The sequence below is a fragment of the Manis javanica genome, chromosome 7 (genome assembly GCF_040802235.1).
Source record: "Manis javanica isolate MJ-LG chromosome 7, MJ_LKY, whole genome shotgun sequence".
Classification (NCBI taxonomy): domain Eukaryota; kingdom Metazoa; phylum Chordata; class Mammalia; order Pholidota; family Manidae; genus Manis; species Manis javanica.
The window spans coordinates 70,291,117-70,579,474 of NC_133162.1; the positions used below are offsets into that span (position 1 = coordinate 70,291,117).

The 288,358-nt window shown below is 43.7% G+C and overlaps 1 protein-coding gene and 4 long non-coding RNA genes across 11 annotated transcripts in view; 3 read left to right on the forward strand and 2 right to left on the reverse strand.

Moving 5' to 3' along the window:
• Nucleotides 1-4,818: 4,818 nt before the first annotated feature.
• LOC118969189 (uncharacterized) lies at nucleotides 4,819-6,980 on the reverse strand. Its single transcript, XR_005057114.2, has 2 exons — nucleotides 6,475-6,980; nucleotides 4,819-6,054 (listed from the first exon to the last, which is right to left on the reverse strand). It is a non-coding gene; the product is annotated as an uncharacterized lncRNA (long non-coding RNA).
• Nucleotides 5,885-91,035, forward strand: LOC108385783 (uncharacterized). Of its 6 annotated transcripts, XR_012133255.1 has the most exons (10): nucleotides 5,885-6,004; nucleotides 6,244-6,507; nucleotides 6,987-7,222; nucleotides 7,915-8,157; nucleotides 13,589-13,695; nucleotides 84,461-84,528; nucleotides 85,959-86,203; nucleotides 87,113-87,190; nucleotides 89,221-89,361; nucleotides 90,396-91,035. XR_012133255.1 is itself a non-coding variant. In XM_073241115.1 (5 exons), coding segments are annotated over exons 1-5 (864 nt in total). In that variant the 3' UTR covers nucleotides 13,590-15,567. The 6 variants fall into 6 exon arrangements, 4 of the variants coding, with proteins under 4 accessions (XP_073097216.1, XP_073097215.1, XP_073097214.1 ...); XR_012133254.1 differs by lacking the exons at nucleotides 85,959-86,203; nucleotides 87,113-87,190; nucleotides 89,221-89,361; nucleotides 90,396-91,035 and adding an exon at nucleotides 15,632-15,796 and having other exon boundaries at nucleotides 84,461-85,256; XM_073241115.1 differs by lacking the exons at nucleotides 84,461-84,528; nucleotides 85,959-86,203; nucleotides 87,113-87,190; nucleotides 89,221-89,361; nucleotides 90,396-91,035 and having other exon boundaries at nucleotides 13,589-15,567.
• On the reverse strand, nucleotides 83,735-85,830 carry LOC140850417 (uncharacterized). Its single transcript, XR_012133256.1, has 3 exons — nucleotides 85,776-85,830; nucleotides 84,580-84,640; nucleotides 83,735-84,477 (listed from the first exon to the last, which is right to left on the reverse strand). It is a non-coding gene; the product is annotated as an uncharacterized lncRNA (long non-coding RNA).
• A 22,255-nt stretch (nucleotides 91,036-113,290) lies between the features above and the next one.
• On the forward strand, nucleotides 113,291-164,729 carry LOC140850583 (uncharacterized). Its single transcript, XR_012133524.1, has 3 exons — nucleotides 113,291-113,657; nucleotides 136,142-136,275; nucleotides 164,519-164,729. It is a non-coding gene; the product is annotated as an uncharacterized lncRNA (long non-coding RNA).
• A 1,308-nt stretch (nucleotides 164,730-166,037) lies between these two features.
• LOC140850584 (uncharacterized) overlaps nucleotides 166,038-288,358 on the forward strand; it is a 156,391-nt gene continuing 34,070 nt past the window's right edge. The window contains exons 1-4 of one of the 2 annotated variants that reach the window (XR_012133525.1): nucleotides 166,038-166,210; nucleotides 247,351-247,495; nucleotides 253,398-253,555; nucleotides 257,558-257,651. This is a non-coding gene — a long non-coding RNA (uncharacterized lncRNA). The remainder of the gene's footprint in view (nucleotides 166,211-247,350; nucleotides 247,496-253,397; nucleotides 253,556-257,557; nucleotides 257,652-288,358) is intronic. The other variant, XR_012133526.1, reaches the window with a different exon arrangement.

The following is a 288,358-nucleotide window of genomic DNA, read 5'->3' on the forward strand; positions in this document are numbered from 1 at the left end:
AAACCTCTTAGACATAAACATGAGTGACCTCTTCTTGAACATATCCCCCCCCGCCCCCCGGGCAAGGAAAAGAACAGCAAAAATGAACAAGTGGGACTATATTAAGCTGAAAAGCTTCTGTACAGCGAAAGACACCATCAATAGAACAAAAAGGAACCCTATAGTATGGGAGAATATATTTGTAAATGACAGATCCAATAAAGGCTTGACATCCAGAATATATAAAGAGCTCACATGCCTGAACAAAACAAAAAATACATAACCCAATTAAAAAATGGGCAGACGAACTGAACAGACAGTTCTCCAAAAAGAAATACAGAAGGCCAACAGACACATGAAAAGATGTTCCACATTACTAATTATCAGAGAAATGCAAATTAAAACTACAATGAGGTATCACCTCACACCAGTAAGGATGGCTACCATCCAATAGACAAACAACAACAAATGTTGCCGAGGCTGTGGAGAAAGGGGAACCCTCCTACACTGCTGGTGGGAATGTAAATTAGTTCAACCATTGTGGAAAGCAGTATGGAGGTTCCTCAAAATGCTCAAAATAAACTTACCATTTGACCCAGGAATTCCACTCCTAGGAATTTACCCTAAGAATGCAGCACTCAAGTTTGAAAAAGACAGATGCACCCCTATGTTTATCACAGCATTATTTATAATAGCCAAGAATTGGAAGCAACCTAAGTATCCTTCAGTAGATGATTGGATAAAGAAGATGTGGTACATATACACAATGGAATATTACTCAGCCATAAGAAGAAAACAGATCCTACCATTTGCAACAACATGGATGGAGCTAGAGGGTATTATGCTCAGTGAAATAAGTCAATCGGAGAAAGAGAAATACCAAATGATTTCACTCATCTGTGGAGTATAAGAACAAAGGAAAAACTGAAGGAACAAAACAGCAGCAGAATCACAGAACCCAAGAATGGACTAACATGTACCAAAGGGAAAGGGACTGGGGAGGATGGGTGTGTAGGGAGGGATTAGGGGGGCAAGACGAAGGGGGTATTAAGATTAGCATGCATAAAGGGGGGATGGGAGAAAGGGGAGGGCTGTACACCACAGAGAAGACAAGTAGTGATTCTACAGCATTCTGCTATGCTGATTGACAGTGACTGTAAAGGGGTTTATAGGGGGGACCTGGTATAGGGGAGAGCCTAGTAAACCTAATATTCTTCATGTAATTGTAGATTAATGATAACAAAAAAAAGTGGGATTACTCCCTGATACGATAAATCTAACTGTAAATCAACAGTTAATGCATGCTTTAAATATCCTTAATTTTGTTCATTTAAAGGGTGTTAGATGATCAGCTATGAAAGTACATTTTTTCTGATAATATTCCTTTCTCTTAAAAAAAAAAGTTCCTGTGTGGTGACCTCCAATAAGTTCTTCACAGTGGTATAAAGGGCATATCAAAGTGTGGGCAAAGGGTATGTTTGTGTTTATACAGAGGATCAAAGCCTAATTTGGCTACCCAGAAAACGAACTAAGATACGATATGAAGAAGAAGTTCCAACATCAACATACTCTGGCAGAGTCAGTCCAGAAGATGATCATCAAAAACGTCAACAAAGATCCTGGCGCTGTTGCAGTTGTAGTTGCATTCATCCCACTAGTTCCTGGAATTGCCATTGGAATGAAGAAGGAGATATCTAAGCTGGCCTGTGCATACAGTAAAATAACAAATTTAACTGGATCTATACTGTTGGAACTCAACCAAGAATTAGGAGAAGTGCAAGTTGCAGCGCTCCAAAATCTTGAGACTACAGACTATCTACTATTAAAAGAACATATGGGATGTGAACAGTTCGCAGGAATGTGTTGTTTTAAATTGTCTGATTTTTCTCAAACTATTCAAATTCAGTTAGACAATATCCATCATATCATTGATAAGTTTTCACAAATGCATATGGTGCCTAAATGGTTTTCTTGGTTTCACTGGAGATGGCTGGTAATTGTAGGTCTGCTTTGGTTATCTAACTGTATTCCTATTATGTTAATGTGTGTGTGCAATTTAATTAGTAGTTTAAAACCTATACATGCTTAAGTTACTCTACAAGAAGATATATTAAATAAATAACCAATCTTCCCATGTTTTCTTCCGTCTGCTACTTCTATAGCTTTTCTTTTTCCTTCCTAATTACAACGCTTAAATAGAATTCGTGCCTCATATCGAATTTACCGAGTATCATAATTCTTCCAAGTGGTAAAGATACCTCAAGACAAATGCTGGGCATAAAACCCACAGGTCATAAATCTGCAAAGAAGTAAAAAGCCAACCTTTTCAAACAATATTGCTTCTCTCTCACTTACCAACTTTACATTTCCCTGTATGGCCCCGGAAGATGACTGGTTAGCCAGAGACGGGTAAGATTCCTCAAGGGAGGAACAACCTAAGACAGGCTCAGTCGCAGGGGGGCCATCAGGTGAGAAATTGGGGATCAACAGAGGTGAGGCTTAGAACCTCACCCCTGCCCCCCGTTTTGAGAGAAATCTTCTGCATCCGTGGATGTTTTGCTTGCCCTTGTCTAGCTTGGATTAATACTTAGCCTATAGGCACACACCTGATCATCTACATTTGCTTTCTTACAGCACTAAACTATGTTTTCTACCTTTATCTTGCATCTACCTACCACTTCAGCATTTTATTAAAAAAAAAAAAAGAAATAATAATAATAATAATAAGGGAGAAATGTGGGATTCACATATAAATGAAGTATAAAAATCAAACAAATATTCATATTTGACCTGATTGTTTGTAGTTCATAATGCTTGATCAAAACCGAAAGTTTCTGTGATGACTGCTCTTGTACTGTTCACCATGTAAGATCTTATTCACTATGTAAGAATTTGTTCACCATGTAAGAACTTGTTTGTTGTGCTTCAGAAGATCGGAGACTGATGAGAATTAGGCTTGGGGTGGATTAATGATTGTGCATTAAGTCCCCTGTACAGAATTTTATTGTTATTAACTTTTAATAACCATTTGATCAATAAATATGAGAGATGCCCTCTTAAAAAATAAATAAAGAAAAAGAAAAAATAAAATAACATAAAGTAATGATAAAAAAAAATGAATATCACCTGGTGGAATACATTTTCTTCCTTAAATATATGGAATCATCAGTGAAAAGAGAAACACATGCTACTTTATTATTAACTCTGGAATTGTTATTCTACACTGGCTGTTTTAGCAGTAATTCTTGAACAACTCGACATTAATTTTTGAATGAAAATATGGGTATCTGAGCATGTTGTCTTGCCAATGGACTTCAGCCCCAGGCAAGTTCACTATGGATTCAGTTTGACCAAAGAAATGACAATAAGACGTTCTTGGGGTGAAAGGGTTATACCCAACTTTATTTCCCCGGTGGCAGGTCAATCACTAGAATCCCATGCTCTCAGAAGGAGTCTACATGCAGCAAGCCGGTCTCTGCCTCTGGGCCTCTCTATCCGCACAGCCATCCTCTGGGCCTCTGTCCTCTGTGCTGCCACCACTCCAGCCTCTGCTCTCTTGCAGCCTTGCAGCAGTGCCACCAAGTCGCCCAGAACACTGGGCAGAGTTCTTCATATAGAATCAATAGCAATGCATTGCCCACAGGCATGTAGTGAGCCAGCCAAACAGGGCCAGTTGAGAATCCTGGCCCCAGGAACCTTCACTTTATCCACAATGTGAATGCTGGTTTAAATTACTGGCATTCATACATACCTCAGTGCCTCTATAATCCTTACAGAATTTATGTTACACAGAATTTTAATGTTTTAAGGGCACATCTGTTTAGACACACAATGCACATAATTAACCTCTGCAAGTATAAACCCATTAGGCCAACACACAAGTTCTGCTGTATGACAGGTAAAGAGAGGGACGTAAGTTTAGCATATAAAGGATGAAAAACAAACTTTCCAGCCAGCAGTTGAGAAAGTGCATGCCTACAATATTATTAAATATTAAAGGTAAATATATCTTAAATGATTATTTTATTCATTCAGTTGGCCCAGTTTTGCACAAAGGAAAATGCACTCATAGGTTTTGAATTCTAATTTACCTTGTGTGAATAGTAAGTTATTTTTTAAAACCAGGGTCTGAATGTTACTCCCAATGCAAATGAATCAAAGCACTTCATTCTCTGCAGCTGACTTCTGGCTCATGCAGCTGTAAATAAACCTTGGTTCTAATCCATGCCGTCTAGTCCTCATTATTTAGTAAAGCAAGACAGTCACCTCCCCATGGTCTTTGGCTGCCACATGCTGTGGCAAAGGCTGCGCGTCTAGATTTACCTTCTAGAAACCTTCCAGCAACAGCACTTCTATTTTCATTTCTCATTTTCTATATAAACTCCCAAAGAAATAGACTTCCTTCACACAACTATCCTTAATTAATCCAGGAAACCAGTAACTCTTTTCTAAACCTTCAACAGTCCTTCAAAGAATTCTTTGGAAACCCTTTCATGCACGTATTTTCAATTTAATAAACCTCCATTTAAGACAGAATAGCTTCCAAGATATTCCTTTCTAGCATCCTCCAGTAATACTTCCCAGGAGACACTTGCCAGTAATAAAGACCCAAGCAAAGGAGCGAACCCTCGAGAAATCGCAACGCGAGGCAGAACGGCAAAGGATGCCACGTGCCCTCCACCACCCCTGCTCCAGGCGAGCAGCTGCAGCAGAGGTGGAAGTGGACGTGGGCTGAGCTGCATCCCCACACTGTGGCCTGCACTTCCCAACTTCTTGCAGAATCATCATGAATGCCATGTTAAAATATCACAATCAATGCCTAAGATGAGAAGAATCATATTATTACGATTGCCTTGAGTTGTTTATTGTATCAGCTATTGCTGCATAACAAACCATCCTAAAATAAAATGGTGTAATATAATGTCTTTACATTCAATCAAGTGGGATTATAGAGCAGGCTCTTCATGAAGCAACATTCAGCTGCAAATCCCTATATTGTGTTACTATGGCTCATCCATGATGTGTACAGTTGTATTACTCTTCTGTCTTGAACCAATTTGTGTCATTTTACTTCTGTATGTGCAGTATAATCTTGTAGTTCACAGGGGTAACAGTGAGTTTATCAATTCTAAGTTGCCTTAATTTAATTTCACTATTTTAACATTTACATATGAAAGTACTTTTTCCCAGTTAGAAGAGATTGCCTCACCCATTAGGATTCAGCTACTTGTATTGCAGATTCTATCCTGACTCATGAACCACTATGATTTTTTAATTCTAATTTATTAGGGAATATTTAGATGCAATAAACTGTACCTATTTAAGGTGTACAAATTGAATAATTTAAAAATTCATAAGAAAATAACAGTGCATACTGCATGGTTCTATTTGTTGCAAAACTCTAGAAGTAGTGTTTTAACTGCTGTTATATAATTATTAAAAATTCAATCCCCCTACCTCTGTGTCCTTAGTTTTGAAAAGAATGTGAAATAATAAACTTCTAAAAGGTGTTGTAACTAAAAATGAAATTTGTAGAAATACGTTGAGTCCAAAGAACAAATTCAAGGATAAGTTGATGTGTATGCATATTTGTATACATTTTTCTTCAACTAAACACACACGCATATATGCCCATGAACACTGACTCCCTTATAATCATATGTATTATGGTGAAGTAAGCCTTTATGAAAAGCTTAATAAAAAGAAATAACGAATGTTTGAACCAAAATGAAATTCAAGGAATGTAGAAATTTAGACACAATTTTAAAGCGTTGGCGGACTTCTGAGGCTGCTGTGTACAGGTGGGTGGCGAGAGGTTGAGGCGAGAGGCGACGGGGTGGGTGTCGGTAGGCAGAGGGGGACGGCTTCCGTGGTGGTGGCAGTGGCCAGGGGCGGTGTCAGGGGGATGCCAGCGTGGGAGGCGTCGGCTTCGGCGGCTGCGAACGTCCCGGGCTGCCATGCGCACAAGTGCAGCAAGAGGTGGCGGCGAGAGGCGGAGGGAGCGGGCAGCGGCGGCGTCAGCCCGGTGGGGGACAGCGTCGATGGCTTGCGGTGGCTTCGGGGGTGGCGGTGTCGCTGGGGGACGGGAGTTGGTGGCGGTGAGCGGCAGTTGGCGGCGGCGGCGCGCGCTGTCCGTCGTTGCGGGGAGGGGGTAGCGACCTAAGGGGCGGGGTCCGCCCGCAACCGACGCTGCGCGCCATCCCCCGGCCAGCCAACTCCACCCGCTTTCGGTGCCCACCACGCCCTCCTTCCAACAAATCGCAGCCACCCGCCGCAGAGGACGCTTCCCGCCTGTCCTCCCTCCCCCGCCTGTTCCTCCCGCTGACACCGCCCGGGAGCAGTGCCGACACCGCCGCCCGGGAAGGCCGGCATCCGCTGACGACGCCCACGGCCAGCGCCCTCCAACACCAACCGCCCGCCCGCGGCCTTCTACCGCAGCCTCCTCCCGCCGGCTTCAGGGCCCCCGCGCCAGGCACCCGGTGCCCCCGTCCTCACTCAGGCCTCGCCTCCTCGCAGCAGCAGCTCATAGTAAGTAGCCAGCCCCAGGGGCGGGCGGCGTCGGGGGACGGAGAGGGAGCGAGCGGGGAAGGCGTCTGCTGCGGGAGGCTGCAGGCTGGGCGCTTCGGCGGCGGTGACTGTGGGCGGTGCGGGCATAGGCGTTGGCAGCGGTGGGCAGTATCGGGCTGCGGTCGATGGCCAGCTGTGGCGTCAGTAGCGGCGGGAGGCGGTGGCGACAGGAGCAGCGTGCAGAGGTCGTGTGGGTGGGAGGCGAGAGCGGGTGGTGGTGAGCCGCAGGTGGCGGCAGCGGGCAGTGTCGGTTGGTGAGCGGCGGAGCGCCCGAAAGGCTAGGTGTCGCCCGCAACCAGAGCCGCTGACACCGCCCGCCTCCGCGCCGCTGGCCGGGATGCCTGCCACCAGCCTAGGCCGCCCCAGCCTCCCGCCGCCGAAGCGCAGACTCCGGCAGCCACCCGCCCTAGAGCCCGCCTCCCGCCTGTCCCCGCCCGCAGATGCCTTCGGCTGACACCTACCCGGACGCCTGGAGACACCGCCGCCCGCCAGTGCCTCCTCCCGCTGACGCCGCTGTCGCGCGCCGAAGCCCTGCACCGCTGGCCAGCGCCCATCGACACCTAACGTCCGCGGCCTTCTACCGCAGCCTCCTCCCGCCGGCTTCAGGGCCCCCTCGCCAGGGACCCGGTGCCCCCGTCCTCACGCAGGCCACGCCCCCTCGCCGCAGCAGCTCAGAGTAAGTAGCCCGCCCCAGGGGGAGGGAGCGAGCGGGGAAGGCGTCTCCTGCCGGAGGCTGCAGGGAGGCTGCGGCGGTGTCTGTGGGTGGGGCCGCAGTCCCAGCCCGGCGTCTGCAGGTGCGCCGTGAGAGGAGGCAGAGGCGGCGGCGGGCTGCGGCGTCTGCGGTGGGGGGCAGCCTCGACGGGCTGCTGTCCATCATGGGCCGTGATGTCCGCCGCGATGGGAGGCTGTGTCCGCTGTCCCGGCGGACTTCCGAGGCTGCCTTCTGCAGGTTCGCAGCCAGAGGCGGCGGCAGACGGCGGCGTGCAAGGGAAAGCAGCGGGGGAGTTGGCGGGCGTCGGTGTCGGCAGTGGTGGGCGGTGTTGGGCTGCTGTAGGTGGCTGACCGAGGCGTCTGTCCTGGTGAGAGGCGGTGGCGGCAGGAGCAGCGGGCCGAGGCGGTGTCGCTGCGGGAAGGGAGCGGGTAGGGTGAGCCGCAGGCGGTGGCGGCGGCCGGCAGTGCCGGTAGGTGAACGGAATAGCGTCCTAAGGGTGTCGGCCTGCAACAGACGCTGCCCGCCTACGCACCGCCGGCCCAGATACCAGATACTAGCCCAGGCCGCCTCCCGCCGCTCCAGCGGCCCTTCTTCGAAGCGCAGACGCCGGCAGCCACCCGCCCCAGAGCCGGCCCCCCGCCTGTCCCCGCCCGCAGATGCCTCCCGCTGACACCCGGCCCGGACGCTTGCCGACACCGCTGCCTGCCATTGCCTTCTCCCGCTGACACCTACTTCGCTGCCTTTGCCAACACTCGCGGACGCCCAGCGCCTTCGGCAGCCAGACGTCACCGCCTTCTACCCCAGACTCCTGCCGCCACCAACAGGGACCCTCCTTCACGGGGACCGGACCCCCTCCTTCCCACTCAGTCCTGGCCGCCGTGCAGCAGCCTCAGCTCATAGTAAGTAGCTGCCCCCACGTTGACTTTTTGATCAGGGGGTTTGGGGGTGGTGCATGGGCCCTGGGAGGAAAGTAGAAAGGTATGGGTGGGCGTGGAAGAGATGCATGTACTTACCCAGCCAGGAAGGTGACCTGATCTCAGCCAGTAGCTCGCCAGACCTGCCAGCTTCTCTGACTGCAGCTAGTGCTTTCCGTGTCAGGTCCCTGGGCACACGGGCAAGGGCGCTAGGAGGGTGCATCCGCTGGGGAGGGGGTTCCTCCTGTACTCCCAGGCTGGTCAGCGCGGGCGTTCAGGGGGTGTATAGGTCCTTAAAGAGAGGCTTGAATTTGTCTAATGTTTGGTAAAAGTTCTGTGAGTAAACTAGCATAGTTTTTGGAAACGAGTAAACTAAGTGTAGCAAGTAAACATCTTAATAATTGTGTGTTACAGCGTATTACAGTGTGTATACCTACAAACAGCCTGAGAATCTTTATGGTAACCTAAAACCTGCAAGTTTTGCTAAGTTAAGTAGACATAGTTTATACTTAGAGATTGTGCTGTAAAGCACACGGTTCCAGTAATTATAAAATGTGTTCATAAATTTGTCAATCTAAAGAATGCTAGTGTAACAGTTTACAATAGCCTACTTCTCAGTGTTCACTGGAAATTAAAGTTCCTATTGGTTTTAAGTTCTAATTATAACTACTTGAAGTAATAAGGAAAACATTTCTGCATAAGAATATGTCTTTTGATAAAAGAAAGTAACCTTGCTCTAAAGTACAGCTGTTTATTTAAAGAGGGAAAACTATAAAAAGAAAGTTGTAGAAAGTTTATGGAAACATTATTGGTATGGTCATGCTATGTGAAATTAAAGCAAATCAATCTTGCTATCAAGTACATAGCAAAACTAGAATTTTTTCTGTTAACAGAACTAAGGTTTGTTAGTGTACCGTTAATGCTGAAAGATTGCAAAGGGTTTTCCTATTGTTTTATCAAAACAGTTTCTCATGCTTAAAGTCTCAGTGAGTTGCCTGAGTATTTAAGAAAATGAGATCTTACTATTAAAAGGACTATAAGCTTTGCTAACAACTGTTTAACCTTCTGTATTTGCCTTTAAAATCTTTTATTGTCATCCTGGTTAAATAGGTAAGTATTGTTTCATAGTGACATATGATTCTATTTAGGAAAGTGCCTTAAAAATTTTCTGACAGCTTCCCAAAATCAAATTCAAAAAGGTGCTTTTTACCTCTAGTTCACTCTGATATTTTCCAGAGGGCCCCTGGAACATGTGAGGGGAATTTTTTCTCCTCATCGGGGAAAATATTTGGCTAATTTGGCTTATTCATCTGATATATATTTACCTGGAAAGCACCATCAAAGGGAATGATGCTAAACTTTGTTACTGAATGTCTTATGTTACAGAAATATCCAAATTTTCTTATGTCACCTGTCTTATAGTAAGCTCTCATCAGATCTTTAACCGTTGTCATTTGTAGGTCTTTTGTCATATAAAGTCACTGTTTTATTACTCCTAAACTGGTAAAGAACTAGGTTTCAACAGAGCAAGTATTAGTTACGTAAGATTAAGTAAACTAAGGAAAAAAATTTTATGACTTTTCGTTTCAAATGTTGCTGATAAAGTGTTTTAAACTTTTACTCTTAAACGGACGACAGTTTAGTAAATGACAATACCTTTGTAAGCAGAATTGAAACGTTTATCTTTCTCTCTGCCTGATCCCTCCAGAATTTATAAAACTCTCAATGAGTATTTTTATTTTATTTTATGGCAGTATGTTTATTTTCATAAGTGCAAGAAGAATCTGCTTTCCTTATAACAAGATGAATTAAATACACTAGTTATAGTACCTAGGCTTTGACTGAAATGTCATACCTGAGAGACACATGTGAAACTGATATGAACAAGACAGCTTTAAGGAACTAAGGTTGACTTTACAGAGCCAATAAAGCACCTTGCAAGAACTGGCCTGGTACCTTGCTTACAGGGTTCCCAGCAGCCTTACCAGGTGAGTAAAGAGGGTCACTTCCTGGCAGGTGTAGGAATCTCAGGAATGTCTTGGGAACCTCAAGAAGAGAGGAATTCCCCTAAACCTACAGGTACTGCAGGCAAAACCTAATGGCAAGTCTGGCTTAGCTTTCTGGTCTTGAGGGGCCTTTAGAAGTCCAATCTGAAATTCCTTGTAAGAAGTTCCAGCCAAGCACATTTAAAAGAGCCTATGTAATCAATTGCTCTTCTTTCTGCACTTATGTAAATAATCAAGCCAAGTGTTAATTATTTTCTTAATCTGGTTACTTCTAATAAAAATGAGGGTGATTTTAGAGAAAAGTATTGTTTCAATAATGCAGCCTTTTCTATATTGAGCCCTAATACTAATCATTGGGACAAACTAGATCCAGAATTCTAGTTTCCCCAAAATATCTGGCTAAGAAAAGACACATGCATGCAAAGATGTTCCACATCACTAATCATCAGGGAAATGCAAATTAAAACCACAATGAGATATCGCCTCCCACCAGTAAGGATGGCCAGCATCAAAAGACTAAGAACAACAAATGCTGCCGAGGATGCAGAGAGAGGGGAACCCTCCCACACTGCTGGTGGGAATGTAAGCTAGTTTAACCATTGTGGAAAGCAATATGGAGGTTCCTCAAAAACTAAAAATAGAAATACCATTTGACCCAGGAATCCCACTCCTTGGAATTTACCCAAAGAATACAACTTCTCAGATTCAAAAAGAAATATGCACCCCCATGTTTATTGCAGCACTTTTTACAATAGCCAAGATATGGAAGCAACCTAAGTGTCCATCAGTAGATGAATGGATAAAGAAGAGGTGGTACATATACACAATGGAATACTATTCATCCATAAGAAAGAAACAAATCCTACCATTTGCAACAACGTGGATAGAGCTGGAGGACATTATGCTCAGTGAAATAAACCAGGTGGAGAAAGACAAGTGCCAAATTATTTCCCTCATTTGTGGAGTACAACAACAAAGGAAAACTGAAGGAACAAAATAGCAGCAGACTCAGAGACTCCAAGTAGGAATGAGTGGTTACCAAAGGGGAGGGGTGTAGGAGGATGGGTGGGGAGGGAGGGAGAAGGGGATTGAGGAGTATTATAGTTAGTACGCATGGTGTGGGGGATCACGGGGAAAACAGTGTAGCACAGAGAAGGCCAATAGTGAATCTGTGGCATCTTACTACACTGATGGACAGTGACTGCATTGGGGTCTGGGTGGGGACTTGATAATATGGGTAAATGTAGTAACCACATTGTTTTTTCATGTGAAACCTTCATCAGAGTGTATATCAATAATACCTTAATAAAAAATTAAAAAATATATATCTGGCTATGATTCTCCACGTTTTAGTTTTCTCCCATCATTTCAATCAGAATCTTACTGTTCTTAATCCTCATATTTAGCCATGCATTCTTTAAGCTCCTTGTCAAGTTTGTTCTTCCAAAAGGGAAAATCCAACTCCAGATGCTGCTACCTAACCTCATAACAGGACTTGTTCTATCTTGCCTAGAAGCCATGAAACTGCAAATAGTAATATAAATGGAACCTGGAATAGAAGTGCCCATCTTCTGAGGCCCTCTCTACTGACCAGTGACGGAGACCTAACTGCACCATTTACTGTGCCCCCTTCTCAGCATGAAGCAGCCAGAGAAGTCCTCGCCCCCTTTCCCTAGCAGCAGCTAGGGTCTTTATCTGTAGAGGGGGGAATAAGACAGGGACCCTGGATGTAGTCAGAGTAGGGTGAGGGCCACTGAAAAAAGCATGGCAGTATATTCACAGTCAGAGCAATGTAACTACATGCAAGGGAACCCCCCCACCAAAACTGTGTTAAATATTAAGTTCTATAGAGTCATTCTTCAGTGAGGTCAGTTAATACTCCCCAGATAAAGAAGAGTAGCACATTTTTTTATTATGCTAATCATATGTAATCATGTGTAAGATTCACTTTAGTATGCTAAAAGGCCCAGGCCTATGTGCTGTCTTTCATCCTTCAGAACTGATGGGGTGATTTGCAAACTGAGCAACTAATTTAGCATGCAGACCCAGCCATAAACAACATAGTAAAAGGCAGGAAGGATTCCACCTTAAAGATAAGATTGCATTCTAACACCCAGGAAGTTAAGAAGTAAGATTCTTAACTTTTTAGCAGACAGACAGTAACTCAGCCCACCTTGGGGGCTGGGCAGGCAGCCTTGTTTTATATGCTCCCAGACCAAGACACCCCCATCTCAAGGAGAAATCAGAGCAGGAAGTTTAGATTAATTCTAAATATTCAGGGACTACTTAACAACTCCACACCCCTAGGCCTTTTTTCACATTCCCAAAAATCCTCAACTGCCTTGTGGATAAAATGAGCGTTCCTGTGGCCAGGATTCTCACCTGGCCCTGATTGACTAGCTCACTGCACACCTGTGGGCACTATATGGCTGTTACTCTATATAAAGAGCTCTGCCCAGTGCCCTGGGCACAACACGGTGGCAGGGCTGCAAGGCTGTAGGAGAGCAGAGCAGAGGAGAGAAGCCCAGAGGACAGCTGTGGGATGACTATGCAGAGGCCCAGAAGACAGCTGTGCAGACAGAAGGGCCCAGAGGCAGAGACCGGCTTGCTGCATGCAGACTCTCTGAGTGAATGGGATTCTAGTGACTGACCTGCCACCTAGAAATAAAGTAAGATATAACCCTTTCACCCAAGAATGTTTTGCTGTCAATTTCTTTAGTCACATTGAATCCATAATGAACTTGCCCAGGGCTGAAACCCATCGGCAAGACATGCCTCTAAAACCCCTAGACAACACACCAACACAGGCTCTCTTGTCCCTCCTGGGGTGAGCCAGGAGCTCTGTCCTCTCACTGTATCTCTCAATAAAAGCCTCTGCCCTGACTCTCCTACCATGGGTAAGGAGAGTTTGCTAAGTTCATGCTTGGACTCCGCAAACAAGAACCCCGGCATCACTTGCAGTCTGGCACAGTGGTGAGTGGTTTGCTGTGTTGGTTCCCCTCCTTCATGTGTCTGTGTATGTAGTAGCTCTTGCATGTGTCTGCATGTGTGGTGTTGCGTGTGTGCTAGAGCACTGTGTGGCCTGGGACAGTGTTTGTGTCTCTGGGTGCCTGTGCACTAGAAGAGCACCCAAAACTGCCTAGCAGAGAAGTCAGGTGGGGAGAGTTTGGGGCAGGCTGCTGGGAAGATTGGCCTCAGCAGGGAAGCCCCTGGAGCATGAATAGTCAAAGGTGAGAGCACCCTTCCCACCCCTTTTCACATGGCAGGTTACCTTCAAATCAGACTTCACCTGTGACCCATCCTCCCTGCCTTGGAAAAGAAGCCATCTGCTAGTGGACTGTCCCTTCTTAGTGGGGAAGCCCAGTAAGTCAGGTTCACCCTCTTAATGACATTTTTGTTTTCCCTGCAAGGTCTCCACAGGAAGCAACTTCGTCTGTCTGAAGTCAATTCATGAAAGTTCTACTTAATCCATTTCTGCAAACGTGCTGTTCTCTACCTCCTGGGTTACACGAGGCAGGTAGGTGACTCTTTGTTGCACCCTTAGCAAACCACCATTCAATGTCCTCCTTCATGCCCTAGCATTACAGAGAGCACAGTTGTTCTCTGAAAAACCTCCATCCTCCTCTCCATGGTGGCTGCACCAACTTGCCATCTCACCAGCATTCTGTTGTCTCCATGTCCTTGCCAACACCTCTTATTTTTTTGTCTCTTGGATTTTGGACATTCTGACTGATGTGATGTGACATTTCATAGGGTTTAGACTTGATGAGTGTTATTGAACATCTTTTTATGTCTGTTGGCCTTCTGTATGTCTCCTTGGCAAAAATGTCTATGTAGTAGGTGAAGGGTGAGAAAATGAGTGAGAATATTTGATATCTTGATCTAGGCAATGGTTATGTGAGTGTGTACATATGTCAGAATTCATTGAGCTTTATGATTTGTGCATTTTATTGTATGTATTTTGGTATAAAGTTTTTCTAAGAGAAGAACAAAAATTGTTTGTGGTCCTTTGACAAGGGTCAGTGTTGGGGAGACACGCTGTTTATACTGGCACTCTGTGGAGGTGAACTCGGGCTGCTCTAATACACATGCATCTGTGGGTGTAGGAATGGGTAGTTTCTGTCGTGCATCAGTCTGAGCAGGCTACTTAGTGAAGTGGAGTGGTCATTCCTGATTGCTGATGCAACCCAATCTGGTATGTGCCATTAGAAAATTAATAAATAATGAAGTACAGTATAGGAGCTAAAATTTTGTTCCATGGTGCACTCAAAACAGAGGGTAGCCTTGGGACAGAGAAGGTGAGAAGGCCTGAAGCAACCATAACCCAGTGGCCCCTCACCTTGCCATTAGTTATAGACCCTGATGGGCACTGTGAAGTGCAGCCAGAGGGTCAGTTTCCTGGGATAAACATCAGGTAACATCAAGTTCATTCTCCCTCTAGTCTTATGGTTCCCAAGGCCTTAGCTTGAGTGCCTGCCACTGGCAAAGCACTAGCTCCTTTTATGTTTACTAACTTTATTCTTAATTATTAACTGAAGCAGTAATGTAATAATTAGTAGGAAAAAATGAAAATGTATGCAAGTACCGGTCAGTTGGTGTTAAATATTTGAATGGTGAATACTCTCATTTGTAATTTGAAAACCTTAAAAATCATATGTTCTGTTACTTTCCTAATGAGGTGATCTGTAAAGCATTACTTAACATTTCTCAGTGAGCATGGCTAGTTCATAGTTGGCTAAATGTTGTTAATATTGTGGTATTACTTTTATTGGCCAAATTTGAAGGTTCACCTTTGAGCTATCTTTTTTTATTAAGTTATTATTGATACACACTCTTTTGAAGGTTCCACATGAAAAAACAATGCGGTTACTACATTCACCCATGTTATCATGTCCCCCGCCCCCATACCCTATTGCAGTCACTAACCATCACTATAGTAAGATGCCACAGAATCACTATTAGCCTTCTCTGTGCTACACTGTCTTCCACATGATCTCCTCCCCACATCATATGTGCCAATCAAAACACCCCTCAATTCCCTTCTCCATCACTCCCCTCCCGCCTCTCCGAACCCCTCCCCTTTGGTAACTACTAGTTCCTTCTTGGAGTCTGTGAGTTGGTTGCTGTTTTGTTCCTTCAGTTTTCCTTCGTTGTTATACTCCACAAATGAGGGAAATCATTTGGTACTTGTCTTTCTCCACCTGGCTCATTTCACTGAGCATAATATCCTCCAGCTCCATCCTTGTTGTTGCAAATGGTAGGATTTGTTTCTTTCTTATGGCTGAATAGTATTCCATTGTGTATATGTACTACATCTTCTTTATCCACTCATCTACTGATGGGCACTTAGGTTGCTTCCATATCTTGGCTATTGTAAATAGTGCTGCAATAAACATAGGGGTGCATATGTCGTTTTGAATCTGAGAAATTACATTCTTGGGGTAAATTTCTAGGAGTGGATTAAAGATGGCGGCATGAGAGGAGAGACAGAGGCTTCCTCTAAAGCTGGATACGATCAGAAAATATACTTGGCACAACTAATCCTGAAAGAGCAACTGGAAAGAGGACAGCGCCAGACTGCACACACCTGGAGAAAAGAGCAGACCTCACCGAATGGGGTAATATACCAGAACCGTGCCCCAGCAGGATCGGAGCCCCTCCCCCGCCCCAGCTCACCGGCGGGAGAGAGAGAAATGGAGCAGGGAGGGAGTGGAATGCTTGGGACTGCTGAATACCTAGCTCCGGAGATCTGTGCTGGGAGCACAAACCTACATTTAATGGTGCTTTCATCAGACTCTTCTGATTACAGGGTTGGAAAGCTGGGACAGGCGGAGTTCTTGGGGAGACTGGGATTCCAACAGCTTGAGGAAAGCAGGGATCCATATCTGGCTGCTCTGGGACAAAAGCTTATACCTGTGTGCTCATCCCACTGGTTCAGGCAGTGGAGACAGGCACAGCAGCTGGGAGGTGGGGAACAGCTCTTTCCTCCCCTCAAGCACCAATACTGCTCCCCTGCGACCCCCAACATTGCTTCAGGGGCTGAGCAGCTCCAGAATAGAGCTTCTGGACACTAGAGGGCGCCATATACAAACATGAAATGCCAAAGAAACCTGATCCAGAGTAAAATTGTTAATACAACTCCCAAGAAAGATTTAAATGATATGGACCTCATGACTCTTCCTGAAAGGGAGTTCAAAAGAAAAATAATCAATATGCTAATGGAGGTATGGAAAGACATCCAAGAACTCAGGAATGAATTCAGGTCAGAGATCCAATCTTTGAAGAGCGCAATGGAGGGTATTAAAAGCAGGTTGGATACAGTGGAGGAGACAATAAATGAAATAGAAACTAGAGAAGAGGAATACAAAGAAGCTGAGGCACAGAAAGAAAAAAGGACCTCTAAGAATGAAAGAATATTGAGACAACTGTGTGACCAATCCAAGCGGAACAATATTCATATTATAGGGATACCAGGAGAAGAAGAGAGAGAGAAAGGGATAGAAAGTGTCTTTGAGGAGGTAGTTGCTGAAAACTTCCCCAATCTGGGAAGGACATAGTCTCTCAGGCCATGGAGATCCACAGATCTCCCACCACAAGGGACCCAAGGAAGACAACACCAAGACATATAGTAATTAAAATGGGGAAGATCAAGGATAAGGACAGACTGTTAAAAGGAGGTAGAGACAGAAATAAGATCACATACAAGGGAAAGCCTATCAGGCTGACATCAGACTTCTCAGCAGAAACCCTACAGGCCAGAAGGGAGTGGCATGATGTATTTAATGCCATGAAGCAGAAGGGCCTGGAACCAAGATTACTTTGTCTGGCAAGATTATCATTTAAATTTGAAGGAGGGATCAAGCAATTTCCAGATAAGCAATAGCTGAGAGAATTTACCTCCCACAACCGTCTCTACAGTCTATTTTGGAGGAACTGCTATAGATGGAAGTGTTCCTAAGGTGGAATAGCTGTCACCAGAGGTAATAAAACTACAGTAAAGAAAGTAGAACACCTAATTACTATGCAAATGCAAAATTAAGTTAACTATCTCAAAAGTCAATCAAGGGATAGACAGAAAGGACAGAATATGATACTAATATGTAAAGAATGGAGGAGGAAGAAAAAGGAGGAGAAACAGAAAAGAACCTTTAGACTGTGCTTGTAACAGCATACTAAGTGAGTCAAGTTAGATCTTAGATAGTAAGGAAATTAAACTTGAACCTTTGGTAACCATGAAACTAAAGCCTGCAATGGCAATAAGTACATACCTATTAATAATCACCCTAAATGTAAATGGACTGAATGCACAGATCAAAAGATATAGAGTCACTGAATGGATAAAAAACAAGACCCATCTATATGCTGCTTACAAGAGACTCACCTCCAACCCAAAGACATGCACAGACTAAAAGTCAAGGGATGAAAAAAGATATTTCATGCAAACAACTGGGAGAAAAAAAGCAAGTGTTGCAGTACTAGTATCAGACAAAATAGACTTCAAAACAAAGAAAGTAACAAGAGATAAAGAAGGACATTACATAATGATAAAGGGGTCAGTCCAACAAGAGGATATAACCATTACAAATATATATGCACCCAACACAGGAGCACCAGCATATGTGAAACAAATACTAACAGAACTAAAGGAGGAAATAGAATGCAATGCATTCATTTTAGGAGACCTCAACACACCATTCACCCCAAAGGACAGATGCACCAGACAGAAAATAAGTAAGGACACAGAGGCACTGAACAACACATTAGAACAGATGGACCTAATAGACATCTATACAACTCTACATCTAAAAGCAACAGGACACACATTCTTATCCAGTGCATGTGGAACATTCTCCAGAATAGACCACATACTAGGCCACAAAAAGAGCCTCAGTAAATTAAAAAAGATTGAAATTCTACCAACCAACTTTGAGACCACAAAGGTATAAAACTAGAACTAAACTGTACAAAGAAAGCAAAAAAGGCTCACAAACACATGGAGGCTTAACAACATGCTCCTAAATAATCAATGGATCAATGACTAATTAAAATAGAGATCAAGCAATATATGAAAACAAATGACAACAACAACACAAAGCCCCAACTTCTGTGGGACGCAGCAAAAGCAGTCTTTAAGAGGAAAGTATATAGCAATCCAGGCATATTTAAAAAAGGAAGAACAAACCCAATAAATAGTCTAACATCACAATTATTGAAATTGGAAAAAGAAGAACAAATGAGGCCTAAAGTCAGCAGAAGGAGGGACATAGTAAAGATCAGAGAAGAAATAAATAAAAAGCCTCGAGAAAAATAAAACAATGGGAAAAATCAATGAAACCAAGAGCTGGTTCTTTGAGAAAATAAACAAAATAGATAAGCCACTAGTCAGACTTGTTAATAGAAAAAGAGAATCAACACATATCAACAGAATCAGAAAAGAGAAAGGAAACATCATGACAGACCCCACAGAAGAAATACAAAGAATTATTAGAGACTACTATGAAAACGTATATGCTAACGAGCTGGAAAACCTAGGAGAAAAGGACAACTTCCTAGAAAAATACAACCTTCCAAGACTGACCAAGGAAGAAACACAAAATCTAAACAAACCAATTACCAGCAAAGAAATTGAAGCAGTAATCAAAAAACTACCCAAGAACAAAACCCCCGGGCCAGATGGAATTACCTCAGAATTTTATCAGACATACAGAGAAGATATAATACCCATTCTCCTTAAAGTTTTCCTAAAAATAAAAGAGGAGGGAATACTCCCAAACTCATTGTATGAAGCCACCATCACCCTAATACCAAAACCAGGCAAAGACCCCACCAAAAAAGAAAACTACAGACTAATATCCCTGATGAATGTAGATGCAAAAATACTCAACAAAATATTAGCAAACTGAATTAAGAAAATACATCAAAAGGATCATACACCACGACCAAGTGGGATTCATTGCAGGGATGCAAGGATGGTACAACATTCGAAAATGCATCAGCATCATCCACCACATAAACATAAAGGACAAAAACCACATCATCTTCATAGATGCTGAAAAAGCATTTGACAAAATTCAACATCCATTCATGATAAAAGCTCTCAGCAAAATAAGTATAGAGGGCAAGTACCTCAACATAATAAAGGACATATATGGTAAACCCACAGCCATCATCATACTAAACACTGAGAAGCTGGAAGCTTTTCCTCTGAGATTGGGAACAAGACCGGGATGCCCACTATCCCCACTGTTATTCAACATAGTACTAGAGATCCTAGCAATGGCAATTAGACAAAACAAAGAATACATGGAATCCAAATTGGTAAAGAAGTTAAACTGTCACTATTTTCAGATGACATGATATTGTATATAAAGAAACCCTAAAGACTCCACTCCAAAACTACTAGAACTGATATCAGAAAAGAGCAAAGTTGCAGAATATCAAATTAACACACAGAAATCTGTGGCTTTCCTAAGCACTAACAATGAAGTAATAAAAAGAGAAATCAGGGAAACAATTCTATTCATAATTGCATCAAAAAGAATAAAATACCTAGGAATAAACCTAACCAAGGAAGTGAAAGGCCTATACCCTGAAAACTATAAGACACTCTTAAGAGAAATTAAAGAGGTCACTAACAAATGGAAACTCATCCCATGCTCTTGGCTAGGAAGAATTAATATCGTCAAAATGGCCATCCTGCCCAAAGCAATATACAGATTTGATGCAATCCCTATCAAATTACTAACAGCATTCTTCAACAAACTGGAACAAATAGTTCAAAAATTCATATGGAAACACCAAAGACCCCGAATAGCCAAAGCAATCCTGAGAAGGAAGAATAAAGTGGGGGGATCTCGCTCCCCAACTTCACGCTCTACTACAAAGCAACAGTAACCAAGACAGTTTGGTACTGGCACAAGAACAGAGCCACAGACCAGTGGAACAGAATCAGGACTCCAGACATTAACCCAGACATATATGGTCAATTAATATTCTATAAAGGAGCCATGGACATACAATGGGGAAATGACAGTCTCTTCAACAGATGGTGCTGGCAAAACTGGACAGCTACATGTAAGAGAATGAAACTGGATCACTGTCTAACCCCATACACAATAGTAAATTCAAAATGGATCAAAGAACTGAATGTAAGTCATGAAACCATAAAACTCTTAGAAAAAAACATAGGCAAAACTCTCTTGCACATAAACATGAGTGACTTCTTCATGAACATATCTCCCCAGGCAAGGGAAACAAAAGCAAAAGTGAACAAGTGGGGCTATATCAAGCTGAAAAGCTTCTGTACAGCAAATGACACCATCAATAGATCAAAAAGGTACCCTACAGTATGGGAGAATATATTCATAAATGACAGATCCAATAAAGGGTTGACATCCAAAATATATAAAGAGCTCATGCACCTCAACAAACAAAAAGCAAATAATCCAATTAAAAAATGGGCAGAGGAGCTGAACAGACAGTTCTCCAAAGAAGAAATTCAGATGGCCAACAGACACATGAAAAGATGCTCCACATCACTAGTTGTCAGAGAAATGCAAATTAAATCCACAATGAGATATCACCTCACACCAATAAGGATCACCACCATCCAAAAGACAAACAACAACAAATGTTGGTGAGGTTATGGAGAAAGGGGAACCCTTCTACACTGCTGGTGGGAATGTAAACTAGTTCAACCATTGTGGAAAGCAGTATGGTGGTTCCTCAAAAAGCTCAAAATAGAAATACCATTTGACCCAGGAATTCCACTTCTAGGAATTTACCCTAAGAATGCAGCATCCCAGTTTGAAAAAGACAGATGCACCCCTATGTTTATCACAGCAGTATTTACAATAGCCAAGAAATGGAAGCAACCTAAGTGTCCATCAGTAGATCAATGGATAAAGAAGATGTGGTACATATACACAGTGCAATATTATTCAGCCATAAGAAGAAAACAAATCCTACCATTTGCAACAACATGGATGGAGCTAGAGGGTATTATGCTCAGTGAAATAAGCCATGCAGAGAGAGACAAGTACCAAATGATTTCACTCATATGTGGAGTTTTAGAACAAAGAAAAACTGAAGGAACAAAACAGCAGAAACACAGAACCCAAGAATGGACTAACAATTACCAAAGGGAAAGGGACTGGGACGGATGGGTGGGAAGGGAGGGATAAGGGCTGGGAAAAAGAAAGGGGGCCTTAAGATTAGCATGTATAATGTGTGTGGGGGCATGGGGAGGGCTGTGCAACACAGAGATGACAAGTAGTGATTGTACAGCATCTTACTATGCTAATGGACAGTGCCTGTAATGGGGTTTGTGGGAGGGACTTGGTGAAGGGGGAAGTCTAGTAAACATAGTGTTCTTCATGTAATCGTAGATTAATGATAAGAAAATCAATCAATCAATTAAGTAATTAATTTTAAAAAAAGAATGTTCATACTCCAAAATCAAATTTTCAAGTAAAAATAAAATTTGGAACCAAGGTCAATAGCATGTAATGTATCAGTGTCCTAATTGCACATTCAGATATTGGAAGTCTAATAAATATTTACCATTAGCAAAAACAAAACAAAAACAAAAACAAAAATTCCTAGGAGTGGAATTCCTGGGTCAAATGGTATTTCTATTTTTAGTTTTTTGAGGAACCTCCATATTGCTTTCCACCATTGTTGAACTAGCTTACATTCCCACAAGCAGTGAGGAGGGTTCCCCTTTCTCTGCATCCTTGCCAGCATTTGTTGTTCCTAGTTTTTTCTGTGTTGGCCATCCTAACTGGTATAAGGTGATATCTCATTGTGGTTTTAACTTGCATTTCCCTGATAATTAGTGATGTGGAGTATCTTTGCACGTTGCCATGTGAATTTCTTCTTTGGAGAAGTGTCTGTTCATATCCTTCACCCATTTTTTTAATAGGGGTATTTGCTTTTTGGGTGTTAAGGCATGTGAGTTCTTTATACATTTTTTATGTTAACCCCTTGTTGTATATTCATTTACAAATATATTCTCCCATACTGTAGGACGCCTTTTTGTTCTGCTGTTGGTGTCCTTTGCTGTACAGAAGCTTTTTAGCATGATATAGTCCCATTTGTTCATTTTTTATTTTGTTTTCCTTGCCCCAGGAGATGCATTCAGGAAAAAGTTGCTCATGTTTATATTCAAGAGATAATTGCCTATGTTTTCTTCTAAGAGTTTCATGATTTACATTCAGGTCTTTAATCCATTTTGAGTTTACTTTTGTGTATGAGGTTTGACAATACTCCAGTTTCATTCTCTTGCATGTAGCTGTCCAGTTTTGCCAACACCAGTTGTTGAAGAGGCTGTCATTTCCCCATTGTATGTCCATTGCTCCTTTATCATATATTAATTGACCATATATGCTTTGGTTTATATCTGGGCTCTCTAGTCTGTTCCATTGGTCTATGGGTCTGTTCTTGTCTTGATTACTGTGGCTTTGTAGTAGAGCTTGAAATGGTGGAACATAATCCCCCCAGTTTATTCTTCCTTCTCAGGATTGCTTTGGCTATTCAGGGTGTTTTGTGGTTCCATATGAATTTTAGAACTATTTGCTCTAGTTTGTTGAAGAATGCTGTTGGTATTTTTATAGGGATTGCATTGAATCTGTAGATTGCTTTAGGCAGGATGGCCATTTTGACATGAATTCTTCCTAGCCAAGAGCATGGGATGAATTTCCATTTATTAGTATCCTTTTTTATTTCTCTTAAGAGTGTCTTGTAGTTTTCATGGTATAGGCCTTTCACTTCCTTGGTTAGGTTTATTCCTAGGTATTTTATTCTTTTTGATGCAATTGTGAATGGAATTGTTTTCCTGATCTCTGTTTCTGCTAGTTCATCATTATTGTGTAGGAATGCAACAGATTTCTGTGTATTAATTTTGTATCCTGCAAGTTTGTTGAATTTAAATATTAGTTCTAGTAGTTTTAGATTGGATTTTTTAGCAATTTTTTATGTACAATATCATGTCATCTGCAAACAGGGACAGTATAACTCGTTCTTTACCAATATGGATGCCTTTTATTTCCTTGTGTTGTCTGATTGTCATGTGTGCAGTTTTCTTGACTCTTTCCTTCCTGTCCACAACTTTTCAGAGCTTTCCTGAGTTTCACTTGTCTGTTCCTCATTATTTCGAATTTGATTTTCCTTCTCCATTTGTTGTTCATTTATAATTCCTGTATTTCGGAGGTTAACCGTAGTTATTGGACTTCTGCAAAAAGCCAGGCTTGGTGTTGGTGCATTCTGTAATCACCTGTAATCCTTATAATGGTCTTGACCTAAAGTTGTTCATCCTTATTTTCCTGATGAGAAAAGTGTCAACCTATCATGGTCAGGATGCTAAAATAATGAAGTACCAAAGAAATGCAACTCATGGCACACAGATTTGCAACCGAAATATTGTTCACTTGGTGATAGGGAAATATTTACAAGGAAAGCACTTTATTCCAGGTGGCTCCCTTCTCTTCTATAGTTAGCAAAGATAGCAGAATCCGTTTTCCCCCTCTCCTTCACTCCGCGCTCTGACAGGCACTTACTCCCTAAACTCACTCCCTTACCTCACTCCCTAAACTCACTCCCCCTTCCTTGCTTGCTCATTTGCTGTGCATGTAGAAATGTTGCAGATATGGAAGCAGAAAGATATATATTGCTCCCCTTGCCTTTGTTCAGGGCTCAGACCTTGGGAGACTACTCCCCTCTGAGCCCACCCATATAAAATAAAACCTCAACACTCCAAGACCTCCAAGTGCCATTTAGTTCTTCCATCTGTAATCCAGTCCAGGTTTTTCAGGTTTTTTCCATAACATAGGAAGCAGATGTCAGGGGTTCTTAGAGATGGAAAGTCCATGCTTGTATACATGGTTTACAAAGACTCTTGACTGACTTAAGTGGCAGAAAACTCTCTTGGCTGAACACAGTTGGATTCTAAGGCCCTGACTCAATCCACAGGCCCCTCCTGGAGCATGGTGCAGGTGTTGGGGTAGAGTCCTTGGCACATGTGGGGTTTGTCTAATTTCAAACATCCCAGGTTGCACCCAGTGGAGACGTGTGTGAGGTTCACCTCCGTAATGACTTCCCACTCCGTTTAGAAACCCTTGATATCAGTGACTCCATTGTTCATAGTGCCTTTCACAGAACCAAGTGTCAGGAGCTCCCTGAAGTTATCTGAGGCTCCAAATACATGTGTGTGTTTTATTTTGGTTCTCCCACTTTTCTCGGTTGATGGTATTTCACATCCATCTGACTATAGCAGGAAAGGGGATTATTAGAAATCTGTCTTTTTCCTCACCTCTTGCCATACAGAATTCCATATGTCAGAGTAGGTTTTGGCAACTTAAGCTGGCATAGGGGTCACTCTCCTTGAGTCACTTGAGTTTGGTCTGAATCATTGCTCCTCTTGATTTTTTTAAGATGGTGGATTGGATTGAAGTCGCGTACTCCAATATCTTCTGTTACTGCTTTAAGAGCTAAGAACTGACCTCTTTTTAAGTGCATTCTGTTTTAATAGCAGTATTGTTGTTACATGGAATATTATATTAGTTTGAGGAGTTCAGTGTTATTTGCAATTATACACATGACAAAATGTTCCCCACAGCAAGCATAGGCCATATATGCCATCCTGCAATGTGACTCAATATTTTTGAGTCTATTCCCTATGCTGTACTTTCATCTACATGGCATTTATTTTCTAGTACCAGGTGTGCACCTCTATCTGTTTCACCTATTTCACCTATCCCCCAACCCATCCCCAATGGCAAACACCAGTTTCTACTCTTTATTTATGAGTCTGTTTCAGTTTTGTTTACTTGTTCACTTGTTTTAAGTTTCAAGATGCCTCTTATAAAAAGGAAAATCAGTGACCACACCTCCATCTTCATGGGCCCACCTGATGTCCACCCCTACAGCCAATCTGAGTCCTCCTTGCCTCCACCGACAGAAAGCAACTAAAACCCCTAACCGGGTGCCCTTCCTATCCTAATCTTCACCCTCCCGACAGTCAGCAAGCAGGGGGACCCAAATAACACACCGTTCCTCACAAGCAGGAAGCAGCCAGAGCGGTTGTTGCCCCTCACCCCAATGATTTGGGTCCCAACTGCTTGAGGGAGGAAGGAAAATAGATATGAGCTGGGTGGAAAGAGAAAGGCCAGGAAAGTCCACTGAAAAGACCCAGAGTTAATCAATTAAAGCTCAAAAAGCCAGGAGCAACTTGGCCTGGAATGTTTGAATATTCCAAATAAAGGAGGGTACCTCAGCATAGCCCATGTCTTTATTATATATTAATTATACAGGCCCAGCTAATTTTTTTACCTTTACCTATATGCTGGCCTCTTTTCTCCTTCTGGCCCTAATTAAGTAGTTTGTAACCTCGGCAACTAATTTAGCATGCAGGCCCAGCCATAAACAACATAGTAAAAGGCAGGAAGGATTCTATCTTAAAGATTGTATTTTAATACCCAGGAAGTTCAAAATGTAAGATTCTTAACTTACTCTTTGGCAAACAGACAATAACTCAGCCCACCTTGGGGGCTGGGCAGGCAGCCTGTCTGATATGCTCCCAGACCAGGACTGCCAGAGAAATCAGAGCAGGAAGTTCCTTGTGTTAAGTGAATTCTAAGTATTAAAAGACCACTTAACAGGTCTGCACCACCAGGCCTTAGATACATCCCTGAAGAATCCTTAGGGGGAACCCCCAATCTTTCGGGGCACTCCTTTCTTTGAGGTCACCCACACATTCTAAGTGTGTAACCTTTTAATCTTAAACTTTCTCTCCAACCTTTCAGGGTGCCTCTCCTTGCTGAGGTGTTGCCTGCTGCACTTTTTCTCTCTTTAAGCAACTTTAAATAAAAATTTTAATCTGCTTCAAAAAAAAAAAAAAAGAAAAATCATATGAAATTTGTCTTATCTGACTTATTTCAAATAGTATAATACCATACCCTCTAGGTGTGTCCATGTAGGCACAAATGGCAAAATTTCATCCATTTTAAGGCTAGGTAATATTCCATCATATGTACTTGTGTGTGTGTATAATGTCTACACACACATATATGTATGTATATCACATATCCTTTATCCATTCCTCTGCTGATGGACACTTAGGTTTGTTCTGTATTTCTTGGGTTATGTGATGGTGGGTAAAATTGCAACATTTCCAGAATATCTCACCTGGCTTTAGTGCATTTGCATCATTCCTCAGGGGTGGAGAGAAGTTTATCTCCATATCAGTGGGTAATTACCTGAGCAAGGAGGGCTTATCTGTGCCCAAGAGGTGAGGGGAGGACTGGTTTTTGGCTTCTGCTGGAGCATGAAAGAGAGAAATGGCCCCAGACTGCAGTTTGTGAGCAATAAATGGGTTTTAAACTTTATTTCTCCCTTTGATTGATTTGGGTTTTTAGAGGTATTTTGTACCAGGATTTCCTCTCCCCTAATACTGGTTTTCTGTTTTTAATACTGTGAGGAACTGTGCTCTTTTCCATAGTTGGCTGGACCATTTTCCATTCCCATTCACAGTGCACCACAAACTTACCCTTTTCTCCACATCCTCACCAACACTTGGTATTTCTTGTGTTTTGGACAGAAGCCATTTGGCTGGTATGAGGTGATGTCTCACTGTGGTTTTGATGTGCGTTTCCCTGATAACGAGCAATGTTGAGCACCTTTTCATGTGTCCCTTGGCCATCTGGGTGCCTTCCTTGGAACATTGTTCAAGCCTTTTGCCCATGTAATTGGTTTATGTGTTTTTTTGGTGGTGGTCTATTAACTCTTTCTGTGGTTTGGAAATTAACCCTCCTCATTGGATATATCATTTGCAAACATACTGTCCCATTCAGTAGGTTGACTCTTTCTTTTGTTGATGGTCTCCTTCACTGAGTCCATGAGTATATTCCTCATGGATAAGAATTCTTCTTGGAGTTTTCCCTTTTTAGGTCTTATATTTAAGTCTTTGATCCACTTTGAGTTTATACAGTGTGATACAGTGGTCCAGTTTAATTTTTTTTGCATGTAGCTGTTTAATTTACCTAATGCCAGTAATTCCCCATCATATATTCTTGCCTCCTTTGTCATAGACTGATGGACCATGTAAACACAGTTTTGTTTGTTCTCTCTGATTTTTTTCTGTGGCTTTGTCTGTTTTTGTGCTGGGAGCATACTGTTTTGCTTTCTGTAGCTTTGTGGTTTAATTTGAAAGCTAGGAGTGTGATGAGTCCAGCTTTGTTGTTTTTGTTCAGATTGCTTTGCCCATTCTGGGCCATCTGTAGTTCCATACAAATATTTGGATTATTTGTTCTAGTTCTGTGGAAAGCTCCATGGATATTTTGATAGGGACAGGACTGAACATGTAGATTGCTTTGGGTAGTGTGGGGAAAATGGAACTTTCTGACCAGGATTCCCACCTGGCCATTGTATATACATACAAGAGCCTGTTTACTTTACGAAGAGCATTTGTATGTTTAGTTTTGCACATTTAAGGGATGTTCACCAGTGACAGAGCAGATTGTCAGTCATGGGAGTGCTGGCACTGTGGAGGGGTGGAGAGGAAGCACCCATTCTCTCCTTCCCTCAGTTTCTGGTACATAATTGGTCATGTGTCTTCAGGTCACCAGGGAACCACAAAAAGAGTTCCTTGGATTGTGAGTGGTGGTGGAGGAGAGCGAGGGCCACTGCTGGGGGACAGCAGAGAGAGCACTGTGGAGTCCTGGTACCCCTTGAGGATTAATCCTATGCTGGGACACAGACCTGTAGCTGTCCTGGAGGCTGCATTTGAGCCAATGCTGTGTACTGAGTTGTTTGTGACCGCCATGGGAATAAATATGGTAACCCCTCAATCCCCAAATTCTTGCCCTTGCCTTATTCAGTCTGACTGAACTCAGAGAGAACTTGTCCTGGGCAGAGCACCCCCTCCTCCTAGAGCTACAGGTAGTTTTAACAATACTACTCATTTTTTAAATGTTAATGTCAACCATTTTAAGTCTTCCATTCCATGAGCATAAGATACTTTTCATTAACTTGTATCACCTTCAGGTTCTTTCCCCAGTATCTTAACATTTCCAGACTACAGGTCTTTCACCACCACAGTGAAACATCTTCCAGTTTTCTTATTCTTTTGCTACAATTGCAAGTGGGATTGTTTTCTAACATTCTCTTTCTGCAAATTTGTTTTAATTAATTAATTAATTACTTTTATATTGGTATCATTAATCTAAAATTACACGAAGAACATTATGTTCACTAGACTCCCCCCATCACCAAGTTCCCCCCACATACCCCATTACAGTCACTGTCCATCAGCATAGTAAGATGTTGTAGAATCACTACTTGTCTTCTCTGTGTTGTACAGCCCTCCCTGTGCTGCCCCCCCGCCACATTATACATGTTCATCCTAATGCCCCCTTTCTTTCTCCCCCTTTATCCCTCCCTTCCCACCCCTCCTTCCCAGTCCCTTTCCCTTTGGTAACTGTTAGTCCATTCTTGGATTCCGTGAGTTTTCTGCTGTTTTGCTCCTTCAGTTTTTTCTTTGTTCTTATACACCACACATGAGTGAAATCATTTGGTACTTGTCTTATTCCACCTGGCTGATTTCACTGAGCATAATACCCTCTAGCTCCATCCATGTTGTTGCAAATGGAAGGATTTGTTTACTTCTTATGGCTGAATAATATTCCATTGTGTATATGTACCACATTTTCTTTATCCACTCATCCACTGATGGACACTTAAGTTGCTTCTATTTCTTAGTTATTGTGAATAGTGCTGTGATAAACATAGGGGTGCATCTGTCTTTTTCAAACTGGGCTGCTGCATTTTAGGGTAAATTCTTAGGAGTGGAATTCCTGGGTCAAATGGTATTTCTATTTTCAGTTTTTTGAGGAACCTCCACACAGCTTTCCACAATGGTTGAACTAATTTACATTCCCACCAGCAGTGTAGGAGGGTTCCCCTTTCTCCACAGCCTCACCAACATTTGTTGTTGTTCGTCTTTTGGATGGTGATGATCCTTACTGGTGTGAGGTGATATCTCATTGTGGTTTTAATTTGCATTTCTCTGATGACTAGTGACATGGAGCATTTTTCATGTGTCTGTTGGCCATCTGAATTTCTTTGGAGAGCTGTCTGTTCAGCTCCTCTGATCATTATTTCACTGGATTATTTGGTTTTTGTTTGTTGAGGTACATGAGCTCTTTATGTATTTTGGATGTATCTGTCATATATGAATATATTCTCCTACACTGTAGGATGCCTTTTTGTTCTGTTGGTGGTGTCCTTTGCTGTACAGAAGCTTTTTAGTTTGATGTAGTCCCACTTGTTCATTTTTCCTTTTATTTCCCTTGCCTGGGGAGATATGTTCATGAACAAGTTGCTCATGTTTATGTCCAAGAGATTTTTGCCTATGTTTTTTTTCTAAGAGTTTTATGGTTTCATGACTTACATACAGGTCTTTGATCCATCTCGAATTTACTTTTGTGTATGGGGTTAGACAATAATCCAGTTTCATTCGCTTATGTGTAGCTGTCCAGTTTTGCCAACATCAGCTGTTGAAGAGGCTGTCATTTCCCCATTGTTTGTCCATGGCTCCTTTATCATATATTAATTGACCATATATGGTTGGGTTAATATTTGAACTCTCTATTCTGTTACACTGGTCTGTGGGTCTGTTCTTGTGCCAGTACCAAATTGTGTTGATTACTGTTGCTTTGTAGTAGAGCTTGAAGTTGGGTAGTGAGATCCCCTCTGCTTTATTCTTCCTTCTCAGGATTACTTTGGTTATTCATGGTCTTTTGTGGTTCTATATGAATTTTAAAACTATTTGTTCCAGTTTGTTGAAGAATACTGTTGGTATTTTGATAGGCATTGGATTGAATCTGTAGATTGCTTTAGGCAGGATGGCCATTTTGACAATATTAATTCTTCCTAACCAAGAGCATGGGATGAGTTTCCATTTGTTAGTGTCCTCTTTAATTTCTCTTAAGAGTGTCTTATAGTTTTGAGGGTATAGGCCTTTCACTTCCTTGGTTAGGTTTATTCCTAGGTAATTTATTCTTTTTGATGCAATTGTGAATGGAATTGTTTTCTTGAATTCTCTTTCTGCTAGTTCATTGTTGGTGTATAGGAAAGCAGCAGATTTCTGTGTATTGATTTTGTGTCCTGCAACTTTGCTGAATTTAGATATTAGTTCTAGTAGTTTTGGAGTGGAGTCTTTAGGGTTTTTCATGTACAATGTTATGTCATCTGCAATTAGGGACTGTTTGACTCCTTCTTTGCCAATCCAGATGCCTTGTATTTCTTTGTTTTGTCTGATTGCCATGACCAGGACCTCCAGAACTATGTTGAATAACAGTGGGGAGAGTGGGCATCCCTGTCTTGTTCCTGATCTTAGAGGAAAAGCTTTCAGCTTTTCGCTGTTAGGTATGATGTGTGGCTGTGGTTTTGTCATATATGGCCTTTATTATGTTGAGATACTTGCCCTGTATACCCATTTTGTTGAGAGTTTTTATCATGAATGGATGTTGAATTTTGTCGAGTGTTTTTTCAGCATCTATGGAGATGATCATGTGGTTTTTGTCCTTCTTTTTGTTGATGTGGTGGATGATGTTGATGGATTTTCGAATGTTGTACCATCCTTGCATCCCTGAGATGAATCCCACTTGATCATGGTGTATGATCTTCTTGATGTATTTTTGAATTCGGTTTGCTAATATTTTGTTCAAGTATTTTTGCATCTATGTTCTTCAAGGATATTGCTCTGTAATTTTATTTTTTTGTGGGGTCCTGCATGGTTTTGGTATTAGAGTGATACTGACTTCATAGAATGAGTTTGGAAGTATTCCCTCCTCTTATATTTTTTGGAAAACTTTAAAGAGAATGGGTATTATGTCTTCTTTATTTTTCTTATAAAATTCAGCACTGACTCCATCTGGTCCAGGGGTTTGGTCTTGGGTAGTTTTTTTTTTTTTTTCAGCTTCAACATTTTTTTTTTTTTGAGAGGGCATCTCTCATATTTATTGATCAAATGGTTGTTAACAACAATAAAATTCTGTATAGGGGGGTCAATGCTCAATGCACAATCATTAATCCATCTCAAGCCTAGTTCTCATCAGTCTCCAATCTTCTGAAGCATAATGAACAAGTTCTTACATAGTGAATGAATTCTTACATAGTGAATAAGTTCTTACATGGTGAACAGTACAAGGGCATTCATCACAGAAACTTCCGGTTCTGATCACGCATTATGAACTATAAACCATCAGGTCAAATATGAATATTTGTTTGATTTTTATACTTGATTTATATGTGGATCCCACATTTCTCCCTTTATTATTATTATTATTTTTATTTTTAATACACTGCTGAAGTGGTAGGTAGATGCAAGATAAAGGTAGAAAACATAGTTTAGTGTTGTAAGAGAGCAATTGTAGATGATCAGGTGTGTGCCTGTAGACTATGTGTTAATCTGAGCTAGACAAGGGCAATAAAACATCCATGGATGCAGAAGCTTTCTCTCAACACAGGGGGTGGGTGATGTTCTAAGCTTCACCACTGTTGTTCCCCAATTTCTCACCTGATGGCCCCCCTGCAACTGTGCCTGTCTTAGGTTGTTCCCCCCTTGAGGAATCTTACCCGTCTCTGGCTAACCAGTCATCTTCCAGGGCCATACAGGGAAATTTAAAGTTGGTAAGTGAGAGAGAAGCCATATTGTTTGAAAAGGTTGGCTTTTTACTTCTTTACAGATTTATGCTCTGTGGCTTCTATGCCCAGCACTTGTGTCGAGGTATCTTTACCACCTGGAGGAATTATGTTACTCAGTAAATTCGATATGAGGCACGAATTCTATTTAAGGGTTGTAATTAGGAAGGAAGAAGAAAAGCTATAGAGGTAGCATATGGAAGAAAACATGGGAGGATTAATTATTTCTTTGACATATCTTCTTGTAGAGTACCTTAAGTATGTATAGGTTTTAAACTACTAACTAACTTGCGCACACATATTAACAAAATACAGTGACATAAACAAAGCAAATCTATAATTACCATCCATCTCCAGTGAAGCCAAGAAAACCATTTAGGCCCCTAGGCATTTGTGAAAATTAGTCTATGATATGATGGATATTGTCCAACTGTACTTGAACAGTCTGAGAGAAATCAGACAAATTAAAGCAACCCATTTCTGGGATCTGTTCACATCCCATATGTTCTTTTAACCGTAGATAGTCTATAGTCATAAGATTTTGGAGTGCTACAACTTGCACCCCTCCCAATTCCTGATTGTGTTCCAACAGTACAGATCTGGTCAAATTCGTTGTCTCACTGTATGCACATGTCAGCCTAGACATCTCCCTCCTCATTCCAATGGCAAGTCCAGGAAACGGTGGGGTGGACGCAGCCACAACCGCAGCATCACCCGGATCCCTGTGGAGGCTTTTTGATGATCGTCCCCTGGCATGAGTCCTCCAGAGAGTGCTGATGCCGGAAGCTCCTCCTCATATCATATCTTAGTTCATTTCTGGGTAGCGAAGCTAGGCCTTGATCTTCTGCATAGAAACAAACAGACCCTTTGCCCACACTTTGACATGCCCTCTATACCACTGTGTAGAAGTCATTGGAGGTCAGCACACAGGAACTGCTTTTTTTAAATTTAATTTAATTTATTTTTATTTTTATTTTTATTAAGAGAAAGGAATATTATCAGAAAAGAGTACCTCCATAGCTGATCATCTGACACCCTTTAAGTGATCAACATTAAGGATATTTAAAGCATGCGTTAATCTTTGATTTACCAATTGTTTTATCCTATCAAGGAGTAATCACCTTTTCTTTCTTTCTTTTTTTTTTTTAATCTTTAATCTACACTTACATGAAGAATACTATTTTACTATGCTCTCCCCTATATCAGGTCCCCCCTAAAAACCACCTTACGGTCACTGTCCATCAGCATAGCAAAATGTAGAATCACTACTTGTCCTCTCTGTGTTGTAGAGCCCTCTCTCCCCTTTCTCCCGCCCACCCCATGGTAGTTTTTTGATTAATGATTCAATTTCTTTGCTGGTAACTGGTCTGTTTAGATTTTCTATTTCTTCCCTGGTCAGTCTTGGAAGGTTGTATTTTTCTAGGAAGTTCATTTCTCCTAGGTTTTCCAGCTTTTTAGCATATAGATTTTCATAGTATTCTCCAATAATTTTTTGTATTTCTGTGTGGTCCGTCATGATTTTTCCTTTCCCATTTCTGCCTCTGTTGATGTGTGTAGATTCTCTTTTTATCTTAGTAAGTCTGGCTAGTGGCTTATCTTGTTTATTTTCTCAAAGAACCAGCTCTTGGTTTCATTGATTTTTTTTCTATTGTTTTATTCTTCTCGATTTTATTTCTTCTCTGATCTTTATTATGTCCCTCCTTCTGCTGACTTTAGGCCTCATTTTTTCTTCTTTTTCCAGTTTCCATAATTGTGACTTTTGACTATTCATTTGGGATTTTTCTTCCTTCTTTAAATATGCCTGGATTGCTATATACTTTCCTCTTAGAACTGCCTTCTCTGCGTGCCACAGAAGTTGGGGCTTTGTGCTGTGGGGACCCGCTAGCAGGTTTTACTGTTCTGTTTCCCTAGTATCCAGCACACCATACACTGTGTGTCTGCACTCCCACTGCAGATGACTAGGGCTGGGTATTTAGCAGTCCTGGGCTTCCACTCCCTCCCTGCTCTGACTCCTTTTGTCCTGTTGGGGAGCTTGGGTGGGTGTAGCACTTGGGTCACACCAAGCCGTGGCTTGTGTCTTACCCCCTTGGTGAGATGCTGAGTTCTCACAGATGTAGACATAGCCTGACTGTTGTACTGTATCCTCTGGTCTCTCTTTTAGGCATTGTTGTATTTGTTGTATTTTCAAAAATATATTATTTTGGGAAGAGATTTCCACTGCCCTACGCATGCCACCATTTTGGCTCCCTTCAAGAACTGCAAATTTGTTTATTTTTATATATTTTATATATTTTTATATATTTTATATATTTCTGTATATTCATTTTGTATCCTGCAGTTTTACTGAATTTATTGTTTTTAATCATTTTTGTTAGAATCATTTGTTAGAATCATTTGTTAGAGTGTCATGCCATCTGCAAATGACAATTTTACTTTCTCCTTACCAGTTTGGGAGACTTTTTTTCTTTTTCTTGTCTGATTTCTTTTTCTTTCTTGATTGTTGTGGCTGGAACTTGTAGTACTGTGTTGAAGAAGTGTTGAGAGTGGACACCCTTGTTTTGTTCCTGATCCTATAGGAAACATTTTCTGCTTTTCACCATGGAGTATGATTTTGGCTGTGGGTTAGTCCTTTGAGTCATGTTCCCTCTCAACCCACTTTGTTTTTAGAGATATTTATTATGAATTGATGTTGAGTTTTGCCCAATGCTTTTTTCTGCATGTTTCAAGATGATCATAGTTTTCATCCTTCCTTTTGTAATGTGATATATCTCACTGAATGATTTGTTGATGCTCATCCATCCTTACTTCCTTGGAAAACATCCCACCTGGTCACGGTCGGTGATCCTTTCAATGCATTTTGAACTGAGTCTGCTCATGTTTTGTTGAGTATTGTTGCATCTATCTTCATCAGGGCTATTGGGCTATAATTTTTCCATTTTTCTGGTGTTTTCTTTTTCTTGGTTTTTATATCAGTGTAATGCTGGCCTTGTAGAATTAATTTGGAAGTGTTTTATTCCTCTTTTAATTTGGAATATTTTGAGTATACATATCAGCCCTTTTCTATACATGTTTCATACAATTGAGCTATGAAGTCATTTGGTGGTGGACTTTTATGTTGGGAGTTTTTTTTAAATTACCAATTAATTTTTCTTATGAATAATCAATCTGTTCAGGTTTTCTACTTCATCCTACTTCAGTCTTGGGAGAGTGTTGGTTTGTAGGAATCTATCCATTTCTTGAGGTTGCCCAATTTATTGGCATATAATTTTTCCTAGTAATGTCTTTTAAACCGTTGTACTTATGTTGTTTATATTTTAATGTCATCTCTTTCAGCACTAATTGTGTTTGAGTGTTCTTTTTCTAATGAGTCTTACTAGAAGTTTAGCATTTTTGTCTCTCTAGAGAAGCAACTTTTTAATATTTTTGTAATACTACACATCATTTAATTCTGGTCCTGTCTTTATTATTTTCTTCCTTCTCACTTGGGTCTTTGTTCTTTTTCTACTGCCTTTAGGGGTGATTTTAGATAGCCTATTTGAAATTTTTCTTGTTTCAGGAGGTATTCCTGTATTGCTAGAAATTTCTCTCTCAGAAGTACTTTTGCTGTGTCCTAAAGATTTTCATCTGTTCTTTTTCTATCTTTATTCAGTTTTCAAGTATTTTTGGTTTTCTTCTTCAATGCACCTGTTGCCCATTGGTTGTTTAGTATCCTATTGTTTAGCCTTCTTGTATTTGTGTTTTTTTTTCCAGTTTTTTCCTGTAACTGATTACTAGTTTCCCTTCCATTGTGATTGGAATAGATACTTCATAGGATTTGACACTTTAGTTTATTGAGATTTGTTTTGTGCCTGTTGTGTGATACCTTTTGGAAAGTACACATTTAAAAATATGTATTCTATTTGTTTTTGGATGAATTCTTGTGTATATATTGGTTAAGTCCATCAAAGCTCCAGTTCCTTTTTTGATTTTCTGTATAGATGGTCAACCCATTGATGTCCATCCAGCCATAGGGTGTTAGAAATTCCCTGCTATTATTGCATTACTGTGTTTTTCTACCTTTATGTTTATTTGTATTTGTTTTATAGGTTTAGGCACTCCTTTATTGGGTACATAGATATTTATAGTTTCTATGTCTTCTTTCTACATTGATGCCTTTATCATTATGTAATGCCTTCTCTGTTTGTTGGATATTTTTTATCTTAAAGTCTTTTCATGTCTCATAGTAGTATTGTTCCCCATCTTTGCTGTTTTTCTTTCAGTTTGACTTGCATAGGATATCTTTTCCCATCCCTTCACTTTTAGTCCATATGTGTCCTTATATGAAGTGAGTCTCTTGCAGGAGCATATAGACGGTCTTGTTTTTTTTTTTCTAGTCAGTCACCCTGTGTCTTTTGAATGGAGTTTTAAGAGTCTTACATTTACAATGATTATTGATACTCCATCCTTATTTTCACTTTGTGAATTGTTTTCTTTCTTTTTTTTTTGTAGTCTTTCTCTGTTTGTTACACTCTTGGCTATGAGTGTAGATTTTTTTGCATTGTGCTTGGATTCTTTTCTCCTTATTTTCTCTGTATCAACTCTAAGTTTTTAGCTTGTGGATACCATGAGGTTCACCTATAGTATCCTAAGTGTATAGCAGCCTATATGAAACTGAGAAACTGATGGCTGCTTAATTTCAGATGCATTCTAATGTTATTAAATTTTTACTCCCTTCTCCATGTTTCATGCATATGGTAGCATGTATTCATGATGATTCCCTTTGCAAATTGTTTACATAATTTGGATCTTACTAGTTTTGTATTTTTACCTTATCCTGGCTTTCAAGTTATTGTTTTACTACCTTTGCACTTTGATTGCCATGGAGAGTGAAATTATTATCCTGTGGTACTGTTCTTCTACAACACTGCTTTTCCTTTTGTATTTAAACAAGTCCATTTAACTTTACTCAAAGTTTTATTTCAGTGGTGGGGAACTTTAATTTTTGTTTTTCTGAGAGAGTCTTGATCTCTTCTTCAAGTCTGGATGATTTTCCTGGCTAGAAGGTTCTTGATGGGAGCTTCTTTGCTCCCAAGACTGAACATGTCCTGCTGCTCCCTTCTGGTGCATAAAGCTTGCTGCTGAACAGCCATCTGAGAGCATGAAAGGCTTCCCCTTGCTGCATGCCACTGGCATCCTTTCTCTTGCTGCCTTTATGATTCTCTTCATCTTGAACCTCTCACACATTTTCATTATCAGGGTCTTGGTGTGGCCTCCTTGTGTTCCTTGTTTGGGCGTCTGTGTGATTCCTGGGCCTATGTGTCTGTTTCCTTTCCCAGGTCAGCAAGTTTTCAGCTATTCCTTCTTCAAATGGGTTTCCAGTACATTCTGTCTCTTCTCCTTCTGGGACTCCTGTCGTGTGAATGTTGGTGGGCTTGATGTTCTGGTAGAGGTCACATAGACTATCCTCATGCTTTAAAACTACCTGCCCTGTCTCCTGCCAGCATGTGTGCTACCCACCCCTGTGCCCCGGATCGCTGCACCACTCTGTCCCCTGGAGTCTGCCATTGATTCCCTCCCAGGTAGTTTCCTTTTCAGTTACTTTGTTCTTCAGCTTTGATTGGTTCTTTCTCCTGTTTCGTCTCTCTTGAAGTTCTCACCAAGCTCATCCATTCTTCCTTCAAGTTTCTTGAGTATCTTTGTCACCACCACCCTGTACTCTGTATCAGATAGATGGCCTAACTCTGTTTCATCTAGGCTTTCTCTGATGTTTTGTCTTGTTCTGTCATTAGGAGCATATTCCTCTGTCTCCTCCTTTTTCTTGATTTCTTATGTTTGTTCCTATGAATTAGCTGCCTCCCCCAGTCTTGAAGGAGTGGCCTTGGGAGGGAACATCTCCTGGGTAGACTGCATGTGCTGGGTGGGTTTGGATGGCGGACTGGAACTCCAATGGGTGTGGGCTGGGGCCCTCTGGGTGCTCAGCCCTGGGGCTGCTCTCCTAGAGTGGCTGCCTGTGATGCAGGGGATCCAAGGCCCCACACAGGGAGCACCCGGGCTTGTCTGCCGGATTCAATGCAGGCACAGGCCCAGATTGTCTTTGTGCCTATGCACTCATGTCGCGTTGGTGGCACGTCTGGATCTCCAGAGATCATGGGAGTCACAGGCAAGGGAGTCACCTTTTGGGGACATCGAGGGCTGGAGTGAGTCAGTGGTCTCTGGGCTTGCTGGGAAACTGCTCCCCTCTCTGCTGTCAAAGTGGAGGTGAAGTTTCGGTGCAACTCGGCATTTGGATGTGAGTCTGTTTGAAATAACATAGTAGCTTTTAGAGCTGTTTCTATTCATATGGAAAAGGTGCTGAACAAAAAGAGTTGGATGATGGTAGCAGGAGTTCTAGGAATACCAACATCTTTGCATTTCTGTTTAGTGGAGTGATTCTGAAGTAATTTTTTAATCAAGTATGAAGGTGGTAAGATCAAATTAATCATGTTGAGATGAAATGATATAGTATAAATAAAGGCCCTGTACTTTGGCCAGATGTGGAGACACACCATTTGCCCATTTGCAGTTATTTGCTTTTCTGTCTGGATTTACTGCCTTAATTAACTTCACTGTTCACAGTGGTCCAAACCACATTTCAAGCAAAATCCATCTGAAATTGCATAGAAACACTTGGCAGGATATTCTCAGAGGCTAGTTGAAAATTACTCTTTCTAGACACTGTTTGCAAGTTTGTTTGTTCTCTCCATCACATGTTCCTTTTTTATTTTTGCATTTCCTGTGATTGTAGGCTGACAAATGCAGCAGAGGGGCACTGCTAGAAGAGCCCGTGGACTCTTTAGGTGCTGTGCCCAATGCCAAGCCTCTGGCTGATGCTCTGTTCATGCCACAGCATCCTTGAGCAAATGATGTGCTTTGTAAAGAGCTCCTTTGCTACCACAGGCTCAAAAGATGCTTGTCATTGCAACTCAGAGCCATCATCTGGATGAACACATCAAGGTCATATGTATAATTACTGATCTGCTCTTCCAGGTTCCTGAGAGAAGGGGCCCTAGCCAGGGTGCTGGGGAGCAAGCAGGGACTTGGCATGCACCTGCCACTGGCCTGGAAGCAGGACTTGGCTGCTTTGCTGAGAAGCTGGTGTATGAGTAGAAGGGCCTGGGGTGGCCTGGGCCCCAGCCAGGTCATGACTGGGCTGTGTCATGGGAAGGGGCCTGGGTGCAGTGTGTTCCAAGACATGGAGCAGGGGTCGCTCTGAGAGAGGTCCTGCAGGAGGGGGTGCCAGGCAAGTTCTTCCCTGCTCTGCAGGTCTCTCCAGGTGCACTAATGGCCTCACTCCTGGTGTAGCCATCTCCCTTCCTCAGGTCTCAGTGGCAGTGTCACTGTGGGCCCTGTTTTCCAAACAAGGCTGAGACTTAGTAAAGACCCTATTTATTGGAAACTGAGCCAACACCTTAAAAAATGTGATGTTGTGTTCATAGTGTTGCCCTCATAGAGACCAGAGTTAAAAGTACAGACATGCATGGACACAGATATACCCATCCTGTAATTATGAGTGAAACATTGGAAATGACCCAAGAATTGACAGGCAGGACTGCTGGGTAAATAGTGAGATATATCCTCTGGGAAGGAGCGAGTGGAACACGACTGTGTGTGTGTCACCTGTGGGGCCTCAGGGTGGAAGAGCACATTCCCTCACCCCCATCACACACACACACACTCATCAGGCATGAGTGCACTTAAAGGCAAACACCTGAACTGATCAACATCATTTGTCATTTGCTGGTAGGATTTTTGTACAAGGAATGTATCTTTTCTTATTCTTATTTAAATCATTATTTTACTAAATATTAACTGGATAAAGCTAAAAAATAGCACAGTATACCTTACTAAGCATAATGTATCAGAAATCAGTGGACACATTTCTGATTTTGATTTTAATATGTACATGAGGAAAATTTAAACATTGTATATGAAGGAAAATAAAAGCCTTTAAAGGTGTTTCACTGACTGGGACATTTCCCTTACGGTTTCTGACTCTCACTGCATATATAGGAAAGTGTTCCTTATCCCATGTTAGTGAGAACTTAAGTTTAGTATTGAGGCTTCATTTTCTATCCATCCTCTTTGATCCATCAGGGATCTTTCTTAATGAACTCTGTTATTTGTATTAAAAGTGAAAGAATTTTTAACTTAGTCTCCTCACACCTTTTGTGGTCAGACACCAAAGGCCACTTACCGTATGATTCCACCTTTATAAACAATCTAGAAGAGGGGAATCAACAGAGATGGGGGGACGATCAGTGGCTGTGAGGGACAGTGGGGGTGGGGAGAGAGGAGTTCCTGATTCATAAGGACAGGGTTTGTCCCTGATGAAAACATTCTGGAACTGGCTAGTGCTGTTGGTGGGGCAACACTGTGCCTGTACTTCCTGCCACTAAAAGGGACAGTGTCCCAGCATCTGAGAGTTAAATGTCATTTGAAGTGAACATTGTAAGATGAAATAGAGTAAGCCTGCGCTATCTGTCAGATGAGAACCCAGAGGAAGAGGCTATGTGCACTGGGCAGGAAGGGCTGCCCTGGGGCTGCAGCTGCACTACCTGCTTTGGGTCTGAGTACAGAGCTGCTGCAGGGAACTGTTGTCACATAGGTGCCTGTTCTGAGCCTCACCTCTCACAGGAGAGGTGGCTTGAAGGGTCCCGGGCTCTGAAGCTGGGGCTGGTGAGTTGCTTGTTTTGGCGCATGAGCTGCAGTGGTGAGAGCTGTGGCATGAGCCTGAGCTGGCTCTGGGACTGGAGCTGGCCTGTGCTTTTGTTCTAGCTTTGGGCCTTGAAATACATGTGAACCTGCGCCACTTGCAAATCTGGTCATAAAATGTCGGTGCTGTGCTACCTGCTCACCCTGATTCATGTTCTCTGTCCTTCCCTCTCTCAGTCCTCACATGGGGGACCAGGCCTCTGTGTTAGGAACTGTGATATAGAGGCCCACCTGGCCGAGTACTGAGGGAGCCTGACAAACAGACGAACACGGGCCTCCCTTCCAAACCCACCCCTGCTGACACTGCCACATGAGCTCAGGTGTAAGGGAACCAGGTCCTGACAGTTTGACCTGCAGCCCCAGGTCCTGAGAGTCTGGAGAAGCTCCCAGCTGAGAGCTGCAGATTCCTGGTCCACTGCAACTGGGAGAATAAGTGCTGTTTCAGCCACTGAGTTTGGGGAAATGTCCCACAGCTGCAGCAGTAGGTCGCTTATGCTGTCATCCCCCACTGGGCTCTGGCTGCCCCCTGCTCCCCTGCCAGTCCCCTCCTTTGTAACCTCCACAATGGCAAAACCGCCTTCTGTCTCCACGTGTCTGCAGATTGTGCCTCCTGCCAGGCTAACTCACTGGGATTTGTGCAGGGCTGCCTCCTCTTGTCCCACTGCTGGAATCAGAGCGTCTCCTCAGCTCAGCCTGCTCAGAACCCCGCACCTAGTGGAGCTCAGGGCTCACTGTGGTGCCCTACTGTTTCCCCACAGAGCACTGCTCTCTTCATCCACATGGTGGTGTTTTTGTGTCTTTTGTCCGTCTTCCCCTGTGACTTCCCCCTGTGAGCTCCTGTAGGCAGGGGCCTTGCTGGGTCTTCCCGCCCTGGTGCGTCTGAGTACTCAGGGCACAGGTGCTCACTGCAAAGGGGAGTCTGCACCCTGACCGCCATGTGCTGCCTTTGTTGTTTTCATGAATAGCAATGGTAGCAGTAATAACATTTGGTCAGCACTGTCATGATTTTTAGGTATCAGTATTTTCATTACATACACTATTATGGATTCTGAAAAACATCTTGCCCGGATTTGTGTTGAGGATTCATAGAACTCACACTTTATGAGTTGACTGCAAGTTTTGCTAGTTGCAGAAAGGATACTTCAGGAGAGGTGGTTCTGTTTCTTTCTCCTGCAATCCTGTGCTGACCTTGACTGCTGGTGGGGGGCGCCCATGGACACCAGAGTGATGTCTGGGGTCCTGTGGTTCCCCCGTGGACATGAGAGAGCGTGAGAACCCAGTCTCTGTGAGGCAGGTAGAGCACATGTGCCTTCCTTCAGTTTGTACTTTTCATTCCAGAGGGATCCAGTGGGGAGGGGCCTACAGGGCCTTGGCTCCAGGACAGGACAGCAAGCAAAAGATTCCCCATGAGGAGCACATCCCCTTTCTGCCTGGAATACAGAGGAGGAGGCTGGGCTGCCCCTTCTCCAGGTTTTTGACCTTCAGCTGCAGACCAGAGTCCTCCCTTCTGTGTTGTTCCGTGTGACTGACTCTGTGTCTTTAGGTAAGGAGACCTTCTTGGCAGGTGAAAGTTCTTTTGTTTTCCCACAGGTCCTGTAGGGAAGGAGCTCAGTGGGTCAGACTCACAGGGTGCTGTCGTGTTTGTTAGGGACTGAGGGTGGTTTTGTGGGAGAAATCCCTGCAGAGATTTAGAGAGAGGGAAACACAAGGACAGTCACATAGCAGGTGCACAAGATACTGGGACCTTACAGATGTTTAAGGTGGGGAACATGGGAGATCCCTGGCCTGCACATAAAGAATTCCTCAGTGAAAAGGCAAATTTGAGTAGTCTGTACACAGCTTGATTCATTTTTAGTAGTTTATATTTCCTATAATGTGAAAGTATTTGAAAAACTGTGGACAAAGAGGGATGTAGTAAAACACATTATTTCAAGCTGCAACATTCTAAGTTTCTGAAATGCAGAATTTATTATAATTTCACTTTCCTGGCTTTCAAAGAAGATAAATGATCTGTAATGTCTTTAAAATATGCTTCTTATATTTCTAATAATCCAGTGGCAATGTGAAATATTGAAAAGTATTGGCTCATTGAACATTTCTTCCTGGATTCCAGTGTGATTAGTATTGTTAACAACTGATGAACCCAGGCTGCTACTCAATTATTTTGAGTTTAATAAGGTAATATCCTCAGTCAGATTTAGAAGATCAAAACCCAGTGGTGATTCATAAAATACCAACCATTGCATGCTGCTGGAAACCACTAAGGATGGAATACCTGAAAACGTGAACATTCAGAATAGTGAAGAACCAAGACCATGAGTGCTTTTTGTCAGTGAGATACATTTGTTGCACATGTATTTCTTCCCTGTTATAAATGCAAATCTGATGGCATTTACTAGAATTTTGTATTTCCATTCAAGAGATAACATGTGGCTATCTGTAATCTCCTTACTGTTTGTTATGATCCACTTTCCATTAAGTATTGATATTTTTAGTTGAGGTTTTTCATTTGTCATTTCTGTACTTTCCGTTTATTCCTAAATCCAAGTATAGTCCTGTGTCCGGTTAAAAGCTTTCCATTCCTCAAACATAAAATTTACCTTCTCACTTGGGTTGTAAGCAAGGTGGGAGGCCTTCTAAAAGTGGGTGTCTTTACATGAAGTCAGGATGTTTTGTTGGAGAGCCCCATTAACACTCTCCACTTGGTTTGCAGTATCATCCCCACATAATAATTGCCTAAAAAGGTGCCGTCCCTGTGCACCAATCTACTTCTGGTGTTGCTATGGTTTTTTTTCCAGTTTGTTTTTTCATTCCATATAATTTCCAACTTATAATATTTGAATTTAAAAACATATGCTCTTGATTCACATATGCTTATATATTTGTACACTTTTAGTGTCTGTTCAATGTATATTTTGCATGGGGTGATGGCTGATGCATTTGATCTGATCTTCATGACCATTGGGTATTTGGAAGTCTACTTAAAGTACTTTCTAGGACAGTCCTGAAAATATCCCATCTGGTGATTCAGAAACCTGTTTATCCATAGTATAATATTTAAAGCTTATCATAGTTTGTGTCTTCAGGTGATCAGCTAAAAAAGGTGCAAATTGGGTGCAATGACATAAACCGAGAGGAATAATGGCTTCTAACTTTTAGTGCAAACTCCACAGTTGCTCATGTATAATAACTGTGACTGTAAGTGATTTTCTGTCAGCATTATCCTTTTACTGTTTACTAATAAGGACTGCAAGTCCACCCTGTCCATATTTTCCTTACTTTCAATGCAATCAGTACAGCTTTTGTGGTAATGGCAGCATTCTTAATGTGAATGTACCTTGTCTTCTGATATATTCACACTGGGCTTACTTGTGCAATCAAAAGTGTATGAAAAGTTTTAGCTTTTTATATTCTCAATTGTATTTCAGATCTAACATGATTTCTTAGGTGCACTATATGTTCCTTTTGAGTTATAAGCACAGAGGAACAGATCAATTTTTATCTTTACGTACATCATTAGCTATAAGGAATTCTATCAACATTTAAGTTTTACTAAATTGGGGAGCATATCAGCATTTTCTTTGAATAATTCTATGTGATCTCTTAAGTATCACTTACACTTGGCACACAACAGCGGCAACATCTACCATCACTTGCAGTATATTCGGCCACTTTTAATTCTTTGATTTTGTCACTGTTTGCTCACTCTCACCTGGCAAATGATGTTTGAATATTTTTTAGATATTATCTGATGAGAAATTATCAAGAAAAAACATTGAATCTCTTCATGGTCATACCTTCTTTTCTCATTATTGTGATCTGAATATTTGAGTTAGAGATTTTGATTTTGCTCCATTACTGCTGAACTATACAAGTATTATTGGAATACATGTGAGCCAGTCACACTGAGGCATTTTGTTTTGTTTCCACAGCAGTCTTTTGAATATGTTTAACCTTGAAGTGAAGTAGACGCCATAGTATCTGAATCTCTACATACATTTATGATGACGTGATTTTTTGAGAGTGACCTGAGACACAGCCATACCAGTGAAACAACTTTAAAAACCTTCCCAAGTAACATAATATATAAGTAAATATGCATATGCATTATCCATTTAACATGAAAACTGTAACATAGTTGTTTGGAAATTATGATCTTCCTGAGTTATTTACTTCTCTTTGTCATAGATTCTATCTTTAAGAAACAAAACAGTAGAACTAGGTGACAATCAAAATCAATAGTAATTTCTAGTAGACAGTTTAGAAATACTATGTGTTAAAATATGAAAAGTGTTATTTAATACATTTTTATTTTAAGACACTTTCAGATTTTTAGAAAATTTGCAAAGGCAGTGCAGGATTTCACAGTTTGCTCAGATCATGTCCCCTCTTACTACCATCCCACATCATTATAGTTCCTTGTTATAATTAATGAAACAGTGTCGCTGCATCGTAACCATCTACTATCCATTCTTTTTCTCAGATTTCCCTAGTTGTATCCTTTGTCCCCTAAGAACCTGTTCAGGATACCTCATTACATTTAGTGATCTCATTTCCTTAGGACACTCTTTGTTGTTAGAGTTTCTGAGATATTCTTTGTTTTGGATGATCCTTTCCATTTTCAAGATTCTTCATCATCAATTTTGTAGAATTTTTCTCCCATTGGATTTAACCTGATGTTTCTCTTGTGATTACTTGGAGTTGTGTTTTACTGGGGAAGAAGGCCACAGAGGGCAGGTACCATTCACATCACCTCATGTCAAGCACACGTGCTTTGAAGGCAACTTAGATTGTTGATGTCCCAAATGGCAGGATTTTTTTTCTTTCTTATGGCTGAGTATATACCACTGTGTGTGTGCATGTTGTGTGTGTGTATGTGTGTTTCACATCTTTATCCATTCCTGTACCTATGGACATTTAGGCTGCTTCTGTATCTTGGCTATTGTAAATAATGTTGCAATGAACATAAAGATACATATGTCTTTTTAAATTAGTATTTTCATTTTCCTTGGGTAAATTCCTAAAGAAGAGTTGCTGGATTATATGGTAGTTTTATTTGTAAGTGTTGGAGAAACCCACGTACTGTTTTCCATAGTGGATACACCAGTTCATATTCCCACCAATAATATATGAGGGTTTCCTTTTCTCCATGAACTTGCCATTCTAACATATTTTAATTGAGATCTCATTGTGGTTTAGATTTGCATTTTCCTGATGGTTAGTGAAACTGAGAATCTTTTCATGTGTCTGTTGGCTGTCTATATGTCTTTTCTGGAAAAATGCCTATCTAGGTCCTCTGTCCAATTTTGAAATTGGGTTGTGTTTTTGATAGTGAGTTGTATGAGTAATTTGTATGTTTTGGATGTTAACACCATATTGAATATGCTGTGTTCGAATACCTACCATTCAGTAGGTTATTCTTCTGTATGGTTGATGGTTTCCTTCACTGTACAGAGCATTTTAGTTTGATGTAGAACCATTTGTTTGTTTTAGCCTTTGTTGTCCTTCACTGAGAGAAATCAAAAAATTATTCCTAAGGCCAGAGTCAAAGAGCTTTCTGCTGCCTATGTTTTCTTTTGGAAATTTTATGTTTCAATCCCTACATTTAAGTCTTTAATTCATTTTGAGTTTATTTTTGTATATGCTTTAGGAAAATGGTCCACCTTTTGCCTGTATCTGTCCAGTATAACCAACACCATTTTTTGAAGAGACTTTTTCTCATTATATATTTTTACCTCCTCTCCTCTGTCATAGATTAACTAACCATGTAACTGTGGGTTTAATTCTAGGCTCTCTGTTTTGTTCCATTGATGTAAGGATCTGTTTTTGTGCCAATACCATATTGCTTTGATTACTATAGCTTTGTAGTATACTTAGAAATCTGGGAGCCTAATACTTCCATAATACTTGTTTCTCAGTATTGCTCTGGCTGTTTGGGGTCTTTTGTAGTTCTACACAAATTTGGGAATGATTTGTTCTAGTTCTGTGAAAAATGTGATTTTTTTTTTAGGATTCTAACATTTATTCTTTTTTATATACTTTTCTTATTGGTGAAGGGGATAACACGGTACAAACATCAAATTATAAAGTAATTTAGTCACAGGGATGTAATTACAGCATAGGTAATGAAGTTAACATTGTAATAGCTTTGTAAGCTGTTACTACTTTGCTAGAGAGTGCATTAATCTCTAGATTGCTTTGTGTAGTGTGGACACTATAACAATATTAATTCTTCCAGTCCATGAGCATAGTTTATCTTTCCATTTACGTGTGTAGTTTTTGGTTTCTTTCATCTATATTTTATCTGTTTGAGCATACAGGTGTTCTTTTACTTCTGTGTTCAGTTGATTCATTGGTATTTTATTCTTTTTGATGTAATTGTAAATAGGAATGATTTCATAATTTCTCTCATAATTCATTATTACTATATAGAAATACAACAGACTTTTGAATATCACTTTTATATCCTACACCTTTACTGAATTCACTTATTAGTTCTGTTAGTTTTGTAGGAAGGGCCTTAGAGTTTTCTATATATAGTATCAAGTCATCTTCAGATAGTGACAGTTCTACTACTTCCTTTCCAATTTGGATGTCTTTTATTTTTCTTTCCTAGTTGCTATCACTAGGACTTGAATACAGTACTGAACAAAAATGGCAAGAATGGGCATCCTTGTCTTGTTCCTGTACTTAGAGGAAAAGCTTTCAACTTTGCACCATTGAGTCTGATAGGTGTGGGTTTGTCATATATGGCTGTTTTTATGTTCAGGTGTATTCTCTCTATTTTTATAAGTGGATGTTGAATTTTGTCAATTTTTCTGCATCTGTTGAGATCATCATATGATTTTTATCTTCCACTTTGTTAATGTGGCATTTCAAATGGATTAATTTGCAGATAGTGAACTAACCTTGCATCCCCAGAGTAAATCCCACTTGATTATGACACATGACCCTTTTATTGTATTATTGAAGTTCCCCCATCTGGTCTCAGCCTACATGTGACCTCCTGGAAATGGCTTCCTTTAGCCTGGCCCTCCCTCCTCTCATGAATTGCTATCTCAGTGCCTGGTTACAACTAGAGTCCGTCTTTTTCGTTTAACTGTTTGCTTACTTGTTTATCATTGGTGGTCTTCCCATGCTGAAGACTGGTCTTCCTTGCATGATTCTATCCACAGGGCCTAGCACAGGAGTGAGAAGAGTGCAAGTAATGAACATTGTTTTGAGTATTGTGATATAATGAGTTATATGAAATATATACTTGGCCATTCAATGACCCAAATATATATTTCCTAGGAATATTTTGTCCTCATTCACACTTCCTGAAAACACTGCCAGGCTTAAAGGTCAAACGGGTGTCTTGTCATGTTAATGAGAGACTTTTGGACCCAACCCAGTGGTGGGGGCTAGAGATTGAATCAGCCAATGGCCAATGATATAGACAATGAAGCCCTCAGCAAAAAACCACGAGAAGAGCATTTCTCTCTCTCTTGGATCCTGCTTCACTATCAGAGAGAGCTTCCACACTTAGGGAGCCAAAAAATTACATGCACCACAGAGCCAGTCCCCAAGCTCCAAGCTTCACAAGGATAGAAGCTCCTGTATTTGGGAGCTTGCCCTATGTAGCTCTTTATTTGGCTGTTAACTTGTATCCTTTATAGTACCCTTTATTAAACTGGCAAATGTGTTTTCCTAAGTTCTGTGAGCTTCTGTAGCAAATTAATTGAACCTAAGCAGGAGGTCATTGGGCCCTCAAATGTGTAGCTGGTCCTTCAGCATCTCAGGGAACTGCCTGGGCCTGGGACAGCCTTCTGAAGTTGGGGGTGGTGGGGAGTCTTGTAGGATGGAGCCCTTAACCTGGGGAATCTAATGCTGTCTCTGGGCAGATAGCGCAAAATTGAGTTGCATTCTCAGACACCCCACTGGTGTTTAAGAATTGCTTGCTGTGTGTGAGATGGCCTCTCTCTCTCTCTCTCTCTCTCTCTCTCACATACACACACACACACACACACACACACACCATGTTGGAATTGTGTCTGCAATCTCAAATGGAGGTTGTACTACAATGTGTATGAGAAAACACATTTTGTGTCTGGGTACTGAGAGTTGATAGAATGGCCCAGGCTCCCAGAAATATGTGGGTTTTGAAGAGAAATAATGAAAGGCAAGGAATGAGGAGCCTTGGAAGCCTGGATGGCTGCCCACTCACCCTTCATATGAAGGAGCAGCTGCACTGCCATCAGTTACTGTAAGGCTGGAGGCACCAGGGGAAGGAGTGAGCCTGCTGGACAAGCTCAGGCCTCACCAAACAAGGCGAAGAGACCAACAGGTTCTGGTCTGACAACATTCCAGAGCCTGATCGGATAACATTCCTAACTAGAGCCCTCCCCCAAGCTAGAAGAGTAGTGGTAACTTTCCAGTACCTGGCTAAAGGCCAATGAGAGACCCCCACATACCCTAGGTGAGCCAATCCCTGCACCACTGTATACCTTTGCTCTCCCTTCCCCTGCCTTCTTTAAAAACTTGCTGCCTGCCCTGCTAAGTGCGACTTCCCCAGCCTCCATTTCTGGAGACTGGGAAACCTCGCCCAGGAGTTGTGTTCAAATAAACTACCTGTCCCTTTGTTGCCTCTCTTCGCCTGCTTATTTTGGCTAGAATTTATCTTACATTTGGTGCCGAAATCCCAGGAGAGAGCGTGAGCGCGGGGCCCCAACTGGCCACCAGCGGCCCTGCCCCCTCCTTCCCTGACCCAGGACCTCAGCCTGCTCTCCGCTGTGTGGACTGTTTTCTGGTGAGTCCCTCAGTTTCCCCTGGTCCGTTCAAAATCGTAGCTACGTCCAGGTTGGGGCAAACCACCCCTTGGGCATCCGGCCCACCCTCTGTGGACATCCAGCCTGCCCCTGGTCCTGCGGTGGGGGAGACATCCCTACCCCAGGCTCCCAGGCCGTCTCCCCTGACTTGGCGCACTTGGGACGTTGGGCGCGCCTCTCAGTGGGATTAGTTGGGGAGTGGTGCAGACATGGGGAACCAGCCCTCAAAAGCGGAGGCTCAGACCACGTTGTGGTATCTCATTTCTAATTTGGCTACTCTATATTTGTCCCGGGAAGTTCGCAAACAGAAGCTAGTCTTTCTTTGCTCTCAGGCCGGGCCTCAGTATCCCTTGGACAACCAATCTCACTGGCCTCCTGAGGGAACTTTCAATTTTGGCCTCCTCACCGACTTAAGTAATTATTGCCACTGGAGCAGAAAGTTGAGTGAAATCCCATATGTGCAGGCTTTTTGGACTCTGTGCACCTGCCCAGATCTGTGTGTTAAGTAAGTGTACTCCTTCCCAAATTTTGTTATCCCAGGCCTCTGCCAAAGACCGCTGATCTCTACCCCTCCTATTATTGGGAGGCTCTTCTCTGACAGACTCGGTGGAAGATCTTGGCTACCCCCCTTCCCACTCCTCCAGGCCCACCGCGGGGGCCAGCTCCCTTCCTCAAAGTTTCTCTCCACCATTTTGTTCCCATTCTCTTCCAGTTTCTCCACCATCTCGTTCTCCTTCTCTTCCGGTTTCTCCACCATTTTGTTCCCCTTCTCTTCCAGTTTCTCCACCATCTTGTTCCCCTTCTCTTCTGATTTCTCCACCATCTTGTTCCCCTTCTCTTCCAGTTTCTCCACCATCTTGTTCCCCTTCTCTTCCAGTTTCTCCACCATCTTGTTCCCCTTCTCTTCCGGTTTCTCCACCATCTTGTTCCCCTTCTCTTCCAGTCATGCTGCCATCTTGATCCACAGGTGCCGACTCCACTTGGGATAAAACAGATAAAACTCCCCCATACCCTAGCCCCCTGCCTTCAAGCTCTGCATCGGTTCCCAGGTTGTATCCCCCACTACCAAGGTAGCCTCCTCCGTCCCCTTCTTCAAACCTGCCACTGTCTTACTCACCCCAGCTGGTGCCCAAATGGTCTAGCCCTCCTGTAACTCACTCTAGGTCACAGCAGTCTCAAACTCATGGAATGGCTCCTCTGAGGGAGGTAGTGGGGGCTGAACAGGTAGTGCAGGTTCATGTTCCCTTTTCCTTGGCAGACTTGTCCCAAGTAGAACAGCGATTGGGGTCCTTTTCTTCCAACCCCGTAATGTTTGCTAAACAGTTTAAATATCTCACTCGAGTTTACAAGCTCACCTGGCACAATGTACATGTAGTCCTCCAATTCACTCTAACCCCGGAGGAATATGACCATGTTATGGCGGTGGCACAGCACTGTGCCAATGAGGCCCATGCCACAGATGAGTGGGAACCTATGGGCAGAGAAGCTATTCCTCTACAAGAACCCCTGTGGGATTATAATTCTCCTGAGGGTGAAGCATGCCGGGATTGCATGGTTTTCTACTTATTAGCAGGTATGAACTCAACCTCCCAAAAGGCTATCAATTATGATAAGCTTAGAGAAATTACCCAGAAACCTGACAAAAACCCATCAGAATTCCTCAAGTGCTCAAGGAAACCCTAGGGGCTCTTACGAAGATTAAACCAGCCTCAGAGTTAGGTTTCTCTCTCGGGCCATGCATTTTATAACTCAGTCAGCTCCCGACATAAGGCGCAAGCTTAAAAAGGCTGAGGATGGTCCCCAAACCCCTCTAGGAGACCTGGTAGATATGGTATTTAAAATTTTTCATGCCCAAGAGGACGAGAGCGAGAAGAGGTCAGCAGCCCGAATGGCAGAACAGACTTGAGCCATAACAGCTGCTCTGTGGCCAGCTCGTAGAGATCGTCAGGGTGTCCCTGAAGACCCACTCGAACCTCCAAGCCCATGCTTTCAGTGCAGTGAAGAAGGGCACTGAGCATGGAAGTGCCCCAACCAACCACGCAGATCTTTTTGGACAGGCCCTGGCAGAAAACCTCTTGCGATAGTCAATGGACGAGAGTACCCTCCTCCAATATGTAGATGATCTTTTAGTCTGCAGCTCCTCAAAGGAGGCCTCAGTTCTGGCCACCACATCCCTTCTTAATTTCCTGGCAGACATGGGATATAAAGTATCCCCTGCCAAAGCACAGCTGTCTCTACCCCAAGTTACATACCTCAGGCTAACTCTAACTCCCACCACTAAAGCCCTAATGGCAGGCCGAGCAGCTGCGATTAGAGCTCTCTTGCCACCTACTTCAGGAGCTGAGATACTATCCTTTCTAGGATTGGTAAAGTTTTTCAGACACTGGGTGCCTAACTTTGCCCTTCTGGCCAGACCGCTCTATGCGGCTGCCACAGAGACTCCTACTGGGCTGCTAACTGCACCCACCGAGGTGGCTTCTGCTTTCAATCAGTTGCGAGATGCGTTGCTCTCATCCCCCGTCTGTTAATGCTCCCCGACTTAACTAAGCCCTTTACCTATATACAGCAGAAAGGGCAGGAGTAGCAACCCGAGTGCTGGTACAGCCAGTAAGGCCAGGGTGCTGTCCCATTGCCTTTCCTTCCAAACAGTTAGATACCACCGCCAGGGGGTGGCAGCCTTGCCTCCGAGCCCTGGCAGCTGCAGGAAGTCTAGCCCGAGAAACCCTGAAATTAACGCTCCAACAGCCCATTACTGTGTATTCCTACACCGGTTACAAGATCTTTTGAGTCATAAATCCCTGGCCTCCTTGAGTCCTTCAAGGGTATAGGAATTCCATCTTCTGTTCATTGAACATCCACAGGTAACCCTACAAGTCTCTCCACCCCTTAACCTAGCCTCCTGGCTTCCCATCAGCGATCAGGTAGATCAGCCCACTGATTCCTACGTAGAGATTATAAAGGCTCTTAGAAAACCTAGAGAGAGCCTACAAGACGTGCCCCTCGAGGACCCTGACTTGACCTCTTACATAGACAGAAGCTCGGTGAAGGGGAGTGACGAGGTGTGAAGAGCAGCCTATGCAGTAATGACTCTGTCACAGGTGACAGAAGCAAACCTACTTCCATCTGAGACCACCTCCCAGAAAGCCGAATTAGTAGCTCTTACCCAGGCATTACAGCTGGCAGCCAGGAAGAGGGCCACAATTTATACTGACTCTAAATATGCCTTCCTAATTACACACATTCATGCTGCAATTTAGAAAGAGAAGAGCTTCCTTACCACTAAGGGAACCCCAATCATCAACGGCAGGGCTATCAGCCACCTGCTACTGGCCCTACAAGACCCCAAGGAAGTAGCCATCATGCATTGTAAGAGACATCAGACTAAAAACTATCCAGTAACCAGAGGTAATGTGTTGGCAGACGCTACAGCCCAACAGTTAACATCCGGGTCTAGCCAACCCTCTGTGCTGCTTCTTTCCCCCTCTCTATTGCCCCAGTACCCTGATGATGAACGGTGACTGCTTCTACATCAAAGGAAGATGTTGAGAGATCAGAGATAGATATACCTCGGGAGACAAATTACCCTCCCCCAAGCCCAGGGCAGAGATATCATATCCAAAATTCATCAGTTTCTACACATTAAGCCAGAAGCCATGCACCAGTTTCTATCCCCCATATTTGCCCCTTATAATCTCCACAAAGCCATAAATCAAGTGAACCAAACCTGCACTACATGTCATCATGTCTCATCTCAAGGTGCTCTGAAGACCCGGATAGCCCTCCACCAGATGAAAAGAACAATCCCCGGACAAGACTGGCAAGTTGATTTCACCCATATGCCAAGCATAAAAAGCTCTGGTATTACTAGTTCTAATTAATACCATTTCAAAGTAGATTGAAGCCTTCCCCACCAGCCAAGAAACAGTTTCAGTACTAGCACAGACATTAGTGGCACATATCATCCCCCGCTTTGGCCTGCCTGCCTCGCTACAGTCAGACAACAGGCCTGCTTTCATCTTTCGGGTCACTCAGCTTACAGCTGAAGCTCTCAATATCACCTAGAACCTCCATATACCCTACCACCCCCAATTATCGGGTAAGGTCAAAAGAGCTAATGGTCTCTTAAAAGACCAACTAACTAAGCTGTCTCTAGAGGTAAAGCTCTCATGGCCCGATCTTCTCCCCATCGCTCTCACTCAGCTGCATGCTGCCCCCCGGGGACCGGCTGGACTAAGCACATTTGAGCTGATGTATGGCAGGCCCTTCTTACTGAGCACAGGCCTGCCCGCTACCTCTCCTCCTTTGGCCTCCTACCTTCCTTACTTTACACTGTTGAGACATCTTCTTAGAGAACATGCAGACCAGCTCCTACCCCAACCTACGTCATCCAACAACCCAAGAAACATAGCAGCCCTTCAGCCAGGAAATGAGGTACTCCTAAGAAAACTCCAGCCAAAATCTCTCCAATCCCGCTAAACAGGGCCTTATACAGTAATCCTCACTATGCCCTCAGCAGTCAAACTACATGGGCATTCCTCCTAATCACCTTTCTAGGCTCAAATGGGCACCCGGACACAATGATTAAGTGTCTTGTGAAGTAAGTCCTCTTAAGCTGCAAGTTAGTCATGTCAAATACAACCAGCTAGATAAATAGCCCAGTAATCTCCAGGCAGAATTATTCTGCATGGAAGTTTAAGTTCCAACTAACTCTTCATGGAATCAACCGAGAAGTAGGCACCCAAAGTTGCCCACATGTAGGTTGTCAGGCACCAATTCAGATACTGGTACACACAGACATCTTAAACACTTTCTCAAACCTACACTGTGCTTTCCATATGACCAAATCTCTCATACATGTATTTTCCAGTCTGACATGTATGGGAGATGTCATCCTGAATTAGACACATGTAAATTTCATGCAGTAGAAAAAACAACAAGAAGAGTCTCTGACAACATGTTCTTCAGAATACAAGATAAGCTATACATTACCATTAGTGACCCATGAAATCTATGCTGAGGAAAAGGAGTGCAGGGCAAGCTATACGATAGGTACCAATAGTCCCCACAGAGCACAATATACATCAAGAGAGAATAAACCACTATAAATCCCACTCTCATGGAAGTTCTAAACACCCAGGCACAGGTATCAACTAATATTCTAAAAACAAAACAAGCACTAAAACAGAAAATTCAGTCAGACCCCTACCCCACTCTCTATGACCAGCAGGAGCACCACTTTCCTGAGCCAGAGTCATTAGAAAAACAGTGCGGTTTCTTAATGCTTCACATATCCTCAGCAATGTGTCCAATTTTTTCCTCTGCACCTCCCTCCAATGTGGTGGTTCCCATTAGTTTTTCCCAGGCTCAACCAGTAAACTCCTCTGAAAAAGACTGCAGCCTCCCTTTAAGCAAAGTACCGATATAGAAAACGAGCCTTAAGCCCGAAGCTCGACATAGATCTGGGGCCACCAGAAAACAGTGCGAAGAACCATCATCCCCACTAACCTGCTATCTAACCAGTGTTCCACCATCTCGGAATTATCAATGAGAAGCCAATGCTGACGAAGAGTAACTGTAGACACTCAGTCACCCTTCAAGGAAGCAAGTTCTTCTGGTGCAATAATATGCTTACCCAATGCATCAACAGCACCATGGTAAGACCCTGCTTTTCGGTAATGCTGGTGCCCCAACTAGCATTGTACAGCAAACCTGAAGTAAGGCAGGCACTAGATGAATGGTCTATATATCAAAGCACTAGACAGAAGAAGGTGGTTCTTCTACATGTGCTAGTGAGAGTGAGCCTAGTTACTGCAGTAACCGCGGCCGCCACAGGGGCAGGAGCATTAGGCCAGAGCTTAGTCAGCTCTCAGAATCTCACAAGTCAGCTAGCAGCATTAAATGATAAAATAAGCCTAACCCTGAAAAAAACCTCCACCTCTTATTTCCCTCCAACAGCAGCTTACTTCCCTTGCCCAAGTCACCCTTCAAAATCAGCAAGCCTTAGATCTGCTTACTGCAGAAAAAAGCAAAACCTGTATTTTCTTGCAAAAAGAATGCTGCTACTATATCAATAAGTCTGAAGTCGTAAAACAAAGCATAAAAAAAACTACAAAAACTACAAAAAAAACCTCCACAAAACACAAATACCTGAAGGCAGCCCTTATGAGTAGCTTCAGTCCCCCATAATAGCCTAGCTAATACCTCTGCTAGGCCACTTAATAACAGTTTGTAGTTTACTCTTAATTGCCCCATGTGTTTTCAAGTTCTTTCAACAGTGCATAGCAGAAATTTCACATATAAAAGTTAATCAACTGTTACTACACAAGTACTTGCCCCTCCCAACTAAGCCTCCTCTGGCCATCAACCAGCCTTAAACCCCCCCATGATGCCCCTTATCAGCTGGAAATAACCAGATCAAGTTATCACCCATTATGACCAAAAGGCTAGAATGTAAGGCTCGAAGCACCAGGGGAAGGGGTGAGCCTGCTGGACAAGCTCAGGCCTCACCAAACACGGCAAAGAGACCAACAGGTTCCAGTCTGACAACATTCCAGAGCCTGATCAGATAACATTCCTAACTAGAGCCCTTCCCCCAAACTAGAAGAGTAGTGGTAACTTTCTAGTGCCTGGCTAAAGGCCAATGAGAGACCCCCACATACCCTAGGTGAGCCAATCCCCACACCACTGTATATCTTTGCTCTCCCTCCCCCTGTGTTCTTTTAAAACTTGCTGCCTGCCCTGCTGAGCGCGACTTCCCCAGCCTCCATTTCTGTAAACTGAGAAACCTCGCCTGGGAATTGTGTTCAAATAAACTACCTGGCCCTTTGTTGCCTCTCTTCACCTGCTTATTTCAGCTAAAATTTATCTTACAGTTACTACAGGTACAAGTTACCAGTGGAATTTAGAAGGGACAGTGGCCCCCAACTCCTATGGAGTTGGCTCGTTTGGCATATAAGGAAGTGCAAACTAATAAGAAGCAGGCTAAATGCTCCATTCCCTGGTTGTTGTTACCTGTAACAGCCAAAAAGAAAATAAAAGAAAGTGGTGGGTCAGGGGTTGATGCTGAACCAAGCTGGGATTTCGGTCAATCTGAGCTTCATCCATTAGCCCCAAAGCTGCCTAGAAAGGGAAAATTATGTCAGAGCAACAGGAAGCACCTCTAAGACCTGTAGGCACCAAGAACATGGCTGATGCACAAGGAGGCAAAAACCAGGACATGTGTGAAATGGGATTTGGGGTAAAGGAACTGGCACTTTGTATAGATCGGCATCACCAGCTTCCTGAACAACCTTTAGTAAAGTGCATTGTGAGCATCACCAGCTTGGGGGCTGTGTCTGGTTCGAATACTTCAGAGTGGAAGAGCAGGTTTCTGGCTGCTGCAGGATCCTCCACTCCCCCTTGGACAATCGTGGAGGGCTGTACATGATCCAGACACACAGGAGGTTATTTCTGAGGGAACAGCCGGCCTGGCAGACTGGATAAGAGCCCCTGTGAGGTCTGTTTATCCTGAGAAGGGGCACTGCCCAACTGCCCCTATAAATGCCAGATGGAACAGCAGATAGGCTTCATATGCAAGCCATGTGGGGTTGGCTTTAGGATGACCAAGATATTCCCCCACTGAATATTCCTGTTACACAGGTATGGTGAATGTTCTAGTGAAGGGGCCCATGTTACATGGGCACCCATGTAATTTTACTGCTATAAAATTGAATAAGAGTTTGAGGAGCCTTGTGAGATTTGTTTTCTCAACTTCCCCTCAGGGGTCTTATAATACCAATAACACTACCATAATTAAGAAAATAGGGAGGGACAGAAGGGAGAATCAGGGCACTTGACCTGATTGGAAGTTTTCAGATGGTTATTGAAAAATTGGGTGAATCCAGTGGACACCGATGGGGCGGCAACAGAGCTGTTAATGCAGCACTACTGGAAACTGGGTGGGCTGGTGGGAGTCCCTGTTCCCCCAACATTACAGCAGCCCCAAAACACCACTCTGTCCCCCAGTTTGGAGAATTTGAAAAGCCTGAAGGCCAAGATTACAGTGACAAACCTGACCAGGGATCCCTGGCATGGTATTCAGGCAGGTTAACAAGTTAAAGATTAACAAATGGGTGAGGGTCTTCTGGCTGCACCTGGGTCCTGAGGCCATTTGCATATGTATGGCTAAAATGGCCAGGGGCAAGGGGAGAAACTTCCCCGGGACTTCTTGCTACAGGGACCCAGTGCACTGATTCCAAAACCTGTTGGCGAATTCTTATAGGGTGTAAGCTTAGATTGGGAGGATATGGAAATGCAATGGTTGATGAGATTGAGATGAAAAGTTTGGAGGAATGTTGGGTATTCAAGCAGATGTTGTGTGAGGTGCTTGTATCCCTTTTATGTGAATGTATTAATTGGGGTGGATATTATGCCTGACTGGAGATGGCTTCCCCTGCCTAATACAGTAAAACGGAAGGCATGTAAGCCCGCCCTCTAGCCAGTTTTAATTGGGCGTGCTAAATGGGAACTGCTAGAACTGTATAAGCCACACAGGTGGTTAACTTGAAGCAGTGTAGAATACCTGGTGTGCAAAAAGAGATCACCACTTTAATGAGTGACATGCTGGAAGCTGGAGTGCTGGGGCCCGTGAATTCACTGTACAGTGCTCCTGGGTGGCCTATCAAAGGGGGATGGCTTGTGGAGACTAACAGCAGACTATCAAGGTTTAAATAAGTTGTACGGCCCATAGCCTCGGCAGTTCCAGACATGGTATCAACCATACAGAAAGTACAGGAAGCTGAAGGAGGCTAGTACTCAGCGATGGACCTTGCAAATGCTTTCTTCTCCATCTGGATCTCTGAAAAGAGCCAACCAGAGTTTGCCATCATGTGGGAAGGACCCCAGTGTACTTCTGCCATGCTGCCAGAGGGTTATCTGAACTCACCAGCTACTGTCACAACTTGGTCAGGAGGGATTTGCACTTGGTGCAGGGCTTGAGTGTAATAATACCCTATGTGATGACATCATCATGACAAGATCAGAACCAGAGGAGCAGGCTAGGACCGAATTGAATGCAATAGTGGCATACATGACCAAATGGGGCTGGCTAATAAATCCAGCCAAAATCCAAGGTCTTTCTCAAACAGTGAAATTCTGAGGAATAATGGGGGCAGGAGCCACCCGGGATATTCCACAAGTGTGACTGAGAATAAACGGTCCTTCCCCACCCCTAGGTCCAGACAAGAAGCCCAGCATGTGGTTGGTTTATTTGGATTTTGGAAGACTTCTATTCCACTCCTGGGACTATTGCCAGCTCCTGTCTGTGGCACTACGTGGAAGAAAGCTGTATTTGAGTGGGGTCCAAAACAAAAGCAGGCTGTATTAGAATTAGAAATGGCAGTCATGCTCTTGATACCTTTCAGCCCTTATGAACCCCACTTAGATATGATTTTGGAAGTGTCTGTCCCCTAGTCCCCTGCACACTGGAGCTTGTAGCTAAAGCCCATGAGCACCTCCCCACTGTGACTGTTGGGATTTGGATCAGAAAGTTCCCAGATGCTGCTGCCTGATACACACCATTTGAGAGGCAATTATTAGCATGCCTCAGTGACTGAAGTACATAAAATAATTTTGAAGCCTGAGATACCCATAATGTCATGGGTGATGTCAGAGAAACATGCTAATAGGGAAGGCAGCACCCAGAAGAGTTCTGTAACAAAACAAAAGCAGTTTGTGCAGGAGCAGGTTGCACGGGGAATGCTAGGAGGCCCACACAATACCCAGAAGCAGGTACTGCTTCCTCGCAGACAGACACTGGAGACCCCCAATGAGCTGCTGGAACGCACAGTTGCATGGGCTGCATCCTAGGAACAGCTCTCGGCTGAACGACAAAAGAGCTGCTTGGTTTGCAGGTTGCAGTTCCATGCGGAATGGACAATACCCTGTTTGGAAAACTGCTGCATTAAGACTGCATGTGGCAAGACTCTGGTTGGGAGGAAGGAGGAGCAAATCAACTCAGTGGGCTGAACTGCATGCTGTTTTCCTGGCAGTGATGGAAGAATTGAACAATGATGAAAGCCCATAATGTTGGAATTTTTACAGATTCATGGGCTGTAGCCGATGGCCTGACTGTATGGTCAGATAGGTGAGCAATGGAAAATGACTAGTAAAGGAATGCCCTTGTGAGCTGCAGCCGTATGGAAATCACTCTGGGAATTTAAGGAGCACATTAGAGAAAGACATGTAGATTCCCATCAGAAGACACCTCTTCAAGGAGTGGGAGGTGATTGGAGCCACCAAGAGGGCCTGTCGGGTGCTGTCCTTTGAGGGGGCTGCCTGGGTCCATGAAATGAGTGGACATGGAGCTGCAGCAGTGCAGATATGGAATGAATCTACAAATAATCTTCTTGCACCCTATGAGGCATGGCATGCCAACAAGAATGATTCTGACTGTCAATGAAGGAGACAGACTAGTTGGCTACGGGGAAAATTCCCCAGGGGGCATGCCCATCTCGTAGCTAGCCAGTGGATTACATTGGAGCAATGCTAGTAACTCCTGGAGGCTATAAATGGGTCCTAAGCAGAAAAGACACTTATTCTGGACTGGACTCTGCATTCTCAGTGGTAGATGCAAATGCTCAAGGTACCATTAAAGGTTGGAATAGAAGATTCTGCATCAATTTGAACTACCAAGTTACCTCTCGGATCAAGGGACACACTTTATAGCCCATGATGTTCCATGCTGGGCAAAGAGTCATCCCATCAGGTGGATGTACCATGTTGTTGCATATCATTCTCAGAGCAGTGATTTAATAGGAAATTGGAATGGGCAGTTTAGACACTGGTGGTCTAAAACTGGGGGAGATAAAGGCATGAGAGGCTGGCTTACACACCTTCAGGAGTATGTGCTCACACTGAACATGGGTGCTGAGGCAGAGAAGATTCCTCTGCTTTTCTGGGGCATCTGGGGAAGCTCTGATGGGGGAGGATGTTAGTGCCACTATATAGTTCTTCCTCACATCATGGCCACTTTCTTTTTTCCTACCTGATGCAGTGGTCCCAGGACCAGGGCTTCCTCTCCAGGTGCCAGAAGTAGAGAAAACTACCAAGCAAGAAAATGTAACCACACCCTAAATATTTATACCAGAATTCTTAAGGACCTGATGGGGTGGACTGTGCCTTCACCCCATGTGTGATGGTCAGGGCTGACAGTGAGTGCAGCTCTGCTGCCTAGTGGCCAGGACAGCCAGCTGGATCTGCACGTGGGTAACCATACCTCCCATGAGAGGTAGTGGACTGAGGGGAGGCACTTGCAAGACTGGTACTGTGCCAGCCGTCTGGAGGAGTACAGTAGCACCTGATATCCCCTTCACAGGTGGAAAGGTCAGGATAAAGATACATGGCAAATGGAGAGAGGAATAAATTATAGCTTAGGGTAAAGAGATGGGAAAGTGGGTTATGCACTGAGAGAATTCCAACATTTTATTAATACCTTGAGAGAGCCTCCAACCAAGAGAATAACTTATCTCTCTCAGCCAAAGCATACCAGATGCCCTGGAGGGTGAAACTTATGTTTGACAAGACCATCTCTGCTTCTGCAACCTGGCAAGGTTACATGGCAACCTGTAAACTGGAGTTATATCACTCTGGGAGAAACTTGGGTGATAAGATATGTTGACAAACTAAACCAATGTAAAAATGTTCGTGACAACTTTATAGGTGAAATGAGTTATCACTATAAATCTGTCCCCAACCCACACTGGCTTCTCTAAATGCCAGGCCTATTTGCATTGGTACTGTTCTATCTATTGTATAAATGCTATAAGATGTAAGGGTGTGACAGCATGATCCTTTTGCTGTTAAGGAATCCATGTTTGCAGGGAACAATTTCAACAGTGCAGGGACACATATTACTTCCCCTTCCAGTGATGTTGTTGAAACAAAACAGGGCCATCTGGCATATTATCCTAAGGAAGCTTCATTTACTAAATAGTACACTACTTTGAATATTATTTAACCAACATTAACACCTGGGAAATAACTTTCAGTAAGATACCTCCTGGTTTTAAGGTCTAGTGTCTGCTAATTTAGGTCTCACAGAAGATAAAGTACACAAATGGACACTTGCTGTCAATCTGGATTCCCCACTCACCAGAATGGGCCCACTCACCAGAATGGGTTCATGCAGATTCCCCATGTTAGAAGGGCTGTCACCTCCACTCCTGAAGTGCAAGAGCCTGTGACTTACTGGAAAATGCAGTGACATCCCCATCTGCTTCCCCTTTCATGGAGGAAATTAGTGGATCATCCAATCATTGGATAATCCACAGAAGACATGTTTTATATCAGTGCAACTTCAAAATGTCCTAAATCTTTATCCAGAAACACAGCTATCTGGGGGGTAACTGATACTGTCACATGCTGTTGTAGATGAAAAAATATAATACATTAGTGTATGTGGAGGTGGTATATTCCATTTTCATCAACATTTGAATGTTCCCTTTTTCTCCCACTATGGATACATTCAATGGGAGTGGAAATTTCTATGCACAGAGACTTCCATACAACTTATGTTCTAATAGAAAAAATTGTGACTGTTTAAGTGTTTAGCAGTAAGTGAATGTCCAGAATATTTATTAACAGTACTCTATGTCAAATGGCCATAAAATAAATTCGTGTTATGTACATTCACATTTCACTTAAACTGATATATTTGAGGTTATTTCAACATCTTATACTTTACCTACCCATTGATGTAACTAGTTCTTCTTCCTTTAAATCACCTTATTTCCCTCACTTTGGTTTTCCTCGTTACTAGTCCACTCTTTCCTCTATAAACTTGTTAGTTGCAATCATATACAAATCCTTCTGCAGTTCAGTAATGATTACATTATGGATTCCTTACATAATGTAGTCTAATAAAATAGTTTTACCATTTCCCCAAATGCTAATTAATACCGTAGAACACTTTCAATTCTATTGTTAACCATGATGTGCAGTACTGTTACCATGCATTTTAATTCTACATATAGTTTAATCTGCACAAGACTTTTAGAATTAACTCTTGGAACAGAATATTTTTTTTGTAAATAAATTTCTTTTCCTTTCCTCTTAATTTTTTCCTACATTCCTGGTTTTCAATCTTGGGTTATTTCCTTTCAGACATAACACCACGCTCTAGTAGTTTTTCTAGTTCAGTGCTGCTAACTATGAAGTATTACACTTTAGGTTTTTTCTTAAAACCTCATTGTGGGCAATATTGCTGTGGGGTATAGAAATCTGGTTTGACATGAAAGTTATTTTAGCATTTTTAAAATGTTTCTCTGTTGACATCGCCTTATTCTTGCTTGTTTAGCCTCTGTATCCTCTAAAGTCTTTTATGTTAACTTTGTCTTTTATGTTAATTATATTTTAAACCATAATCCCTTATGGTTTCCTGTATAAATACTTTGCTTAGGGACTCTTGAATTAATTGCATTTTTGGTTTGCCATCTTTCATCAACTTGGGTCATACTTGTGTATTTTCACTTGTGATATCAATTCCTTCCCCCACATTCCCTCTACTCTTTTCTTTCTTATATTTACTGGTTTATTATAAAGGATATCATAAAGGATACAGATGAACAGCCAGGTGAAAGGTATGCAGGGTGAGGCCTGGAGGAGCCCAGAGCACAGGAGCTCCTGTTGCTGTGGAGTTGCAGTGTGCCACCCTTCTGGTGTGTAGATGTGTTCACCAACCTGGGACCTCTCTGAACTCTATAGTTAAGAGATTCTCTTACAGAGCCTTCATCATGTAGGACTGATCCATTGTTTTTATTTTATTTTAATTGTTTAAAAATTTTGGTATCATTTAACTACAATTACATGAAGAACATTATGTTTACTAGGCTCCCCCCCTTCACCAAGTCCCCACCACATATCCCTTCACAGTCACTGTTCATCAGCATAGTAAGATGCTGTAAAATCACTACTTGTCTTCTCTGTGTTGCACAGTCCTCCCCGTGCCCCCCACACTATACATACTAATTGTAATGCCCCCTTTATTTTTCCCCGCCCTTGTCCTTCCCTTCCCACCCATCCTGCCCAGTCCCTTTCTCTTTGGTAACTATTAGTCCATTCTTGGGTTCTGTGATTCTGCTGCTGTTTTGTTCCTTCAGTTTTCTTTGTTCTTATACTCCACATATGAGTGAAATCATTTGGTACTTGTCTTTCTCTGCCTGGCTTATTTCACTGAACATAATACCCTCAAGCTCCACCCATGTTGTTGCAAATGGCAGGATCTGTTTTTTTCTTATGGCTGAGTAATATCCCATTGTGTATATATACCACCTCTTCTTTATCCATTCATCTACCGATGGACACTTAGGTTGCTTCCATTTTTTGGCTATTGTAAACAGTGCTGCGATAAACATAGGGGTGCATATGTCTTTTTCACACTGGGCCCCTGCATTCTTAAGGTAAATTCTTAGAAGTGGAATTCCTGGGTCAAATGGCATTTCTATTTTGAGTTTTTTAAGTAATCTCCATACTGCTTTCCACAATGGTTGAACTTATTTACATTCCCACCAGCAGTTTGGAGGGTTCCCCTTTCTCCACAACCTTGCCAACATTTGTTGTTGTTTGTCTTTTCGATGATGGTGATTCTTACTGGTGTGAGGTGATATCTCATTGTGGTTTTAATTTGCATTTCTCTGATGACAAGCAATGTGGAGCATCTTTTCATGTGTCTGTTGGCCATCTGAATTTCTTCTTTAGAGAACTGTCTATTCAGCTACTCCGCTCATTTTTTAATTGGATTATTTGCTTTTTGTTTGTTGAGGTGTGTGAGCTCTTTATGTATTTTGGATGTCAACCCTTTATCAGATCTGTCATTTATGAATATATTCTCCCACACTGTAGGATACCTTTTTGTTCTATTGATGGTGTCCTTTGCTGTACAGAAGTTTTTCAGCTTGATATAGTCCCACTTGTTCATTTTTGCTCTTGTTTCCCTTGCCCAGGGATATGTTCATGAAGAAGTCACTCATGTTTATGTCCATGAGATTTTTGCCTATGTTTTGTTCCAAGAGTTTTATGGTTTCATGACTTACATTTAGGTCTTTGATCCATTTCGAATTTACTTTTGTATATGGGGTTAGACAGTGATCCAGTTTGATTCTCTTACATGTAGCTGTTCAGTTTTGCCAGCACCATCTGTTGAAGAGACTGCCATTTACCCATTGTATGTCCATGGCTCCTTTATCATATATTAATTGGCCATATATGTTTGGGTTAATGTTTGGAGTCTCTATTCTGTTCCACTGGTCTGTGGCTTTGTTCTTGTGCCAGTACCAAATTGTCTTGATTATGTGGCTTTGTAGTAGATCTTGAAGTTGGGGAGCGAGATTCCCCCTACTTTTTCTTCCTTCTCAGGATTGCTTTGGCTATTCGGGGTCTTTGGTGGTTCCATATGAATTTTTGAACTATTTGTTCCAGTTCATTGAAGAATGTTGTTGGTAATTTGATAGGGATTGCATTGAATCTGTATATTACTTTGGGCAGGAAGGCCATTTTGATGATATTAATTCTTCCTAGCCAGGAGCATGGGATGAGTTTCCATTTGTTAGTATCCTCTTTAATTTCTCTTAAGAGTGTCTTATAGTTTTCAGGGTATAGATCTTTCACTTCCTTGGTTAGGTTTATTCCTAGGTATTTTGTTCTTTTTGATGCTATTGTGAATGGAATTGTTTTCCTGATTTCTCTTTTTATTAGTTTATTGTTAGTGTATTGGAAAGCCACAGATTTCTGTGGTTAATTTTGTATCCTGCAACTTTGCTGAATTCTGTTATTAGTTCTAGTAGTTTTGGAGTGAAGTCTTTAGGGTTTTTTATGTACAATATCATGTCATCTGTGAATAGTGACAGTTTGACTTCTTCTTTACCAATCTGGATTCCTTGTATTTCTTTGTTTTGTCTAATTGCCATGGCTAGGACCTCCAGTACTATGTTGAATAACAGTGGGGAGAGTGGGCATCCCTGTCTTGTTCCCGATCTCAGAGGAAAATCTTTCAGCCTCTCGCTGTTCAGTATGGTGTTAGCTGTGGGTTTATCATATATGGCCTTTATTATGTTGAGGTACTTGCCCTCTATGCCTATTTTGTTGAGAGTTTTTCTCATGAATGGATGTTGAATTTTGTTGAATGCCTTTTCAGCATCTATGGAGATGATCATTTGTGTTTTGTCCTTCTTTTTGTTGATGTGGTGGATGATGTTGATGGATTTTCGAATGTTGTAACATCCTTGCATCCCTGGGATGAATCCCACTCGGTCATGGTATATGATCCTTTTGATGTATTTTTGAATTCAGTTTGCTAATATTTTGTTGAGTATTTTTGCATCTATGTTCATCAGGGATATTGGTCTGTAGTTTTCTTTTTTTGGTGGGGTCTTTGCCTGGTTTTGTTTTTAGGGTGATGTTGGCTTCATAGAATGAGTTTGGGAGTATTCCCTCCTCTTCTATTTTTTGGAAAACTTCAAGGAGAATGGGTATTATGTCTTCTCTGTATGTCTGATGAAATTCCGAGGTGAATCCATCCGGTCTGGGGGTTTTGTTCTTGGGTAGTTTTTTGATTACTCCTTCAATTTTGTTGCTGTTAATTGATGTGTTTAGATTTTCTGTTTCTTTCTGGGTCAGTTTTGGAAGGTTGTATTTTTCTAGGAAGTTGTCCATTTCTCCTAGGTTTTCCCGCTTGTTAGCATGTAGGTTTTCATAGTAGTCTCTAATAATTCTTTGTATTTCTGTGGGGTCTGTTGTGATTTTTCCTTTCTCGTTTCTCATTCTGTTGATGTGTGTTGACTCTCTTTTTCTCTTAATAAGTCTGGCTAGAGGCTTATCTATTTTGTTTATTTTCTTGAATAACCAGCTCTTGGTTTGATTTTTTCTATTGTTTTATTCTTCTCAATTTTATTTATTTCTTCTCTGATCTTTATTATGTCCCTCAATCTGCTGACCATAGGCCTCATTTGTTCTTCTTTTTCCAATTTCGATAATTGTGACATTAGACTATTCATTTGGGATTGTTCTTCCTTCTTTAAATATGCCTGGATTGCTACATACTTTCCTCTTAAGACTGCTTTTGCGGCATCCCACAGAAGTTGGGGCTTTGTGTTGTTATTGTCATTTGTTTCCATATATTGCTGGATCTCCATTTTGATTTGGTCATTGATCCATTGATTATTTAGGAGCGTGTTGTTAAGCCTCCATGTGTTTGTGAGCCTTTTCACTTTATTTGTACAATTTATTTCCAGTTTTATACCTTTGTGGTCTGAAAAGTTGGTTGGTAGGATTTCAATCTTTTTGAGTTTACTGAGGCTCTTTTTGTGGCCTAGTATGTGGTCTATTCTGAAGAATGTTCCATGTGCACTTGAGAAGAATGTGTAAGCTGTTGCTTTTGGGTGTAGAGTTGTATAGATGTCTATTAGGTCCATCTGTTGTAGTGTGTTGTTCAGTGCCTCTGTGTCCTTACTTATTTTCTGTCTGGTGGATCTCTCCTTTGGAGTGAGTGGTGTGTTAAAGTCTCCCAAAATGAATGCATTGCATTATAGTTCCTCCTTTACTTCTGTTAGTATTTGTTTCACATATGTTGGTGCTCCTGTATTGGGTGCATATATGTTTATAATAGTTATATCTTCTTGTTGGACTGAGCCCTTTATCATTATGTAGTGTCCTTCTTTATCTCTTGTTACTTTCTTTATTTTGAAGTCTATTTTGTCTGACACTAGTATTGCAACACCTGCTTTTTTCTTCTTGTTGTTTGCATGAAATATCTTTTTCCACCCCTTGACTTTTAATCTGTGCATGTCTTTGGGTTTGAGGTGAGTCTCTTGTAAGCAGCATATAGATGGGTCTTGCTCTTTTATCCATTCTATTACTCTGTGCCTTTTGATTGGTGCATTCAGTCCATTTACGTTTAGGGTGATTATCTATAGATATGTACTTATTGCCATTGCAGGCTTTAGATTAGTGGTTACCAAAGGTTCAAGGTTAGCTTCTTTACTACCTTACTGTCTAACTTAACTTGCTTATTGAGCTATTATAAACACAGTCTGTTGATTATTTCTCTCCCTTCTTATTCTTCCTCCATTCTTCATATGTTGGGTGTTTTGTTCTGTGCTCTTTTTAGGAGTGCTCCCATCTAGAGCAGTCCCTCTAAAATACCCTGTAGATGTGGTTTGTGGGTGGGAATTCTGTCAACTTTTGCTTGTCTGGGAATTGTTTAATCCCTCCTTCATATTTAAATGATAATCGTGCTGGATACAGTATCCTTGGTTCAAGACCCTTCTGTTTCATTGCATTAGATATATCATGCCATTCTCTTCTGGCCTGTAAGGTTTCTGTTGAGAAGTCTGATAATAGCCTGATGGGTTTTCCTTTATAGGTGACCTTTTTTCTCTCTCTGGCTGCCTTTAATACTCTGTCCTTGTCCTTGATCTTTGCCATTTTAATTATTATGTGTCTTGGTATTGTCCTCTTTAGTCCCTTCTGTTGGGATTTCTATGTGCTTCCGTGGTCTGATCAACTATTTCCTCCCCCTGTTTGGGGAAGTTCTCAGCAATTATTTCTTCAAAGACACCTTCTATCCCTTTTTCTCTCTCTTCTTCTTCTGGTACCCCTATAATGCGGATATTGTTCCTTTTAGATTGGTCGCACAGTTCTCTTAATACTGTTTCATTCCTGGAGATCCTTTTATCTCTCTCTGCATCAGCTTCTATGTGTTCCTGTTCTCTGGTTTCTATTCCATCAATGGCCTCTTGCCTCTTACCCATTCTGCTTATAAATCCTTCCAGAGATTGTTTCACTTCTGTAACCTCCCTCTGGATGTCATCCCTTAGCTCTCGTATATTTCTTGCAGCTCCGTCAGCATGTTTATGATTTTTATTTTGAATTCTTTTTCAGGAAGACTGGTTAGGTCTAGCTCTTTCTCAGGGGTTGTGATTTTGTTCTGTATCAAATTCTTTTGCCTTTTCATGGTGATAGAGATAGTTTGTGGAGCTTGTGCAAGTGCTGGCTGGGAGATCGTCCCTTCTTGCTGGTTTGTTCCTTCCTCTCCTGGGAGAACAGCGACCTCTAGTGGCTTGTGCTGTGCAGCTGCATGCCGACAGGGCTTCTGTTTCTTGCCCAGCTGCTATGGAGTTTAGCTCCGTGGTTGCTGTGGGCGTGGCATGCCTTGTGCAGCTGCTCTGATATGGTGGAGCCGCATGGGAGGGAAAATGGCCGGGAGGCTGTTTATCTCCATGAGGGGCCTCCTAGCTACCCTGCTGTCCAGGGGGTTAGGGTGTCCAGAGTTCTCTGGGATTCTCAGCTGCTGGGCTAAGTGTCCCAGGACACTTCCGTCTAGCTATCGGATCCCTGTCCCTTTAAGACTTTCAAAAAGCACTCAATTTTCTTTGTCCCAGGGGTGCCAGCTGCGGACACCCGCTCACAGGTCTTACTGTCCTGTTTCCCTAGTTTCCATCACCCCACGTACACACTGTGTCTGCGCTCTGGTGCAGATGGCTAGGGCTGGGTATTTAGCAATCCTGGTCTCCCTCTCCCTCCCCGCTCTGACTCCTCTCCTCCCACCAGGAGCTGGAGTCAGGGGCACTCGGGTCCTGCTGGGCCACGGCTTGTATCTTACCCCCTTCACTAGCTGCTGGGTTCTCGCAGGTGTGGATGTAGTCTGGCAGTTGTCCTGTGTCTTCTGATCTCTTTTAGGAAGAGTTGTATTTGTTGTATTTTCAAAAATATGTGTGGTTTTGGGAGGAGATTTCCACTGCTCTACTCATGCCACCATCTTGGCTCCCCCTTGCCTGATCCATTGTTAACTCAATCTTCTGCCCCTCTCTACTCACCTAGTCACATGGAACTCTTAAAATCTAGATTAGTGAAAATAGAAAGTTCAGTTCCCCAGTCACAATAGCTACATTTCAAGTGTTCAATAGCCACATGAGGCTAGTTGACTACAGTATTAGTGTGAATAATTATGTAATGAAATACTATGCTGCAAAGAGCTGAATTAACTTTGCTTTACCTATCAACAGAGTTAAAGCTCAAGAACTTAACACTGAAGTATAAAAACAAGTTGAGATATTTTTATATATATTATGATATTGTAATGTGTGCATATTCTAAAATATATATATTTAAACAATGCATTGTTTTAAATATATGCATATGTGGAAAAACCAAAAGAAGAGGATAATGCAAATTTTTCAACAATTATTACATGGAGGAGAGGGAGATGTGCATGCTTGGAATCTCCTTGTGAAAGACTTCAAAGGCATTCATAGCTGCAGGAGGGGAATGCAGAAGAACTTGACTTTTCACTTTACACCTACATATAACGTTTAATTTTTTCCCCATGGGCACTTTTTAAAAACAGTTTTATTGAGTTATAATTTGCGTAGAATAAGGTGTTTAAGGACTGTACTTTGACAAGTTATAACATATGTGTGCATCTGTGAAACCATCATCACCATGAAAATAATGAACATATTCCTTATCCTCCAAAATTCTCCTTGTGCCTCTGTAATCCATCCTCCTGCCTTTCTCCACCCCTTTCTTTTTTTTATTAAAGTATCACTGATATACCATCTTCCATTGGTTTCAAATATACAACACAGTGGTTCAACAGTTACCCATATTATTAAATCCTCACCCCCTCTAGTGCGGTTGCTATCTGTAAACATAGTCAGATGTTACAGAACCACTGACTGTATTTTCCATGTGTACTGCCATCGCCATGACCAACTTATGTTGTGATTGTGGATTATTTTGTCACTTTATCCCCTTCACAGTCCCCTCCCCATGCTCCTCTTTTAATCAGTTCCCACTTCTCTGTAACTCTGTCCAGGGATTTCCAATATTGTTCACACTGCACTTTTGTTGGGTTATTTGCTCTTGAATTGTCTTGCAGTTTAGTAATCCATCCTTTTGCTGGGATCAATCACTTCTCAATTTCTTAAGTTAAGTTCTAATATAAAGACAAAACAAAACTATAATTTGAAATACAACAGTGCACTTCCACAATGAGGAGAAAAAGTTTTCACTTTTATACAGTGAAACACAGGAGAAAATTACAACCTGGATCGTATTAAGATATATTATGAGCTAGTTTTTATCGCAATTTACCAGTGGAAAGCCCTAATGGGAGAGACTCAAATTACACGCATCTGGTAAAGGACACCAAGCCAAACTATGTGAATAATTTTGTCAAATGAAACAAAGTACTGAAAGCCCACTAGAAAAATATGGCAAAAACTATAATAGGCATTAAATTAAAGGTGATAAGCAAATAACTCAAATGTTTTAAAAAATGTTTACCCTCTTTAATTTCAGGGAAATGCCTAATAAAAGTCACAATGAGCTATTTTTAAGACAAATCAGATTAGAGAAATGAAAACATTACCACTAATACCACATGCTGACAAGGTCTGGAACAATCAGATAATTTGTGTAGGGCTAGTGAGAATTTACATTGGTAGAACCACTTCACAAAACAGCCAGCATCTACTAAGACTGTATACAGGCCTGCAGTGTTCTCTATACACAAATATCCCCAGTATCGCATACCTGCCTGGTCCCAACAACCAGAGTCAAAATCACGGTTCTAGAAACTGAACAAATGTTGATGAACAAGGGAATGGATATACACAGTGCTACTGCACCCAGTGGAACTCCACACAGCAATCAGAAATTACAAATTACTACTGTGAGAGGAAGAACCTCTCCCATCAAATGCTGAGAGACAGATGCAGAGACATCCCAAGGAGAGCAGGCTCCCTGTGGTGGCTCACGGTTGTTCCTGGAATCGCCCCAGGGAAGTCCTCAAGTCCTCACAGAATAATGGGTGGGACACTGATGCTCAATAACCAGGCACCCAGGGGCAATCAGATGTCCACCAGCTGGGTGTCTGTATGACTGCAGTGTGAGATGGTCCCACCTAGTTTTGCTTAGGGAACATGAAGGGGCTGATAGCTCCCTCCCCTACTCCCCTATTTGAAACAGGAAAGGGGCCCAGTTTCATTCTTGTGCATGTGGAAACCCAGTTTACTCAAAATGATTATGTTTTCTTGGTGGACTTGTCAAATAGTAGTTGACCATGTACACATGGGTCTATTTCTGCCTTCAGGATACTGTTGCCATGATCTCAGAACCATTGGTTACAGGCAGCACACTGCACGGTGACCCTCTGGGACTAACTCACCTTGCATAACTGCAACTGCACACCCAGAGGACAGCTCTCATTCCCTCTCCCCTTGTCCCCTGGTAACTACCATCCTACTCTCTGCTTCTAGGAGTCTGACCGTTTTAGAACCCCAAATAAGGGGAACCATGGAGTATTTGTCCTTCTGTGTCTGGCTTACTTCATTTAGCATAACACCCTCCAGGTTCACCCATGTTGTCACAAAGGTCTGGGTCTCCTCTGCCTGTGAGGCTGAATTATGATTCCAGGGTACGTGTACACCACCTTTTCCTTATCTGTTCATCTGTCATTGGATATTTGGGTTGCTCTACAACTTAGCTATTATAGTGCTGCAAGGAACATGGGAACACACATGTCTCTTTGCGATCCTCATTTCAATTCTGTTCTTTTGGGTACACCCAGAAGTGGATTGCTGGATTACATGTTAGTTGTACTCTTAGTTTTTTGAGGATCAAGAAACTTCTCCCTAGTGGTGGCACCACTTCCATTCCCATCATGTAGAAGATTTCCAATCTCTCCACATCCCTACCAACACTTATTATTAATCATTTTTTTAAATAGCCATGCTAACTGATGTGGGATTCTATCTTTTGGTTTTGATTTATATTTCTCTGATGATTAGTCATGTTAAACATCTCTTCATGTGCATGTTACCCATTTTTATTTTTTTAAAGTAGTACTGGCTCATTTTTCCATTCTTCGTTCCTCTGAGTTGTAGAAGTTACTTACATTGGATATTAACTCCTCATCAGATATATGATTCTCAAATATTTTTCCCATTCTGTAAGTTACCTTTTCATTTGATTATTTCCTTTGTTGTACAGGAGCTTTTTAGTTTTATGCAGCCCCCCTTGTTTGTTTTTTCTTTTTGATGCTTGTGCTTTTGGCACCTGACCCAAAGTGATCTGCAGATTCAGTGCTATCCCCACAAATATCCCAATATCCAGTTTTTACAAAACTAGAAAAAAATCCTAAGATCCATATGGAACCACAAAAGACCCAGAACAGCTAAACAATCAAGAGATAACAAGGTAGGAGGCATCACACTTCCTGATTTCTAGCTATACTACAAAGCTACAGTAATTAAATCAGCATGGTACTGGCATGACAGGCATATACCACAATATAAGAGTGAGCACAGAGATAAACATGTACAATCATTGGATTAAGGAGCCAAGGATAACAGGAAAAGAATAGTCTCTTCAACAAATGGTATTGTGAAAACTGGATAACCACATGCAAAAGAATGACATTGGAGCCCCATCTCACACTGTACGCAAATATATACTCAAGTGGATTAAAGACTAAATGTTAAGACCTAAATCTATGAAAATCCAAGAATAAAATATAGGAGGAAACCTTGTTGACATTACTCTTGGCAATGAATTCTTGATACCCTTTTAATGAGGGCTTGGAGAGGCAGACCATTAAAGAGCTCTCATGCTCTCTCTCTCAACACACACACACACACACACACACACTCATTACATATCAATGATTCTTTACCCTATCTGGAGGTATAAAACCCTATATTTTCACATCCTCCAGTTTTAAGTGGAGCTGTTTCTGGCAGGAATGTAGAGGACAAAAAAAAAAAAAAATGGGGAAAAAAAAGCTGGTCAGTGGAGCTGGAAGCTGAGGGCTGAGGTAACCTCAGGGCCGTGCAGTCCTGACAGGTGAGGTTAAGAGAGCTGTGCCTGGATCCTGGCCAGGGCAGGGGACAGGCATCCCTGTCCCTGTAACCAGCAGCCCCAGCCCAGTCCAGCTGTGACTAGAAGGGCAGTCACAAGAGGCCTTCCAGCAGCCAAGAAGGAGAGGGTGAGCAGCCTAGATAAAGTTCATCACTGAGCATGGGGCAGAGCCCTAAGGCAAGCAGTATGCACCCAGCAGTGGGGGTGGACCAAGTCATCCCCCAATTCAGGGAGAGGAAGAAGTGAATTTTTTCTGTTAACCCCTAGGGTTTACCCAGAGGTAGTTTGTAAAACACCAAGAAAACTACAAGAGCATTTTCTCTTTTTTCTTTTAAAGCCTCTACAAACCTCCTGTCAGAGAGGTCACGTGGTGAGGCCCATCCATACCCTGGCAGCCGTGGGCACAGGCAAAGCTGGTCACTGAGCACCCTTTGCAGGAGTCACACTGGACTCCTCTGGGCTCTGGCCTTGCCCCTGCTGTTCCTTTTCAACCTGACCCACCCTCACGCCTCAGATGAGGGGCCACCCCACACTGCACCAGGCCCACACCAACACCAGCTCCTTCTGCCTCACCTCCTGCATCTTTGCTCAGGTTCAGGATGGAGCTAAACAGCTTCTGTGCTGTTGTATTGGTGAGGATGAGTCCAGGGAAGCAAGAATTCAGGGAAGAAGACAGTAAAGGAGGAGGAGAGAAAAGTAACAGGAGGGCATTTTATCACAGTCCACTCCCTGGTCTTCAGGCAGGATATTACTACTAAGTGAGCTTTTGGATACTGAGAGAGCAGTGAATTATTTGGGGACTTGATTGATTCAACATGGGCCCTGGTCACTGTGAATTAAGTCAAGGATATTGTCATGGATGTGGTGAGTGGGCAGGTGGTATTTGGGTCTCAGGGTGGAAGTCAGAACCATGATGATTCTGCAGGCATTTCCAGTTCATCAATGGTATTTTGAAGCCAGGAAAATGGTCGGGATGGCCTAGAAGAGGTTGTGGATGTAGAATGTGAGATCAGGATTGACTTCAAAAAACATCATGTTAAGCCAGAAACAGGATGTGAGAATAACAAGGAGGAGCGGGAGAGAAGGAAGGTCAGGTTCAGTGCCAGCACATTGGCAAATGGTTATTTACAAAACTGGAACTATGTGACAGGCATATGCTGTTTCTCATTTGTGAAAAGGAGAATTTTTTAGTGAAGTTGGGATCTGGGTGTGCAAGTGAGTGTGAGCATCTAAAGGTTGAGAGGGACAGGATTTCATTGGAGGTGCACTAAGGAAGCTGTGGAGACTAGGGTTCATGTGTCCTAAAGCAGAGTAAAAAGAGATGCTGCCCTGCAACCTTGGGGCACAAAGATAGCTGTGACCCCTGTGTATTCAGATGCTGGTGGGCCAGGGAGAACCAGCATGTATGTGGGTGACACTGACAAGGCTGAGGGAAGGCAAACATCCTCAAAAGACATGGTGGAGGCCAAATGGTTTGGAAGTGGTCCTGGATAAATGACCTTGCACTTTCTGTCTTGAGTCCTATCTGCTTCGGGAAGTCCCTGGATCTAGTCCCCAGCATGTGCAGCCTGGACTAGCAGCTTCAGTCTCCCCTGGAAACAGAAGTGCAAATGCTTGAACCTGTCCAAGACCCACTTGGGTTGAGGTCCAGAAATGTTTTAACAACCCCCCACAAGATTGTGATGCACGGTACAATTTGAGACACAATTCTCTATGCAGAGAGTAGGTGGGATATCCAAATAAGCTGGCAGTTTGCATTCCCTATTCCCTTCAAATTTTACACTTCATGTTTTAAAAAGGGAATCTCAGAAATATGCCCTCTACTTCAAGGGAGGAATAGTGTCTCTATTTAACCAAGTCCAAGTAGATACCTGGTTAAAGTTCTGCTACACCTGAAAGGCTGAGAGCTGCACAGTCACAAAGCCATTTATAAGGAAAACTTCCCGTGCTGGCAGCCAGGTGAGGTGCTGTCAGCGGGAGGCGGCCTGGCAGAAGCCCCTGTGGGTTGGTGCAGACAGGAGCCTGCAGGGACTCTAGCCCTGCAGCAGCGAGGAAGAGCTTTGTTAAAGACAAGACCCCTTAATTTTGCAAAGACCTTAAAAATCACTGCCCTGGGTAGTCCAGGTGAGTCCCTGGGCTGTGCTTCTTCTGAGATTCTGCACACCAGCCCCAAGTGACCACTGCCCAGTCTTCCGGTTGGCAGAGATGATCCCAGGAGTGGGTCTCTGTCACCCACAGTCCCTGTGCAGACAGGTAACATCTGGAGAAATTCAGAGACAGACATGGAATGTGAATAAAGTGGGGGAGAGTCTGACTGTGGCCTTGAACTCGGGCAGACTTGCCGGTGAAGCAGAGAGAGCAAGGGGCCTAGAAGGATGTTCTGAAAAGCAGGTGAACAATAGGAGAAAGTGCAGAAGTTGAATGCTGTGGCCCTTGGGAACTGGGTCACTGTGAGACAGCTCTCTGTTTTACTTGTCTGCTTGTAAACATGAATCCTGCCCTGAGCAATGCAATTTTGTCCCCAATCTGTTAGTTATTAAATTCATTTGAGAGACAAAAAGTATGAAGAGTAGATGGTTTCATTAGTCAGAGATTAGGTTTCATGAGACAAGAAAGGAGATCTTTATCATTGTTCAATTTGTTTCCTGTGACTTTATTTTCACATTTGTCTACTAGATAATCTAGCCAGAGGGACTATATAGCGTTTTGTAGTTATTTTTTTCTTGTAATAATCACCCTAACAGAAGTGACGTGGCCATCTCGCTGGGGCACATTTACCCAGAAGTCATTTGGGTGAAAAGAAATCAATTGAAAATGGCAAACAGACCAACCCAACCCCACAATGAGCTCCTAACACCTGCTGAGAAGGCTGCTCCCAGCAATCCTCTGCCCCCCACCCCAGCTGTTTAAGAGGTGTGCAGGCCACACATCCACCTGGAGGGCGTGGCTGAGAGCCATCCAGACCAGAGGGTGGCCTTTCCTCCTTTCTGAAAGGAAAAGTCCTGGGGAACACATGCCAAGAGCACAGAAAAAGGAGGCCACAGAGGGAGGGCCTGCTCCTTGTGTCCGACCAGCACTGTCCCTGCCTCCCCGTCTCTCAGAAGCAGGGTCCCCTTGGCCGCTTGCAGCAGCTGTGACCCTGGTGACAGGCAGACCCTGAGGGGCACCTGGGGCCAGGGTGGGAGGACCACTCACATGTCTGTGACGCAGTAGAGGGGGAAGTCACCCTTGCAGGAGGTTGTCCTTGCAGGTATGTTCCCATATCACTCCCCGACGTGGGAGGCTGTCCAGGTGGCTCCCTGTGCCCAGCAGTGCATGTGACAGCAGCAGAAGCAGGAATAGGTGACGCCAGGCACCCAGGGGCTCCTGCTCCATTTTCCTGGTCTCCTCTGTCACTCTCATCTTTCCTGGAGAGGAGGTGGGATCAGAGCAGTCAGCACATGGCTGCCTCAGCCCCAGCCAGTGCCCAGGGGCTTCAGCCCCTCCTACCCTTTCATTAAGGCTCCGTGCCCTTGCACAGGTCTGCCTGTACCTGCCTGTGGCAGAAGAGGCAAGCGTTTGGCAGAGGGGGCAGCACTAGCCAGGTGCAAGGGACTGCACTCCCTGAGTGGCCCTTACCCGCCCTGCAGAGACAATTTCTTGTGATGTCCCTTAGGATGGCTGGGAGGTTGGCATGGTGCATTTGTGACCTGCAGCTCAGCTCAGAGTCCTGCCTGTTGGTAACCCCCTGCAGGAGTCATAGGATCTTTGAAAGGGCAGTAAGATGAGGCCTCCATTTGTCCTGTGTCTTAAATCCTCACGGGCAGCCATTAAAATTCCAGAGAAACTCTGACTTATTGTAAACTGAAAGAGAGGAGCTGGGGTCTTAAATAAGGACACCACCGTGTGTGAGGAGAGAAAGGAAATGGGAGACTGGAGTGCTGTAAAGGTCTCTCGTGTGAACACTGAAGTCACTCAAGGGCTGGAATGATCTAGAAGAAGGTTGCGCAAGCATGCCGGTGTCCTCTGTGAATGAGGGACATTCCAGTAATCTACTGCTGTGTATTGAGCCATCCCAAACTTAGTGACATAGAACAGAACCATGTTGTATGCTCACAGGTTCTGTGGAGCAGAAATTCAGATGGGGCTGAGTTGGGGAATGGCTTCCGTCTGCTTCATGAAAAAACATGGGCAAAGTGTTTCCAAAATTCAGACTGCTCTGTAAAACTATTTAGAAATTCCTCAAGTAATATATTTGGTTTTCTTTACCTTTGTTTGCACAAAATAAGATGTGATATATGCTCAAAATATTTCTCTAATAAGCCTAAAATAGATGTCAATATATATAACATAAAAATTATAGGCCAGCTGATGGACAGTGACTGTAATGGGGATTGTGGGGGGGACTTGGTGAAGGGGGGAGCCTAGTAAATATAATGTTCTGCATGTAATTGTAGATTAATGATAACCAAAAAAAATTATAGGCCATAAACTCATTGTGTTGGGGTTTTGTTTTTGTTTTTTTTTGATATGTATTTAAAGTAATGGAGTATTTTAAATAAAGGTGATTTTGGATTTGATGAAATTAGTATTCCTCTCTGATTAGCACATTATCTTCTGTTGCTTAAAATCTTTCATGACACTTGGTTTTGTCATGTTTGTGTGCTCACCTAATGATTAGACATTGAACTGTCATCTTAATTTGCATTTCCATAATTCCTGATGGGAAAGGCCTTCTGTTCAAGTGATCTTGGGTGATTCCTTTTCCCTGGTTTGGAAAGTACTTTCTCTAATCAATATCCATTGTCTGATTTGAGTTTTTCTCTTTTTTCATAATGATCCCTTAGCATTCCTTATATACTCAGGGTACAAATCCTTTACCAATTGCTGCAGTTGTCTTCTTGCAGTGTGTGGTATGTTTTAACTTTTTAATAAACCAGAAATTCTTGATTTCTTTTCAGTTTACTTAGCATACATTATATTGAGTGTTCTTGATTTTAATCAATTTGATGTCATTTTAATAATTTGTCAAGATGTGTGCTGTTTTGTTTCCAATTCAAGAAGTTCTTCCCTGTTAACGTGTAACATGTTATCTCAAGCACATTTTGAAGATTGGCCTTTCACAGTAAAGTCTCAGATCCATCTGAAATTAATTAATGAACATGCCTTATGCCAGGGACTTAATTTCATGGTTTCCCATATAGAGTAAAAGGTCCCAGCACCACCCTTTGCTATTTGTGGACTAGTCCATCTTCTCAATGATTTGCAAGTCACCTCTGATGGGTATCAGGTTCCATAGAGTCGTGGATGGGATTCTGGGCTCCCTGTGCTCCCTTTCTCTCTTGGTGCACACTGGGAGTGTCAGGAGCACACCATGTGTCCTTAGAGGGCATGTGATTGCTTTGCACATGCTCCTGTCCCATCCTCTAGGGATGGACTGTGCTTCCCGGCCACACTCACGGCAGGCTCGGTCTTATTCAGCAATAAAATGTTAACATGAATTACACGTGCCACTTCTGTTCAGAATCTTTAAGAAACTAGGTGTGATTCAGATGGAACCCACAGCCTGCTACCTGAGCAACTGAGATGTGCAGCACCCCCATGGGGACTTGTGGGCATATGTCCATGTGGGAGAGGGAGCTATATGAGTGGGTATAAAGTTTGTGCTTTTAAGCTGATCTGATGTTGGGGTCTTGTTACTAGAAGCTAACCCAGCTGAATCTGACATATATAGGACATGGTACAGAGAGCACCACTGCCGCAAACCCTTTTACTGTATGACAACCATACATGAAATATGTAGATACATTTGGAGGGATTTCAATCTGCCATCTGGATGCCTTCTTTTAACATGGTCATATCTCTGCTTATTTAAGTCCTTTTTAATGCTTTTTGTCTACTTCCTTCTAAAGATCTTGACTTCTGCCCAGTGCAGTCCCTAGAACCCCTATATTTTTACTGCCAATAGCATTTAAAAAATGATGCTTCAGAGACTATTTATTCCTATCATGAATAAATGCATTTCTTTATTGATATATTCATTCAACTTTCTACACTCTTATCCTAAACATTTATCTACGGAATCATTATGGTTCCTATGAAAAATAAAATACAGAAAAACTGGTGCTGAGTAGGTCTCTAATGACCTGTGACTTGAAGCTGTGACATAGGCATTCCTGATTTCAAATGGAAAACTTCTAAGAGATAACAGCACTGAGAATAGTGCTTATTGAAGGCTTTTGGTAGAAATCCTTTGTCAGATCAGTTTCCCTGTTGACTTAAGTTTGCTACAATTCATGAATGAGTGCTAAATTTCACTTAAATTCTATATCTGCATATTCTTTCTTTGTGATAAATATGTTTTTTTCCACTCATCTATTAATATAGTTAATTACATTAATACATATAAATGCCAATTTATCATTCAGCTATCAGTGGACACTTAGCTTATTTCCACATAATTATTGTAAGTAATGCTGCAATGCACATGGGGGTGCAGATATTTCTTGGGATTGGTGATATTGTCCCCTTCAGATATATATTGAGAGTGGAATTGCTGTATCATACAGTAATTCTATTTATAATTTGTTTCAGGAATCCCTATAATGTTGGCCATAGTGGATGTGCGAGTCTCACATTCTTACCAGCAGTGCACCATCATTCTCTTTCCTTCACATCCTCATCAACACTTACTATCTTTTGTGTTTGTGACAATTGCTGTCCCAGCAGGTGTGAGGTGACCTCTCACTGTGGTTTTGATTTGCATTTCCCTGAAACTGGTGATGTTGAGCACGTTTTCATGTAGTTACTGGTTATTTGAACATTATCTTGGTAGAAATTCTATTCAGGTCCTTTGCTCCTTTTACATCCAATTTTATTTTGTTATTTATCAATATGTTGAATAGGAGTGGTGATAGTGTACTATGTAGTCTTGTTCCTGATCTTGGAGGAAAAGCAATTTCAACACCTTATCATAGGGTAAGTTCCTAATGAAAGAACTTCATTTTCCAGAAAGCCATAAAAATTGTAAGCTGACATGTACCTAAGAAAGTAAACATGATACATGAGAAGGAGAAAGTTGTCAAGTCCATTGTTACACTGAGAAATTGACATGTCTGTCAAAAAAATATTACCTAAAACACAGGAGATTTCACCAACTCAATAAATTTGGTCTAATGGGCTTATAAGAATCCTCTATCCAGTCATGTATTAAAACAAGTCTCAATAAAATTCAAAGAAATAATATCACATAGATCATATTCTCAGGTCACAATGCAGCTAGTATTGACATCAATGGCAAAAATAATTTTTGAAAAGCACATACACTTGAAAATTTTACATCACACCTGTAAATATGGACAAAAAATAAAAATCAAATCAAATGGCAATACAATAAGATATGTGAAAATTCAGGAGGTACAGTGAGGCACCATCAGGAAAATCTGTGGTCCAAAAGAATTATTTACAGAAAAGAAAGAGTGAAAATACATGAGCTAATAATTGACCTAAAACTATAGAAAAAGAGTAAGGTGGATAAACCCAAGAAAATGAAAGGGAGATACTTTAAATGAAAAATATGTGAAAAATGAAGCAAAAGACGGTAAGCAATAACAAAGTCAAAAGTAAAGTGAAAACTCTACTGATTTAGATAGTGCTCTAATGAAATTGACTGTAAAGTAGAACAGTGCTTCCCAACTTAAAAAAAAAATTATAACCTCCCCTAGGAGCTTTTCTAAACACTGTTTTCCTTAAGCCACTCCATGAGATTTTAATACCACAGATTTGCTGATCTCTTTATATACTGTACTTCATGCTTAAAAGGAGTGAGACTAATTTTTACTCCCTCAGGGCCATATACTCCCATTCTGAATGCATGCAATAAGGAAAGACACAAGTAAAGATAATTTTAAAAGAAGGTATAACTACAGATAGAGCAGAAATGCAAAAGTCAAACATACTCTGAAGAAATGTATACCAATATATGTGAATAAATGGCCAAATTCCTATGAAATATGGGACTTAAAATAAATAATGAAAGAAATAGAAGAACTAAATAATCCACTGTGTTCTTCTGTTCGGGCTGCCATAGCACAGTACCACAGGCTGGGTGGCCTGAACAACAGAAATTTATTTTCTCACATTTCTGGTGGCTGCAAGTCCAGAGCAAGCAGTGTCGGTTTCTGCTGGGATCTCTCCTTGTGGATCGTAGATACGTGCCTTCTCAGTGTGTCCTCACATGGCCTGTTCTCTGTTTCTGTGTGGAAAGAGGACTGTGGTGTCTGTTCCTCCTCTTATGAGGACACCAGTCCTGTGGAGTAGGGACCCACCCTGACGACCTCCTCTAACCCTAACGCCTCCTAAAGGCCCTCCCTCTGCATACAGGTACACTGTGGTGTAGGGCTTCAAAATATGCATCAGGGCAAGGGGGGTGCAATTAGGTCCATGCATTCCCTAGATATTAAATCAATTATATCAGTAGTTTAAAGATTTCTCACAAGGAGAAAACCACCAGCACAGATGATACGAAAAATTCATGGAGCAGATTAGAGTGGTAAAAGAGTTTCCAAGGAGAAAGAAGATGAAAACACCCCAAAGTGCACTTCATGAGGCTAAACCAGTTAAGGACGGCACAACAGTAGGAAATTACAGGCCAGCCTTCCTCATGTTCATAGGTTAAATAAAATATCTGAGCTAATAGTAAACTAAAAACTGTATAAAATTGTATAAAAAACATTATCATGGCCAAGCTGGGTTTCTTTATAAAATGTTAAAACTGGTTTAACATGCATTCATATAAATAACTATATTAATAGATAACCAGAGAAAAATATATTTATCACAAAGAACAAATATGCAGAAAAAGAATTTAGGTGAAATTCAGCCCTCATTCATGAATCGTAGCAAAGCAAAGGAAGCAGGGAAACTCCCTGATCTGGCAGAGGATTTCTACCAAAAGCCTTCAATCAGCACCGTTCTCAGCGCTGATGTCTTAGAAGTTTTCCCTGTGAAATCAGGAAGGCCTCTGTCACGGCTTTGAGTCACAGGTCATTGGAGACCGACTCAGCACCATGTTTCTTGTGTTTTATTTTTGCAGAAACCCTAATGATTCCATAGATAAATGTTTAGAATGAGTGTAGGAAGTAGGAAGTTGAATATATATCAATAAATAAACTTCACAACATCAGCAATTTCAAAACAACTTTTAAAATGTTATTTATTACAGCAGCAAAAATACAGGATTTTTAGAGAAGGGACTTGGCAAAAAAGGTCAAGAGACCCCAGGGAGGTGGCCAGGTCGCTTCTGTTGGGCATCCCCAGTGTCACTACTTAGAAAGTCCTTTGCTCTCAAGCTGCCCAAGTGCTTTGCTTCTTTCTTGGACACCTTGGAGACCCAAGTTACACCGTGTGTGCTCTTCCAGGCCACTTTGGTTTGTCTGGAGCCCTGGGGAGCTGGGCTGTGGGTTAGACACCTGCAAGCCCTCAAACAAGGAAGGGGGTGGGGGCGTCTCAATCTTGGGGGGCAATGATCTTGCTTCCATTTTCACTTACTGTGTTGGGCTGGGAATAAATGCTACTTATTCAGTGGTGACAGTGGTATGACTGTCAATACATTTCAAGGACTCTTTGGTTTCCAAGGACCTTTCTTGGCCTTTCTGTCATCCTCAAAACCATCCGTGCTTGGAGAGCAGGGAAGGCCTGTGATATGCAGTCTCCTGAAAGGGGGCGGCTTGTAGAGGCTGGAGGAAGCAGCCCAGAGGCTGGAGGGGCCACAGGACGCAGGCTCCCTGAGCTGCCTCATGCCAGCATCCAAGATGGGACTGCCCCTGACTCCCCCTGGTCTCCATGGACACTGCCGAATGGGGATGCAAGCCCAGCCCACCAGCTTCTAAGCTGACCCAGCAGAGCTGGGAGTCTCCCCTGCCAAGGAAGAAAAGTGTCTCCTCGCCGTCCCATGGAAGGACTCTGAGTTGCCCTGGGCAGCTCTTGCCTCGCTGATCCTCAGCACAGCCCAGGAGGCTAGTGATTCCCACCCTGGGCTTGGGTTGGGGTCTGAATGGTCCTGTGGGGGACTGAGAGCCTCCTTGGGTCAGTCTTTCTGGAAAGGGCCAGTGAGTCCAGGGGTTCCTCTCAGCTGCCATCCTGCTATAGCGCCCCTGCCCACACCCTGGCCTCTGCTGTCGGACCTGCTCAGGCACATCGAGGCGCTGGGATGGATGGGGAAGGGCTCAGGGTGCAGGTGGCGCATGTGTAGTAATAATGGGCACTATGTGCCAGGCAATGTGCCCTCCATTTAGGCCTCCCAAAGCTTAAGGGAATGGATCTCTGTCCTTAATTTAGGATGACGGAACTGAGGCTGAGGTGCAAGTATTTATTCAATGTCAACCAAGCTAATTTGCTTCCAAACATTAGACAGTGGGAGGATATTCCCCTCTCTCTCCCCCAAGGGAGTGTGAGACGAGGGTATGAGAAAGGCACCAGAGAAACAGCTTAAGTGGAGAACCAGGACCTCCCCACTCCTGCCCCTCTTTTCCCCCGCCTCCTTTGGCTTCTTAAATGCTGGCAGGCAGCACTCGTTCCGACCACAGCTGGCTCCCTCAGCAGCTCAGGGTGAGGAGTACAGGCCTTGCCCTGAAAGTGGAGAGGGAAGGAGAGGAAGGGGAGCAGCATAAGTGTACCCCCACTCAGGCTCCAGACAGGCTGTGCCGCAGCACTGTGCTCTCCTCCCCCACCACGGCCCTCAGTCTTGACACTTGCCATTTTAGCTGGAAGGACTAAATCCCGCCAGATTATGCAAATGGGAGGGGGAGCTGAGGGTGCCCAAGAGAGCCTTTCCACACCCACTTCCAGCCCTGGGCCATCAGTGAGAAATGTGCCTGGAGTGTTGCTGCAGTGGGTCAGGCAAGACCTGAAACTATGGCACACTGCTCAGCCCCAGGGCCGGGAGCTGCACACACCCAGACAAGGCCGGCTTGATGAGAAGCACTTGGAGAGAGAACATTCTCCCTGCTGAGGCTTCTCCCTACTCCTCTTGGGGAAAGGGGAATAGGAGGCGGCCCCAGCCCCACAGTGAGACAGACTCTGTACTAAAGGGCCTGCAGGAAGGCAGGGAAGGCAGAAACGTGCTCACATGATAGATGCACCTCCATCTCTAACTCATGTCTTCTTCTTTTTCAGGTCAGCAGTGTAAAGAACTGGCTGTTCATATACAGCTTTGTGCAGAAGTTGGTAAACAAATTTGGAAAGTATGGCCTTTCAGCTCTGTATTGCAGGGTGTTTTCCTGATAACTGAGTACATTGCTATTTAGATGCAGCGGATGTGGGACTGCTTCAGGTCACAAAGCTCAGGGCAGTGTTCTGAAGCAGGAAAAAGGACAGATCACACTTGTTTCCTAAGATCACAACCCTGCTTGGCTCCTTCCTGGGAGTCAGGTCGTGGTTTCAGGGACACAGTCTTCCCTGGAGGACCTCACAGATTAGGAAATAGGCAAACTACTTAACACTGTAACTAAACATCTGGATGTGGACATTTGACCTAGATCTTGAAGGATGAGAAAGACAAGGTAACAAGAACCATGAAGGTCATTTGAGCAGTAAGGGGTCTATTTGGCTGAACATGATTAACACAGGAAGGCTGGGAGATGCAGCGAGAGGTCAGCTTGGGGCCAAGGCCAAAGAGGCCAATAATGCCAGGAAGAAGGGCTTGGATTTCCTGCTGTGAGCCATAGGGAGCTTTGGATGATGTGTGATCAGGGGTCTGACGTGACTCCAGAAAGACACGACTCCGCTGTACTCCAGGAAGAGAGGTCTCATACTTGTGGACAAGGGCCAGGACTGGTGGGGAGCTCATACAGGGACCTATGCTAACAATTTAACTGAAGGATAATGAGGGCCAGGTGATCAGAAGAGAGTGGCCACGAAAAGGGAGGGGAGAATATGAATGGCTGCCAAGAGGAAGAATAATTTCTTTGAGGTGAGGGGGAGGGAGGTGGGGAAGATAGTCCAGAAAGTGAAAATGCAAAGAATTTTACAGGAGAGGAGAGGCCAGCTTGGGAGGCCCTTGTGGAAGTGTATGTAGCTGTCTATCTCCTTGTGCATGCAGCAGGCCTGTGTGCATGTTGGTGTGTGTGTGTGTGTGTGTATGTGTGTGAGAAAGAGAGAGGCAGAGAGAAAAAAACAGAATTTTGGGATTTGGACTACATGAGCAGGATGCTATGCCACACTCTGACAAGCAGCTGCACACCTTCCAGGCCTCATAATCCTTCCCTAAAGTTATGAGATCTTCTGGAGTCTGTAAATGGACTCCAGACTAAAAGAGACAGAATGGAAAGCAGGGAATTTGGCAGGCACCCCCTCCCTGGTGCCCAACCTCACTCCCCAGGCACTGTTTGATGGGTAGAGGTCCATCCTCTGGGCGACCCTGAGAGAGCCGCATTTGAGGCTTTCCCCAGCTAAGCTCACAAGTGACCCCTTGTTACCTGCTCAGAATTACCTGGTCTTTCTGGGAACCTTCCATGCCCACAAAATAAAGAGTTGCCCCAACTGCTTAGATTCTGCAGCCTGAGAAAAGGAAAGTGTTGGGTATAATACATTTGATCCAAATATGTGGATCAGAAGGCTGGTAACAATGGACTGAATTCACTTCCACCACTGTCTCTGTAAATGGTCATGGCAGCAGTTTTCCATCTGTCAACGTGATGGTGAGTCTGGGAGCATCTCCTGTGGGAGAAGCAGGGAGCGACTGGGTCAATGAGAGCAACTGCCACAGGCTGCCAGGACCCAAACACTGCTTGCCGCACCTCACCCTCCTGGGGAGAGGCCACCTGGACCTGAGCTCCTGCCACCCACATGCCTGGAAGGCTTTGCAGCTTATCATGCAACAAGAAGGGCCCCTAGCCCAGGACCCACTCTGCAGATGAGGTGAGTGATCCCAGCTCAGGGGTGACGGGTGCCTGGAGGAGAGGCCTGAAGGAAACCTCCCCCCAGGAAGAGCCAGGCCCCACCCGGTGAGGAGAACCCAGTCCTGCGGGGCCCAGAGATGACAGGGATGGACAGGAACCGGTTGGCAGACGTTGAGGAAGAAAGAGCCCCACAGTGTCTGTCAGGCTCTGCCGTCTCTTCCCTGATTCCACATCGTCTATTGTTGTCAGACCCATTGGTTCCTCCTAAGCTTCCCACGGCAGCTGAGAGCCATCCTGCTCTCCCTGCAGGCAGTGTGGGGCCCCAGGGAACCCAAAACACACCTGCCAGAGTCCCCTTGCAGGGGACTGTTCCAGCCACAGCGCCTGCCCCATGCTTACACCTGTCAGAGCTCAGAGGGGCCTGAACCACAGGGTCTGGCAGCCATGGTGCCACCTGCCATTGGGTCAAGGACCACTTTCTGGTCTGTTCTCTGCCTTCCTCTGGTCCCCACCAAACTGCAATGTAATGAACCTGCCCCCCTGAGCAGGACAAGGGTCCTCTTGCCTTCTGTGTGTCCCTGAAATGCAGGCCTTGTACCCCACCCTTCCAACTCCTGCCCCAGGCCCACCCCATGTTTTCCCCTCACGTCCTCTCTGTGGTCACTCTGTGTTGCCTCCAACCTTTGACCTTTCCCTCTAAATGTAGCCCATGACTCTCCACCAAAAATTCTGATTTGTTCCAAATTCCAAACCTTTCAGTGACTGACAGTAATCTCACCCCAAACACACAAGGCTGGTAGGCCCCCTGCCCATGGTGGAGGCTGCAGTGTGGGATCAGCAATGCCCTGGGGACAGAGCCGGAGGGGACTTCCCAGTCTCAAGGCAGCAACCTGCCTTAAGTTTCCTCACAGCCACATCTGCTTTTCAGGACAAACTGAGCACCTTGTTAGACATTCAGATGCTTACCCAAGAAACATACGTGTGTGTCCAGCTGCCCACGAGCATGGTAAGAGGGACACAGGGATGCTTCCCCTGGGCTGGGGTCTTTTGCTTGTGCCCCTGACAGTTACCCTCAGGCACAGTGGGTCAGAGATCCCTGTGTGGGCACCTGCCAAGGAAGATGCCCAAGACATGGGGGCATGGCACTCCTGAGCCCCACAGCCACCCCTGGGCAGGGCACCCATGATTCCCTTGCACTGTGGTCTCAAGGGTGTCAGGAAACTTACTTATCTAGGATGCTACCCAGTTCTTCAAAACCTAGGGAAACAGGGCTTGGGGGAAAAGCAGGCCACTGAGGTCTCCTGGCCTCCCAGACCACTGTCCCTCCACCCTGAACCCCCCACCCTGTGGGTGTGGGGCTCCCTCCAATTCCTGAGACTCTCCTGGCTGCTCACGCAGGTGTCAGGGTGCCTGATAGGGACTGATTTTACCAGTTAGTAAAGATTCATTCATTCTGTTATTGCCTTTGACAACAGTGACTAATTTTTATTGTGTTCCCCTCAGGGACCAATTGATAGATCAGAACTGTACACAGTTTCACTGTTTTAATCCTCCCAGTAACTTCACCTGTAGGTATTAAAGGTGTCCCAGGTTTAGGAAGATGGTTCTGACACAGAAAGGCCAAGTGACTTTTCCCACATCACAAAGCCCGGAGGTGGCAGAGCTGAACTTGAATCTCATTCCTGGCTCTTCCCTTCTCACTGCCCTGCCCCCCTTTGGGGTCAGCACTCATCATTTCCTGACGGCTTTACCTCCAAGCCACCAGAGGGTGGCCATGCTCAGACCCCACCCCCGGGGCCAAGGACAGATCCTGGCTCACCTGGGACTCATCTGCTTGAGCTTCCCCAGCCTCAGACCCTTTGCACAGACTGGGGTGGGGCAACTGGGAGACATATGGTCGCCAGAGTCTGTGAGTAGGGCTGTACTGGCCACATACTGGCCCTCATGGCTGAGCAGGTGACATTTAGAAGTTCTGGGCAGCCAGAGAAGCCTCTGGATATGGCTGATGAGACACACCTGAGGCATGCTTGTGCCCAGCAGGGCCACTGTCTGGCATCAGAGGTTCAGGTCTCCTGTTGAAGGTGGACTCAAGGCTCCAAACAGTGAAGTCACAACCCAGAGATGCCATGCAGGGGTAGGGGCAGGAACCACAGAGGCAGATAGTGGGTTCAAACAAGGGGAGGCAAGCAACCAGAGGGTGGACACAGGCAAGCTGCTAGGATGGCCTTTGTGCCCAGCAAGGTGAGGGTGGGGACACTGAGCAACTGTCTGAAATGGTCACATACCCAAGGGCCAAGCTCAGGTGGGGAGGGTAGCAGACTGATGGGTTCTGGGCATGTACAGCTGCCCAGGGTTTGGCCAGGCCCTGCAGTGCCACCTCTAGACTGGTCCCAGCAGTGCTGTAGCCCCAAGTGACCACCTGTTTGTTCGCCGGTGGTGCAGTGGAGGTCCCAGAGGTCAGGGAAGTGGGTGAGGTCACCCCAACAGTAGTGGCAGCACGCAGGATTTCTTAAATGAACTGAGCTTGTGCTGAGGAGAGCTGCACCCTGTGCACTGGCCCCTCCCTCTCCCCTGCCACAGCTCTGGAGACCCCAGGATTGTAGGATTCCAGCTGGACATCTGGAGCTTCTAACAGGTGCTGGGATTTCGGCTCTTGCTCTTTAAGCCTTCAGTGTGGGAGTCTAGGCAGAGAGGCTTGGGTGTCACTGGGCCCTGCAGTTTCTGCAGAGCAGGGAGGGCCCCAGCCCAGCCTGGTCTCAGTGCCAGCCAGCCAGCCCAGTCTGCATGGGGCATGTTACCAAGGAGTGGCCTTGTGGCCTTGCGCAGACTAACACAGGCAGCCTTTACTCCTGCCGTGGCAAACAGGCCGTTCGTCTGCCCCACTGCCTTCAAATCCCGGAGGAGTTTCTCTCCCACTGCTCCCTTCCAGAGCCTCTCTCCTACACACCCACACAGTGACCCAGCGAGGGTCAGTCTAGTTCCTTAGGCTTGTGCCAAACCCCGACTCCCATCAGGGCCTGATTCTCTTCCTTGCAGCCCGCAGGTCACAGAAACGGCCCTCGTAGATCCATCAGGAAAGTCAGGATCAGGATGGAACGGGTGCCCAGGGCAACAGAAGGGCTCCCAGCGAGGGTGACCTGTGCCACCCCATCTCGAGGTCCTTTTGAGACAAAACAGGTGCCATTTCCTCCCATAGCTCTCTGCAGGGACCAAGGCTGCTGTTTACACACATTTAGGGAATTTGATGGAAATTATTCTAAAGTTGACCTGAAAAAATAAACAGTTAAGAATATGCCCAAGAGAGAACAGTTAAGTCTCTTTGGGACTTTGCCATGGGCCCAAGAGAGACTGACATCAGTGCTGAGAAGGGAGATCCAGGTCCAGTGTTCTGGGGGCTGTAGGGCCAGAGTGCCCCCAGTTTGGCCTTAGGAATGTGGCATGGCAGACGAGGTGGGGGGGGGATGGGTGAGTAGAGTTTGCAAATGTGAAATGGGCTGAGAGGATGGGGTGTCACTGGGCCCCTTGTGGCCTTTCATGTACTAACAGGCAGCCTTGTTTATTCTGCTCTGGCAAAGAGGTCAGGGCCTAGGCCAGGGGAGTGGGCAGCTCTCAAGCAGAAAAGCACCAGGGGCAGAGTGGGAGCGTAGGGACACACAGGGCGGGGTCACAGGCTTTGCATGCATGCAGGCCGGGCTGGTGACAAGTGAGGGGCTTGATGGTGAGGACTCCAGCAGGCCAGCTGGGCCCTGGAGCAGGATTCCCAGGCAGAGGGGAAGCGCAGCTGAAGGTGGGAGCTGCCAGAAGTCTCTTCTCGTTGAAGGTGATTTTGTGGGGCCTGGAATGGGTTAGACAGAGCCAGGTGTCCAGGGGAGAGGGGACATCATGTAGGCCTGAGAAGGGAAGCCAAGGGCCTGGCCAGGCAGTAAGTACACAGGAATGTGAGAGTGGACTTCCGGCCAGAGATGAGCCTAGGACAGGATATGGGCAGAGCGGGCTCTGAGGCTCCATGCAGGAAAGACAGGTTCTCGGAAGCCTGATGTCAGCACACTACATGGTGCCCCTAGGGGATCAGTGGGATTAGGGGCAGCAGGACAAGGGGGGCTTGAGAAGACGAGGAACCTGGCCAGCCCCATGAGCCAAGGACCCTGCAGCCTTCAGCCCACAATTCCAGTGGCTTCTTAGTGACTTTCTCTCTCTGCTCTTCCCCACAGGAGAGGAATGCTTCCCCTCCCACCCCAATGACACCCCATCAGGGGGCGCTGCCCTGCGACCCAGGGATCTGCCATAAATTTATCCTTCGGTCCCTCTGTATCTGCAACTGCTGGTGCCCATGTTGCCAGCCCCCTCCATCTGGACGCTCCTCACCAAATGCGGCCGCTCTTCCCTCCTGCGGCCCAGGCGCTCTGCCCTGCCACAGTACAACTCCCACCCCATAACCCAGTCTCTGTTTAACAATATTGTTAAAGTGCTCTGTGCAAACTGAACTGGACGTCAGTACTGAGTCCTGGTTTACATCAGAAGGAGTTGAATTACCTTGCTCATTAGCAAGGAAGTGTGTTACCTGGTGAGTGTTGTTCCATTACATGAGCTGCGTCTTGACTCCTCCTGCCAGGACAAAGCACCCCGGGGCCCTGCGGATGTGCACATGGCTGAGTCCTACTCCCACAGCCTGGTCTTCATGTATCACCCAGGTCTGGGGCACATGGGGTTTTAGTCAGAATCTGCTCTGTGAAAAAAGCCCAAATGTCTTTAAAATATGAATATGATCCTGTGTCTCCTTCCCTAATTTTTTGCAGATAGAAGTGCTTAAATTTCTCACCTTCACTCCATGTTCCTGCTTTCCCCTTTCCCCACATTAGGGACTGAGGCTCTGAATGGGGCCCAACCAAGCCACCGAGTCCCACCCCACACGGGCTTATGCATCCTTTCTCATTTCCTCCATTCTGAGTAGGCCAATTCTCTGGAATGCCTGTGCCCAGTATTTTGTGCCCCAGGAAGCCTTCTTACAAGAGCTGGGGCGACAACGTGTATCACAGAAAGAGACAGAGTCCTCTAAAGTTCACCAGCTTCCCAGATGCCCAAACTGTCCATAAGCACGGAATTTTAGAGGAGTCTTTCCACCTAAGAAGGTAAACCGCTATTTGCATTTGTCACCTTAGAAGAAACCATGTTCTCCAGAGCTGCTCCAGCGTGCCGTGTCCCCCCGCCCAGCGTGCGCAGTGTCTGTGGACGGCTCCCAGGGCCTTGCACACCGTGCACAGGAGCCTGGGGTGGAACCCTGAGCGCTTCAGGAGAGATCCTTTGGGGGACTATAACCTGTTACCCCTAATTCATGTGAACAGTAAACTACCCCCCACACCCAGCTCCACCTCCCTGAATACTTATGCCTTGCTGTTGAATTTCTTTAAGACATATTTGCTAAAACTGTGTCCGTTGGAGTTTTAGCCTGTATTGCTTGAAGTGGATGGACAGTGGTGACCATAATTTCCCCATGTTTGAAAAAGGAAAGCTCTTGGAATAGCTTGTGTATATGTGTCTAAGGGTCATTTGCAGGGTTACCCTGGGTCACGTGGCTTCGCACCTTCAGAGCACCTCTACCTGTTCTTGCTGTCTCTCGTGGACCCCTCCTCCGCTTCTTGGTCCCAGCTTGGGTCCCACATCTGTGTCCTACCAACAGCCAGGATGGGAATGTTGAGAGACGTCATCTCCTGTGTGAACCTGTTCCATCTCTGCCAGTACGTTGTCGCCCCAGCTCTTGTAAGAAGGCTTCCTGGGGCACAAAATACTGGGCACAGGCATTCCAGAGAATTGGCCTACTCAGAATGGAGGAAATGAGAAAGGATGCATAAGCCCGTGTGGGGTGGGACTCGGTGGCTTGGTTGGGCCCCATTCAGAGCCTCAGTCCCTAAGCGAGTGTAGGTGCTTCAAGCAGTGGCTCCACACTGCACTTTGACCTCCTTCATGGAAAGTGATGAGTCAAGTGTGATGTTTTGTTTGGTTTGTTTTTGTAAAAGCCACTGGTTGTGTAAATAAATAGAGAGAATGTTAACAAGGAGTGCCTGGCATCTGGCACACAGATGGCAGGGCCCTGTGCAGGGCAGGGTCCAGAGCAGTGGTTCCCTGATGCCCATGCAGGTGTGGGCAGGACCCACTGGTCCTCACTGCCTTTACTGAGTGTTAAAGAAGTGGCTGGGACTGTAGGTGTTTCAAAAATCAAGGGAAAGAGGTTTATTGTACTCACAGCACTAAGAAAAGTATGGGAAATAATTTTTCTTAGGCAGAAAGGGGATTAAAATAACAATATAGGGGGATTTTATGTCTTCCTTAATACTAAGTGAAGTATTTTGGATCATCCCTAATTGGTGAAAGCATTGTCCTGTCCTGAGAGGTTCAAGGACCCTTCTCTGCAACTGGCTCTGTGCTCCTACATTGTCTCCGCGTATAAATGTAAGATGGTACCTGCCCATCTGAGACTCTGCAACCCTATATGGAGAAACATGTCTGTGCCTTCCTGGACAGCTCAGAGACCCTGAGTGAGACCAGCATATATGTTCATTAATGGACATATTATTCTTTCTTTAGCCAACATGAGCTAGGGCCCACCACCCCTTCCTCCTCCCTGAGCTGAAGAGGGAGGCAGTCATAACTTTGGAGCATTAGACCAGAGGACACCTGGGAGGGACAAGGGCCCGCCCCTTACCACCCCACCCCAGCCCTGTCCTTGCTGCCTGTGGGGCACAGTAAGAGGAGGGAGAGGGCAAAGGGCGTGTCCTGGGTGGACCCCACTCAGCCCACCTTGTGGCCCTGCCTTCCCCCATTCCAGGTCAGTTGTCCCCTCTGGTGTGGCATTAACCAGGGCGCTGCCCACACCCCAAGGAGGGAAGGGGGTGGCCTGCAGCTGCTGCCTGAAGTGCAGGGGGGCTGCCTTTTGTCCCACCTCCCCCACCCCCACCCTGCCAGAGTCCTTGAATGGGGCAGGATGTTTTTAGAAAGTGAGTCTCCCATCTGAGCTGCCCTCAGCTGAGAAATGTACAAAGGGAAGTATGCTGGGCGATGCTTACTCCTTATTTTATACTGGGACTATCACAATGCCCATTCTCTGAGTGCCCCTGGGTCATGTAAGGCAGCTCCTGTAGACTCAGGTTGGACCTCCAAGCTGGATCACATGCTTTTGGGAGCTAGGACCCCACCCCCCTCAGGTCAGCCGTAGGCCCCCCAGGTTCAGCTGTAGGCCTCCTACTCAAGCACACAAGTGGGAGCACATACACGCTTTTCCCCCATTGGAACATGCCTACCTAATAGAACTGTGGCCTTAACAGTTCCCCCCCACAATGTCTGTGCACCAGGCCCCCCAAAGTGGGCCCACGGAGGAGCTGGGGTAGCAGAAAGGAGCTCCATTTCTCAAGCCCGCCAGTTTGCACACGCAGCAATCTGCCGAGATGCCCCTTCAGGGTCGGGCTCTGTGTTTTCCATCCCACTTTCCAAGCAGGTAGCCAGGCCTGAAACATCAGGCCAGAAGTGAACTTCTCTCCCATCTCGGGCCAAGACAAGCTCCTGAGGGGCTTAGTGACTCTAAGTGAAGGGGTCAAGTGGAGAAGGAGGAAGGACAGAGGCCCGGGGTCAGGCTGGGTGGCTGCCCACTGCTGGAGCTCCGAGGGATGGCTGGGCTGTGACCAGGCCTGGGGACTCAGCCTCAGCAGAGCCACAAGGACTCAAAATATAGGGCCATGCAGGCCAGATGCTGGGAGATGGGAAGGCCATGAGGACCACTAATCAGGGCCTCTGTATGCCGGACTTTGGCCCAACCCTGGACAAAAACTACCGTCTTAAAAACAAAGAATCCCATTCTTAAATCATGGATCCTTCAGATCAGTCACAAAGCTTGCAAAAATGTCACAGACCACTTCAAAATGTGCCCCCAGCCTATTCACATCCTCTGTCAGCTGGGGGATTTCTGTGGAAAAATTGATGTCCTACCATAGGGGCTCCTCAGGCAGGAGACCCCGCTTGACCTTGTCTCTGGGCTGGGCAGGGGCAGGCCCTGCAGGGGACCCCAGAAGTACAGGGCTACACAGGCTGTATGTCCTGACCTGTGCTCACATAGGCAGCCAGGCCCCAGTGGGACCAGATGGGGAACCATTCCCAGCCTTGTCCTGCAGGCTCTCCTGCCCTCTGGGCTATGGGGCCCCTGCACCAGCTTCTTTTCTCCCCCATCTCCACCTCCCTGTGTGCTTGACTGCCCTCTGCCCCACAGGCCCTGGTTGCTGGTACTCTGCTCCCCAGTGCCACATTGTGGGACACGTGGCCATGATGCAGGTCTAACCACCAGGGTCACATACAAACATGGCTGCAAACATGGTCAGGCCCAGCACGGGGCGTGGGGCAGTTTGGAGGGAGGTGAAGGGTTCCTACCAGTAAGATGGCAAACTTCCGGCTTCTCTTCAGGGTCCTCAGTTCCCGCCGGCGCCACCTGAAGCCCAATCACCTCTCGCCCCCCTCCCAATCCCAGCACCTAGCCAACAGCCACCAGCCCCATAGAAGTGACACCTCAATCAATTCATGCCCCCTCCTATATAACCCAGCACCTTTCCCTAATAAAGCGGAACTCTCCGGTGAATTGCTGCTATGTGTCGCTCCTTTTCTTTCATTGGTGCCGAAACCCGGGAGACCGGACACCCCAACTGGGCCCCGTCTTCCCCCGACACCAGCAGCAGCTTGCCCTCGTCCTCTTTTTCCAGCGCTGGCTCATCACACTCACCACTCCTCTCTGGCCTTTAGGTAAGTTTTCCCCCCGGAGTGGGCCACTCTCCCCGAGCTATCGCAGTGCCATTGACCGTGATCGTCCAGCAAGGCCCTGATGCTCGCTCGGGGATGAGGAGGGAATGCTCCCCGCCTCAGGCCTTCACGGCTGCGGCGGACCCTCAGGCCCCTCCCCAAACAGCCATAAATCCCCGCCTCAAGCCTTTACGGCTGCGGCGGACGCTCAGGCCCCTCCTCCGACAGTCATAAATCCCCGCCTCAGGCCTTCAGAGCTGCGGCCAACTCTCAGGCACCCCCCTCCAACAGCCATAAATGAGGTGACTCCTTTGTAGATGAGAACGCTCCCTTTTCCCCCCCTCCTCCTTCTGCTCCGTCCGCTGAAAACGCCTAGCGCTAGGTACCTCGTGACTCCGGCACTCTGCCTTCTTAGGGAAGTCTGGGTGATGACCCACACTTCCCAAGAAATTCCAACTCGTATACGAGTTTCCACAGACCACCAAGGATCATCGGGGACACCCTTTGTCTCCTTGTGGTCTGCTTCCAGTCCGAGGATCTCCGTTCTTCTTCCCCTGTTTGTCTCCTTCTCTGTCCTTTAGCCATGGGAGCCTCCTCATCCCTCCCTGAAAGTTCACCTCTTGAATGCCTGCTTAAGCATCTGGCTACCCTCTCCCTGATGCCTGATATAAAACCAAAACTTCTCCGTAAATATTGCTCCCAAGATTGGCCGACATACCCCCTAGACAATAAAAACCAGTGGCCTGCAGGGGGAACTCTTGATGCTAACATCACTCGCGATCTTTTTAACTACTGCCAGCGCCTGAAAAAATGGAAGGAGATTCCCTATATCGAAGCTTTCCGCCTCCTCCTCTCCCCGCCCCCTCCCAAGTTCTCCTAGCCTGCAAGCCGCCGCCCCCGCAGAAGCCTCCCGTTCACTCCCTTCCCCTTCTTCTCCTACAACAGCCCTTATCCCTTCTTCCCCAACCATCTCCTCCCCCATCTCACCTACTCCACCTTCATTCCCTGCAGATTAGGCCTGAGCCTTTCAGCCCCCCTTTAACTAGGTCCCAGGGGCCTCCTCCGTCTTTGCCCTCATCACCTGTTTCTCCCCTGTTAGGGACCGCCTTTGTCTTCTCACATGTTTGTAGAGAGAATGGGAAAGCACCTCCCCCCATGTCTGAACGCAGCATGGGAAAGCACAAGCTAGAGAACAACCGGTGCAGTCCTTAGAAGTTATCTGTCCACAAAAACATATCTTGCCAAGACTCCTCACTCTGAAAATAGGGAGACCTTGAAGATGTGTAGAAACACCGCCCCTGCTTCTAGCTATGCCCTTCCCCCACTTGCCGATGTGGCAGGAATAGAAAACAATGCATTCCATAAGCAATTAACTGGAGCCCTGCTGTAGCTCAGTAGAGCATGGGACTCTTAACCTCAGAGTCATGAGTTCAAGCCCAACTAAAGCAGCAGAGGCAAGCAGCTGGGCTGCTAGCTGGCGACATGTGGGTCTGATTCTATCTTTCTTTATTTTCTTTGCCCCCCTTCTGCACTTCAGGACCTGCTCGACTAGGCACGGCTAGACCGCATCACTCCCCAACAGACTGAGCCAGAACCCTTCAGTCCCCTTCAGACTCAGTCCTGAGAGCCTCCCAAAATTATCGCCCCCCTCCAGGAGGTAGCAGGATCCGAAGGCATCGTGCGCGTTCACGTCCCTTTCTCCTTAAGAGATTTAGCCTAACTAGAGAAACGCCTAAGTTCCTTTTCCACTGATACCATGACATACATCAGGGAGTTTCAATAGACCCTCCAGTCTTACAGCCTCACACATCATGACATTTTCATGCTCCTGGCCAATACTCTCCTCCCTGAAGAGCGTAGACGAGTTTAGGACTTCGCCCAAATGCAGGCTACTGAAACCCACAGGACTGACCCCACCTATCCCCCTGGCCCCACTGCTGTCCCCGAACAAGACCCACACTGAAATTATAACACCGCCATGAGTCTCCGCTCTCGAGATATTTTTGCCTCCTGCTTAGTAGTAGGTCTGAAAAAGGGCAGCTTGTAAAGTAGTCAATTTTCAAAAGCTCCAAGACATAATTCAAAAGAGAGATGAAATCCCCTCCGAGTTCTTAGACAGACTCACTCAACTGGGTCCAGGTATACCAGCCTGGACCCAGAAACACCTGAAGGAAGACATGTCCTTATGACATACTTCCTAGCTCAAGGCTACCCCGACATTAAAGCTAAACTCAAAAAGTTAGAACAGGGCCTCGCTACCCCACAGACTGAGATCCTAACAGTGGCCTTTAAAGTCTTCCATAAGCAGGAGGAGGAGAAAGAATGCCGTAAACAAAAGGCTGATCAGGCCAATTTCCAGATGTTGGCCCAGCTGATAAAACCACAACCTGGGCGCCCCTCTACAAACAAGCCCCCCCAAGAGCTTGTTTCAAGTGCAGAAAAGAGGGACATTGGTCAAGGGCGTGCCCCTCCCCCAGATCTCCTACCACCCCATGCCCCAGATGCCACAAAAAGGGCCACTGGGGGTCTGATTGCCCAACCACCTGAAGGGGAGGCTGGACGAACAACCCCCATCCTAAGCCCGCCGTAGTGGGGCTGGCAGAAGAAGATTGATGGGGCCCGGGGGCTTCTCGCCCGACCATTTCCATCACCAAACAGGAGCCCAGGGTTACTTTAACAGTAGACGGTCACCCCATCTCCTTCCTCCTAGATACAGGAGCCACCTTCTCAGTCTTGTGAGAATACCGGGGCCCTACCACGCCAGCCATTACTCCTATAGTCAGAGTAGGAGGTAAACAGATTTTCCCATTAAACCCCACACCCACCCTTTTATGCACAATCCAAGACAATCCCATATCTTTCTCCCACTCCTTCCTGGTTATGCCCCAGTGTCCCATCCCTTTACTAGGATGAGACATCCTTTCCCTCCTCCACGTTTCCATAACTATATCCACTCCCACAACCCCCAGTACTCCCTTTCTGATGGCCCTCATAGCCGACAACCCCCCTCTACCCAATGAAAGCTCCGGTTCTGCCCTCATACACCCTGTAAATCCCAAAGTTTGGGACATTACAAGCCCCTCCGTGGCCCTATGTCCCCCTGCCTCTATCAAATTATGTGACCCCTCTCAGTATATCTGTCAGGCCCAATACCCCCTAACCACTTCAGCCCTCATAGGCCTCCAACCCATCATTCAAGCAGACCCACTCACTCCCCATTTAATACCCCCATATTAGCTGTTAAAAAAACCAACGGATCTTTCCGCCTTGTCCAAGACCTTTGCCTCATCAACATAGCCATTGTCCCTAACCATCCCTTAGTTCCAAATCCATACAGCCTCAGCATCCCACTTCTCAGTCCTAGATCTCAAAGACATACCCCCATATTAGCTGTTAAAAAACCAATGGATCTTGCCGCCTTGTCCAAGACCTTCGCCTCATCAACATAACCATTGTCCCTATCCATCCCTTAGTTCCAAATCCATACAGCCTCAGCATCCCACTTCTCAGTCCTAGATCTCAAAGACCCATTTTTCTATCCCTCTAGACCCCTGCTCCCAAGATTTTTTCATCTTCACCTGGACAGACCCATACACAAGACATTCTAAACAACTCACTTGGTCAGTTTTGCCACAAAGCTTCCGAGATAGTCCCCATATTTTTAGACAGGTCCTAGCTCAAGACCTCAAACAGTTTCATTATGATCACTCCAAGTCCACCTTATAATACATAGACAATCTTCTACTCTGCAGTCTCTCGTGGGAACAGTCTCAACTTGACACTGCCTCCCTACTTAACCTTCTAGCTTCCAAAAGTTACCGAGTATCCCCCGTCAAAGCTCAAATCTCTTCCCCTCCTATCACTTACCTCAGATTCCTTCTATCTCAACAAAGAAAGTCCATTACCTTAGACAGAAAATGGCTCCTCTCTGACCTGCCCATTCCCAAAACCAAGACAAAAATCCTTTCCTTTCTAGGCCCTTTCTAAGCCTAGCTAGATATTTTAGAACATAGATCCCTAACTTCCCCTGCACCCTGTTGGCAAGACCCCTATACAACCTCAGCAACAGCCCCCCTAAAAAACCATTATCCTCCTCACCCCGACACTCCTTCATTAAGCTCTGTCAAGCCCTTGTAGAAGCCCCAGCTCTCCATCTTCCTGATTTGTCGAAGCCCTTCTCATTATACATTCATGAGAGGTCCAGTCAAGCTCTAGGAGTCCTAGGCCAATATGCTTTGCCCCAGTAGCTTATATCTCCAAGCAATTAGACCCCACAGTTCAGGAATGGGCCCCCTGCCTACAAGCATTAGCCGCTAGACAGCTCTTGCAGAAAGAAGCTCATAAACTGACATTCCGAGCGCCCCTTACCATTCTGTCCCCACATCACCTAAAAGATCTCTTAACCTACAAAAGTTTACAGACTCTCCCTCCCTCCAGACTCCTGACCTTACTGTCCTCTTTCCTCCAAAATCCCGTTCACCCCCTTTGCCATCCATACCCGAATCATGACTTTTTCCTCCTTTACTGCTCTCTCGCTTTTTTCCTCATTCCTATTGTCTTCCCCACCACCCCAGCCTCCTTTGTATGGCGATTCAAAGTCAGACAGACTTACACACAGCATCAAACAAAAGTTACTGCCCTCATTGCCACACCAGACTTCCCTCTGAAAAGCTGCTCTGAACCTTTATACCTCCAGTTTCCTCCCTCCACTGAAGTGTTCACTAGCAGCTACCCTTATTCTCCCTACCTCTGCTTCCTCTATGACCAAAAACAAGCCTATTGCAGGCGATAGCCAGACACCTACAGGAGATGTCCCTACTGGTCTTGTGCCATTCACTACATGAGTAACTTCCAGTACCCACAGTATTACTCCTCCAACCGTTTCATGAAATATCCCAACGGCTCATTCTCCTTATCAATCCCAGATCCTGGGACTCTCGATGGGCTGCCAGAGTCACAGCCTCAGTTTACTACGGGGGGTCCTCGACCCCCCACAGTACCCTTCATATCTCTCGAAAGTATGTTCCCTCTCATTCCCAGATCTCTCAAGTTGCATCAGATAGCAGACATTCCGAAAAAGTCATTATCCAAACTCTTGATGGCGCCTCTTCATCTTCTTATCCCCACCCCTCTTCCCATTTCTCCTACTCTTCATTACAGCTCATTCAGGACACCACCATCTTTCTCAACCACACCCTTAACACAGCCAATTGTTTCTTGTGCGCATCACTACAGCGCCCACTGCTGGCCGCCGTGCCCCTTAATATTTCCAACTACTCCTTCCATGCAGAAAGACAACCCCTCTGCCCCCTGGCAGACATACCCCTATGGGAACCAGAATACACAGATAATCTCACCATCCACCACTGTGTAAGCCCAACTCCACCCCCCTCCAGCGCACTTCAGTGCCTCTCTATCTACACCCCTACCTCCGGCTCTAAGACTTTTACGCAACCGGGACACTTCTTTTAGTGTAATAGCAGTCTTTTCAACTCACTGCCTCTCAACTCCGATACACCCTGCATTCTCGTCACCCTAATCCCACAGTTAACACTTTACAGCATGGCAGAATTCCTTGAGCTCCAACCTCCCTTGCCCTCGCGCACAAAAAGAGCTGCTTTCCTTCCCATCATGGTCAGTAGCTCTTTGATCACCTCAGCCATTGGGGCAGGTTTTTCGAGAGAAGCCTTGGGTCACTCTCTATAGGCAGTTAGAGATCTCAACGCCAAACTTGAGGGAGCCCTGACATCCACTGCCGACTCTCTAGCCTCTCTCCAAAGACAGGTCACTTCGCTAGCTAAAGTCACCCTTCAAAACCGGCGGGCCCTAGATCTGCTTACAGCCGAGAAGGGCGGCACCTGCGTCTTCCTCTGGGAAGAGTGCTGCTATTACATCAACGAATCTGGCATTGTAGAAACTGACATTACCAAACTCACCGACCTTGCCTCCAGTCTCCACTCTGCTTCCAATTCCAACCCATTCTCGTCAATACTAACAAACCCCCTCCTCACCTGGCTCTGGCCCATTGCAGGCCCCATAATAATCATTCTTCTCGCCTGTCTCTTCTTACCCTGTATAATAAAGTTCATCAAATCCCAAGTCGGAAAAATCTCTAATCAAGCTTTCAACCAGCTTTTACTCAGGAACTACCAGCTTCTGGCCACAGAAGATCCCTCACCCTCACGTGACCTCCTCACCACACGCTGAGATGGACCCCTCTCTCCACTGGAAACTGTTCCTAGAAACAATAGCCGCAGACGCCTGGCTCCTGACACCCATATCCTCTTGGCCAACCTATGGTTACAGGGAACCTTCATTGATTTCCAAACCTGAAGAAGTCCACATCTACTCGTCCTTACTGCGGGGAGTCCTATCAACCCTTTCCTCCCAATCCTCAAGCCCTCACTCCCTTCTCCACCTCTGTTCAGCAGGAAGCAGCCAGAGAGAAAGCAACGTCCACAAACCCATAGAGGAGAAAGGGGGGAATGAAGGGTCCCCACCAGTAAGATGGCAAACTTTCAGCTTCTCTTCGGGGTCCTCGGTTCCTGCCGGCGCCACCTGAAGCCCAATCACCTCTCGCCCCCCCTCCCAATCCCAGCACCTAGCCAACAGCCACCAGCCCCGTAGAAGTGACACCTCAATCAATTCATGCCCCCTCCTATATAACCCAGCACTTTTCCCTAATAAAGGGGAACTCTCCGGTGAATTGCTGCTATGTGTCGCTCCTTTCCTTTCAGGAGGGACTGTGTCTCCATACTGAGGAGCCTGATCCACCTGTCTCCCCGTGAGTGGCTCTTGTTGCCTCACACCCCTCACTGCTAGTCACCCTCCCACCAATGTCCTCTTGCTGCCCAAAGGAGAGGGGCTGTGGCAGCAAGGGAGAGACCTTCAGTATCTGCTCACAGATGTCCTTGCCTGTGGCCCCCTCTGTATGTCTGTGTCCTAATCTCTTCTTCATATAAGGACACCAGTCACGTTGGCTGAGCACCCACCCTATGATCTCATTTAATTTAATTACCTCTGTAAAGATCCTTCCTCCAAATAGTCACAGTCTGAGGTACTGGGGAGTTAGAGCTCCAACAGATGGATTTGGGGAGGACACTATTTGGTCCATAATAGTGACTTATCAGCTGACACTGTCAGGGGCCCTCTTCAGGTGGTGGTGTAAGTCCAGCGACAGGAAATCCCAGGGCAAAATACCTCTAAAAACCGAAACCAGTCAAAGGGAGAAATAAAGTTTAAAATCCGTTTATTGCTTACAAACTGCAGCCCAGGGCCATCTCTCTCCTCTGCTCAGGAAGGAAGCCAGCAAACAAGCCAGCCCCTCCCCTTAAACTCTCAGGTTCAGACACGCCCTCTGTCACCCAGGTAATTGCCCATTGACATGGAGATGAGCTTCTCTCCACCCTGAGGATATGCAAATGAACCAAAGACAGGTGAGATAATCTGGAAATGTTAGAATTTTGCCCACAGGTGGGTTCTTGAGGACAGAGGGATTCTGTGGAAAGACTCCAACTTTGTTTTTCTTGTTTAGACTTACCTTGGCTATTCGTGGTCTTTTATAATTCCATATATATTTTAGGATCATTTTGTCAGCAAAGCATGCTGAAATTTTGATAGAGATCACATGGAATCTATTGAGTTTGTGAAAACAGTTATCTTAACAACACTGAGTCTTCTAATCCATGAACACGAAATATCTCTTTGGGTATTTTAATTTTAATCAGCAATGTTTTATAATTTCCATTATCTAAGTCTTATACTTCTTTTGTTAAATTTAAATATTTTATTCTTTTTAATGCTATTGTGAAAGGAATAGTATTTTTAATTTCTTTCTTGGATTGTTCATTGCTCATCTACAGAAATACAACTGGTTTTTGTTTATTGGTCTGGTGTACCTATAATTTCCTATCCTTATTTATTATTTTTATGCTTTTGTGGATTCCATGGATTTTCTAAATATAGGGTCATGTCATCTGCAAATAGAGACAGTCTTACCTCTTCCTTTCCAATGTGGATGCATTTTCCCCTCCCTTTTCCTTGTCTGATTGCCCAGACCTCTTGGGGCTGACGATGCTGATACCAGGATACATTTGAGAAACTCCTTGTGGCCACAGAGCCCTGCTGTGGCCTTCAGTGGCCTCTTGGACAGCAGAAATGGGTCAACACAGTCCTCGAACTTTAGAAAGCAGTGAGGTAAACCTACCTTACCTTTTCAGAGGCCTGCCATACAGGCCCATGTGGCCAGGAAGTCCATGAAGGGCACAGGGCCTTTGAACCCCCTAGTTTGGGGCCCCCTAGTTCTGAGAGCCCTGCTGAAGATTTTAGGTGTTTTATTCCTGTCCATTCCTCTTAACACACACTGCAGCAGGCGCTGACTGCCTGGGCCCCAAATGGTGGCCCTAAATTGTTTTAATAAGATTCATCTGATATTTTCCCTTATCAGTTAGGGAAATAGCAGGAATCTTAGGAATAAAGTGAAGAGGGATATGGGAAGCTGAGCACGCCAGACTGTAGGCCCTGTGGTTTTTAGATGTGTGCTCCCCAAACTGAGTGTAGGGCTTCATGCCTAACATATTTTTTTTTTTTTAGCACAGAAAGAGATCTGGAGATGAGGGGAGGGCTGGGAGCAAGAGATTACTTTTCATGGGAACCAAGGAGCTTGAGGGAAGGATAAACTGCCTTCAGTGGGGTGACTTACAATGTCTGATAAGGGTATGCTTTAAGAAAGAAAATTCCATTCTATAATTTGATATTTGTGTTTTGAGCCTGAACGTCTCATGCTGCAATATAAACCAAAAAACTAAATAAAATAATCTTTGTTATTGAAAAGCTGCAAAAGATACAGCACATCTCAGAGGAAACATGGAGTTTGGAGACTTCTGCAGTTCCACAGCTGGAAACTGCGCTGGAGAAATACCACTACTCTGGCTCCGGGCTTGTGTGAAATGAGGGAGCTTGGTCACATCGCAAGAACTAATGTTTGCTGAGGGCTTTCTATTTGCTGAGAACAGGGCTAAATGTTTTATAAATGAAACCATGACAAATGAATGACCCATCTTGTGCTGATGCAGGGTGAAATGGCAAATACTAACAGTCCAGCAGCCAAAAGTAAGTTCACAGTAATGTTAAGTCTTTACTGATTTTGTTAACAGCTGTGATGGAATCCAAATACATGGTCTGCTCAACGACATTCCTATAGAAGTGTGTCCAGCCCACTTCTGCGAACCTTCCCCACAGCCAGAGCTGCTCTGAGGCATCTTTCTTTGCTGTTCACCCATCACTCATCTCCACACCGAGTCCCTTACCGCTAGAGCAACAGGGCCAGGAGTCAGTCCTACAGCCTCGCACCGACAAGCCTGAGGAGGCCCCATTTCAGACATCTTAGCTACTCACAGGCACAGCAGTACCAGCCTTGGTGTCTAAATTAGCACCTTGCCAAGCACTGTGATGGGTGCTTTATATGTTTATTTGTAAGAATAGAAATAGGTTAGCATAAGCATAGCCATCTTAAAGGCCTAGAAGCCATTTTCTGAGTATGTGACTTAGAAAGAAAAACTGGAACTGGGTAAGGCCTTGAAAAACAAGTTAATCATGAGCACCGGGTGGTGGGCAGCTGTGACCCTTGGTCAGCTAACCTTGGTCAGTAAATCTTACATACCAAGCTTATCGTGCAGAACCTCCCTAACCATTGAGGAGTAGTCTTACCCTGCCCTTGCTTAACCCCAGGATATATGTCTTGCAAGAATAATGTATAGTTATAGAAAATTGCTATGAGTTAAGTGCTTTGAAATTGCTATATAAACCCTTGGCTCTGAGTGCTCGGGGTCCTTGTTGAGACCCGCTGCTTCGGGCTGACTTGGACCCCAACTAGTTGGCTGAATAAAGACTTTGCTTGAATTTACATCTCTATGCCTGTGTAGTTTGTTCTCTGGGGAAGCCTCGGAAGCCTGGACCCTAACATTTGGGGGCTCGTCCGGGATACGAGCAGCTTCCCTGAGAACAAAGGACAGCTGGAGGCAAGGTCTGATTGTCCGGACGGGGCAGTGTAATTCGAGGGTCGCCCCCTCGTGTCTGCATAAATCCATTATAAAGCGGGAGTCGCCATCCCGTGTATGGTCTCGGGTTAGTGGTCCCGAGTGAGGAAGTCCGGGCTGGTAGTCCCGGCCCCCAGGTTAGCGACCCTGGGTGAAGCCCAGGTAACCAATCCTGGCCCTAGGGTCCGAGTGACTCGGCCTTAGGAAGGCAAATCCGATCGGCAGAAAACTGGCGCCCGAGGAGGAAAAGATCGAGCTCGTCACCCTGCGGCAGTCCGAGTGGACGCCCTTCAGGAGAATTACGAGAGTTTTTGAAGACCCTGAAAGTGGTGAGTGTGGTGCGCACCAGAGTGAGAGAAGGACCGGTCCGAACGAGTGCGATCAGATGTGGTGTGTGTGTGCTTAGTGTTATCATTGACTGTTTTACTGTGTTTTGGTTTCGGTTTATATTTTTTTGCGCTTCTCATTTTAAGTTTCCTTGTTCTAAGGTTCTCCTGCTCTCTCCGTTCCTCCTTTCTGCCACTACATCATTCCCCGCGGGCACGGGTCGGGCAATTAAGAGCCATTAGGGCGCCCGCCGCTAGAAGACTCCCGTGACAGGATAAGGGGGTCACAGCCGCGAATCCCAGATAAATTCGCGTCCCACGTGGAAGGAAAACTGTGCAACGACAGGCACTCGTTCACAAGCACATACAACAGTCATTTTGTTTGAAGTGGCATCTTCATCCTTCGCCTTTGTCTCCCTCATATTCTTTTTCCTTCTTTCTCACCATGAGACAGACTCAGACGACCCCCTAAGTGTGTAAATGAATATATCTTTCTACCTCCGGATGGTATTAATGAAATTGATTTAAAGACAAGCGCTTGTGAAAATTGGGTATTCTAAAACTTCCAGAAAACCTGATAAAAAGTGTTAAGCATTAATGCTAATTTGAGTTTGCCTGAGGCAGGCATGTCCTTGTAGTTATCAGCTGCCTAAATTTACCTGAGGTCATTTAAGTCATGTTATCTGCTAAATCTTTTAAAAATAAAATGCTTAAAGGCTTGGCTTTGTCTAATATTCAGTAAAGGTCTTGTAAGTAATCTAGAATAGTTGTTACGAATGAGTGAACTAAATGACTGAAGCAAGTGAACCTCTTTTTAATTGTGTGTTACAGTGTGTATACCTACCTACTGCCTGAGAATCTTTGTAGAAACCTAAAACCTTAAAGTTTTGCTAAGTTAAGAAGATATACTCTATGAGAGATTGTGCTGTAAAGCTCATGGTTACAGAAATTATAAAATGTGTTCATAAATTTGTCAATCTAAAGAATGTTAGTTTAACAGTTTACAATGGCCTGCTTCTTGGTGTTCACTGGAAATTAAAGTTTCTAATGGTTTTAAGTTTTAATTAAAACTATTTAAAGTAATAAAACATTTCTCTATGCTAAAAAATGTATGTTTTAATAAGAAAAAGTATAAAGAATGAAAAGTCTTCTGCATGCTAAAGAATGTGTTTTGTGATAAAGAAAGTAACTTTGTTCTAAAGTACAGCTATTTGTTTAAAGAGAGAAAACAGCGTGGTGCCTTTTGTTGTGGAAGACCCGCTCAGCCTGTTGCTTTGGGGGGGAGGGTCAGGATGTTTAGAGATTAAGTGAGATAAACCCAGTCAAGCCGCAGGCAAGCCCAGGCTAATTCTCACCGGCTTATGTGCTTGGGACCATAGGGCAAATGAAGAATAAATTACTATATTCTTACAGATATAGTCGTGCCTAGTGAAATTAAAGCAAGTGAGTCTTGATATCAAGTGCACAGCAAAATTAGAATCTCGTTTCTAGTTAAACAGTTTTCTTTAACTGTTAGTCTGCTCTTAATGTTGAAAGATCAAAGCAGTTTCTCATGCTTAAAGTCTCTGAGTTGCCAGAATATTAAAAAAAAAAAAAAAATGAAATCGTAATATTAAAAAGACTAAAAGCTAAAGTTTGTTAACAACTGTATAAGCTTTATTTGCCTTTGAAATATTTTGTTATTGAAAACGATTGCATGGCCTGAGAAATTGAATTATTTATTCCATATATTTTTATAAGTGGAAAAATCTCTAACCAACAAATGATTAAAGTTGTTACTGATTATTTGTTTTCTTAATTTATCCTCCTAAGCAGAATGGTAACAAAGCTTTTTTCAGCTGATTAAATGCACTTAGTTAACAAACCAAAATTTATTCTTAAAAATTAAACTAGAATCTAGACAAGATTATGTTTCTCCCAGAAAAACAAGTTTCACTGTAAAAGTTTAAATGGACAAACGTGTGACCACTTTTGAGAAAGGTTGTAATAGATTTTTTTGACAACCACCAGGTCTTCTTGTTTAATTTATATGCTGTATGTTTTAAAAAAAAAAAACATGGGGGATGAAAGGAAAGGAGCGACACATAGCAGCAATTAACCGGAGAGTTCCGCTTTATTAGGGAAAGGTGCTGGGTTATATAAGAAGGGGCATGAATTGATTGAGGTGTCACTTCTACGGAGCTGGTGGCTGTTGGCTAGGTGCTGGGATTGGGAGGGGAGCGAGAGGTGATTGGGCTTCAGGTGGCGCCGGCGGAAACCAAGGCCCCCCCCCCCCCCCCCCCGAAGAGAAGCCGGAAGTTTGCCTTTTACTAGTAGTAGTCCTTCAGAGGACTCTTCATATTTTTTTAATGCAAATGATCTTAGAGCTTTTAATAGAATTTGCATAGCAGCTTATATCTACTATTAAAGAGTAAAACATTCTTGAAGCTTTCAGAGAAGACCTGTAGACTTAAGCACTTTCTCTGCTTTTTTTGTATCTGGTCTTGGACACTTATGCTAAGTTCAAAAAAAAAGTGCTTTTACCTCTAGTTAACTCTGATATTTTCCAGAGGGCCCCTGGAACATGTCAGAAGAATTTTTTCTCATTAGAGAAAGTATTTGACTAATTTGGCTTATTTATCTGATATATATTTATTTATTTACCAGGAAAGCACTGTCAAAGAGAATGATGCTAAACTTTGTTACTAAATGTTTTGTATTACAGAAATATCAGAATTTCCTTATGTCAACTGTCTTACAGTAAGCTCTCATCAGATCTTTAACCATTGTCATTTGTAAGTCTTTTGTCATTTATAGTATTATCCCTAAACTGGTAAAGAACTAGATTTCAGCAGAACAGGTATTAGTTACATAAGATTACATAAACTAAAGAAAATGATTTTGTGTCTTTTTGTTTCAAATGTTGCTGATAAAGTGTTTTAACCTTGTTCTCTTAAACTGACAACAGTTTAGTAAATGACTATCTTTATGAGCAGAATTGAAACTTCCTTCTCTCTACCTGATCCCTCCAGAGTTTAAAAACTTTCAGTGACTGTTTTTGTATTCCATGGCAGTATGTTTATTTGCACGAGTTCAATAAGAATCTGCTTTCCTTGTGAGAAGACTACTTAAGAACACTGGTTATACTGCCAGGGCTTTGACTGGAATGTCATACCTGAGAGACATGTGCATGGACTCAGATGTGAACAACTTTAAGGAACTAAGATTGACTTTATAAAGCCAACAAAGCCCCTTGGAAGAACTGGCCTGGTACCTTGCTTACAGAGTTCCCAGCAGCCTTACCAGGTGAGTAAAGAAGGTCACTTCCTGGCAGGTTCAGAGACCTCGAGAAGAGAAGAATTCATCCAAATCTACAGGTACTGCAGGCAAAGCCTGATGGCAAGTCTAGCTTGGCTGTCTGGCCTCAAGAGGCCTTTAAAAGTTCAATCTGAAATTCCTTACAAAAAGTTCCAGCAAAGCATATTTAAAAGAGCCTGTGTAATCAATTGCTCTTCTTGCTGCACTTGTGCAAATGATCAAGCCAGCTGTTAATTATTTTCTTAACCTGGTTACTTCTAATAAAAATGAGGGTGATTTTAGAGAAAAGTATTGTTTCAATAACTGCAGCCTCCAGAATAGAAAATCCAACTCCAGATGTTGCTACATAACCTAATAACACAATTTGTTTTATCTTGCCTAGAAGCCACAAAACTGCAAATAGTAATAGAAGCGCCAGCCTTCTGAAGCCCTCTCAACTGACCAGTAATAGAGACCTAGCTGTACCCTTTACTGCACCCCCTTCTCAGCACGAAGCAGCCAGAGCGGTCATCGCCCCTTTTCCCTAGCAGCAGCTAGAGCCCCTATCTGTAGAAGACAAAGACCGAGACTCACTTTATCCTCTGCAAGTAGGCAAAGAACCTGCATTGAGAGAGTTCCTAAAACTTACACCTCCCTCTACAACAAGACAGAAGTAATCAGCACCACCCCAGCTTATTCTAACAAGTAGTAGGCCCGCCAAACCGGAGTCACTCCATGTGTTACCTTTATCAAAGAACGCATTAGCACCGTGCAAATCATAGTGTTGAGACAGAACTATCAGAGTGTTAACCAAACAGATGACCCCTAATTTCATGATTGAAATAGATACAAGAAGAAGAGGGGAATGTAAGAATAGAAATAGGTTAGCATAAGCATAGCCATCTTAAAGGCCTAGAAGCCATTTTCTGAGTATGTGACTTAGAAAGAAAAACTGGAACTGGGTAAGGCCTTGAAAAACAAGTTAATCATGAGCACCGGGTGGTGGGCAGCTGTGACCCTTGGTCAGCTAACCTTGGTCAGTAAATCTTACATACCAAGCTTATCGTGCAGAACCTCCCTAACCATTGAGGAGTAGTCTTACCCTGCCCTTGCTTAACCCCAGGATATATGTCTTGCAAGAATAATGTATAGTTATAGAAAATTGCTATGAGTTAAGTGCTTTGAAATTGCTATATAAACCCTTGGCTCTGAGTGCTCGGGGTCCTTGTTGAGACCCGCTGCTTCGGGCTGACTTGGACCCCAACTAGTTGGCTGAATAAAGACTTTGCTTGAATTTACATCTCTATGCCTGTGTAGTTTGTTCTCTGGGGAAGCCTCGGAAGCCTGGACCCTAACATATTAAAATGACAATAGCCAATAACCCTGATGTTCAGGGTGTGCTGGTCATTGGTCTAAGCACTTTATACATTACCCTTTAAATCTCAAAACAGTCCCATGAAGCAGGTGCTACTATCTTTGCTTTACAGAGAGAAAGCTGAGGCTCTGAGAAGTTAAATAATCTGCCTGAGATCTCTCATCTATTAAATGGCGTTTACACTTTGAAACCAGGCCATGTGATTCAGACACAGTAATCACAAGGCTATTGCCACTTCTCAAGGTGTATTTCATTCCAGTTCATTTTCACAACAGCCCTTCCATTCTCACATCATTAAAGAGAGTTGGGATCTTAAAGGTCACTTGCCCCAAATCACACAGTTATTAAATAGAATAGTGCTGATGGGGCGGAAGCCAGTATATTCTATTGCACAATTCTGCCATCTAGTGGTCAAATTTGGAAACTTCCATATAAATAGACTACCCATTCCCAAAAGACTTCGAAGTTTCTTTAAATTTCAGACAGAAACCCTGCAGAGTCTCCAAAGTATTAAAATAAGAGTGAAAGGACAACAGCTAGATAATGATGGAGGTATGGCTGAGGCAATATCTTTTAACTGAGAAGAGAGTTGGCTCTGAGTTTCCCTGCAGCTAAGGTAAAGAAGGAAACATATATTCCATTGCTTACTGCCCAAGAGTAGGTCAATTCATCACGAGATTTTCCTGGTCTTGGACTTCATTAGTAATTCAATAGTGACAGTACTAAAAGTGCTGGAAATACCCTTTGTGTGAACATTAAATTCTTTGCAAAATTCAAGCTAGAGTCTCTATGCAACGGCTGTGTCTCCACAGGAGCCTTAGCTCAGCCTCGTCTTCATCTCCCCGGCAATTGCTCCCAGTATGGAAATGCCTGTGAAGGCTTCAGCAAACTCTATCCACTAGGTGCTTCAGGCCCAGGCCCCCATATTTGTAGTATTTTTGGCCCAGTTATGTTTTGAAAGCAACACTGAGGACCTGACACTGTGGTGGACTTCGGAGGATGGCCAGGGTGGTGCTCAGTTGTGCTGTGAGCTCCCGGAGATGGACCTGCGTAGTCCAATAAGGTGGCCTTAAGTCACATCTGGCTGTGGTTTGGAGGTTTTGAAATGTGGCTAGTCTGAGTTGAGATGTCCCATAAGTGTAAACTCCATACCAGATTTCATATCAAAAAAGGTAAAATATCTCATTAATAATTTTTATACTCATTATATTTTGAAAAATAGTATTTTGTATCAGGTTAATTAAACGATTTTATTAAAATTAATTTCATTTATTTCTTTTAAAAATTTAAATGTGTCTTCTAAAAAATTTAAAATTACGTATGTGGCTGGCACTGTATTTCTTTGTTAGACAGTGCTGGTCCAGGCCATTTACCCTCCTCATACTGGCTCCTACCAGAGGGCGGGTGGACTTGGCACTGGGGTCCTCATGTGCAATGCCCAGGACCTTCCCGAATCTTCTGTGCCATTAGGGGGAAGAACCTTGTCCTTGTCCTCCAAACACAAGCTGGCTCCAGAGGGGATTTTCAAGACCCTGACAGGAACCTCACCAAAGCTGGGCTAGAGTTGGGGAATTTGGCTAACATGTTCAGTAGTCTCAAACAACTTTGCTCTGCCAGATGTAAGTAAGCAGTCCTGGGGGTGGGGTATTGCCAACAGTGGGAGAGAAGGAAGGGGAAAGCAGGTTTGTATTTCTGGAGTTCAGAGTGAACTCCATGAATCTGAAGTGGGTGTCTGGCTTGTAAAGGGTTCTGCAGTCTCCAGGTGCATGCTGCTCAGTCCCCTGCAGGGTCTTTGGTCTGGGTGCCAGGGTTTGGAGTTCTTAAACGGCACCCTCTGATTTGCTGTCACATCACTTATAGCTTTCAGAGGACAATCTCTGCAAATTTCCTTTGAACTTGGAAAAGGCTGGAGGCAGGGAGATAGAGCACAGGACTTTTGTAAGCCGACAACACCCCAGTGCACATGCACATCTCATGCAAGCGCACATGCTTTCACCCATGCAGGAACTGTAGTCCCAAGTCACATAACCAAGCTCATCATTGCTGTGATTCCTTTCTTTTTTTTCTGCATCATGTGTTACAATATTAAGAGTCAATTTCCCAGAAGTTTTATTGACTTTACTCTTGCTGAACCAATTATATCAGTAACAAACTCACAGTCATATTGAGTGAATGTCAACAGATCTATTGCACCATGTCTTGCATCATTACTAAATGAAGAAAAATTCCTTTAGAGAGTTGCTGGAGCACAACAGATGACAGATTAGGGAATGTGGCAAAATCCAAAAGATGGCATCAAGCCCTTCCATTATCCTGGGCAGCTTGGCCAAAATATGATGGCAACTTGCCAGGATGGGCTTCTTCAACTTTTTTGTTTACTTCTAATGCATCTAAGGTCGCACTCCCTTTGGTAATATGGGGTAGGAACAGTGGCCACCCAAATTATCGGAGGGGTGTGTGCCATTCACACAGTAACCCTCTTCATATATGAATCTGTATCAGGTGCATGAGGGTGGGGACTCAGATGTGCATGAGACCTTCTCCTGGGGCTCAAAGCTGGGAAGGGGGCAATGAGAAGCCCCCACTAGGGTACACAGGATTCACTGCGGGGTTTTGGCCCTTTGGTGAGACTGAATCTCTGTGGGCAGGTTTGAAAGCTCCTCTTAGCCTGTAGAGGACAGCTGCACAGCCTCCCAGGGGACTGGCTCTTGGAGGGCTGAGACATAAGTCCTGCTGAATGAATGGATGGATGAGACTGAGTGAACTGTGTGTTCTTGTCATGGTGCTGTTACTCTGGGTCATTTCTTTTGGGCTGTTCCCAAATCTTCAGGCCAGACCTGTAGGGGCCTTGCACCCAGGTCAGGCTAAAGCACTCTTGGGAGGGCAGTCTGTGGGTCAGTAGGTGAGCCCTAAGGGGCACAGGAACCTTGCGGTACAGGAGTCAGGGCTGTGCCATCTGGCAGGCTTCCCCTCCTCGGGGATGCTCCTCAGGGGGTGACCATCATAGGAGATCCAGTTCCTCCAAGTGCCCTCCCGTTCTGAGTAAGGCCTGTGGAGGGACTGCAGGAGCCTCTGTCTCCCCCTGGCGCCCAGGCTGTCCTCCCTTCCCAGCCGGCCTGGTCGCTGAGCGATGGGTTCTGGCACCTGCGTTCCCGGGTACGGCCACACGGGGGCGCGCGGCTCCCGCTGCACAGCCGCTCCGCCTGGGGCGGGTCTGGGTCGGGAGCCCAGACAGGAAAGCAGCCAAACCGGAGTCGGGACGGCCCGTTAGGGCCGCGAGAGCCCCGGGGAGGTCCGGGAACGGGGATGACCGCTCAGGGCCGTTGAGAGACGAAGATTCCGCGAGTTAGCAGGGCACGTTCCGTCCTCCTCGAGGGCAGGGGAGGGTGAAGGGGTCTGTTGCAGGCCAGAAGGCGCTGGGGGCCTCCAGACGGCGGGGCGGGAGCAGAGCAGGAGGCAGGGCACCGCGGAGGCGCAGGACCCCAGCCAGGCAACGGCACCAAAGGAACGCTCCGCGGCGACAGAAATGGGCGCTCCGCACAGGTGACAGCTAGAGCGGGGGCTCCTGGTGGCAGGGAACCTGTGTCCTGCCTCCCGCGCCCCGCTTACCGCTGTGCCTCACTCGGACGCTCCAAGTCCCACCAGCAGCCAGAGGCGTGGGAGCTCGTGGTCCTCCTGCTGCAGGTGAGGAGAGGGAACTTGTCCGCAGCTCCGCAGCTGTGGGGGGCCGACCTTACCGAAGGCAATACGAGGCCCCAGGACCTAGACTCACTGAGGGTTGAGCCGTGCTCAACTTCTCAAGTTTCCTCTCCGCTCTCACCATCCTTAGCTAACAGGGCCTAGGCCTTCCAGTGCTGCAGGGTGAAATGGGTTTCCTGCGGGGTACGTAGAGCAAATCCAAGCCCAGAGCCGGGGTTCAGGAAACAGCTTTTCCAGCGAGCCGCCAAGGGCACAGAGTCCCAGTTGGGGAGGGCCAGGGTGGTGTCTCTTAACTCCCAGGAGATTTTCCTGTATTTTCAAGTGAAAGTGTGGAGTTCATTTATTAGATGCTTATTTATAAAGTGTTTGCTCTGTTCTACGTGTTAGGGGTGCATCGTGGGGGACAAAAGACACAAACCCTGAGCTTCATGAAACATGCTGGTGAGAAAGACAGAAGATAAATAACATACGTTAGACCTTTAAATGCTGACGAGTGCTATAGGAGAAAAGCAGGACAGGAGAGGAGCATGTGCGTGAGTGTGAGATTCCATTTTTGATTGGGAGGCCAGGGCACCGCACTGAGAACGTGCCATTTCGTTTGATCCCTGAGGGATGTGCAGTGGTGAGCAGGTGAACACCCTCTGTCCTGAGGCTGCACAGTCTGGAGAAACACAGGTTACGAGCCCTGGTGCAGGTGGGGTGCATACTGAGGGCCTACCAGAGTCCTCTGGCCTGCATCTAGGGTCAAGTGTAGGAAAATGATGAGTCACAGCCTTGCAGGCTCCAGAGACAGCAGTTTCTGTAAAAGCAAGGTCAGGCTTGTGGAGACAAGAAAATCTACAAAAAAGGTGACTGTTCTCTAGACAAGTAGCCAGTTACAACTGTAATGTGTTTGACTATATGATATGCAGAATTTACAACTTTGGATAGCAGGCAGAAGTGCTTGAATTTGACCTTCAAAAAGTGTGTTATTAGAAAGCATTAGAAGTTCTGCCGGTTAATGTGCTGAGAAGGCAGCTGCAAGGCCCCCAGACACGTGTGTGCCCCCAGGGTCCTGCGTCGGGAACTCACTAGGTCTCCTGTGGATGCACCTGCAAGGGGTAACTTCACCAGCGCTGGAAGTCGGGGTTCTCTGCCAGCCCGGTTCTCACCATCTACTTTGCGGGCAGGTACCCCAGCCCCGGGTGTGATTAGAGCCCAGGTTCTGGTGCTGTCCTGTCCTCTCTTGAGGTTGATTGTCTCATACTGATTGGCCCAACTCCAGGACGTCATGTCCTACCGCTGCTGCCCCCTCAGTCCTGGGAAAACCTGGAAGGCTGGTCACCCTGCGGCTTGGTGACGTTGGGTGCCAGCCACCTTCCCTCGCCTCTCCCTGCCTCCCCATCTGTGGACTGTGGACGACTTGTGAGGACCTGCTGAATGATGCTCTGAACCTGTGGAGGCTGTGCACTTGGCTGCCCTCAGCTTAACTCAGGCCCCAGGCTCTGCACATCCCCCACACCTCACTCTAGACTGGAGCTGTGGGCATGCGATTCTGAGTTCTGTAGTTTGGCAGACTTCAGTTCAAAACTGCTGTGTGACTGTGAACAAGTTACTGAACCTCTCTGAGCCTCAATAGTTTTGTGATAATAGCAAGAATAAAGCGCCAGAAAGGGGGACTCAGGGAATGCTGCCCCTTAACTTTCCCACCCATCTGAGGACCCCTAGGCCATTGCACAGCCGTTCTTCATGCAGATAGCTTTCAGCCCTGCACACCGGCAGCCTGCTTCATCCATCTGGGGCTTCTGTGCCACAGGACCTCTGTGTCACTAGAAGTGAGCAGACTGAAGTCCCTAGATTATGAGTAGATGGAGGCTTGGGGTGTGTGGGGGAGTATATATGTGTGTGTTTCTGTGTGTGTGTGTGTGTTATATGTGTTTCTGAATATAAGTGTGCATGTGTATGTGTTTCAATGTGTGTGCATGTTTTCTCTGAGTGGGTTTTTAATGTGTGAATGTGTACGTGTTTGAATCTGTGTGAGTGTGAGTGTGCATGTGTGTCTCTGTGGGTGTGTACACATTTGTACATGCAGGAGCCCAGCCCCTCAGCAGGGGTGCAGTGTGTCAGGGCCTGTTCCTTGTTTTGTCTGACATTAGGAGCCTGACCTGACTTCTCTACCTGCAGAGTCCCATCGGCCTCTCTTTGCCTGCTGACTAAGCAGGGCCTGCAGGGGGTGGGCAGCCTGGTGCTGACGCCACCTGCTACTTCCTCCTTACCAGGACTGCAGTGCCAGGGGTGCAGGCAGGGGATGGGGCACAAAGTCGGTACATGGGCTGAGCTGGCCCACTCCTGCACACCTTCCTATGGCATGGCACCCACTTGTCCACTGCTGGAAGCAAAAGAGGGGAAAGAATCCTAAACCTGCTGCAGCCTGCCCTCCGCATGCCAAGCAGGACAGGGGGCGTGAACCTGCCCTGGCCCCTGAGCCCTGCACTGGGATGTCTTCAGTCCCCTGCAGCAGTTTCTGGGCTACTGCCCTGGCCCAGGGCACAGCAGTTGCCCTGCCTCTCAGACCTCAGCCCCGGCCCAGGAGCAGTCCTGCCCTATCTCCTCTGGGATGCAGGGGGCAGAGCTCACTGTGGCAGAGCGCCAGCTCGGAGGGGGGGCCATGCTGTCACGGGGGAACTAGAGTGGAGTGGCACCGGGCTCAGGGCCCCTGCTACCCTCCCAGCCTCAAAACTGAGGGGCCACTGGCCGGGCCAGGATCGGGCTGCCCTGTGCCTGCTGCTCTTGCCGGTCCCTTCTTCATCTCTGCTTTGTCCCTGCATCATCCTGACCACATGGCCTCTTCCACTGCCCCCAAAGACAGTCACGTGTGTCCTGATGGGGTGTCACCCGAGGGGCATTGCACTGGGTCCCGAACAAAGAACATTTGATGTTTCAACCAGTAAGAACCCAAAATATCATGACATTGTGTCTCACTGGATGTCCACAGGTACCACTTCCCCAGTTCTCCTGGCCCAGTGGGGCAGGTCCTGGGTGTGTCCCTGCGAGCAGGTGATGTCAAGCCCAGATGTGCTGACTCCGCACCCAGGTGCCCTACATGGCCTGCAGGCTTCCACGGAGAGGGGGATGTGGGGGACCTCCAGCAGGGACTCCCGTGTTGGCAAGCAGGCCAAGCACCAGGGAGCTTGATGCCGGGGCCGGTCGAGGTGGCTCCAACAGGTCCCATCTCTCGGCCACAGTACTGGCCCTCCAAGACTCCAGAGGAGAACAGGATGGTGTAAAAGGCAGAAGACTGGCAAATGAGCAAAGTGTGGGGGAAGAGGTAAAAGACCCCAAGGATGACCATCCTTCTACCTTTTGGGGAGGTCCAGTGGTGTTTCTCTTTTTGGGGGGTGGTTAACTGGGGTAACAGTCTGTTTGGGCTGCTATGACAAAATACCACAGAGTGGGGGACTTATAAACCACAGAGGTGTATATCTCAGTTCTGCAGGCTGGGGGTCAGAGAGAGCCTGGGGTGCCAGCACAGCCGGGTTCTGGGGAGGAGTTCTGAGTACTGTCCTCACTGTGGCCTCACTTGGTACAGGGGCAAGGGAGCTTCTGGGGTCTCTTTTTTAAGGGCAGTAGTCCCACTCACAAGAGCTCCACCCACAGGCCTGATCACCTCCTCAAGGCTGCCCCTCACATACCATCACACCTGGGAGGAGCTTTTCATCATGTGAAGTTTTGAAGGGGCACAAAGATTCAGTCTAGAGCGGTGGCAGAGCTGGGGCACCCCTGACCATCTGTGAGGAGGTGCCTCGGGCAGGGACTTTCCTGAGTTCCTGGCTCAGGTCCATCACTGGGGGTTTAAGGTGCAGCCTTGAGCAAGGTCTGCTGTGTGGCTGGATCAGGCAGTCCCAGGTCACCCCTGAGCTCCTTTCCCCACCTCTGCCTGCCCCCGATCCCTGTTTAGAGAGCCTGACCATGCTGCCAGGGGTGGGCTCAGCTCTGCCCCTGCCCACACAGACAAACACATCCGCAGTGCATCAGGGGCGGCGAGTCTCAGCTGAGTCCCTCTTTCTGCTTTTAGGCTGAGTAGGGGCAGTGTGCATGTGTGCAGGGTCCCGGGGCTGTTTGTGACGTCTGTTGTCTCCTATATGCCTTCCCCAGCCATGACCCACTGTGGTAAAACAGTTACTGGGTCTGAGTTATGGAGCCCAAGGAGCCCAACAGGCACCCTAATTAAGAGCTGATTTTCTGCATTGTCCCCAGTTTTAAACTCCTGTGTCCTTGCACAAGTACCTAGTTGCCAACTGACTGCTTAGAATATCTGAGATCTCACCGTGTAAACCCTGAGAAGGCACCCTGGGCAGACTGAAGGGGCCCTGACTCTTCAGACCTGACTAGGACCCTACCTCCACCCTCACCCTGGCCTCATGCCGGGCAGTGTACTTCCAGAGTGCTGACTCAGCCCTTGGCCATGTGGCTTTGGCCCATGTTAGCAGACGTGAGGTGAGCAGAGGCTTTGTACTGTGTGAGACAGATCGGCTTTGCTCTCCTGCACTCTGGGGACTGAATGCAAGTCCGGCTCCTCCCAGGAGTGGTGCCCTTTCATCCTGGGCCCTGGAACGAGCACAAGTAGTGGGACAGGCCTGAGTGCACAGCGGGGACCCAGCTGGAGCACAGCCGCCCTGCAGAGCTCAGCCTTAGCCCACGGTCCTTGGTGGGCCACGCTCACGAGCATGGGAATAAGGGCCGATGGTCACACACCACTGAGAGTTTGTGGTGGCTGCCCAGCAAAGCTGACTGGCCAGCGGCCTTCTGTGGGTCAGGCCTGAGTGGGTTACAGCCCAATTCTGTGATATAAAAGACATCACAGAGACAATAGTATTTTGAAGACTGTGCAAACCAGACTGCTGTTGGCCTTACTGGGAAAGGAGATTTATTGCAAGTGTGTAGGGTGTATGGTGTGTCTGTATCTACAATATGTGTGTGGTGACAGTGTGTGTGTATGTGAGTGTGTGTGTGCGTGTGCATATGTATGTATGATGTGGTGATGTGTGTGTATGGTTGGGGGGGTCGAGGATATGACCTCCAGTCAGGGCTCAGTTAAATGGCCTGCACACCAGTCCTAGGCGAGGGGCCCGGTTCCCACTGGACTTCACCCTGGGTTGGAATTTCTCGTAGGCTTTGTAGACCAGCTCAGCTTGACCCTGCATCATCCTTGTCAGTTATCTCCCAGCCCTTAGCCTTCCACTTATGGAGCAATTGACACCTGTGGATGATTCTGATTTCCTTTCTTTCCTCTGTTGGGTGGAGGTGGGCAGTTGTCCTGTCTACATTCTGAAGGCATGGAAGGTATTGCCACCAGGTAGATCAGTTTTTCTAAGCATTAGGACTTCCAGGTTCTCCTATAACTTACGTGCAACACTGTGTGCTAAACATCCTGATTTGACTGGAGTTTACACCCCAGATAAATGGTTTCCTTTCTGAGAGCCACAAGCAGTACAGATGGGGACCTGTGGCCCAGCCCAGGTATTCCACAGCAATTAGCCACCAGCCAGGAAAAGCTGTTACATGGGCAGTGGGCCGATGTGGTGGGCAGGCCGCATTCCATGCAGATGCCCCACTGGACTGCGGAGGAAGAGGAGGCGAGGAGGGCTCCCTGGTCCCACCCTCCGGCCTGACAGGTGGTAGGCCTCTGCAGGCTTCATGTTGAGTGTTGACAGCTGGCCTTTGGCCATCATGGCATGTTCCGTCCCTCCCCCTGCCAACCTGGACATGGGATGACGTGGGATTTCTGTCCAGCCCTGGGTTCCTCTCCTCTGTCAACCCTCTCCCCATCTCCCCCTCCACATGTCTGTCTCGAGCATAGCTGTGTGCAAAGAAAAACTATCAGGAGATTGTCAGAAAATGTGTCATGCGAGGGCCCCATAGGATTCAGTGCATTTGAAGTCTGAGCTTCTTTTCTGAAATATTGCTTCTAAAACTTAAGAACAGGAGCTGATTTTCAGCAGCCACTCCAGCTCCTCTTGGCATGATGAAATAATGAGATGATCGCACTGCGACATCTGACATAGGCTGTTTCTGTTGCCAGTTACCCCAATAACAAGGTAGTTTCATTTATAATGAGATAAATGTAGAGTGACGCTCAGTGAGGCCCAGTGTCATTAGAGAGCTATTTCTGTGTTAATCGGGATGACAAGAGAATGCAGAAATGGCTACCACAGATCCAAAGGGGTGATGTTAAATATGCCTGTTGGCAATGCAGCCGGGGTGGGAGAACCTGTATCAGTTAAGAGGATGAACAAACAACATATGCCTTGACTTGCACATTTCCTGGAGAAGAGGGTATTTGCGCCCCTTTGAGCCCCTCCCCTGGAGTCTTCTAAGCACTCACTCTGGCCTTTGCTCAGCAGGCATTTGGCCCTCTCAGCCTAGGGGCAGAGTTCCCCAGGGGTGACACAAGGCAGGGTCTTGAAAGAGATGCAAATCTCAGACCATCAGCCTGGACATCACAGGCTGGAATAGTGACAGATGCTGGTCTAAGGGGCCAAGCAAGGGAGGGACGTGATGTTGAAGACAGGGAAATGGCTCCAAGCCGGGCAGGGATGAAGCCATGGGATTGACTTGAGTAGATGGCAGATGATGACATCCAACTGCCTTAAGCATAAGTGGTTCAGGTGCAGCTTGATTTGAGCTTAAAGGAAGCCGGAAGGGTGCCATCCCTCCTTTCTCCTCCATGTTGGGTCTTGTCTCAGGCTCCCTGTGTCGGTCAGTCTCCCACGCCCATAGTGCAGTCACATTCCGTCAGGCTCTGGGGAAAGAGGGAGCATCCCTTTTTGGGACGCCCAATAAAAGTGTCGTTGCCTACCTTGACTCTGCTTGGGCCACGTGCCCATCCCTTAAACAACCCCCATGCCAGTTGAAAGGCATGCTCTGCTTGCCAGGCCGGGATAGCGGCTTCCACCTGAATCACATGGCCCCCAGACGATGGTCCCCGGTGAGTTGCTGCCGGAAATCTGGTGAATCAGACTCACCCACAACCCTTGATGGCAGGGAGGCAGCTTGGATGAAGCAGGGCTAGGCTCAGATCCTCCTGGCAGGTTTTAGGAGAGCAGATCAGCATGGACCCCACCACGGTAGGAGTCCCTCTCCTAAGCCCTTAGATTCCTCCCCTTTTCTGCTTGCATTGCCACGGCCCTATTTTGGGCCCCTATTTTTCTTTTCTCTGTCCTGAATCATTGCTGCCTGAGAAAAACAAAACTATGAGGAGCATAAAACCTGACTATGCCACCCCAGTTCACATGCCCCGGTGGCTCCCACTCCCTTAGGATGAGCCCAAGTCCTCAGGGCGGTGCAGAGCCCTTCCTAGTTAGGCCTCTACCCCGATCTACAGCCTCTGCACTCCAGTCCAGTTCCCCTAAAAGCCATGCTTTCCCATGTTTCTATTTTGTACTTGCATCTGCCTGAGGTGCCCAGTCACCCCCACACGCCCACCAGCTAGAAAACTCCTCTGCATCTCTCAGCACCCAAACTGTGATGCCTCCTCCAAGTTCTCCCAAGCATTTGTCAGCCTACATTCGTGGCTGTCTGTGCTAGTTCTTTATCAGTTTTAACAGCTGCCTCCTTATCTCTGGAGCCTAGAAGCTCCTTAAGGATTGTTGTAAAATATTCTCTGAATTTTTTTATTGTGAAACATTACAAACACTAGAAAACTATTGAAAGTAACAGATATGTATTCATAGCCCAGATTTAAAAGATAACAGCTTTCCGCATTTGTTTTCTCTTTCTCCTTAAAGAAAGAAATACTGAAAATACAACTAAAGCGCCAAACCCCCATTCCCTTTTCCTCTGCTCTTGGGCTCCTGAACTTGGATGGACTCTCTTTCTGATATTATACTCTTGACAATTATCCATGTTGACTTGTGTAAGTATGTTTTGTTCATTTGTAAAATATTGGAGCCCTTTTGATTTTCAGAATGAACCACAGTGAACTTTCCTGTCCCTTCCTGATGAATGGATCAGTTTTTGATCTTTGAACATCACAGACCTGCTGCAGTGGGTGTCCTTGTGTGGGTCTCCTGGGCTCACAGACAAGAGGGATCAGCAGATACACTGGCCTTGACGGAGTTGCTGGCTCACGTGTGTATAGGGTCTGTGCATCCACAACTTTCACAAGCAGTGCCTGGTGGTGGTGAGCCTGTTATATATCCTGTGAGGGATTTCAGTTCCCATTTGTCCTCAGACTACACCAGCACTTCCTGCTATGAGACTCTTAAATCTTTGTCACTCTGACCGGAAGACAATGATGCTTGGTTCACCTGCATCTCTCCATGACAGAGGAGGCTGAGCTGCTTTTCATGTCTGTTGGTCCCTCAGGTTTTCTCCCTGTTAGTGATGTGCTTGTTACTCTGTGTCCTGGAGCTGACTCTGTGTCCATTGTCACAGTGCTGCCTTATCTGTCAGCACAGACCCAGGCTGGTCCTTGGTGAATGTCTGCTGAACAGGGGGAAGAAGGGGCTGAGCCCTTAGAACCAGGGAGGCTGTGCAAGGGGGTGACTGCCTGAGGGCAGAGCCTGTGGAGGAGATGGGCCTGACTGGAAACCATGCCCCAGGAGTGAGAATCCGAGTGAATAGGAAGGAGGTGATGCCAGAGAGGGCAGGAGGTGGAGGAGAGCTCTGAGAAGGGACTCGAGCTGTGCTTAGAGGAGGTGTCTGCTGAGGAGTGGGTGCAGCAGAAGCAGCCCCCCTGAATGAGATCTCTCCTGGGCCAGGACAGGGGGTGGTGGGCTTGACGCCAGTGACCCTGCCAGCCCCACCCTCCTGGAAGAATCCCTGGGTCTTGCCGACTTTGTGGAGATGGTCATTCCTGAGGCCTCCCTCAGCTCTTTGCGAGGCAGTAAGAAATACACCACAACAAGCCAGGATCTTGATCGCTTTCCAAGGTGAACCCATTAGCGATAAACCTCAGGACTCAGATTTAGACATTTTATTTCCAATTTCTTCCTATCTTGCTGCTGTTCTGAGTCATTAAACGGACTCCCAGGCTCTCTCCACCTGAACACACAACTTGAGGGAGGGCAACTCCTGGGGCTCTGCAAGATGGTGCACCCGTGGCCCTGTCCCCCAGCGTCATGGGACAAGCGGGCAGTGGGGCCAGAGTCCCAATCAGGTCCTTCCTTAGCGAAGACTCACCTGCAGCCACTGTGCAGCCAGAATTCAACTCTTACCTATGTGTGAATGGGTCCTTAAGTAAATATAAAGTTCAAGATAAGCTTTAAGAGGTTACACTGCCCCGTGTCCCAGCACCTCCAAGAGGTGTGGTGGTCAGAGGCCTCAGGAATGATTCAGTCAGTCGGTGGGTGAAGGGATGAGAGCACCCCGCACTCTGAAGACAGCGGTTCTCCCTGAGTTTGTCTATAAAGAGAATTCCAATTTAACTCAATTAAAATATTACCAGGGTCTTATCTTATTATTTTAATCAAATTATTCCCAAAGTTTATCTAAAATAATGAACAGCCAAGAAAATTTCCACATATTAAACTGCTTCAGATAGCAAAATCTATTATAAAGGGACAATCATTGAAGGAATACAGCACTGCTACAGAAATGGATATATAAATGGACAATATTCAAAGGCAGAAATATACTCAAGTAATATCAGGATTTAGTTCATAATCAAAACAGCACTTCACCAGAAACGGTATTTCTATTTATTTTTCATTTTTAAATTTTATATCATTAATGTACAATTACATGAACAACATTATAGTTACTAGACTCCCCCTGTTATCAAGTCCCCACCATATACCCCATTACAGTCACTGTCCATCAGTGTAGTAAGATGCTATAGAATCACTATGTGTCTTCTCTGTGCTATACTGCCTTCCCCATGTTCCCCCCCACCATGTTATACATGCTAATCATAATGCCCCTTTTTCCCCCTTATCCTGCCCTTCCCACCCATCCTCCCCAGTCCCTTTCCCTTTGGTAACTGTTAGTCCATTCTTGGGTTCTGTGAGTCTGCTGCTGTTTTCTTCCTTCAGTTTTTGCTTTGTTCTTATACTCCACAGATGAGTGAAATCATTTGATACTTGTCTTTCTCCACCTGGCTTATTTCACTGAGCATAATACCTTCTACCTCTATCCATGTTGTTGCAAATGGTAGGATTTGTTTTCTTTTTATGGCTGAATAATATTCCATTGTGTATATGTACCACATCTTCTTTTTGCATTCATCTACTGATGGACACTTAGGTTGCTTCCATTTCTTGACAATTGTAAATAGTGCTGCCATAAACATAGGGGTGCATATGTCATTTTCAAACTAGGCTGCTGCATTCTTAGGGTAAATTCCTAGGAGTGGAATTCCTGGGTCAAATGGTATTTCTATTTTTAGTTTTTTGAGGAACCTCCATACTGCTTTCCACAATGGTTGAACTAGTTTACATTCCCACCAGCAGTGTAGGAGGGCTCCCCTTTCTCCACAGAGGGGGCGGCAAATGTTTCTGGAGTGGTGCTCAGGAGCATGGTGGGGAGTTTGAACTCAGCAGAGCCTTATAACTGCAAGGCTCTATCTTTTCAGTGGGTCACCACTGTTGGGGTGTGCAAAGCAGGCAGTCTCCAAATGTGCTATACATGTGCTTGTTTGGGCCATTTAAAAAATAATTAGCTGTGTATAAATTTGAGTTTGGCATCAGCTGGCTTTTGAGCAAAGGGGTCTCAGCCTGTAGTGAAGGAATGAACAACTAGAGGCAAGTTCACAGGGGCCATTTTTAATCCATTTATATAAAAGTGTCCCTTAGACACTTCAGGGGCTATGGCTTGTGGGGTCACCTCCTCCCTTGCCAGAGGAGCTGTGTGTGAACAGCTGTGTCTATGAAGGGCCCAGGAGCTGGGGTTGTTTCTGAAGCCCCCCAGGTGATGCTAATGTCCTAATGTCTGTGCTTGCCTTGGAAGCCTCAGGCCCAGGTTGGTGGCCCTGAGCCATAGCTGCACCGTGGACTACTTGGGGCGAAGGCGGAAGGGTGCTGGTGACAGAGCTTGCAGACGGTAGGAAGACCTGGACTGGACCTCACCCCCAGAAACTCTAATGCTGTTTGAGGTCACACAGGGCACAGGTAGTTCTTTAAGTTCCAGCCCAGACTGGGAGGCACTCCAAGGACCAGGGGAGGGTAGAGCTGCTGCAGGCTTTTATCAGGAGGTCTTTCTGCCCACGGGCTCTGTTCCCTGTGGGCCGTGCCAGCAGGGGGCCTGAGCATGTGAGAAGAAAGTGCTGGACAGGCTCAGCCCTAAACCCTGAGGACATCCAGGTCAGCTGGGCAGCGGGAGGGCACCTCCTGGGTTCTGGGGGCCTTGGGAGCACTTGACAGGATTATGCTTGGAGGCTGCCCAGCACGTTTGCCGGGTCACAGGCATCAGTGTCAGAGGGCTGAGTAGGTCACGTCCTTATACAGCCTGGGCTCTCAGGGCAATAGCTGGCAGATGCTGGCTGGGTGGTCTGGGTGAGCACATCATCTTCCTGGCTCCGTCCAGCTGCCCTCTGATGGCGATGACGACAGGTGGCATTTACTGAACATCACTGTGCCAGGTGCTCTGCCAAATGCTTTCACATATCATTAAGAACAGAAAGCAGATTTATGAGGCAGGGACTGATATCACCCCCATTTTATAGGTGAGTAAACTGAGGCATAGAGAGGCTAAGAAACTTGCCCAAGGCCACCCAGAGAGAAGGAGGCAGAGCTGGATTCAGCCCCCAGGCTCACCCCTGCCCCACACCTGAGCAGACCCAGCCCTCACCCCTCATTTGTTCTTCCCCTTTTGGTGCCTGCACCCTGCCCGTGCCCTCTGGAAGGCCTCCTTCTAGTTCTGGTCCAACCCTTCTGTATCAGTCAGGCTCCTATCGGGAGGCAGAAACCACATCAGTTATCTGAGTGGACGACATTTAATATAAAGAATTCCTCACTGATGCAAAGCTCTTCCCTGCACAAGGGAAGGACACAAGGAGCACCCTAAGGTGTCATAGGAAGTGACTAAGGAAGTCCCATGCACTCCAAGGGCTGCAGCAATAAGGGAAGACAATGGAATTATTAAAATTCAAAGCCCAGAGAGGTGCCCCATGGAGCTCCATTTGCTGGGGGGTAGGGAGTAATGGGGGGACTGGTCCATGCAGGGTCTTGGCAGTGGGTGGGATGAGGGGGCAGTGGGATGAAAACTGCAGACAACTCAGCCGCTGCTAAGGAGGGAACAGCCTCTTCCAGGGTGAAGAAGCCTTATGTGGTGACCCACAGGAACCGGAGACAAGCAGGATGGAGCCAGCGGGTTCCCTCCCACCTCGCAGTCTGTCCACGGCCCCTACTGGGTGAGTCTCTAAGGACGCACTGTCAAAGCGGGGATGCTGTTTGCTGGTTTCCCACAGAGCTGAGATAGAGGATAGGTTTGGAGCTGAAAGACGACTACTCAACAATCAGCACATCTTCCCACAGTCAGGGTTGAGCCTTGTCTCTCATACCTCAGGATATGCCTTTCACCCACTTTTTCTCACGGGCCAGGCAGGCTCTTCTCACCTTTCAGGCAGGCCTGCGATGCCTCACTTTCCCATAGTCACTGTTCTGTTTCCATGGGGTGAAGGTAGCTGAGTGCCACGGTCCCCCTCCAAACAAAACTGAGAAACATATTAGGTCCTCTGCCTGCAGGGCCTGAGACTGAGTCTGTACGCATCTGTGTCCCAGGAGCCCCAGAGCCCTTATTCCACTGGGAGTCCCCGGTGGACAGGGAGCCCCTTCCCAGAGATGTTTGGCCTGGGCAGGGAGGGAGGAAAGCTGAGCCCAGGCTTCATCCCCCTTCCCTCCTCAGCCTCGCTGCCTCCTTCCCATCACATGCGCTCACCCAAGCATGGCACTGACACCTCCACTGGAGTTTGACCTTTACAGAAAGGAATAATTTGATTTCTCAGGAAAGTGGTGCACATAAGGTAGATGTTAGTGATGTCAGAGCAGCAGATCAATTAAGTGTCTGCCTAAGAGCTCTCTCTGGGTTTCCATATTCCAAAGGGCTCACAATAAAATTACCTCCAAAGTTACTGAACTGAGAAATGTACAATTACTGTCTTGTTGTGCAATAAAATGGAAGGGACTGTTTAGGCATTTAACTGGCATCCAACAACAGGCGACAGTATGTTAATTAGACATCAATTATGGCAGAGTACTAATTGACATTTGATAAGCATTTTAACTGGTAACCAGTGTTTGCTCTGCCAAATTAAATGACGTGGTGGGCTGTGTTTGACAGCAGGGAGGGCTTTATGAAAGGGCTGCAAGTGCTTGGTGGCCTCTGGGAAGCAGGGCCGTCTCCAGAACATCCCTCTTCTCCTTGGGAAGCACTCCCAAAAGCCAAGCGATTGCTTTCTGGTCCTCGGTTCTCTTCACACATTGCCTCTGGGAAAAGCGGTGGTCCTCCTCAGGGAGACGGGCTTCGCCCCAGATGCAGATCATCTTCCCAGGCTGTGTCTTCTCTTCTTTGTATCAGCCCCACATTTGAGCCCCATGTCTGTAGGCTTTATAGTCAGACCTAGTTGCATGCTAAGCATGGCTCCACTGCTTCAAAGCTGTGGGCTGGGGCAAGCTGGAGGCTCCTGTGGACTGCAGATTCCTCTCTGTGCCTCAGCATCTGCACCATGGGGAGGAAAGATTTGTACCGCAGAGCAGGAACTCAGCACCTTTCCACTCCTCCTCTTCTCTTTCCTCACCTTCCATCTGGTGTCCTCCTCCTACTCCTGGGTTATGGCTTTGCTCCACAGTGTGGGACTGTGGCCCTGATGACATCTCCCTCCATGTTCCATCTGAGCTGAGACCAAATTTGACTACCACTGGAGAAACCCCTTCATTAGCTGTGTGCCACTGAGCCAGTTACTCCCCTTCTCTGTTCTTTAGTATTCTTATCTGCATTGTGGGGATAAGGACACCACTTACCTTCTAGCATTGAAGCAAGGGCTTAGGATGATGCCTGTGCTTATAAAGTGCCCACTATATGTTGGTTATTGTAACCATTAAATCCAGGCAGCAAGGGTGAAGCCACTGAACTTGATTCTCAGCCAGGTAATTTGTTTAGTTTTCAGCACCCAACTCTTGAGTCTATGCAGGCTCCACAATCCCTTGTTTCTGGTGACAATAGGCCAAGTGGCCATTCCATCCTCTTTCCTTCTTTTCTCTTGAGGACCGTCTGATCAGTTTACATGGACTGTGGCTGCTGTACTCTCTGCCTTAAAAGAGAGTATGTGTGCAAGCATGTGTGTATGTGAGAATGCATTCACATATTGGCACACAGCACATGCACTGATTAAGAATTAGTGAGTCCTAGTTCTCTTAGAGTATAAGAAAAATGTGACTCTTTGCTACCAGTTGGCATTTTGTTCTAAAATATCACTTGGGAATTTAGATTGCCAATGGAACTAGTTCAATTCAATGAGAGCTAATTTATGAAATGGCTAATTTGTTAAAAGTCAGTTCACCAAAAGTTAATTTGCTGAATCATTAAATCACGGAATGACCAATTCACTGAATATCGCCAAACCATCCACCAGGTTTAGGATGGGCATTTGCAGATGTTGCCTTTAGAGCAAGAAGCACGTGTAAAGGAGACTCAGAAGCAAAGGAAAGGATCATGCAAAGATCCTTAAAAATAAGGATCTGAAGAAGATAGGGACCTGCATTTAAGAGAAAGTCCAACTGTTCACAGTTAAAGGCTGTCCAATTAAGAAGTACTCTGCCTTTGAAGTGCAATACACAAGGATCTCACATTCAGTTGGCCTGGGCAGGCTGCTCTATGGTTAAATGGCTGCAAGAAAGCTATGGTGAAACTAAAACAAAAAGTAATTCTCAATGATTTGGTGACTCAATTATTTACAAATTGGCTTTGGAAAAGTTTTCAGTGAATCTGTCTGTTTTCTTCCCCAGCATCATCTTAGCCTTCAGGTGTGCTGAGCCTGAAGTGAGGAAAGCCAGCTGGGAGAGGCCACCCACTCATCCGTAGACAAGGGGTTGAAGGTGGTGTTCAGTCTAGCATTTATATCTCTGCTAGGGCTGGGCAGGAAAACTGGGGGGTGGGGAGTGGTCCAGTAGCCTGAGCCTCTGGGTGGAGGTGGAGTTGGTGATTGAGCCAATAGTGGTTCTCTGCTCCTGGGGGCATGTTTATAGGGAAGCCAAACCTACACACTGCCAAGACTGGGACATGCAGAAACTTGGAGGAGTTGATGCAGGCCATAGACCTTCTGTTAGGACAAAGCAGAGTCGGCAGGGACCTGGGAACAGCTCAGGACACCAGGGTGGGCTAGTGACCCCAGGTTCCCTGAATGTAGGCTCACTTGTCTAGTAAAAAAATCTGTTGTATACCCATAATGGCAAAAAAAAATAATATTAGCTGAATATATTGAGCATTTACTTTGTCTGAGAACCATGCTAAGCACTTGGCATACATTATCTCACTTACTCTTGCAAACAACTCTTTAAAGGAGTTGCTGTTTTATTTCCATTTTACGAAGAACTGAAGCTCAGAGATAATAAGTTTTTGCACAAGATCACAGAGTTAACAAAAGTCAGAGACTGTCTTCTCATCTACCTCTTTCTGGATAGAGATCTATGCTCAACTCAAACCTCACCTTGCCTTCTCACCATGAATCAAACGTTGCACCGGGTTCTGGGAACAGACCAAGCACACACATTTTCTGCCTCAGAGTTGGTGTGGAATGCAGGTGGGTCCTTCTAGGTATTTGTAGGCTTGGAACTGAAAGGGCTGAGCCCTGTGAAGGACTGAGCATGAAATGGATGGGCGTCAGCAGCAAGCAGGGCTGGTCTTCCACAGCCTATCTGTTCAGCCCAACTCACTGATGACCCCTTTTCCAGTCAGCATTCTCCAAGCCCTTGCTGAACACTGCTGGTCAGTTAGGATGGTCTGAGACGTACTTAGGAAAAGAAATATGATCAGTAAAGGATTGGCTAAAGTCAATGGGTGTTGTAAACAGAATAGTTTAATCATTAAACATGGCCTCATATCTAGTTGCAGAAATGAGGATTGTAGGGCCCATACATATTCTTTCTTACCTTATATTTATATGTTTTTATAGATTAATCAATTTTTCTCTCATCTTCCTATACTAATTTGTATTTGTGTGTTAGTTGGCATTGAACTTATAACATAGTTTTAAGTTACCGTGAGAGCAAAAGGGAATTGTGACTAACTGATATGAATAAATATCATTTAAACATGGATATAGTAACTTACAAGCTTTGAATTGGCCTTTTTGGGGGAGAGAGTTAGCACACCTTTACACTAGTTGTATTATGTTAGGGGGAAGCACGTTATTGTTTGGAAGTTTAAATATGAGTATTTTCTCTTTGCAAGGTCATAGATATTATATTTTAACTAATTATGTTATTTTTCTTTTTTTGTAGTTTTATGTAGAGTGTGTTGTGATGTTGAACTTTATCATTTAGCCCATCATTTATAGAATATTAATACATGATTATCACAGAACTAGAGGAGGAATGGGCATTGCTCAGTAAGCCTAAATATGGAGTTGTGGGAAATATCTAAGAAGGCTTTGTATTACCTCTGTTTTAAGGAAGAGCATGAGAACATTTTTCTGGGGCAGATAGTTTAATTATTTTAGGTGGTACCATTATTGTTGTGACTTGGAAGATTAGGTATGGAAGAAGGTTAGAGGTTGATATTGGATAGTTGAAAGGTGGACTACAATAGGTATTTCCCATTCTCTTTGGCTGCCCAGGAGCATTGAATGTACTTACTATGTTTGAGGAATTTCCCACTTTATGCATCATGGTAGGAGGCAGAGACCATTTCTCTTATGGAAACTTCCCAGCCTGCCTTGTAGGCAAGACTCAGGCATTTCACTCTGGCTTTGCCAATTAGTTATATTTTTACAGACATTTTGTCAGAAACTAATGACATAGAAAGATGGACTGAAGCATTCTGGGGTGGTTTGAGGCAGCTCCACAAATTTTGCAGAGGCAGATTTTCCTCATGGTGACATACAGTGCCTGACATCAGTGAGGTTGATGGTGCAATTTACAATGTCTTGCTTAGTCAGGGTGACAATGCTGGCCCTGTTGCTCCAGTTCTGTCAGGTAATTTGACTCTGACTAAATGCTAAGCCTGATTATCTGGACTTCCAAGAGTTTCCATATGTTTTAATACATTTCTGTTTAGAGTAGCCCAAGTTGGTTGTGTATATTTAGTACTTCTGAGTGTTACAGGAAAAACAAAACAAAGCAAGTTTACTGATCTTTGTAAAATTATCTTGTCTCCAGCCACCATATCACATTTGCTTATTCATCACAACAGTATTTTTAAAATAAAGTTCTTTAATTTTCGAGGCATATTGTTATGTCATAAATAAATTAAGATTATATTATGGGCTTTTCTCCCCCTAAGTAATGTAAGTACAGATGGTAGAATTGGCCCACAGTTACCATTCCTGAGGTCTGTTGAACTGGCTGCAAATGCTAGGCAACTGTGTGCTGCTCACGTTTTCCTGTGAGCAGACTAAAGATGCTATGGTTTAGGAAAAAGCAAGTTCTTGCCCAAACATAATCAGTACACAGACTCCTTTGTAGCTGTTATGAAGACTTGGCTTAGTGGTGGCCAAGGGCACAAGTACTGTGATTTGGGTCCTAGAAGGCAGAGAGAGGGTGTTTACCACCCAAGTCAGCTAAAAGTAGAAGGACCCCAATTAGACATAAAAAAGAGCAGACCAATTGTTGCAATAGTAATTGTCAAGAGCAGGGATAAAGCTAAAAAAGTGAGCCCAGATTCAGGAACCAGGAAGGACTGGGATGGATCAGGAACAAAGTTAACATCAAACCAAGGAGAACACTAGGTGGTGGGAAAGATGGATGTGGAATTTTTCTGGTCACTTCTATTAACTATCACTAGAGTGATGTATAAATTATTTGGAAAAATCATAGCAATCTGGAGTTTATGAAGCTGAACCTTCATTCCCTCTGTAGGACTAGACTCCTGCTTTGCCTCTTCACCCCACAGTTAGTTTGGTGACCCACTTGTAGCAGGACTATGTTCCTGAATGACATGAAAAGTGTTTTAGAGATTTATCTTTTTTATTTAAATATTTAAATGTGCAGGCAAAAAGTTATTCATCATTATTTCCCCTTTTCTTTTTTTAATGTCTGGCAGATGTGCAGTGATCCCTGTTTCATTCCTGATATTGATTTCTGGTGCCTTCATTTTCTTTCACCCATGATTTGTCTTCTTAGAGATTTATAAATTCTGTTAATGCTTTCAAAGAGCAAGCTTTGTTTTTGAGCTTTGACTTTCTTGATTTTTCTCATTCCACATTTGTTTTGTATTTTATTAATTCCTGTTCTGTGTTATTTTCTTCCACTTCGTTTCAGTTTAATTTGCTCTCTTTTTCCTAACTTCTTAAGATAGCAGCTTAGATCTTTGACTTTTGGCTTTCATGTTTTCTCATGTATACATTTAATGATAAACATTTTCTTATATTTATAGTTTTAACTGAATCCCATACATTTTGATGTCATGTTTTCATTGACATTCAGCTCCAAATATTTTCTAATTTTCATTTTAACTTTCCTTTCACTTATGTACTATTTAGAAGTATACTGTTTAATTTCTAAATATTTGAGAAATTTCTAGTTATTTTTTTATTACTGAGTTTTGGCTGCTTCCATTGTAGTCACAGGATATACTCTGTGAGGTTTTACTCTCCTTAAATTTATTGATACTTGCTCTATGAGCAGTATATGGTTGTTATGAGCAGTATATGTGCACTTGAAAATAATGGTATATTTTGCAGTTTGGGATTTAGTGTTTTATAAATGCCAACTAGGTAAAGTGTGCTAATTAAACTTTTAAGTCATTCTTTATTTCTGAATTTTGCCTACTTAGTCTCTCAGTTGTGGCAAGAGACGTATTACAATTTTTCACACTCACATTGTGGATTCTTTTTTTTCCTTTTAGGTTTGTCAATTACTGAATTATATAGTTAGATGCTATGCCAATAGGTGCATGCAATTTTAGACTTCTTCCAATCTTACTGATTACTGACTGTTTTATCTTTGTGAAATATCCTACTTTGTCACTTACAATGTGTTGGCCCTAAAGTTTATCCTGTCTATTATTATAGCTACACCAGCTTTCTTTTGGTTAGTATTTGTGTAGTACATTTTTTTTCTTTTCATCCTTTATAAATCCATATATGTTGGGTATATGTCTTGTAAGAAGCATATAGTAGTTGATTTTGCTTTCTTATAGATTCATCAAGTAGCTTTTATTTATTCCCTTCTTCTCTATTAGTCTGATATTCTCTTTTAGGCTTTATATTCTCGTATAGTCTTTTAAATGGTTTAAATGGTTACCTTGGACATTTTAGTAGGCATTCTTAATTTATTAAAGTCTAAGAAGTTATCTTTGATATCCTAATAATTCAAGGGCTTTGAGTTCTTTAACTTAATGTACTTACTGCATTTATTTTCTTCGTGTATCTTAATTGCATGCATATTTTTAAACCCCACATGATGTCATTATTATTGTTGTTTCATATAGTCTATATTCATTTAGACCAATCTGTCTGTGTGTCTGTCTGTATCCTTTCTAATTCTCTTCATTTCTTTCTGGAAATCCATGCTTCCACTTAGGATTATTTTTCTTCTGTCTAAAGAACTTCCTTTAGTGTTTTATCTAATGTAGGTCTGTTTGGTTTTGATTATCTGGAAAAAATGCTTGTATTTGGCCTTTATTTTGTAGAACATAAAGGATTTTTATGCTGGTATAAATTCTTAGTTGTTAGTTATTTTCCTTTAGAGCTTTACATATATCATTTTATTATTTCAGACATTCTCCCTTTATTCCCATTGGGTAGCAGCAATCCTATTTCCCCTGGATAATCAAGATCAGGTAACCCAGTCTGTACAGTTAGTCCCCTTATTGTTTGCTGGTTTCCTGGTATAAAGAGCTCAAAATTAGCAGGTAGGAATCTCAACGTCCAATTGTCTCTGATAGAATAATTTATCCCTTGGTAATTAAGAGCTTGAAAGCAGCAGAGCTCCATATTGAACTGTATTTAGACTCATACCCCTACGTTATGCTGGGACCTGATCCCAGCAATGGGTCTTCAGGCAGGAAGGAGTGGTGGCAGTGGGTGGGTCTTAATGAGACTCCTCTGCAATTAAAATCCTCTTGATTCCAGGAAAGGTCAGGAGTCTTTAGACAAGGCAGAAACATGCACTCATCACCTAAGGTAGAGGGGACACTTCTCTAAACAGAGGGTGGCTCAGAAGGATTTGGGAATTCCAGGTGTTCATGTTCACCTAAGTCTACCCAAACAACCCCATTCTTAGAGTCCATCCCAGTTATTAACCTGACTTTCCCAAGAGAGACCTGGTGAGGGTATGAGTTCACTTACATGTGGTTCTGGCTCTTCAAGCTATTTATGCTTTGAATAGGAAACTATAGGCAAGTATTGCTTACCTTTACACAGCTTTAAAGTGTGTTACTTGCAAGTCTGAAAGTCTGATGGTAGCAGAGTCATAATGTCAAAAAAATGGTAGGGATAAAGAATGTGCAACATTTATGCTGACAATGGGCTAATATCCTTTTTCAAAAAGTACTTTCATAGATTGTTAAGTGTAGTAGTCAGAATCATGGCTCCCAATGATACCCATGCCCTCATTCTTTGAGTAGGCTGCTTTATGTGGCAAAAGGGATTTGCAGATGTGATTAATGCACCTTGAGATGGGGAGCTATACCTGGATCATCTAGGTGGGCTCAGTCTCATGTCTCCTTAACAGCAAAGAACCTTTTCTGGTGGCAGAGAACCAGACAGATGGCAGTGTGAGACAGACTGGTTTGTCACTGTTGGCTTTGAGGATGGAGGAAGGGGCCACAAGCCAAGAAATATGGGTTACCTCTAGAAGCTGGAAAAGGCATAGAAACAGATTCTATCCTAGAAGCTTCAAATAGGAATACAATCTGGACAATATTTTGATGTCAGCCCAGTGAGACCTGTTTCTCACTTCAGACCTCTGTAAGTGTAAGATACTCAGTTTGTTTAAGCTACCAAGCTTGTCGTAATTTTTTATGGCAGCAATAGAAGATTATACAGTAAGGAAAGACAAAGAACAGAAAAACACACAAAGACTGAATAGACAATTCATAGAATTGGCCAGTTAACATTTGACTGAAGCAGGTAAGTGCAGATGAATGAGATACCATTCTTCACTCATCACATTGGCAAATATTAAAACAATTGATAACACACTGTAATAGTGAGAAATAAGCACTTCTAAACATTGCTGGTAGGAGCATGAATTTATATAACTTTTGGGAAAGTAATATGGTGATATCTATCAAAATAACATGCAAATCCTTTGACTTAGTAAAAGCAACTTTAGCTACCTTCCTTACAGAAATAATAGGGACATTTTTTTCTGTAAATGTACAGGAAAATTTATTGGTTCATCAAAAAACTGAAACTAATCTTAAGGTTCATCTTGGGGAATGGTTTAATAAATTCTGACAAATCCACTATACAAAATATTATGCATAAAGTAAAATTATCTGGGTCTCTCTGCAGAGTCTAGAAGGCAGTCCATTGTATACTACTGGTTAAAAAAGCAGGCTGCAAGATAATGTCCACAGCATGAATCCATCAAAATTACAAATTATACAACAAAGCATGAAATAATATTTGCATATATATGTTTATATACATTTCTGTTTGTGTAGAGAAAGATGTACAGATAAAGAAACACATCAAGCAATTGACATTGGTTATCTCCAGTTATGGCACATGGGGATAAGGGGTATGTGTGAAAGGAGAGAATTAACTTTTTCTTCATACAACTCTATTGCTCAGCTTTTTGAAATGAACACATAAAACTTTTATAACATTAAACATTTCTAATACAATATTTAAGAAAGAGAAGAAATGTTGCATTATTGAACTTACACGTTTTCCCATGAGCTGATAAACAACCCTCTTACCTGGTGCTTTGGCCCTGTCCACTGGCCAAAAATCCAGTTCTGGCTACAGCACACCTTTGTCTACACAGCAGTGAATCTTTCTGCAGCTATGTGAGCATTTTGTGGCATTTTGTCCCTCTCTGATAACAATGAGGAGGAGATGGGAAGAAAATGAAGTGTAGGTAAGAAGTGTAAGTTTCAAAAGTTTAAAATAGTAGAATCAAAGGCAGAAATCATTAGGCCTGCCAAAATTAGTAAATCTCCTGAATCAGATACTCAGCTGGACCTAAACCAGCTGAGTGTGAGTTTGTGAAGGAAAAGAACAAAATTAAAGCACAGAAGCAAAGATGCTGTCTCTTTTGAGTCAAGTAACCGTGAGGTCCGTCATGTATTTGTTTTTCTTCTCCAAGATGGAACTACCCCTGAACAGATGTGAAACATGTAGGTCTGCAGCAGGGTTTTCTCACGTGAAGCTTTTCTTTTTTCAGGTACGTGTTTGGTCTGCACAGTAATACTCTGAAATACTGCTCTTCCTGCTGCCCCTGCCATCTCTTTGTATGCATTTCCAGGTCCCCACTTCTAGTCAGTCAAGACAACTCACATGGTCTTCAGAATGCCTAGGGTGAGTAGGAAGAAGAATAGCAAGAAATAGTCAAATTTTAAGTATTTGATTTCCCAAACAGATTTTTAAAATTCAAAAGGGCAAACCCCAGTGAAGCAAGGTACAGAATTTATACTGCAGGGTAACCAGGAAAGGGAGGGAGGAGGCCAGCCCTCTCCTGCCACCTGGGAGCTGGGAGCAGGGAGCAGGGTGGTCTAGGCTGGGGTGGAGAGGAGGGAACTACCGGGGGGGTCTTTCATGGGTCTGTGTGTGACCCAGGCAGGGAGCTATGACAGCTCTTGGTCTTTGCTTTGAACAGTAATGAGTATGTATTAAAAAAAACCCAGCTTTATTTATATACTGAGGTCTCTTAATAACATTATTTATTCTTTAGTAACATTTGTGTATTTTTGTCTCACTTCATTATAAGCATCAGTGACCTAGTAATGCCTTTGCCTGCCTATTACCCACCTTCTCACACTTCCGGATGGAGGGGCAGTATGCCATGTCGTCCACACCCCTGGCTATAATTGATTGAATCAGTGGTGGACCCAAGACGCAGATCTGTTCAACCTGAAATTTCTAAGAGGCCTCAGAGGCTCTACTAGTGCTGAGTGCTGGGAGGAGACTTCATGGAAAGCTGGGGAGGCCATATGCAGGGAAGGAGAAAGCTGGGGAAAAGGCAGAAGGAAGTAGGCGCTGTGAGACAAAGGGCTAAGAGCAACAGATCCCCCCAGGCAGCTTGGATAAACAGAGAGGGGAGTCTCCTTCCAGACTTTTCCATCTCTGGTTCCCCCCTGAGGCTTGACTGCGTCTATCAACATTTTGTCATGAAAAGTGAGGATATTAGAATACTTATACTTCCTCTCATCTCTTGTCTTCTCCCCACCCGTTATTAGTTCCTTGTCTTTATTTCAAGCTTTTTATTTTGAAATGAGTTTGTATTTACCAAAAAGTTGAAAGGCTGGTACAGAGCGGTCTTGTATATCCTTCAGCAGAGGGTTTGTATATCCCTCATGTCACCATTTACATAACCATGATGCAGGAGTCAAAGCTACAAACTGAACCTTGGGTCAGGAGTATTATCAGGGTAACCAACTCAGCCAGGTTTTCATAAGACTCTCCTGGTTTTAGCACTGAAAGCCGGCTATACAAGGAAGCCCCCAGTTCCAGACCAACCAGGGTTGTGCTAATTTAAAGCTGAAAGTCACAGGCCCAGAGAGCCCCTTCAGTTCTGAGCAAACCAGGATGGTGGGTCCGCCAATCACCTGAAGTACAGACTTCACTGGGTTTCCCCGGGCTTTGCTTTAATGTCATTTTCCTGTTCCAGGACCGAATACAAGATACCATTTAGCATTTAGTGGTGCTGTCTCCCGAGTTTCCTCCAATCTGTGACGATTTTCAGTCTTTCCTTGTTTCCCATGACCTTGACATTTTGAAGAGTACTGGTCAAGTATTTTGTAGAATATCCTTGAATTTGGGTTTGTCTGATATTTCCTCATTCATCTGGGGCTATGAACACAGCAGAGTGAAGGGAAAAGTGCCCTTAGAGGTACATGATAGCAACATGACTTACGATTGCTTATTCAACACTGATCCCTTGGTTAAGGAGGCATCTGCCAGTTTTCTCCACTGTGAAGTCATGATTTTTCTCTTTCCACCATCATTCTTGGGAAGTGAGTTGCTATGTCCAGCCCACACTCAAGAGGGACTTAGTTCTATCTCCTGAAGAGAGAATCAAAGAATTTCTGGACATATGTTAAAACTCTCAGAGCATTAATGAATATTTTGGTGGAGATATTTTAGGCCTCTGCAGATATCCTGGTTGCTCCTGAAAAGTTTTCGCCCACTACTCTCTAGCCTGCATCCGTGAGGTCTTGCCTATAGCAATTAGGCAAGCCTTCCATCTCCTGCTTCCCCTAAAGTTCCCCCAGGATCCAGCCTCCGTGTTCCCAAACATCTTTCTAATGGTGATCTTCTATACTTCTATCATTTTAATTGTTAAAATATATAATATTGGTAGTCTGCCTAGGGTGCACCTTCTGACCTTTAGTTCTGGGAGCTTCATCTGAAGCCTGCATAAATTCTCCCATTTGCTAGGGTTGGCTTTGCTGGGTTCTGTTCCCTACAAGGAAATGGTGCCTCCAAGAGTGAGCATCGCGGAGAAGGAAGGTGCTCCGTGCATGATGACCCTCTTGTACCTTCTTCCCCGGGCAGAGATGGACCTGTACAGAGAGCAGTGCCCTATTCGGTGTGCTGTGCTGCGCACTGTGGTAGGAGGGTCTCAGGGCCTTCAGTGCTATTTTCCAGAGTATCTCCTCTGCTTGGGCTGAGAGTCCTCCCTGACGCAGAAGCCCTTCCCTCTGTCCTTCCTCTTCCTTCTACTAACTGCTCCCCACGGCCTTCCGAGCAGCCCTGGCTCTGCCTCAGACACAGCATGGGCCACGGCTCTCCTTGTGGGCTCTTCACTGCAAACAGAATTAAATTGTAACTGAATCAACCTGGATTCCAGTCTCCATAGACTGACCTGTACTTCCCTCTCCATCTCCACCTCTCAGCATTTACTGTCCTTAAAACACTGCTTTTCTGCTCACCACACCTCTGGGGCTTGGCCCAGGGAGTCCTCTCTGGCTGGAATGGCCTTCCTCTCCTGCTTCCCCTGAAGCTCCCCCAGGATCTAGCCTCCGTGTTCCCAAACATCTTTCAGTAGCAAACCTGTCATGGATCATACACTGTTGTTCGGCAATTTCTCTGTGTCCAGTTCAGTCTTTTTTACATGAGTTGACAACTCTCAAAAGCAGCCCATCTTGTTTATTTATGCATTTTCAGCACAGGGCCTAGAGTCTAATAATATCTGGTAACATTTCTTGAGTGTTTTTTTTTATCAGGCACAACAAATCACCTTACCTGGGTTCATATGAGGATCCATCTGTAATCAAGGTGTTTTCAATTCTCCCTTTTTTACCTATGAGAAAACTGAGGTCCATAGAGGATACTGGACTTGCCAAGGCAGCTCAGGCAAATGACAGATGAACCAGACTTTGAATCCTGGTGTCTTTGGCTCCAAGGGCCTTCTTACTACCATGAAGCAAGCTTCCTCCTAAGGATTATTTCTGCAGTGATATTAAGGACCTGTCCTCAAATGCAGCATCCTGGACGTCCTTTTAGAGACAGTCTGGCCCAGCTGCCTTATGTTAAAGATGAGAAAACAGAGACTCAGAAAGGCACCGAGTGATCTCCCAGCTTGGGAACAAGAGTCTCAAGCAGATCTTAGGTCTTCTGACACCAGAGCCATTCTTTCTACCTTATCACACTGCTTGACAGTTTGATGGGGGATCTGCTGCATCATTGGTCTGACGAAAAGAGTAGCATCAGATATAAGGTCCTCTTCTAGCAGATGGGCTTTATTCCCCAAGTGTGCAGAGCAGTCTCTAGTGATCTGTAGCAGCCACAGATTGGTACAGGAAATGACATGGTGTTCATGTAGTTCCACAGTGAAAGAAGAATGCATTTCTTCGGACCTGAATTACAGCATTTGTTGGGTGGCTTTTAGCAAAGCTTCTACATGGATAACCCTAGGAAACCTTATTCTGATTGACAGAAGAGTCATGAAAGACCACATATTGTATGATTCCATTTATGTGAAATATCCAAAATAGGTAAATCTATTAAGACAAAAAGTTGATTTGTGCTTACTAGAGCTTAGGTGAGTGTGGAACGGAGCACCTGCTATAGGAATGGGGAATGGACACTTTTGCTGGTCCGTAGGGTGCTGCTCACTCTAATCCTTGAATACGGCTCCACCCAAGTCTCAGATGGTTTACACTCCCACCTCCGGCTGATCAGGACTCTGCTGGGTACCTGACGTCTCCCAGATGCTCTCCCTGTGCCACGCTGTCCTCGTCGGCGCTCTGTCTTGCTAACTTCAGCCACCTTGATCTCTCTGGACCTCACTGCTGTCTCTTCAACTCAGAGAGCCTGGTGGGCTTTGCCTGGGCTTTCCCTTGAAGATCTGTGGGTGGTAAGCTCCCCGTGTTGTGTAGGGCTGTGAGCAGTTGTCAGGGTGGTAAGCTCCCAGGGATCCTTGATAGCCAGATGTCTGGTGTCTTGAAAATCATTGTTTCATACATTTGTCTTTATTTTTGGTTGTTTCAGACAAGAGACTAAATCTAGTTCCTATTACCCCATCTTTTCTGGAAGCTGGAGAAACCACACTTGAACAGTGTACCCCTAGTACATGCCTCACACCATTCCTCAAACTCCAGGCACACACAGACACTTTCTTAGCTAACTATCTGCATGGCAAATATCAGTCAAGATGTCACCTCCTCAGGCCCTTCCTGGCCCCAGAATTTGAGTTTGGGTGTAAGCTTAAGAATATCTGGGCAAATTGCTTCACTTTTGGAGGCTCAGTTTTGCCATCTGTTGCATAGTTTGCTGGGATAGGGACACAATGGATGGGAAACACCAAGCTCAACACCATGTGAGTTCCTCTCCCCAGCTCTTTCCATCTCCCTCTTCTTCAGAGAAGGTAGGAAGAAAAAAGGCACCCGGTCTATATCATTTTGGTTCCTTAAAGAAATGATGAATGGGAGCAAATTCTCTCTATCTGCCCACCTGGAGCTTCAAGGAGCGGGTGACTGAGCTGCAGGCTCCCTGTAACTGACTGGATGAGGCTGCTCAACCCAGGGGGTTGTAAACATGAGCAGTTTTATTTTCCCCCAGTCATTTCTTTATCCATGCCCTGTTGAATCACTTAACAGAATCTTGATAAGACTCTAACTTCCAGGTCTCTTTTGGATATTAAAAATTTAATTCAAATTTATACCTTCAATCTCAACCTTGATTTAAATCTCATCTCCTGGGACTATAGCAGGGGCCTTTTCCTGGGGATCCTAATCATGAATTTCTCAGGCAGTGGGAAGAATTGCACTCAACGTGTGCTCTGCCTGCTTGTGGTGGAAGGGCAGGGATGGGCTTCCAGGGCAGCTAGTGGGGCCTTGCTTTTCCTGCCACCTTCAGTGGCCAGCGGCTGCCCAGGGATGAGGCCTGGGCCTGTTGAGTGTGCTATGGGTGGGGACAGAGCTCTGTGGTCTGCTCATCCCCAGACATGTGCTGTCTGGCTGGGCATTCAGGAATATCCCTTAAGAACAACTGAAATAATCTCTAACTTGAACTCTAACTGGATAGTCTGGTTGCCCTTCTTCCTGGGCCACATATTCTGCTGAACCATCAAGAAAGGTACCTCTCAAGTGGCGGGGTATCTGGTTCACAGCCCCACCTCCCCTCCTCTTGTCTGCTGGTGAGAGGGAGTCTGCTGAAGGCTCCCGGGAGGGTATTTATCTTTTTTCCCCACTTGCAAGTGTTCACACTTCTTCTTGAGTCAAAGTCACCCACTGTGGCTATTCTGAGGCTCCTGTTATTGTCCACTGTGGCCTGGGCCAAGCCCCATTGCTTTCCATTCATCACTCCTGAGATGCCATCCGCCTGTCCCACCACTTCCTGAGGAGGCTGGGCCCACAGGGGAGGGCAGATGCCTGGCCCTGGGTCCAGAGTGAGTACCTCAGTGGTGTGGTCAACAGGACTGGGGAGGGTGGTCCACGGGCACAGTGCCAAAGACCCCATCATCCAACGGCAGAGAGGAGAGTGCAGTTCTGGGTAAAAGGCAGCAGGGAAGATTACAAGGTTGGAAAAAGACCAGAAAATAAAAAGACACTATTTTGGTTCTATGCCCTGGCCTGCCTCTGAGACAAGCTAGTGGGGCTGGCTTCCTTTAGTTTCTAAGGGAGACTGTTTCCCGTTAGATATGTGGCAAGGGGTTCATTCCTTCCTCTCCTGTGGGAGGGTCCAAGCCTTGTGGCCTGGTGCTCACAAATGTACTGACTTCTTTCTAGGTCACTGATTAGAGGCTCTTTACATATATTTTTATCCTCATCATCCACACCAGGCATAAAACAATCTCATTTTTTGTATCCGTGAACTGATGTTGCTCAGGAACCCTTATTTCCTGTGAAGGCAGGGCCATCCCCTCTCACCACCTACCAACCAACTTCAGTCTTGGTATTGCAGTTTCTTTTGATTTAAGACATTGTGAATTTGGTTAAATATTTAGCCAAATTCAGACCTGCCCCGTCTCCTCCTTTTGTCCTCACCTCTGGGAGGAAATAGTTTCCCTGTGCATGTTTCAGTGTTGTCCTGGCTTTGGAGGAAGGCTGTAGGACAGTGTGCAGGTGAAAACTGAGAAGGCAGGGTGCAGCCAGACACCACCATAGTGGCCACTTTCTTGGCTCCTGCAGAGCCTGGAGGAAATCCACAATTTCTGCACCCCTTGCAAAGGAATTCAGACGATGACTGGGGATTTGAGACGGTGTGCCGGCCAGAAGTCACTGTGGTGTGCGGCACAGTCTTACCAATGGGCTGGGGATGAGAGGGGCATTGCTGAGTCTCAGGGGGTCAGCAGTGCAGGAATGATGCCTCATCTGCAGAAGGAGATGGGCCAACTTCATGCAGCCGGTGTAGACCATGCAGCACCGACTGTGGACTCTCAGCTGAGGCACCTGCAGGGGCAGAAGCCAAAGGCCAGAGTGCTCCCAGCTGCCCTCCCAACCATGGCATGCACACAACGTGTACCTTCTACCCATTTTATGGGCATTCTGATGCCCAGACAATAAATGTCTGTTCTGATTGTTTAGTCAGAATTGGTTTATTTGTTTGAAACCTAGAATTGCAATATTCTCCATGGGTCCTGTTCTGCTGTAAGGTATCTAGGCATTAATACTCCAGAATTTCAGGCAGGAAGTGGGGCAGGCCCCCAGCCCTGCACTCTGCGTTCAAGTCCCCCTGAAACATAACTCAGCCTTTTCAAAGGGACACACTTAATGTGTCATTGTCTTTTCTTAATTAATTTGTAATTACAGTATAATCAACACATAATATTATATTAGTTTCAGGTATACAACATACTGAATCCATGTTTGCATATATTACAGAGTGATTCCACAATAAGTGTAGTTACCCTCTATCTCCATATGAAGTTATTACAATGCTATTGACTATATTCCCTGTGCTGTACTTTCATCCCCATGGCTAATTTATTTTACAGCTGGAATTTTGCACCTCTTTATCCCCTTCACCTAATTTTGCCCATCTTCCCACTCTCTCCCCTCTTAAAACCACCAGTTTGTTCTCTGTATTTATGAGTCTATTTTTGTTTTGTTTTGCTGTTTAGATTGCACATATAAGTGGAATTATATAGTATTTGTCGTTCTCTGTCCGACTTATTTTAGTTAGCATAATACCCTCTGGGCAAATGACAAATTTCCGTTTTATTTTTAGGCTGAGTAATATTCCACTGTGTATATGTACCACCTCTTTGTTACCCATTCATCTGCTGATGGGCACTTGAGTTGCTTCTATATCTTGGCTATTGTAAATAATGCTGTAATAAACTTAGGGGTGCATATATATTTTCAAATTGGTGTTTTTTGTTCTGTTTGGGTAAATACCCAGAAGTAAATTGCTGGATCATATGGTAGTTCTGTTTTTAATTTTTTGAAGAACCTGTTTTCCAGAGTGTTTTCCAGAGTGGCTGCCCCAGTTTACATTCCCACCAACAGTGCACAAGGGCTCCCTTTTCTCCACATCCTCGCCAACACTTGCTGTTTCTTGTCTTTTTGTACTAGCCATTCTGATGGTGTGAGGTGGTAGCTCCCTGTGGTGATGTCCTATTCTTGGTCTCATCATTTCCAAATTCTGTTGCTGGCCCTCAGCCCATCTTGGCAGAGAAAAGGTTCTTAGTCCTGTCCTGTGTCCTTCTTTGCACTCACCTCCACCACTCTGGGAAGTAAACTCCACGAAGCTGCCTTCTCAGAGCTTTGGTTCCAGATCTTCCAAGTCAGTTATGTCCTTAGAAATGCAAAGGAAAACCAATTCCCTTTCAAGCACCAGTTCTTGGAATTGAGCCTTTTCAAAAGTAAGAATTTCTTTCTTTGTTCTGTTCTGACTCTCCTCTCCCTCTTCCCCTGATCTCAGTGCCATGAAAAAGGCAAGTTTCCCTGGAAGGCGGGGAGGGTGCCTGAGACAGGATGCCTGGGAACAGCAGGCTTTTAATATCTGAAGATGTTATACCACTACATTGTACTTTTTAAGTTAGGTCACATTTTTATTAATTATCTCTGGAGGGCTTATTAAACTGTGAAGATTGCAGTATGAAATTATTAACGATGAATTTATGAATGATAATGCACTTTTGAGTCCAGATATTAAACTCAAAGACACTCAATCCCAGATGGAGATGCATTTGCAGGGAAGTCAGCTGGAGACCCCACATGCCTCTGGGGAGCAAATGTGCAGGAGCTCCCATCCCTTCCCAGCAACTCTTAAACCAGCGAGCTCATTCGCTGCTGCTGTGCATCGACTGGCACCCCTGTTCACTCAGTGTCCTTCCTCTCCCTTTCCCCAGGCAAGACTTTGTGGTTTGCAGAAGTGGATTCAACCTACACAGCCACAGTGTAGGGGGAGGTGGTGGGCTGGAGGTGAGCAGGGGTGCCAATGAGTCTGAGGAGCCTATAGGGTGTTTCTAGGCCTGCTTCTTGTGCCTCAAGCTGCAAAAGCTGAGGCCACCAGAGTGACTCTGGGATGGGTGGAGTCAAAAAGTTTTTGGTGGTGGTCTAGGTCTGCTGATGAGGAGTGGTATTTCTGTGGATCTCAGGAACATTGCATCCTGGACAATGTGAGCCTCTCTGGGCCTTGGTGACCTGGGATGGCATGGCCATGTGAGGCTCTGAGACCTGGGGTGGAGTGAGCAGAACTGGACAGTAAGCTGGAACTGGCAGTGGGAGAGAATCCTAACCCAGAAGGCAAGGGGGGATGAGCTTTCTAATGACAGTCCAAAGAGTGGGTCCTGCTGTGGGTGGTGAGGCTGATCCTGCTCTCCTCCAGCCCTGGCAGGAGTGTTAGTGGAGCAAAGTTGGACTCATTTGCCTTCATGAGACAGAAAGCCAATCACTGAGGCACCTGCCTCTTGTGGAGAGAAAGGTTGATTGCCAGGTGCCCAGCAAGGAGACAGGAGGCAGGGCTCAAATCTGTCTCCTGGACAGTGGGGGAGAGAGGATATTTTAAAGCATTTGGGCAAGGTTGGGATAGGGAGGTTCATGATGTGGTGGTGGGCGATTGCTTGGAGGGTGGGGAAAGTCTAGTTCTTCATTTCAGGTCTGGGCTGCAACATTTAGCACCACTGTGCGGAATCTGATCTAATTACGAAATGCTGAGGTCCAGGAGGCAGGAAGTGTGGGTTCCCAGGACTAGGACGCCCCTCAGGTGGGCAAGAAGGAGAATAAGACGCAGGGGTGTTCCATCCCCGCTGTGGGGAGGATGAGTCTTGGGGAAAATCCTGCCTGGGGCCCTGAGGAACACAGCACCTCTGCCCTCCTTGGCCTAATGGGCACGGCAGGAGAGGGAGTCTGAGAAGGGAGGAGTTTGGGGCACTGAGAGGAAGCCAAAAGCACAGGGGCTCCCACCTCCAGTACCATTAGAATTCTGGAGCCAGGTGGCCAGTGATCCCGAGGGACAATGGCAGCACTGGATGCTTAGGCAGAGAAAGCTTTAAATATTCTCCTTGGCTCCCCACAGCCTGTGCAAGTGTGTGGGAGGCGCTGAAGGTCCACCTCCCGAGCAGGGAGCATGCAATGCAGCTGAGAGGCCAGAGGCTCCCAGAGCCAGCAGCCTGATCAGCTGAAGGTTTCAGGGGGTGGGGCAGCCCTGTTGACACCCCCGGGGAGAAGCCAGAGAGGACCTGGGGGACAGGTGCTTATCTGAGGCCTCCACAAGGACCACCAGGGCTTCTGAACACCCTCAAGACTAAACAAACATTCATGCCTAAGATTTAACCTGAAATGCCTGTTTAATCTCAAGAGATCAAATTACCTTTGCCTGGCAAGTATAACACCCTTCCTGGCCCACACCTGGGCAGGTGGAGGGACCCAGGCAGAGCTGCTTCATTAGCAGGGAGGGAGATTTCAAAGAAGATGAGGATGGAGATGAAAGTAGGAATGTTGTTTTGTTTTCAAATCTTAGTTGTAGGGTGTAATATTTTTACCCTGATAAATAAGTAAGGGAATTTGCTGGTTTTCAATAAGGATAAAGTATTGTTTCATGGACTCTAAGGGCAGAAATGTGACTGTTCTTATGAAGGGAGGGGAACCATGAGCTGAGAAGCCTATGAGAAGACCCTGTCTCCTCTGCTTTCTTCTACCGGTCAGCTTTATTTTTCTCTGCAATTGGCCTTTACTGATTCACGGCCCATGGAGTGTCAGATATTGGTCTGGTTTCCTTTTTCTCCATTAAGAGGCCAGACTCTCTTTCTCCTTGAATTTTCAAAGATAGGATCTCATCAGCTCAGCTTAACTTCAGGGTCTGAAAGCTTAACCTGAGCATCCATCCCAGATGCAGCCATCTAGGCCCAGTGCTGTGTCCAGCTGGTGAGGGCACTGCAGAGCTGGGCCCCAACTTTCATGGCCACTGTCTATTCTGATGGGCTGGTCCTAAGTCATAGCTGTGGTTCAGGTTTCAGCTGTCATCCTGGTGTGACCCTGAGCTCACTCAAGTTGAGTGAATGAGTATGTGTGAGTGTGAGTGTGATGGTTAATCGGCACACGGCACACATGGCTAAGCAGCGTTTCCTTCTGTGGGAGAGGGGACACTTCATGGGATTATGGTGCTCAGACTTGAGGTTTTCTGAATGTTGATGACATGGGAGCTGGGGAGGTGCTTAGCCAGCCCCTGGGTCATGCAGAGACTGAACGGGGTAAAGGAGTGTGTCTATCTGCAGGACCACTTGGCCACATGCCCCCTGGTAGCCACTCCGTCCCGGGCTCTTCACACTGTGTTTGGGTCCCTGGCCATTGACCTGGTCTCATAAAGCCCTGCCCACGTGTCCATGTGTGTAACAAGAACTTGGCCCTTGGAGTTGCCCCAGGAGGTCTGCTGGTGTTACCCTCACCGTGCCATAGACTTCCTCCCTGCTCCCACCCAGTCCCCAGCATGGCCTACAGAAGCGCTGTCTCCCTGGACTCCACCTGGGCTGGTGCACAGAGCAGAGCCTGGGGCTCCAGAGGCCTGGATTTTCTCTGTGACTCTGAGACTTAAAGATGGGTGGTCTGGTAAAGGCTAAATATTTCATTCTGTACAAAAGTCTCAATATTCTCCTCATGCCATTATTGTGGGAATCAAATGAGGTGGCAGGTTAAGCTATTCTGGCTCGACATCTGTCACTTGATGATCCTTTGAATACATGCTAGTTTTTTCTCCTGGGAAGAGACACCTTTGTCATTTAGAATAAGAAATGGAAGAAAATTCCATGATTGATAATAATGAGGCTTGCTTATGGCATTTGGAAGTTGGGATTCAGAATGAGTGCCGTGGATCCTGGCCTCAGGGGCACACCGCTTCCCCTGCTCTGCTGTCAGGGTCCAGCTGGCGTGACTGGGGCCCCACGGTTCAGCTGCCACTAGTATGACCTGGAATACAGGTGCACAGAGGGCATCCCTGGTGGAAAAGCTGCAAGGCATGCCTCAGGACAAGAAGGCTAAAATGGGATTGTTTTGAAAACATCCAGGTCTAGCTGAAATTCAAATGCCTGAGAAGAAGCTCAGAGATGGGGAAGGGAGGCTGTTTTGCCCTCCCCAGAGTGGCTTCCAGCTGAAAGAGGTTTTCAGTTCTGCATTAACAGCCTCCTGCAACATCAAACCCCAGAAACCAGTTTTACTGCATCAGAAAATGATTTATTCTCTGAAGTTAATGATCTGGAACAATAGATTGGTCTTGGTCAAAATCAATTATTATTATTTGGAGAAGTGGCTAGAAAAAGTCTCCTTTTCATTTTCAGGCTCACAGATGACAATCCTAAAGTACAATTGTTCAAGGAGAAAGCTTCATTTGGATTGCAGTTTGGGCACATGCACAGTTTTGTCCTTCAATTAATTCTTAAAGCTTAAATCCATACTTGGTGATGACTTGGGTACTCCTCCCTTAAAAGAAATCAGCTGGATCTGGTTCCCACCTGTTTAAGAGTGGCGGGTGCTTTTGGACACAGCTCCGAGTAGAGGGTTATTGAGCAGGTTGGCTGTTTGCCCCACAGTGCCTGGAGCTCATGGGCTGGGCTCTGAGTGCTCACAGCAGGGAGATGCTCTAGCACTTGTCAGGCACTCGGAGCTAGTCCCAGGGCTCTCACAAGCCACAATTCATGGTCCTTCTATCTGGGGTGAAGAGAAGAAGGGGCAGGATGGCTCCTGCTTAACAGAGTAAGAGATGGAGCCAGAGGAAGGAGACAGCCTGGCCAAAGGCTGCCTTCTGCCCTCGTGCTCTGGGTTCCCCCCGAGCACACCGCTCTGACTGAAGAACCTTACTCATTCTGTCTCTTCCCAGAGCCAGGAGGCCCACTGGCATTCCCGCTACTTGATTCCTTATCAGGGCTCAAGGACCCTGGTGATATGGCCCCACTTCTGCTTCCCAGACCAGCCTCCTGACCCCACTTGCCTCCCTTGAGCAGACCATTCTAGCTTGGGGTCTCTGCTGCTTCTGTGCCCCCATCTGGACTGTTCCTGCTCCTTTGCTTTAAGCTTGGGGCAGTTGTCTCCCTCTGCAGGCCTTGTGAATCCCTCCACCTGGGAGCCATGCATGGTACCCTGTGCCCCTGCAGCCCTCTTAGAGACCTGCACCAGAGGGATAGTCACAAGGCCTCAGGCAGCTCTCCCTGTGAGGTTCTGAGCCTCTTGAAGGTGGCTCTGACTCCTCTTGGTGTTGACAGAGCCTGGAGCAATAACCAGCACACTTCTGGGAGCTGCTCCATAAATGCTCAGACAAAGAACAAACATATTTTTCCTGAAATGTCTCCCAGGAGCCCTCAGTGCACCTTGACCTTGAACTTTTCTGAATTTCAAGTTTCTTGTTGGCTGTGCTGTTTGTTTGGCCTTATACTGTGGGCCACTGTGTATGATTATTGCTGGTCTCCCTGGGTAAATAGAAACACTTTCCTTCCTCACCTTATACATGTGTGTGGTCAGATTGGACCCCAAGACCATCAGCATGCAATCACAGTAAGACACCTTCACCGTCAACAATCTGAGTGCTGGTGGTCGATTTCTCCCATAGCCAAGGCAGGATCTCAGCCCCCTAACTGTTCTTGGAGGTCTTGGAGTCCCTGGGGAGTATCAGATAGAGTCTCAACCCACCCACTCATTTTCTTCTGCTCTGGTCTCTTTGTTGGGTCCCTCTGGCTGTCACTTGAGAGAGGTCTCCCACCAGTGTATCTCCCCCTTACCTTTTGTCCAAGCCCCAACTTGTGCTCTGCTGTTGCCCCTTCTGTTCTCTAGATGAGGCTCTGCAGTGTTGCACATGCTTCACTCCTTAGTCAAAAGGGCCCCTTGTGCCAGGAAGAAATGGAGCCCACACTCTGTCATCTGTTTGCCGGGGCCCCAGGCAGCCCCACCTGTATCTGGAGCCTTCCAAGTATTCACCAAAGCAACTCTCAGCTTTTACTGAGGTCACTTTGTCTCTGTAGGGTAAATTAGAAAAAGACATCAATCTAGCCTTCATTTCTTCATCTCTGCTTCTCTCCTTTGCCTAGAAACCCAAGTGCCAATTCATGCAACTGGCCCCAGGGCAAGAGAAGGCCTTCTGCGGAGGGGGCAGAGCTGGCTTGACCAGAACCGTGGTGTGTGCTGCTGTGTGGATGGGGCCTGCCTGTAGTTTTTGATCCTTAGCAGCTGATTCTGTGGATCCTTAGAATTTGTTCATCTAGGCTTTTTTTTCTGTTGCCTGAGACCCATGGATAAGATTACTAGGTATAAGTGGTTGTGCCAGGGGAAAATGCCAGTTGGAGTCTGCAAATGACACAGGGAGGAAGGCCACAGGATGGGTCACCCTGGAGGGGCTGAGCTGGCTGGGTACTGAGTGGGGGTTCAGTGCCAGGGTGGCTGAACTGAAGTGGAGGGCAGGTGTGTGGAGAGAGCAGATGGAGAATGCAAAATGGACCCATATTCCCTGAGTGCATGTCATCTCACTGTGGCCACCCCTTCTTCTGGGACCCAGTGACCTACCTGTGGGCCCATTAAGATTTCCCATTGTGGATAAAATGAGATTTCTTGTGGCCAGGATTCTCACCTGGCCCTGGTTGACTAGCTCACTGCACACCTGTGGGCAATACATGGCTGTTGACTCTATAAAAAGAGCTCCACCCAGTGCTCTGGGCGCAACATGGTGGCAGGGCTGCAAGGCTGCAGGAGAGCAGAGCAGAGGCTGGGGTGGTGGCAGCGCCGAGGACAGAGGCCCAGAGGACGGCTGTGCAGGACGACTGTGCAGAGGCCTAGAGGATGGCTGTGTGGGACGACTGTGTGGACAGAGGGGCCCAGAAGATGGCTGTGTGGGCAGAGAGGCCCAGAGGATGGCTGTGCAGACAGAGGGGCCCAGAGGCAGAGACTGGCTTGCTGCATGGGGATTCACTCTGAGTGAATGGGATTCTAGTGACTGACCTGCCACCTGGAAATAAAGTTGGGTATAACCCTTTCACCCCAAGAATGTTTTGCTGTCAATTTCCTTGGCCACACTGAATCCATAGCAAACCTGCCTGGGACTGAAACCCACTGGCAAGACAGGTAGTGTAATTGGGAAATTTATCTTGTCAGGTGTTTGTGTTTAGAAATATTTGTGTACTATGCTTTTTTTAAGGGGTAGAATTGGAACTTATTCAGCTCAGTCAGACAAATATACCTAGGTCAATAATATGCTAAGAGAGGCAGACATGAAAAAGTGGAAGAAACTACCTTTTTATTTTATTTTTAAAAACTTTTTATTATGAAAAATGTAATACTTTTGCAAAAGTGGGGAGGAGAAACTCTTATTCTCTATGTATCCATCACTTAGCTTTTATAATGATCTACCATTGTTTCTTACATGTCTGGATTCTTCTGAAGCAAATCCTTGACAAAAGATACTGACTTTTAACAAAAATATTTTTTACTAAGGTATCATTGATATACAATCTTATGCTCAGGTTTCCAATGAGCAACATTGTGGTTACTACATTCCCCCTATTATCACAAATGATACTGACTTAAAAAATATTATTATATCTAAGAATTTAATAATAATTCCTTCAGCATCATTATCCAGTCAATGTTTAAACTTCCCTGAATGTTTAATGAATGTGATTTTTTAATATAGTTTGAGTCAGGATCCCAATAAGGTCCACATGTTGAGATTAGCTGATGTCTTCTAAGCCTCTCTTTTTCTGTTCATTGTACTTTGTTGTTTCCTGTAGTTTCCCATGGTCCCTTTGGTTGATAGCATCCTCATGGGGTTGTTTGCTTGTTCCTTGTCCCTTGTATTGCCCCTAAACAGAAGGCTAGACCAGATCCAGTGGGGATTTGTTGGTAATGCTACTTCTTAGGTGGTGGTGTGACTTCCATTACAAGGCATGGGGTATGGTTTCTTTTTAATGATTAGCAGCCATGGTGATCATATCCCAGGTCTGTTACTTCATTAGGAATTGCAATATTAACCATTTTAATTTTATCATTTTTATCACTTATATGCTGGGAAACACCTATAGGCTGGAAGAGCTTTACTTCCTTGGCTATTGGATTACCTGGTACAGGAAAGAGAATTTTACTTAATTCCCAGTTTTCAAAGCAGTGGGCTGATTCCAGAACATCCTCCAAAGGTGACCAATGTAGTTCTTGTGTTCTGTTGAGCATCATCACGGAACTCATTGCAGCTGTCATCCTTATTGATGCTCAGATTGGCCCCTTTGAAAAGGAGGGAACCTTTTCAAATTGACTTCTGAGTGCAGCTGATGTGGCCCTAGCAGACACTGAGAGCTTCCTTACTTTAAAGTTTGATGAGATGTAACAGACTCATCTTGTTCATGTCCTGATCTGAATCCATCATGTCTCCTTGGAATGCTGGCTGCTTTCAAGGAGGTGGTATTTGGAGATGACCATCTGAGGGCCAGGGATGTCCATAGCTATGGGGCTGGTTGCAGTTTCTAGTTGTTCACAGTAAACAGAACTAGGAAATGTGTCTTTATTTTTAAATAAAATGCATCATGGATTCACATGGCTACTTTCAATTCTAATTTAGGATTGGTGAGTTGTTACTTAACCATATCAATCTGGTATCTGCATCTCCTTTCTCATGCAGAAAATCTCAGGTCTTATTGAGACCAACATTACCTTTTGCATTTTCCTATAGTAACACAATAATAGAAGCAAGGTTTTTAATTTTTCTGGCAATCACAAAAGAGAGAGGAACTGCTTTACCATTTGGGAGGTGTGTGTGGAGAGTATAAGGATTCCATATGTACGTGGACAAGTTTGATTTGAGGATAAAGGAAAAGGACCTGAGACATTGAAAACTCTTGGGCGCTTCCTGTCTGTGTTGGTCCTGCTGGCTGGGCCCCGGGACACTGAGTGTTTCCGAAGCCACCTGTCCTACTTCTCAGCTCCACCACATGGGACACTGTCCTGGGAGCCACAGAGCTCACGCTACTTGGTGACTTAGTGAATATGGGTTGCTCATGATGATGGTAGGCTGGCTGCCTCAATTAATCTTTTCCCCTTGTTTCCATCAAAGAGAGCTAAACTTACTCATTCCTCAGGGGTAAGATAATTTAGGATGAAACTTTCTCAACACTTTTTGTTTCACATTGCCAGCTTGCTCCTACCCAGAACATCCCCTCTTGCATCTCTGGGGCCCAGTCCCATTTTTACATGTACCATGTGTCTTTTGGTCCATTTCTCATGGTATTAAAACAGCTGAGTATTACAGTGGGGCTGGGGAAACACACTGTCACATTCCCATGTGCCAAGCCTTTCTCCTTGCTCACAATCTTTGAGGGTGAGAAGTAAAAACATGGACTGTGCCTGGTTTATTGGGCGTGGGGTCATCATTCACTGAGTGTCCTTGAAGCCACCTGTCCTGCTTCTCAGAGGATAGTTAGGAGGCTCCAGCTCTGTATCAGCAACTTCAGCTCCTGGAGGCCTGTTTTGTAGAGGGATGGGCTCTCCAGGCAATGGCATTGATGGCCCCATCTTGGAAGAGCTGAAAATATAAAGGAAATGAGATGGGCTGACCCCTCTCAGAGTACACGGAAGACTCCAGGATCCAGGGAACCAACTTCTACCATTGCAGTGGGAAGTTTTACTCATTACTTCCCTTGACCCGCCAGCCCCTTTGGGGTGGCTCCTAGACTGGGTCTTGGACCAAGAATGGGACACTTATCACCAGTCTAGGGGGAGTCGAGCTAGTGGCAGAAGCTGTGGCCGAGGTGGTCTGGTCGTCATGCTCCCTCCCTGCTCTTTTGTGTGTGATGGCCGCAGGAGCTACTGCTGGGTTTCCTTTCTCCCTCCTCTGGGGCACAGAGGAGTCCTTTCAAGACCTCCTGGCTAGAGCAGGTAGCACAGGTGCTCTGGGACTGCTTTTCTTTAATCCACTACTCAGTTTTGCCAAGTTGGGTGTACGACCAGAACTTTCTCATTTGGGGAAGGACCAGAATATCAGATGGCAAGAAACACCCTGTTTTCACCTCCTGCCTTCCTGTCTCCTCCCCTTGGGCCCTCAGGGCAACCCGAGGCTCAGGGTATGTGTCCCCCCAGCCCCACAGTCGTCTGGAGGTCAGTGTGTCACCCACGTGACATGTTGATGGCAGACCTGGGCACGTGCTTGTCTGTGGTCAAACAGGTCACACTCTGAAAGAGGATGCAGAGCCCTTCATCAAAGTAGAGACCTATGCTGAGGCTTAGGAGCAACATGAGAAGGATTAGCAGTGAACAAAGTTGGTGGTGAAGCTCAGGGGGCAGACCTTTGTAAATCTGTCCCTCGTCTGATTATCTGGCCTTCAGAGAAGCTTCCAATGACCGTGGTTTTGCTCAGGAGCTTCTCTCTCCTGCTTCCCTCTCTCCTGCTCCTTCCATCTTCTGCCTCCTCCTCCTCTTCCTTCTTCCTCTCTATCTTTTTCTCTCTCTGTGTGTCTTTCTGTCTCTCTGCCTCTGTCTCCACCCCTCTATCTCTGTCTCTCTTTCTCTCATAATTGCTTTAGATGTCCTTTGTTATTTCAATCTTTTTATTTTTTGCCAAATGGAAACATTAAAAAAATCTATCATCTGTTATCACCATCACTTAACATTCCGGCCAGGTATCCAACCCTGGAGATACATACAGTTTACCTAAGATGGGGTTCCAGAAGCAATGGTTAGCTTACTAGGGGGCTTGAAAATCAAGAATATTCTAGAAGGGGGTAAGCCTGGGCAGGATTTCACTGAGACCCTTTTCTGTTGACCATCTTGTTGGGGTTGGGAAACAATGGGGGCCTGTGAATGGTGACTGGCTGGGGTGCAGCATTGCCCATCTGCACCTTGTTCTCAGATATGAATTTCCACGATACATTGCTTTACTTAATCCGCCCAACAAATCAGCAAATGAAGTGTTTTTAAAGCCCTTTCCGCCTAACTTTTTTTTATGCCAACATTAAAACTATATAGAATTTAATAGAACAATATAGTGAACACATATATCTCTCACCTAGACTCAATAATTGTTACTATTTTGCCAAATTTGCTTTTTGCTCTACCTTCTCCCCTCAAAGCATCTCACAGGAAACTGCAGGTATCATAAAAGTTCACCTCTAAATGCTTCAGCGTTTATCTCCTAAGAATAAGGACCTTTTTCCACATAGCTGGTATATAACTTTTACACCTGAGAAAATTAGTAATTTCCCAATATCATTTAAAACACAGCCCATGCTCAAAAGTCCCCAGTTGTTCCCAAAATGTCTTTTCTGGGCTTTTTTGTTTTTTAAATAAGATCCAATTAAATTTCATGCACTAAAACATCCAATTTTTGTTTAAGGATGTGGAAACCAAATCCTTCCTCCCCAAAAGTGACTAAGCTTGCTTAAGGTCAAGCAAGCAGTGGGCTGTGAACCAGGGATTCCCAGCTATGGCTGTAGGGATCCAGGTCCCTACATTCCCTGTATTAGAGATACTGAGATCTGTTTTTCACAGGCCAGTCCCATTTCCCAAAAGACTTTTAGATATGAATGCAAGGTATCTTTTTATTTTTGCCAAATGTAAGCCTTAAAAAAAATGTATCATCTGTTATCACCATCACTTAACATAAATAATAACATGTTAATGCCAAAGTCAGGGACACAGTTTTAGGATACAGGATGGTCAGGTAGGAATCCAGTCACCATGGTGGCTATGCAGTCACAGGGCTACGAGGGAGGAGACTCTATGCGCACCAGGCGGCTGAGCTTGCAGGGGGGCCGCTGAGGACGAGGAGCTCGCTAGTTGGTGGCAGAGGCCACGGAGCAGGGCTGACAACCTAAGGATTTGTCACATGAAGTGCTGTCACCTTAAATTCTCTTATCCTCTGCAGATGTAGATGTCCCCTGGCCACCCAACATTTTATTGTAATAATTTTCTAATGTACTACAATGGTGACATACTTTCACAGGGAATGTTAATGTTCCACCACCTGTATTCTGCCACTGAGATTAACCAAATGATTTTAGCCCATGTGGAGTCATCTCTGCATCTTGGCTCCATTCCCTGTAATCAGCTCCTCAGCCATGGGGAGGGTTTGCATCCTGACTGTCTCAGTGGCAGGGTGGCCATCCACCCGGTTTCATCACCTCAGTGTGAGAGAGGTGCCTGACTGCCGGCTGGTGCTTCATTTGCACGCTTCCCCAGTGTCTCGAGTGAAGGCCCCTTTGGTTTAAGGGACAGAGCAGAATGAGGCCCCACAGGGCAGACCCTCCCTGCTGGGCTCTCCAGGGCCTGGACACCATGGTAGCTTCCTTCCTGCTCTCCTCAGCCCTCAGCTGCAGCTTACAGTGGGCCTGGCTCAGTTTAGATGCCTGTGGTCCCTGGTGGTCCCTGCTGTAACTGGCTGGTCATTGAATTTTGTTATTGAGGATAGAAGGTATTTGGTAGAGGGAAAGGTTTTAGACATGGGAGTACAGGCCATGACTCCTTCCCTGGGTCGGGGCAGACCATCCCAGAAAGGCAGCCACACCCAGCCTGGCTCTCCCAGTGGACCCGTACCCTTCCATCAGGCTCTGTAGGGTGATGATGTCTTGGGAAACAGTCCTGGGTTCTGACAGACCATTCTTTTACCTGGAGGTAGGCAACAGCTCTGAGGCTTCCACTGGTTTCTGGTACGTGCAATACAGGCTTCCAGCCCAAGCCAGCACTGCTGCTCCTGACTGGAGGGAACCATAGCATCTGTCTGCAGATGGCAGGCCTTCCCCTCTTAATGCAGGGGGAGGGGCTTTTCCCCTGGGAAAACCCCAGTCCTCTAGAAGCACGGTGACAAAGCCTCACAGGGGTCTGTGTGGAAACTAGAGCCAAGAGGACAGGGACCTTTCCTCTCTGGCACCGTGCACCCCTCAGTGGGCTCCAAGGGGCGACCAGTGCTTGGGTTTCCATATTCCCAGCTGTCCTCTGAGCCCAGCCTCAGCCCGGAGGCAGTGCCCATCAGGCAGGGAGACCCACCTGGTGGCTCCCAGGTCACCCACTGCAGGGGGGCTGATTGCTTGGGGGCTAACTAGGATACACGGCCAGATGACACCTTTCACCTGCAGCCCAAGGGTTATTAACCCCACTGCTGCCAGAGTAGAGAGCACAGCTTCCCCCCACCACACAACACACACTACACACGCTACACACACCCACAGTTGTTCTCTTTCCTCTTCTTTGTCTGTATGCATCTCATGACATGAACACATGTAACCACACAGAGCAACTGTAGGTCACACCTCTTAGACTGAGGCCTGCGAGCAGACAGTTGCCTGAAGCTGGCAGTCCTAAAATCCTAAGACCTGAAAAGGCATGATTAGCAGGAAGAAGAGTTATTTTTCTCTAATTTTTAAATTCGAGAAATGTTTCAGAAAATTGCACACCTCTACAAACAAATAAACATCCAGGAAGGAATACGAACTACAGATAACAGGGAACATTTTGCTGAGGTAAATGCCAGAGAAAAACAACTTTTAAGTATATCTTCAACCAGATTTCATAATGATATCCTTGTATGTTATCTTCATCTTCTGTAAGTGTAACTCACACTTTTGAGAAAAGTGTAGGAAAAGTGAATTGGGAGAAAATCCCAAATTTGTTATATGATGTTATGTAAAGAATAACTACTTGGAACAGAAGCATTCTACAATTTGTCTTAACAGAGGATTTGTTTTACTTTCTTCTTCTACCACATTGAATAAATTTTCTAAAAATGGGGTTCAAAAGGCTCTGTGGAACTGGTCTACCTGGTGATCATGTGTCTGCTGGGGCCCTGGCGAGGCTGGTCTCATTGCCATCTGCTGGGCTTCTCCCTCAGCCTGGCTCTAGTGGCCGGCTGCCCCCTCGGGCCTCGTGTCCCTGCAGCGGGTGTGGCTCTTGCTCCATGGGACCCATGGCCCCAGTGTCTCAGGGAGAGGCTCTGGTCCCGCCCTGGTGTCCAGTGGGGAGAGGCAGGGAGATAGAGGGCACCCACAGAGGTGCCGAGGGATCTTGGTGCCTCGGCCTCCTGTTGCCCGGCAGGCCCTGTCTTCCCTTCAGGTGCAGGCCTCCCAGGTGTAGGGTGGGCCCTGCAGTGGGGCAAGGGGGAGGCTGTACCACCTGGAGAGTGAGGGCAGTTGCAGCACATCCTCATCTTTGTGGGGTCCCTTGAGCTTCTAGAAGGAGGCAGTTATTTGTAGGGACAGCCCTGGGTCAGGAGGGGAAGCTGGGCTCCCCACAGGCAAGTCTCTGGGAACCCGTCTCAAGGTCTGAGCACCCTCCTCAGCATCTTTCTGGGTGAGTTGGGACTGAGCCCACAAAGCCAACATTTGGACGAAGTGGACAGAGTGCTCACCATGTGCACCTGTTCCTGCTGTGGCTTTCCTCACTGGACATATCTGGGGGTAGAAAGAGGCCTGGGATCTGGAGAACCCTTGACTGCTTTGGAGCGGAAAAAGAAACAATGTCATCAAAGTTGGAATGATGAGGGCTCCTGGTACATACCAGGTGCTAAACAATCTTACAGTGAGGCCTCAGAGGAAATAAAAAGGAGCTGCTAGTTTGCAGCTTACAGCCACCCCAAGGGCTTCACACCCACCCACAGAGGACAGAAGATGGACGGTTTCACAGATCGAAGTGGCCACCTTCATGGAACCAACAGTGCCTCTGGCCCTTCTACAGTCCCGGCAGCTGAGTGGACCCCTCCGGTGCCTCCACTTCTACTCTGAGCATTGAGGCTGCTCCTGTGAAAAGGCTTTTGGACATCAGTGTTAGAAAAGGGTTTGGGGGCCTAAGCAGGGATGGAGTTTCTTCACAAACCAGAAGAACTGGCTTCCTAGTTGAACACACCTAGAAACAGAGAGGAAAGAAAACAAGAAAACAAGAATCTTGCAGCCTGGAAGCGAAACTTTTTGGCTTAGGGAGGAAGGACATTTTTGTTGAAATATTTCCTGAATCTTTGATATGTGTCAGAAGAAAATTAGTTGCAACCCTGTTGTCTGATTCTCTGAGTGGAGGTAGGCTCTGTCTTGGCTGAAACAGAGACTGCTTCTGTCCAGAAACCCAAGGAAATGTGGGGGCTCTGGCATGCTTTTGCAGAGAAGAAATGGGCTTCTGCTAGTGAGTCCTGGGCTGCGCACATCTCCCCCGTTCATCTGACATATCTGGGATGCAGATTTGGGTCAGAATTGGCAGAACTCCACCCATCTGGGAAAGGCTACACCTTTCCTTTAGTTTGGAGCCTGTTTTCAGAAGGAGCCAGGGCCAAATTGTGCCAGGCTGAAGATTGGATAAGACCCCTTCCTGTTCTCTTAAATGGGGCCAACCAATGTGCTGCTGCAATAATATGCTGAAATCTGAAAATCTGGAACAAATATAATATCTGGGCAAGATTTTCTTTCTTAAGATGGAAAATTTCCCAAGCTGCAGAATGAAGCTCCTGAAAATGAGGAGTGAATATAGGAATTTCTAATTGAAGGGATAAATGACTTCTGAGTGACATTTACAATCACAGAAAGAGTAGTGGGGGAAGGGTGGTATCTAGAACTGCTGGGGAGCTTCGTCCTGCCCTGGGGCTTCTGACACCTTTCTTTCATCCCTAGGAAGAGGGGTACCCCATTCGCGTGAGCTTGCTGAAGGCAACCTGCTACCTCACTGATGTCATGACATCCTCTTCTCCCCAGGCCTCAGGGAACTCAGTCTGAAGTAGTTCAGCCAGGCTAGTTAGCAGCTGCCCTTTGAGTGGCTGCAAGGGCCAAGGTGTTCATTAGGTGACTCTCTGTCCCCTGCACATGTACAGGACACCCCTGCACATCTATCCCGGGCTGCCTTGGCATATGCTTGTGGATGGGTGGTTTCTAGGTAGGTAGTACCAATACATTCCCTTTTGGAAGCTCATAAGTACCGTGGGAGGGCAGGCAAGGAGGGACCATTTGTAAGTAATGGAGTGTGGCTGGTTGACAAGGCAGCCATCTCTGTTGACTTCATCATCTACCTAGTTCTCAGAGGGGACCCACAGAAGCGCCGAGGGATTTTGGTGCCTCGGCCTCCTGTTTCCTGGCGGGCCCTCTCTTCCCTTCAGGTGCAGGCCTCCCAGGTGTGGGGTGGGACCTGCAGTGGGGCAAGGGGGAGGCTGTACTACCTGGAGAGCGAGAGCAGTTGCAGCACATCCTCATCTTTGTGGGGTCCCTTGAGCTTCTAGAAAAGGCTCCTGTGAAAAGGCTTTTGGGCATCAGTGTTAGACCTCAGCTCCACTGCACTGCCTTAATTCAGGCTCAAACTTTTAGAGAAAGCTTTATTAGTTTTTCTGGTTGCAACTAACAGAAATTAAACTTGCAAGCTGAACCAAAAATAAAAGGAGATCAGACTCTTCTTCCAAACTTGTGGAATGCAAAGTTGAGCCTCTAAAATGGGACCAGAGACAAGCAGTGCAGAGCCCAGACAGCCTTCCACTGTGACCCCTCTCCTGGGTTTCTCCCATGCTGTTGGCTTCATTTCTTGTAGAATAGCTCCCTGTATGTGCTGATCATCCTTGCAAAAAAGATGAACAGCTTCTGTTAGGTTCATGGTCATAGACCATCGCCCCCAGGGAGACGAAATTAATCTTCTCTGGTTCCTAGTGCCAATTAGGCATAGGACTCTCCTGTCAGCTCAGGTCAGGTCCCTAGCAGGGCTGGGACCCTGAAGGGCCTGGAATGTGACCTGCTGGTATTATTTCTCAGTTCTGGGCTGGAGCAGAATATATATAAGTGACTCTTACTCCATGGTGGATTTCTGTTACAGGGCTGGGGGGCTGGGCAGACAATGTCCACTGAACCCTACGGGTGATCTGCCTTCCATTCTCCCTCCTGTGCTGCCACAGTCATCTCTCTAAGAGCATGTCTGGTTGTAACTCCTCTGCTTATGGACCCAGCTGGCTCTCTCTGATGGAGGGAGGGACTCTTGCCTCCATGGCACTGCAGATGGGGCTAGCAGGTCAGCTCTAACCATCTTCACCTTCTGCTAAAGACCTCCAGTGCTCTGAGTCTGTGTGTTAGCTCATATGCTAGGTCTGTTTGCTTTGCACAAAATGCTGTGACCTCTCTTTTGTCCAATTACTTCCCCTCTTCTGGTAATCCAGCATAGTCACAACTGCTCCTGGCTAGTCTTTCCCAGACACAGGCTTCTGGCACAGCCACCCCACTGGACATGATGCAGATCCCTCTGCCAATCTGATGTGCTGTTACCAGTCTCTCCCCAGTGGAACTTGACCTTCTGCAGGCAGGGACTGCTCAGCTTTCCACATAGGAAGCACTGTGTAGATTTTAGTGAGAGGAAGGAGTGGACAGACACAGTTACTAAAGCCTCCTCGGTGGTCCTAGGTGACAGCAACACACAGAGAGGGAGGTGACAGTCCCTTTTCCACTCTGGGTTTCCTGGGTGCTTTTCTGGGCAGTGTCCTCTGAGAGGGTTACACACATGTCAACACAGGGCTAAGGGAGTTTTTCAAGGCTTCCAGAAGTGAAGTATGGCACTGGGCAGCTTATTTCATGGAGCCTCAGGGCTAGGTATCTTGTTTGGAGGCTGTGGAGCTGAGCCATGCAGGCTGGCTGGGAGGTGAGGGTTGAATTCAGGCTGCAGCCTGCTCCTTCTCCAGGGAAACTCAGGTGAAGCAAGAATGGGGAGCAGGAGGGCAGAGACATCAAACCCAGATGCCTATGCAGGACTGCTTCATTCTCCCAGGCTCAGAGCCCCACCAAGAGGCACTGGATGGCTCTCTAGACAGAATGTGTTCCAACCCAGACCCTTTGAAGTGCACGGGGGAGGGGCATCACACTAGCCACAGTCAGGTTTTAAGTATTTCCCCCTTCATTGGAAAGGGATGCATGTCTATTGTGGAAAATTGTGAAGTGCAGCAAAGTCAAAGGAGAAACAATCACCTATAAGCCCATCGTCCAGAAATAAGCATTCTTAGCATTTGGTGACTTTCTTTCCTGGCTTTACCTCTATGAATTGTTTTTTTCTATGTTGTTGATCTCATGCTATGAATACTCATTTGTGTTTATTATTATTATTATTATTATTATTATTATTATTATTATTATTATTATTATTATTATCGTTACTTTGTAAATATGCTTTATAAGGGCTCCATAACATTCTACTTCTGAACAAGCCACATTTGCTGAATAATTTCAGGCCAGGATTTTAAAGTATATCGTGGGGTAAGTGACAGAATTTCCAGAATCTCCCGCCTGGCTTTGGTCCATTTACATATCAATAGGTGCTTACCACTGCAGCCTCCCAAAGCCTCTGGGGAAAGGGGTGGAGAGATAATACCCATTCTCTCCTCCCATCTATTCCTGGTAAGTAATTGGTCTGGCATTTGTCCGTCACCAAGGACCTGCAATGGAGTTCCTCTCAGAAGGAGTGGGTGGAAAGTAGAGGGCACACCGTGGCTGCAGAGCATGAGGGCCAGCCAGAGGAGATGGATGGGGCCTGCCCTGGCCCGAGAATTCAGGCAAGCTGTGAGCAATAAAAAACAGTTTCTCCCAACCTACCTTCTCCCTCAACTTATTTCAGTTTCACTAGTTTCACTGGGGATTAGCCCAGGCCAAGAACACCCTTCCCACTGGAGCTTCATGTGTCCATATCACTGCCACCACCATCTGGCTATAGAGAAGGGGTGGTGGTGGTGGACCCAGCTGAGCTAGACTTGGGGTACAGCAGATGTCTAGAGGCGTGCCATGAGGTCCAGGCAGCCTCTGGTCATTCCCTAGTTGGGACTGAGAATGTGACCAACTGGAAAAGCTGAAGCAGAAGAAAAGGAACAATTTTGGGCTGCAGGAAGATGTCAGTTTGCATTGTTTGTCACTTACTAGTTGCAGGACTTCAACTGCTTATCCAAGCCTGCTAGGCTTCAGTTTTATAATCTGAAAAGTGGGGTAATAAGTAACTGATTCAAATGATTATACAAATAGAAATAAACTATGTAATAAGCAACATGGGATACATAACATATAATTAAATATATAAAATAAATGTACATGCAATATGTAATAGTGCTGTATAAAATAATTTTATTCTATATAACATGGTATCTAGCACAGATAATGTAGACTATAGAAAATGGATTATGACTTAAGTAAGGGAACGTCTGAAGGCCTCGGAAGAGTCTCAGGCACAGGAAACATACCCTAATACCTGTAATTGTAGACAAAACAGGGTTAACATTGACAATGAGAGTAAACTACATGGGGAGGGGCCACGAAGGAAAGAGGGTCTATGCAGGTCATCTTCTCTGAAACTGACTGTTCTGGGAAGAACATTAAACTTTGTATTTGTAAAAGCAAGTAGACATTCTGGACAAACATCTGTTGCCTGCAACAAAGTGGACTTTTTGCCTAGTGAATAATAGCCTTAGCAAACAATTATGTGTAGCTAAATGTAGGTTACAATAGCCTTAGCCACTCCTAATTCTTTCACATCTCTTGTAAGCTACCTCCAGATTCTCTTTTTTACCTTTAAAAACCCTAAGCTTGTTCCCTTCTTTGTAGCATGCATTTGGGTTTTCTCCCCAGTCTGTGTTCTAGGGTTGCAACCCCTAAGACTTCAAATAAATGCAGCTGATTTTTACTGATGGTAATTGTTTTAGAGCTTTGCCTTTTTGTGGTTCACATACCTGTTAGAAGAAGGTATGTCCTTTTTCATTTAGCCAAAATAAATTCAGGGACATATTTACTTTGAATTACTACTGTTCAGAGAACTGAGTTTAACAGAGGACGCAGCAATAGCAGAGCCCAAGTCAGCCAGCCTGGCAGTGCCTGATCTCTTCTGGACATTTCTGTGCAGAACTAACCCAAGCTCTCAGTGACCCTGTTGAGCAGGAGAGGATATGATGATCCTTTCCAGCTTCCTCAAACCCTTGACCTCCCACTTTATTTCCCAACAGCACCCCCCCACCCCAAAAGATTGAAATTCTGGGTTTGTTTTGCCTCAGTGGCAGGAGGCATAGAGTTGCCCTGGCCATGCTGGAGGGACTATCTGGAAGACAAATACCATCTGCTGAGGTTTTCTCAGCAAATGTCCACATTCAGGGACTCAGTGTGATTCCAGATGAGAGGTGGGCATGTGGGAAGAGCTGGGCTTCTGGACTGGCCAGCATCCCAATCTCAGGTTCCTGTGGTAGGAGATGTTCGGAGGTTTATTACCTGTTACTCTATGTCCCTGGGCAATTCAACTAAACCTTTCTATAGAATGGGTACAGTAACACTCATGCTTTGAGGTTGTGAGGACTAAATATATTTATTTAGCATGTAAGTATTAGCAAGAAGAAAAAATATGTTTATTAAGATATAATTGTGTCTAGCACAATTTCCTTTCCTCCTACATCATCCTCTCTGTCCAAAGACACTCCTGTCTCATCTCCGTTCACACACCTATGTGGATACATGTTCACATACATGACATACACCTGCATTCAATGCATACATGCAATGCACACATCCATATGCACACATGTGCTCACACATGCACATCACACTGCACAGCAAGCACATTCACACACACCACACACATGCACACTGTGGTGTACCCACAATGATCTATCTATTCAGTTCCTTCAACATGCTGTGGATTTTAACATTTGTGTGCATTTGAAAGGACTCTTCTCTCACCAGAACAGAAGATATCTTTGGTTCTTCACTCAGGAAACTTCTCCTTATCTTGTATAGCCCATATCAGATGTCACCTCGGTGAAGCATTTTCTGGCTCTCCTAGACAGAACTAATAGCTCCTTCATTTCCTTGGAAACTGTGAGCAGACTGAAGGATTATGTCACACTCACTCATTCTTGGATCCTCGGCGTCTGACATGGAGTTGGTGCTCCAGAGATGATTGCTGAATGGTGCAAAGGCAAGTGTGAACTTAATCTTCAGATTCTTCAGTCTGTGATCCCCTTAAAGAGGTTTGGGGGGCTAATTTCTGGGACAAAGTGCTGTTTGGGAAGTGTTTGGAAGGAGGGAATTCAGGTAGTGTACAGAATGCACACACAAAAGCCACAACAGGGGGCAGGAGAGCGTAGCTAGGGAAGGACACTGTGTGCCTTGGATGCTATCAGCCTAGTTCAGTTGAGGTCAAGGGCATAGCCAGGGTGGTGGGGGCTTAGACTGTTAAGCTGGGAAGTTGGATTAGAGGTCTCAAGTTTTTAAGTCTTAGAACCTCTTCACAACTCTTAAAAATTAGTGGTGATCCCAAAGAGTTTTAATTTATGTGGGTTACATCAATATTTATGATATTATAAATTAGAAATGAGCAATTTTAAATATATTGATGAACTCATTAAAAATAAAACAATAAACTATAAACATAACATTTAAAGTAACTACATTTTCCTATTCAAAAAATTAGAGTGAAAATGAGAAAAGTGGCATTGCTTTTGATTTTTTACAACTTTCTTTAATGTGTAGCTGGACAAATGACAGCTGGTTCTCATCTCTGCCTTTGCAGTTGAATAGATTCAATAGAATAAAGTTCCCTCCTTCCTTTTCAGTGTTCAGCAATCACTTCAGGGGCCCCATTCAATCTCTTGCAACATCATGCACCAGGCCCTTTGGAAAAGTCCTCTGTATGTTCATCTAAGAATAAGAATGAAGAAGCCAAATGGTACCTTAGTATTATTATGAAAATAATTTTGACTTTACAGACCCACTGAACAGGTTGTGGAGACTACACACACTTTGAGAACTGATGGATAAATCATGTGGAAGTCCTGGTATGTTGCTTCCTTTTTCAGGTGGAGCTTTACATGTGTCTGAGTGTGATAGAGGGACCTTGACTTTGGCCTGTAGAAAGGAAGGGCCCTGTAGGGGCCTTGTGGAGCTGTGCATGGTGAGCTTCTGCTGCACAGATGAGGAGAGGTCATAAGCAGCAAGGAGAAAGAAGTGGGGGCCCTGAGTGAGAAGCAGGAGCTGCGGCTCAGGAGGGGCTGTGTGTCCTTGGGCGAGCCCTGCTTCTTCAGCAGACCTTGCTTCCCAAGGTTCCTTCCAGTGGGACAGATGCTGGGTCTCAGGTCCTGAGTCTTATGAGATCCCCTGTCCTTCCCCTTTTGGGGAGGAGCTTCCTCTTGGATGAGCTGGACCATCACAGCACAAGCCAGTGGGGGAAGCTTCTAAGTTCAACCATTCATATACCTCATATAATAACTTGCATTGTTACTTACTTCATTTCAAAGGTGAAAAAATTCATTAAAATAGAAAAATTAGGCAAGTGAAAAAAAGGAAAGAAAGAAAGAAAGAAAAAGAAAGAAGAAAGAAAGAAAGAAAGAAAAAGAAAGAAGAAAGAAAGAAAGAGAAAGAAAGAAAGAAAAAAGACACAAAAAAGCACATGTAGTCCTCTGCCTAGAGATAACCACTGATGACATCATGGTGAGTATCTTTCTGGTTGTTTTACTCACATTTAGTTTGTACTTTATCTTTGCTGGATTATTTCCTCTTAAATACAACTTTACCATGTGGTTCCCAGCAATTAAACTGAATATAGTTGGAACTCTAAAATAACTACAGTATGTGTCCTCTACTCCTTCTGCTTCTGTGTTTCCACTCTTGCCTCCCTCCAAATAAACCATGAGCATGCTTCCTGTACACCCTTTAAGCCATCTCTCTGGCATAGTACTCCATCTCTAAACTGAATCTATTCTGCAAGGCTCAGAAATTCTGATTTGCTCATTCCTTACCTTGCTTCCTTGATGACCCTACAAGAGTCCTCTGGGAGATTCTGACTCCATGTCACTTCTGAAATCTTATCTTATCCTCAGGCTGTTTGTCCCTCCCTCCTCTGAGCTCCCACAGCTATTGTACATACCTTGATTGGCATGTTGCTCAGGGGATTGCAATTGCCCGCCTGCGATTACCACCTGGTTCTGGAGTACTGCTCCCTGATTATTTTCTGACTGGGTTGGAACCCATGTGTGTGGCAGGTCTGATGCTGTCACAAGCTGTAACGCCAGCATTTGCACACCACTGGTTACTAGGGTGTCCTGCTGGATCTGCAGCACCCTCTGTGCAGGATCTCATGGGACTGATCCACTCCCACCTGTAGTGCTGGGAGAGGCTCCCCTGGCTGTCCTGGGGTGGCTTTGGCCTGTGATGTTGGCCAGGCAGAATTCCCAGCCACAAGATGTCAGTGTTGTCTCAGCTATGGAGAAATGGCTGGTGTGCCTCCTGCTTCGCCTGGTGCTGACAGAGCTGGGCGCTCAGAGGAACTGACCGAGTTAGAACTAACACTTCTCCCAAGCCACACAGATCAGAGGAAAGTGAACTACAGGGTAACATCAGAAGCCCATCAAAGGGAAGGCACTGGACAGGGGCAAGTTAGTGGGTGGTCTCAGGCCGCATGTGGTGTGGGAGACGGGTTATGAGAGCTGGAGCCGATGTCAGGAGCCCACTTACTTTCCTGCCACGTGTATGGTTGAGAGTGCTCTACAGCCAGAAAGGGTCGTTCAGTGAGTCGGGCAGAGCCAGGTTTAACAAAATGTGAGTGTCTGTCCAGCAGCCGGCAGTATAAGGGGCCCTCTGAATTCATTGCCGGTCACTGATCTGAATCTACATAGACAACTTGTCTTCTGGGATGAGTTCAGGGGGTGCTGTCTTCAGTCCTGACCTCCAGTCGCAGAGTGAATCAGTGAAGCCAAGGGGGCTCCTCCAGCGCCATCCTTACTGGCAGCAGATGGAATCTGGGGAAGGTGCTGGGCAACAAATCAGGAGGGCTAGATCTGTCCTGTCTCTGTCCTCTGACGGATTGAAAATTCAGGTGAGACACATGTTTCTCCAAGCCTCCAAGTCTCAGCCTTCGCCCGAGATGGGCTGCCTGCTGTCCTGCTTCTGCAAAGGCCTCTGCTACTTCCAAGGCTGATTGCTAGAAAGCAGCCCTCACCTTGTTTCTTTTCACATGGCCGAGATATAAATATTCTAGTAGTCAAAATCAGCACTGTGTTCTAACTGATGTTCTGCTATTCATAAAATAGTAGGTAAAGTTAGGATTATGCCAAAGCTACTTCAAAAGCTATTTTTATTTTGAATGGAATAAAGTAATTCCAGTAAATCTGTTAATCTGCCTTGAATTTTCTTTCATGCACAAATTTTGCTGGCTCATATGTTCTCCATGGGCCCCTTTTAATTCTATACTGGATCCTAATGAGAAGTTTTTCAGACAGCCTCACTCCTTAAGGCCTCACAAATCCTGTGGTTTTGTGCAAACAGTGTTGAAAATATCATCTTCATAATAAAATCCTAGTTGATTGTGTTATTTATTGTCTTTTAAAGGTTTCACAGACATATTATTGATTTTTAAAATTAAAATTAAGAAGAAAAAGAAACCAACACAATTGTTTGTAATTCACCAGATGTTAGAGTCTGGGATGTGTTGAAGCAAGAGTGTCATTTTAAAATGTTGAAAAAAATATCTCAATCCAAAATCAATAAAATATATGACAGTAATGAAAAGATGAATAATGATCAGAAACAGTCCTTTCCCCCTGAGTCAATGCTGTACAGAGAAGCATTGAAAGCATCCAAAATGTTACTTGCCCTTAAAGTGAAGGTTGGGGCTGGGAATAGGTAGGACAGGAATGGCTGAGGGAAGGTGCAATGTTAATTGAATACCTTCTGAGCCAGGTACTGAATTAGGCACTAGGGATTCCCACCTGTTTACAATATGTTTGAAATGGGAACGTATGGTCTCATATCTCTGTTGTCTATCCCCGGATCCTGAAGCCTTGCCCTTGATGGGCTTCTGACTTCACCCTATAGTTCACTTTCCTCTGATCTGTGTGCCTTGGGAGGAGTGTTGGTTCTAACTCCGTCAGTTCCCCCGAGCACCCAGCTCTGTCAGCACCAGGCGAAGTGGGGGTCTGAATGGTCTATCCATGGATCCTCAGGTTTACCTGCGTGGCCCCAGCTGACATGGGGAAAAAGTGAGCCCAAGAGGCTCATAAGAGACTGAAATAAGCAGCACAGCACCACAGTTGCACCTACATGTCAATTACATGCCAGTTATTCTTCTAAGAACTCTAGCTGTATTAATGCATCTGATTCTTGGAATAGCCTATGAAGATAGATTTACTATTATTATCATCCTCATTTTTCAAGCACTCTACTTACAGTAATCCATTTGGTTCCTGTAATAGCCTATGAGGACACATGATACTATTATTATTGTTTTCATTCCACAGAGGGGAAAACTGGCTCAGAGAGGTAAAGTAAGTTGTTTAAGGTCATACATCTAGTAAACAGCAGAGCCAGCTCTATTTAGATATCTACCAAATTGAATACATTTGCAACTCATCAATATTCTGAGGTTAACATCTACTTTCCAGAGTGTGAGTCTTAATCAATAGGAAATAGTAGGTCAAACAAAATCACCTTCCTCTGGAACATCAAGGAATCCTTACGTGGGCTTGCTAGGCGGAGCACTGGTGTGACAGTGAAATGCATGGCAGGCATTTTGGCGTCTATTTTTCTAAGCACCAGAAGTCTGGAACTAGGAGAGAGGTGGGAGATGTGGTGGCGAGGTAGGCAGGGCTGATGTGGGTGCTTCACCTATCACGGGAAGTGGGAGGACGTCATCCCAGCACAAGCTGCTGACTAGTTTTCATCAAGAAAGTGACATGGTATGTCTCTTCTTCCATCCATTGACTCCACAAAGCTTTATTGAATGTGCCAGAGTTGGAAACAGAGGATGAACCGGACAAGACAGGCATGTTTCTGCTCTTGTACAGCTTATGTCTAGTGGAGGGAGGAATGGGACAAATGTGTTGACTTCTTGGGGAACCCAGGAGGTCAACAAGGCCTCTGGAAGAGTGACAGGGGAGAGAAGGGCAGCCCCCTGCACAACATCTGGGGAAATGGAGGTTGAAGGTCGGAATGCCCTGGGTGGGTCTCACAAATGGAAGATGACGTGTGTGGCTGGAATGTCAGGGTGAGGGGCTGAGAGGAATGAGCATCAAGGGAGCAGTAGGAAGTGGGGCGAGGGGTGTCTACGTGGTCCTGTGATCTGAAATCTGAGTGTGGTGGTGGTAAATTGGGAAACACATGGCCTGATTTTTATGCACTTAAATCTTGGGTGTTGTGTGTTACAGAATGCAGCAAGAGCAAACCTCAGGCAGCTAGCAGGGGTGGGTCTTGGAGCAGACGACCACTTTCATTCCTGTGGGCCTGTACCGCAGTGTGAACTTGACTAGGTTCTTGTTTTTGAAACTTCCCGTTGCAGCTGAGGGCTGGAGGTCTGGAGAGGAGGCAAGGTGGCATTAGGGAATTACAGAGGAGAACCGATGAGTCTCCATGAGTCTCCAGACTGGGCAACAAGCTGGGGAGGGAGGAACTGGTTGGAATTCAATTGGGGGTAGAAAAAGAACTTAACAATCTATTTCTGAGGAGCACCTTTGTTAATTGGAAACAACCTCATTTCTATATGCAAAGCCCAGCTGGAGGTGGGACCAAGTTCCTACTCAGACCTGGCCTCCCCTGGTTCTCCCCTGTGGGAGGGCGGGTGTCCTGGGGGACTACAAGGGAGGCTGGGTCAGCACCCACGAGAGGAGCCTACTCCTGATGTTCCTGGTCTCTTCTGGGACTGGGATGCACAGAGGCAAAGCCACACTTTGACAAGAGCAGCTCCCCTTGTGATGATCTGAGAGATGCTTCCTGTGCTGGTGTTGGCTGAAAGGATTAGGTAATCTGTAAATGATTTCAAAAGGAGAGAAATCCAGACTTTTCAAAGCCATTCCTGCCTGAAGCCAGGCTTGCTTAGGATCCCACAGCCAATAAATTGCGGGGCAGGCATTTTTATCCAAGTCTCTGTCTCCCAAGCCCATGCTTCTCCACCGCTCCAACACAGAAGGCTGGGATGGAGCCCTCAGGGGGAACTGCTTACAATTATGCTTTGCAATAAACTATTAACCCTGGGGGCCCTGGTTGGAGGGTGAAGCCCCAGGGGCTCATTCAGGCAGGTTACTGGATAACACTTCCTTGAGCTTTTCTTCTGATCAGAGTTTTTAAACTCGAGCCTTCTGTTGGGAAATGGTATTTCCTATTCCAGAGCAAGAAGAGCAAGTGGCCGTGACTCTATTTATGCAGGAATGAAAATGCCAGGACTTAAAGAGCACAGGAGAGCCAGATGCAGTCTCATTTGTTCTAATAAGTAACAAGAAAAATGTGATTGTATTACCAAGTTCTTGTTTCTCTGGGTAATTACTTACAATGTTATATCTTCCAGGATCAAAGGGTGAATCTTTGGATCTGGGTTGTAAATGAGTTACTGCACTTCACAAGCTAAGTGAGTGCTGCCTAGTCCTGGTGTGAGATGGCGCAGGTGTGCAGGGACACCTGGCCTTGGAAGGATGACACAGCAAACCCAAAAGGCAGGCTGTCCAGTTTTAAAACAAATTGGTGGGGAGCGGGTGAGCTGGAGACTGGCACGCAGGATGCAATCCTTGAGTGCAGAAAAATCCCAAGAAGGGAGGAGAGTTTCAGGATATTCAGCTTGGAAGCTGTTCTCTTACATTAAAGGTAGGTCTGTCAACAGCCGTAATCCTCCCCCCAACATAGCAGCCAAGAGGAGAAGGTGTTCTGCTGCTGATATTTGCAGAGTGGTTTGGAAGGAAGTGTTGTTCCTGAAGTTCCCGTAATTGCCTGCATCTGTCACTAGCAAATGGAAAATGAAAATAGCTCAAGAAATAGATTTACACTTGCTGAAGTTAGTGCTTGCGAGGCTAGACTTGAAGCAATTTTAGACACAGAGTTTGAAGAGTCTCTGCTGTGAGTATCTCAATCCTAATAGAAGGGAGAGACGGATTCAGTACAGATCAGTCAGAAGTGTGTGTGTGCATACACGGCCTGGGATATTCTTGTGGTCTGGGCCATACCAAGTATATTGCAAACTTAGGCGTCATGATGCTTATTTGACCAGTAAGGAATCTGATGCTCTGGGAAGTTGGTCAAATTGTCTCTGTCACAGTGGACTGAGTCTAGGTCTTGGAAATCCAGACCACCCGCAGATTCATGGATGGCAGCACAGCCCTGAAGAGGGTGCGGCGGGAAGCGGGTCAGGGGCAGCATAGCTGACAACTTAAAAAAGAGAAGTAAAGAGCATGACCAGAGCAGGCTCCTGGCTCAGCCTCTCCTGGCTGAGCAATGTAAATACTATTATTTACACTATTGTGCACATCATCAAATAGCCTTCCCAAACTGGGTTTCTAGTTTATTACCATATGACTAGTACTCTATGAAATGTTCGGACATGTCCTACAAAAAGGCTTTTGTGTTCAAAGAGATTTGGATTAAAAAATGTCCTTTAATTGGAGGACTTTTTTAGGCCTAAGGCTCTTAGTCACAGTGAAAGGATGAGTATGATTTACTTGATCTTGCTCTCTCTCCTTTTCTTGGATGATCTCTTTCCATGGCTATATCCACACACCAATCTCCTTCATTTAGCAAATCGTGTAGTTCATTCTATGGAGATAGTTTAGGTCTTGTCATTGTTTTCTTGAAAATGTTTTGCATTACACCAGCTTCTGCACATTTTCCAGGTCAGAACTTCGTGAGGGGAGGTGGAGAGTGGAAGAGGAAAGGTCAGGGGAAAGGGCCTGGACACTGGGGGCCAGCAGGTTGGGCTACCTGAGAGGATGGGGCTCAGCCTGGAGCAAGATGGGGTTCTGGAGAGAAAGTGATGAGGAGTTGCCTCTGGGCAAGGGGGGATGAAAAGACATGCTAGGAGACAGGAGGCTCTTGCAGTAACGCAGAGAAAGGATGGGGAGGATAACCCAGGGGAGAGAAGGTGGAAGGGCTGCTCCCAAGCCCACACCCTGCAGAGGGGTGGTGTCTGAACGGCTTCTCCCTGCTAGGCTTCACTTCAGTGCTGCGCTGCCATGGGGCAGCTCAACTAGCTGCCACTTAGATATGCATTCAAATCCTGCTCCCTGTTTTTGGTTTGTGACTTTGAGTAACTTCCTTCAACTCTCGTCACTTGACTGCTTAGAAAGGTTGAGAGGGTTTAATGAGATAAGGCTGTACGTGGCGGCGTCCCCCCTGGAGCAGGATCCTCAGCCTTGTTACTCTCTCCTTTTGGTGGGGGGCTCAGAGCCCCTTTACTTACTGAGGACTTTGCGTTCCTCACTTCTTTGCTTTCCACCCATTTGGCCTCTCTGCCCCTCCAAGCCTCTTCCTTTCTCAAGTTTGGCTCAGCACTGTTTATACCCTGAGGATTCTGGATAAGCAGTTTCCCAATTAAGGGGGCTTTGCTGCTCTAAGAACTAAGGGCTCCCAGCCTGGAGATGGAATCTGAATGTGGAAGCTGGGTGAGTGGGGCGGCTCCCCACACTTTAGGACCCTGTCTCCTAGCAGCTCTCTCAGACTGAAGGGGGGTGGCAGGCAGTCCCTCTGGGACCCATAGCTGCTTGTCCTAGTTCATCTGTATTTTTTGGAGCATTATATTCTGCTAAATTTAAAGAGAAATTTTAACTCCAATTTGATAGACCTATTGGTAGTGTTACATTAAGAAATTTTTAATGAAGCGATTTTTTCTACTTGACTATATTTGTTGCATGCTCTCTTTCAAAATATGAATCAAAACTTCCATTGTGTACTTTTTCTGCCATTATTTTACATGGTGATCTCTGTTTATTACATCTGAGGGAAAGAACCCTGGAAGGTCTGAGGTTTGTGGTTGTCAGCTTTCAGAACTCCAAACAGATGACTTCAGTCTATCTGAAGGAACAATGGATTATTTAGGAGAGTTGCTAAAAAGCTAACCTTGGAGAACATTGTGCCTTTTAAAATGTCAAAGGGGTAAATTTGGAAGATTTCTATTTTCCTTCTGATTTATAAATGTAATGTAAGTTCATTGTAGAAACTAGAAATAAGAGGGAACTACCATCAACATTAAAATTACGGCATATTCTCTTATCTTCTAAGTCTCTCTCTTGCATAAACCAATAGGTGATCACAATGTGTACATGGGTTGGCTTGGTTTATCTAACATTATATTATGAAGAATTTCTTACCTCATCAAGAATCTTCCTTTCATGATTTTAATAACTTTTTCACCATCCAGATGTGTCACAGATTATTTAACCTGTCTCTTACTGCTGCATTCCCCCATTGTTCGATATTTAGGTTGCTGCTAATTATTTTGAATGATATGTGTCATTGTGATGAAAATCACTGTACAAGTATCTCTATCCACATCTCTAATTATTTCTTTAGAATTATTTCATAAAGAGCCTGACCTGATTAAAGGCACTGGATCTAGGGTTCCAATGGCCCTCCAGAAGGGCAGCACCAATTTACATCCTCATCAGCGATGGATGGCTCTTCTGCCTCACTTCACTAACCGGGACACCAAACAGCCCCAGACAAAGCAAAAATAAGCAGAGCAATGTTGTCAACTTGCTGTGTGAACCGTGTCATCTCATTATTGTGTTATGTTCCATTTCTTTGATTTCACATGATATTTACTATTTTATGTAGTGTTTATTTTCCATCGTTTTTCTTATTTTACAAATTGACTTCCTCATGCCCTTTGCCAGTTTGTCTGTGGGAGTGTTCCCTAAACAAGGAGCTTGCTCTCATTGTGGTACACATGAAACATATTGATCATTGGTTTGGTGTATAGGTTACCCTTATTTTTCCTGTGTTACCAATAGTCTTTTATAAAAGATAAATAATTATAATAATTATATTATATAATTATAAATAATAATAAATATAATAATAATTTTGCTTATGGTGTTTTAGATGTTCAGAAGTTTGAAAATCCTAGGTAGTAGAATCAGACTTTTCATTTATTGTTTTTTCATTTGCTCTTTTGATTGTGTCACAGGGCAGTGAATTGTGGAGTTGCTCCACTCTTGTCTTCTGGAAGGAAAAAATTCATTTGAGAGACTTTGATAGAGAGTTAGTGCTGCAAAGGGTTTTTATTTAGCAAAGCAAAAGTACGCAAACACAATCCAGATGGAGGGTGGGCTGACCCTTGCATTGTGTTTTTTATGGGGTTTTGTTTGGTTTCCTCCTCATTTTGTCATTCTCACACCACCCTTTGGATCCCCTTTGTTCCTCCCGGCCAACCTCTTTGCACATCTTAGTGTCTGCCATCTTCCCATGAGCGCTTAAGGGAAACCCACTGGGGGAAGGGGTTATAACTGTAGTGTAAATGATATTATAATGATACTGTAATGGCTTTATGGTTACTAGCAAAGGTTTTCCCTTAAGTGCACATACTCTAACATTTGAAAAGTCCCTGCGACCGGTATCTTTTACTTACCAGTTTGTGCTAAATGGCAGAAGGGGTTGGTCTAAGGGAGACGGACGGTCCGTGGGTGGAGAATGGCCAGTCTGCTGTCCTCCATTCTCCCTCCTGCTCATGTCCACCTAACTGCCACCCAACAATCGCAAAGACCTCCTGTCCTCTATGATCAAATAGCTCTTCACTTTTATTTTCTTCAATGGTTTAGTTTCTTAAATTTAGCTTGTTAATTGTTTGGAATTTATTTGTGTGTGGCATGAAATAGGGATCTATTTATGATTTTTAAATGTTTAACAGTTGTCTCAGTATTATTTATTAAATTAAACTCCTGTTTTGCACTGGTTCCAAATGCTTTTCATCCTATAAGCAGTACTTACAAATAGTTGGGTCATTCTGAGTTTGTCAGTTTTCTCCCCTTGTTAGTGTCTTTTAATTCTTCATTAGTGCCACAGTCATGGGGCTGAAAATACATAGTGCTCTTCTTTCAAAAATAGAAATTTTCCTCTTTATTCACATGATGAAAAATATTTCATTTAGTGAGCTCCTCAGAAACTTCATTGCAGTTTTGATTAGAATTCCACTAAGCGCAAAATAATCTTGCTTTTAATTTTTCTGATATAAATTTGTTATTTAAGATTTTATTTTTACTGAAAAAAATAGTAATTTTCTTCACATTTGGTTAATTGAACAGTAAGTGTTTTACACTGTTTGTTACTATTATGAATGGATTTTTTCCACATCGAATTTTCATGGTGTATAAAAACCTAATGGCTTATGCATGTTATTTTATAATTATCTACTTTACTGAGCTTTCCTGTGGGTTATAATAGGTTTTTGTTGACCTTTGAAAACAGTGAATTTTGTATCTATTGGTAGTATGTTATATTCTCATGTTTTGCCCTTTCTTATGCCCTGATGAGAAATTCCCAAAAGGTGGCAAAAATGGTGATCATGGTAAGCATTCTTTTCTTGCTCCTTAATTTAATGGAAATGCCTCTAAACTGAATCATAAGGAACAATGCCTGGTCTTGGCTTGAAATATATAATTTTGTCATATTAAAGAAATATGCTTTAGTTTTTAATTTTACTAAGAGGAAATTTCCTGCTACTGTGAATGAGAAGTTGATTTGATCAGATACCTTTCCTGCTTCTGCCTAAGTAATAGTGTAGTTTTTCTTTTTATAATTTATTGATGTACCACAACATTTTAATAGATTTGCAAATATTAAATATTTCTTGTATTTATGGATGATTATTTACATAGTTATGTTATCTATTTATTTAAATATATTACAAATTTAAATCTAATTACATTTATATTTGCAAATGATTTATGGTTTTCCTTTATTTTGTGCTCCTTTTCCAGCCATTTAGAAGGTAACTGAAATATTTCTTAAGAGATTTGAGGGAACTACCTGGAAAATTATCCATGCCATGATATATTTTGGCCTTAATTCTTTGACAACATTTTCAAATTTTTTACTGTCTGTGAAACTTTAGAACTTTCTCATTTAGTCTTGGGGCAGGTTTGATAATTTTTATTTGTTTTTTTGAAGTTTCCCATTCATTTATATTTATAAATCCATATAAGGGACTTAAAAATATGTCATTCTCTATTTAAAAAATTCTTTGCCTTTCTTTCTTTGTCCTTTTCCTGCTATTTCTAATATTGCATATGTGAGCTTTCTTCTTTATTGCATATTTTGTATTTTTATTTCTCCCTCAAATTGGGCCTTTGAATTTATTGATTCATTCTATTATTTTCTGTTGTATAAATAATTATTTTCTGTTAGTTTTACTATTTCAACTTACTAAAAACATTTCTTAGATTTGCTTTTCCTAATTTCTTAAGTCAACTAGTTCATTTCTTAATTTTTTTTAGCTTTTGCATGTCTTTTTATTCTCTATAAATGTTTTCAGATTGAATCACAATTAGGTTAAAATTAATTGTCATTGCTTTTTTTTATTGATGTATCATTGATGTACAATCTTATATTGGTTTCAAATGTATAACACAGTGGTTCAACAGTTACCCACATTGTTAAGTCCTCACCCCCTCTAGTAACCTCTAGTGCAGTTACTATCAATATAGAAAGATGTTACAGAACCACTGACCATATTCTCCATGCTGTACTACTGCCATCAGTGTAATGAGATGATGTACCTGTCATCTCTATCCCGGCTAGGTAGATTTAAAGATAATTTTCTAGTTTTAACAAAGCCAATTCCCCCCAAATGAAAAGTAGGTTATAAAGATTATTGTGAAACACCCCTTGATTGAAGATGATTCTAAAATTACTTGTGAAAATGATTCACAAGTAAACAATAGCCAAAACAACAAAACTATCCAGATGTCAGAGCAACACTTCTGTTATTCTTAAGTATAAGTCTTCATCAATCACATTGAGAAGTCAAAGCAATGAGATGTAGTCAGAGCTCACTATAAAAGTCTACTTGAAGTATATACTATACTCTGAAATGCTGTCTACAGGTAGTGTGAAGCTCACAGAGTAAGCATTTAAAACGAAGCATTCAGAACGTGGAGACAAATGTCTGCATTTTTTTCAGCTATATTTAAGTCATGATATTCAATACAAAATGTATTAAAAGATATAAAACCTGTTTTGAGATTTCTCTCTGTATCCTAAAAGACAAAAAGCCACCCATCATGGGGGTACACTTGTTCTCACTTTCATGGTGGAAGTTACTGAACCCAAAAAACCCATATCATGACGATGTAAAAGTACATTCCTTTATTAGCAAAAAGTATTTGAAGATAGGTAAAATTCATTGTTATGTATTTGAAGAAATATTTTTTAGAACAAAGTCTTCAATATGGGAGGTTTTCTATGTATAGTTGGATAAAAGTCCAGACATCTCTAAGATATTTCAGTTTAGAGTGGCTTCCAGACCTGTAGGAACTTCTAGATGATCTTTCAGTAATAAACTCACAAAGTACATTGTGCATGTATGTTGAGCCACTCTAATATATTTTCTAAACATACTAGATAAGATAGGTTTTCAACAGTACATTACTTCCTTAATAACAATTTTTAAAACTGCATTTTAAAAATTAAAAATTTAAAGCCCCATTTTAGGGAAGAGGGGAGTGGAAAACTGAATAAATGGCTACTTCTACTGGAATAAAACAGGCCCTAGGGTGAATGTACCACAGGTGAAATTTATCCATTGCCTCCATCAGGTGAGGATATGTACCAAGCTGATTCCAGAAATGTCATTGTTACAGTTTTTTTAAGAAAATGAGAAGATCTTTAACATACTCCAAAGAGAAGGGCTGTAACCATAGGTATTTGTATACGAGAGAGGACAGTTGACTATCTTGTGGTAAGATGTTTTAAAGATTCATTAAATTTAAAGATAAAGTGAAACACATGTTTTCCCATGCAGGAAGATAAGCATTCCAAATTTGATGACTTTTTCCCTTTGGTAACTAAGCAGACATTTTTGAAGAAACTAACGTACTTGGTGTGTCCATTTGAGGTAAAGGTGATGCTTTAACAAGTGAGAAACTGCTTTTTGTCAGAAACTGTGCCAAAAAGGAGAGAACATTTTGAAAACAGGTGTCTGGACTCTTCCACCTTACATGATTTTGTTCCTCAAAACGTTATGTGTCACTTACAATATATCTCACATATGCACACCACAAAACCTCAGAATAAAAAAAAGTCTAATTTGTTTTAGAAATTGTTCAAAGAATTTTGTTGTTTTTGAGCTATTTGGTTAAAAAAATCAAAGCACATTACCTCTTAATTGTTTGGCATGAATAACTGATTGACAGTTGGAATGGGAAATTTACTAACAGAATTTTTGCAAAAAGACTTTGCATAATGGATTCAGAGAATGCAGCCAACTATGTGATTCTTTGATGTGGTTTTGTGGGCTTTTGTAAGAAGCTTTTTGACTATGGCAGCATTTAAAACTAAATGTTGAAATACACTGAATTTAGAACCTGACTTTTGAATCAGTGTCACAGGGACTTTTCAAAACAGAGAAGCATATTCAATCCCATTGTTTTCTCACGGCTATGTTCTTCAAGTGTAAGGTCTTGTGGAATACTAACGTATGCAGGATGGATGGTCCAGACTGCTTTCTCAGTATCTTCTGTTGCCCCTCACCACAGACACTCTTGAGATGCAATTTGAAACCCACTACTTTAAGCCTGACTTATTTCTTGTCTATTTTGTCTTTGAAATACTCTAAGTCACATGGAACCTACTGTCATGCAGTATAGTGGGCTTTTTTTTTTAGCATCTCCTTTCATTTCCAACAGATTTTGCTTCATTATATTTAATGCAATGTTATTTGGCATATAAACTATTTCTATATTAATATCCGAATGTTCCTATAGAATGTACCTTCACCCAAATAATGTTCAGTGTAACAATTTTTGTTAGTTTAGAATCTATGGTATCTGATATGAATGCCATGCCTTTACTTTTTTTGTCTGGCTTATCATTGTGGAATCATTTGCTTTTAAATTTTCTGTTACTTTGCTTTATGTTTTTGCAAACAGCACATAGTTGTGCTTTCCTTTGTTATTCATTTGGTCATCTTTTTGTTTTAGGATGGTGATTTAACTAACTTACACTTATTGTAAATATGCAATTTCACTGTCATTTTTCATCTACTTTTTTTTTTTTTGCTTTGCCCCAAACCTACTATTATTCCTGTCAAAGCTTCAGAAATAACAGAAGAGAAACCAGTGAATCACTGAGGTAGTAATTAGTAAAAGTTTGTTGTGTACAGACCAAAACGAGAGCTTGTAAACTGGGAGCACTCAAGCCAAAATATGTAATGAGGCTCAGGGTTATATTGTTATAATATTGGTATATCGGTGTATCTATATATCTTATACAGTGAGAAAGCAATGACTGTTCTTCATAGTGATTGGTTATGATATTGGAATTCTTGTAAATGAGAAGGAATTTATAGTGATTACCTCATATCAACTTTTGGAAGCAGTTCAAGTTTTGCTTATGATTTCCAGAGGCATAGCAAGAAATGACCCAGGTCAAGTTAGTCTTACAAAATAAAGTAAATTAAGCTTTGTTAGTATGAATAAACTAGTTTTATTTATTTTCAGGGACTTTTTCAAGGGATTTCAGGGTTGGTCTTCATTTGCTTTTCGATTTTAGCACTACCATTCTCCTTTACTATATGTAGTTTTATTTAATTTTCCTCATAGTGACTGACAATTTACATAACTTGTTTTGACTTTTGCAAATAAATATTTTAATTAAAAATCCCTAATTATAGTTTCTTTTAATAACCAGCATCAAAATTAAATATTTATATTTTTCCTCAATTTTACATAAGGAAAACACATTTCCTTTCTCTTAAATGTCATATTCTTTATAAAATCATTTAAATTAAGATAATTATTGTTGATTTTGTTAATTTTTATCTCCTCTTTTAGAATCAGTTTTGACATTTGTTTTATTCTTTACCTGTAGTTACAACAGACAAATCTCTGATAATGAAATTTCATTGCTTCACTACTAATATTTTATATTTAGTTTCCCTACTTTTTGAATTTCTTAGTGTGATTTTTATTTAGATTGGCACCAGTACCTTTAAAACAAGTTTTCAGGAGACTTCTCGAGATGGCAGCATGAGTAGGGTGGTGGAAATCTCCTCCCAAAACCAAATATATTTTGAAAAATCAGCAAATACAACTATTCATAAAAGAGAGACCAGAAGATACAGTACAACAGCCAGGCTACATCTACATCTGTGAGAACGCAGCACCTGACCAAAAGGGTGAGATACAAAGCCACAACCCGGCAGAACCCGAGCACTCCCCCACCCCAGCTCACTGGCAGGAGGAAAAGAATCAGAGTGGGGAGGGAGTGGAAGCACAGGACTGCTAAATAGCCAGCCCTAGTAACCTGCACCGGGAACACAGACACACATTGCATGGTGTACTGGATATTAGAGAAACGGAAAAATAAAAAGTTAAGACTGAAACTGCAAACAGGTCCCCACAGCCGGCTCCCCTGGGACAAAAGAAAAGCAGGCACTTAAAAGGGACAAGGGCTTAACAGGTGGACAAAATCATCCTGGCACACTCAGCCCAGCCAGTACCTTAGGCTATCCTCAGGGCAGCCCCGCCCATGGCAGCTCAGGGGATTAACCCAGAGACTGCTCCCTGTGTGTGGGTAACTGGCACAGGCAGTGGAGAAGGGCAAGGTGACCAGCAATCAGGAAGCGACTTTATTCTCCCAGCTGACACACATGCCACTGGCCAGTGATCTCTTCTATTGCCAGGAAAAGGCAGTGAATCTGGTCCAGTCAAAAATAACTCAGACAACCCCAGAGAGAGGGCCTGGTGAGATAGATATAGCCCATCTTCCAGAAAAATAATTCAAAATAAAAGTCATAACCATGTGGATGGATCTGCAGAGAAATATGCAAGAGCTAAAGGATGAAGTCCAGAGGGAGATAACAGAAATGAAGCAAGCAAAGGAAGGACTTAAAAGCAGACTGGGTGAGGTGCAAGAGACTGTTAATGGAATAGAAATCAGAGAACAGGAATACAGAGAAGTTGAGGCAGAGAGAGATAAAAGGGTCTCCAGGAATGAAAGAATATTAAGATAACTGTGTGACTAATCCAAACAAAACAATATTCACATAATAGGGGTACCAGAATTAGAAGAAGAGAGAACAAGGGATAGAAAGTGTCTTGAAGAAATAATAACTGAAAACTTCCCCAAGCTGGGGAAGAAAATAGGCTCTCAGACTATGGAAGCCCACAGATCTCCCACCAGAAAATCCAAGGAGCACAACACCAAGACATATAATAATTAAAATGGCAAAGATCAAAGACAAGGACTGAGTATTAAATGCAGCCAGAGAGAGAAAAAAGATGACCTGCAAAGGAAAACCCATCAGACTGTCATTAGACTTCTCAATAGAAACCTTACAGGCCAGAAGAGAATGGCATGATATATTTAATGCAATGAATCAGAAGGGCCTTGAACCAAGAATACTGTATCTAGCAAGATTATCATTTGAATTTGAAGGAGGGATTAAATAAGTTCCAGATAAGCAAAAGCTGAGGGAATTTACCTCCCAAAAACCACCTCTACAGGGTATTTTAAAGGACTGCTCCACATGGAAGTACTCTGAAGGCTAAACAAATGTCACCAGAGAAAATAAAATCACAGCAAAGAAAGCAGACCAACCAAATACTAACTAAAGGCAAAAAATAAAATCAGCTATCCACAAAAGCAGTCGAGGAAAACACAAAAGAGTACAGAATAAAACACCTAACAAATAAAGAGTGGAAGAGGAAGAATAAGAAAGGAGAGAAATAAAGAATCATCAGGCTGTGTTTATAATAATGTAATGAATGAGATAAAGTTAGATGGTTAGATAGGGCTCTCTTGTCCCCTCCTGGTGTGATCCAGGAGCTCTGTCTTTCCTCTCACTGTATCTCTCAATAAAAGTCTCCCTGGCTCTCATACTTTGACTGCTAAGTTCATTCTTCAACTCCGCAAACAAGAACCCCGGCATCATCTTTGGGGGCTTATCTGGGATAACTTCGGAGGTGAGTATCGGCATCCAAGCCTGCCTTTTACTTTCACTGTCCTTATAGAAGGAAGCTGTCTATGGCACACAACTTTGGGCACTTGTCAGTCACTTAAATGGGACTAGCCTGGCTGCAGTTCTCAAAGTCTCAAGTGACAGGTTCCCCTCCATCTCCTGTATTCCTATACACCAACAATGAACTAGCAGAAAGAGAATTCAAGAAAACAATTCCATTCACAATTGCATCAAAAAGAATAAAATACCTAGGAATAAACCTAACCAAGGAAGTGAAAGACCTATACCCTGAAAACAAAAGACACTGTTAAGATAAATTAAAGAGGACACTAACAAATGGAAACTCATCCCATGCTCCTGGCTAGGAAGAATTAATATTGTCAAAATGGCCATCCTGCCTAAAGAAATCTACAGATTCAATGCAATCCCTATCAAAATGCTGACAGCATTCTTCAACGAACTGGAACTAATAGTTTTAAAATTCATATGGGACCACAAAAGACCCCAAATAGCCAAAGCAATCCTGAGAAGGATGAATAAAGCAGGGAGATCTCGCTTCCCAACTTCAAGCTGTACTACAAAGCCACAGTAATCAAGACAATTTAGTACTGGCACAAGAACAGACCCATAGACCAGTGGAACAGAATAGAGAGTCCAGATATTAACCCAAACATATATGATCAATTAATATATGAAAAAGGAGCCATGGATATACAATGGGGTAATGACAGCCTTTTCAACAGCTGGTGTTGGCAAAACTTGACAGCTACATGTAAGAGAATGAAACTGGATTATTGTGTAACCCCATATACAAAAGTAAACTTGAAATGGATCAAATACCTGAATGTAAGTCATGAAAGCATAAAACTCTTAGGAAAAACATACGCAAAAGTCTCTTCAACATAAACATGAGCAACTTCTTCATGAACATATCTCCCCGGACAAGGGAAACAAAAGCAAAAATGAACAAGTGGGACTATACCAAACTAAAAGGCTACTGTACAACAAAGGACACCATCAATAGAACAAATGGGCATCCTTCAGTATGGGAGAATATATTCATACATGACATATCCGATAAAGGGTTGACATCCAAAATATATAAAGAGCTCACCCACCTCAACAAACAAAAAGCAAATAATCCAGTTAAAAAATGGGCAGAGGATCTGAACAGATACTTCTCCAAAGAAGAAATTCAGATAGCCAACACGCACATGAAAAGATGCTCCACATCTCTAATCATCAGGGAAATGTAAATTAAAACCACAATGAGATATTTTCACCTCCAGTTAGAATGGCCACCATCCAAAAGACAAACAACAACAAATGATGGCGAGGATGTGGAGAAAGGGGAATCCTCCTACACTGCTGGTGGGAATGTAAATTAGTTCAACCATTGTGAAAAGCAATATGGAGGTTCCTCAAAAAACTCAAAATAGAAATACCATTTGACCCAGGAATTCCATTCCTAGGAATTTACCCTAAGAATGCAGCATCCGAGTTTCTAAAAGACATATGCACCCCTATGTTTATGACAGCACTATTTACAATAGCCAAGACATGGAAGCAACCTAAGTGTCCATCAGTAGATGAATGGATAAAGAAGAGGTGGTACATATACACAATGGAATATTATTCAGCCATAAGAAGAAAACAGATCCTCCCATTTGCAACAACATGGATGGAGCTAGAGGGTTTTATGCTCAGTGAAATAAGCCAGACAGAGAAAGACAAGTATCAAATGATTTCACTCATCTGTGGAGCATAAGAACAAAGCAAAATCTGAAGGAATGAAACAGCAGCGGACTCACAGAATGGACTAACAGTTGCCAAAGAGAGAGGGACTGAGGAGGATGGGTGGGAAGGGAAGGATAAGGGGGAAAGGAGCATTACTATTAGCACATGTAATGTAGTGGGGGGAGGACAGGGGGAAGGCAGTATAACACAGAGAAGACAAGTAGTGATTCTATCGCATCTGAGTATGCTGATGGACAGTGACTGTAATGGGGTATGTGGTGGGGACTTGATAATGGGGGGAGTCTAGTAACCATAATGTTGCCTATGTAATTGTACATTAACAATACCAAAAAAACCAAAAACAAAAACAAAAACAAGTGTTCGGCTGAGGATATGACAGTCATCTGACATGACTGAAAGGAAATGTCTGAATTAGCTTGATATATTATTCTGTTGTTCTGTGCCATCAGTTTTTCTGTCTTCATGTTCATAGAATTCTTTCTTTATTCTTGTAATTTTGAAAATCATCAGGATATATGTATATGTTGTTCCTATTCATTAATTATATTCAGTTCTTAGAGAGCAACTTTAACCTGAGAACTTAGAAGTTATTGCTGCTCTTCAGATGGGTTTTCTTTATTATAACTGATGATTGTTTATTTTCAATGTCTGTGGTCTCTTTAAGGTGCTTTGCTTATGCCTATGTGGCTCTTACTTCATAACATCTGTATTTTTCATTCTTTTATTTCTTTACTCTTCTTCACTTCACTAAGCAAAAGACATTTAAACCTTTCCTTATCTTTACTTGCTTCCTCCTTTGAATCTCTAAGGCAATATTAAATTCAAGTCCCATTTATTTATTCTTTTATATTCTTCCCTTAACCAGGTCCCTCTTCTCTTTACTTTTTGGTTTATAGACTCCATTTTTCTTTAAATAAAATATGAAAGTATGTGGCTTAAAAAATACTTTTCTAAAACATTAAAAAAATACCTTCCTGAATTGTGTATGCTGTATTGTTTTTTTGATGTAACTTTATTTATTGCTTGCCTTTCTCTTCAGAAAACTAAGGGTCAAAGTGTTCCCTCCATCCTTCGCTTTGGCAGCCAAGACTTGCTTGGTTCCAATTAATTGTCAGAGACAGTGGCAGTGGTACCCAGGGGTGACAATAGTGGTGCTCAGCAGGTGTGGCAATGATGTCCTTCCCAAAACACTCATGTTAGGGTGTTTATAAGTGGTCATTTGTTATTTCCTTCACTGCCCAGTGTATAGGCTTGTTGGGGGTGCTGAGTTCATCTCCCACAACAGAAGCTAAAAAGTAAAACAGGAAGTCTCAGTCCCTGCTATAACCCAGGAGCTGGACATGAGGCGTGGCCACTGGGATTCGAAGCTAGTGATGCCAAGCCCTGGGCCAGTAGAGAGAATTTACTGTTTGTCTGCAGTGGTGGCAGCCACAGCCAATTTCCCAGGGCAGAAGCAGTGGTGCCAAGGGCAGCATCCAAATTGTGTGCCTTGGGCCTGGGATGACACTCCACCACCGTGTTCACTCTGAGCAGATGTGCCATCCTCAGACTTGTTCTGTGGGAGGAATTCATGTGTTTCTGGTATCATTTCTTCTCAATCCTGACCATTTTCTGAGCCTGGTTTCTCCAGTCTTCCTGTCAATTGTGAGGCTCACAAAGATGTTGCCAGTAAATTTATTTCCAAAGGCAGTTTGTGTAGCATTTAAATAAGAGTTTGACCTACGCATTTATCTCTAAGGGCTCTGAATTTGTTAGTTTCTGCCTCTTTTCAGCCCTTATCCCCTAGCCATCTGTTATGTTTAAGTTCTCTGCTTTGGTTAAGATAATCATAGTTCCTTTTCACTTAATGCAGCTAAGATCCCTGACCAATACCACACATGTTCATATTAACTCTGATGTTTCCCTGGTTTACACAGAAGAAGGGGAGGGTGTATCCAGAATTGGTGCTTCCTCATTAGCTGTTGGATCAATTTATTTTGAATGTTTCACATTTATCTTGTTATTAAAATCATCATCCCAGATCTTAAGCTATGGGTTGGCTGACATACACAGCCCCCAACCATGTTTGCTGAGGTTTAGTGATTGTCTATGTAGTTCAAATCTATTGAACTAAGAACTCTCTTGGTTTCATTCCTAAGACATATGCTGCCAAGAGGGAATTTTTTCCCCCTGGGTAATGTGAATGAAAATGTAGCTTTGTTTCTAGAAAGTAGGACTGAAGATCTAATGCTTGCTACTTCTCTGTGCCCCCAACTCCATATCCATCTATGTCCTACCCTCTGGGCTCTTTAAGGTCAGCCCAAGCCTACTGCTGACCTCTTTTACCACTGGTAAAGAATTTAACACCAAACCCACTTATACTTCTGGTTTATGCGGTTGAAAATTAGTGTCATTGAACTAAATTGTCTAGAATTTTCTGGCGAGAAAAGCTACAAACATGGAGAGGAAGCCTGCTGATTGGTGCCTGTTAGCCTCCTTCCCTGTGTGGTTGTGGCTGCCTGGCCAGCAGAGCCTCGTCTGTTTGAGGGAGAAGCACGCTGCAGGGAGGGGTGGACAGACACCCTTCTCTATCTTCTTTTGGCTAGTGGACAATCTTTTGCATGTATGACAGATGCTTTCTTATATTACAATTTCAATACCTGTTGAAATCTTACAAAATCTTTTTATATTGTGTATTTTAGGAGTAGTTAATAAAACAGCAGAATAGAGCATTAGATGCCTCTAGCTTTCTATTGGCTTAATCTGTTCTATATTGCTGAGAGAAATTTTAAGCATTTTGAATGTCTAATATTGCTAACTCTGAAAAAGAACTTATAACAGGGCCTTGTAGTAGAATATGGCAGCTTTTATTATCAAGGCACTGACCTAGGTAATAATCTGAAAAAAATTAAGTTGTATTTCTGCCTCACTCTTTATACCAAAATAAAAATTACAGATGTGTTGAATACTAAAAAATTGGAAAAAGTAGAAGAACTAGGAGACATGAAAGAAAACTTTCATAATCTTAACATAAAGAAAAGTTTGAAAGAACTTCATAAAATTCGTAAGACTTACGAGACAAGATGTGACATATTACTGTTAAAAATAAAAAATGATTCTTCACAGTAAAATTACCATAACCATGGTTAGAAGACAAATGAAAAACTGGAACAGATATTTGTAACACATACAACAAAGGGACACATCCTGAATATAAAAAAAACATTTGCAAGTTAGAAAGAATATAAACATCACATCCCTAGAAAGCAAGGGACATGACAGATTGTTCATAAAATGGTTAAAGAATAGTTTTTGAACTTATAGGAAAAACATTCAACCTTACTTATAATAAATAAATGTACATTTAAACAATGAATTGCGCATCTCCATAGTTTATCAGTTACAATAGGCTTTAAACTAATACTGAGGTTACTCAGATTTCTGAAGTGGTGCAGGGGCAAGCCACATAGCTGTATGCATCCTCCTCCCCTTGGAAGGTGAAACAACTTCCTCAGCAGGCAGGCACCAAGGTGTGTTGGTCACCCTGACGTTCACTTTTATACCCTTATATGCATGGTGGCCCGAGGCTTGTGTACCAGCCCACAGTTCCCCCAGGCCAGGACACATGCCACACAGTAGATGAGGCAGACGAAAGATTCCGTATTTACTTAGCTTTGTATTTTCTGGAGAAACAGCAGTCTGAGTTCATTAGCATTCCTGGGTCAGCCCAGGTTTGAGGTTAACCGTTACCTCCCAGACTGTAACATCAATTGTCCAAGAGCATAGGGCACCATGATGCACTGCGCTGGGTGAACGTGTAGTGAAACTGAGACATTACCGTAGACTTGGGAGGGCAGTTTGAGCATATGTATCAAAATTTTAAATGCACATCCTTTAACTTAGCAGTTTTAATTATAGGAACTTGTCCTACAGATATACCCAGAGAAAGAACATTTACTACAGGCCTGATTATGTTAGCAAAATAATGGAAACAATCTAAAAGGCCATCATAGGGGTCTAATGAAATAAAATATGGTAAATCAGTCCAAGGAGATACCATACAGCCACTTCAAATGAGAAGCAAATCTATCTATATTCACAGCTATGAAACAACCTCAGAGCTAGATGAAGTGAGGAAAAGGCAATGAACAGAGTAGAAAGATGCCCAAAGGGAATGCACGTACCTCTATGGCTATGTTTGGACAGACTACCTCTGGAAATACTAGCAAGAGACTGGCAACTGTTTTTGATGGGAGACTAGGGGAGAGAAAGAGGTTCATATTTTACTTCATGCTCTTCTATACTTTGTGGATTTTTAAAGAAGTTGTATTAACTATTTAAAAGATAGAAACATAATAAATACATTGTGAAAAGAGTTACTAGCTTAGGCTGATAAGAAAACACATTTTTCTTTAAATGAAATAAAATATTTAACTTATTTTAAAAAGTAGAAGTGGGAGACATAGAACTGTTGTCAAAAATAGAATAATTCTATTTCCATCAAGCTGAGTTATCATGACCACATTGGGCACCAGAGTCATTTGATGGAAATATTTCTGGTTGATGTTTTTGGTGGACTTAAAAGCTTGGTAAATAATCCTTTCTTCAGTTCCTCTTCTTATTTTTCCTACTTAACCCATTCCTGTCCGATTAGGAGTTTCTGAATTGCTAAGCCGAATCATCACTTTGCAATATTTACCTCGTTTGATCTCTTGGTCTTCCTTTTTTCGGGAGTATTGTTGAGTGATTCTTTTCCTCAAAATTATCTCATTCTTTGGCTTTCTCGACACCATATCAGAAACTCCTACCACTTCATTCTCCTCCTGATCCTTTGATTTCTGCCTTGGAAATATCTCTAGAATATTCCTTCTTCTCCTTATTCAAATTCAATTGCCTTAAGTTCCATCCCAACCGTGTTCTACTACATTAATGAGAACCTCTCTGTTACGAGTGAAGCAGCCCAGCTGCAGCTTGGCTTACCAAAGACAGGATTTTATTGGAAAGATCCTGTCGCATCTCCTGAGTGACCAAGCCTCAGGGCAGTTCAGCAGCTGGCCTCTGGGACTGCTGGGGCCAGGACCTGAATGTGCTGGGGGCCCTCCACCTCTCATCGCTGCTCTTTTTTTGGGGTTGACTCCTTGCTCCGTTTTTATCTTATAACTTCTGCCACTAAAGATGAATGGATTCGCTCCATTCTAACCAGATAACCCAGGAAAGTGATTCAACAGTTCAGCCTGGTCTAGGCAGGAAGAATCAGGAAAGACCACGGCAGCTTCCCCCAGAACTGTCCAGTTCCCAGGCCTGCAGTTACCTCTTGGCAGCCATTCAGTCCTCTTGGCAGATGTTCAGTCCTCTTAGTGTGTGCCTCCCAACTGGTGCTTTTCAACACATTCCTCCTCCTGCTCAAACTCCCTTCTGCTTCCATGAATTCTTCTAAATAATACTCTTTTCCCCAATTCACACAAATGCAAAGGTGGTGACTGCTTCCCCAGAAATTTCATGGTTCTTTGTATGTATCATGATGAGCACGTACCACACCACCTTTTAAGATAGTTGGTTACAAGTTTGTCTGAACCAGCAGACCATGAACCTTTCCTGGTATCTCCTGTCTATCTCCTGGGCCTTGTACTGTTGCTGTGTAATAGACGTCTGCGGAGTGAAGGAGGAGGGAGAGGAAAGAGGACCCTCCCCCACTGGAGCATTATCGTGGGGCCTGCTCTCTTTTCTCCTTTCTCTCTGGCTGTGTAGATGAACTTGCCTGGTGCTCTGGAGGCTGGAGGCAGAGCAGGGATTTGCATTCTCCGAATAGGACTGCTATCTTAAGGACCAGGCCTCTGTTATCCATGTGTGCTAGGAACAATGTGCGCTCCCAGCTAAAGGGCCCAGAGTTGGTGAAGGTGTATGTGGAGCTGCTGGACACAAATCAGGTTCTCCAGGAAGAGTGGAGCACATCTGAAGCTCTCAGCTTCTCCAGCATCTCCTCCCATGGGACCTGGTTTCTATTAAAGTCACATGTGGTTCCCAGGAATTAGGCCTTTGAGAGGGATTTCCCTCTCACCCTCCACAGGGAAGATTTAATGCAAAAAATGCAGTCAGTTAGCTGCTGCCCTTGCAAGGAGGCATCCCTCAACCTGGTCATCACAGCTAGACCCTAGGCAACTGCCTGCTCTAGAGCACTCTGCACTGTTTTGTTCCAGCCGGTATGACATTTAGGTACTTATTAAGTCCTGGATCAGTGCCCCTTTATTTTATATATATATATATAATTAATGTGCAATTACTTGAACAACATTATGGTTACTAGACTCCCCCTATTATCAAGTCCCCCCAACATACTGCATTGCAGTCACTGTCCTTCAGCATAGTAAGATGCTATAGAATCATTACTGTCTTCTCTGTATATACTGCCTTTCCCGTGTCCCCCCCACCCTACATTATGTGTGCTAATCGTAATGCCCCATTTCCCCCTTATCCCTCCCTTCCCACCCGTCCTTCCCAGTCACTTTCCCTTTGGTAACTTTTAGTTCATTCTTCGATTCTCTGAGTCTGCTGCTGTTTTGCTCCTTCAGTTTTTTCTTTGTTCTTATACTCCACAGATGAGTGAAATCATTTGATACTTGTCTTTCTCCACCTGGCTTATTTCACTGAGCATAATACCCTCTAGCTCCATCCATGTTGTTGCAAATGGGAGGATTTCTTTTCTTCTTATGGCTGAATAATATTCCATTGTGTATATGTACCACATCTTCTTTATCCATTCATCTACTGATGGACACTTAAATTGCTTCCATTTCTTGGCTATTGTAAATAGGACTGCCATAAACATAGAGGTGCATATGTATTTTTCAAACTGGGCTGCATCATTCTTAGGGTAAATTCCTAGGAGTGGAGTTCCTGGGTCAAATGGTATTTCTATTTTGAGTTTTTTGAGGAAACTCCATACTGCTTTCCAGAATGATTGAACTAGTTTACATTCCCACCAGCAGTGTAGGAGGTTTCCCCTTTCTCCACATCCTCACCATCATTTGTTGCTGTTTGTCTTTTGGATGTTGGCCATCCTTACTGGTGTGAGGTCATAATATCTTATTGTGGTTTTAATTTGCATTTCCCTGATGATTAGGGATGTGGAGCATCTTTTCATGTGCGTGTTGGCCATCTGAATTTCTTCTTTGGAGAAGTGTCTTTTCAGTTCCTCTGCCCATTTTTAAATTGGATTATTTGCTTTTTGTTTGTTGAGGTGCGTGAGTTCTTTATATAATTTGGATGTCAACCCCTTATCAGATATGTTATTTATGAATATATTCTCCCATACTGTAGGATGTCTCTTTGTTCTACTGATGGTATCCTTTGCTGTGCAGCAGTTTTTTAGTTTGATATAGTCCCACTTGTTCATTTTGCTTTTGTTTCCCTTGCCTGGGGACATATATTCATGAAGAAGTTGCTCATATTTATGTCCAAGAGATTTTTGCCTATGTTTTCTTCTAAGACTTTTATGGTTTCATGACTTACATTCAGGTCTTTGATCCATTTTGAGTTTACTTTTGTATACGTACCACATCTTCTTTATCCATTCATCTACTGATGTACACTTAAGTTGCATCCATTTTGAGTTTACTTTTGTATATGGGGTTACACAATAATCCAGTTTCATTCTCTTATATGTAGCTGTTGAGTTTTGCCAACACCAGCTGTTGAAGAGGCTGTAATTTCCCCATTGTATATCCATGGCTCCTTTATCATATATTAATTGACCATATATGCTTGGGTTTATATCTGGGCTCTCTATTCTGTTCCACTGGTCTATGGGTCTGTTCTTATGCCAGTACCAAATTGTCTTGATCACTGTGGCTTTGTAGTAGAGCTTGAAGTCAGGGAGCTTAATTCTTCCTGCTTTTTTCTTCCTTCTCAGGATTGCTTTGGCTTTTTGGGGTCTTTTGTCATTCCATATGAATTTTAGAATGATTTGTTCTATTTCATTGAAGAATGTTGCAGGTATTTTGATAGGGATTGCAGTGACCCTTTATTTTTAAATCATCACACTTTTAAGGGTAAACATAATTGCAGAAACAGGAGCCTGTGGCCCCCATCAAATTCTTGCCCAAAGCAGAGAACCCTAGGAAATTGCTGAGGATGAGGGTGACCTTCACTTCCAAAAGTGTCTGTGAATCCAGAAAGGGCTGAGTTTGAAGAGGAGTTTAGGATCACATTGTTAGACCATAGAAACTCATGGCAGCCCAAAAAACTGGGAGACCTGGAGTACCTTACCAATCAGAGGTGTTAAGAGGCCGGGAAGTACCACATCCTGCTGCGTGGGGCTGCAGCGCTCCTCTGGCCCTGCTTTGGGTCTTTGCTTTCACTGCCTTCTGAACTTTGTGTGCTTGTCTTTCCCTGACAGAAAGAATGCCTGGGATGGAGCCCTGGAAGCTCACTGTGTTCAGACCATGGCTCAATACCCCAAATCTTGGTTAGAGGCCACATCCCCAGGGACAGCTACTAGGGGCACTTCTAGTTCATAGTTTACATGACAGAAGGGGGTCATTCCATCTATATTCCCACCCCTTCCCCAGGGTTACCCACTGCAGCAAGTGAGGGCCTGATGCCCAGGCCAGAATCCCAAAAACCATCTCTCCTCTTGCCCTGTTCTAGATTTACTGAGTTAGTCATGAAGTTCATTTCATTTGACCTAGAAAATGTCTCTGGAATCCATTCCTTTGCAGCCCAGCTCAGTCCTGCTCATTTCTCATTCCAACTACTGTCACAGTAGCCCTTCCAACTGCCCCCCTCTAGCACCCTTTGCTCCCAGCAGCTCACCCTCCTGCTGTCCATAGAGTTAGTCACTAAACTACACAGGGTGTGTCACTCTGCACCTAAATATCTTTTTCTGATTCCATATCTGTCTGCATGTCTGAAGTTGAGCTGGCTATGCATATCTCTGCTCTTTCTTCTTCCATTCTGAGTGTCTGTCTGTTTGGGCTCTGGGTGTCTGAGTACACTGTGCCCATGTCTGGGTGTGTGAGTATGTTTGAATCTGAAGCTGAATGTCCATGTGTTTGGAGCTGTGTAGGTCCAAATGGATGATTGCTGGTTTTGTTTGTGTGCATATCTTAGCATCTCCATGGGCAGGTGCCTGAGGATTTGTATGTACTGAGTCTGTGTTCACTTGCAGGCTTGTGTGTGAATTTCTGGGTGTGTGTATGTGTGTTTGTGCATCCCTGGGCAATCCTGCATTTCCTCTATCTTTTGTTGTTTCTCTGAGCCTGTCTCTCTGGTGGGTGAGTGATTGCCATCAATGGGGAATGTTCCATTTTGGCAGTGTGCAAGAAATCATTTCACAGTCCTTACAGAGCAGAGCCTGTGCTCTGTTTCTGGTGAGTGAGTGGTTGCTGACTTACTGAAACTTAGCTTCTTTCCTCTCCTGCTATGAAACATTGACTGCCGGCTGTTTTTAATGCCAGCTTCTCCTCCTTTCTGCGGTTCCTTGAGGTTGGGAGCACAGTGCTGGTCAGGGCCTGTTCTCTGAGATTTACTGAGTCAGAGAACACTGGGTAACCCTTGCCGGGAGGGCAGAATGTGCCAGGCGTCTGAAGGAGAGCCCCGGCGCTGCCCAGGAATTGGGGCCGAGAGCAACTTTCCAGGGCTGGCTCTTCTGGTTAGAGCCATTTGTAACAGCAGAAGAAACTGTAAGTTTTATAGGAAAGTGTTTATTTGAAAAGAGCTGGCTGAGAGGAAGTGAGGAGGGAGCCAGTTCAAGCGAGATGAATCTGGGCAGTGAGGAGTCCAAAGGAGTTAAGAGCACCAGGGCAAGCAGGTCAGAACCTGAATCTCAGGCAGATATTTTCCTTCTGGGCCCCCTTGTCCGGGGTTCATCCTTAGGTGAGACAAATACAGCCTGTTCTCTCTTCTGCCTCTCATCCTCCAAACTGCCACCTTATCAATGTCTGTGCCTCCCTCATGGCCACTCTGACAACCAGGCTATGTCACTGCCATGATTGTAAGGGTGCCAGGTAAACCCTGAACAAAGAAAATCTTTGACATGTTGGACAATATGACCCTGTCCCCAATTTCTTTGGTCGTTGGTCATTGTGTGAATGAGAATGAAGCCCTAGCAGGATGGTGCCTTGTGGATCATATATCAGCCACATAGCTGTGACTACAATTTGAGTGTCCTGACACCCCATTGAGTGTCCTTTCCATCACACAAGGATCATTTTGGATGACTTTTGGGTATTGGGTGACTTTACTTTTATTTAAAACCAAAAAATAACTTCTCCTTATGGGTCCATAAGAGTGAACTGAAAACTCATGTAACAGGAGTTAGGAAAAAAGCTTGTGACAGCGGAATAGAAGACTTTCATCTGGAAGGAATGTTCCTGCCTTTGAAGAGGCAGTTGCAGGAAGGTTTGATGTAGGCCAGATATGGAGAGTTCTGAGAATGAGCAGCAGAGTGGCCAACTTAGACACTTAGTTCAGTTCAGTTCAGCCATCATTTACTCAAGACCTACCATAGATGAGGGGCTAGGGAGGTGTCAGTCATACAGAGAAGGCTAAGACCTGGCCTTGCCTTTAAGGAGCTCACAGCCTGGTGCAGGAGCCAGAAGGGGAAGAATTTCCCCCATACAATGGGCGGGGAGAGTGCCAATGTCGGCATGAAAGGCTTGCTGAGAGAACATGGGAAAGGAGGGGTAGTCCTGCTGCTAGGTCTCAGAGGATGCACAGGATGTTAAGGGTATGCAGAACTACATACCTTGGTCGAGGTGGTGCTTAAATGCAATATGAGGTTTGGAAGGAGGAAAATCTGAGCATCTTGAAAAACAGATGACATGGGTCCTGTTAGACTATGACAAAGTGCTTGAAAATGAGAATCCTTGAAATATATTAAACAGGCTGGTAAGTGGATCAAGTTTATGTTTGGATATCTCCCTGTGAGACAATATGCAGGGCAAGGTCTGTAACAATAATATCAAAGGTGGAAAATCAATGAGGAGATGGCAGCAAACTTTAGGTAAGAGAGGAGGAGAGCTGGAACTAGGGCAGCAGAGAAAGATATGGATTTGGGAAATTTAAGAGGTAGAAGTTAGAATGAGTGGTGACAGGTTGGTATAGGGCTGGAGGAAAAGCTTTGTGTTTCTGACTTTGGGGCACTGTGCATGCTGATGCCATCCACTGGGGTAAGGAATATTGAGTTTATGGAATTGGAGCATGTGGAGAGGGATGCCGAGGTTTGAACATGTATTTGATGTCCTTCAAGACATTCAGGTGAAGCTTTCAAACAACGAATAAGATCTGAACTTAGGAGAGAAGTAAAAACTGGATTTACAGATTTGGAAACATACAGCCCCAAAGAAGGATACCACCCATGGGGAATATAAGAAGAGAGTGGGTCAAAGGGAAAATCTAGGAAACCCCAAACTTTAAGGAACAATTAGAGGAAGAGGGTTCCATAAACACAATAGAGCAGGAAAATTGGAGAGGGGCCCAGGAAACCTGGAGAGCAAATTGTTGTGGATGCTCCAGCAAGGGTCAGGGTGTAGAGAGGGAGGTGTTGGGATATGATGGAGTGGTCATGAGTGCCGGGAGCAGAGCGGGGCTGAAGTGAGGTAAGGGCTGGCACAGATGGTGTGGTGGAATAGAGGTCTGGCTCAAGGTGAGGTGGGAGGTACGGCACACACACTGAGTTAGACCACATTTGTAAGAAATTTCTGTGAGGAGAAATCTTACTGGAGAGGACACAAAGTCAGAACTAGAGTTTTTTCTTAGGCGTAGGAGTGTGAGAAGGACATGCCTTTTTATAGAATGAGGCCCAGTAGAGAGGGCAGCTGAAGGGATAGGAAGGGGTAATGCATGGATGGAGAGTGCAGAGGATGGACAGAGAGCACCTTTGGCCTTGGATGGGAAGGAGGCTGGAGGAAAGGAGGCAGTTCTCTTTGTGGCTTTAGGTTAATTAATGGGTTACAGGAGCAAGAAGCTGAGGGCCATTATGCTTATGGTCTCCCTTTTCTTAATGAAATAGGTGCAAAGTTTTATGCTGGACACGTTTAGGGCTGTTTGTAAACTGGCTTGAGAAAAATAAGGAAGAGATGGGTTGGAAATTAGGGGAAATGAATGTGGGAGCTCACCACAGACAAGGCATAGCCAGTGGGGTTGAGAATCCAGTGAGGACACTCATGTTTAATTGACAGTGATGAAGTCTTCTTAGAATTAAGGTTTTCTTTAGCAACATTCAGTTTTACAGGCAGAGGATCCTAGAAGATGTGCTATAACATTGAGCCAGGATTGTGATTTTGATGAAAAATAGTGGAGGAATCACAGTGAGAGTAATACCTCATGTTTACTGAGTACATGCTATGTTCAGGGCACAAAGATCTAAGTTTCTTATGTATACAGACTGGTTTACATGTTAGCAACTCTAGGAAGTTGCAGTTAACATTAGTCCATTTGAGGGACCTAAGTCCCAGGTAAGTAAAATTAGTCCGATGCTGCATATGTAGAATGTGCTTGAGATAGGATTGAAAACCCTCTAATTTCAGAAGAAAAAAATGATTCAGGTAGTCAATGATGAGATTAAGCTGAATCTGGAAGAAAAAAATGAGGCCAAGGACTGACTGGTATGTTGGAAGAAAATTAAGGATCTAAGGGACTGGGTGTCTGCCAGTTTGAACACTCCCATGAGTATGGAGGTTGGGGCTGAAAGACTAGTCAGTTGAGATAATAGTGTGGGCCACTGGCATGAATACAGGAAGGGAGTTCAGATACAGGTTGCTGAGGTCCAGGAAGTCAAGGAGCATAATGACAGTGGGTTGGACAGAGTGAGGATGTTGAAGTATCTCAAGATGTTGGAGCTGAAAAGCAATAAGTTAATAACTGGCCCAACAGGAGATGAGGTTAAGTATGCTTCATACTTGAAGTATGGATTCCATTTTATTTCTCAAGCACTGCTGCTTTCTCTGCTCTTCCCAGTGCCAGAAAACACCCATTCCCAATGGCCTAGTTCTTCTGAGAGGCGTTTCCCAAATGCACCTTCTTCTCCCAGGAGACAGGACTGGAATCCCATGTGGGGACCTGGATGACTGCTGCTTTGTGAGGAAGTGATAGGGTTCCTGTGAGGGTCAGGGCCTCATCTCCTGGTCTGGGGGTCTCAAACCACAGACCAATGTGTGATAAAGCATCTCCTGAGACCTCACTACTTTTCCTTTATTGCTCTGTGCTCATTGGCTTAGTACATTTATGTCCAGGAAAGTGTGTGTGTTTGTGTGTGTGTGTGTGTGTGTGTGTGTGTGTGTGTGTGTGTGTGTGTGTGTGTGTGTGAATTATTGACAACATCAACCCTAGGGAATGAAAACTGTGCCTGAAGGGATCGCTGGTCTATATTCCTTAGAGAAAGTCTCTGCATTGGTCTGTGGGGGAAACAACATGGGTGGCCTGGGAACCTGTCTTCACAGCCAGGCTGGGGAATGGACCCTAAGGCTCAGAGAACCAATTACAAGTGCCAGGAACAGAGGGAAGTAGCTGAATCTGTGACAGCTACTGTGGGAAGGCCACCAGGCCCAGAGCTGGCCTGGCCAAAGAGATGGCCTGGACATGGAAGTAGAAAAGGCTTAGGGGATTCTCTGACAGTCCCTGTATCTCTGAGGGACTTTTTAGATAGTTTTTATGACTTTTACAGGGCCACCACTCCCATGGTTTATTCCCAAAGCAGCGTTGTGTTTAAAAGAACACAGTGTATATATAGCCAAAAGTAATTTCAAAACAATTTATGTTCTTTCCTTGTACATCTGTAGGCTCATAAAGGGAAAGCTTGGTCTCTGGCAGTACTTTTTAAATTTTCCTTTTCTTCTTCCTCCTATTGCTCCTTCACTTCAACTGTTGCCCAGGACTTGGTCCTCAAAGCCCCCTGAACAAAGCCATGGGCTGTCATCCCAGAGGGCCTCAGTCTCTACCTCTTTCTTCTCCATTCTCCAACACAAAGCCCTAGTAGTGATGTGGCAAGTCTGGGGACCCTGGTGGGTAGGGTGGGAGAGACTGCATCACGTCAGGCTGGAATGCCCTTCAGTGAGCGTGGGCTGGGCGCTGGGCCTCCATTACATTACCAGTACTTTATTATACCACCATCACTTTCCACCTAGGCAATGTAATGGACTCATCAAGGAGATGTTCAGTCCTCAGCAAGCCCCTGAAGGATGCCTTCCATGCGTATTCGCATGCCTCTCCTCTCCCCCTAATGTCAGCTTCTTCCATGGTGAGTGTGTTAGTCTTGTGGGAGCCTCCAGGTGCCTGGATGAATTTACTTACTCAGATTTTGTTACCAACTTCAGCAAAGGAATAAGCAACTGCATGTGCCAAGGTTTAGCAGTTGACCCCCTTACCCTCTCAGACCCCTGTCTTTGGTGGGAGGAGTTAAAGGGATCCTGAGAACAAGGAAACACTTGACCCTCCTGGTTGTCACAATCAGACAAGTGTGGGACTCTCCCCAACCCCAGAACCAATTCACACATGCTCTGTGACATGCCAGGGGCAAGGGCCAGGTGCCTGCAAGGTTTAGCTGCTGGCTTATCCTCTGCCTCAGAAACACAGTACAGACCAAGTCTCCAACCAGCATTGGCTAAGGACCAGTTTATCTCCATTGGCTGGATCTGTGCCTGGCTGATCTGATCTGAAGTGTGAACCCCCAGTGGCCTCTTTCTGGCTCCCCCAGCCTGCTGTGGCTGAGCTTCTTCAGCCTGAGTTGCGATTTCCTGCAGCGGGTCCTTTCCCTCCCCAGTTTCCAACGTCCCAATTCACTTTGTCAATGGTGAGCCTGGGGTGGCTCCTGGAAATCAAGCCCAGTGGTGCTTATTAATTTCTGGCTGTTTCCACCTCTGTCCTTTCCTCATCCCCTCAGTGTGTTTAGATGCTTCTGAGCCTCTAACAACTATTTTCTGGCCTGTATTGATTAGCACTGCTCAAAAGATGGTGGAAAACTGAATGTCTGCTACAAGGACCTTGTGCCAGTTACTAAATGTTTCCCCTCCTTCATCTCTGCTCTCTGTGGCCTGTGCTCTCTGCCTTGCTGTGCTGGGCTTTACCAGAAGGGGGCGCTGGAAGGCCTCTGCAGGGATGGAGGAGGGCAGAGAACAAGTCCCTCCCCAGCAATTCTTCTTCACTTCAGCAGAGGCGGTTCCTTTCTGTAGAGGCCTCTCAATCCAGTCTCTGCAGAATTCGACTTGTGGCCCCCTTAGCACTCCTCACCACCCAGAGACCCAGTGCTGGCTGGTGACCCTACTGCAAAGTCTCAGGTTCAACTCAAGGGGGCTCTTGTTTACTTTTCTAAGTTTTAATAATTCCAGCATCTTCCCATTGTCCCTCCTGCCCCAGGGATGGTAGCGGCTTCCTGCAGTTACTACCTCAATAATTTCTGAGTTTTCTTGTTACTCTTTCAGCCATCTGGTTAAGTTTACACCCAGTTAACACTTATTTATGGTCAATTATCTGTTCACATAACTGCTGAGGGCTCTGTCTCCCGATGGGACCCTAACACAGATAATGGCTTGGCTGATAAGCCTCAGGTCTTGCCCACACACAGAACTTACATCTGTATGGCTCTGTGACCAGAACATCTGTTGGTGTTAGGCCACATCAGCTCTCCCCTGGGGGCCAGTGGGCCGCTGTTTCAGTGCCACCTCATCCTCATCATGTCTCTGTGCATCTCGTCGTGCATTAGAAACATGACTTGAAGTCCTTTTCTACAAGCCCTGGTGTCCTACTTCCCACTGGTTTCTTAAGTTTCATGCCAGCACTTCCATAGTAGTCACATGGTTTCTTAAGTTTCATGCCAGCACTTCCATTGTAGTCACATGGCCACAGCCAAGTGTCCAGGAAATTTAGAGCTGAGTGATATTCCCAGGCCGCAGCTCATGGTAGGGGGCGGTCAGGGTTCATTTGGTATTGCTAAGTCTCAGCAGCTCCAAAGAGTTCTGAGTTAAGAACCTGGATGTCTGTGGAGCTGGTCGTTTAATAGAGTGTTTCACAATTCCTCTACTTAGTAAATTTACATAATGTCATGTCTGTCTGTCAAGATGCAACTCTAGAAATCTGAAAAGGGATAGCTTAAAGGAGGAAGAAGTTTTATTTATTTTTCAGGACTAGACCTCTGGGGTGGAGTCTGGGTGGGGTGGCTGCTGCATCTGTACCCTAGCTTCCTTCCTTTCTGCTCTGCTGTTCTCTGCTTACAACTTTCATTTTCATGGTCACTGTCTGGTGAAAAATAGTGGTCCTCCCTCTCCAGCTTCCTGTTTATGTCCAGGGCAGGAAGCAGAGGCAATGTCTGGGAAAGGGACAGAGCTGTCTGTGGGACTTTCCTGGATGTTCTCTCCTGTCTCTTTGGCACATAGGCACTCATGCTGAGCTGCAGGGGAGATCGTAGAGTGTAATTTTCTAGCTGGTACATTGCTCCCATGTGATTTGGGCAATAGGAAAGTAGGGGGTAATGGACACTGGACAGGCATGTTTCAGTGTCTGTTAGACATGTGAATCCAGTGCTCCAAGTGGGATGTGTTGGTCTGAACATATCAGTCACCCCAAGTTCCAACCTCAGCAAGGTCCTTATAGCATCCTCTATTCCAGCAGCCCCTGCGGCTCATGCTAGCCTCACATCTATGCACCTTGACTGCAACCATGTGCTCATGGAGGACATGAACTTTCAGGCCACACATAGTTGGATATTCTTAATCTGAAACTCAGCTTTAGGGCCACTGAGGCTCAGGAGGACATTTGTTGGGGGGTAGAGAGTGGGGAGGCACAGAGATGGAATCATTAGCAAACTCAGTGGGGACAAAACTAGAAATGCTGACAGGTTACTAGTCACAGGCTTATCAGTTGTTTTGCTGAAGGAGCCTCAACACAATAGCAAGGAAAGAGACAGAGGCCTGTCCAAGAAGGGGTAGCTGGGCCAGGGGGTTCCTGGAGAGGCCAAAGAGGTCTCATTTGTGGTGATGCCTGCTTGGTAAGGAAGACACGGTTTGGGACATCTTGGTGACATTATCAAGACCCTCTGGACCCCATCATAGCAGGACTCAGGAGCCCAGCTCCCTGTGACTCTGACCTCTGACCTCTGACCTCTGCATGAAGTCATGGAGGCAGAGATGGGCTGCAGCATGGTTTCATGTGGGTGTTTTCAGTCTCACCTGCTATTTGTCTACCTTTCATTTCTTCCTGGTTTTCTGGGAAGCTCCTCGACTTCCAGCCTGCCTTCCCATTGTAGCTTCCTACTTCCCACTCAGGCATTTGCCAACCGAGGCCTGCTGGGCATTGTTAGATGCTTAAAGTCCTTAATGAGATCTGTACACATGCACCTCAAGCAGCATCTCCCTTGTCTGTCTCTGAAGCTTCTTGTTTAAGTGAAATCTAAATAGCTTTTAATTATATGTCGCCTTTCAAGGCCTATTTCAGAACCAAACCAGTATTTACAAATGGCTTTGAAATTTTCTAAGTAAAGGGAATTAATTCTGTCTGTTAATTCTTCTGCAATGATGTGGGCACTGGTGTCTCTGGCCCAAATCAGGCAGCCTGCTTGGTAAGGAAGACTGCTTGGTTAGGATTTTATTCAGTTGGAAACGTAAACTTCTAATGTACTTGATCAGAGGGGACAAGGATCATTCTAGAGAGGGTTATTGTTCCTCCTGAGTAGAATTTACCTGACTCAAAGAAGCGAAGAGGAAGACATCAGGATGTCAGTCAGCACCTTTCTGCCAGAGCAGGTGATGGCATCATGGAGAACTTCCTCCTGGAAGTTCAGTTAGAATAGCCCTGACCCAGGCCAATGTCTTGTCCACTTGGGGTGGGGTCTGGTCTTACTCATGAGGTCAAAGCCTAGATGGCCTGCATCTGGGGAGTGCTAGGCCCAAGGGGTCCACAGTGGTCTCTCACCCCATCAGTGCAAATTCAACCCGTATCAGTGGTCGGTGCCTCAGCTCTCCTGTTAGTCCAACTATACTTTATTAAGACGAAAACTTGCCCTGAATTTTTAACTTTTTTTATGTGGACCTCTGATGCTACCCTTAATCCTTGCTAACTGATACTTCTACTGAGCCCTATGGAGCACCACTGGCCAACAGAAATTGAATGTGAATCGCATATATAATTTGACATTTTCTAGCAACCACATTAAAAAAGCAAAAGGAAACAGGTGAAATTAATTTTAATAATATATTTTATTTAACCCAATGTATCCAAATATTGTCATTGTTATCATTCAACATGTAATCAGTGTAAAATTACCCAAGACATACTCTTATTTTTTTTTGGTTGTACTGAGTTTTTGAAATCTGGTGTGTTGCTATTACAGCACTTCTGAATTCATTTCAAACATGTGGCTCCCCCATTGAACAGCACAGCTCCTGAGACTGGTTTATCCAAGGCCTCCAAAGTCTGGCTGGAGTCTTGTTAGTTCCTGTGATGGTTAATTTTATGTGTTTACTTGACAGGGACATGAGGTGCCCAGATATTTGGTCAAACATTATCCTGGATGTGTCTGCAAGGGTGTTTCTGGATGAGATCAACATTTGAATGGGTAGACTGAATAAACCAGATTGCCCTCCCCAGTGAGGGTGGCCCTCATCAGTCCATTTAAGACCTGAGTAGAATAAAAGGCTTAGAAAGAACTCTCTCTCTCTCTGCCTGTGTTTGAGCTGAAATCTTGGTTTCCTCCTGCCTTTGGAGTTAGACTTGGGCTGGAATTTACTCCGTAAGCTTTCTGGTCCTCAGACCTGTGGACTTGGGTTAGAACTTACACCATTGGCTCTCCTGGGTCTCCAGCTCACTGATTGCAGAATTCAGGACTTCTCAGCCTCTACAGTTGCATGAGCCAGTTTGTTATAGTAGATTTTATGTGTGTGTGTGTGTGTGTGTGTGTCTCCTGTTGGTTCTGTGACCCCAGAGAACCCAGGCTAACACAGTCCCTGCAGACACACGAGCTGTCCCAGCAGGCTGTGAGGACACCTGTCCCATCTCCACATGCCGAGGTGCACCAAAGGCAGCTTCCCGAGCTGATTTGGCTGATAATCCAGGGGGAAATAATAACTCACTATGGAGTGTCATCCAAGTAAAAAGATGGCATTGAGCAGCCATCAGCATCAGAGAATGGAGCCGGAAGTCCAGAAAACTGGAAATCTGAGAAATAATGCTAGAACTGGACAAGAAAAGTGAGTGGGAGATATCTGTCTTGCGAGGCTGAGAAAATTAATCTTTATGGGTATGGCCGAGCACGGCAGCTCTGTTGATCTTGGGTGTAACTTTGCTGAGGAATGTCAGGAGGTCACTAGCTTCCATGATGCTTTTGTTACTGAGGCCACCCCTTGACACTTAGCTCCTGATTACTCCTCTCCGTCTCTCTGGCTCCAGCCTTTCCTCACTCTCCAGTAATCCTTACATGATGCTTGTGACCATTTTGCCTGTGGCGTGATGTTCTAACTCCCAGCAGTGTACTCAGGAACCTTCATCCCTAATCCTCCATTCCTATCCACTGTTCCCAGTCCCCATTACACATGATGTTTTATGCTCTTTGCCCCACAGTGCTTTCTCTTCCAAGCCTGGGCCTTTGGGTATGGTTTTCTCCTTGCAGGCAAGTCACTCCTTCTCATTCTTCAAGTGGACTCCTTCGTTTCTTCTCTAAGAAAGAATGTAGGATCACTTTCTTCAGGAATCTTCTCTTGACATTCTCTCTTTTCTTCTTTACAGGTGAGATTAGATGCTGGTATCTTATATTCTCAAAAACACTCTCAGTTTACGTCTTTAATAGCCACTCATCTCACTACATTTTAATTACTTTCACATGTTGCATCCCATGCCATACCAAGACTCTTGAGTGTAGTTCTATATTCTTAGGACATGGCACCTGGCTGGGCCTGGAGTGGCTTCAGAAAAGTTGGTGCAATGACCGATGCATGCATCCTCCCAGCTTCTATGAAGACTGTAAGTTGGAACTGGGTCTCAAACTAAAGCTGTCTTCTCTGAGCTTTATCTGGCTCAAACTGTGATCCCCCAAGTGCCTTATGGCTAAGTCAGAGTATGTGGGGACCCACACCTTTGCAAAAGCAATCTGTCAGTACATATGCATAAAAAGGCTATGTGTTCAAAGATATTCATTGCAGCATTGCCTCTGATAGAAAAATGGAAGAAACAATCAAATTATAATGAATAAGGAAATTATAGCATGTCAGCGAGTTGGAATTCGTGCGGCCTTAAAAACTATGATTATGAAGATAGTGGAACAGGCTCAGCACTTTTCATAAATGAGTGGAAAAATCCACTCCAGCAAATGATCCTTTGTCTGTTCGGTCATTCATTAATTCAACAAATATTCATTGAAAACTTACAATGTTAATGGCCCTACTCATTAGCAAGCAGTTTAGATTTCATAAAGATTTGAAGGGAAAATGGAAGATAGGATTATATCCTATCACACACCCATCATACACCATTTGATTTAGATATACATATCTTCATTCACCATTTCTCCCCTTAAAAGTTCTTTTGAACGCCCTTAGACCTCTTCCCGTCCTTCCATGCCAGTCTAGCTCATCTTTCTTTCTTCCATCACTCCCCATCTCTTTATATCCCTTCATGTTGTGAGTGAGGAATTTATCTATCATTCTAGTTTCTCCGATATTAGGTCCGCACACCCATTATCTCCTCAGCAAAAAAGGGTCTTTTAGAATCCATTTTCCTTAGAATGATGCCGGGGTTTTTGTTCACGAAGTCGAAGAATGAACTTCACAAACAGCCAAGGTAGGAGAGCAAGGTACAGGCTTTTATTTAGAGATAAAGTGAAAGGACAGAGCTCCCGGCTCACGCCAGGAGGGGACAAGAGAGTCCGTAGTGGTGCGTCGTCTACGGGGTTTTATAGGCAGTTGAGGATTTTTCAAGAACATGAAAAAACTTAGGGGTGGGGACTTGTTAAGTGGTCCCTGAATGTTAAAAATTAGCTTAACGTAAGGAATTTCCTGCCTTGATTTCTCTCTGGGACACCGGCGCCTGGGTCCAGGAACACATCAAAAGGCTGCCTGCCCAGCCCCCAAGGTGGGCTGAGGTATTGTCTATTTGCTAAAGAATCTTGCCTGTTGAACTACGTGGATGTTAAAATCCAATCTTATCTTTAAGATAGAATTCTTCCTGCCTTTTACCATGCCGTCTACAGCTGGGTCTTCATGCTAAGTAGCTCAGTTTGCAAAATCACCTCGTCAGATTTGAAGGAGGAAAGACAGCACATAGGCCTGGGCCTTTTAGTATGTTAAAGTGAAACTTACACATGGTTACAAATAAGCGCATAATAAAACATGTGCTACTCTTTTTTATCTGGGGAACATTAACTGATCTCACTGAAGAATGATTCTAGAGCTCGATGTTTAACAGAGTTTTAGTAGGGGGGGTTTCCTTGCATGTAGTTACATTGCTCTAACTGCAAATATCCTGCCCTGCCCCCTCCAAATATCCCGCCCTGCAAATATCCCGCCCTGCCCTCACCCTATTCTGACTACATCCACGGTCCCTGTCTCAAGAAGACAGTGGGAGGATTGTAAATAACAAATTATGTTTTCCTACTGCAGGACAGTGAATTGGAGACAGGGGTCACCCTGGATCTGGGTCCCCTCCAAGCTCAAGGTGGTGTGGTGGACATAACAACCCCCCTCAGCCTGTGCAGCTACCTCTCTGGGGATAGGTTAGCCACTCTCTGTGAAATTTTAAGGGGGCCTGAAGCTTGTACTCATGCTCATAAGGGGTCACAGGGCACATTTGCTAAAGTCCCAGTAACACTCTTGCTAAGGCAACCCTCTCCCTCTCAGAGCTGGGGGAAGTCCCCGGGAGAGGAGAGAGAGAGAGCCACTTGGCCTAGTTTACGTGCAGCCCAAAGGTATGTAAATAATTCATATATTTAAAATGACAAAATTAATATTTTATGGGTCTTTAAATTTCAGGAATAAGCTGCACCCTTGAAATCCACAGATTAAAAGCTACCCAGATGCCATTGCACAGTGAAAGTTGCTATTAGTGGACACACATAATTCTGAGCTGACAGAATTTTACACTCAGGGGCTTTGGAACTCATCAGATTGTTGGCCTGCCTCTTGTGGGTTTCCGAGGAGGGGTTGTCTCTCTGCTTCTTTCCTGAGGCCAGTGTCTTCAACAACAATCTCAATGCACACGGGGTGGGGTCCTTGTTCCACACTGTTGTCTCTTAGGGAAAATTTACATTTTTGACCATCTTGGGTAAATCTGAGGAACATGTTAATAAAATTTGGTGGGAGGGTGTATGGTTATAAAACAGAACAATAAGGTTGGTGGGAGTTGCTTAATTTTTCTATTTGTCTCTATGTTCCGTGAGGATTGCAAAGATGATGTAAAGTACTCGCAGCAATAGGACTAGACTATTTCCTCAAAAGGGTTGCTTATTCCCATTATGTCTATTTTAAAATAAAATGCTTGTTGATTTTACAATTATGGAAGTAATTTATGACCATTTACAAAATTTAGAAAATATGGAAAAGTCTAAAGAAGGAAAGAGAAAGCATCCATAATTGGTCACACAGAAATAAACATTGTCATTCTTTTGCAGGAGACAGACAAGGCCTTATTTCTATGCTTAAAAGGCTTTTCTTTTCTCTTCGTTCTTTTATTAGGCCTCCTCTGGTTCCTTTGTTATCTGACTTAAAAGCAGCTTTGAAGAAAGATCCTCTTCTAAACTTTGCATTCCTCCCTCATTTATATCCAGGTGCTGAGTATGGCCCATTTTTGGAAACAATTACAAAGATTTCTTTTCCCTTATCATATAGAAGCTAAATTTTGTGTGACTTGAGCTTTCGATATAATGATCTTGGAAGGTTGGTAAAGAAGATTTAAGGCAGCATTTCTCAATGTGGGCAGCAGGGACATTTCAGGTCAGATGATTCTTTGTTGTGGCTTCCTTGTGCATTCAGGGTGTTTAGTAGCATCTCTGGCCTTTATCCACTAGCTAAATACCAGTAGCAAAACCACCTTTCTCCTAGTTGTGACAACCAAGAATGCCTCCAGACATTGCCAAATGTCCCAGAGTGGGAGGGGGCAAAGTCACCCCTGGGCAAGAACCACTGTTTTTTTTTTAATGTAGCATGTCCTGCTGAACAGCTAGAAATAAGGAATTCCAGAGTTTCTGGGCTTTTAATTGGTTATACTTTAAATCAGGAAATGTCAAGAAGATAAACATTTTAATGGAATTCCTGAGAACATGAATATCAACAGCTGTGTTCCTATTTTTTCTCCCTAGCTAATGCCTTTTCAGATGGGGTGTGGATTGTTATGGAGACCGGAGAAGTATGAATTTTGAAGCCCTATAGTCAGGGACGCAGTCAGGGACAGAGCAACCACCCCAGGTATTTCAATCAGAAAAAGAGTTAATATAAGGAACTAGGAGCTTGAAGAACCCTTAGAAGATCTGGTCAGAAGAGTAAAGGTCAAAAAGGATGCTGTTGGCTTTCAGGAAATCCAGAAAGCAGGAAACAGAAAAGCTTTCTTAGGGATCAGAAGGCTGCAGGTATCCCAGAGGGTTTATAACTGTAGATCTCAACAACTTGTATCAGCGATGTGAATCACTTTTAGGAAGAAACCTGGAAGCTGCTGGCGCATCCACGTATCTGCCATCTGCTGACGCCCTTGAGCCTGTCGTAGCTGCTGTAAGACAAAATAATGCCTCCTCCTTCTCTTCTGCCTTCCAGGACTCATCTGAATGCCTGTCAGTAGCCCAGTCTAACTAAAATCCTGCTGGCAAAGGAGTCTTGGAAATGTAGTTTCCAGGCTCTCAGCCCTATAGTATCAGGAAGGTGCTGAGAAGGATTGTATTAGTCAAACTGAGACAATTGAGGGTAGGGGGGTCCTTAAGTAAAGTGTCCCTTTACTAGCACCAGACTCAAAAAGGGGCAGAGCCTACTCCAGTACAGCTATATTCATGAAATAACCTTAAGATTCTTACATCTAAATTGTTTGCCATGTCTTGTTCTTTGCTGAGAACAATGAGAGGCTGTAGTTATGGGATGCGTAGGAGCAGTGAAGTTTCCTGGTGCCAAGAAGACAAACAAACATGAACTTGCTTAAAAATACATGCAAAAGTAGAATGATACTCACATATGGTTATATGTATGTGTGGGATAAATTGCAGAATTTCCACAATCTCCTGCCCAGCCTTAGTTTATTTACATATCAATTGGTGTTTACCAGTGTAGCCTCCCGGGCAAGAGGTGGAGAGATAATAGTCATTCCCTTCTCCCCTCCATTCCTGGTACATAATTGATCTGTCATCTGCCAGTCACCAAGGACTCACCCGTGGAGTTCCTCCCAGAAGGGGCAGATGGGAAGTGGAGAGGGCACTGAGGCAGCAGAGCATGAGCCTCAGCCAGAGGAGACGGTCAGGGTTGGGCCTAGCTAGTGAATTTGAGCAAGCTGAGAGCAATGAAAAATGATTTCTTCCAATCTACCCTTTCCCTTAAATTATTTTGGTTTCATTGGTTTCATAGGGGATTTGCCTCAGACTGGGAACACCTTTTCCCCCAGAGCTACAGTGTTATTTATTGATTTAATATCACTTCATGAGGTGCCCTCCAAATATCCATTCTTTCAAATGTTGAAGTTTTAAATTTGTCATGAAAAATAAGCTTAAATAACTTGCAAAAGTATTACTGCTACTAAAACACATCCCCTAGTGCATGGTATATATTTTGTTATGTAGATTTCAAAAACATTATTTCAAACATTATTTAGCTTTTTGATTTACATTTGTACATAAATCTTTGTTCCCAACTTTGGTTATCTTCTTAGGCATAGGTTTCTAGAAGTGGCTACTAATCTAAAACCATGAATTGTTTTATTAGGTTTTGTAGTCATTAACTACCACATCAGTGGTATATGAGATTTCCCATTTCTTACCACTTTGTAAGCATTGAGATCAAATTGTTTTTCTTAAAACAAAATGAATAAAGATTTGCTATTTTTACAGGCAAATATTATTTCATTGTTGTATAATGTTACATTATTTTGGTTTTGCTAATGGAGTTAAACTGTATAATTTTCCTTTTTTAGGTCCTATATGTGTCTTTAAAAATACTTATAAAATAAGCTCAGGGTACAGAATTACAAATGAGCAAAAACACATATGGTGAAAAATAAGACTCCTTTCTACACTTCTGTTCTGGCTAGTAAGCTAACTTCCCAGAAAATAACCATTTACCTATTTTTAGTGTATACTCCAGAAAGTTTGTACAGAGATGTAAATTGAAATACATAGTGCGTGTATATGTGTGAATACATATAATTATATATGTATACACATATGTGAATTAATGTGTATAACTCACACATTTACAAACATACACTTATAACTTCTACTAAGGGTAGAATATTATGCATGCCATTATGAAACTTTAAATTAGAGTTATAACTTTAAATTATAAATTAGAGTTCTTTCCAATTATAATCACATAAAGACATTTCTTCTTTTTAATGGCTGAAACATTCTATTTTATGTACTTGCTATGATATATTTACCAGTCCCCTAGTAATGGACATTTTAGTTTTCTTTTAAATTTAGAAATAATTGATATACAATCCTATGAAAGTTTCACATGAGCAACATTGTGGTTACAGCATTCACCCATATTATCAAGTCCCCCCACCACACCCCATTGCAGTCACTGTCTATCAGTGTAGTAAGATGCTATAGACTCATTACTTTTCTTCTCTGTGCTATACTGCCTTCCCCATGACACCCTTACATTATGTGTGCTAGTCATAATGTGCCTTGAATCCCCTTCTCCCTCCCTCACCAACCTCCCTCCCTAACCTCTTACCTTTGGTAACTGCTAGTCCCTTCTTGGAGTCTATGAGTAATTGGTAATTGGTCTGTTCAGATTTTCTGTTTCTTCCTGGGGCAGTCTTGGAAAGCTGTATTTTTCTAGAAAGTAGTCCATTTCTTCTAGTTTATCCACTTTGTTAGCATTTAATTTTTAATGATATTCTCTTATAATTCTTTGTATTTCTGTGGTGTCCGTAGTGATTTTTCCTTTCTCATTTCAGATTCTGTTTATGTGTGTACACTCTCTTTTTTTCTTGATAAGTCTGGCTTGGAGTTTATCTGTTGTTTATTTTCTCAATGAACCAGCTCCTGGTTTCATTTATTCTTCCTATTGTTTTATTCTTCTCAATTTTATTAATTTCTTCTCTGATATTTATTATGTCCCTCCTTCTACTGACATTGGGTCTCATTTGTTCTTCTTTTTCTAGTTTCATTAATTGTGAGCTTAGACTGTTCATGTGGGATTGTTCTTCTGTGAGGTAAGCCTGTATTGCTATATACTTTCCTCAGAACTGCCTTTGCTGCATCCCACAGGTTTTGCAGTGTTGTTTTCATTTGTCTCCATATATTGCTTGATCTCTGTTTTTATTTGGTCATTGATCCATTGATTATTTAGAAGCATGTTGTTAAGCCTCCATGTGTTTGTGAGCCTTTTTGTTTTCTTTGTACAATTTATTTCTAGTTTTATACCTTTGTGGTCTGAGAAGTTGGTCAGTACAATTTCAATCTTTTTTAATTTGAGGAGGCTCTTTTTTTGGCCTAGTATGTGGTCTATGCTGGAAAATGTTCTATGTGCACTTGAGAAGAATGTGGATCCTGCTGCCTTTGGGTGGAGTGTTCTGTAGATGTCTGTTAGGTCCATTTGTTCTAATGTGTTGTTCATTGCCTCTGTCTCCTTTTATTTTCTGTCTGGTTGGTCTGTCCTTTGGAGTGAGTGGTGTGTTAAAGTCTTCTAAAATGAATGCATTGCATTCTATTTCCCACTTTGATTTTGATAATATTTGTTTCACATATTTAAGTGTTTCTATATTGGGTGCATAGATATTTATCATGGCTATATCCTCTTGTTGGACTGACCCCTTTTTCATTATGTAATGTTCTTGTTTGTCTCTTGTCACTTTCTTTGTTTTGAAGTCTATTTTGTCTGATACAAGTTCTGCAACTCCTGATTTTTTCTCCCTATTATTTGCATAAAACATCTTTTTCCACCCCTTCAATTTTAGTCTGTGTATGTCTTTGGGTTTGAAGTGTGTCTCTTGTAGGCAGAATATAGATGGATCTTGTTTTTTTATCCATTCTGTAACTTTATGTCTTTTGATTGGTGCATTCAGTCCATTTTCATTTAGGGTGAATATCAATAATTATGTACTTATTGCCATTTCAGGCTTTAGACTTGTGGTTACCAAAGGTTCAAGGAAACCTTCTTTACTATATAACAGTCCAACTTAACTCCCTTATTATTCTAGTTCAAACAAAATCTGAAATTTCTGTTTTTTTCCTTCCTCCTCCAGTCTTTATATATTAGGTGTCATATTTTGTACTCTTTGTATATCTGGTGACTGACTTTTTGGGTAGTTGATTTATTTTTGCATTTGCTTTGTAATTAATTGGTCTACTTTATTTTGTGTATTTTTATTTTCTCTGTTGTTGACAGCTATTTATCCTAGGAGCACCTCCATCTAAAGCAGTCCTTTAAAAATACACTTTAGAGATGGTTTGTGGGAGGTGAATTCCCTCAACTTTTGCTTCTCTGGAAATTGCTTAATCCTTGCTTCAAATTTAAATGATAATCTTGCTGGGTAGGGTATTCTTGGTTGGAGGCCCTTCTGTTATCATTGCATTAAATATATCATGCCACTCCCTTCTGACCTGCAAGGTGTCTGCTGAGAAGTATAATGATAGCCTGATGGGCTTTGTATGTGATCTTTTTTTCTCTCTCCAGCTGCTTTTAATACTCTGTCCTTGTCCTTGATCTTTGCCATTTTAATTACTTATGTCTTGGTGTTATATTCCTAGGGTCCCTTGTGTTGGGAGATCTCTGAACGTCCATGACCTGAGAGACTATTTCCTTTCCCAGTTTGGGGAGGTTTTCAGCAATTATTCCCTCTAAGAGACTTTCTATCCTTTTTCCCTTTCTTCTTCTGGCACCCCTATAATGCAAATATTGTTCCATTTGGACAATAATTGTTCCATTTGAAACAATAATAACAGAACTGTTATTATTGTTTCATTCCTAGAGATCCTTTCTTCTCTCTGTGCCTCAGCTTCTTTGTATTCTGTTCTCTAATTTCTATGTATTTACAGTATCCTCTGCCTCTTCTAATCTGCTTTTAAATCTCTTCATTGTATGTTTCATTTCGGATAATGTATTTTTCAAAGTTTCTATCCCTAAGATCTTGAATGTTTTTCTGTAGCTCTGTGAGCATGTTTATAATTTTTATTTTAAGTGTTTATCAAGAAGAATGGTGATTTCAGTTTTACTTGCCCTCTTTCTGGTGTTGAGAGATTCTGGTTTGTACAATATTCTTTTGCCATTTCATATTTCTAATGATTATTATGGAATAATAACTTTGTGTAGGCAGTGCTCTCTGCTGCCCAGAAGCTCTACTCTTTAGAGCTTCCCAGCACCTGGGATGCAGGCACCTGCTGCTGGCACCTGCTGGGGGGAAAGGACTCTTTCCTACTTCCTGTCTGTTTTGCCCACCTTCACTGCCAGAGCTGGTGGCCTGAGCGTGCAGTGAGGAACCTCTGCATTACATCCCAGTAGCTGCTGTAGGTGGGGTCACCCTCCACCTGGCCTGGTGATGGCATGGGCAGCAGGTGAGAAGTCCAGTGCTTGCCAGTAGGAAGGAGCAGCAGGCTATGTATTGCAGTGGGGGGCTGTGGTGCTGCATTATCATCCAGGGGATGGAGTGTCTAAAGCCCCTGAAAGTTCCCAACCTGCTGGGATGAGTGTATCAGGATGATTTTGTCCACCTGTCCTTTCTCCTGAGTGGCAAGCTCTGTATTATCCTTGTTCCTACAACTGTCTTGCTGTTTGGAAGTCTTTCAAAGTGGCTGCCTTTCTTTTGTCCCAGACTGGCCAGTTGTGGGTACCTGTTCTCCTCAAGTAGCTGGAATCTCAGTCTCTGTGAGTATTCCACCTGTCTTTGCTTTCCAACCCTTCTAATCTCCAGAGCATCATGTAATGTGGGTTCGTGCTTCTGAAGCAGATATCCAGGGTTAGGTGTTTAGCAGTCCTGGGTTTCTACTCCCTCCCTGCTCCATTTCTCTTCCTTCCCCACTATTAGCTGGGGGTGGAGGAGGAATTGGGTCCCACCAGATTGCAGCTTTGCTACTTTACTCTTTTCTGTGAGGTATTCTGTTTTACCCAGATGTAGGCACTCTGTAGCAATCTTCAGGCTGCTCTTTCAGGATTAGTTGTATTTGTTGTATTTTCATGTTATATGTGGTTTGGGGAAGAGGTTTCTGTCTCACTTATTACACCGCCATCTTTTTCCCTTTAGGTTGTTTTTTTCATAATTCCAAATAATGCTGTAATGAATAATTTTGTATCCAAAATTTTGCAAACATATATACATATTTCTAGGACAAATTCCTTAAACTAGAAGCACCTAAGCATAGGTTACATGTATTTTAAATTTTAATAGATATATGCAAAGTTATTGCTAGTTTAATTTTGAAGTCACTGGTGTTTATTATTGGAAGAAAGCAACCTCCTACTTCTTTGAGTTAGAAAGGATCCCTAACCTCAAAATTTATTGTTATAATAATGGCTAATGCTTATTATCTATTAGTCACTGTTCTCTGTACTTTACATATAGGAAATAATTTATTTATTATCACAACCATATATGCTCTAGATGTAATTATTAATGTATCAATTTTTCTGTTGAGCAAACTATGGCATAATGCTTTAAATGATGTGTCTCAGGCCATTAAGGGCAGTGAGTGGAGGATCTGGGATCTGAACCTGTGTGGTTCAGCCCCAGAGCCTAAGCAGTTAAGCATTCTGCTACACCCATAATCAGCCTGAGCTGTTTCTTTTTCTATTTCTTTCTCTCTGTCACCCTTATTTTTTCTAATTTTCCACTGCTGTCCAGGGAGTGTGGATAGTGCTAAATCTAGGGACCTTTATTTCTTGGCTTCTTCCATCCCTGAGTTATTTCTTATAAGCAGTAATTTTAAATCTCTGTCTAGCTTGGTATTTAAGGAGATAGTGCTTAGGTGAGTGTAATGTAGTGATAGATTACTTACTGATTTTTGACAGGCCCAAAGGTACATGGGCTTTGATAATTGTGGCTTTGGTTTCTGTTTTCATTGTATTTTAATTTCCCCAAATATTTGAGGTAGACAACCATATAATCTGTGAATGTTGTTAATTTGATTTCCTTCCTAATATTACATCTCTTCCTTACTTTTCCTTCATTAGTGTATTGTCTTGAACACCAGAACCTGCTGTAAAATTGTGTTGTTCTTTTTCTTGCTTTAGATTATAAAAGGAATAAATGCCTACAGTAGGTCATATTGCACAAGGAGTTGGTTCATATTCTGGACAGAGATTCATGGTCAGGTTCAAGGATTCTCTTTTTCATCACCTGCTAAGAGTTCTTAACTAGGAATTGATGTTAAATATTATGAAATGACTTTGTGTGGGTCATATATGAAAATTATCACATGTTATATTAATTGTTTTTTATTAGATATGTTCTGGTTGTCTATTACTGTGTAACAAATTGCCCCCAAAGCAATGGATTAAAGCAGTAACTACTACTTATTTTGCTTATGAATCTATGAGTTGACCAGACTCAGCTAGGCAATTCTAGCTTGGGATAACTCACATGTTTGCAGTCAGACAGACACTGGCTGTTCCTCATTCACATGTCTGGTGCCCTGGGTGGGAAGACTCAGACAGCTGGGGCTAGAGCAGCTGGGGCTCTAGGGGCGCCTCTCACTTTCTATGTGGTGTCTCCACATGGGCGCCCAGGGTAACCAGACTTCTGCTTCCAGAGTGAGGGTCCCAAGAGAAACCAGCAGAATCAGCAGGACCTTTTCAAACTTAGCATCAGAAGTCATGGAGCATCATTCCACCATGTTCTATTTGTTGAGGCTATGCAGGTTCAAAGGAAGGAGACCTAGATCCCCTCTCTGGATAGGAGGAGTGTCAAGAAATTTGCAAATGTATTTTAAAACGATTCTACTTTATATATAAGATTATATATGTAGCAAAGTTTACTTTGCCATGACATCTTTTTCTTCCAGTATACAGCTGGACTCAGTTTGCTAATACTTTGAATCTTAGTACAACATGTAATCTATGATTTCTTTTTTATGAATTATGTTTATCTGGTTTTGTTATCAGAGTTGTGCTAGCTTTTTAAGATTTCTAATTATAGAATAGTTCAAATATCAGAAGAATTAAGTTCAGAAAAAAAGTTTAAAAATTTGACCTTAGAGTCTGCTTAGGACTAATTCTTAACTCAGTTTCTTCTATAGTTATTGATCTATTCAGGATATTCACTTTTTATTGAATTATTTTTTTAGTAATTCATGTATTTCTAGGAACTCATTAAATATTGATAGTTTTCAAATTTGCAAGAATGGACTTAAATATTTTTAGATGATTTTTAATTATCTTTTCATATTGTATCTAATTTTTCATTTATATATTTGTTTACTTACATAATTTTGTTTTAGTTTGATTATCCCAAAATGTATGCATTTTGGTATTTTTCCCAAATATAATCTCTTGTCTTTGTTTATATTTTTTCCTACCCATGAATTTTTTCTCATTTTTGATTTGTCATTTTTCTTGATATCCTTTAATTTCTTAAAAATCTCTCTATGTTAATAATTAATTTAGTCATATTCTTCATTTTCAATAGCAGGCACATTTCTGTTTAAAGAATTTACCACCAAATTTGGCATTGGCTTTCTTCCCTGAATTTTGACTGAGCTGGAACTGACTCAGGGAACAGAGGAAGAGACAGGAAGAAGCCCTGAGGACCGGGAAGGGGGTGCCCGTGAGTGTGTGGATGTCACCCAGGTGTGCCTGTGGGATCCCTTTGGCAGCTCTCAGGCCCTGGTCTGCTGGATCCTGGGCTGGGCTCTTGCCAGGCTGGGGTGGTGTGGCTAAGTGATGGAAACTATTAGTAAGGTAAGGAAGTGGTTGAAATAGCTACCAGGCAACCTGTCTTTGACTGGCTTCCTCTAGAAGTCTGCTGCAGGACCCTCAGGGTATAGGGAGGGTGGGATCACAAGGTGGGACCCAGGGGTGAAGGTGGGGAGCATTTCTCTTCTAGCTTTAAGGCAGTTAGCGTCAGGCCAATATACTCACCATAGGGGAGCACCTAGTCACTCTGATACTTGCAAGAAATCCTTGAGTGGCCTTGGGAAAGCAACAGCTCGGCTGCCCTGAGAGGCAAGTCGGAGCCCAAGGGACACATCCAGCATCCACAGGGAGCCAAAGAAGCCTCCAGGCCTGAAACAGAACATTTGTTCAGTGAAAGAGAGGCTGATGTGGGGACGTGAAGCAGAACCTGATTTAGACCATACAAAGACTTAAAAAAGGATCACACTTGAAAAATTCACTCTGAAGTCAGCACTGAGTGCACTCCAGAAAGACTGTCGAGAAGCAATATATTGTTTTTAAGAATATTTAGGATGCAAAGAATAAATACATAAATGAATAAATGAATAAACAAAACTCATGGAAATAGGGCTCTCATGTGGGGAGTTGTGTGAGGGCTGCATTCCTATCTCCCCTCCAACCTTCAAGGACAAACTCTCCAACTTGCAAACACTCCAGTTCAAGTGACAGACTGTTGGATTCAATCCCCTAACTCCATGCCTTAGCTCTGACCTTAAGCAAGTTGCTGAATCTGTCTGTGCCTCCTTTTTTTCATATGTAAGGTAGGGACAACCATAGTACCTATTGCCTAGGAATTTAGGTAAGGTTTAAATGAGTATCTATTTCTTTCTATCATCTATCTATCTATCTATCTATCTATCTATCTATCTATCTATCTATCTATCTATCTATCTATCATCATCATCATCATTATCTATCTATCTATCTATCTATCTATCTATCTATCTATCTATCTATCTATCTATCTATCATCTATCATCTCCCAACATTATCAGGTATGAGACAAAGCATTTTCAATTAATGTTAGTTATTATAATCTTTTTTGCCTGGCTATATATATAGTTACCATATCACTCCAAATCTCTCCTCTGAATGTTCTCATCCATATCCATCATGTCTCATCAACCCTCCCTACACCCATATGGGTGCCCTCACATCCCTCAGACAACCTCACTCAAGACTTAGCTGCCTCAGTTTACCCTGCACAACTTACACCAACCATTTGGGAGCACAGCTCTGCTCTAGTGGTTTCCTTCTTACTTTATGATTCTTCAAATCTAAATTCCTTTGGTTGATACTCAAGGCTTTACTTCATCCTTTACTATGGAGATACACAAACACACACAATGTATATACTTAGACACATGTACACACAAACGCATACATATATATTTATATACTTACACACACATAGAGTTTTGTTTTTGTTTTACATAAATGGGAATCTGCAATGTGTCTGTATGTTTTTATATATTGAGTTAGCTCATTCTTTTTACCAGTGTCTTCCTGGTAAACAAGTTCTTGATTTTGTGAGGCTGTCCACATTGTCTGCATGAAGTCTGTGTTTTGAGGGAGATGGACTCAATCCTCTGCCCCAGGAGGGTGCTTTTCTATTTGTCTATACTAGTCATTTTGGTGGCACTCACTTGATGGAATCCTGTGCAGCCATTAAAAAAGAACCAAGTAAACATAATGTTTCTCATGTAACTGTAGATTAATGATACCAAAAAAAAAAACACAGCTGCTCAATAAATGAAGACATGAGAAAGAAGGGGAAAATACTACTTACACATATGGTTACATTCCAATGCTGATGACTGGCATGGGCAAGAAGACTAATTCTGACCAGTGAGATGTGGGGGTCTCCTGGGAAAGGTTTCTTTGTTCTTAAAAAGAAGTACAAGGAAGAGACAGCCCCTTACCTGTCTCATCTTTGGGCTCTGTCATGTCTGAAGGTGATGCTGGGAGTTGCTGAGGCTGCCCCGTGGTCATGAAGAGGCTTCATGAGGGCCAAGCCAAGACATGAAGTGGCAAATCCAGGGCCACCATGGAACAGGGCTGGGGGCCCATAGGTGGACTGCTGTCTTGTGAGAACTCATTTCCTGGGTTCATTGGGGTTTCCTGCCACTTGCAGTGGTGCATGTCTTAATGGAGGCAACTCCTTTGTCACAGTTCTGGTGTATCTGCATGAGGGTCTGTCCAGGCTGAGAGCAGGCCGGGTGTGCCTGTGCCTCTGATGACACGCACAGTGCATTACCTGCTGCTAAGTGGGAAGGCTTCTTCTCAGACTGGATGGTACATGAGAATAACCTTGTTACCTATTTTGGCAGTTTTTCTGAACTGTCATATGATTTTAGTGGCAGATGCAGAGAAGCTGTATCACGGGCAGCCTTGTGGCCTTGTGTCTGTCATGCCCACCCCCATGTGTCTGCATGAACAAGTACTTCCCAGGTCAGGCCTCCCCACCTCTGAGAAGTCTTTCTGTTCTATTCTCAGAGAGAATGAAACCTCCCTTGGTCGATATTGTTTCCTTCTTTAGCATTCTTCAATTTTTGGATGCACAACATTGTTTATAAGGGTGAACATTGTAATAAACTCATCTCATACACACATCCATTTAATCCCTGTGACAACCAGCCCAGCAGGTTGATTCTTGCCATTTTTGCAGTGGAAGAAATGGAAGCATAGAAAGGTTAAACGACTTTTGCAAAATTGCCCAGCTAGTAAGTAGCAGGAACAGTATTTGAGAACAGGTCTGTCTCCCTCTGAAGCTTTAGTCTTGACCCTCATGCTGCCCACTGTACCGAACAATCCAGCACATGTGTACGTGTGTCCCGTGAGCTTCCAGAAGGCGGGGGCTGTATCTTCCTCATTCTTCATCTCCTGTTCTATTCGTGGTGTTTGGCTCCCAGGAGGCACGTACAGTGGGAATACTGAACTTGAGGATTTATCAGGGCATATTTGGGATCAACACTTGCAGAAGGGAAGGGAAGGAGAAGGAGGAAGGAGGAGGGGAGGGGAGGCAGGGGAGAGAAGAAAGCAGGACTGGGAAAGAGGAGAAGTCCATCTGTGATGTAGTCTCAGTGGGAATCTTAGCTGACCCTACAGGGAGATCTGACGGTGGAATAGGTCTTCAGAGCTGTCCCCACCGGGGGGAGAGAGAGTGGAGCCACCGTGCATATCATTATTGGATATAGGCCACTCTGGGAAGGGGGCGTGAGCTGGACGAGGAGCCTTCCTTCAGCTGCGTCCCTCTCTGAGGACAACAGCCAAGGGCATTTGGTGGCAGTAGGCCTAGCTGTTGGGAGAGTGAGTCCTTCATTCCTGGCAGGATCTGGTGGTGCCTCATGGCCTCTCCCACACTCCTACATAGTCTTCAGAACAGCCTCCCCTGCAGATGCCATTACACCTGGCATGTCTGAGCTGCTGTATGTCTCTCTCAGATGGAGATCTCGACTAGATACAGCAGGGACATACATGTGTTCTGGACCCAGCATCCAGGAGGGTGGGGCTCAAACAGTAGAAGCCCTTAAGACCCCGTTTGCTTGGGGTTTGCGTGTCTGATTTGGGTGCTTCCTGGCTGACAGCTCTCTCCTCCCCAAGAGACTATCTTTATGGCCATGGGGGTTGTTGGGAGGCTTGACTAGAATATCAAGCTCCCCAGAGTCTCATGAACTGGAGCACGGCCTCACTCTCTGGCCCCAACAAGCCTGCACACACCCAAGGCCATCCTCCATCTCAAACAGGAAGGGCCCTTCCTCCTTTTCCAGGGCAGCTGTTGGTGACCATGGAGCATGGTGACTTGAACTTAGCAACAGCCTGGCCTCTCACTGCAAGAGGAGTGCTAAAACTACCTCTCCCTGGAGAGCCTCAGCTGTGGGCTTGGGAAGGTACCACACACCACATAGGTGGGCTCTGGCCATGTGATGAAGGCATCTACAGGCGGAGGCAGGACTGGGGGCTAGAAGTATTGAATGGGTCCACTCTTCTTGAAATGCCTTCTCTACCTTTTGCTCACAAATTTGTGTCACTCTAAGAAGACATGCCCAGATTCTGTTACTCCCATCCAGAAGAGGACCACTAGTCAAACCAGGCCATAGGGGGGTGGGAGGGGGGTGAGGCTAGCAGTCACATTTTAAGGGGGCAGGCCAAATCCTTCTCTTGTCAAGTTGTGGGGTCAGATGGACCTGGCTGGGAGCCAAGGGCTAGTTACAAAAGCAAGAAGAACACTTAAGAGAAATCCAAGCCACAGTCCCTGAGGGCGTCCAGGAGTCATGAGGTAGCCAATTCAGTTTCTGACGGCTGTAACACAAGGACCCAAAAGGAACCAGATCAGTGTGGGAAGGGGTTAGACTCAAGGCAGGTGGGACAGGAACAGCGTGTCCAGCACTATAGGCTGGTCTCAGCTCTCCCAGGAGGCCCATCCACAGTGCCAGCGGCAATGGTGTCATTGGTCTGCAGTGGGACAGTCCCGAGGACAGGCAGTGGCATCCTGTGCCTTGAAAGTGAAGTGCATGGTTACTTCCTCATCAATCAAGAAACATTAAGCCAAGTGACTGCTCTGTGCAGTTATTACTGCAGATTCAAAGCTAAGACTCAAATGTACTCTGCTATCAATCTAAGAACAGGCAGGGTAAACATACAAGTTTATTTCTTTGAGCAAGTCTACAGAATATTTTCATTATAGACAATTTCAAACATACCCAGAAGTAGAGTAAAAAAATAAATAATTGAGTGAACCTGTACATACACATTCTCCTATTTTTAATAGTTATCATCATAATGCCAAAAGGTGTTACCTGTCTACCCCTACATAATGTTCCCTCACGCATACCTTGTATTCATGTCATTTCATCTCTAAATAGTCTAGTGTATATCTAAATGACAGTGACTAAGAAACATTACCACAGTACCAATAAATAACAATTCCTCAGTATCATCAAGTTTATAGTTAGTGTTCAAATTTCCCTGACTGTTCTATAAATATGTGTGTTTATTGACCAGTTGTTTGAATCAGTATAGAAACAAGATGAAACGGGTGTATTTGCTGCATGCAGGGCACTGCAGTAGAGGTGAGGACATGTGTGGTGGAGGCCATCAGGAGGTGCTCCCTGGACATACCTCCAGGGATGGGGTTTTGCAGAGATTGTGGGCATGGTCTTCGAAATTCCAGCTGTGTGACCTGAGCAAGTGGATCTCTCCAAGTCTTAGCCCTCATTTGCATAAGTCACAAGGTTGCTGTAAATATTAAATGAAATAATTCATGTATGGTACTTAGCACATAGGCTAGTCTTTAGTAGGTGCTCAATAAATTCAGGATATAATTACTGTAAACAAAGCAAAGAAGGCAATGTTTAATTTAGATCTGGAAGCATGTATCCTTCTGAAAAGTAAAAACTGGGTCATGTGTATTTTCAGGCAGAGACAATAAACAACTTTATCTAAAGGGAAGAATTGGAAATCTATTTGACAAATGGTGAGAAGGTCCATGAGTTGGAGGTGCAGGAGATGGGACTGGAGATGTAGGTTGTGGTCAGACCATACATCAAGGGTGTTAAGTATACAGCTAAAGAGCTGGGGCTTACTTTTGTAGTCATGGGGGTAGGTGGGGATGGAAGGGGGCAGAAGCTTGTGGGGAAGCCATGGCATTGACTCCTCTCATAGCAGGGTGGAGGGCAGGCCCTGAAGGAGGGAGGACAGGCATGAAGTTGCAGCAAGAGCTCTGGAAGGAGACAATGATGCCCTGAAGCAATCAGTAGACCTGGAGATGGAGAAGAAGCACTGCTGAAGCAGTGTGGACAGGATTAAGTGAAAGGTCAAGTGTTGGCAGGGAAGGAGAAGGGGAATTTAAGAACCACTCCAGAATCTCTGGCTCAGCTACCAGCTAGGAGAGGATGACACTGACTGAGATTACAAACACAGGAGTCTGAGCAAGCTTCAGCGATGGGGATACCGAATGCTGCTTGGGGGTGTGTGCAGTAAGACCCTACTGCAGGACTCCCAGGTCAGACTCTGTTCTTCTACATCTTCAAATGCCTAAGGAATCACTTAGGAGGGAAACAGAAGGAATGAAGCCTGTACGTGGTATTTCTCCCCTGTCTACTCCAGACCCTGCTAGGGAATCTGACAGCCGAGAGGATTTTTGCACTGAGAGGATTCCAGGAGGGACTGATGGCCTTTTGAAAGGCCACGTCATAAATGCAGTGTTAATGGCAAGTGAATAAAATCCAGAGTGATTTACTTAAAATGTATCTGGTCAGTAAACAATGTGGCTGTGAATGAGACAAAGGGCACTATGATCTACAAAGGTCTAGTTCTTGAATGTCCACACCCTTCGAGATCCAGTGACCCTGACTGAGCAGCCCATCATTTTATCTCATATTCCTACATTTTCCCTTTTTTCATCTCAGACCAAAGTGTCCTAAAATGAGGAAAAATATTTTGCTTGGGATATTGAGTGATTTTTTTAAAGCAACTATACAAAAGTAAAATGGTATTTTAGGAAGACAGGGAGCTTTCAGTCCCTGAAGACTGGTTGGTCATTTAAGTAGGGATATTTATAAAGGGAGTTGACATTTTGAGTTGGTGCTGGGAAGGATTAGATGACTGTAGAAGATGCTCTTTGTTGTGAAACCAACATTTGTTTTTCCCTTCCTGCTTGGTGTAGGACCCTTATTTTGTTCTCCTGTTGGCCCACCTATCAGAATTGGTTTAGGGATTGATTTAAAAAGTGAGTTCAAATTCCTCAACATGCCTCCCACTGAGTTGTGGGGTTTATGTCCCCTCCCCTTTTATCTGGGGAATTGTGACACATCAACCAGTAGAATGTGAAGGTAGTGACACTATGTGACTTTTAAGGTTAGGTCATGAAAGACCATGTAGTATCCATTTAATTTTATCCATTTAATGTAGCTCCCTCTTGGCATTCTTCCCCATGCAGTGAGGAAGCTCAAGCCTCCTGGAGAGGATACATGTGGGTATGCTGGGCAACACTCCCAGCTGAATCCAAGCTTTGAGTTTTCCCAGCCCAGGTGTCAGACGTGGGTGTGAAGAAGTTTCCCAGTGAGCCTCAGCATTTCAAAGCATCTCCAGCCAATACAGTCTTCCAAGCTGACATGCCATATATCATAGAACAGTGACCTGTTCCTGATAGAAGAATCTGAGAGTAAAACAAAATGATGGTTTTTCTATGTCACTATGTTTTGGAATGGTTGATTTTATAGAACATCATGATTAAATTAGAGCGGTATGTGACCAGTTCTGAGCAGGGGTACTTAAGTCACACTTCATTGGGGAGCTTGTGGGAAAGATTTTCTTCCTTGATAAGAAGAGGGAATGGTTTGAAGAAAAATGCCCCTTTCTTCCCACATTTCATGATGTTGAGAGAACTTGATGTTTGAAAAGACTACAGCCTTCCTGTGACCATGAGGACAAAGTCGACAGAGTGGTAGAGAAGCCTTTTATGGCCCTGGCAGTGTTTAGCTGGGGACTTCTTTCTTCAGGATTTTTCATAATGTATAAGAGTAAATATCCTCTCTGTTTAAGCCATTTGTATTTAGGTTTTCTATTACTCACTGGCTGAGTTAATGACCTTTAACGACCTTTCCAATTCAGAACTCTGGTTCTACTGCATTGTTGCTCTCTTCTCCGCTTTTATCCCCAAATGCTGTTCTGTCCCAGTTTTATTAGAATTCTTCACACTCTTCAAGGGTTACAAACTTTGTGAAGACTTCTGTAATCATCTCCCATGTTCATTTATCATGCACCCCACTACCCAAATCATGTAGCTGCCTATATGCAGTTTTTCTCTCCTACTGATATCTATACAACACTGAATCATCCAATGTGTTATGTTTCTCCATTTATTAAAATCTCTCTATTACCAGAGAGTTCCAGCAACAGATTTGAGCAGGCAGAAAAAAAGATTCAGCAAATGTGAATATAGGTAAATTAAGATTATACCATTCTGTGGATCAGAAAGAATAGAGAATGAAAGAAAATGAACAGATCCTCATGGGTCACCATAAATTATACCAATATTCATGCAGTGGGAGTCCTGGAAGGAGAGATGAGAGAGAAAAAGGCAGACAAATATATGTATAATGGCAAAAACTCTCCAGATTGATAAAAAAAACATCAGTCTGCATGTACAAATAGTTCAACAGTCTCCAAGTTAAACACCAAGAGATCCAAACCTAAACACACAAAATCAAATTGTCAAAAGTCAAAGGTAAGTCAATAAGGTGGCCAGACCAAGATCAATATATGAAACTCAATAGTATTCTATTCAATAGGATTCTATGAACAATTTGAAAATTAAATAAGGAAAATAATTTTATTTATAATAACAGAAAAAATACTTAGTACATACTTTATACTAAGAATACTTAGGGATACATTTAACAGAAGAAGGGTGAGACTTATACACTGAAAACCTCAAAATATTGTTGAAAGTAATTAAAGTAGGTCAAAAGAAGAGGAAAGACATTTTACATTCATGGATAAGAATAGTGTTGAACATTCTGAATTCATGGCTGAACAGTGTTAAGAAGGAATACTCCCAAATTGAACTGTAGATTGGCCTTTGATATCTACTGAAATTCTAGCTGACTTCTTTTTGGTTGTAGAAATTGACAAAGTTCACTCTAAAATTCATGTAGAAATGCAAGGAACTCAGAATAGCTAAAATAATCTTGAAGAAAAGGACACAGTTGGAGTACTCAAAATTCCTGATTTTCCAGCTTTTCTAAAAAGCTGTAGTAATCAAGACAATGTAGTACTGACATGGGAGAGATAGATATGCAGATCAGTGGAATAGAATTGAGAGTCCAGAAATAAATCCTTACATTTATGTTCAACAAACATGCCAAGATAATTCAACAGGGGTGGGAGGTATACTAGTCTTGATACACACATTGAAAAGAATGAAGTTGAGTCCCTGTATCACAGCCATACACACAACAACTCAAAATGGATCATAAACTTAAATATAAAGGCTAAAAGTACAAAGCTCTTATATGAAAACATAGGATGTTTGTGAGCTGGAATTAGGCAATGGATTAACCTGGATTATCTGAGTGAAAGATGCCAGTCACAACTGACCACATCACATCTTGTATGAATCCGTTTATATGAAATGCTCAGAACAGGCAAATCTATAAAGATAGAAAGAGATCACTGTTTGCTTGGGCTTGGAGCCAGGGGTGGGGTGGGGCAGGAATGGGGTGTGACTGCCAATGGGTGTGGGATTTCCTTTTTGGATGACTTTGTTCTTTGGCTCTTTGTTCTAAAATTAGATTGTGGTGATGGGTATACAACTCTGTGAAAATACGGAAAACTATAGAATTCTACACTTTAGAATAGGTAAATTTTATGATATATGAGCTAGATTTCAGTTAAAAAAAACCCAAAATGTTCTTTTTGGTTTTTACAAGCATTTAATGAGGTTTCTAACCTGTGATATTTTCCTAGAAAACTTGCTTTTCATTTATACCTTTCCCCAATTTTTCCCCTTTCAATTGTTTTTTATTCTTTTAAAATCTTATTTTGAAATATTTTGGATATTCACAGAGTAACATAAAGCACTACAATGAATAGCTGTGTGGGTATTGGCCTGCTTAAGCAATCAAACATTATTAATTTGATTGGAGACACCTGTGTGTTTTTTTTCTCTGTCAAAGTTTCTGTCCTTCAGAATATTTAGGTTTAGTTTAAACTGTATTTTTCTCCACCCTCCTCAAATTTTAGCTGAATACCCCTCAGCTGACTTGTTAGGTCTCAGAGAATCTTCCTAAAGCATCAGGTGCCGCTTGTTTGAGCATTTTAATTCAGGTCTGTTGGAGGCATCACTGAAAGGACATGACTTCAGGTCAACCTGTGAGCTGGACCTGGGCAAAAGGAGGCTCTTTACCCCCTGCCCTGTTCTTGGAATGTGCTTTCTGCTCACCGTCCCCAAGTGGGAGCTTTTTCAAGGATGTAACCTGGAGAGAGTAAAGAGTGTTTGAGACCATCCAGACTGTGTTTGTGACTGAACCCCATTAAGTCCTCTGTATAAAAACTTTGAAAGTCCTGGAGAACAGGTTCGGGGATCTGCATTTCTCATGGCTGCCCAAGACAAGCCTTGTAAGTAAGTTCTCTTGCTTTTTAAACATGCCACCTGCCAATCCGGCATGGCCTGCCTTTTTCTCCAGTCTCCTTGCCCTCCGTGTATGGCTGCCGGTCTGCGAACCAAGGTTTCTTGGAAATGGAATCTGGTCCGTTGTGTTGAGGCAGGTGTGTGTGGGTGAGCCATCTCTGTGATGGAGAGCCATTGAGGGGCCCCGCAGCTGCAGAGGCTCAGCGCCCTTCAGGTCCTGGCTGGCCTGCTGCAGCCTCTGGTCCCAGACATGCCCTTACCCTCCCTGGTTGCGTCCCTCGGGGGGCTTATCAGACACTGCATTTGACCCCTCCTTTCTCCTGTCCAGCCGGGGCAGCCTGTGTCAGGTTCTTCCCTGGCTAAGTTCCATAGGGGCTCCTTGTCTTGCTCACTGTTGTATTCCCCCAGCTCCTAGAAGACTGCTTGACACACAGTCTCTGGTCCATAGTAAGTCATCTGTCCCCTGTGGCAAACCGCTTTCAATCTGATTCTCAATTCCTAATCAACACTGTTTGATAGTGTTAAGATCGATCGTTATTATTGTTACTGTTGTTGCTGTTGTTATTATTAGATGTTGGGATCTTCAGGAAGTGTCCAGCTTTGGGTCTGGGCTTAATGTTATATTTGGAAAGGGTGGAATTTCTTGAAATGACTATAAATGATAGTTGCATCTGTTTGTTGCCAAGAGCAGAGATTCCTATGTTGTGCCATTTCAGTCCATTTGAACTGAGAATCTGAGATCCTCTCTAGTGTCATCTCAGAACTTCTACTCTCTCCATACTTAGAGAAAACCAAGTGGAAGGTCATCCTGGCTAGGGTCTGGTGGGACTGAACTGAAGCCTGGGGACATTCTTAGAGTGCCAAACCCTGGGGCGGGCAGTGTCCTCCCGGGATGGCAGGGGCCTGAGTGTTCCTCTGGTTGTGGCCTTTGCCATGACAGGTTCAGGCCTCAGGAGCAGGGAGCTGGAGCTGATGGGGCTGGCTTTTAGGAATGGCTGTTTTTGTGCAAAGCGGGGTTAATAAAAGAATTTCTAGGGGAGGGAGGGAGAGAGAGAGTGCAGATTGAGTTTGTGAACAAGTTATCTGATGACTGGCTTTGAAGGACACGGCTTAAGCTTGCCATGAAAGAGGAGGAGGCTGGGAGAACAAGGCCTGGGGCTGGCAGAGGCTCACTGCTCCAGGGGAGAAGAGCAGGAGAGTGAGGAGGTCAGGAAGAGGCCCTGAACCAAGGCCCTGTGGGACTTGACAAGGCATTTCTGGGGGATGGGAAGACCTCTCTGACATAATGGATGCAAAGGAGAGAGGAGGCAGGACAGGAAACTTGGGGCCAGGGTGGGGAGGACCTTGCATGCCATGTGAAGGAGTTTGCCATTCGTGTTTAGATACTATGTCTGTTTTCTCATGCTTCCTCTGAGTCACGCCAGTGTTCCAGCCAAGGTGACTTCCAGCCTCAGAAGGCCTGGTGAGGAGCCTACATGTCATCTTGAGTCTTAGATTCAAGTCCCATTACCACCATCTTCCCTATAAGACAGTGGCCTTGAAGTTCTGGGCTCTTCCTTGAGGGCGGCGAGGAACTGCAGACAAGTGTATATTTGGATGTCTGGCTGACCTTGACTGTAATCCTTCCTCTGCCCCACATTAGCTGCATGACTGTGAGCAAGGGACTTCATTGCTCCAGCCTCAGTTTTCTCCTCTTTAAAATGGAGAATTTAGCCTCTGTCTGACACCTATAATCACTGGATCTGTGTATGTGAGTATGCCTGGCAAACAGAAGCTCCTTCCCTCTCTGCACACCCTTTGGGCTCCCAAAGTGCTGTTTGGTGTGAAATCAACAGCTAACTGACCTTGAACTCTGCATTCATGTGCTATTTCTTGCTGTGCTGCCCAGGGGCCCAGTAGTAAGAAGGCAAGGCTCAAACAGGGAAATCATCTAGAAACTGAATCCACAGAGGGAAAATGATACAAATATCTTAGTGCCATATATGCAATATAAATTCATAAGGTATATTGCGCATTTTAGAAATGTATTGCCAACTGTATATTCTAAATGTCACATAATGGGCTCAGTTTTCTGATATCTCAAATATATCTTCCAGGCTGTCAAGTATATTTTAAAAATGAGTATCTTTTTAATGGACCATGGTGGGTAACCTCAGCAGAATAGGATGAAACTCATAATTTCTCTTAGTACTCAGTGACTTGTACATCCAGAGGTGGTCAGGGAGAGTGGGGGAAGACAGTTCTTTTCAGTGTGGGGCTTAGAAGGGATTAGGGAGGTGAGGTGCCTGATGAGCATCGTGCGAATGGCTTGGATGAGAGATGACAACTATGCTGAAGTGGGGAGAGAGGGGGAGGATGAGGAGCCTCTACTGAGCTAGATGAATAGCTCAGGCAGTGAAATGCTGGCCAGCATGAGCCTGAAATGCTGCTTAAAACTCTGGCTCCATGGAACCTTCTAGGAGGGAAGGGAAAGGATTTGTTACCACTGCTATAGGGTTGGGAAGGGAAGACAGGGGACGGGTGTGAAGCTATGTGGGGCACCAGCTGTAGGACAGACACTTGATCTAGGTTATCTTATTTAATCCCCTAGGATCCTTGGTGGGGTAGGGTGGGGACATTTTCATTTCTATTTTGCTGACAAAGAAACAGGCTCACAGCTCAGTAATGTGTTCAAGGTTGCACTGCTTGGGCCTAGAATTCAGGTCTATGTGAGTCCAAATCCCACTTCACTGTAGAGCGTGACAAGGTTGACCCCTTTGTATTTGTTGAGGGCTGGCCTTTGGCTTGCCACTCTGAATTTTCTCCTGGAGCCAGTGGCTAAATGATCTTGAAGAGCTCCTGCCCCTGCCAGTCATTAGCTGTCAGCCTCTGCACCAGCAGAAGCAGTTTAGCCAGAGCAGGTTTCCCTGAACACACCCGAGCGACGTGGAGACCTGTCCTCAGGTCCTTTCCCACCCACACACACAGAACTGTCTACTGAAGGCGAAGTGGGAGGGGGCAGAAGACAGGCGGCCTGCACCCAGGCCTGCTGAGGGGGCTCTGCCTGGCTACATCCCAAATGGACAGTGGGATGGCCCTCCTGGTGAGAGGCTCAGCAGCTCCTTTGGCCTGGGAAGGTGGAAACTACAGAGGTATTGCAGTGTCTTGAGCTCTGTGATGCTCTCACGTGAGGGCCTGGCGGGGCTGGGGACAGGGCAGTGTCCAGAGCCTTCCCTCAGGGAGAAGCCTGGGGAGTCTGAGGAAGGTCAGCAGGGAAGTGGCATCACCTGATTAATGGGAGTTGAAGTTCAGGACCAGGAGAAAGAAAGGTGGGCAAAGACGAGTGGGTGGATGAATTCTGGAGCTGAGAGTTGAAGTCCTGCTCTGCTGGTACTCAGTGTGCTTTCACTGGGGGAGATGGGAGCTTATTCACGTGGAGTGGGGGAGGACAGGATGGGCCCTGTCCAGGCTACTCTGGGCCACTGGGGTCCCTGTGTGCACAGGTCCCACAAACCATAGTCCCAGGTGGATCCTTAGAGGGGAGGACCTAGCGTTCACAGGCCTGTTTCCTCAGTGACTCTCTAGCCATGAAACCCAGTCCCTTCCATCTTCTGCCTATAGGCAGACAGGCTCTTGGGACAATTCATGGTCCCTTGAGGCACATCCCTGGATCCCATTTGGTGTGTTGCTAGCCATGTTCCCATTCCCAGGCCCCCCGCCGCCTAGGGAATGGGCTAGGGAATCCTGTCTTCTGAGGCCTCCAAACTTCCCTTGGACACAGGCCCCTCAGTGTTGTGGTCCTGCTCACAGTCTTTTCTTCCCTGACTGGACCCGGCTCTGAGCTCCAGAAGCCTCTGGGACACACTTTCCCTAGCCTCTCTGGCCAGCTCTGGCCTCCAGCGCCTCTCCCACAGCCACCCTCCAGGCCAGGCCATAACGTGAGGGCTCGTGTTCAGGCTGTCAGCGGGGGCTGATGTGCTGGTTGTTCATGTTGAGGTCTGTTCAGAATGGTCCCTGCCTATCCTGTACCACACAGGCACTATTTTAAATATCAACTTCATGTAACACTGCTGTTCTACACTGATGCTTTTGGTCTTGATCTTGCCGTGCCTGGATATGTCCTGAAATAAGACCATTCATCTCCCCTTCAGGGACAGGATGGCACCCCACTTATAGTAATTGTACCTATAGACATTTACTGAGTGCTCCTGAGTGCCCAGCATTCTTCTCTAGGCACTTATTTAAGCCTCAGAACAACTCTCTGAGGTAGACTACAGTGATCCCATTTTACAGCCTAGAAAGCTGCTCAAGATAGAGGCAATCTATGCAAACCCTGGTAAGCTCACTTCAAAGCCAATATTTTCCAATTGCTCCATAACGCTGCACATCAGTCCCCATGAGAGCAGGGCCATGGGCTAGAACACCTAGCATTCCTAGAGTGTGGATGGAAATCTAGATCCAGAGAAGCCCTTCTAAGGCAAAGAACTGAGAAGTCGAACACAAGTTTTGGAGAGAGAGACATGTTTTGGCATCCCCAGCCTTGTATCTGGTCAAGTTGCTATACTCTGAGCCTCAGGTTACCAGTCTGTAAAACAGACTTAATAGCTGTTACTCTGCAGGGTTGTATGTGTATGGTTTAATGACATAAACCCTAAGCATGGCACCTTGGATGTTATCATGAGAATCCAACAGGCCATATTCTAGGGTGCATGTGAAACTTCTTTGGTGAGACAAATCTCTGTAACAAGTCTCTGGCCCAGGCTGCTATTGCTTCTGCTTATGGCAACCCTGGGCAAAAGCCCCAGAATTGTCTCCCCTTGTTAATCGTAACAATTACCCCATGGCTGATGGAGGACTCAGGAAAGCATCATGACAGAGAGCTTCTTCTATATGGTCCCTTGGACAAAACTCTGGCTTCCTACAGCAGCTTCTGCCTGTCGCAGCCAGCTGGACGACCAGCCAAGTGTTGGGGGATAAGGAGGAAGCTGCAGGCCTGGTCCTAAGGGGTTCTTCAGGCAGGGGAGACGCAGCACCATATAGTTTGTGGGAGGTGGCTACATGAATAGCCCCCAGGAAATTATACTTTCCTGAGTTCACACCCTTGTGTGAATCCCTTGCATGTCGATTCTGGGCCAGGTCATCACTTTGCGTTGCCCATTGAGACACCAACAGATGTGACATGAGCGTGGTCTAGATCAGTACTTGTAGAGTGGGGTTTACCCCCTTGGAACTGGCTTGTAAAGAAAGCCAAGCCAGCCATGTGGGGGGAGAACTACATGCCCAGCAGCCCAGACCACACTTGCCAGACACATGAGCAAGGCCATCAGATGCACACAGCACCCAGCTGGCCTGCTGGGACAACCAAGCATGGTGCTTCTCCCCAGACTTAAAGAAGTACTGGGGCTTCCCTCATGTGCCCCACAAGGGTCTGGCTATTGAATATGCATTCTCCCCTTATTATCTTCTAAATAGAGGAGTCCTTCTAATCTACTTTTTGTTGGGTGTTTCTGCCATGACTCGTCTGCACATGGCAGAGCATGCTTTGCAAACCAGCCACATGACAGACCATGCAGGAGCTGGCTACACTGGATGTGCTATTCTTAAAGTGTCACCAGCATGGTCCCATACACCCTCCATCTCCTGCCCCTCATGTTCCAGCACACACAGAAATTATTCCCACTTCTTTACTCAGAGTGAGTTCTGTGCATTTACACATACTTTTTAAAGTACACATGCCAGGTCCTGCCCAGCACTGCAGCAAGCAGCTCATTTTCTGTGTGTGTCAAAGATAGTACTTGCACTTGAAATTAGGTTGTCTGTTCCTTCCTGTCTGTAGAGGCAGATCCATTAAGAAAGCACAGGGTGGCTGATGCGCCTCACTGCAAAGGGTGTTAAATACTCATACCATGGCTCCGCCAAGTAGCAGGGATAAATATGGCAGGCATGAAATGGGTCTAAATTGCTTTTGATGGCTCTATTCAATAATGTTGGTCTTTTTCTTATAGTGCTGTATAACAATAGTCATTTTCAAAATGGGGTGCTGCAGTTGTTTTTAAGGAGGAATTGACAATTTTGACCTACAGAGTAGTAATTTGCAAAATGTTCTTTCTTTAAGCCATTCACGGGGAAATGTAGGAAGCCAACTGCTGGACTTCAGGCAAAACGGCTGTAACTAATGATAGCCCTAAGAGGGGAGAGAGTGGTGTGGTGGTGATGTCCCCGCGTCAGAGCTGAAGCTGGGCTGAGGCAGAAACACAAGTTTCATTACAGACAATTGGGTTCAGAAGTCCCTGAATAAACCTTTTTTACTTCACTTTGCTGGCACATTTTACCTTATTGGCTCTGCACTTTGCAGCTCCAAGATGGGATTCGACCCAAGAAAGTAACTGCCTTAGACAAAGGGACAATGGCTTCTAGAACCACTTACCAGAGGTACCTTTTAAGTGTTCTGAATCCATCAGGATATCTGCTGTGTACTTAGATATTTTACAAAAACTTGTAAGAAATAGTCCAAGAATTCTGCCTGGATTTGATTGCACTTAAAAATTCTAGGTGCAAATGAGCTGTTCTTTACCCTCTGATGCTTGTTTATACAGGTCCCTAAGTTGTGTCTGTATGTATATTTTCATTTTTAGAGGCATTTCTACCCTGTTTTCTCTGTTCCTTGGAGGGACAGTAATTCCAGAGTTTGCCAGCCTTTGCATGCCTGTCCGTGAAGACAGGCTGTTATGGCCCTGACTTTGTTGGAGAATCCAGGGAGTTGGGGAGACAGTGTTCTAGGGCCCAAAGCAGAGGTGGCTTTTTAAGACATGGCCCTTTTTTTTTTTTGAGAGGGCATCTCTCATATTTATTGATCAAATGGTTGTTAACAATAATAAAATTCTGTATAGGGCACACAATGCACAATCATTAATCAACCCCAAGCCTAATTCTCAACAGTCTCCATTCTTCTGAAGCATAACGAACAAGTTCTTACATGGTGAACAAGTTCTTACATAGTGTATAAGTTCTTACATGGTGAACAGTGCAAGGGCAGTCAATCACGGAAGCTTTCGGTTTTGATCACGCATCATGAACTATAAACAATCAAGTCAGATATGATTATTCATTTGATTTTTATACTTGATTTATATGTGAATCTCACATTTCTCCCTTATTTTTATTTATTTATTTTCTTAAATAAAATGCTGAAGTGGTAGGTGGATGCAAGATGGTAGAAAACATATTTTAGTGCTGTAAGAGGGCAATTGTAGATGATCAGGTCTGTGCCTATAGACTAAGTATTAATCCGAGCTAGACAAGGGCAACAAAACATCCACGGATCCAGAAGATTTCTCTCAAAACAGGAGGGGTGAGGTTCTAAGCCTTACCTCTGTTGATCCCCAATTTCTCACCTGATGGCCCCTCCCCCCCCCAAGACTGTCCCTGTCTTAGGTTGTTCCTCCCTTGAGGAATCTTACCTGTCTCTGGCTAACCAGCCGTCTTCTGGAGCCATACAGAGAAATGTAAAATTGGTAAGTGAGAGAGCAGCAATATTCTTTAAAAAGGTTAGCTTTTTACTTTTTTGCAGATTTATGCCCTGTGGCTTCTATGCCCAGCATTTATCTTGAGGTATCTTTACCACTTGGAAGAATTATGATACTCAGTAATTTTTGATATTAGGTACAAATTCTACTAAAGTGTTGTAATTAGGAAGGAAGAAGAAAAGCTATAGAAGTAGCAGATGGAAGAAAACATGGGAAGATTGATTATTCCTTTGACATAACTTCTTGTAGAGTAACATAAGCATGTATAGGTTTTAACAAACTACTAATTAAATTGCGTACACACATTAACAATAGGAATACAGATACATAACAAAAGCAGACCTACAGATAACAGCCATATCCAGTGAAACCAAGAAAATCAGTTAGGTACCCTAGGCATTTGTGAAAACTTATCAATATTATGATGGATATTGTCTAACTGAATTTGAATAGTTTGAGAAAAATCAGACAAATTAAAACAACACATTCCTGGGAACTGTTCACATCCCATATGTTCCTTTAACAGTAGATAGTCTATAGTCGCACGATTTTGGAGCACTGCAACTTACACTTCTCCTAATTCTTGGTTGATCCAGTCAAATTTGTTGTTTTACTGTTGTGTATATGTACCACATCTTTATCCATTCATCTACTGATGGACACTTAGGTCGCTACCATTTCTTGGCTATTGTAAATAGTGCTGCGATAAACATAGGGGTGCATCTGTCTTTTTCAAACTGGGATGCTGCATTCTTAGGGTAAATTCCTAGAAGTGGAAGTCCTGGGTCAAATGGTAAGTCTATTTTGAGGAACCTCCATACTGCTTTCCACAATGGTTGAACTAATTTACATTCCCACCAGCAGTGTAGGAGGGTTCCACTTTCTCCACAACCTCGCCAACATTTGTTGTTGTTTTGTCTTTTGGATGGTAGCCATCCTTACTGGTGTGAGGTGATATCTCTTTGTGGTTTTAATTTGTATTTCTCTGATAACTAGTGATGTGGAGCATCTTTTCATGTGTCTGTTGGCCATCTGAGTTTCTTTTTTGGAAAACTGTTCAGTTCCTCTGCCCATTTTTTAATTGGATTATTTGCTTTTTGTTTGTTGATGTGCATGAGCTCTTTATATATTTTGGATGTCAAGCCTTTATCAGATCTGTCATTTACAAATATATTCTCCCATACTGTAGGGTACCTTTTTTTCTATTGATTGTGTCTTTTGCTGTACAGAAGCTTTTCAGCTTGATATAGTCCCATTTGTTCATTTTTGCTTTTGTTTTCCTTGCCTGGGGAGATATGTTCATGAAGAAGTCACTAATGTTTATGTCCAAGAGATTTTAGCCTATGTTTTTTTCTTAGAGTTTTATGGTTTCATGACTTACATTCAGGTCTTTGATCCATTTCAAATTTACTTTTGTGTATGGGGTTAGACAGTTATCCAGTTTCATTCTCTTACATGTAGCTGTCTAGTTTTGCCAGCACCATCCGTTGAAGAGACTATCATTTCCCCATTGTATGTCCATGGCTCCTTTATCAAATATTAATTGACCATATATGTCTGGGTTAGTGTCTGGAGTCCCGATTCTGTTCCACTGGTCTGTGGCTCTGTTCTTGTGCCAGTACCAAATCATCTTAATTACTATGGCTTTGTAGTAGAGCTTGAAGTTGGAGAGTGAGATTCCCCCCACTTTATTCTTCTTTCTCAGGATTGCTTTGGCCATTTGGGGTCTTTGGTGTTTCCATATGAATTTTTGAACTATTTGTTCCAGTTCGTTGAAGAATGTTGTTGGTAATTTGATAGGGATTACATCAAATCTGTATATTGCATTGGGCAGGATGGCCATTTTGACTATATTAATTCTTCCTAGCCAAGAGCATGGGATGAGTTTCCATTTGTTAGTGTCGCCTTTAATTTCTCTTAAGAGTGTCTTGTAGTTTTCAGCATATAGGTCTTTCACTTCTTTGGTTAGGTTTATTCCTAGGTATTTTATTCTTTTTGATGCAATTGTGAATGGAATTGTTTTCCTGATTTCTCTTTCTATTGGTTCATTGTTAGTGTATAGGCCGTGTGTTAATTTTGTATCCTACAACTTTGCTGTATTCTGATATCAGTTCTAGTAGTTTTGGGGTGGAGTCTTTAGGGTTTTTTATGTACAATATCATGTCATCTGCAAATAGTGACAGTTTAACTTGTTCTTTACCAATCTGGATTCCTTGTATTTCTTTGTTTGGTCTAATTGCCGTGGCTAGGACCTCCAGTACTATGTTAAATAACAGTGGGGAGAGTGTGCATCCCTGTCTTGTTCCCGATCTCAAAGGAAAAGCTTTCAGCTTCTCGCTGTTCAGTATGATGTTGGCTCTGGGTTTATCATATATGGCCTTTATTATGTTGAGGTACTTGCCCTCTATACCCATTTTGCTGAGAGTTTTTATAATGAATGGATGTTGAATTTTGTCAAATGCTTTTTCAGCATCTATGTAGATGATCATGTGGTTTTTGTCCTTCTTTTTGTTGATGTGGTGGATGATGTTGATGGATTTTCAAATGTTGTACCATCCTTGCATCCCTGGGATGAATCCCACTTGGTCGTGGTGTATGATCCTTTTGATATATTTTTGAATTCGGTTTGCTAATATTTTATTGAGTATTTTTGAATCTATGTTCATCAGGGATATTGGTTGGTAGTTTCCTTTTTTCGTGGGGTCCTTGCCTGGTTTTGGTATTAGGGTGATATTGGTTTCATAGAGTGAGTTTGGGAGTATTCCCTCCTCTTCTATTTTTTGGAAAACTTTAAAGAGAATGGGTATTGTATCTTCTCTGTATGTCTGATAAAATTCCGAGGTAAATCCATCTGGCCCGGTGGTTTTGTTCCTGGGTAGTTTTTTGATTACCGCTTCAATTTCTTTGCTGGTAATTGGTTTGTTTAGATTTTGTGTTTCCTCCTTGGTCAGTCTTGGAAGGTTGTATTTTTCTAGGAAGTTTTCCATTTCTTCTAGGTTTTTCAGCTTCTTAGCATATAGGTTTTCATAGTAGTCTCTAGTAAATCTTTGTATTTCTTTTGGGTCCATTGTGATGTTTCCTTTCTCGTTTCTGATTCTGTTGATTCTCCTTTTCTCTTAATAAGTCTGGCTAGAGGCTTATCTATTCTGTTTATTTTCTCATAGAACCATCTCTTGGTTTCATTGATTTTTTCTATTGTTTTATTCTTCTCAATGTGTTTATTTCTTCTCTTATCTTTATTATGTCCCTCCTTCTGCTGACTTTAGGCCTCATTTGTTCTTCTTTTTCCAATTTTGATAATTGTGACGTTAGACTATTCATTTGGGTTTGTTCTTCCTTCTTTAAATATGCCTGGATTGCTATATACTTTCCTCTTAAGACTGCTTTTGCTGGGTCCCACAGAAGTTGGGGCTTTGTGTTGTTGTTGTCATTTATTTCCATATATTGCTGGATCTCCACTTTAATTTGGTCGTTGATCCATTGACTACTCAGGAGCATGTTGTTAAGTCTCTATGTATTTGTGAGCCTTTTTGCTTTCTTTGTACAATTTATTTCCAGTTTTATACCTTTGTGGTCTGAAAAGTTGGTTGGTAGGATTTCAATCTTTTGGAATTTACTGAGGTTCTTTTTGTGGCCTAGTATGTGGTCTATTCTGGAGAATGTTCCATGTGCACTTGAGAAGAATGTATATCCTGTTGCTTTTGGATGTAGAGTTCTATAGATGTCTATTAGGTCCATCTGTTCTAGTGTGTTGTTCAGTGCCTCCGTGTCCTTACTTATTTTCTGTCCAGTGGATCTATCCTTTGGGGTGAGTGGCGTGTTGAAGTCTCCTAAAATGAATGCATTGCATTCTATTTCCCCCTTTAGTTCTGTTATCATTTGTTTCGCATATGCTGGTGCTCCTGTGTTGGGTACACATATATATTTAGAATGGTTATATCCTCTTGTTGGACTGAGCCCTTTATCATTATGTAATGTCCTTCTTTATCTCTTGTTACTTTCTTTGTTTTGAAGTCTATTTTGTCTGATACTAGTACTGCAACCCCTGCTTTCTTCTCTCTATTCTTTGCATGAAACATATTTTTCCATCCCTTCACTTTTAGTCTGTGCATGTCTTTGGGTTTGAGGTGAGTTTCTTATAAGCAGCATATAGATGGGTCTTGCTTTTTTATTCATTCTATTACTCTGTGTCTTTTGATTGGTGCATTCAGTACATTTACATTTAGGGTGATTATTGAAAGGTATGTACTTATTGCCATTGCAGGCTTTAGATTCATGGTTACCAAAGGTTCAAGGTTAGCGTCTTTAGTATCTTACTGCCTAACTTAGCTTGCTTATTGAGCTGTTATATACAGTGTCTGGAGATTCTTTTCTTCTCTCCTTTCTTATTTCTCCTCTTCCGTTCTTTATATGTTGGTCGTTTTATTCTGTGCTCTTTTGTGTTTCCTTTAACTGCTTTCAGTGGGTAGTTGATTTTATTTTTTGCTTTTAGTTAGTATTTGGTTGGTCTGCTTTCTTTGCTGTGATTTTATTTTCTCTGGTGACATCTGTTTAGTCTTAGGAGTGCTCCCGTCTAGAAGAGTCCCTCTAGAATACCCTGTAGAGGTGGTTTGTGGGAGGCAAACTCCCTCAACTTTTGCTTGTCTGGGAATTGTTTAATTCCTCCTTCATATTTAAATGATAATCATGCTGGCTACAGTATTCTTGGTTCAAGGCCCTTCTGTTTCATTGCATTAAATATATCATGCCATTCTCTTCTGGCCTGTAAGGTTTCTGTTGAGAAGTCTGATGATAGCCTGATGGGTTTTCCTTTATAGGTGACCTTTTTCTTCTCTCTAGCTGCCTTTAAAACTCTGTCCTTGTCCTTGATCTTTGCCATTTTAATTATTATGTGTCTTTGGGTTGTCTTCCTTGGATCCTTTTTGTTGGGAGTTCTGTGTACTTCCGTGGTCTGATCGATTATTTCCTTCCCCAGTCTGGGGAAGTTTTCAGCAATTATTTATTCAAAGACCCTTTCTATCCCTTTTTCTCTCTCTTCTTCTTATGGCACCTCTATAATGTGGATATTCCTTTTGGATTGGTCACACAGTTCTCTTAATATTGTTTCATTCCTGGAGATCCTTTTTTCTCTCTCTGTGTCAGCTTCTATGCGTTCCTGTTCCCTGGTTTCTATTCCATCAATGGCCTCTTGCATCTTATCCATTCTGCTTATAAATCCTTCCAGAGTTTGTTTCACTACTGTAATCTCCCTCCAGACATCTGTAATCTCCCTCTTGTCTTCATCCCTTAGCTCTTGTATATTTCTCTGCACCTCCATCAGCATGTTTGATTTTTATTTTGAATTCTTTTTCAGGAAGACTGGGTAGGTCTGTCTCCTTCTCAGGTGTTGTCTCTTTGATCTTTGTGTGCCTCAAATTCTGCCTTTTCATGGTGATAGAGATAGTTTGCGGAGCTGGCACAAGTGATGGCTGGGAGAACGTCCCTTCTTGTTGGTTTGTGGCCTTCCTCTCCTGGGAGAACAGCGATCTCTAGTGGCTTGTGCTGGGCAGCTGCATGCACACGGGGCTTCTGATTCTTGCCCAGCCACTATGGAGTTGATCTCCACTGTTGCTGTGGGCATGGCCTGCCTCAGGCGGCTGCTCCGATATGGCGGTGCTGCATCAGAGGGGAAATGGCTGGAAGGCTGTTTATCTCAATGAGGGGCCTCCGAGCTGCCCTGCTGTCCAGGGGTTTAGGGTGCCCGGAGTTCCCTGCTGCTGGGCTTAGTGTCCCGGGATGCTTCCGTCCATCTGTGGGGCCCCTGTCCCTTTAAGACTTCCAAAAGGCACTCTCTTTTCTTTGTCCCCAGGGCGCTGGCTGCGGGTCCCGCTAACAGTTCTTACTGTCCTGTTTCCCTAGTATCCAGGACCCCATGCATGCACTGTGTCTGTGCTCCGTTGTGGATGGCTAGGGCTGGTTATTCAGCAATCCTGGGCTCCCTCTCCCTCCCCACTCCAACTCCTTTCCTCCTTCCAGCAGCTGGGGTGAGGGGCACTCGGGTCCTGCCAGACTGGGGCTAGTATCTTACCCCCTTCACGAGGCACTGGGTTCTCGCAGGTGTGGATGTAGTCTGGCTGTTGTCCTGTGTCTTTCTGGTCTCTCTTTTAGGAAGAGTTGTCTTTGTTGTATTTTCAAAAATATATGTGGTTTTGGGAGGAGATTTCCGCTGCTCTACTCATGCCACCATCTTGACTCCGCCAAGACATGGCCTTTTTGTGCTTTGATTTTCCTGAAGCCTGAAACACTGAAGAAATTTTGTTAAAGGCCATTCATGGCAACAAAAAGTGAGAGGGAGTGGTTTTTTTCCCTAAGAAAAGAAATCAGAGGTCAGGACAGTACTGGAAGGGCTGATGAGACTAGGGTCCCCCACCCTGCACTGCATAATGGGAGCTCTGTAGGGGGAGCAAGACTTCAGAAAATAGTTACAGTGTATGTCCAGGGACAATGGCATGAAATATGTTTGTCAAATTCTGTTTGAGAATTTCCTGGATTTCTCCCCTTTAGCAGTAAGTCCTACAACCTGTGTTGGGCCATGGAAGGGGGCATTCCTTGTTCCCAAGGGCTCACTGAGGCCATAAGCCATGAATGTGTTATTAACAAGTATGATGGAGGCTGCAGGCCTCCCTGCTGTTTTAATGGTCACCATTGTTGGGCCCTGTTTTGCAAACTTGGGAGGGAAGGAGGCCCCAGTAAGGCATGAGACTGAATTTCCTTTTCTGCTCAACTATTTTATTACTTTATCAAAGCTCTAGTTAAATGAAAATGAAGGCTGCCTAATTAGGTAAGGAAAAGCATTATTACTCTCATCAGATGAAGGCCTCCAGATGGATATCAGATGAATGGGGGTCTTTGGTTCATGGTTCAGTTTCTGCATCCTTGAGGTTTTGTAAAAGGATCCCTGGTGAAGTCAGTGGTTGAGGCCATGTGGGAGGGTCAGGAGCTGGTAGGGGTGGGTGGCAGGGTGTAGTATAGGTCGGACACTGGCATCAGCAGGGATATGGTCAGGAAGATAGACTACTCTCAATTTTCTGCTTTTAAGTTTACATGGCCAATGTCTTAGGGTTAGGACAAGCAGAACACTTCAATGGGGCTGAAATTAGTGTTCTAACATAAGTACTTTATCATCTTATGGTCCTGTCAACTAAGGTATAAAATTCTGGTTTAGGATTATCCAAACATTATCAATGAAAAAAATGTAAAAGTTGGTAACAGCAAAAGCCATGTTGGTGCTAATACCCATCAAAATGTCTTCCTGTTGACTTATGTTGCTTTGGTCTGGACTGACAGTTCTGTGTCTGGTGACAGGTGTCATTCTGTGTATCAATCAGGATGGGCTAAGTTACTGTGGTAACCACCCCAAAATCTAAGTGACTCAAAACAATAACATTTACTTCTCTTCCACATTGCATCCTCACTGCAGACTGTCCTATGGGGCTCTGCTCTGTGTCCTCCTTACTCAGGGAGTGGGAGACACTCTCTATGATTCCTGGGAAGTGGGTCCCTGATTCAAGTCCTGTGCTTCAGAGGGGTGCTTTCCTTGAAATTGTCTGTGTCCCTCTCTCATGGCTGTGACCAGCTAGGGCTGACAGGTCACCCTGAGTCTCGAGCTAGTCCCGCATGGGTCCCAGTTACTGGAATTTCACACCTGGAAATTTTCTGAGTTCCCCTTCAGTGCCTGGGACTGGCTGAGCTGGAGTTAACTGGTGGAGCTATCTTGGTGGTGTGCTCTACTCTGGACCAGGACTTGAAGTGGTGCCAGGAAGTCCCTGTTTCTCCCTTTTAGGGTACTACTTGTCAATCTTCTAGCTCAGTCTTGCTCCTATGGGATTTTGGACTTGATGACCAGACTCAGGTTCCAGAGGAGCTGTCTGGAAGGTGGACCACTCCTGCCAGCTACGGTGGTGTTTGTTGTATAGGACTGAGTGAGATTGGGCCACTAGAATGGTGTCAATATGCTGATTTTTAGTGACTCTCACTCATGTTAGATATGGAATTAATTATGAGTTCTGGACTGCTGACAGTCTATGTTTGACTGATGTGTTTGACCTGCTTGTGAAGGTCTATGTATTACTGTGAGTTGCAACTTCAGTGCTGCCTCTGACCTACAGCAGCCTAGGGCAGCAGACATGGTGACAGGGGTCATTTGGACTGTGTACCTCCTCATCTCTGGCTACCAGGTAGTCACTCCTTTCCCTTCACAGGCTTTATGACTGCTGTTTGATAGCCCAAGGGGTTGTCTATACCCATTCCCACTGAGAACTTTCAAGACAATTTTTTTTCCTTTACAATGCAATGAGCTCTTCTTGTCAATGTCCATTTTTGCTGTTGATCCATGTGGTGATATTGTGCTCTCCCAGACCATCTTAAGTCATGCAGGATGAAAGACAGAAATTCTTTCTGCAAATGAAGTGACTTTTGCTCTCCACCCACTGGCCTCTTGCATACTTCTCCACTGCAGGTAGTATATAGAAGGCAGGTGTGGTCAGCATTGATGGAGATCCCACTTTGTGAATGCAGTGAATACCATCTAAGGAGTTCAAGAGAAGATATGGCTGGAAAAAGTGGTGCTCTACTTTTATGCTATCAAATACCAAATGAAAAATTTAACATGACCAGGAAACGAATTCTCTCACACATTTTCCTATACACTCTGGTTAGAACTTGCATTTGTGGTCACCACCAATGAGCCAAAATAATGACTTAAAAGGAAGCCACTGGAACCTCATATTTGTGGATGACATGTTAGAGGATGTATTGGCATGAGAAAGGATTCAATCAGGATTAAATGAATGGAATCAGGGAACTTTAGGAGCAAACATATCTATGTTATTTCAATACAATCATGTTCTGAAGAGCTGTTGGCAGAGCATTCTGAGTAACAAGAGTGTTGCTATTTTTTTTGTGTATGTGGCAGGAGATAGGAAATTAGCTAGAGATGGTGCATTTGATAATACAGAACATTAAAAGATGCTTCCTGGACCTTCAATGAGAAGAGATGGTATGATAATTGGACAACAAACAAATATACCCATGTATCTCCTGAAACTATTATTACAATCATGATAATGAACATATCTATCACTCCCAGAAAGTTCCTTGTCTACTCTGTAATCCTTTCTGCTCTTCCCCAATACCCACCCTCCACAGACAACTACTGATATGCTATCAATATAGGCTAGTTTGACTTTTCTAGAATTGTATATAAATTTAACCATACAGTATGCACAAGTCTTTATATGGGTGCAGGCTGCTTTTAGTTCTCTTAGGTTAAATAACTAGGAGGGGAATGGCTGCTTCATTTGGTAGCCTTAGCTGCATTACACAACCCTTGTTGCATTGTGTTTTAAGTTTCATTCAGTTCAGAGTGCATTCTAATTTACTTTGGATTTATTCTTTGACCTATGGCTTTTTTAGAAATGTGTTACTTCGTTTCAAATATTCAGTGATTTTACAGATGTCTTTCTATTACGATGGCTAATTTAATGGCATTATAATCAGAGAGCATACTTTGTATGACTTAAATCCTTTAAAATATATTGACACGTTTTATTGCCTAGAATATGGTCTTAGTGAACACATTGCACTTACTTGAAAAGAATGTGTCATCTGCTGCTGTTCGATGGACTGTTCTACAAATGTCAGTGAGCTCAAATTGTTCACCAGTTTTGTTCACTTAACTATATGTGTCCCTACTGATTTTCTGTCTACTTGCTCTATGAATTATTGAGCAAGATGTGTTGAAATCTCTGACTAAAGCTGTGGATTTGTCAATGTTTTCTTGCAATTCTATCAATGTTTGCTACATGTATTCTGAAATCCTGTTATTAGAAGGATAAACCTTTAGGATAATTATATCCTCTTGATGACCTCATATTATTATGAAATGTCTCTCTTTACCCTTGAGTGTTCTTTGCTCTGAAATACTTTTGAATAGTGTTAGCATGATCAGTCATTTTTGATCCTTTCACATTTAGCCTTTTTTGTATCCTTGTATTTTAAGTGGATTCTTTATAGGTAGCATATATTTATTTGGTTTTGCTTTTTTAAAATCCAGTTTGACAATCTTTGCTTTTATTGGGGTGTTAATACTATTTACATTTAGTATGATTAGCAATATGACTGGGTTTAAATTTACCAATTTGCTGTTTGCTTTCAATTTTTCTCATCTGCTCTTTGTTTACAATTTCATCTTTTTTTGCCTTTTTAAAAATTGAGTATATTTTTAATTCCATTTTTATCTTATTTGTTATCTTATTAGCTCTATCTCTTTATTGTGTTATTTTAGTGGTTACCTTAGCATTTGCAGTATGCAAGTATAACATTCCACCTTCAATTATACCGTTTCATGTATAGTGTAAGAAACTTACACCACTAGATTTCCATTTTTCCCCTCTCAGCCTTTGCGCTTTGTTTTCAAACATTTAGTTTTACATGTTATAAACCACCTAATATGTTGTTACTGTTTTTTACTTTAAACATTAGTAATCTTTTAGACAGCTTTAAATAAGAATTTTATATATATATTTCTTTACATGATTAGCATTTCCAGTGCTCTTTGATCCTTTTTGATCCTTTGTGGGGATAATTTCTTCTTCTGGATTTCTATCTGGAATCATTTTTCTTCTACCTGAAAAATGTTCTTTCATAGTTATTGTAGTGTAGGTCTGCTGGTAATGGATTACTTCAGCTTTTGTATGTCTGACATTTCTTTATTTTTGCCTTCATTTTTGAGGGATAGTTCACAGATAATAGAATTTCAGGTTCATTTTTTTTTTCTTTCAATACTATCACAGTACTACAAAGACACTCTTCCACCATTTTTCTGGTTGCATTGTTTCTGACTTAGAAATCCACTGCCGCCTTACGTTTGTTTCTCTTTATGTGATGCGTCTTTATTTCTCTGGGTGCATTTTAAAACTGTGTATATCATTAGTTTCCAGTAGTCTGTACTGTGGTGTAGTTTTCTTCATGTTTCTTGTGTTTGGAGTTTGTTGAGCTTCCTGCATCTGTAGATTTATAGTTTTTATCAATTTGGAAAATTTTTGACCATTATTTCTTTAAATATATTTTTGTCTACCCACCTGTGCACTGTACTTTGAGGACTACAGTCCCATGAGTGGTGGCCTGTATGAAACTGTCACGCAGTGCATGGACACTTGGTTCATTTTTTAAATTATTTTTTCCTTTTGGGTTTCAGTTTGGACATTTCCTACTGATCTGTCTTCAAATTACTAATCTTCTCCCACCTCCAGTGGCTAATATGCTGTTAAGCCCAATTAATGAATTTTTTAACATGGTCATCTTATTGTTCATCTATAATCATTTGATTTGGCTCTCTCATATGGCAATTACTTCTACTTAACATGATCAGTCTTTCTTCTAGCTTCTTGAACATATTTGTTATGACTATAATTCTTGTTTTAATGTCAGGCTGCTAATTCTATCATCTCTGTTATTTCTCAGTTGGTATTTTTTAATTGCTTTTTCTCCTCATTTTCAGTCACATTTTCCTGCTTTTTCACATACTTTTTTATTAGATGCGAGGCATTCTGAATTTTGTTTGCTGAGTACTGGGTGTTCTTGTCTCCCTGTAAATGTTGTTAACTTTTGTTCTGGGAAGCAGTTAAGTTACTTCAAAACAATTTCATACCTTGGGTTCTCGCTTTATTCTTTGTTAGGCAGAACCAGATATTTCAGCCTTTATTCCAGAGCTAATCTCCCCTGCTGTTGCGGTAAAACTCTCTGGGCACTCTACTGATGTCCAAGGTTAGCTGACTTTCTTGTTTTGGTGGCAAAGCACATCCTCCAGTAGTTTATGAAACAGGTTAAATATGTGAGAACTTACACATCTTCAAACACCATTTTCTTACTGTTATATTTTGTTGGTAAGTTATCAACATTTTGGGTTTGAATTGTAGCATGAAATGGAAAAAAGTTCTTCCAGGATGTAAAGGCATCATTCTATTGCTCCTAGTTTCCAGTGTTGCTGCTAAGATTCCAAATCCATCTGATTCCTGTTCCTTTCTTGGTGACCTGCTATTTCTTTCTGAAAACTTAGAAACTTTTCTCTTTGTTCTCACTTTTCTGAAATTTTATTATGCTGAATCTGGGACTGTATCTATTTTTATCCATTCTTCTGGACATTTAATGAGCCCTTTCAAAATCAACTCCTGTCCTCTAGTTCTTGGAAATCTTCTTGAATTATTTTGCTGATCATCTTATTGCATTTCTTTTCTTGAAAGTATTATTATTTGTGTGTTGAGCCTTCTGACTGAACAAGTGCATCTTTTAAAAATGTTTTCCATCTTTCTCATTTTACTTACTTCCTATGGTATTTTAAAACTTATCTGCCAAACTTTGAGTTTCTTTGTTTCTGTTATCACATTTTCGATTTTCAAAAGTTCCTTTTCAGGTTTTGATTTTCTTCCTTTTTTCTTTATCATGCCCTGTTAATTTTTAATTTTTCCTTGATGGGTGCAATGTCTTCTTTTTTTCTAGCTGCTCTTCTCTGTTAGTGTTTAGTTCTCTGTATTGCATAGTAGAGGCTGCTCTCTCATGTCTGATAGTCCTTGATTGTTTGCTCAATTTAAGAGTCACGTGGTTTAAGAAATGACCACAGGCTCTGAATACTGGGTTCTGGAATATGAACATCACAGTCTGAAACATTTACTGGAGGATTGCTGGTATTGGTGTCATTAGTTCTTTCCTCTTGGGCTAATCGGGTTCTCCCAAACAGGCTATTCCAAACTCCTGCTGGGAAGGTGGGGCCAAGGAGTTCTGGGAGCCAAGGAGAAAGAAGATGGTTAGTGCTCAGTATGCAAGGTTCCCTAAGTCCACAGTTTTCCACATGCTACTCTGCCCCTAACACTCATGGTGCTCCCATATTTGCATACTATCTCTCTTACTCTCTCCAGAGAAAAATTCTAAGAACAGCTGAGGTGGAGAAGAGGCAATTGTCTAATGGTGTGTAGTGGCCATGGGTATTTATATATTTTTTTATTTAAGAATTTACTATGTGCCAGGCATAGTATAGGTACTTTACAAATCTTCACTCATAAAAAGTGTTAGTACTCCATTTTTCAGATGCAGGGACTAAAGCACACAGTGGTAAAGAACTTGCCCAAGACTTCTCAGCCAGTGAGTGACCAGCTGGGATCTGCAAGCAGTCGGCTGGGCTCCTTAATATTCATTTTGATAATATTACACTGTCAGCTTGGGATCTGACATTTCCACAGCTTTTAAATGGTCCCCCGTTCTTAGCTGTCCCCACTGTTCTACATCACTTCCAGAGGTGACACCAGCTGCTGCCGATCCCTGTGCCTTTTGAGGACTCTGCATCCTGCTTTGGATTGTTTCTTGGCTTTTCTCACTGTTGGCTTAGAACTACAAAGTTGATTATCACTCATCCATCTGCTTCCCAGCCTCCAAAATTAGGTAGGTATTGTCTTCTTTCAACTTCTGCTGGTGCTTTGATTTTACTTTTTAAAAACAAAATCTCTGCTGTATTTTTATTGGGCTTGTGGGAGAGGGCACTGTCTCACCTGCAGGTTTCAGCTCCAGGCATGTTCATTCTGGATTTAGTGAGACCAAATAACAGCAGTGGAAAGTTTTGGGGTAAAAGGTCTTAGACCAAGCTTTATTCTCATGATGGCAGGTTGACTGCTAGAATCATATCTGCCTCCAGGGCAGTCTGCATGTAACAAGTCTGTCTGCCTCTGGGCCTCTCCACTGCTGCAGCTCCAGAGCACTGACTGGAGCTCTTTATACAGAGTCAGTGATAGCTCATTGCCAACACGTGTGCAAGCCTGCACCTGTGAGCATTGCACCTGCACAGTGGGCAAGCAGACTAGGGTCAGGTGAGGATCCTGGCCATGGCAACTTCCATTTTTACCTACTTGGCCAGTGTAGGCATCTGTGCCATGCCACTCCATGGCTTTTGGGTCTAGTCTCATACCCACACCATGATGAGATATGTGGTTATTACCTTTATCAGGGCTGTTCTGTTGATGGGCTCTGTAGCCAGCAAGGTGTGCTACATGGCAGCTAATTGTTTCTCTATTAAGGTGTACCATACCTCTGTTCCTTTCCAGAGTTGCAACCAGAATCCAATAGGTTGGTGAGTTCATTCAAGCCACTGCCAGAGACTCCAGCCATAACTGTCTTTGGTCACATGAACCTCCAGCTTATAGGGCCTTGATGGGTCAATCACACTCAAGGCCTGCAGGGCCTTGACTGCCTATCTTGCAGCAGTAAAAGCAGATGCACATGTCTCATCCCAGTCCCACCTGACACCCTTTCATACCCAATGGTATAAGGCCTTCAGAATTTGTGTCCTGTGCAGGATAAACTCTCCAGTAGCCTGAAAGACCCCAAACAATCTTGTAATACTGCCAAAATTGTAGGGGTAGGGAAGGCCTGAACTTTGTCTATGACTGCTTCTTGGATAACTTTAGTCTTTCCCAACCAGAAAACTCCCAGGAATTTGAATGACAAACAAGGTCCCTGAACCTTGGTGCTGTTCACAGTGTATCCTATCTCCTGTAGATATTGCAGCAGTCTAGATATTGCTACACCATCTAGATCTGAAATAGAATCAGACATGAGAATGATATCATCAGTATAATGGTACAGCCACATTGTTGGCAGTTTCTCCCATGCTGCTAAGTCCTGGGCTACAAGTCCATGACAGATGGTGGGGCTGTGAAGGGATCCCTGTGGAAGGATGGTGAAAGTCCATTGCCATCCTTCCCATGTGAAGAAAAAGTTTTCCTGACTTCCCTATGCTTTATTTATGGAAAAGAAGGCATTAGCAAGATCCACAAAATAATGACATATCCCTAGTTCATGACTGAGGGTGTCCATAAGGCCTGCAATATAGTAAATGGCAGCATGCAGAGACATACGGCTTTATTCAACTCTGTAGTCCATGGTCATACACCAGGAGCCATCCGGCTTTTTTACTGGTCACTCTGGGGAATTTAAAGGGCTATGGGTGGGCTTTATAATACCCACCTTCTCCAGTTCCTGGAGGGTTTCTCCAATTTCTTTATCCCCTCCAGGTAATTTGTATTGCTTGGTATTAGTCACCGGCTGAGGTACAGGCAAAGCTACAGGCAGATGCTTAGCATGTGCCCTTAGAACTGCCTTCACCACAGGTACCCTCAGTCTGAACTCACCTGCAGTGGTCTGTAATATAGGCCCTGCAGGATGTCTACCCTCAAAATATATTCAGGGATGGGGGAGATATACACAGTATATTCCTATGGGGGTAGATGCCCTATTCCCAGTGGGATTTGTGCTTGTATCACTCTGATAGCTTTACCTCCATATCCATCTATAACAGCGGAGGTCCTGGGAAACCCCTTGGGGTTGCCATAAATCAGTGAGTATTCAGCTCTTGTGCTTGCCAAAGCCAGGGCATGTTGTATATTCACTGGTGACCAATGAATTAACATTTCAACACATGGCCTCCAGTCCCCACCTGGTTGCTCAAGATGGGTGCCTTGACCTTCTGCTCAAACTGTATCCCCCAATTGTCTTCCTCTGAGGGCCCAGGCAGGGTTGGCTCACTCTCCACCAGAAAGTCCTGCAGGCACATGGTCCAGACTTGTGGCTTTGTCTCTGGCTTCCATTTCTTTGTCTTCAGTGGCTGAAACAGCTGTTCTGGCTTCAATTGTTGCAATAGCTCCAGTAAGATTTATTTGGCTTCCCATCCAGTTTCTCCTTGTGTGCTCCTGTCTCTATCAAATCAGCCCGTATCTTGGTCCTCATGACCTTCCCCAGGCCCTTTAAACTTTTCCTCTGAGTAGTGGACTCTACTCCCTTCTGTGTTTACATTGCTTCAGCCTCTCCCAAATCTGCCACAGTATGGGTAAACTGCTCTATATGAGGGGTAAGAATGGCCACTAGGGGCCCAAAGAGGGACAGGGGAGCATCTTTGAAGTACCATACCCTTCATCCTCATGGTAAATGGCTCCCTGTCTGGACCATGATTTCTTGGGTTATAAATGGCATTTTTCATGCCCAACTCCTGTAACACCTATTAGAACTCAGCATACGTCTGCCATCTAGCTGGGAAAGATAATAAATCACCCTGATTGGGCCATACAGTATGAAGTGCAGCCACCAACCAATGGAGGAGAAAGTGGTTCCCTGGGGTCTGGTATGCATTTTGTAATAGCTGCCACAGGGCAGGAAGAGTTGTCAGGGAAGCCAGTTTTTCCATTTCTAATCCAGAAAGAATAATCCCACTGATTCCTACATCCCAAAGACACAGGAGCCAGTATGACATGTGTCTGACATGTCTGAAACCAGGAGCCCAAATCCACCAGCTCTGCCTGTATAGGGGTGGAATGTGGGGTGCTCCATGACCTGGGGAGGGGGCTGCACTTCTCCCAGAGGAACCCACCATTGCTGCATCTCTGTTTTTTTTTTACTACAACTGGGTGTGCTTTCAACAGAGGAGGGGCTGGTGCCTCCAGCACCCCACTCACCCCCTCGTCCCTCTCTGATGTATCCTCTACCACTTCCAGAGCTGACGGCAGCTCCCTTGCCGCTCCCCTGAGGGCCTCCTCTGTTGCATCCTCTACCTTCTCCACAGGGCCCTGCAGCCACACTGTTTCAGTCTTCAACAGCCCTCTTTCCTCCTCCTCAGTACCTCATGGCTGGCGTTCTCTTGCTGCCGCTGCTTTTGCTTCTCACAGGGGCATCTCCTCATCCTGCATGGCCTTTACTTTTTCCTCAGCACTTTGCTGCAACACCTTCTCATTCTCCAACAAACATTTTCCTCCTCCACAGCACCTCGCAGCTTGCATTCTTGCGCTGCTTCTTCTCACACTTCTTGTAGGAGTCCATCCTTCTCCTTTATGGTCTTTTTTAATACTGCAAGGAATAGCTAACCCACAGTTCCCACCACCTCATGGGCACTCTGTTTCTCTAAGGATCTCCCAGTCTCATGGAGGGCTCCTTTTACTGCCTCAGGTGTCACCTCCACCTTCCCCCGGGTCCAGGGAAGGGGCTCACTCCTTTAGGAAGAAAGCCACCTCGGTCCACATGCCCACAGGGGACACCTAGATTCTGCCTCATCCATAAGGGGTTTCTGCAGCATTTCCCCAGCCATAGGGCAGCCCATTGAAGCACCCCTCTCATGGGGCAGCTCGTTGCATTTTTCAGTCTGCAGCAAATCCTGCTGACTATGCCAAATACCTTGCTTGAGGATTTCAGCTCCAGGCAAGTTCACTTTGGATTTAGTGAGACTGAATAACACCAACAGAACATTTGGGGGTAAAAAGTTTCAGACCAAGCTTTATTCTCATGATGGTGGGTCAAGCACTGGAATCACATCTGCCTCCAGGGCATGTCTGCATGCAGCAAGTCTGTCTCTGCCTCCGGGCCTCTCCACTGCCACAGCCCAAAAGCACTGGGCAGAGCTCTTGATATAGAGTCAGTAATAGCTCATTGGCTACACATGTGCCAGCGTGCACCTGTGAGCACTGCACATGAACAGTAGGCAAGTAGAACAAGGGTCAGGTGAGGGTCCTGGACACGGTGACTTCCATTTTCCCTACAAGCACTTCAGACAATTATGTTCAATCTGCCTATTATATGTAGACCTCTGGAGATGGAAGTGGCTACCACACTGGTGGCACACAGACTTAATTGGACTTACTGGTCATAGAAAAATAAGTGTTTTTTGTAGCCCTGAATTTCTGAATAGAACTTATCCCGTATTTATGTGTTTTGATGTATACATGTTCTCATGCCTTTGGGGAATTCACATGTGTAGCTCTGTGATGTTTTGGGGGCATTTTGGAGATGTTTCTTAAGCAAAAAGTGGCCTTACCCAGCCATGCCTCCCCTGGGCCACCTGGTCACATGGGGGGTGTTAAACTCTATAGTTTCAGCTTCCACGCTGGCAAAATCCTCTTTGCCTTTAGGAAGGAGTTGGTTCAGAAAGCTCACCCTTCTGCCACTGGCATGCTTGATTTTATGAGTCTGTGAGGTTAGTTGGGTTATAGTTTCCCCCTTAAAAAAAGTTTCCCCTATTGTAGAACTTTCCCATATATATCCCTTTGGATTTTTTTTGTTCACAATCACAAGTTCTTGACAGTTCCCAGCAGCTTTTCTCCCCCTGGTCCAAATAGCTAGAGCCTTGGTAGGTTTGTGGGTGATTTAACCTCAGTAACAGCCACTCCTGACCCCCTACTCTGTGATGGGGAGTCTGTTGTGTATGGGGCTGCAGAGAAGAACTACTCAGGTCCCTGCTATCCCAGAGCTAGTGATCCAGCAGGGAAGACATGGAGCTCACTATCATACTGAGAAGTGGATGCTTTGATAGCAGTAAAAACAAAATATGCTGGGAGGAAACACAGGGAAGGAGAGATGAATCTTGCCTGGAGGAATAAGGGAAAGCTTCATATACACTGTGACACATGCATTAGTTCTCCAGAGAAAGCTGCTATAAGCTGTGGAAATAGTGTTGGTAAAATAGGCAGTGATGGAGAGTAGGCAGCAACACAGTATAATCATGTGGGGCTATTTTCCTCATGTCAGGAGCGTAAATGGGATGAGTGGGCATGGGGTTATCCAGGTAGATGAGGGAAGGTTGGCTGAGCAAAGTCCAGTGACCTGATTGAGACCATGCTCTAGCATTTGATTGCCTGGTTTCTAAACCATGTTTTATCACTTACTGGCTTTGATCCCAGGCAAGTTGCTTAACCTTTCCCCAATTCCATTATCTGTAAAATGGGAGTAATTACACAAATGTAACAAGTTTATCCAGTGTGGATAAAGTGAAGGTTCCAGGATTCTCACCTGGCCCTGGTTGGCTAGCTCACTATACATGTGGGCAATGTGTTGTTATTGACTCTATATAAAGAGCTCCACCCAGTACTCTGGGAGACTCAGTGGCATGGATGCAAGGCTGCAGGAGAGCAGAGATGAGACTGGAGTGGTAGCAGCACCAAGGACAGAGACTGAGAGGGCTGTGGGGGTAGAAAGGCCCAGAAGGAGAGACAGGCTTACTGCATGCAGACTCGCTTTGAGAAGACAGGATTCTAGTGATTGACCTGCCACTGTGGGAATAAAGTTGGGTCTAACCCTTTCACCCTGAGAATGTTCTACTATCATTTCTTTGGTCACATTGAATCCATAGCGAACTTGCCTGGGGTTGAAACCCATTGGCAAGACATCCATGTAAATAATTTTGCATAGTATATAGTACATAGGGTAAGTGCTTAAATGTTAGCTCTAATTTTATCTGCCTGTTTATCTTTCCATCCTCTCCTACAACCATCCACTTTTCTTTATGTCTTCTCTTGTTCTACAAATGATTCAGCAGAAAGAAAAATACATTGAAGAGCTCTCAGGGAGAGTATGATGAGTTCTATTTTATACCGGATTTGCTATGCCAGTGGGACACCCGAGTGGAGATGTCAAACAGAGATTTCAAAATTTGGTTCTAAATGCTCAGAGAAGTCAGAATTGGAAATACAGGTTTGTGAAATTGGAAATACAGGTCACTTGACAGGTGAAGTCAAGGGAGGGACTAAGGTTAGAACTGGAGGAGAGGGGTGGGAACAAGAGGGCTAAGGCATTACTACCTTGAACAACTCCTCCATTTCAAAGCAGGAAGAGGAAGCAGGGAGGTGTATGTGTGTGCTCGGGTTGCCATGACAAAGTGGTAGATATTGGTGGCTTGAACAACAGAAATTTATTTTATCACAATTCTGGAGGCTGGAAGTCCAAGACCAGTATCTGGCAGGGGTGGATCCTTACACGAACCCTCTTCCTGGTTTATAGAGGGCCACCTTCTTGCTGTGTCACACAGCTGTTCCTCAGCGAGAGGGTTGAGAGCTCTGGGGTTTCTTCTTCTAAGAACATTAATCCCATTGGGTTAGCGTCCCTCCTTTACGAACTCATCTAAGCCTCCGGACCTCCATAAAGGCCCTATCTTCATATAGTCACATGGGGATTTGAGCCTCAACATGTGAGTTTGAGGGAACTCAATTCAAGGTAACTTAGAAAGATGAAAAAAGTTGAGGGAGAACTGGGAGGCAACAGAGAAACAGGGAAGAGAGAAGTGAATGGGCATGCAAGGCTAAGAATGTCAAATTAATAAGGAATAGTAATAATAAAAAAAAGTTACAATGTATTGTGTTACTATTGTGGGTAGAGCTTTTTCTATGAGTTATTCCATAATTCCTCATGCCACCTGTGCTGTCAGCCCCATTCTAGGGTTCAGGAAACGAGGCTTGTAGGAGCTGAGTAACTCAGTTGAGCTCCCCCAGCTGGTGAGCACAGAACTGGTTTTCAAACTTGGGTGTCTGTGATCCCAAGGAATGTGTACACCCTTTCTGTGATGCTCGCCTGCCTGTCTAGGTGGGAGGTTGATGTTGAGAAGAGGTCACTGGCTCTGAAGTTTTGAAAGGGGTCAGTGGTGATACAGGGATGGGAAGGGAGACTTCAGGCTGCAGGTCGTACAGGGAGATGGGGCCATTCAGTGAGCTGATGTTGCCTGGCTTGTCTAAGACCATTGTGTGGAATGCTGCTCTGTGACTCATGGGTTGCTCATGACAAAGATGGCTCCATGGTCAGTTAGGTTTGGTAAACCCAGCATTCTGTGTTCCCTGGTGTCAGAACCCTGGTGTCGGAGACGCTTCAGCCCTCTCTGGCTCTAGCTGCATCTCTGGCCCACAGCTCTGCATGGACCCCAAGGTGCCTCAGCTTGAGCGTGCATGTAGGCCTTGCACTGGCAGCCGTCACCATGACTCCTTACTCTGCACCCTTACAAGTTGATTTTCCCCCTTTCTTGCTCACTGTTTGCAATCCTGATACACAGTGCACACAGGAGCCAGCTTGGAGCAGTGCAACCTCATTTTTCCTCTGCTTTCCCTGCTTTTCCTTCTTGTCCCTCTTTTGTGATCCTTCAGTTTGCACTTCCTAATAAAGTAGTAGCATGCAAGGCTTCTGCCTGAGGCTCATTTTCTTTTCAAAATGAGGCTAAAACTCCCATTCCTTTGGAGATTCATGGATATGTATAAGAATAATGAGAATTCTTCCAGAAACTTCTCTGCATAGCCCAGAGATCTCTAAACTCAGTAAATTTTGAGGATTTAAAAAATGTATACTAATTCACCTCCCAGGATTATAATGTTCCATACAACACAGGCTAGGTTTAGTCTATGTAGTCTATTCTGAAAGACAGGGTCAGCAAACATTTTCCTGTGAAGGTCCAGGCAGTAAATATTTTAGGCTTTGTAAACCATAAGGTCTCTGTTGAAATTACTCACCTCTGCCATTGTAGCACAAATGCTGGCATTGAGAATGCAGAAACAAATGGGAATGGCTGTGTTCCAATAAAACTTTATTTATAAAAAGGTGACAGACTGAATTTGGCTCATGGACCATGGTTTCCTGACCCCTGATAAGAGAACATAACAGTGACTAGAAAGAGGAAGGAGGTTGGTGGCTGGTCTAGAATAGACAGTAGAGCTGGAATGAGGGTGAAAAAAATACGAGGGAGTCAAAGATGTGCTCTCTTTGCTGAATATCTCTCATTTTTTTCTTCTTGTGATCCCTGAATTCCTCAATCTTGTCAATATAGCAAACATGGAACATGTCCTCTAACTCTGCCCATAATCTGTTTTGCGTGATCAACGTAGGGCCATGAAGAGGGTGTTGACAGTCAGCCCACGGCTCCCCTGCCCTTGATTGTGGTAGATGCACAACTTTCCAGGAGACTTTCTGCAGCCTGAAATAGCAGGGGTTAATGAAACCCTATTATTCTTGCCTATCACTGCCATTGATCTCATGGCTCTGCCACCTGAGCATGCTGTTTGTCATTGTAACGCATCTTGGGGAGATCTACAGTGCCAGGCCAGATGAGAAGGGCCTGAGCAGTTTTGCCCACCCCAAGCTGGAGCTGTGGATGCCTGTAAACAAAGTTATCTGGTCCAGAGCCTCCAGTGTGCCTAGCACATTCTGATTCTTAACAATTTTTCTTTCCATGGTCAAAATAACAGGAATACATCATTTGGCTGATTCCAACTCAGATATATGAGGACAGAGAAGAGGAGCAAATAAAGTAGGGGAGGAAAATTCATAGGTGGTTAGCATCTGCTGTTGTCAGGTCCCTTGGTAGGCACTTTACAGATGCTGTCACATGTAATTCTCAAAGATCTTGAATAGGTATCATTGTTTTTGTCCTTTCTTAGAACCAAAGAGGATGTGTATCTCATTCAAACTTCATCAGCTAGCACAAAGGACCACCAGAAATAAAATCCAGGCAGACGTAATTGAAGCCTGTGCAATTCTTGCTACACCATAGTGAGACATGCCTCCTACTTAGCAAGTCCACCCAAATGGAATCCCCAAGGCACAGTGGTCAGTCTTTTCCATGTGCAAAAGGACACAGGACACTGCCATCATGTATAGGCACTTTGAAACTTAAGCATGAAACCAGCTCTCCTTCCAGTTCTTACACTGGAACATGAGAGAAGCTATGTCTCCATCTACTGCCAGCATTAGGGGCTAAGATGCTCCTGTGCTCACATGTCCACTTGAAGAACTAAAGGTTTAGCACTATTCAGGGGCTCTTGGCCCAAGTAACTGGTAGGGAGTCCTGCCGATTACTTATCAACCTTGAACATCTTTTGGTGGCAGAAATAAAATAAGGTGTCTTAGTGCTAAGTTTGGGGTAAACTATGGGTCTATTCAGCTCCATGTTCCTCCCTTTCTGGGAGCAGAACCAACTTACCTGCACCTTGCAGCACACCTCAGAGCCTGGAACCAGTCATGACCTCAGGGAGGGATCTTTTGAGAGGCAGCAGGGGAGTATCCATAAAATCAGATGTCTCCCTGATCAGCACAGAGCCAACATTTATGGAAGTGTTCCCAACCAGTAATTTCCTCATATGCTCTATGGGAGCATTTACGTGATTTATTATTGAAATCAATTGTGTTATATTGGATCAGTTGGTTGAATCAGGGACTGACTGTACATAAAGTGGATATGTTATGGGTTAAGTTTATTCTTCTCAGTTCTTGTCCCTGCTGCAATAAAGAATTGACAAGGCAGAGACACAGTTGTGGAGCAAAAATGAAAGTTTTATTTCAATATACTCTGAGAGAGGAGCAGGCCAGAGTCAAAGTAGAAAAAGGCAGGCTGCTTACTGTGAGGCTTCTTATTATAGGGTTTGGGCAGGACAGAGAAGTCCTTGATTGACCATCTGTGGCCTTGGAGGCCTGTCTAATTGGTAAAAAGGAAGACATGGGCTGTTCTCTGATGGTTACTGTGCTTGTCTTCTGATATTTTCTTTATCTGAGGAGTGTTTGGACATTGCAAATAACTCCTAGTCCTTGAAACTTCCTAATTAGTTGTGTGTGTCTTTTCTGGCTCTCTGGTTTTATCTAGTTAACTCTTTGAGTCCCTTTTAATGGGCTCTACTGAATTTGTTTTCTCTCCACCCTGCTTATGTCTACTTTTCTGCCTAACAGATACAAAATAAACCATATATGGGACAGGCAGAAGGCAGGCCCACCATCTCTGACATGACAGCCAGACTGCCATCCTGATGCTTCTGGTGGAGTGGTAAGGACCAGATCTGATCAAATCCACTCTGTTGGGGAGGATAAATGTTAGGTGAACTATAAGAAGGAATTTTATTTGAGCATAGATGCTTATCTTTAAGAGTGTGAAAACTTTTTCTGACTTCTAAGAAAGCCAGTTTGACAGATTGCAGTGATGGGAGAACTTGGGGGTGGCAGTGGCTAGCAGGTGACTTCTCATGCCATTCACAGTAAACTTGTCATTGGAGATGACTGCAGTGTGTCTGCTCACCACATCCTGGGATACGTGATGGGATGGGGCAGACTCTGGGTGTACACTCAGTCCCTGATGAAAGCCTGCCGGTAACTTTGTCTTCTGTCCCTGAGAGTCCACTTACCCTGTCTGATAGCCTAGAGTGGACCCTGACCCTGATACCTACAGCCAGTTCTCCCCTGTTTTGACTGACATGTCACTTGGCTTTTGGCCCCTGATGCCTGACCCTGCCTACTTTACTGGCTGGATCTTGTACTCTGCTTTGACTTGGGAAGGTAGTCCTAGTGGGAGATGTCCATGTGAGTATCTGGAAGATGGTGGATAGGAAACTGTGACCTGTGGCTCTTGCACCCCCACGGGAGTCGGTGACTATCTTAACTAGTAAAGCCTTCACAATACCACATGTTGAGCACTCTGGTTGGAAGCCAATATGAGTTACTTGAATATAGTACAGTATAGGGCCTGGATAGGGCCCAAGTAAGTAACATTGGCCAGGCCTCCTTCTGACCAGTTTTTTTAGCAGAGAGAAGTCTGACAGGGTCACTAGCCTCAAACTTCATGGGTTCATCTCACTTTAGTGTATATAAACTTTATTTACTATAACCCCACTAGAAACAGCCGACATGTCCATCAGTATATGATTGTGTAAACAAACTGTGGTATACCAAAATAATGAAATACTACTTGGGAATAACAATGAGTAAACTACTGATCCATGCAATGACAGGGATAAATCTCAAATTATGCTGAGTGAAGGACGCCAGACCAAGAGGAGGGCATCCACACTGCAGTGCAAAGTCATCTACAGTGAAGCAGATGAGTGGTTGCCTGGGGATGGTGGGGGATAGGGAAGGGCTGGAGGAAGGAGTCATAAAGGGGCAGGAGGAAACTTGGGGGGATGTGAATGTGTTCATAATCTTGGTTGGTGTGGTATCTTTGTGGGAGTAGATATTTGTCAAAATGGATCAAATTGTACACTTTGAATATGTGCTGTCTATGGTATGTCAGTTATACCTGTTAATAAATGTTTTAAAAAATTGCAACAATTTCAGAGCAGACTTCCCTAATCTCCATCTGTCCCTGTATCTAATGCTGAGCTCTCCATTTCCCTATCTTCTCCAGTAGACTTCATGAAGTCAGTGCAGGCACTAGATTCAGCTGGTTTCCCACTGCATCCTAAGTGGTCCTTCGAAAGGGATAAATTAGTACTTGTTTGCTGATGATTGCAGAGGCATGGGCTTAGCGCTTTTGTTCCCCCCATACCTGAGATCAATACAGAGATAAATACTCCTAATTATATAGGTGCTATTTACTAACTAGGGGGAAATGTAAAAGAATTCTGAGACAACACAGTATTTCTGAGACCCAGGTAATTCCTGGGTCACTTTGTTTAATAGATGAGGAAAATCGTGGTGATGGAAAGTTATCACATGACTTAATTATGGACCAGTTCTGATTCTGGACACTTGTGGTTTAAACAGCAAGTCTTAAATAACCCATGAATTCCACTGTTAAATTGTTAAATAGAGGAACAGAAAGTTTCCTTGGGGGCTTTTTGAGAAAAGGCACAAAAAGTACCACAGAGAGCAGAGTTGTGAGTTGGATGAGAAATAGCAAGGAATGTGATAATATTTGAGAATATAGTATGGTTATTTTGTCATGTCATTGAAAGAAAAGGCATCCAACTATCCTGAGAAACTGGTGCAAACATACTCATCAGCAAAAGAGAGGCATTTTAAAACTGCATGGACGCAAGATGGGCCCAGCCTGATGAGGGCTGTCAGGCCCTCGCACTGAACCCTATAGTCACTGATGTTCCATCCTCCCTCTATTTGTTCATAGCAGCTCCATTTTCTTCGGGAGAACCATCATCATTCCTCCACCCGTGTTTGTGGGGTTTAAGTGAAACTGTCTGAAGCTGAAGCCTAGCCAGCTCAGGTATCCTTTTGTCAGGCTTGAGTGACTGGCTCTGGATGGGCAGGGATCCTAGTTGGTTCAAGGAGACTTGATCCCAGGAATCCTGTTTGTTCGAATGGCTGAGAAAGAGATATTTGGTTTCTACCGGGGTGGCTGATCTGGTACTCTGGAGCCATCCTGTCACCATCTAGTGGGGGCTGCTTGAGAGAGGGCCTCACACAGGACAGGATGAAGCTAAGAAAGATGGGACATAGGAAGAAGTGTTTCTGTGCATATGAGAGAGAGAGAAGAAGAGGGGAGGAAAGAGGAAGGAGGGCATGGGAGATGAGTGGAAAGGCAGGATAGGGAAGTGTGTTTTTCCTAATGCCATTGTTTAAATTTTTGTAATTAGCTGCCCTTGAAGTCAAAATATCCTTGGATATTTCAGTAAGGTTAGGCACCCCTCTCTTTGTGAAAATCATATTGAAATATAGCACACAGACAGAAAAATGCACTCAGAGTATAATTTGATGAATTTTCACAAACTCACATGTATGTTATCAGCACTGAGATAAAAGAAAAGCAGAAACTTACTACAAACCAAACAACCTGCTTGTACTGTTCCAGCCACTGCTTCAATATTCTAATGTATGACAGTATGCATTGTGTTGCTCACTATTGCACTGTATATAAATAGAAATACTCAATATGTGTGTCTGGCTTTTGTGGTTCAAGATTATATTTGTTACAGTCATGTGCATTCTTCCATGTAGTTGTAGATTTTTTCATTGCTGTATAGTATTCCATTTATACTGTTGCCTGCCATTTGAGTAGTTCTGCTATTAACACTCTAGTATACATCCTTTGGTGCATAACTATGGACTACAATGTTGATAGCAGTACCACATATACAGGTATGTCCCAACCCACACATGTACACATTTTACTGGACCTATGCCTAGAATTGGAGTAGCTATGCCATTGGTTATATCCATGTTCACTTTGATACTGTATTACTTTTTATTTTTTTAATTTTGGTATCATTAATCTACAATTACATGAAGAACATTATGTTTACCAGGCTCCCCCCTTCACCAAGTCTCCCCCACATACCCCTTCACAGTCACTGTCCATCAGTGTAGTAAGATGCTGTAAAATCACTACTTATCTTCTCTGTGTTGCACAGCCCTCCCAATGCTCCCCCCACACTATACATGCTAATCGTAATGCCCCCTTACTTTTTTTCCACCCTTGTCCCTCCCTTCCCACTCATCCTCCACAGTCCATTTTCCTTTGATAACTATTAGTCCATTCTTGAGTTCTGTGATTCTGCTGCTGTTTTGTTCCTTCAGTTTTCCTTTGTTTTTATACTCCACATATGAGTGAAATCATTTGGTACTTGTCTTTCTCTGCCTGGCTTATTTCACTGAGCATAATACCCTCTACCTCCATCCATGTTGTTGCAAATGGGAGGATCTGTTTTCTTCTTATGGCTGAATAATATTCCGTTGTGTATATGTACCACTTCTTCTTTATCCATTCATCTATTGATGGACACTTAGGTTGTTTCCATGTCTTAGCTATTGTAAATAGTGCTGTCATAAACATAGGGGTGCATATGTCTTTTAGAAACTGGGATGCTGCATTCTTAGGGTAAGTTCCTAGGAATGGAATTCCTGGGTCAAATGGTATTTCTATTTTGAGTTTTTTGAGGAACCTCCATATTGCTTTTCACAATGGTTGAACTAATTTACATTCCCACCAGCAGTGTAGGAGGGTTCCCCTTTCTCCACATCCTCGCCATCATTTGTTGTTGTTTGTCTTTTGGATGGTGGCCATTCTAACTGGTGTGAGGTGAAAATATCTCATTGTGGTTTTAATTTGCATTTCCCTGAAGATTAGAGATGTGGAGCATCTTTTCATGTGCATGTTGGCTATCTGAATTTCTTCTTTGGAGAAGTATCTGTTCAGATCCTCTGCCCATTTTTTAACTGGATTATTTGCTTTTTGTTTGTTGAGGTGGGTGAGCTCTTTATATATTTTGGATGTCAACCCTTTATCAGATATGTCATATATGAATATATTATCCCATACTGAAGGATTCCCATTTGTTCTATTGATGGTGTCCTTTGTTGTACAGTAGCCTTTTAGTTTGGTATAGTCCCACTTGTTCATTTTTGCTTTTGTTTCCCTTGCCCGGGGAGATATGTTCATGAAGAAGTTGCTCATGTTTATGTTGAAGAGATTTTTGCGTATGTTTTTTCTAAGAGTTTTATGCTTTCATGACTTACATTCAGGTATTTGATCCATTTCAAGTTTACTTTTGTATGTGGAGTTAGACAATAATCCAGTTTCATTCTCTTACATGTAGCTGTCAAGTTTTGCCAACACCAGCTGTTGAAGAGGCTGTCATTACGCCATTGTATATCCATGACTCCTTTTTCATATATTAATTGATCATATATGTTTGGGTTAATATCTGGACTCTCTATTCTGTTCCACTGGTCTATGGGTCTGTTCTTGTGCCAGTACCAAACTGTCTTGATTACTGTGGCTTTGTAGTAGAGCTTGAAGTTGGGGAGTGAGATCCCGCCCACTTCATTCTTCTTTCTCAGGATTACTTTGGCTATTCGGGGTTTTTGGTGTTCCCATATGAATTTTTGAACTATTTGTTCCAGTTTGTTGAAGAATGCTGTTGGTAATTTGATAGGGATTGCATCAAATCTGTATATTGCTTTGGGCAGGATGGCCATTTTGACGATATTAATTCTTCCTAGCCAAGAGCATGGGATGAGTTTCCATTTGTTAGTGTCGCCTTTAATTTCTCTTAAGAGTGTCTTGTAGTTTTCAGCATATAGGTCTTTCACTTCTTTGGTTAGGTTTATTCCTAGGTGTTTTATTCTTTTTGATGCAATTGTGAATGGAATTGTTTGCCTGATTTCTTTTTCTATTGGTTCATTGTTAGTGTGGAGGAAAGTCACAGATTTCTGTGTGTTAATTTTGTATCCTGCAACTTTGCTGTATTCCAGTATCAGTTCTAGTAGTTTTGGAGTGGAGTCTTTAGGGTTTTTTTATGTACAATATTATGTCATCTGCAAATAGTGACAGTTTAACAACTTCTTTACCAATCTGGATTCCTTGTATTTCTTTGTTTTGTCTAAATGCCATGGTTAGGACCTCCAGTACTATGTTAAATAACAGTGGGGAGAGTGTGCATCCCTGTCTTGTTCCCGATTTCAGAGGAAAAGCTTTCAGCTCCTCACTGTTCAGCATGATGTTGGCTGTGGGTTTATCATATATGGCCTTTATTATGTTGAGGTACTTGCCCTCTGTACCCCTTTTGCTGAGAGTTTTTATCATGAATGGATGTTGAATTTTGTCAAATGCTTTTTCAGCATCTATGTAGATGATCATGTGGTTTTTGTCTTTCTTTTTGTTTATGTGGTGGATGATGTTGATGGATTTTCAAATGTTGTACCATCCTTGCATCCCTGGGATGAATCCCACTTGGTCGTGGTGTATGATCCTTTTGATATATTTCTGAATTCTGTTTGCTAATATTTTATTGAGTATTTTTGCATCTACATTCATCAGGGATATTGGTCTGTAGTTTTCTTTTTTGGTGGGGTCTTTAACTGGTTTTGGTGTTAGGGTGATGTTGGCTTCATAGAATGAGTTTGAGAGTATTCCTTCCTCTTCTATTTTTTGGAAAACTTTAAAGAGAATGGGTATTGTATCTTCTCTGTATGTCTGATAAAATTCCGAGGTAAATCCATCTGGCCCGGTGGTTTTGTTCCTGGGTAGTTTTTTGATTACCGCTTCAATTTCTTTGCTGGTAATTGGTTTGTTTAGATTTTGTGTTTCCTCCTTGGTCAGTCTTGGAAGGTTGTATTTTTCTAGGAAGTTTTCCATTTCTTCTAGGTTTTTCAGCTTCTTAGCATATAGGTTTTCATAGTAGTCTCTAGTAAATCTTTGTATTTCTTTTGGGTCCATTGTGATGTTTCCTTTCTCGTTTCTGATTCTGTTGATTCTCCTTTTCTCTTAATAAGTCTGGCTAGAGGCTTATCTATTCTGTTTATTTTCTCATAGAACCATCTCTTGGTTTCATTGATTTTTTCTATTGTTTTATTCTTCTCAATGTGTTTATTTCTTCTCTTATCTTTATTATGTCCCTCCTTCTGCTGACTTTAGGCCTCATTTGTTCTTCTTTTTCCAATTTTGATAATTGTGACGTTAGACTATTCATTTGGGTTTGTTCTTCCTTCTTTAAATATGCCTGGATTGCTATATACTTTCCTCTTAAGACTGCTTTTGCTGCGTCCCACAGAAGTTGGGGCTTTGTGTTGTTGTTGTCATTTATTTCCATATATTGCTGGATCTCCACTTTAATTTGGTCGTTGATCCATTGACTACTCAGGAGCATGTTGTTAAGTCTCTATGTATTTGTGAGCCTTTTTGCTTTCTTTGTACAATTTATTTCCAGTTTTATACCTTTGTGGTCTGAAAAGTTGGTTGGTAGGATTTCAATCTTTTGGAATTTACTGAGGTTCTTTTTGTGGCCTAGTATGTGGTCTATTCTGGAGAATGTTCCATGTGCACTTGAGAAGAATGTATATCCTGTTGCTTTTGGATGTAGAGTTCTATAGATGTCTATTAGGTCCATCTGTTCTAGTGTGTTGTTCAGTGCCTCCGTGTCCTTACTTATTTTCTGTCCAGTGGATCTATCCTTTGGGGTGAGTGGCGTGTTGAAGTCTCCTAAAATGAATGCATTGCGTTCTATTTCCCCCTTTAGTTCTGTTATCATTTGTTTCGCATATGCTGGTGCTCCTGTGTTGGGTGCATATATATATTTAGAATGGTTATATCCTCTTGTTGGACTGAGCCCTTTATCATTATGTAATGTCCTTCTTTATCTCTTGTTACTTTCTTTGTTTTGAGGTCTATTTTGTCTGATACTAGTATTGCAACACCTGTTTTTTTCTCTCTGTTGTTTGCATGAAATATCTTTCTCCAACCCTTGACTTTTAATCTGTGCATGTCTTTGGGTTTGAGGTGAGTCTCTTGTAAGCAGCATATAGATGGGTCTTGCTTTTTTATTCATTCTATTACTTTGTGTCTTTTGATTGGTGCATTCAGTCCATTTACATTTAGGGTGGTTATTGAAAGATATGTACTTATTGCCATTGCAGGCTTTAGATTTCTGGTTACCAAAGATTCAAAGTTAGCTTGTTTACTACCTTACTGTCTTGACCTCACTCGCTTATTGAGCTGTTATAAACACAGTCTGATGATTATTTCTTTCCCTTCTTTTTCCTCCTCCTCCATTCTTCATATGTTGGGTATTTTGTTCTGTGCTTTTTTTAGGAGTGCTCCCATCTAGAGCAGTCCCTCTAAGATACCCTGTAGAGGTGGTTTGTGGGAGGCAAACTCCCTCAACTTTTGCTTGTCTGGGAATTGTTTAATCCCTCCTTCATATTTAAATAATAATCGTCCTGGATACAGTAGTCTTGGTTCAAGGCCCTTCTGTTTCATTGCATTAAATATATCATGCCATTCTCTTCTGGCCTGTAAGGTTTCTGTTGAGAAGTCTGATGATAGCCTGATCGGTTTTCCTTTATAGGTGACCTTTTCCTCTCTAGCTGCCTTTAAAACTCTGTCCTTGTCCTTGATCTTTGCCATTTTAATTATTATGTGTCTTGGTGTTGTCCTCCTTGGGTCCTTTCTGTTGGTAGTTCTGTGTATTTCTGTGGTCTGTTCGATTATTTCTTCCCCCAGTTTGGGGAGTTTTCAGAAATTACTTCTTCAAAGACACTTTCTATCTCTTTTTCTCTCTCTTCTTCCTCTGGTACCCCTATAATACAGATATTGTTCCTTTTGGATTGGTCATACAGTTCTCTTAATATTGTTTCATTCCTGGAGATCCTTTTATATCTCTCTGTGTCAGCTTCTATGCGTTCCTGTTCTCTGGTTTCTATTCCATCAATGGCCTCTTGCATCTTATCCATTCTGCTTATAAATCCTTCCAGAGTTTGTTTCACTTCTGTAATCTCCTTCCAGACATCTGTAATCTTCCTCTGGATGTCTGTAATCTCCCTCCTGAATTCATCCCTTAGCTCTTATATATTTATCTGCATCTCCGTCAGCATGTTTATGATTTTTATTTTGAATTCTTTTTCAGGAAGACTGGTTAGGTCTTTCTCCTTCTCACCTGTTGTCTCTATAATCTTTGTCTCTCTCAAATTTTGCCTTTTCGTGGCGATAGAGATAGTTTGCAGAGCTGGCACGAGTGATGGCTGGAGGAACTTCCCTTCTTGTTGGTTTGTGGCCTTCCTCTCCTGGGAGAACAGCAACCTCTAGTGGCTTGTGCTGGGCAACTTCACACAGATGGGGCTTCTGATTCTTGCCCTGCTGCTATGGAGTTTATCTCTGCTATTGCTGTGGGTGTTGCCTGCCTCAGGCTGCTGCTCCGATATGGTGGAGCAGTGTTGGAGGGGGAATAGCTGGTAGGCTCTTTATCTCTGTGAGGCGCCTCTGAGCTTCCCTGCTATCCCGGGGTTTAGGGTGCCTGGAGTTCCCTGCTGCTGGACTAAGTGTCCCAGGATGCTTCTGTCTGGCTGTGGTGTCCCTGTCCCTTTAAGACTTTCAAAAAGCACTCGCTTTGCTTTGTCCCCGGGGTGCTGGCTGCAAGGACCCACTCACAGGTCTTACTGTCCTGTTTCCCTAGTATCCAGGACCCCACACATGCACTGTGTCTGTGCTCTGGTCTGGATGGCTAGGGATGGCTATTTAGCAGTCCTGGGCTCCCTCTCCATCCCTGCTCTGACTCCTCTCCTTCTTCCCAGAGGTGGGGTGTGGGGCACTCGGGTCCCACCGGCTGGGGCTTGTATCTTACCCCCTTCATGAGGCACTGGGTTCTCACAGGTGTGGATGTGGTCTGGATGTTGTCCTGTGTCTTCTGGTCTCTCTTTTTTGAAGAGTTGTCTTTATTGTATTTTCAAAAATATATGTGGTTTTGGGAGGAGATTTCTGCTGCTCTACTCACACTGTCATCTTGGCTCCACCTCCTGTAATGGCTGCTTTTTTCTCCCTGTTGTTTGCATGAAATATCTTTTTCTATACCTTGACTTTTAATCTCTGTATGTCTTTGGGTTTGAGGTGAGTCTCTTGTAAGCAGCATATAGATGGGTCTTGCTTTTTTATCCATTCTATTATTCTGTGTCTTTTGATTGGTGCATTCAGTCCATTTACATTTAGGGTGATTATTGAAAGATATGTACTTATTGCCATTGCACGCTTTAGATTCATGGTTACCAATGGTTCAAGGTTAGCTTCTTTACTACCTTACTGTCTAACTTAACTCACTTATTGAGCTATTGTAAACACAGTTCAATGATTATTTCTCTCCTTTCTTATTCCTCCTCCTCCTCCTTTATTCATATGTTGGGTATTTTGTTCTGTGCTCTTTTTAGGAGTTCTCCCATCTAGAGCACTCCCTCTAAAATACCCTGTACAGATGGTTTGTGCGAGGCAAGTTCCCTCAACTTTTGCTTGTCTGGGAATTGTTTAATCCCTCCTTCATATTTAAATAATAATCGTGCTGGATACAGTATTCTTGGTTCAAGGCCCTTCTGTTTCATTGCATTAAATATATCATGCCATTCTCTTCTGGCTTATAAGGTTTCTGTTGAGAAGTCTGATGATAACCTGATGGGTTTTCCTTTGTAGGTGACCTTTTTTCTCTCTCTGGCTGCCTTTAAAACTCTGTCCTTGTCCTTGATCTTTGCCATTTTAATTATTATGTGTCTTGGTGTTGACCTCTTTGGGTCCCTTCTGTTGGGATTTCTGTGTGTTTCCATAGTCTGAGCAACTATTTCCTCCCCCTGTTTGGGGAAGTTCTCAGCAATTATTTCTTCAAAGACACTTTCCCTTTTTCTCTCTCTTCTTTTTCTGGTACCCCTATAATGCGGATAGTGTTCCTTTTGGATTGGTCACACAGTCCTCTTAATATTGTTTCATTCCTGGAGATCCTTTTATCTCTCTCTGCATCAGCTTCTATGCATTCCTGTTCTCTGGTTTCTGTTCAATCCATGGCCTCTTGCATCTTTTCCATTCTGCTTATAAATCCTTCCAGAAATTGTTTCACTTCTGTAATCTCCCTCCGGACCTCATCCCTTAGCTCTTGTATATTTCTCTGCAGCTCCATCAGCATGTTTATGATTTTTATTTTGAATTCTTTTTCAGGAAGACTGGTTAGGTCTATCTCCTTCTCAGGGGTTGTGATTTTGGTCTGTATCAAAATCTTTTGCCTTTTCATGGCGATGAAGATAGATTGCGGAACTGGTGCAAGTGATGGCTGGGAGAACGTCCCTTCTTGTTGGTTTGTGATGTTCCTGTCCTGGGAGAACAGCGACCTCTAGTGGCTTTTGCTGGGCAGCTGCACGCACACGGGGCTTCTGATTCTTGCCCAGCCGCGATGGAGTTTAGCTCCGCAATTGCTGTGGGCGTGGCCTGCCTCGGGCTGCTGCTCTGATATGGCTGAGCCGTGTTGGAGGGGAAATGGCCAGGAGGCTGTTTATCTCCATGAGGGGCCTCCGAGCTGCCCTGCTGTCCAGGGAGTTAGGGTGTTCAGAGTTCCCTGGGATTCTCTGCTGCTGGGCTAAGTGTTCCGGGACCCTTCTGTCCAGGTGTGGGGTCCTTGTCCCTTTAACACTTTCAAAAAGCACTCACTTTTCTTTGTCCCAGGGGTGCTGGTGTGGGTACCCACTCACAGGTCTTACTGTCCTGTTTCCTAGTTTCCAGTACCCCATGCATGCACTGTGTCTGCACTCTGGTGCAGATGGCTAGCGCTGGCTATTTAGCAGTCCTAGGCTCCCTCTCCCTCCCCACTCCTACTCATCTCCTCCCGCCGGGAGCTGGGGTGACGGGCTCTTGGGTCCCACTGGGCCACAGCTTGTATCTTACCCCCTTTGCTAGGTGCTGGGTTTTTGCAGGTGTGGATGTAGTCTGGCTGTTGTCCTGTGTCTTCTGGTCTCTCTTTTAGGAATAGTTGTATTTGTTGCATTTTCAAAAATACATGTGGTTTTGGGAGGAGATTTCTGCTGCTCTACTCATGCCGCCATCTTGGCTCCTCCTGATACTGTTTTCTAAAGTGTTCACATCAGTTTACCACCACTACCCCCACCTGCAGTGTGTAATTTCTAATTGTTTCACATGCACAATAACACTTGGTAATGTCTATCCTTTTCTCTTAACCATTCTTGTGTGTTGTCATGGTATTGCATTGTATGTGTGCTTGCAATTTCCTTTCCTTTTAAAACATTGTGGTATAATTTAGATGCAGTAAAATGCACAGATATGAAATGTACAATTTGATAAACTCTGGCAAATGCATGAATCCATGTAACACACACTTGTTAAGATACAGAATATTTTCCAGAATGTTCTCTCTTATCCCTTCCAGTCAGTACTTGCCCCCTATCCCAGAGGCAACTACTTTTCTGATTTTTTTCACCACTGCAAGAAGTGTGATTAGTGGACAACCTCCAGCTACTAGCTTAGGGTCCACCTCAGTTTTTGAGTTGAGGCTATACCCTTCTTAGGGTAGCCCCAGCCAATGACTGAAGAAGGTAGTGGTAGCTGAGCTAGCCTTCTGCCAATGACTGAGTGAAGTGGTTGATCAAGGGCCTAATGTGGTGCTCCTCCTATGCACAGTCATTGTTCTAGAGTGCTCTATTGAGCTGACAGAGACTTCCTCACATTAGCATTGCCATCTGACTGCTCCCCTAGCACAATTCTGCTTGTTGCCTTTGCTTTTTCCCTAAGTGTTATTCCCCAATAAAGCTTTGAATTTCTATCCATCTCCATGTCTGCTTCCCAGAGAACTCTAATTGGTCCTATGGTCCAAAGAATACAACCAGTAAGGCAGAGTTTTGTGACTGAATCACTGCCTAGCTGGCAATGGTACCCCATTCCAGACATTCAGAAAGTGTGGACAGACTCTGGCACAAAGTGGTTGCCCAACTGTCAAAGCTTCAATGTGGTAACTTAGGTGAATGCACTGATCAGTATGATGATCCAGGTGCTTGGAATACATGGGGGGAATGAGAAATATTAGGATAATTGAACTGAGTGGTTGTTGCTAAGTTTCACTGACACCCTATAGATAGATAATGAAAGGCTGAGAACAATTAATTAGCAATTGAATATTGAATGTTACAGACTAACAGTCTCTTTGGTAGCTAACAAAAAGCCCCTATCTCAAGCAATAAACAAAGAAAAAGCTGAATATGAACCCAATGTCTACTAGAGTGGCTATATTTCAAAGATGGTTGAATATTCACTCCACCAAGGAAGGTCTTCTATGCTGAAGTCAGGTCCCTGAATGGGAAAGTTGTGGACTCTGACACATGGGACAGTGACAATCTGGAAGGATTCCCCTAAAAAATTTGCTTCCCCAGACTTCTATAAATCGTCTGAGCTTGTAAAAGTGCCCTAATCCTCTCTATTAAGAGCTACTACCCACTACCCCAAGGTGGGATGGGAAAGAGCTCTTTCTCCATCAGGCAATAGTTACCCCGTTAGGAGATAACTCAAGTCCTCTCCCAGCTTCCAGGCATATCACCAGCATTGAATTGTACCATAATCCAGCAGGGGGTGTGCTAAGCCTCAGAAAGAAGGAAAGCATCTATGACTAAAGGAAATTGAATGACCTAGCCAGGGCCCGGGAAACATCCATGAAACTTGGTTTGAGTATGCTCAGTCAAAGGGGCAAGAGCACAAGATTGGACAGGCGATACAATTGGATAAGGGTTCAATACCCTGTAAGGAACTTAAGGGTTGGTGCAAACTTGCTCTTAAGCTGATTCTTACAAGCCTAGAAAAAGCAATGGCCCACACTGCATGATTTTGAAATGCCTGAATTTCTGTGGCAGATGGTACAGGAAAGGATTACAAGGATCAGGGAATAGGCATACTGGAATGGATATATTATCTGAGGCTAAAAGACCACCAGAGGATTATGTTCCATCATAAGGCCCTGGAGACACATTCACTAAGGTCACAGGAGTGCTCTTACTAAGAAGTTCAGATATGGCTCTCCTCTGCATGCTAGGGTTGCTAGTGGGAGAGGTGGTCACAGATTTCAGCTCACTAATAGACATGGGGTTGATAGCCTTTTTCCTCATGACAAAACCTTAGATTCCAGGTGGTGGTGCTTAATTATCAGAAATGAGTGTGTGGGGGTTTAGGGGTGGAGCTGCAATTAACAGGATGATTGATAGGGTTGGAAGGTCCACTCAGAGGACTCAGCTTGCAAAAAGATTTGAATATGGCTAATAGGATATGGTATCTTCAGGGCCAAAATATTGGGCAACCAAGGAGAGTACTGCTTAACTTATATCATCAGGAAACAAGAATGGAGAGGCAGGAAGTTGATAGTGGTCATTGCAATAAAAACTCCAGCTTTTCTCAGTTTCTGGACCTGTATCAATTTTTAGACCTGGGACCTCTTTATTGAAGAGATGGCCAGACCACCGGGGGAAGGACTGGTGCAATACTATAAGTAGACATTGAAATCAATCCTGTGTCCTTCATTGGATGGATGGCCATTTCCTCAAACTATACAGTGAGGGAAAGGACATACCCAAGCATTATGGGGAACAGTCTGAGTGGACACTGATACCTCAAGACCCAAACCTTATAATAGGTCCCCTTTACGATAGGGACATCCACCATGGAACAGGCACTATATCACCAACTAGACAAAATTACTTGGTCAGTTGATGCTAGTTTTAGTTGTGGCCACAACAGTGCTGGCACAAAAGAAACACAAATGAAGTGGCCATACGTGGCAGAGAGATGGAGGCTATAAAAGGCCCTAACATCATTCAGTCAGACTCAACGTGGCCATTCTAGCTACTGCCTCCTCTGTATGTCCAGTCTGCCAGCAATAGAGGCATATGTTCTGTACATGGGATAGCAATATTTTCGGAGGAGATCAATTGTCCAATTGGTGGCAAGTTAATTATATTAGTTGCTTTTATTTAGAAGAGCCAGAATTTTATTCATCTAGGATTGGATCCTTATTCCAACCCAAAGTCCTCAGCCTGACCATGATCCATGGAACCCCTACACCATAATATCTGACCAGGGAATCAACTTTATAGGGAAGGAGATGTGGGAATGGATTCATGACTGTTGGAAGTACTCATCGTGCACCCAGGAGCTGCCAGCCTGATAGAGTTTTGGAATGGTCTGCTGAAGGCCGAGCAGAGCACCAGTGCTAGGAGAATACTCGGCACAGATGGAGCACCATCATCTAGGAAGTGCACATGTATTGAAGCAGAGAATTTTATGTGATGTGTCCTCAGTAGGAACAACATATTAAGTCTGGGAAACAAGGGCTGGAAGCATGAAAACCAAGGCCCTAACTGATTTCATTGCTAATAACCCACTGTAGGAATTTGTGCTTCCTATATGTAGCTCTGAGATCTGCAGGGTTTGTAGTCATGAAAAAAGTCACTTAAAATTTTTTTTCCCAGTTTTTCTGTGAACAAAGATTTTCACTTCAAGTAGGAAAATGTCTAGGGATATATGCTAAATGTATGTTTTCCTTTAAAGAAAATGGTCAAACCATTTTCTAAAGTAGCTGTGCCATTTTGAATTCCCACTAGCAGTGTATGAATGTTCTCTTTATATTCTCTCCAGAATTTAGTACTGTCTATTTTTTTTTTTTGGTAAATATAGCCACTTTCATAGGTATATAGTAGTATTTCACTGTGGTTTTAATGCAGATTTCTTGAATGATAAGTGATGTTGAGCATCTTTTCATGTTTATATTTGCCATTTGAATTTCTGTTTTAGTGACTTATCTGTTTAAATATCTGTTCATCTTTTTATTATGCTAATTGTTTCTTACTATTTAGTTTTGAGAGTTCTCTATATTTCCTGGAGTCAATTTCTTTATCAACTATGTGATTTGCGAACATTTTCTCCCAAGCCAGTTTGATTTTTAATTAATAGAATTTATTTTTCAGAGTTGTTTTAAGTTTACAGAAAATTGAGCAGATAGAGCTCCCATTTACTCCACCCCATTTCACAGTTTCTCATTATCAATACCTTGCACTGCTGTATTACATTTGTTAAAATTGATACAATAATTTTTCTCATCGGTGTTTTATAGTGTTCGTTGTATGCATTTAGTTTCTTAGATTTATGGCTCATATTTCATGTTTTTGTATGGTATTATAAATATTCAATTTCTATTTGTTCATTGATAGAATGTAAGACATAGTATCTTATGTATGATAGTATGAAAGACAATTGTTTTTTTTTTACATAGCTCTTGTACTCCATAATCTTGTTAAAGTCACTTATTAGTCCTACTAGCTTTTTTGTAGATTCTTTGGGATTTTCTATGTAGACAATCATGTTATCAGGAAGTAGAATTTTATTTAGCCTTTATTTAAGTCTATTTTATTATGTTTTTCCTTGCCTTCCTACACGAACTAGGACTCCAAGTATAGTATATTAAATAGAAACAATGAGACTGAGTATCTTTCTTTTCTCCCATCTTAGTGGGGAAACATTTAGCCTTTTGTCTTTCATTACTAAATATGTTGACAGCAGTGCTTTTTTGTTTTGGTTTGGTTTTGGTCAATGTCCTTTATGAGATTGAGAAAGCTCCTTTCTATTATTGATTTGTTTGAACTTTTCATCATTAGTGGACTGAATTTTGCTAAGTATGTTTTTCCGCATTTCTTTAGGTGATCATAAGGTTTTATTCTTTCTTTTATTGATATAATGAATTTCAACAGTCAATTTTCTAATATTGAATCAACTTTACATTAGGAAGATAAATCCCACTTGGTTAGGATATGTTTCTTTATTGCTAGACTCTTTTGTTAACACTTTTTGATAGTTTTATATGTTCATGTGTTTATGAATGATATTAGTCTATAGGTTTCTTGTAATATATTTATTTGATTTTGGTATTAGGGTAATTCTAGTCACATAAAATGAGTATTTCATCTTCTATTTTCTGGAAGCATTTGTGTAGAATTGGTATTATTTCTTCCTTAAAGGATTGGTAGAAATCACCAGTAAAGCTATAGGAATCTGGACTTTTCTTTGTTTGAAGGCTTATATTTATGGATTCAATTTCTTTAGTAGATATAAGTTTTTAATTTTTTTTTTCAAGGTAGAAGAGCGAGGTGCAGGCTTTTATTTAGAGATCCAGTGAAGGGACAGAGCTCCCAGGTCATGCCAGGAGGGGACAAGAGAGTCCCAAGTTTTTAATATTTTTAAAATCTATTTTTATCTCCTTATTTTTGAGTAAGCTATAGGATTTGATGTCTCTCAAGGAATTTTTATTTTTTTACTTTTGAGTGACCTTTGGTATTTGATGTCTTTCAAGAAATGTTTCCATTTTGTTAAGTTATTGTATTTACTGGGATCAAGTTATTTATATTATCTTACTATTTAAAATGTCTATAGGATTTATAGTGATGTTTCCTCTTTCATTCATGATGTAGCAATTTGTGTTTTCTTGTTTTCTTGATGAGTCTCAACTAGATGCTTATCAATTCAACTGAACTTAATAGAAAGCCATTTTTTAGTTTCACGAATTTTCTGTTTTATTAATTTCAGCTCTTTATCATTTCCTTTTCTTCTGCATGCTTTGGATTTAGTTTGCCTCTTTTTTTCTCATTAAGTAAAATAGAGGAAATATTTATTAAAATATTAAAATTTATTAAAACATTTATGAAAATAGTTCATCATTGATTTGAGAACTGCTCTTATGTCCATATGGATTTATTCAAGAGATAGTAATCATATGATAATTTAAACAGGGAAACATTAATGTGAAAATTAGTAGGCTACAATAAAAAAGTAACTATAAGATATAATGAAATTCTATATGGCATACTGGGGGTTGCAGACAGTACCCAAGTGGTATGTAATAAGCTAAAGGTGGCTCCTGTGTACCAACTCTATGCTGCTTACTCCTCAGCAGCCCCAGACTATCAGTTCAAAAGCCCACTGGCACCATATACAACCCATTCATCTAATTACTTTAGATATAACTCAAATAAACATATTTTTAGTCATTTATGGATTGTCTGCTTTGCCTATCCCACAAACTGCACCCAATTATCTGCTAGCTATCAATAAGGAAAAGCTAGGGGCTACAAAAGACTCCTAGCTGCTGCTGCCCCTTGCAACTCTCTGACCCAGAGACTTGCTGCTAAGCATTATCACCTGGTCCCCTCTCTGCTTTCCCTCTCCACTGAGAGTTCCCTTGCTTTCCCCTCTGGAGACAGAGGGACTTCCTCTTGCAGGAAACCTGTCAAATTGCCCAGATGAGGGTCACTGTATGCTACTGTTACATCAAACTCACTATGCCAGCGGAAGAAAAACTTGGAAGGTATTCAGACCTCCTTGCAGAAGGTATACTTTAGCTCAATGGATAGAAAAAAGGTTTACAGGGAGTACATGGTCTGCAGTCACTGGGAAAGCAGGGTCAAGCCTCTGGAATGTAGGTGGTTTGCAGGTGATCAGCAACTAGTGGTATGGGTTTGAAGTGGTGGTTAGAAACTTTTCAGAGCAAAGAAGAGCTATGTGAGGACTGCAGAGGGAGCTGGCTCACTTGGAATCTCCTGGGGTGCAGGCGGGTGTGGTGGGAGGCCTTGGGGTACCTCCATGGGTAGGAAGCCCTAAGAGCTGTGTGGATGGGAGGCCTTCAGGTACTGGTATGGCAGGGGGCTGCTGCTGGCGGACTTTCAGGTGCGAGTGCAGGCAGGAACCCTACAGGGCATCCATTTCTGTGTCAGGAGGACATTAGAAATGTTATTGCCAGGTGGAGGGCTGCAAGGTCACCAAGTGATCATACCTTCTGGGCCTGTGGCTGGGACAGTGCCCCCCTGGATATACTCACACTCACACCCTTGGCCTTCTCCCTTCCCTGCCTCTCCCCTCCCCTCCCCTACATAGCATCTGAAAGCTCAGGAGAGCCCCTTCCTCCTGCAGTGTCCCTCCAGTGCCCTCTTCTGAGAAATCTTAATATCATCTTTACTTTACAGGAAATATGCTTAATGAATTATTTCTATTATCACAGAACATACATTGAAGGGTAAATTTGGAGATGGATGCAATAAATTGATAACTACCACATCTCTTTTCTAACATAAGTATTTAATGTTAAAATGTGTTCTGCAAGTACAGCATGTTGATCCCCAAAATGTTTATATGCTGCATTTTCGTTTCCATTTAAGTCATGATATTTTCTAATTTCCCTTATGACTACGTTTCCCATAGTCATTTGAGTCATTGTTCCCTCTAAGTGGAGCGTTGCTTGTCTCTGACTGCTTTTAAGATTTTTACATTGCTTTTAGTTCTCAGTAGCTTGATTATATGCTTTGGCATGGATTTCTCTGGGTTTATTCTGTTTGGTATTTGTTGAACATTTCAAATCTGTAAGTTTAGGTCTTTTGCCAAATAGGAAGTTTTTGCTCATTATTTCTTCAGATAGTTTTCCAGGTATACACTCTTTCCTCTCTCCTTCTGGAATGCTAATGATACTAGGCTAGACCATTTGTTAATATCCTGCATGTCCCGAGACTTTGTTAATTTTTTTTGATCTATTATCACCCTGTTCATTCTTAATACTTTTTATTGGTCTATGTTTGAGTTCAGTAATTCTTTCCTCTGTTGTCTCCATTCTGATTTGAGACCATTTAGTGAACTTTTATTAATTGAAGTGATTGTATTTCTCAGTTCTAAAATAAAAAGATTTGATGTGAATTTCTCTTTTTTCATTTGTTCTGTGAACATTAGCAGTTGCTTGATGGAACACTTTTATAATAGCTCCTTCACATTCTTTGTTATAAAACTGTTAAACATCTGTTTTATCTTGGCATTAGCATATATTGACTTTTTCCCCCTATGAATTGATATTTTTCTAGTTCTTTATATGTTGAGTAATTTTGGATTTTATCCTGGACATTTTGAATATGTTATGAGGATCTGAGTCTTTTAGAATCCTATGGAGAATGTTATTTTTATTTTCACAGGTAATCAACCTGCAGGTTCAGGCAGCATATTCCTGTCCACCTTCTGTGGACTGTAGTTCCGAAAGTCACTCAGTTTCAAAGCTTTGGCAATGTTATTTGGAGCTATCTCATATGTGTGCCACCCAGTGGTTAGTTTGAGAGCTGGGCAATGATCTGTTAGTCCTATGCTCAAATTCTTTGAATACAATGTTGATGAAAGTCAAATCCATACATGCACAACTTTGGTGGGAGTCCAGGAATTCATTTAAAACGTTCATGGTTGTATCTTTCCTGAACTTCCCCCTCTCTCTGATTTCCTGTCTGTTACTTTCCAGTTCTATGGGGATCCCCTTTTTATTCCTTATAGTAGAAATCTGGGGCTTCAGTTATCCTGCTCTGCCATATGTTTTTTCAACTGCTTCTGCATCCAGAGACAAGCTGCAGGAGGACAGAGACAGTAAAATAAAATCATTGGGCTTTGACCCATCCTCTTGGGATGAGAGCTCCATGGATTGCAAAGCATGGTTCCCCCTCTCAGAGTTTTGGTTCCTGTGGGCCCCTGTTGCCACCACGATGAGACTGACTGGAGCTGGGAGGCAACTAAACAAAAAGGAAAAAGTAAATCAATGCCAGCAGACTTCCACACTGTAAGCATTAGCAATGCCATTTTGCTTATTGAGCTGGAACTAAAGGGCTGCCCCTGGAGCTCTTTCTATGCCCTGGTGCCCAATTTTAAATCTCAGTTTTTTCAGAGTGATGGAAGGAAGGCCAGACAGTAAAAAAGGATAAATTTACCACCAGTTTGGTGGTGCTTTGACTTCTGGTTTTCTTCCTTAATATGTCTACTACTGTTTACTTTCAAGATTCCTTGAATAACTGTCTTTTGTCAGTTTTGATAGCTGATTTCAATGCAAGAGACAGCGTTGGGCTGTGCTTAGTCTTATACAGAACTGTAACTCCTCTACACTGATTTACGGAAATTCCATATTTTGTTTACTTTTAAGATGTCCTTTTGTTCCTAAACCTTTTATTTTCTTTGCTTTCTTTCTTCTTTTAACAATATGTAATATCAATAAAATTCCTTCAACCAGGTGAAGGCTTACTTGTGTAACCAGGACATGAATAGCCTTTTATAATTTTTAAAATAATTTTTCTTTTTCCTTTGAATAGATTTGATACCGTCTTTTTTTATTTGTACCGTAATATTTCCTGATTGGTTTTTTTTGGCTTTTTGTTTTTCAATAGTTCATTTACTACCCTATCTCCAAATGGGATCACAGTGGAAATGGTGAGAATATTGAAAAGATAGAATTGTTTCCTTTTGTGTACAGTTATGTTTATATCTTGTAGATTGTAAAATGCCATTCTATATATTCTATCTTTTATCCCCCAGACTGTTGAAGCATTCTTAATTTTCTTCTTGTTATTTAGGAGATAAATGCTTAGTTTCCAGATTTTCAGATGTATTAGTGTGTATCCTGAGGAAAAAACATATAAAATGTCTTATTTTTTAAGTGAACTAAAATATTCTGGGTGTCCTTTTTTGTTTGTTTGTTTGTATAGCATCTGTGAATACTATAAGAAAAATCATATTTTTGCAATTTTGGGGTAGAGCTGCCATCAGTTAGTAACTTCTAGATTATTATCTATTTATTTCTCTACTTCTCTAACTAGGCTGTGACTAGGTGCAAATGGCTTCTTTATTTTTGTATTCCCAGCACCCAGAAGACCCAGGCACAATGTAGATATAATAAACATTTACTCAATATTCTTTTCCATTGTGTTAATTTCTTTGACATTCTGTATGTATCTCAAACATGTTTTCTATTTTACTAATTGATTTTTATGCAAAATTAATTCTATTCTTAACCACTTTCAAAACTGATATAAATTGTTCCATAGTGCACTTCAAGTTTATTTTGTTACTCTTTCAAAGGTGCCATGGCAATAGCTCATTATGGTCTTAATATTTTTTCCTGTTTGTCCAATGTTCTCAGAGAGCAGATTTCCTGAGAGGCTGTTCTGATGTTCTGCTTTGTTGTTCATCTAATGGAAGAGTCTGAATTGCTCAAGTCCTGCATTTGGGGTTGAGTAATTCTTGAAGAACAGTCTTAATACTCATGCCAACCATGGTTGAGTGATTCTGGCTTCTTGGTGTTGCTCAAATTTGTACTGTCTGCCCTGTTGAAGAAGTTCATTATTTATATCTTTTCAAGAATATCACATGTTTCCAAATAAGGAATATGGTTCCTGACAAAGAGTTCTCTTCAGTTTGGAGGATCAGAAAAACATCCCTCATTTTGTAGTCATGTTGGCAGAGCCCTATCCAGTTATAGGATTGGGACTGGGGGCTCGGTCCAGTTGGTGCATTTTTTCCCATAGACCTCTCAGATGAGAGGAAGTAGACTGTTACTGGAACACATCCTGGATGCGAGCTGACCATTGTGAGATTTCCCAACCCTGCTGTGGTTGTGAAGTTGTAGGGAGAGTGACAGCAATGATGTGGCCCTCCCCATTCTCCTCTCTTGACCCAGTGTCCCTTATGAGGTAGGGTCTTGTGCTTGGGTTAGCTGCCAGTGCCAAGGACTCTTAATTCTCCACTTTTGTAAGGAAGAATATACACTTATTCCAGAAGATGGAATATGATGAAATTCCTCTCAAACCTTTTGGGTGTTAATGTGGATTTTTTATCCCTTTGACAGAAAATGTCATAGATATTTTAAGAGGAAATGTGGAGAAGGGGACTTAAATGAATTCCCTCACAGCATCTTTCTGGAATGAAAATATATTTTATATTAGTTTCTTTATCTGTTCTTTTAATCTTATGATCCTTCTGTGTCAAGTTTGGTACCCTCTTAGTTTCCAGTACATAATTTTTTCCCAAAGTTTTCATCTTCTTTGGCAACACTGCCCATCATCATCTCTGACTGTTTTTGAGCCTACTGTCTCACATTCTTCCCTATCTGTATTAAACTCCTTTTGTCAGCCTTTCTCTTGTGCAAAGCCATGTGGTACTGAGTCTTGTGTTAGCTTCTCCCTTCTTGGTGCTGAACACTTCTTCCTTTTACAAAGTTATGATATTTTGGGAGGAGAAAAACATAAAATATAACCATTAGCTCTAGTTCTTTAGTTTTTTTCATCAGGCTTCTAGAAACTCTAGATATGCAGGTCATTTTGTTTTAATTTTATTTGCTCCAAATTTTATTTGCACAACAATTTAATTTCGTTGTGCAATTCATGGCTGTACACTGGGTACGTACCATAAGACTCACTCTCCATCATGTATCAGACTCATGTCTCAGGAGGAGAGCATTTCTGTCATAGCAAGACATGGTCATCGAAACCAGGCATTTTGGGTACTGTTGCCCAACATTCAGTCAGGCTAGTTTAAGCACTGAAGGTAAAATTTTATAAGGATCTATAAGAACATCACAGGAGGATTATATGTATATGTGTGTATATATATATATATATAAAACACACAGAAGACTAGAGTTAAGACCTGAATGAACATCTGGACCCAGGGTTATTCTGTTTTTCAGGGCTGATAATCTCATCTCTGTGCCTTTCTGTTAGCCACACAGTCCCCCTTTTTGTGCATAAAATAATGGCCAATATGACCACCTTCAGCTTAGCTTCTCATCACTTCCGAGTTCAGGTGGATAGCAGAGATTTACTAACATCTCCAAATTCCCAATGCTTGTGAGGGAAAGCTCACTGGCCTGGGCTGGGTGTGCTAAGTATGTGATGTAGTAGTACAAAGGCATTGTGTGCATGGTGGTGGTTCTCAGAGGAGTGAGTAGTACACAAGCTGGAAGAACTTCTCTAAAGGAGTCTCTGTAACGTCCTGCCAGAGGACTTCACTACCTCCTGCACTGCCCTGGACATGACACGGGTGATTTTCTCTCCAGTCTGTTCACCTGACTCCTCTGTTAAATCTGGGATGTTTCTATTTCATCCAGAATGCCTGGTACTCATCCTGAACTTGTGATTTTAGGGCAGAATCCTGAACATGTGGATTTAGCTCTAAAATGGGCCAGAGACTCTTCATTCTTTCATCCTTGTCATCATATGGGAGTTTCCTCATCTATGAAAAGTGGACACAGTGATACATGTGGCACTTGGGGAGTTAAATAAGCTCATGTATATAAAAGTACTCACAGTAGTACTTGGCATATGACATAGTCTCAAGTCAGTTTTGAGCCATCACTTTCATATCCTTCCTTGGGACACTGATTTGTGCCTTGTCCTTAAGAGTATTTTTCTCCTTTCTGGTTTACTTTCTTTAGTGCTTTTTACAACACCATACTTTTTGGTAGCTTGGTTTGTACCCATCTGGGGTTTGCAGAATTCTGCTTCTTGAAAATTAGAATAGCATTTGTCCATTTCCAGTCGATCAGAAACACTGGATTTTAAATTACTTTCTCAAAGACCACTGACAAGAGCCTGTTGATTCCACTGGAAACTTTTCTTTGTCCTTTGAGCTCTAATGTGTCGGCCAAGAGACTTGAAAACACCAAGAGAACATAGGCACCTTTACCATCTCCTAGGGAATTCAAAGCTTTAATTCTCTTACAGGGGCTTGATATTCTTCTTCTTAGTCCCCATACCATGCTGTTAGAGAAGCACACAGAATGTAAGGGAATTCACCTTCCTTTATTCAATCATATTCCACAACTGATCCCAAGTGTAATCCCTGCCTTGAACTTTCTGTGCTCTCAGAATAACTGAGAAAACCTTATTGAGAGTTTTAGCATTTTGCAAGCTGCAGCTCACCCTGGCCCACTCTTCACTTTTCTGTCCATCAGCTTTGATCATGTTCCTCCTTTCCATCTTTTGAGTGTGTTCTTTTAAAGGTCTGAATTAGTTACTGCTCAGTGGGCAAATCCAATGTTTTCATTAGATAACAGTTTGATTGGTTGACTGACAAAATGATTAACTTATTCCATATCTAATTCCTGGGAGGGTTTGAGACAGCCTTAGCTGTATTGTACTAATCATTACCGATTGCATTTTAGTTATTTAAAATAGCAGACAGCTGCTCCAGGGCAGGGAGCAAGACTTATGCTTTTATGCCTTCTTTGCCTAGCATGGAGCCTGGCTTCTAAAGATAATGATAGATGCCATCTATTGTGTTTTACTGGGTGCCAGGCACTTTAAATACATCATCTTACTCAGTCATCACAGTGATCACTTGGAAAAAATGCTCTTACATCTCCATTTTTATGATGAGACAACTGGAATGTGGAAAGATTAGTTAACAGGTCCAAGGTCCCTGCTCTACAGGGGTGAGGCTGAGGTTCAAATGTCATTGGCCAAACACCAGGGCTGGGCTCTTGTCCCATGAGGACCCCACCTGACTGTTGAACTCAGCACTGCAGCTCTTGTTTCTCACAGTTATTTACAAATGCAAAATGGAATCACATTTGTGAGAATTATCTTCCTTCCTCAAGTGTCATGACTTAGAATCCTAACAAACCTTTCTCTGAAATTTCTGAAATCTGCCTTCCAAATCTAGTACATACATTCAATTGCATCAAACTTTCTTTGCTACCATGAAGTGATATCACAATTTTCTCTCAAGTTTCTGTAATTTCTACTTTATTAGCCATTTCTTCTTGGCAGTCACAAGAAAGTCTAAGGTGACAGTTCGGTCCACTTCCTTCACCATCTACCACCTCTTTCTCCAATTCATTATTTTTCAGAAGGACACACCACCTGTTTTGTTTGTTCCCTACTTGAGCTCCTTCCCGTTAAGAATTGCTAATGCCATATAAGCATGTTTCCTACAATATTTTGATTTATCTTAAGATATGTGTTTTGTTTGATGGATGTTGAAAACAAGCACTGTTTTTTACTTAAATCAATTATTTCTTTGAGTAAATCATGACTACTGCTAAGATTTGAATGCCGTAGCTGCCCTCTTCTATAGGAACTTCAATGGTTTATTAGGCATTTCTCTCTTGGTCTTAGACCAATAACCCTTTAAACCCTGCCCTTGGATTTAGAGGCTGAATTTTTCCCCTGTGGGATTACTGAAAACAATTACAACTACCTATAACTAAAACATTTCAGAGATCAAAACACTGGCTCAGAATTAAGGCTACATGGTTAATTAATTCCCTTCTTCTCCAGACAGGAGATGGGTACCTGTCTGGTTGCTAAATGGCAGTCCAAATGGGTATCATGAAGTTTATCCTTTATACCAGTTTTTTGAGACAGAGAAAGGGGAAAAAGACCTGGAAGCACTGGGGTTTTATGAAGTTTTTTTTTAGCATTTCAGGTTTTGAGGCTCTGGAAAAATACTCTCAAAGACAGGCAGAAGCTGTCACGTCTATACTATGAGTTCAATAACAAGAGTGAATAGTGAGGGTAATCACAGTTGTGTTGTGAGAGAAAAAAGCTGCCCCATGTCATCTCTGCTCATTTCATGGCAGCCATTTCTCTTCTTTTTCAGCTTAAAGTCCTCTTGCTGAGACCAGCTGATCTCTGGATAGAGACTTAGGAGTTAAGTATTAACCCTGGATAAGAGCTCACAATTTTTTTACCTTCAGTTTTGTTCCAGAAATTCAAATCCAATTAGTTGACACAGTTCCATGGCCTTTCTTTCCCAAATCAAACCTTCACTGGGAAGAAAAATGAAATTGCCACCTGGGCTTTTAGACTAAACACCTTCCTACTACAGACTCAACTGAGCTCACTGGTCCTCATTTTTCTTGGTTTCTTTTCTTGAAGCTCTGGTTCCATTTCTGAAGGGAGCTTCATAAATAGTCTGCCTCTCTAGTGGTTTGGATTCCCAGTTCTGTCTCTAAAATTCAGAGCCTAGCTCATGTCCTTTCCATTCTATTGATGTCAATGTTGAGTTTCACAGGCCACATTGTCAGTCACTGAGGAACCTGGGATTTTGATCGATGTGGGCCTCACATCAAAGGGCAGCTGTCAGCAGGACCCTGTGCAGTTTCCCTGGTAGAGGATTGCTGTGGAGTGTGAGCTGTTGCTGTTCCTCCAGAAAGACATCTCCCTTAGCGGAGGGTGTCTGTAGGCACAGCTCCATCTGTGCTGACCTTTGGATTTCACTCCTATGTGAGGCAGGCATCCAAGAGATTACTGCGATGCAGGCTTGAGGTCTGCACACTGTCAGGGACAAAGCACATGTCTATCCTTAGTTTTCTGTGATGTGTTCCTTAAGGCATATTTGTGCCTTGTTTTTAAGGGAGACCTTCAGCAGGATGGTCCCATCTCAATACCTGCAGAATATGACCACAGGACTCAGAAGACAGAAGATCAAGACTTCCCCAGAGTGTCCTCTGGCTTACCCACTATGTATGTCCCTCAAATGAGATGTTTATGGAGATGAGCCATTTCTGGAGAAGATGCCTATGTGAAAATATGAGAAAAACTGGCTATATTCAGCTCTGCTATGCTTTAAAGCTTAGAAAATCAGGAGCTACATGGAGGATTACCCCAATCTGTTTCCCTCTGTGCTTCCATGGGGACAGACTCACTGAAGGCCTTGCTGCGTGACTTTCATTAAGAATGGCACCATCATCAAGTTGAATCAGGCCCTGACTCTTGGGTGGGCTTACTTTGCAGGGATATATTCTGAGAAGCTCTGTGTCAAACCGATTGCTTTAGACATGGACAAAAGGGAGAATGTGGTTTTGTTTGGTGATAAAATGAGACTGTAGCTATTGGGGAAATAGGAAAGAAGAGAATTTCTCATGAGAATTTTTAGCATGGTATCAAGACCCCTATAGCTACAGCCTATAAATGACTAATTGGATCAACCTCAGGAGCCAGGACATGCCTGGGTTAAGCTCTGAATAATGCATGAGGACAAATGGCTTAGTTTGGCAGTCCCGGGCAGACTCACATTTACCATGGGTATAAGGGGAGAATTCAAAATTTATGAATCACCTACTAAAGATGCTAGATACTTTAATTATGTTGTTTTATTTAATTTTAACAAAACCGTTTGCAAGTGAGTACTATTATTATCATCCCCATTTTATAAAGTAAGACAGCTGCTCAGAAAGATTCAATAACTTGCTTAAGGTCATACAGCTGCTCTGTGGTGGAACCTGTATCTGACATCCTGGTCCATGATTTGGAGGTGGTAGACTGCTGTCTATCATATAAGGCTTTATCAACTGGTGACCCTTAATGTTGGATCTGCTTTGTCACACACACACAGAGCAAATAATGGCCTGTGAACATCTATAGAGAAATTGTGATTACTGGCACATATGTGGGTTTACTGAGAGCACATTTCCAGTTAACCTCATTTCCTTTTGTTAATAAGGTTCCTGGATATAACAAATCATGAGGAGTAACCTTAATAATTCTTGCCTGGAATAGAAATTGTGACTGTGGGTCACTGCTCATGGACTGATTACTAGTAGAATATTGCTCTGAATCTCCACCCTTTGCAGACATTTTGTCACTTCATTTGGCCCTTGACCTCTGCGTGGAACTCTGTGTCCTCACTCCTTGGCTCTATATGATGTTGGCAGCCTTGGCTGCATTGCTTGAAGACTGGCTCTGTGTCACAGTGTGTCCCGCAGTTATGACTTGCAGAGGCCCTCAAATGTTGGACGCCCCTCTCTCTTCTCATCTCTCCTGAGAGTGGCTTGAGTTCCAAGTTTTTCTATAAACTGGACAACTGTCTTGGATGGGTGAGTAGACAGGGTCATTTCCCAAGAAGGGAGCAGAGGTATCCTTGCATCTAAAGTGTTGCTGGGCAGGTGTGGAAATGAGTAGGTGGCAGAGGTTAGTTCCATGCCCTGGAGGGACAAGTGACATTTTGGTTCAGAGTGACGTGACTGAGCCACAACATCCTGTGCCTGATGGAGAGAAGGGGACAAAGAAGTCCCCACCTCAACTGTGTGATAAGGAGGATGTGCCCAAAAAGGAACACATATAAGCTATTTGGTAAACTGTTGGGTGTAACAAATCAGCCCTCTGTGTGGTGGCTCAAAACAACAGGAACTGATTTAGCTCCAGAGCTTGCAGTTTGAGCAGGTGCAGTGAGGGAGGCCTGTGGCCGCTGCATCGCCTCAGTTGGAGTGGCTCTACCAAGGCTTAAGGTTTGCACTTCCAAGAATGCTCCCCCATGTATCTGGCAACTTGGTGCTGGCTGCTGGCTGGGCCGAGGGCTGAAGACCTTGGTGCCATTATGCATGGGCCCCGCAGAGTCTGCTTGGGTCCCTTCATAGCATGGTGGATGGGCTCCCATGGCGGGCATCCCAGGGAATCGGATGGTAGTCTCTGATGATGCTGGCCCAATACAGCAGCACTCTTACCATATTCCGTTTTCAAAGTCTGTCACAGAGGCCTGTCCGTGTTCAAGGAGATGAAACGGCATCAAAATGGGAGAGGGGTTAAAATCACATTGTAAGAAGAGCAGGTGGAATGGAAGACATTGTTGTGGCCATTTTTAGAAAAACATAATTTTCCACCAAGGTTGTCACAAGGGTGTGTGTATGTGTGTGTGTGTAGGAGGGCAGATTATAAAATGTGTTCCCAGGCTTTGGCTTCAGGATCTCCGAGCTAACTATCTTGAATAGATTGGTTACACCTCTGAGGTAATCAACTGATGCTGGGAAAGGTCATGGAAAAGGTAGTGTGTTTGTCTTAAGAGTATTGAAACTCTTTGTAATAGATGTACCAGTTACTGGCTTATTCCTGCCCAGTTACAGCCTTGGGGCAATTAGGGGCATCTGTCTTCACCCTGGTCTGGTCTGAGGGAAGTGGAAGTCTCTTACAATTGGAGATCTGGCAGAGGAATTTCTAAAGAATTTGTGTAGAACATCACCTGTGTGCATGTGTGTATGTGTGTGTGTATGCACATCTATGCTTTCCAGAAAGCATGCGGGACCATAGGTTGACTAGAGCATGTGGAGACTAGCCAGTGCTGTAAACTGTAAGCCCTTAGGGCTGATCGTGTGGGTGGATTTTGGCATTGCCCAGTCACTGGGGCAGATAGCCTCAGACCTTGGAGCCACATGGCAAAAATGATGTGCTGGGCAGAACTCCACAAGGGTTTTTACCAAGCTCAAAGGGGTTTATCCAGAGCAGAAAGGGGCCTCAGGTAGCAGTTGCTTCCCCTTTGCTTCATGGATTCTCCTCAGTGTAGATTTAGCCAGTCATGGCTCCAGAAACATGAGAATGGGGTGGGACTTAAGCAGTTAAAATTCTTAACTGTGCATATGTTGTAAATGTAGGAGAAAAATAATGTGAGGAAAATATTGGGTTAGAGAAGCACGCTGCCATGAGAATGATAAATGTTGAGTGAATCAGTGATTAGATGGTCTATTTGTTTAAGGAACTGGCTCCTCTCTTAAACAGTTACCGTGGCTCAGTGGGGAAAATCAGCTTTCAGGGGTGTTAAATGTATCGGTACCTGTGAGGGCTTGCACCTGGGTGGGACGAGTATGTGTACATGTGGGGTAATTTCATTTAAAAATGTGTTTTTCTTCTTGAGGCTTAACTACCTGAGAGAGTATGATTGTGTGGTTTTCAAGGCTGCAGTATTTCTATCAATGAGCCAACAAAATTAGAAAATTGAAGCATCATCTGAATATAAAATAGTCTTGTAAATTGTGACTTCCTTAGGATTAGGTATTAAATGACAGACTTTACATTTTATTTAATTATATTAATCAGACAAGAAGACAAATTACTGAGAACTTACTCTGTTTCAGGTGCTGGTTTAGATGTCAAGCAGATGCTGGAATTATAACCAAATCTTTGCTCTCCAGGAGTCATAGACTAATTTGGTGAGGAAATAAGCATGTGAATAATACAAACATATATAGATATACATATAAGTCAGATGGTTTGAGGAACTGATAAATACTATGAAGAAAACAAAAGAAACAAAATAGAAATTGACTGGGGAAGGGGCAATTTTAACTCAGGCCATCAAGAAGGTTCTTTCTTGAGAAGGAAACAGCTATTCGGAGACCTGGCTGAGAAGCACTCCAAGGTCTTGATGGGATGAAGTTGGCAGCGTGGAAGGCTAGAAGACCACTAGCTGGTGAACCAAGAGCAAAGGAGCAAAAGGAAGGGAATGTAGATGTAGACAGGGATGTAATAACACGGGGCCTTTGGGCTGCGGGGAGGAGTTTGGTGTTACTCTAATGCAAGGAGAAGCTCGTGGAGAATTCATAACATGAAGATGGCGCTGTCTGGTTTGCACTTTGGGATGATCACTCTGAATGTATGTGAAAAGTGGGACGTAGAAGCACAAGTTTGGAAGCAGGAGGCTGCCACTTAGTCCAGGTGAGAGGCGCTGGTGGCTTAATCTAAGATGTAGGCAATGGAGATGGGAACAGTGACATGATTCCTGCTATGTTGTAGAAGTTGAACCAGTTGGATTTATGAGGTTCAGGTGTGAACTGTGACAGAAAGGAACAGGGATAACTTTGTTTTTTGGTGCGAGGAACTAAGTGGTTGGTCACAATCATTTTCTGAAAGGGAAAGACTGGGTAGGAGCAGCTATAGGGGCTGCATGTAGAAGTTAATATTTGA

Coding starts and splice junctions, on each gene's coding strand:
- LOC108385783 (XM_073241113.1), top strand. CDS start 5,885: ATGCCAGCGTGGGAGGCGTCGGCTTCGGCGGCTGCGAACGTCCCGGGC. Junction 6,005..6,243: donor GCAGCGGCGGCGTCAGCCCG/GTGGGGGACAGC, acceptor AACAAATCGCAG/CCACCCGCCGCAGAGGACGC. Junction 6,508..6,986: donor CCTCGCAGCAGCAGCTCATA/GTAAGTAGCCAG, acceptor CCCCGCCCGCAG/ATGCCTTCGGCTGACACCTA.